At 46.8% G+C, this 262,447-nt stretch overlaps 13 protein-coding genes, 1 long non-coding RNA gene and 1 pseudogene across 36 annotated transcripts; 6 read left to right on the forward strand and 9 right to left on the reverse strand.

The window, feature by feature from the left end:
• The first annotated feature begins 5,217 nt into the window (after positions 1-5,217).
• On the forward strand, positions 5,218-10,963 carry LOC309361374 (uncharacterized protein). 4 transcript variants are annotated; one of them, XR_014164459.1, is made up of 5 exons: positions 6,155-6,277; positions 6,841-7,195; positions 7,646-7,777; positions 7,974-8,837; positions 8,948-10,963. XR_014164459.1 is itself a non-coding variant. In XM_081896227.1 (4 exons), the coding sequence occupies exons 2-4, from the start codon at positions 7,172-7,174 to the stop codon at positions 8,130-8,132; spliced, it is 315 nt and encodes a 104-aa protein (XP_081752353.1). In that variant the 5' UTR covers positions 5,218-5,236; positions 6,841-7,171; the 3' UTR covers positions 8,133-10,963. The 4 variants fall into 4 exon arrangements, 3 of the variants coding, with proteins under 3 accessions (XP_081752353.1, XP_081752351.1, XP_081752352.1); XM_081896227.1 differs by lacking the exon at positions 6,155-6,277 and adding an exon at positions 5,218-5,236 and having other exon boundaries at positions 7,974-10,963; XM_081896225.1 differs by having other exon boundaries at positions 7,974-10,963.
• A 12,759-nt stretch (positions 10,964-23,722) lies between these two features.
• STPG3 (sperm-tail PG-rich repeat containing 3) lies at positions 23,723-33,244 on the forward strand. The gene is made up of 7 exons (XM_081897083.1): positions 23,723-23,913; positions 24,725-24,792; positions 26,056-26,199; positions 28,193-28,281; positions 29,418-29,529; positions 30,751-30,876; positions 33,066-33,244. Exons 1-7 carry the CDS (start codon positions 23,726-23,728, stop codon positions 33,197-33,199), a joined length of 861 nt encoding a protein of 286 aa, XP_081753209.1. The 5' UTR covers positions 23,723-23,725; the 3' UTR covers positions 33,200-33,244.
• A 643-nt stretch (positions 33,245-33,887) lies between these two features.
• RPL12 (ribosomal protein L12) lies at positions 33,888-39,445 on the reverse strand. Its single transcript, XM_081896653.1, has 7 exons — positions 39,286-39,445; positions 37,807-37,880; positions 36,765-36,863; positions 35,258-35,339; positions 34,612-34,698; positions 34,082-34,194; positions 33,888-33,981 (listed from the first exon to the last, which is right to left on the reverse strand). The coding sequence occupies exons 1-7, from the start codon at positions 39,320-39,322 to the stop codon at positions 33,976-33,978; spliced, it is 498 nt and encodes a 165-aa protein (XP_081752779.1). The 5' UTR covers positions 39,323-39,445; the 3' UTR covers positions 33,888-33,975.
• A 138-nt stretch (positions 39,446-39,583) lies between these two features.
• Positions 39,584-70,980, forward strand: LRSAM1 (leucine rich repeat and sterile alpha motif containing 1). 4 transcript variants are annotated; one of them, XM_081896419.1, is made up of 24 exons: positions 39,584-39,969; positions 42,322-42,546; positions 43,793-43,849; positions 45,061-45,105; positions 46,311-46,388; positions 46,916-46,984; positions 48,512-48,596; positions 49,495-49,616; positions 53,199-53,289; positions 53,757-53,911; positions 55,625-55,747; positions 56,321-56,460; positions 57,316-57,360; positions 58,043-58,113; positions 58,982-59,081; positions 60,284-60,371; positions 60,922-60,996; positions 62,342-62,422; positions 64,060-64,155; positions 64,496-64,594; positions 64,776-64,907; positions 65,427-65,508; positions 65,730-65,863; positions 66,367-70,980. In XM_081896419.1, exons 2-24 carry the CDS (start codon positions 42,475-42,477, stop codon positions 66,490-66,492), a joined length of 2,166 nt encoding a protein of 721 aa, XP_081752545.1. In that variant the 5' UTR covers positions 39,584-39,969; positions 42,322-42,474; the 3' UTR covers positions 66,493-70,980. The 4 variants fall into 4 exon arrangements, with proteins under 4 accessions (XP_081752545.1, XP_081752544.1, XP_081752546.1 ...); XM_081896418.1 differs by lacking the exon at positions 39,584-39,969 and adding an exon at positions 40,075-40,344; XM_081896420.1 differs by lacking the exon at positions 39,584-39,969 and adding an exon at positions 40,075-40,344 and having other exon boundaries at positions 42,402-42,546.
• A 9,909-nt stretch (positions 70,981-80,889) lies between these two features.
• LOC309362373 (FK506-binding protein 15-like) lies at positions 80,890-135,210 on the reverse strand (the record flags this gene model as incomplete). The annotated part of the gene is made up of 24 exons (XM_081898018.1): positions 134,947-135,210; positions 131,212-131,321; positions 129,515-129,641; positions 128,349-128,418; positions 126,974-127,048; positions 126,321-126,419; positions 125,992-126,141; positions 125,169-125,237; positions 124,166-124,309; positions 123,874-124,016; positions 123,227-123,275; positions 122,657-122,776; positions 122,012-122,093; positions 120,844-120,929; positions 119,290-119,380; positions 118,161-118,270; positions 117,054-117,161; positions 115,901-115,995; positions 115,277-115,379; positions 86,828-86,860; positions 86,523-86,694; positions 85,247-85,380; positions 84,396-84,497; positions 80,890-81,480 (listed from the first exon to the last, which is right to left on the reverse strand). Exons 1-24 carry the CDS (start codon positions 135,069-135,071, stop codon positions 80,890-80,892), a joined length of 2,988 nt encoding a protein of 995 aa, XP_081754144.1. The 5' UTR covers positions 135,072-135,210.
• Positions 93,396-105,818, reverse strand: LOC309361549 (FK506-binding protein 15-like). The gene is made up of 3 exons (XM_081896663.1): positions 105,596-105,818; positions 94,569-94,678; positions 93,396-93,465 (listed from the first exon to the last, which is right to left on the reverse strand). Exons 1-3 carry the CDS (start codon positions 105,718-105,720, stop codon positions 93,446-93,448), a joined length of 255 nt encoding a protein of 84 aa, XP_081752789.1. The 5' UTR covers positions 105,721-105,818; the 3' UTR covers positions 93,396-93,445.
• Positions 135,211-142,548: 7,338 nt separating the features above from the next.
• LOC309362374 (FK506-binding protein 15-like) lies at positions 142,549-168,611 on the reverse strand (the record flags this gene model as incomplete). The annotated part of the gene is made up of 22 exons (XM_081898019.1): positions 168,330-168,611; positions 164,490-164,599; positions 163,998-164,124; positions 161,447-161,516; positions 160,078-160,146; positions 158,965-159,063; positions 158,536-158,685; positions 157,699-157,767; positions 156,680-156,823; positions 156,388-156,530; positions 155,167-155,269; positions 154,221-154,240; positions 153,642-153,807; positions 153,329-153,373; positions 148,738-148,880; positions 148,247-148,349; positions 147,013-147,045; positions 146,013-146,184; positions 145,332-145,468; positions 144,655-144,723; positions 143,772-143,879; positions 142,549-142,644 (listed from the first exon to the last, which is right to left on the reverse strand). The coding sequence occupies exons 1-22, from the start codon at positions 168,452-168,454 to the stop codon at positions 142,549-142,551; spliced, it is 2,301 nt and encodes a 766-aa protein (XP_081754145.1). The 5' UTR covers positions 168,455-168,611.
• LOC309361546 lies at positions 150,088-153,066 on the reverse strand. The gene is made up of 4 exons (XR_014164483.1): positions 152,793-153,066; positions 152,336-152,430; positions 151,845-151,947; positions 150,088-150,643 (listed from the first exon to the last, which is right to left on the reverse strand). It is a non-coding gene; the product is annotated as an uncharacterized lncRNA (long non-coding RNA).
• Positions 168,612-168,742: 131 nt separating the features above from the next.
• On the forward strand, positions 168,743-227,643 carry SLC31A1 (solute carrier family 31 member 1). 6 transcript variants are annotated; one of them, XM_081896634.1, is made up of 5 exons: positions 168,743-168,805; positions 223,184-223,361; positions 224,207-224,279; positions 224,758-224,926; positions 226,437-227,643. In XM_081896634.1, exons 1-5 carry the CDS (start codon positions 168,771-168,773, stop codon positions 226,636-226,638), a joined length of 657 nt encoding a protein of 218 aa, XP_081752760.1. In that variant the 5' UTR covers positions 168,743-168,770; the 3' UTR covers positions 226,639-227,643. The 6 variants fall into 6 exon arrangements, with proteins under 6 accessions (XP_081752760.1, XP_081752761.1, XP_081752762.1 ...); XM_081896635.1 differs by lacking the exon at positions 168,743-168,805 and adding an exon at positions 203,988-204,097; XM_081896636.1 differs by lacking the exon at positions 168,743-168,805 and adding an exon at positions 207,688-207,858.
• LOC309361416 (FK506-binding protein 15-like) lies at positions 172,390-203,863 on the reverse strand. 8 transcript variants are annotated; one of them, XM_081896352.1, is made up of 27 exons: positions 203,623-203,858; positions 195,700-195,809; positions 195,196-195,334; positions 194,348-194,417; positions 192,970-193,044; positions 191,849-191,947; positions 191,440-191,589; positions 190,552-190,620; positions 189,652-189,795; positions 189,361-189,503; positions 188,692-188,740; positions 187,014-187,133; positions 186,368-186,449; positions 185,633-185,718; positions 184,740-184,830; positions 183,728-183,855; positions 182,406-182,513; positions 181,233-181,327; positions 180,743-180,845; positions 179,509-179,541; positions 178,507-178,678; positions 177,828-177,964; positions 177,151-177,219; positions 176,269-176,376; positions 174,565-175,148; positions 173,743-173,839; positions 172,390-172,904 (listed from the first exon to the last, which is right to left on the reverse strand). In XM_081896352.1, exons 1-27 carry the CDS (start codon positions 203,745-203,747, stop codon positions 172,824-172,826), a joined length of 3,267 nt encoding a protein of 1,088 aa, XP_081752478.1. In that variant the 5' UTR covers positions 203,748-203,858; the 3' UTR covers positions 172,390-172,823. The 8 variants fall into 8 exon arrangements, with proteins under 8 accessions (XP_081752478.1, XP_081752484.1, XP_081752483.1 ...); XM_081896354.1 differs by lacking the exon at positions 172,390-172,904 and adding an exon at positions 173,207-173,332 and having other exon boundaries at positions 173,676-173,839; positions 183,728-183,834; positions 203,623-203,860; XM_081896351.1 differs by lacking the exon at positions 172,390-172,904 and adding an exon at positions 173,207-173,332 and having other exon boundaries at positions 173,676-173,839; positions 203,623-203,860.
• Positions 227,644-232,259: 4,616 nt separating the features above from the next.
• On the forward strand, positions 232,260-233,735 carry LOC309361547 (barrier-to-autointegration factor pseudogene; annotated as a pseudogene). Its single transcript has one exon. The product of its transcript is annotated as a barrier-to-autointegration factor pseudogene (transcript).
• A 556-nt stretch (positions 233,736-234,291) lies between these two features.
• On the reverse strand, positions 234,292-236,580 carry CDC26 (cell division cycle 26). The gene is made up of 2 exons (XM_081896662.1): positions 236,338-236,580; positions 234,292-234,722 (listed from the first exon to the last, which is right to left on the reverse strand). The coding sequence occupies exons 1-2, from the start codon at positions 236,416-236,418 to the stop codon at positions 234,549-234,551; spliced, it is 255 nt and encodes an 84-aa protein (XP_081752788.1). The 5' UTR covers positions 236,419-236,580; the 3' UTR covers positions 234,292-234,548.
• Positions 236,581-236,669: 89 nt separating this feature from the next.
• On the forward strand, positions 236,670-249,425 carry PRPF4 (pre-mRNA splicing tri-snRNP complex factor PRPF4). Of its 2 annotated transcripts, none has more exons than XM_081896496.1 (14): positions 236,670-236,803; positions 237,808-237,985; positions 239,480-239,666; positions 239,769-239,856; positions 240,068-240,147; positions 240,368-240,461; positions 240,913-241,007; positions 241,485-241,543; positions 242,438-242,561; positions 245,573-245,662; positions 246,274-246,396; positions 247,780-247,887; positions 248,293-248,411; positions 248,827-249,425. In XM_081896496.1, exons 1-14 carry the CDS (start codon positions 236,771-236,773, stop codon positions 249,018-249,020), a joined length of 1,572 nt encoding a protein of 523 aa, XP_081752622.1. In that variant the 5' UTR covers positions 236,670-236,770; the 3' UTR covers positions 249,021-249,425. The 2 variants fall into 2 exon arrangements, with proteins under 2 accessions (XP_081752622.1, XP_081752623.1); XM_081896497.1 differs by having other exon boundaries at positions 236,694-236,794.
• Positions 249,426-250,525: 1,100 nt separating this feature from the next.
• RNF183 (ring finger protein 183) lies at positions 250,526-254,052 on the reverse strand. The gene has a single exon (XM_081896757.1). The coding sequence runs from the start codon at positions 252,083-252,085 to the stop codon at positions 251,495-251,497; it is 591 nt and encodes a 196-aa protein (XP_081752883.1). The 5' UTR covers positions 252,086-254,052; the 3' UTR covers positions 250,526-251,494.
• Positions 254,053-255,636: 1,584 nt separating this feature from the next.
• LOC309361362 (uncharacterized protein) lies at positions 255,637-260,778 on the reverse strand. Of its 3 annotated transcripts, none has more exons than XM_081896222.1 (3): positions 260,692-260,778; positions 257,683-257,782; positions 255,637-256,954 (listed from the first exon to the last, which is right to left on the reverse strand). In XM_081896222.1, exons 2-3 carry the CDS (start codon positions 257,750-257,752, stop codon positions 256,047-256,049), a joined length of 978 nt encoding a protein of 325 aa, XP_081752348.1. In that variant the 5' UTR covers positions 257,753-257,782; positions 260,692-260,778; the 3' UTR covers positions 255,637-256,046. The 3 variants fall into 3 exon arrangements, with proteins under 3 accessions (XP_081752348.1, XP_081752346.1, XP_081752347.1); XM_081896220.1 differs by having other exon boundaries at positions 255,637-256,957; positions 260,692-260,775; XM_081896221.1 differs by having other exon boundaries at positions 255,637-256,957; positions 260,695-260,765.
• Between the last annotated feature and the right edge of the window lie 1,669 nt (positions 260,779-262,447).

The raw sequence follows: 262,447 nt of genomic DNA on the forward strand, positions 1-262,447 counted from the left end.
AGTATATATATTATTATTATTATTATTATTATTATTTGATTGTTTCCCAAGGATCTATTTTTTTTCAAAATTATAACAAGATATATTATCCAAAAACATATCATCCTTGTATCCCCCCCATTTTTCCTCCCTCCCCCCCTCCCACACCAAACCCACCCACCCCCACCCCACCCTCCGACTTCCCTCAGTTCCAGTCTTTGGTTTCTCTGAGAATGCTATTTTCTGCATGTTACAAAGTTGTATAGATCCTCAAACTATTTAGCTGATTATTATCCATAAAAAGTTTGTGAATGTTTATTCAAAACCTGCCAAGGAGTCCAGTTCGCTTTGTTGCGTCTTCAGATACTTTGTAAAGCGTTCCCATTCATCCTTAAAGTCACAGTTATCCTTGTCCCGTAGCTTATATGTCAATTTTGCCAGTTCTGCGAGTCCGTCAATTTTTCTTGCCATGATTCTTTAGTTGGGGTTTCTTCAGTCTTCCATCCTTGTGCTACCAGAACTCACAGCCGTTGTCGCATACATGAATATGTTTTTCAACTTTTTGGGCAGGTCTTTCCCTACAATCCCCAACAAAAATGCCTCGGTTTTTTAAAACAAATGTTAAATGGAACATTTTCTTCAATTCGTTGTATATCATTTCCCAAAATTTTTAAATTACCTTACAATCCCACCACATATGATAAAATGTCCCCTCCTTTTCCTTACACTTCCAACATATATTTGAACTAGTTTTGTACATTTTCCCTAACTGCACTGGTGTTGTGTACCATCTGTACATCATCTTCATGTAATTCTCCTTCAATAGGGAACAATCTGTAAATTTTAAGTCAGTTTTCCATAATTTAAGCCAATCTTCCATCATAATGTTGTGACCTACATCTTGTGCCCATTTCATCATAACTGATTTTACCTCTTCATCTTTCGTCTCCCATTCTAATAGTATGCTGTATGCGGCCTTCAGTAGTTTCACTTTCCCTTCAAGCACTTCCGTTTGAAACCTAGATCTAGTATAACTAAATGCTTTCTTGCTTTCTTCTTTATGTGTTTCATATAGTTGTCGATAATGCAACCAACTCTGAAAGTGGTTTTTGATCTCCTCATAATCTCTTAATTTCCATTTCCCATCATGTTCCTTTAATAAATCAGCATATGTGAGCCATTTTCCTTTCTTTCCAAGTGGTTTGAGCAGTAATGCTTCATGGGGGGGTCTTTTGTTCCAATAAGTCTTTGTACCTCTCCCATACTCTCATTAGTGATTTCCTGATTATATGGTTGTAAAAACTTCTATGAACCTTCCCTTTCCCGTACCATAAGTATGTGTGCCAGCCAAATCTGTTGTCATGTCCTTCTAGTTCTATTGCCTCTTGCTTGTCCAATCTCATCCAGTCCCTGATCCATACCAAACAAGCCGATTCATAATACAATTTAAGGTCTGGGAGGGCAAACCCGCCTTGTATCTTTTACATCTGTAAGTATTTTGTGTTTTATCCTTGGCCTTTTGCTCCCCCAGATCTTTAAATCTCTTTCTACCATTTTTTAAAGCATTTATCTTTCAGGATGACTGGTATTGATTGAAAAAGAAATAGCATTTTTGGCAACACATTCATTTTAATCGCAGATATTTTTCCTAACATTGAGAGATTCATTCTGCTCCATATTTCTAAATTTCTTTTTACCTCATGCCAAATTTTTTCATAGTTCTTTTTAAATAGGTTTATATTTCTTGATGTTAACCAAATCCCTAAATATTTGACCTTTTTATGGACTTCAATCTCAATGTTTTGTTCTAATTCGGTTCTTTCTTCTTCCTTCATGTTTTTAACTAATAATTTAGTTGCACGTCTAGTATATTTTATCTTTCTCTCTGTTTATATAAATCCTGTACGTATTACTGCGTGTCTATAAAAAATAAAATTTACGCCATATATCTTAGTGTGCGCCGAAAAAATAGATTGTGACATTGTTCTAATAATTTTATACACACATTACGGGCCACACTCCAAAGAAAACCAATCCCTGTCCTTCAAAATGAGGAAATGCCCCCCACCAATTCTTCTCACTACCAAGGAAATGTAATAAGCGAATGAAAAGAGAACCTACCCAGTTGACGCTGACAAAAAAAACCACATGCACACTGTATAAAGGAACATGTTTCACCACCCCTCCCCTCCTTTTCTTTCCCATTTAACTCTAATCAATTTTAAATCTACCACTATGCTGAAGTTATCTTTCAGCCTTTCCTTTTCATCCTCTGGAATACAAATCTCTACACTTCCTGTGTTAAAGAGAATCCTGAAGGAATGCTTTGAGAATAAGGCTGACTTTCATTCACTCTTTCTGCTCTGCTGTGCTAGCACCCAATGATATGTAAATGTAATGCACTAAGGTACCCGTTTAATCTTATTTGTTAGAATAGTTCTCGCATCTAAAGTGGGTCATCTTCATTTTCTTACAAGTGTGACCTATCCAGCACTTCACTCTGAAGTTTCAGAAACAAAGTTTGTTCTGGTATCTGTGTGGTTTCCCCTTTAGAATCTATTTTGTATTTAGCCTAGCAGTTTGAAAGCACGTTAAAGTGCAAGTAGATAAATAGGTACCGCTCCGGCGGGAAGGTAAACGGCGTTTCCGTGCGCTGCTCTGGTTTCACCAGAAGCGGCTTAGTCATGCTGGCCACATGACCCGGAAAAACTATCTGTGGACAAACATCAGCTCCCTCGGCCAGTAAAGTGAGATGAGGGCTGCAATCCCAGAGTCGTTCGCGACTGGACTTAGCTGTCAGGGGTCCTTTACCTTTACCTTTTTAAAGTTACAGTCTATGCAAAGTCCAATGAAACAATAGAGCATAAGCAAGAAGTAAATGTGAGATATACACTAAGTAGAAAATATGCATCTGCTGCCAAGTGAGAAGCTCCCAGCATTCAGTGCAGGCTTCTTTAGCCCTTTTATCATTGTTGTTAAGCCATGCTTAAGCCGGGCAGCAGAAGCAGAACATGGACTAAACCTTCCTTAGATAGAATTGCTCATATCTAGGCCAGGATCAGCTAAGCTGTGATCCTCCACATATTGCCGGACTCCCGTCTTCCATCACTGCTGACCATTGGCTATGCTGCCTGTGGCTGATGGGAGTTTGAGTCCAACAAGATCTGGAGGGCCAGAAGAAGTTAGGCCCCCCCCCACTATGCCATAGCCTAAAGCACAACCAACTCTCCTTCCTCCACCTTCTTGTCCTGTTGCGCAGCCAAATGAGGATGAGTAAGGGGATAAGGAGATAATTAAAAACAATAAACATTCTACTGCTTCCTCTAAGAATAGAGCACATTTTTGCATTTCTCTGGAAAACTGAAATATTACTTAGGAGAAAGTTTGCCTTCTAGGTAAATGCAACCTGTAATCATCAGGCTGGTTTAAAAAATGCTAGGAACTGCTTACTATTTCAGTATTTTTTGGCTGAGCTGACAGTTATGAGCAAGCAGTAGTTGGACATCTAACTAACTCATGAATGGGATGCTAACTCATGAAAGAGAGAGAGAGAGAGAGTTAACATCATATGTTACACTTGGGGTGGGGAGGGAGGTGGATTTCTTTCTTTGTACAGATCAGCACTTTTTAAAAGTCTTTACTGTGGATTACAAATTCTAAGAAAGCTAATGTTTGGCAGAACTGTAATACTGTTTACATTTACCTTTTATTTAGTTAGTTGTGCTGAATTAATTTTGTAAATAGCAACCCTTATCTGCATAAAATAAAATATATACATTTAAATAACCAAAAAGAAGCCAGAAGTTGAAAACAAATAGTCCTAAAAGAATCAAAACATTAATAAAATCAGCAGTTAAAATATGCATACAGTGGTACCTCAGTTTACAAACTTAATCCGTTGCGGTAGTCCGTTCTTAAACTGAAACCGTTCTTAAACCGAGGCATGCTTTCCCTAATGAGGCCTCCCGCCACCGGTGCCCTTCCACCATTCAGATTCCGTTCTTAGACCGAGATAAAGTTCACAAACCGGGACACTACTTCCGGTTTTGCAGAGTTCGTAAACTGAATCATTCTTAAACAGGACTGTTTTTAAACCAAGGTACCACTGTATTTAAGAAACACATATTGAATACATTGAGGCTTGCATTGCAGGGGGTTGCACAAGATGACACTCTGGGTCTCTTCCAACCAAAATGGAAAACTGCACAGGCTCCGTGTATTTGAAGAAAGAGCAAAGCTTGATGGCAGAACACCTGCTTTGCATGCAGAAAGCCCCACGTTTGATCCATGGCACCGTATTGGTCTCCTTTTTGTGCTGCTTTCATGTTTGCCGCAAACACTGCAGAACACTGCAGCTTCCTATGCTCCTCCTTGAACTCCAAGGAACTCAGGGGGCCATCTATAGCTTCCTCCTGCCCTGTTATTATTCCAACAAGCCTGTGAAGGAGGTTCATCTGAGAGTGAGTGAGTGGCCCAAGATCTCTTAGTGGCCACTATGGCTGAGTGGGGATTTGGTTTCTAGTTTCCCTGCTTGCTGCAGAACTGCAGCTCTTGGTGCATTTCAGGGGGTTGGACTAGATGAGCCCCAGGGACCCTTCAAACTCTCCGATTCTATGATTCTACATTTTGTGGGTCTTTAAAAGACTGGCCATTGCATAATCTCTGTTGGGCTGGTGTTGCAAATAAGTGTCTTGAGCTTTTTAATTAACCCCTTTTGAGGTTGCAAATAAATGTGTTCGTCTTTGAAAGTGCTAACACAAGGCTGTGAGCATGAGGGTGCTGTAACAGACTCAGAAGTGTGTGTGTGTGTTTTCCGTCTGAGTTCTGTTGATAGGAATCAGGCATGGCAACTGAGCTGTAGGCGTGTTGCCTGTGTCAATCCCCTTCTAGCATGTGTGTATGTGTGCCATCATGATGTGTATACATGTGCAAAGGTAACATTGAGCGTATAGACTGGCACCTCTCCCCCTCCACCCCCACCCTGATGCACTGGCAGAGTTAGTGTCCCTTTAACTGATGTGTGACAAGCAGAAATTAAGGAGGTCAGAACCAGCATTTTTAGTGTTATTCCTTGGAAGCCTGTGGGTTTTGAAATTCCTACTTTTAACTGTTTGAAAGGGTTGCAGATCCTTTTGTGTTCTCTCACTGACTTGAATGACGTGAGCACGCTTGCATTTGAACTTGGTGGAGCTTACAGCTTGAACAATGCACAGTTTGAAGTTCAAGCTTTGAACCAGGCTTTGAACCTTACTTAAAAGTAAGTCCCACTGGTGCAGCTCAGCTAGCCCTGCTCTTTCCCCCATTTTCCACCAGCAGTTTGATGAAACACATAGGGGGCGTGGGCTGGGTGTATAATAGGATGTCCCTGTTTTCATCTGAGAAATGTTGGATGGTATGGAGGGTGGTAGCGTTTGTTGAAACAAGCCAGCTTGTTCCCATACTAGGATGCGGTTAATATAAAGCATATGCTTTCAATCTTGCGGCTGAATCCAAATGCAGTCAAGTTGGAAGTGATCTTCTCCGTCTAGCGTAGGAAACTATCAAGTATATCTGAAAATATCTGAAGGACTTCTAGCAGGGCAAGATGGCAGGCGCTACGGGTGTGTGGAGCTCCTGAAGACAGCCAACACCAACTGCACTGCCTGGCTGGTCCCCAAGCTGTCCAAACCGCTGCCGCAGGAGGGGAGCCGGGGACATCTGGTGCGTCAGCCAGGAAAGTCGCCCAGAGGCCGCCCCCCCCCCCGGTGACCTTGGCTGTGCTGGGACTGGGAGCACCTGACCAACAGCCCAGTGGAGCTCTGGGGCCTGGAGCTGAACAGAAACAAAGCAGAAAGAAAAAAGTAGTCCCCCACCAGCCGAACACCAGCTTACCACTGCTGCTGCCTCCACCGACACCAAAAGGAGATTGGAAAGTACCAGGAGGGCCAGGAAGGCCGCAAATAATTGCTTGGCGTAGCCTAGACCAGACCCAGGCCTAACTTTCTGGCAGCTGGCCTGACAAGAGTAGGCCGGGGCTCAGGGGGAAACTGCAGAGGCCACCACAGGGGAATACATACACAGCATGGGCCCTCCCCAGCTATTTTTATTTATATATATATATATATATATATATATATATATATATATATATATATATATTTATCCTGGTGGTGTTTTTTTTAAATCATTTCTTCTTTTTCTTCTTTCTTTTTCTGTGAAGAACTGTAAAAGCACCCTTGCAGGAGGCCTGAACCATAGAAGGGAATACCGCCTTAGCCTTTACCCAGGGATCTGACAACCAGTGAAATTAAAATGGTCTGTGAGTCAAAATTACTACCAGTATATTCTTTAATCATATACACAAACCCCTTTTTTTACTCATTACTTTTATTTTTTTTATTCAGTTTTACACCTTTTCTATTATTACTCACTTACTTTTTTTTACTATTCTTCTTGTGGCTATTCTATCTTGCGGCTGAGCCCAAATGCAGGCAAGTTGGAAGTGATCTCCGTCTGGTGTAGGAAACTATCAAGTACTGTACAGTGGTACCTCGGGTTGCATACACTTCAGGTTACAGACTCCTCTAACCCAGAAATAGTGCTTCAGGTTAAGAACTTTGCTTCAGGTTGAAAACAGAAATCATGCTCCGGCGGTGCGGCAGCAGCAGGAGGCCCCTTTAGCTAAAGTGGTGCTTCAGGTTAAGAACAGTTTCAGGTTAAGTACAGACCTCCGGAACGAATTAAGTATTTAACCCGAGGTACTACTGTACAAAATTCTGTTGAAGAAATACTGTGCAACTGGTATGGGTAAGCGTTTCACAATTAGTATTTTATGGATCTGTTTATGACATTTACAGTATATCCCTCTTTTATTCCAAACAGCTCAAGGTGACGTCCGTATTTCTCCTTCTCCCCATCTTCTCCTGACAACAACCCTGCCAAGCCGGTTAGGCTGAGAGGGAGTGGCTAGCCCAAGATCACCCAGTGTGTCTCATGGCTGAGCGGGAAATTGAGCCCTGCTCTCCCAGGTCCAAGCTCAGCACTCTAACCACTCGGCCACATGGACTCTCCTGGAATCCTGGCATGCTGGCCGTGCGTTCCATGGCACCAAGCAACGGAGGCTGTGACTGTTTGAACTGAGGTTCTGGCATCCTCAGCGTCAAGAGGTTGGCAGAGGTTTGCTGTAGTGACCCTTGCTTATTTAGATTAGAATATGGCATCTCAGAGACTCCTGGAGGTAAGTGAAAGTTGGCATTTCCAGAAGACTTAGCTTTAGAACGTAGAATAATGGTATCATCAAGTCTGACAAATAGCTATCAAAGGTCAAAGGAAACTTTTTGGGCAAATATTTTAGAAGGGGAGAATGAATGCTGTAAAGGAAAATTTAGTAATCTATATTGTAGTTGGTTGAATCTTATTTTAAATAGCATTCTATATGCTGTTTGGCATTAAAGAAATATGTGAATCTGGGAAAGGGTTAATTGATATTTCTACATAACGGATACTAACTTTTTTATTGTTGTTTGAAAGGGAAAGGGAAAAACATATTTCATATAAGCCTCTCTGAGAGCCTTTTTGGCTGAAGAGTACAAATGCTCTGAATGAACGAATGAACGAACGAACGAACGAACGAACGAACGAATGAGTTCTCCCTGTGGATATCTCTGACTTTTATCTCTTGTTTCAGGTCACCTTCTTTCCTGTGGAGCAGCTCTTGGAGGCCAAATGCTTCCTGGCCAGTGACCTTGCTGCTGAGAGCACTTTTGAGCCCTTGGACATCTCCCACTTGCTGCAAGAGTTCAGCGGCAAAGCTGTGGAGGTAAGGTGCTGCCAGTGTAGGAGAGAAGAATCTCCGCCTTGAAGTAGGGGAGTCCACCTCATGCCATTGGGTGGCCATGATACATGTTTGTTGGGAGGGGCCTCACAATGTCAGAACAAGAACCTCAGCCCAAGGTTCCTGAGACAGCCCCACTTCCTGGTACTATCTGAGTGACCCTCTCCTTCATCTCTGACAGGTGGCGGTGCTGCTGGAGGTCTTCCAGAAGATCACTCCAAGGTCTACAGTGGAGAGCGGAGAAGTGGCTATCTTAGCTTATCATCACCTGGAGAAAGTGGTTGAACACCTCCTCCAATTTCCTTTCATGTATGGGGCACTCAAGCTTCTACCGGCCTAAGTGAGATGTTGGGAATCTGCAGGGCTTGCTCAGAAAGTAACTCTCTCATTGAGGGGGGAGGCCAGACAGCTGGAGAACCTGGTCCTTACAGTGTCAGCAGCCAGTCTCCAAATTTCTTCCTCCCTCTGGATTCCCAGCTGATTTGCTGCCTTATGGCAACAGACAGAGGATTTGGAGGGCTCCCACTATGGTACCATAGCCAGGATTAGGTCCTTTAACAGGAAGAGCAACAGAGCAGAATGCGAGAAGGCAGGGACAGGCCTCTGTCCTCTAGGCGAGGCAGTAAGGGGTGAGATTGGTGCAGGTTTCCCCTCTCTCTTTTTGCCATCTGCAGAGATGCAGCAGCACAGAGGGGCTGATCCAGATCACTGAGGGATCCTTCTGGAGTGCAGGAGACCAGGGAAGACCAAGCCATTTCCTCTCTCTGTGGCATAGCAGCAAGCAGTAGAGTTCCTGATGGAGCTGGACCACCTGTGGAGGGGTCAGGTTTAGAGGCAAAGCGCCTTTCTGGCCCCCGCACCACTGTTCAGAGAACCAAATGGTCCCCTCCGTGCAATAATGTGCCATCCCTGAGCCAAGAGATCTGACTGTTGCTGTGCCTGCAAGAGAATATGGCAGGAGGTTTTGGCTGACCAACAACAACTACTCCATCTGAAGGCTGAGCAGCTGCATCAGAGCTCCTTGGCAGAGACTGCTACCGCTGTGGTAAGGACGAATCCCCTGCTTTCTGGCTTCTTCTCCCCAGAGTAATATCAAGGGGTTTCTGTATTCTGCAGAAAAGCAGGGAAAGTGACTTGCACTTCTCTCTCTCCCAGCAACACCTGACCAGCCTGTTGCACACCATCCTTAGGATTGATGAATACAAGGTACCTGTGCGCCATCACTTTCCACAGCTGCTGATAGCTGCCAACTTCCTGCATGCCCAGGAATTCCTCAACTGAGTAGCACATCACAAAGGGACAAATGGAGTCCCTTTTCCTTCAGCTTCTGGGGTTTTCTGGTCCAGCTTGATTTTCCAAGGGAGACTATCCTTCAAGTGGCTACTAGGGAGCAAGGATGCGGAAGGAATTTGATTCTGTTTGCATGTCAAGGCAGATCTGCATAATTCATAATTTCTGGAAATATCAACTTCTGGGGGAGCCTTGTAAATGTGGTTTTCCAGTTTGGTTCTTGGTGTTCTGGTTTGGGGTACTGACACAGGAGAAAATGGCTGGAGCAAGGAGGCCCCTGCTTGGTTTCGACTCTTTTGTTCCCGCCAACAGCAGAGAGTCCCCCAAGGCCCTATTCTTGATCCCCATGCCACAGTCATGCCACATTGAAGAGACTGCAAAGCCAAGCAAGGTCTCTGCCCAATAGAACGTAGCAAAGGCATCTTTATTGATGAGATCTTTGCCAGTGGAGGGGCAATTGTAATCTCCTACAAAAGGCCCTCCAGTAACGTTGTTATGGCTGGCTCCAAGAAGTATTGTTCCCAAGGTTCCACATTTAATGTCTTTCCTCTGGATGCAGATAGCAGACATCCACCCTCCCCAATTTAGACGGCAACCTCAATGGGGGTTCCCCAACATGCCCCCCTCGGAATTTGGACCTCACCCCTACTATGTACTCATTTACCTTAAATATTCTGCGGCTCACGTCAAGGCTACTTTGAGCCTCCAAATTGTCTCCAGTTTTAGTTCTCTTCAGAGTAGACCCATTGGATTTGATGTACATGATGAACTTATGTCCATTCACTTCAGTGGGTTTGCTCAGCACAAAACATAGTTGGATCCAACTCTCCATCTGTAAGACTACAGATGTTGGATAAAACGAGAACCCGTCTAAACCTCCATTGGGACATGTTTTGTACAAGGAAATGTTTTGTACTATCCCACCACCAAAGAGTTTCTTTCTCTTTGGGTCTCTTGAGCTGCTTAGCTACCAAATGTGAGTCTATCCCTGCAAGCAAGCACTAGACAACCTTCTTACCTGGCTGCAACATGATCACGCCCAAGTCTGCTCAGCCTCAAAGGGATATCCCTGCTTTTGGACTCTGACATGGCAAGTGATGCTCAGAGGGAGAGGGAGGGATTTAGATTTGAATCACAGCCAAGCACTGTTTGCAGGCAGAATGGTGAAGGGTCTGTGCTAAAAGAAAAACTGTTGGACTTTTCAGATCTTTGAAAAGATTCTCTCCTTTGTATAGGACCCTTTGGTTCGGTGGCTGTTACTGCTAAATTTCCTCCCTTATGCAGAATAATAATAATAATAATAATAATAATAATAATAATAATAATAATACTTATACCCCGTCCATCTGGCCAGGCCTCCCCAGGCACTCTGGGTGGCTTCCAACAGGGTATTAAAAACGCAAATGTTAAAAAGTTCCCTAAACAGGGCTGCCTTCAGATGTCTCCTAAAAGTCAGATAGTTGTTTATTTCCTTGGCATCTGGTGACATACTTGAAAAGCTGATGTCCTCGCAGAGCTGATGCACCCGGTAGAGCTAGCCAACCTCTCCAGGGAGCTGGGGGAGGAATGCCTGAAGATGCTGGCTGAAAGCTCCTGTGGTCTGGTTGCCCATGTGCATATTATGGAACAACCGCTTTCTGGATTGCACATTACATAATAGACTGCATCTGGTAAGGTCACTTTGCTTTGTTTGCAGCTTTGCACAGAGTTACGGTATCTCATTTCATTTTCCCAACAACCCAGTAGAGGTTAGTTATGATCCTCTACTGAACGTCATAGCCATAGCACAAAACTGCATGGGAAGTTACAGTATACGAAGCACAAAATACATAATAAAAATAATCAGTGCACAAAATTCATAATAACAAATAATAAAAATAAAACAGCAAGACTAATATATACACACTGATAAACCATAAAAAAGCCCCTAAACAATACTCCAGACCACAAATCCAAATTGACATACCACATTTAAAACAATCCCACCCTTTAAAGCAAATAGCATCCACCCCCATTAAAACAATAATTTTAACACAAAGGGGCTGACCCATGCCCTCATTCCATCCCTGAAGTGCCACCACCAAAGAGACAAACTCCTTTGGTGTTGCCCCCGCCAGGCAGGGAGACTTCATGCAGCTGCCCCAGCTGTTGGTGTATGCCTAGCTGGGGCAGCAGGTGTTGCCAATGCTGCCTGCTTGCCCAGGGTCCTGGTCCTTGCAGGACTCTCTGCAATCCTCTTGAGTGGGGGAAGCAGGCAACCGCCCCCCAGCAGAAGTTTGGTTCCATTTCTCTGTTATAAAAAGCCTCCTTCACATTTGATAACGTCTCTTGGTACTTTATGAAAAAGAATTTGAAAATGATGGGTCTGGGGGAGAATTTTATGAAAGGAATTGATGCAATATATAAAGAGCAGTACGACAAGCAGTATGATAAAGGAGTATGACAAGGCTGTATATTGCCTCCCTGCTTATTTAACTTATATGCTGAATTCATCAGGCGAAAGGCTGGGCTGGATGAATCCCTAGCCGGAATTAAGATTGCCGAAAGAAATATCAACAACCTCAGATATGCAGATGACACAACCTTGATGGCAGAAAGTGAGGAGGAATTAAAGAACCTTTTAATGAGGGTGAAAGAGGAGAGCGCAAAATATGGTTTGGAGCTCAACATAAAAAAAAACACCACGAAGATCATGGCCACTGGTCCCATCACCAGAAGGGGAAGAAATGAAGGCAGTGAGAGATTTTACCTTCTTGGGCTCCATGATCACGGCAGATGGTGACAGCAGCCACAAAATTAAAAAACGCCTGCTTTTTGGGAGAAAAGCAATGACAAACCTAGACAGCATCTTAAAAAGCAGAGACATCACCTTGCCAACAAAGGTCCATATAGTTAAAGCTATGGTTTCCCCAGTAGTGATGTATGGAAGTGAAAGCTGGACGATAAAGAAGGCTGATCGCTGAAGAATTGATGCTTTTGAATTATGGTGCTGGAGGAGACTCTTGACAGTCCCATGGACTGCAAAAAGATCAAATCTATCCATTCTTAAGGAAATCAGCCCTGAGTGCTCATTGGAAGGACAGATCCTGAAGCTGAGACTCCAATACTTTGGCCACCTCATGAGAAGAGGAGACTCTCTGGAAAAGACCCTGATGTTGGGAAAGATGGAGGGCACAAGGAGAAGGGGACGACAGAGGACGAGGTGATTGGATAGTGTTCTCAAAGCTACCAGCATGAGTTTGACTAAACTGCGGGAGGCAGTGGAAGACAGAAGTGGCTGGCGTGCTCTGGTCCATGGGGTCACGAAGAGTCGGGACACGACTAAACAACAACATAAAGAGCAGAATGCGAAACTCATTGTAAATAATGTATTATCAGAGAGTTTTCAAATATCAAAGGGCACCAGACAAGGGTGCCCATTGTCACCCTTATTGTTCATATCTGTGCTTGAGGTATTGTTACAAAAATTAAGACTTACAAGAGCTGTTACGGGAGTAATATTAGGAATAAAATAATATAAGCTGAAGGCTTTTGCCGACGACCTAGTTGTAACATTACAAGAACCCCAAATGAGCGGGATAGTAGCGCTGCAAATAATTGAAGAATTTGGATCTCTAGCAGGATTTAAAATTAATAAATCTAAAACAAAATATGAATGAGGAATTAATAGACCAACTACAGAAGAAAATGGAAATCAAGGTAGTAAAGAAAGTTAAAAATTTAGGTATATGGTTATCTCCAAAGAATATAAATCTATTTAAAGACAATTATGTAATAATATGGAAAGAAATCAAAATAAATTTAGACATATGGAGTAGACTGAAAGTGTCAATCTGGGGAAGAATAGCTGTGGTTAAAATGAAGGTGCTACCCAAACCATTACAGTGGTACCTCTGGTTATGTACTTAATTTGTTCTGGAGGTCCGTTCTTAACCTGAAACTGTTCTTAACCTGAAGCACCACTTTAGCTAATGGATCCTCCTGCTGCTGCTGCGCTGCTGCTGCACGATTTCTGCTCATCTTGAAGCAAAGTTCTTAACCTGAAGCACTATTTCTGGGTTAGCAGAGACTGTAACCTGAAGCGTATGTAACCTGAAGCATATGTAACTCGAGGTACCACTGTATACTTGTTTCAAACCATCCCAGTAATTACAGGATTAGGACCGTTTAAGGAATGGCAGAAAACAATCTCAAGGTTTGTGTGGCAAGGGAAGAAGCCCAGGATAAAATTTAAGTTATTAACTGATAGAAAAGAAAGAGGTGGATTCTCCCTACCTGCCCTCAAACTCTGTTATGAAGCTGCCTCTATAACTTGGTTGAGGGAATGGATGAAACTTTATAACACCAATGTTCTAGACCTGGAAGGGTTTGCAAACAGGTTTGGGTGGCACGCATATCTTTGGTATGGAAAGGTCAAAGTACATCAGGATTTCTTAAATCATATTATAAAAATACCATTATATGAAGTATAGGTGAGATATAAAGACTTGTTTGAAAGGAAAACACCATGGTGGTTGTCACCACAGGAAGCCTTTTCATTTAAAAAAATTAACATGAAAGGAGATTGGATAACCTATAGAGATTTGTTGAAAGAAGACAATAATATAATCAAAATCAGAACTAAAACTAGATTGTCAGAGTGCATGGAATATCACAAAATTAATGATGTATTCCTTAAAGATAAAAAAATAATATGGATTTAATCATGATAGCTCAGTACTGGAGATTGGGGTATTACAAGGTTGTACAAAGATGTTGTCTAAAGTATATTAATTTTTGTTGGAATGGCATACAAAAGATGAAGAAATTAAGGAGGTCATGATTAAGTGGGCAATGGACCTAGGATATAATATCGAGTATGAGAAATGGACAACTATGGAATTTAGGAATAAAATTTACTGCATCCATGACCTTAAAAGAGAATTTGTTAAAAATGATGTATAGGTGGTACTTAACACCCACCAAACTAGCAAAGATGTACAAAATGAAAAATAAGAACTGTTGGAAATGCACTGTAAAAGAGGGAAATTTTCTCCACATGTGGTTGTGTGACAAGGTGAAGACTTTTTGGGATAGTGTATATAATGAGTTTAAAAAGATATTTAGGTACACCTTTTATAAAAACCGGAGGCATTTTTGCTAGGAATGGTTGGAGAGGACATTAAAAAGGAAGATCAGAAATTCTTCCTGTATGCCACAACTGGAGGAAGACTACTCCTCGCACAGAGATGGAAACAACAGTATATTCCAACAATTGAAGAATGGCAACAGAAAGCATGGCCTCCATGGGGCTGTCCCTTAATAAGTCTGGCCCAACCCATAGCCATGGACATGCCTTGGACCTGGTGTTTACTTCTATGGATGTTGGTGATCTAACACTAAGTAAAAGCGAAATGAAAGAAGTGCCATGGTCAGATTACTTCCTGGTGCAACTGGGACCCTTCCCCTCTGCAGGGAGGTGGGACCGATTCAGATGATCCGCCCCTGCCACTTAATGGATCCAAATGGGTTCCAGAGAGTAGTAGGAGATGATTTATCCCATGTTGATGGCCTTTCAGCTGATTCCCTGGTGGCCCGCTGGAATGTGGAGTTAACCAGGGCTATTGACCGGACATGGGTTAGAGCTCAATGTTGAGCCTACCAAGTGGCGGTAGCCACAGCAAAGAAGACTTTCTTCACCGCCTCTATTGCATCTGCAGAAAACAGCAGCAGGAGACTTTTTCAGGTGATTCACAATTTAGCGGAACCACCTGCTCCATCGGGGCCCAGTACGGGCCACATGATCTCCTGCAATGATTTTGCAAAGTTTTTTGCAGATAAAGTCGCTCAGATTCGGAAAGAGGTAGACTCCACCGTGGGAGCAAGGCTGGGGTGGGAGAGTGCTAGAGTCCTGTCTAGTCAAGTTGTGTGGGATCAATTCCAATCTGTTAACTCCGAGGATGTGGACAGGCTGCTTGGACGAGTGAAACCAACCACCTGTCTCCTTGCCCATCCTGGCTTATAAAAGCTAGCCGGGAAGGGCTGGGCGATGGGCTTCGTGAGATGGTGAATGCTTCCCTCCGTGAGGGAGCCTTCCCAGACCCGCTGAAAGAGGCGGTTATTAAACCGCTTCTTAAAAAACCATCTTTAGATGCGGCCACGATGGCCAACTAGCGCCCAGTCTCAAATCTTCCATTCTTGGGCAAGGTGATTGAGCGAGTGGTTGCTGAACAACTCCAGGCACGCCTGGAAGAAGCGGACCATTTGGATCCCTTCCAGTCGGGATTCAGGTCTCACCATGGGACTGTGTGAGTGTCTGGACGCGGTTGGAGGATGGATGGCAGCTAACAGATTGAGGTTGAATCCTGACAAGACAGAAGTACTGTTTTGGGGGGACAGGAGGCGGGCAGGTGTCGAGGATTCCCTGGTCCTAAATGGAGTAACTGTGCCCCTGAAGGACCAGGTGCACAGCCTGGGAGTCATTTTGGACTCACAGCTGTCCATGGAGGCACAGGTCAAATCTGTGTCCAGGGCAGCTGTTTATCAGCTCCATCTGGTATGTAGGCTGAGACCCTATCTGCCTGCGGACTGCCTCGCAAGAGTGGTGCATGCTCTGGTTATTTCCTGCTTGGGCTACTGCAATGCGCTCTACATGGGGCTACCTTTGAAGGTGACCCAGAAACTACAACTAATCCAGAATGCGGCAGCTAGACTGGTGACTGGGAGTGGCCGCCGAGACCATATAACACCAGTCTTGAAAGACCTACATTGGCTCCCAGTACGTTTCCGAGCACAATTCAAAGTGTTGGTGCTGGCCTTTAAAGCCCTAAACGGCCTCGGTCCAGTATATCTGAAGGAGCGTCTCCACCCCCATCATTCTACCCGGACACTGAGGTCCAGCACCAAGGGCCTTCTGGCGGTTCCCTTACTGCGAGAAGCCAAGTTACAGGGAACCAGGCAGAGGGCCTTCTCGGTAGTGGCGCCCTCCCTGTGGAACGCCCTCCCATCAGATGTCAAAGAGAACAACAACTACCAGACTTTTAGAAGACATCTGAAGGCAGCCCAGTTTAGGGAGGCTTTTAATGTTTGATGTATCACAGTATTTTAATATTTCCTGGAAACCGCCCAGAGTAGCTGGGGAAGCCCAGCCAGATGGGCGGGGTATAAATAATAAATTATTATTATTATTATTATTATTATTATTATTATTATTATTATTATTATTATTGAAGTATGTGGAAATAGCAAGGCTAACTGGAAGAATCCGACAGCAGGACAATGAGAAATTAAAAAAAGAATGGTCCAAATTTATGGTATACTTAGAGAAAAGTGTACATAAATAAAGAAACTCACAGTACTGAAATAAAACTCATAACGATTATTGTAAACATTTGGTTAGGCTACAAGATGTAATGCTGTAATATAATAAGGAATGTATGTCTAAAGTATAATACAAAAAATTATTAAGGAATTATAGACATTTATAGAATGTATACATAGTAATCACGCTTAAGTAAGAGCAATGTAGAGAAGCCAGAAAAGGGGTGGAGGGAAGTTAATTCGGATAAGATATAGATTTAAAGGACAATAATATTGTTAAGCTCTATTGTGTTTAAGATATTTAGAAAAAAATAATAAAAATGATTGGGTGTGGGGAAAAGCCTCCTTTTTATAATTTATTCACCATCAATGGTGGTAATTTCTGGGGCAACAAGAGGGTCTAACGTTACTAATACTCAGTACCCTTCTAACAGAACCTCCTTTCTGTCTTTCCGGCATGGAACGATGAATCCACGCTGGAAAATGGCAGCCTATCGACTGGAGCCTGAGAGGAGGCCTCTGGAAGCAAGAAGACCCACACAAGAATGTCATCTGCCGGGAAAGGAGGCTCAGCAAAGACGCCGTCTGCAACCTCGATCCACACCCTTATGGTGACATTGGGGATTAGACACTTTTTACTGAGTATTTACTACAGCAAGGTTAAAACGCAAGAAGGACTTGAAGTATGAGCAACAGCTTCCTCAACTGTGTTCTACAGAACGCAGAAGGACTTGAAGTATGAGCAACAGCTTCCTCAACTGTGTTCTACAGAAGAACATATATAGTGTTTGGGCAAGAATGAAAAAGGCCCTGGAGAAAAAGTCACCATGGTGGGTGTCCCCCACTGAAGCAGGGCCAGTCAATAAATTAAATGTGAACAAGAGCTGGGGCACATACAACAAACTCCTTGAGGGTGCTATCAGGCTTAAAAGAGAGAGGAGATTGAAATGAATGTATTGAATAGTATAGGAGAAATATGCTGCATTCAAGGGTAAATAACTATCAATTTATGTAAGAATGTATGAGAGTATATTATATTGCATTTTTAAATATTTTCTTTTTTATATGCATCGTTGTTTTTTCCCCCCACACACACCCCTTTTTCCTTTGTATCAATTTATTTCTTTATAACTGGAATTCTTTCGATATAGATATAGATATAGATGGGTAAATATGGAAACCATGTAAGGGGAGGATGGGAAGAAAATACATAAAGTAACTTACAGTTTATGTTAACATTTGTAAAGTTTTTTGTGAAAAATCAATAAATAAGTTTTAAAAAATAATAAAGAAAAACAGATGCTTGGTTAAAAATTCTTCATTGAGACTCCTCTCCAGCACATTGTCTCTGACCTAGTCCTGGGATCCCCACCTTCTTCTTCTGTGTAGCTGAGTAAGATTATCTTCCATGAATACAGTCTTAACATTGAGTCTGTAAGTGACTGTGGAGGCCAATTCTGGATCCACACATCCTTCCACAGTGGGGTCATACGTTTCCGGGCGGGAGTTGATCACGGTGTGGATTTGCCAAGTGTGCCTTCCTCTTAGCATGTTTCTCCCTTGCATCCTGAGTTTGAGTGTCTTCAAAGCCCATGACACCTTTGGTATAGACTGTTCTCACAGGCAAGTGTTTCCCAATTGTTGGTGTTTATACTACATTTTTTAAGATTTGCCTTGAGACAGTCTTTAAACCTCATTTGTTGAGCACCAACATTACGCTTTCCATTTTTAAGTTCGGAATAGAGTAGTTGCTTTGGAAGATGATATTGGGACACAGGTGGCGCTGTGGGTTAAAGCCTCAGCGCCTAGGGCTTGCTGATCGAAAGGTCGGCGGTTCGAATCCCTGCTGCGGGGTGCGCTCCCGCTGCTCGGTCCCAGCGCCTGCCAACCTAGCAGTTCGAAAGCACCTCCGGGTGCAAGTAGATAAATAGGGACCGCTTACCAGCGGGAAGGTAAACGGCGTTTCCGTGTGCGGCTCTGGCTCGCCAGAGCAGCGATGTCACACTGGCCATGTGACCCGGAAGTGTCTCCGGACAGCGCTGGCCCCTGGCCTCTTAAGTGAGATGGGCGCACAACCCCAGAGTCTGTCAAGACTGGCCCGTACGGGCAGGGGTACCTTTACCTTTACCTTTACCTTTGGAAGATGATAATCAGGTATCCGCACAACATGACCAGTCCAACGAAGTTGATGTTGAAGAACCATTGCCTCAGCACTGGTGATCTTTGCTTCATCCGGTACACTGCCATTCATTCGCCTGTCTTCCCAAGTTATGTTCAATTTTTTTTGGAGACACCGTTGATGGAATCTTTCGAGCAGTTGGAGATGGCATTTATATGTCGTCCATGTTTCACAAGCATACACAAGAGCTTTCTAAACAAGCATTTTGGTTTCCCTGCGAATGTCCCAGTCCTCAAACACTGCACTTCAGTTAAAAGAAAGCTGCACTCACAGAGCTCAGGCGGTGCTGGATTTCATCACCAGTCTGCCCTTGTGAAAATTTAACTGCCCAGGTAGGAGAAGTGATAGACACTTTCCAACGTTACACCATTTATTTGGATTTATTGTGCTGCAGTTTGGTCAGACTCGTGTTTGTAGCTTCAAGAACACTGTCCAATCATCTCATCCTCTGTCGTCCCCTTCTCCTTGTGCTCTCAATCTTTCCCAACATCAGGGTCTTTTCCAGGGAATCTTCTCTTCTCACGAGGTGGCCAAAGTATTGGAGCCTCAGCTTCACGACCTGTCCTTCCAGTGAGCATTCAGGGCTAATTTCCTTAAGAATGGATAGGTTTGATCTTCTTGCAGTCCATGGGACTCTCAAGAGTCTCCTCCAGACCACAACTCAAAAGCATCAATTCTTCGGCAATCAGCCTTCTTTATGGTCCAGCTCTCACTTCTATACATCACTACTGGGAAAACCATGGTTTTAACTATACAGACCTTTGTTGGAAAGGTGATGTCTCTGCTTTTTAAGATGCTGTCTAGGTTTGCCATCACCTTTCTCCCAAGGAGCAGGCGTCTTTTAATTTCATGACAGCTGTCACCATCTGCAGTAATCATGGAGCCCAAGAAAGTAAAATCTCTCACTGCCTCCATTTCTTCCCCTTCTATTTGCCAGGAGGTGATGGGCCCAGTGGCCATGATCTTCGTTTTTTTGATGTTGAACTTCAGACCATATTTTGCGCTTTCCTCTTTCACCCTCATTAAAAGGTTCTTTAATTCCTCCTCACTTTCTGCCATCAAGGTTGTGTCATCTGCATATCTGAGGTTGTTGATATTTCTTCCAGCAATCTTAATTCCGGTTTGGGATTCATCCAGCCCAGCCTTTCGCATGATGAATTCAGCATATAAGTTAAATAAGCAGGGAGACAATATACAACCTTGCCATACTCCTTTCCTGAACCAGTCAGTTGTTCCAAATCCAGTTCTAACTGTAGCTTCTTATCCCACATAGAGATTTCTCAGGAGACAGATGAGGTGATCAGGCACTCCCATTTCTTTAAGAACTTGCCATAGTTTGCTGTGGTCGACACAGTCAAAGGCTTTTGCATAGTCAATGAAGCAGAAGTAGATGTCTTTCTGGAACTCTCTAGCTTTCTCCATAATCCAGCACATGTTTGCAATTTGGTCTCTGGTTCCTCTGCCCCTTCGAAATCCAGCTTGCACTTCTGGGAGTTCTCGGTCCACATACTGCTTAAGCCTGCCTTGTAGAATTTTAAGCATAACCTTGCTAGCGTGTGAAATGAGTGCAATTGTGTGGTAGTTGGAGCATTCTTTGGCATTGCCCTTCTTTGGGATTGGGATGTAGACTGATCTCCAATCCTCTGGCCACTGCTGAGTTTTCCAAATTTGCTGGCATATTGAGTGTAGCACCTTAACAGCATCATCATTTAAAATTTTAAATAGTTCAGCTGGAATATCATCACTTCCACTGGCCTTGTTATTAGCAGTGCTTTCTAAGGCCCATTTGACTTCACTCTCCAAGATGTCTGGCTCAGGGTCAGCAACCACACTACCTGGGGTGTGCGAGACATCCATATCTTTCTGGTATAATTCCTCTATGTATTCTTGCCACCTCTTCTTGATGTCTTCTGCTTCTGTTAGGTCCTTTCCTCTTTTGTCTTTTATTATGGTAATCTTTGTACAAAATGTTCCTTTCATATCTCCAATTTTATTGAACAGATCTCTGGTTTTTCCCATTCTATTGTTTTCCTCTATTTCTTTGCATTGCTCGTTTAAGAAGGCCTTCTTGTCTCTCCTTGCTATTTTTTGGAACTCTACATTCAATTTCCTGTATCTTTCACTATCTCCCTCGCATTTTGCTTGCCTTCTCTCCCCTGCTATTTGTAAGGCTTCGTTGGACAGCCACTTTGCTTTCTTGCATTTCCTTTTCATTGGGATGGTTTTAGTTGCTGCCTCCTGTATAATGTTACGAGCCTCCTTCCATAGTTCTTCAGGCACTCTGTCCACCAAATCTAAATCCTTAAACCTGTTCCTCACTTCCACTATGTATTCATAAGGGATTTGACTTAGATTGTATCTTACCGGCCCGGTGGTTTTTCCTACTTTCTTCAGTTTAAGCTTGAATTTTGCTATAAAAAGCTGATGATCTGAGCCACAGTCAGCTCCAGGTCTTGTTTTTGCTGACTGTATAGAGCTTCTCCATCTTTGGCTGCAGAGAATATAATCAATCTGATTTCGATGCTGCCCATCTGGTGATGTCCATGTGTAGAGTCGTCTCTTGTGTTGTTGGAAAAGTGTGTTTGTGATGGCCAGCTTGTTCTCTTGGCAGAACTCTATTAGCCTTTGCCCTGCTTCATTTTGAACTCCAAGGCCAAACTTGCCAGTTGTTCCTCTTATCTTTTGACTCCCTACTTTAGCATTCCAATCCGCAATAATGAGAAGAAATCCTTCTTTGGTGTCATTTCTATAAGGTGTTGTAAGTCTTCATAAAAGGTAAAGGTAAAGGAACCCCTGCCCATACGGGCCAGTCTTGACAGACTCTGGGGTTGTGCGCCCATCTCACTTAAGAGGCCAGGGGCCAGCGCTGTCCGGAGACACTTCCGGGTCACGTGGCCAGCGTGACATCGATGCTCTGGCGAGCCAGAGCCGCACACGGAAACGCCGTTTACCTTCCCGCTGGTAAGCGGTCCCTATTTATCTACTTGCACCCGGAGGTGCTTTCAAACTGCTAGGTTGGCAGGCGCTGGAACCGAGCAGCGGGAGCGCACCCCACCGCAGGGATTCGAACCGCCGACCTTTCGATCGGCAAGTCCTAGGCGCTGAGGCTTTAACCCACAGCGCCACCTGTATTGGTCAATTTCAGTTTCTTCAGCACCAGTGGTTGGTGCATAAACTTGGATTACTGTGATGTTAAAAGGTCTGCCTTGGAGATCATTCTATCATTTTTGAGATTGCATCCCAGTACAGCCTTCGCCACTCTTTTGTTGACTATGAGGGTCACCCCATTTCTTTTACGGGATTCTTGCCTACAGTAGTAGATATGATGGTCATCTGAACTGAATTCGCCCATTCCCTTTCATTTTAGTTCACTGATGCCCAAGATGTCAATATTTATTCTTGCCATCTCATTTTTTACCACATCCAACTTAACAAGGTTCATGGTTCTTACATTCCAGGTTCCTATGCAATATTTTTCTTTACAGCATTGGACTTTCCTTTCGCTTCCAGGCATATCCGCAACTGAGCGTCCTTTCGGCTTTGGCCCAGCCGCTTCATCAGCTCTGAATCTACTTGTACTTGTCCGCTCTTCCTCAGTAGCATGTTGGACGCCTTCCGACCTGAGAGGCTCATCTTCCAGCGTCATAACTTTTATATGCCTGTTGCCTTTGTCCATGGAGTTTTCTTGGCAGGGATACTGGAGTGGCTTGCCGGTTCCTGCTCCAGGTGGATCATGTTTGGTCAAAACTCTCCACTATGACCTGTCCATCTTGGGTGGCCCTGCATGGCATAGCTCATAGCTTCTCTGAGTTATTCAAGCCCCTTCGCCACGGCAAGGCAGTGATCCATGAAGGGGCAGTGATCCATGAAGGATCCATGATTAGTATACAGTCCTTAATCCACATCCAAATCCATGGCTCCCAGTCCCTTTTCATGTCAACCGTACTTATCCGTCCTTATTTTTTTTAATTAAAAATTCAAATTTCCACATTTTTTCCCCTTTATTTTTCCAGAGTTGTTGCAAGGAGCTTGAAATATTTTTCTTCCAAATTCAATCCAACTTGCACACAGATTCCTTTCTTTCTGAACACACTATGTTTTAAGAATTCTGGTAGCTGTGGTTTGTTAGAGTGCGGAGAGTTGTTAAGGGACCCCCTATTACCCTTACAGAGCTACAATTTTCAGTAGTTGTTAACATATCCTACTGAGATCCAGTTTAAATTTTAGATTCTGTTATATTTTGTATATGTTGTTACAAAAGTTGGCTGCCTGCCCCTCTCTCTGCCAAGTGGGTCCTTCCAAGAGGGGCTGGTACCCCACAGCAAAGCAGCCAGCCTTCAGCCAGCCTGCCCAAGATGGATCTCAGCTGTTCTTCCTCCTTCCTCCCAGCCACCCTTGCTCCCAGAGCACTTACCATGTCAACCTTCCAAACCCCCAGCCTCTGTTCACACCTCAGGGTAAGGGTGAAGGAGTTCTCTTATATTGTTAATGTCCCTCAATTGTTCTCTATATTTCCTTGATGGAAGTAGCTCAGCTATAGGAATTCCTCTGCAGCTTGCATTCTCCCTTCATGTCCCAAATAATCAAAATTCTAGCATTTATTAATTTCTAGGGATTAGGTGCTTAACCCACCCCCTTAAATCATTAACACCATGCAACAAAATGTTTTGTGACTGACTTTGTATATTTTGAATTAATAAAAAACCAATAAAGAGTGAATTAAAAGCAATTTCTCAGAATGGTTCTCAGAGGGGGGTCTTCAATAAACTCTCAGCATCCTTATAAAACTACAGTCCCCTGAATTCCTTGAGGGAAACATTTAATATGGTATCACAGTGTAAGATGTGAATGAGGCCTAAATTATAGTTTTGCCCCGTCCTCCTCCCTGCAATGGCAACACTGAACCTGAGGAGGAAACAGGCAGCCAGTGTTACCTCCTGGGCTGGTTTTAAGCAAGAAGGCAGGCAGGTGGCTGGGGGAAGATTGGGGTTAGTAGAACAATGACCACCCACCCCCCATTAGCCCCAAAGAACCAACCTTTCTTGATCATAGGTCTGCACCTACCTGGACCGCCCCGCCTCATCTATTCCCCACCCTTGGGGAAAAGAGACACCACCATCAAACAGCACAGAATGCATGGAGCCATGGAATGAGAGAACCCACTGATGTCACACAACCTGCAGCAACCATTCTGCCGGAGGGGGAGCATGGGGCGAGTCAACATTGCCCAGCTGTGGAAAATGGAGTTCCAGCAGAAACACATCAAGTTCATGGCCCAGATGTACCTGGACACCAGCCAGAAAAGGAACCCCAAATCTCAGTTGCTTTTAAAGAGGCACCACCATTTGCACCGGTAATGCAGGAAGAGAAGGCCTCAGGCACTTGCCACTATCCCCTACTGCATGCCCCGCAAGGCCAGATTCTCACCTAACCCCATTAAGTTAAAATGGGATGGATGAGTCTTGCTGGACCAGAACCAACAGTCCATCTAGTCCTGGAATGGGGAACCTCAGGGCTAAGGGGCCACACACAGCCCCTGAGGCCTCTTTCTATGGCCCCCAAGACTCTCCACATGCCACAAATACCCTCCCCATACCCTCCCTCAATAGCCCTGCATTGCACCCACCTGCAGGGATTTTGCCTGGGTGGAATGTGTCCTTGAACTCTGATCATGCCTCTTGGCTGCCTGAATGGAGGATAGAGGGGGGTGTTTGTGCAGAAACTAGCCTCTTTTGCCTCTGCCCCATCCTGCAGCACAGCGGCCAACTGGGTGCCTATGGGAATCCCACAAGCAGAACCTGAGTGCAAATAATATTGATGCATTCTTTCTATTTCAATTTGTTTTTACTGTGCTGCAATTCTTTTTTTAAAATGTTGTCAATAGCCCGGAGTGCTTCCCACAAGCATCTGGTTGGCTGCTGTGAAAACAAAGTGATGGATTAGATGGGCCTTTGGTCTGATCCATCTGAGCTTGTCTTATGTGCTTACATAAGGAGTGTCAGGAGCATAGGGAATAAATTTCAGTATAGCTAAATAAAATGGTGGGATCCAGCAAATGCCTGATTTCGCCCACTACTGGCACCAGTAGTGGAATTTACTTTTTCCTTCCATTTCCAGCTGCTGGGACAGCCTCTCCTCATTTCTTGCTTGTGTTTTGTTCTCAGGGGTCGCCTGAGCAGGGAATCTAGCTCAACACCGTTCCTCCCAGAAATTCAGTTCGGAAAGCAGAGCAGTAAGTAGGAAGGAGGTCTGAGAGAGAGAAAAGAGCAATCCAAGGCTTTCTCCCCATTGGTTTGTGGGTGCCCAATAGGGAAACCTATAGTGCAATTTAAATGTAATTCTGTAAGAATTGGCAACTAGAAGCCTTTGTCTGCCCCAGTAGCAAGAAGACCTGTCTTTCCCATATTGGTCTCTACAGCCGCATCAGGCACTGTAACCTTCCAACAGTTCCACTTCATCCCTAAAGGCACACTTCTCCAGTCTCCTGAGACAGACAAATGCCAACAATCTGAACTAACAAAATCCACATTTTAGCTCACAACAACCTTGCAAGGTAGACTAGACTGATAGACAATAACTCACCAAAGATCAACCATTGCATTTCATGTCTGAGAAGCTTTCTGAATGCAAGATTACTCATTGCAAGTCTAGCCATTGTGCCCAGAGGCAGAACTAGTTGCCCTGGCACCCGGAGCGGCATGCACCGGTGGGCGGGGCTAGCATCCCAGGGGAGCAGGGTGCATGTCCCAGGGGATCTGCCGACTGCCACAAGGCTTGGGGGGGGGGCTGCTGGCCGCCTCAAGCATCCTGGGAGGGCGCCACCCACGGCGAGGGTCGGGGAGGTGATGTCACCCAGGGCGGGCCACACCCTCCTTGCTCAGCCTCTGATTGTGCCACAGTTTCTCTCAGTTTAAGGGCCTCTCTGTCTTCCTTATTTTAGACACTTGCAATACCTATTGCATTGATGGGTAGACAAATCTGCAGAGCCCTGCAGCAGGATTGACAGAAGCAAGTACTGTATTTCTTGCATGGCATGGCCAGCTTAAAAGTAACCAGTAAAACCAGCAACAGATAACATGGTAGGGCAAACACCACATATTTCTCTTAGGATCAAAAATACAGTGTCACCACTAAAAAGGCCCTGTTTATAGAGCTGAGGGACCTTGATGGTAGGTAAAGCAAGCAGAGCCTCAGAAGCTGGCCTTATGGAGTACAAATATGTAACGCATGCATCATGGTCCAGGGCTGGGGAAACTGTGGCTCTCCAGATGTGGCTGTTCTCCTGCTCCCAACAGTCCCAGTAAACATGGCCAAGGCTCTTGGATTACAGAAGTTGTAGTCCAACAACATATGCAGGACCACAGATTTTGCATTCTTATGTTAAAAGCATAGGGGCAGGAGGCCAGGCTCTTGGGGCAGGGGCAGCCAGGAAGCCTCCTTGCAGAGCATTCAGATCCCAACCTGCATCAGCTGAATGATCTGCTCTTTGCTCCAGGTGGTCGCATATCCCCAGAAGGCCGCTTGTCGATGGCAGTGAACACAGACAGCCCTGGGCCAGCAGCTTACTCGGCCTGCAGTGTGAACTTCCGGCAAACCAGTGCTCCATCCTACACCTTTGGGTTGAAGTCACCTTCTAAAGGTCCGAGTGAAGGGAAGGGATTAAGAGAGCATTCTTTCAGTTTCCAGCTATTCATGAATCAATATGGTTTGTGTTTAAGCCACTAGACCAGAGGTTTTCAACATTTTTGAGAGGCCATCTTGGATCTATCCTCTGAGAGGAAAAGCACAAGCCTTTGTTTCCTCTTGGCTAGTTAGTTAGTTCAGGATTAGAAACTCTTCTGTCTGAGTTACGTACTTTCTACCACAAAAAACTTCATTGTTTTTATCTACCAATATCGCTTGGTGTGTTGTTACAGATGAGGCTATTCATTTACAGCGTTGCATGAATTTGCAGAGCTTCCTAAGAAAAATGGCTTATTGGATGCAATTTCTCCAATGCAGAGGGTAGGGGAAATCCTAGGGTTAGCATGCTTGCAGCTGAGACTTTGAGGAGGGAGGTAATTTTCTCGCTCTGGGTAGAGCCAATAAAAACTATCATACAGTATTGTTGTGCCTACATTTCCCAACCTGCCTTGAAGTCTAAAAAAGGGGGAAAGGCACTACAGTGGTACTTCGGGTTAAGAACTTTACTTCAGGATGAGAACAGAAATCGTGCTCCGACAGCGCAGCGGCAGCAGGAGGCCCCATTAGCTAAAGTGGTGCTTCAGGTTAAGAACAGTTTCAGGTTAAGAACGGATCTCTGGAACGAATTAAGTACAGTACTTAACCCGAGGTACCAGTGTATCTTTTCTTAAAGGAGCAGCATTGTTATACCTTCTACCTAATACAAGTGCTTTTTTTCTTTTAAAAAAATGTTCAGGGGTACTCTCATTTTCCTACTCATGTTGAAATACTGCCCCTCAATAAGGCCAAACTTAGATTCCCAAAATGCTTAGGGGTTGCGTCCCCCTAGAAAAAAAGCACTGCCTAAATAACTGACCCTTGTGGGGGCAGAACGTGTGTGATTACAACAGGTAAGGCCTACTTTCTGGATACTGTATATTCACAAGTCACACTTTCCCCCAAGAAGTGGGGAACCTGAGGGCCACATTTTCTAGCAGGCAACCTCCTGGGGGCCACAATGGCAAAGGATGTGACATAGACTTGCTGTAACAAAAAACAAATGAACAGCTTATTCTACCAGCATGTGGAAATGGAAAGGCCTGTTCAGCCCTGCTTTCTGTCACCTCACCCTGTTACATGAGTAGATTCAGGGTCATCCCACCCATGAGGCAAGATGAGGCAATCGCTTCAGGCGGCAGGATCCACAGGGGCAGCAGATGTGGCAACCAAGGAATGCATCATCCAACCCCACTTCTGCTGCCACTGCTGTCACTGACTGTGGCATGCTTCAGAGATCACTGTGGCATGCTTCATAGAGATCTGCTGTCTCCTTAGCAGCTCCACCCTCAAAGCTGCCTCTACAGCAGCCTCTTGGTGAACAGATGGCACTGCTCTCCTCCCCCCTTCCTGCTGTAGCTCTTTAGAATTGTAGAGTTATAGAGTTACAATGGTCCCCCAGGGGTCATCTAGTCCAACCCCTTGCAACTCAGGAATCTCAACTAGATCATAGAGTGGTACCTCGGGTTACATACCTTCAGGTTACAGACTCCGCTAACCCAGAAATAGTACCTCAGGTTAAGAACTTCGCTTCAGGATGAGAACAGAAAGCGTGATCCAGCGGCGCGGCAGCAGGGGGAGGCCCCATTAGCTAAAGTGGTGCTTCAGGTTAAGAACACTTTCAGGTTAAGAACGGACCTCTGGAATGAAGTACTTAAGTACTCCAGAATTAAGTACTTAACCTGAGGTACCACTGTACATGTTCCTGATGTAAGTCTTCACTCACCCCTTCATCCCAGGTTGGGGAGGGGATGCCATTTTGTGGTTTGCCTCAGCTGCCAAAGTGTCTTGGGCCAGCTCTATGTAGGCTGGGTCCCAAGTCTCTTGGGATGACAGTTGGGGGCCTGGTTCAAAGTTCAAGGCTCTGTAACAACACTGATGCTGCCTCAACCTTGTCTGTTCTGTTTCTCCAGAGGGCGGAGGGCGGCGTTCTTGGCAGAAGTCTTGGTTTTTGAGCAATAACCCGTTCATTAAGAAAGTGGATTTTAGCAACGAGACCAATGTAAGTTTCACGCATGGGGGTGTCCATTTGTGCTATGCCCCACCCAATTCATATAGTTCAGTGACATGCTTCATTCATTAATTCAATGGAATATTTACAATCCTCCCTTTCAGAAAGTACATCAAAGCAGTTGACAACATGCAAAACATAAATAAAATAACGGTATAAATAAATAACTCCATAAATATCCATAAAGTGTAATATAAAGAATCAAGAGATGCAGGTCCCGGGGTCAGTCTCCATGTTGCAAAGATCAAGTAGCAAGCTGTATACTGTATAAATGTGGTGGCCTTGTATTTGGAAGCAGTCAGAAATTAAAGGCCCCATCTGCACCATGCATTTGAAGCACCTCATACAAGTAGGGTCTGAGCAGAAGAGTGCACTCTCTTACTGCAATTTCCAGCAGCTAGTTTTCATACCCTCCAACATTTCTCCAAGGAAAATAGAGACATCCTAATTAATAGTATAATAGTAATACCCCATGCGTCTGACTGGGTTGCCCCAGCCATTCTGGGCGGCTTCCAACATATATAAAAACATAATGTAACGTTCAACATTAAATAACTTCCCTATACAGGGCTGATTTCAGATGTCTTGTAAAGATTGTAAAGTTACATATCACCTTGGCTTGGGGTGTCACATAACTCAGTTATATGACTGCCTCCAGCTGTGGAAGGCAGGGCAGAGCCATCATGATTAGTAACAATTGATAACCTTATCCTCTTTGAATTTGTCCATAGTATTCTTTTAAGCATCATTTCATGCCTCCAGGGCCAGTCCCTGGGGATAATGGGAGCATCTGTGGACCAAAAGTTGGGCAAGGCTGCTTTAGAACCACAGATTTGGAGTCCCATTAACGCCATACATTTAAAGCACTAGAATATCATGGCTTCCCCAAAGGAATCCTGGGAACTGTAGTTCATTAAGGATGCTGAGAGTTGTTAGGAGGCCCCCTACTCCCTGTCAGAGTTACCACTCCCACAGTTCCCTGGGAAGGAGGATTGATGGTTAAAGCATTCTGGGAAATGTAGCTCTGTTGGGTCTCACTGGTCATATAGCCTTTATGCTCCTCCACCATGTGGGTCCCCCTCCCCAGGAAGGATCATGCAGCTCAGCTGTCCCTCTGTTATTTGCAGTGGCCCTCTCCTTTCCACTACGGCCAGCCCCTGGATGTCAAGCCAGCCAACCTGCCAAACAGCCCCCATTTCACCATGGGACAGAAGGGGGAGTTCACTCTTGTCAGCAAAAGTAAGAACATAATGGGTGCCTTAGGTTATCAAGAGGTATTTATTTCATAGAATTGTAGTGTTGGAAGAGATCCAGGGGGTCATCTAGCCCAAATCCTTGCAATGTAATTTTTAATATATTTTTTTACAAATATGGGTCACAAAACTATGACCCTGAGATTATGGGTCTCATATTCTACCAATGGAGCTATTATCCTTATCTGGGTCAAGGTGTGGCCCATGGTTCTATTCTCACCCTTTATTGCCAGCCAGGAAGCTGAGCACTTGCTGAGTGCAAACTCCAGATTTTTACCAGAAATTTGCCTTTGGTAGGGTTCCTCCCTTTTTAGTGAGACATTGCCAGTAGCTAACACCTCTGCTCAAATATTTGTTCCGAGGCCAAGTTATTTGGAACCAGTTACTTGCACATTGCCTTCTCTATATAAACCCATTTGACCGCTTCAATTTGCAGATCTGACACTGTTACAGCTGCCACCTATTTGTTCTGCACTTGCAAGAAAATAATTATTTTGTTGTTATGGGACCCACTTTGGAACTCCTTGCCTGTTGACACCAGGCAGGCACCTATGTCGTACTCTTTTCACCACCTGCTCAAAACATTATTGATTAGGCCAGCCTGACCAGAAACATGGATGCTGACAAGATCTAATCTCTTACTGTTAATTTTAACTATAGAATTTTAAATTACGTACATGGTTTTAACTGTTTACTCCTCAATATTTTAAAACTGTTTTTGTAAGCTATTTAGCTGTTTCCCTACGTTCAAACAATACCGTTTTGTGTGGGGGCTGCATTCCTGACCATGCATGTAGGCATGTAAACCTGCTCCACCCATTATGCCCCCTTTTCCAGCCACTTCCAGGCTGCAGGGATGCACGTGTGTAGGGTCAAGCTTTATTTGAATGTGTGCAACGGTGGGGGGGGGGGGTTGCCTGTATATAATTTTTGTTTCATAAATACATATGGTATCTACACTGCCCATTTAACTTGACCTCTTCACTTGGGTCCACTCAACACTACAAGGGGGTGGGCAAGAGCAGAATAAGTTGCTCCTGGCAGTAACAGTAAGGGGAGCTATGCTAAGCATATCCAAGAGGGTCTCTGTCGGGTTGCAGCTCTTCAAGTCAGTGCCTGGCAATGCCAACTTCTCCCCTCCCTCTCTATTAGTATCTGGCACCACAGATTGGGCCGGCTTCTCTCTCACCCCTTTTCTCTTCCCTAGATAATATGATGGATCCAGCACCCAATAGGTACAACACAGAAAGTGCATACAAACATGTGATGTTTAGATCACCCTCTATCATCATCAGCCCTGCACGAAACACTATGCACAGGTGGGCCAGGAAAGGTAAGGAATGGTAACAGGTTCCCTCCCACCACTCTTTTAACTACCGCATTTTTCGTTCTGTAAGATGCACCAGACCATAAGACGCACCTTGTTTTTGGAGAACGAAAACAAGAAAAAAAATATTCCGAATCCCAGAAGCCAGAACAGCAAGAGGGATCGCTGCGCAGATATCCCTCTCGCTCTTCTGGCTTCTGGGATAGCCGCACAGCCTCTTCAGGGCAGCAGGATGACGGCTCCCCCTGCCCTGATGAGGCTGCACGTGGCTAAGCCAGAAGCTAGAACAGCGAGAGGGAGCGCTGCGCACCTACACTTGTACCTTGGAAGTCAAACAGCCTAGTTCTCGAACGTTTTGACTCCTGAACAATGTTCCAGTTTTCAAACGTTCTTTTGGAAGCCAAACATCCAACAGGGCTTCCGCTCCTTCCAATTGGCTGCAGAAGCTTCCTGCGGTCTATCAGAAGCTGCGTTTTGGTTTTTGAGTATTTTGGAAGTTGAACAGACTTCCGGAACAGATTCCGTTTGACTTCCAAGGTATGACTGTATATAAAGGGGCAGAGATTGAATATTAATAAGAGTTAGCAGTACCCCTGACCATTGCTGCCATTATAGCATTATGATGACACTCAGCTCTATCTGCTGATGGATGGCCACACCAACTCGGCCCCTGACACACTGACCAGATGCTTGGAGGCTGTGGTGGGTGGTTTTGTGGGAGCCGATTGAAACTAAATCCTTCAAAGACAGAGGTCCTCTGGCTGGGTTGGGGGCTGGCAAGAGGATGAGGGACCAACTCCCTTCTCTTGCGGGAGCCCAATTAGTGCCAGTGCCTTCCGTTAAGAATTTGGGTGTTATCCTTGACGCCTCCCTTTCCATGGAGGCACAGGTTACAGCAACAGCTAAGGTGACATTTTTCCATCTTATAAGCACTAAGCAGTTGGTCCCTTACCTTTCCCTCCCCAATCTGGCCACAGTGATCCATGACAGTCACCTCCAGGCTTATTGTAATTTGCTCTACATGGGGCTGCCCTTGAAACTGTCCCAGAAACTCCAGCGGGTGCAGAATGCTGCAGTGAGGCTCCTCACGGGGTCCCTGCCATGGGAGCATATTCACCCAGTGCTTTACCAGCTGCACTGGCTCCTGGTGGAGTTAGGGTCAGGTTCAAGGTACTGGTTTTGACCTTTAAAGCCCTTTGTGGCTTATTTATGGGACCACCTCTCCTGGTATTGCCGCAGAGGACCTTAAGGTCCATGAAGATCCATAGTTTAGATGTCCCGGACTATCCTCCACCAGGGCCAGGGCCTTTCCAGTGATGGCTCCGACCTGGTGGAATGCTGTCCTATGAGACTAGGGCCCTTCAGGATTTAACCTCCTTTTGCCGGGCCTGTAAGACAGAGCTATTCCGCCTGACCTTTAATTTGAATTCACCTGATCTTTTATTTCCTTTCTCTTTCCTCTCCCTCCCCCTTTTATGAAGATTACCAAGTAGGACTAATTCAGCCAGCTAGCCCTGGTGACTATCTAATGTTTATTGGATGGATTTCCTTCAAATTGATTTTTGAACTTTGAACTTTATTGTTATTCATGCTTCTATGGTGTCTTTTATGCTGCTTCTATGTTTTATTACAATTAAGTTTTAAATTTGTTGTTAGCCGCCCCGAGCCCAGTTTTCTGAACCGGGAAGGGCGGGGTATAAATAACATTTTTTTTATTTATTGTAAGTGAAGCATCACCCAGCAGTTGGTTCACACTTGCAGGTTCCCAGAGACGCCTGATCAGCCACCATGAGAACAGGATGCTGGACCAGACAGGGCTTTTTGGCCTGATCCAGTAGTGCTGCTCTTATGACTTCTGCAAACTTTTAGATGGTGGTGTGAGGTTCCTTTTTTCTTCCGACTCCCACCGGCCCCAGGCAGCATGACCAATGAGCAGGGATGATGGAAGTTGCAATCCAAAAGCACCAGCAGAAGTTTCCCTACCCATTCTCAAATGTTTAGCAAATAGACAGGCTAGGTGAAACCAGACTAACCTTTGCAAGGTTACATTTTTTATAGTGACTGCTGGTTAAAAGCTTCAGTTGGTCTGTTGCCATGCCTGCTTGTTGAGTCTGAGCCCCAAAACATTTATGTGTGCAGTTCTGGCCACTGCCATTCAGTTAGTTACCTTCTTCCACTTTCTTCCTTGGTTGCAGACACCACCCCTGGTCCCGGCACTTACAATGTGGAGAGAGGGCACATCGCTCGCCTACCTTGCTCCCCCAGCTTCTTCATCCAAGGCGTGAGGCGACCCAAGAAGCACGAGACAGGGCCATTTTCAACGCTGTGACACCCCCCCTTACCAGGAGTGTGATTAAAAGCCTGATTGCCCTGACGCTGCATGCCCCATTTCTGCCCAGTGTTTAACATTCCAGGCAGCTCTTGCAACTTTCAATACAGGCTCAGACTTGTTAAAAGCACAAATCCTGTCATCTTAGCCATCTGGGTATCCACCTAACCCGAATTAATGGGAGGGGGAATAATGTACATAAATTAAAAAAGAAGCTGCATGGGTATACTAATTTAACAGCAAAGCAGAGAAATCCTATTTGTGGAGTTGAAGGACCAACACAATTTCATTCTTGTGGGGCTGTTTCTTTTCCCCATTCCTGTCTTAAGACCTTCTAACAGTGTTTCACTGCGCAGAAAGGACACTGTCCAAAAAGTTAAAAAAAATTAATTTTATGGCTGAGTGGGGACATCAGCCCTAATTTCCAGGGTCCAGATCCAAAACTCCATAATCACCCATGGTGTTAAAGCAACCTGTGGTCCTATAAATGGCAAGGAAATCATGTTGATGTAACTATTTTTTACAGGCTTACACATCTAGTGTACATTTTTATTTTTAAAGTGCAGAGTATAAACACAAGCCTGCTCACACTCTAGGTAACTGGGAAGAAGAAACCCAGCAAGAACAGCAGCAGAACCTCTAACACGAGAAATACTCTTGATAGAAGTACACATCAGAATGAGAGCCATTATCACCACAAGTGTGAAACTGCATTTATTACCAATATTCACCATACACCCTACAGAACTTGCATCATGTCCATTCAGGTAGCAGCCTTAGCTCTGTAGGGAAGGAAATAAGTTTGGAATTAGAAATAGATAATTCAATTTGGTACCAAGGTAAGGAGAAAAAAAACATATGCATGGGAAGGCAGGCACTTACTGGAGGACATTCAACTGCACCACTATTGATGTCATCTATTACATCGTGAGGGTGTCGCCCATCGATATTGCAGCCAACAGACTGGGCTGTTCCCAAGATCTCCTTAATGGTTCCTGTAGATGGGGCAGGAAAGTACATTATGTCATGATGGCTGCTGCGCTCATGACCTTTCTGCCAGATGGTCAGCAAATCATAGCTTCATCCAGATTAGAGTCCCTGAATGGAGTCAATCCACCTCCAACTTTACGGAAGGTATGGGAAGTGAATATGGGTAGACATTGCTGTTGGGACTACAACTCCCATAATCCCTGATGAAGGGCCATGCCGGCTGGGGATGATGGCAATAACTTGAGTCTCACAGGACATTCAAAGAAATCAAGCAAAACTTGGGGGGCTGTAATAGTGAGGTACAAGGGGGCCTGGGAGCCAAATAAATAAAAGGCAGCTTCATTTGCTTCAGCATTTGTTACATGGAACTCATGAGCTTGTCATACATCCAGACCCTCCGCCCTCACCTTCCCTGCGTTTACCTGAGAGTTCCCGGGCCAAGGATCGGTGCCGCATCTGCCGGGCGATGTTCACAATCTCTTCAAAGCTGACATTGCCGCTGTGCTTAACTGTAAACAGAGAACTCACATTAGTCAGGCTTTGGGAGCAGACCACCAAAGGCCAAACACAGAGAGCCTCATCAGCCAGTCCTCTTAAAAAATAAAAAGGGACTGTGGCAGTGTTGTTCTTGCTCTGTTCCCATTCTTCGGCACAGAGTTACCCATGAAGAGAAATAACCCTGTTTCCTTGAATGGGGGTTTCCTCTTAGCTCACCACTGGAATGTACAAGCCACAGATGAAATCAGGCAGGCACAGTGGCGGGTGGCTGTTGCAGACAGAGAGAACTAAAGCATCACACTGAACCATATTATATTTCAACTGTTTTGGCGCTGTAGCTTTCCAAATTTCCCATCTACCCTCATACAAACCAGATTTTCAATGAGCATGATTGAGAACATTAGTACAGTTCCTCGAAAGGACCTCCTGGTTCTTAGAGCTAGTTGGGAATTAAGTTTTTAATCACTCTATCCTAAATCTCTGCAAAACAAACTATGGTTCTACTTCCATTTTCATAACTGCCCAGCTGCAATTCACCAGCTAAGCACACCACCACCACCGGACACTCACTGTTTTTCTGCTTTTTGCGGTCACGGGGAGGCTCCTTCAGAGCTTTGATGATCAAGGCAGAGGCTGATGGGACCACCTCGATCTAGAGAGCAAAACAGTCCAGATTTGAGACTCGTGTGAGGCAGGGGTGGGAAGGAGCAATTCACTGACTACAGAAAACCTGGCATGGAAAGAAAAATTCCACCCTCCACCACAGCTCCTCCCAACTCCCAGGGCGGTATCTAACAAAGTTGTCTCATTCACATAGGGACTTCGGCTTGTGCAACCCTCCTCCTTTCTGCCTCCTGAGCACCTATTCAATCTGTTCAGGGGTCCATGAGGAGCAGACATTCTGTTGCAAAGGCAGAAGACCTTGTGCTAGTAGAACAAAGCATTATTTCACATATACACTCCTAAAACTTTTTAATATGAATTTAACTTATCATGAAACAAAACCATCCTCTTCTGTAAGGTTTGTGTCCCCAGTTTTTCGGCACAGGACTCTCCATGGGTCAGATAGAAGAGTTCTGCTTCCTAAGCTGGGGTTTGTTATTAGCTCACCACTGGAACATGCCAGTCACTGTTGCACGAAAGGCATGGTGGCGGGTGGCTGTCAGGAAAGCCCAGGGCCCCCCAGGATCACAAGGCTATTACAAAAAGTGAAATCAGTGCTAAAAAAAAGGCAGCATGCATAAATGCCAAATATTGCAAGGAGCTAAGAGGAAATGTTATTTGGGGATTAAAAGTCAAGTTCAAAAGTTTCTCTAGCCAAAGGCCATAGCAAACTTATAGAAATAGCATTAATAAAATTGACCATAGATCTGTAAAGTAAGCCAACATCCATTATGAGAAGATACCAGAGACACCAACAAGCTCAAATCTAGCTTCATTTCAGATTAAATGTGAAAAAACCAGAAAACAAAACAACCTTATAGCAATTTTATCTAAAATCCTTTAATTGACACTTATTCAAGACAATGCAGGGCTCAGTTGAGGAAAATAATAATAGTCTAAATCAGGGACATCCAACTCCCAAAAGACTGCAATCTACTCCCAGAAAAGAAAAAAGAAAAACCAGTTGGACATCCCTTGTCTAAATCATCTTGACAAGCTGCTTTCCAGAGCTTGCAATCACCCAATTCCACATAGCACAAGAAAACAATCAATCGGCATGGTATCAATTATTTTAATATACTTTAACATAGAATAGCGGCTGACATTCTTGATATCATGAACTACAACTCCCATAAATCCTGATCACTGGTCCTGCTAGCTAGGAATGATGGGAACTGTAGTTCAACACCTGGATACGTTGCAACCGCCTAATGACCAGGACCGTGTTTTTAAGGTCTGGATCCAAAGACCTCCCACACAGCAAGCTGCATGGCACTCATTTTATCGACCTCGGAAGGATGAAAGGCTGAGTCAACCTTGCCAGGATCATGGCTCTGTGGCACCGGCACAGCTGGGCATTTTCAAATGCCAGTGCTTTTGGCCACAGACCCGTCCTTTGTGGCGTTGTCTGTACCTGAGCTTGCCTGTTCTGGATGGTCAGCTTAACCGTGATCCTCAGGCCCTTCCAGTCGCCGGTAGCCTTGGCAATGTCATCACCCACCTTTTTGGGAGACTAAAAGAAAAAACACAACAGCAGGTATAACCAATGGGATACTTAAGTCCTGTCCCCCCAAACCTCCCCTCTAATCCAGCAACTGACCACAGATTTAGGTGCTTCACTAACTACATTCTGCCTTCTTAAATCTCAAGCCTTGCAGCAGCACACAAGCAAGACATGTGGGAAACCTGCACTCCAGACACACAATGCTTGCCTTGCAAACAAGCTTTAAGGTTTCTATTTGTTATTATTTATCAACTAATTAAATTTCTATGCTATCCCAACGATCATAGGGTGGTGTATAATATAAACAAAATATCTATCCAGTCCACAAGATATTGTCTGAGCCTCATCTGCATAGGCAGGTGGTGATACACTGCATTGAGAAACTGCAGGGGAAACAAATTCTGAAGAGCTTCCTTGCCTACTGTGTCCTAAAGGGGTGACCAAAACCAGCAAATAGGTAATTTAAAAGCCTGCAGGTATGTATAGTTATACTTCAAGTATTTCCACTCCCCAAATCAAGTTGCATAAAAACAGAAATTAAGAAACTGCTGGGCAAGGAGAATTTAACTTACCAGTGTACCACAATTTCATTTAAACAATCCAAAAAAATTACAGCAGAAGCATTGCAGAAAATGTGCAGCTGGCTTAGTTGCCTGCCTAAGCCAACTTGCACCGAAAAGTTTTCTGCATGTGTTTAAACTTTAAAAAAGGTATCCTGCTGAATCTCTATTGGAGGAACCTTCCACAGGAAATGGGCCAATAGTGCTACTTTGCCTTCAGAATTTGAATTGTCACCACTTGCATTCAGCAGCAGAACTGGACAAAGTTTTCATCACAAGGCTTTGGGGTTCTGAACAGAGGTCTGGATAGCTGCAACTGGTCCCTGCACATGTGACTCTCTATTCCCACTCTACCCATTAGCATTTCTGTGGTTGAATAAGACATGACTTACCAAACCCAGTGGCCCAATTTTTGGAGCCAGAGCTGAAGTGGCACCAACTTCGCCCCCAGTGCATCTTAAGAAAACTGTAAGAAGGGGGGGGGGGAGAGAAAACCAGCACTTTAATTATAATTATAAGCCATTGTGGTATCATGGCAAAACACCAATACAAAAATTCATACAGGGGATAAACTGCTGGAACATGGTAAGAGCTTCACCCTAAAGCAAGGTCTCACTTCCCTTTAGCTGAGATTCCTGCACTGCAGAGGGTTGGACTAGATGACCCTTGGTGTCCTTCCAACTCTATAATTCTATGATTCTAAGAACCATGTTCAAATTTCAGCTAAGCCACAAAGCTGGGTGACTTTCAGACTGACATTCACTTGTCTTCCAGCACAGCCTATTTACACAGGGTTGTTCTGAAGATAAAAATAATGCATGCACGTAAAAAGAACTATATCAATATGCTGCTTCAGGGCCTTTGTAGAAAGGTTAAAAATAAAGCAAATCCTGTTGGCTGGACTAGATAGGGCCAGTATTATGTTCTTAATATATCAAAAGAGCTGAATAACTTAGAGAATTTCAATCAAGACTATGAATCCTACTACCTAACAATTTAGCACTCTTTGATTTTCATGTAAGTGTTGTTAATGCACTTAACACAGAAAGTGAGAATATTCAGTCGTTGGTGTTTCAGAGTTAAAATAATCAGGTCACAGTGCAGTTTGCCAGTCTGAGTACATAAATACACTTGGATGTGGTGCGAGGTATCTAATTTTCAAAGATTGGAAACTATAAACATAGTACAGAAAATAAACGCAGAGCTTGTACGCTGTCATGTACAGGTACCAATACAAATGCATACAAGAATAGATAAAATAAAACAAAAATACAACGGGGAGGAAAACCTAAAAACCGAGAATACAATACACTTATTATTTATAATGTATTTTGTATGTGTTATATCTATCTATTTAAAGTACCGGTGGCATTTGAATGAGATGAAAGAAGAGGAGTTTGGATTTGATATCTCGCCTTTCACTCCCTTTAAGGAGTCTCAAAGCGGCTAACATTCTTCTTTGCCTTCCTCCCCCGCAACAAACACTCTGTGAAGGGAGTGAGACTGAGAGACTTCAAAGAAGCGTGACTGGCCCAAGGTCACCCAGCAGCTGCATGTGGAGGAGTGGAGACGCGAACCCAGTTCACCAGATTACTTGTCTATCGCTCTTAACCACTACACCACACCGGTCTAGGTAATTTTAAAAATATACCACTAACTTGAAAAGGGGCATGGAAGGTTCTGTGGAGAAGCATAGCAAATAAAGGCTACAAAGGAAGCTGAACACGCGGCAATCATTCACACGTGCCAATCGGCCCCCCGCCCCCACCGAGATGTAGATGTTACCACTCTATAGGCCAGCCCAGGCGAGTTGATCGGCCCCCAACCCCAAATAAGCGGTGCTCAAAAACGCTTCGAGCCGAAAGACTTACCGACTTTGATCTCGTTGGGGTCGAACTTGGGCGGCATGACTGCGAATTGGATGCCAAGTTAAGCTCCAAGGAGGATGGCGTCGGATTCAGGAGAGCGACCAGCTCTTTCTCGCCCGTAAGATCGAAGTGGCAAAAGGACCGGTCTCGTGCGATCCCGCGGCATATAATATCTAAGATCTCGCGAGATTACACTCACCCGTCCTCTGACGCTTTGAAGGGTGAGTCAAAGGAAGTCAGTCATCTTAGGTGTGGCCAGGAGGGACGGATCAAACTTCCGGTCCTTTACTGAAAAACCACCGTGTTCTCTTCAAATTCATAGTACATAGTGTTTCTCTACACTTTAGTATCTCTACTTTGCGTTGCTACGTCCTTGCCCACAACCCTCCCGCCGTCCAATAAGCACCGTTGCTCTTCCAGCCACAACCTCGCGAGACTCAAAACTCCCTGCCGCCATGTCCACTATGGGCATTCACTGTGGAGGAGCGAGGCTGCGGTCTCCATTTTAGATGTGGGCGAGAGACCGAAGTCTGTAGGCACAAGAGATCGTTCTAAGGTGTAGCCTCTGTGTAACAGACCGCGAATATTTCCTGAGCCGGTTCGATGTTTGTTTCTTCGTTTACAGAAGAGAAGTGGGCAGGGAGAAAGACAAAGAGTTTGGCGGTGGTGAGGGAACGGCATGAGCCGGTGAGTACAGGGTGCGGGAGGGGACATTGTCGAGATGGGCGTGGCCTAAGGCGTAGCTGGAGGCGGGGCTACTCCTCAGCATTCCCCCTCCCTCCCGCACTTCTGGGTGTGGCCAAGGGAGCTGCTGTTTCTCTCCCCCACCCCCGCCGTGTTGCAATGATTGCCTGAGAGCAGCCAAGGCTGCCATTGGGGCTCCTTCTCCACACCCCCTAGCATGACAGGCTTGGCAAAGCCGCACCTGTTGAGCTTCTGCCTACCCGTCGAGCCCTCCAGCGCCTCTTGAGTGACAAGCGCAGCCCTGGGTAGTGGGCATGTTTACTTAGAAGTAAACCCCACAGTGCATCCTCGTCTCCCCCCCATGGGGATTTCTCCCAGGTAAGTTACTAGTCCTCATGTCCCTGTTTTTCACCCGCTGCCTCTGATTGCCCGTTGCTGGGGAAACCGCAAGTGCGGGGAGGGTTGCTGCGTTCGGGACCTGCTTCCTACTGGGGCTTCCTTTCGGGCTTCCTACTGGGGCTTCTGGCCAGCCTTGGACCAGATCCTGCAGGGCTCACCTTATGTTCTTCAATGAACACCCCAAGCTCTGCATGCAGCCCAAGGCGGGGGCTCCCTACGAAAAAGAAGCGCGAGTCCTTGTAGGGCATGGGGTGGTGGCAAGTGGACAGGACGAAATTTGGTTTGAACCCACAGGATAGAAACCCAGCTTTTATCCCATTTGAATTCATAGCGTAACACCTGCCCATCTCATTTAGACACCTGTTTGGATGTATGGACTGTGTACATTAATCTTTGATGGTTAAGTCAGAATTGAGGGGATATTCTTCATGTAAATACAAGCTAGGGAGATTTTATCTTTCTTCCTCTTCTGATACGTTTGCAATCTTCTATTAAAAGCGAAAGCTACATAAACAAAGTGTTCAAGGGCACAGTTCTCGTGGAGATTTTGGGGAGTCAGGAAAGATTGCTGCGCCAGTTTAGACCATATTGGGGAAAACTTACGATGTGATGCTCTTCCACTGAAAAAACCAAAAGCTGAATACAGTGTATTCTTTTAAAAATAGTCTAGTAGAAACGTTCTGGCAGGTTCCCTACATTCAGGGATCGGAATGGAGAAAGTCAGGACCTTCCTGCAGTTTGAAGTAGCGTAGTGCTGCCTGCTTCATGATAGATGGATATAGGTCAGATCCAGCATTGCCTATCACTGCTGGGAATCACTTGGTTAAATGCCTGTCTGCTGATAGCACTCAGGATTGTGGCTCATATTTTTCTCTGGGGAGCAGGGGTGTGTGTTTTGCTCGTGAGTCCTGGAAGACCTGTTCCCTGCTTTGCAGGGCTTTTTCCACTTGGACTGAGAGGATGGGGCCCTGACTGACTCCAGCTACAGAAGAACTGACACTTGGGCTGGAGTGTTGTTTAGGAATTTTTGCTGCTGTTATTTATATTAATTTTAAATACAGTATATCTATTTTAGGTCTTGTGATGTTTTTTGTGGAAATGGTTCAGTTTGGTTGTGTACTATCTGACACCCTGGAGAGTCACTCAGTGTAGACAATAATGAGACTGAGGAATCAAAGTGACTCAGCATAAGGCAGCTCACTATGTTATTATGGGAGCTTTTCCTGTCAGTACACACCCATGCTTTGAAAAGCTGCCCCTGTTGAATTTCTGACTTTCAGACAGGTGTTAAAGGCACTAGTTTAACTCTCATGCTTTGAACTCTCCACTTCAACCCCATGCTAGCCTGTGCCCCGGGCAATGAGCTACCTGATGAATTTTCTAGACCCACTACCTTGCCAGGCTGTTGATAAAACAATGGCAGTCGTCAGCATTGCCACTATCTCCTTTCCTGCATGTGAGAATGTGTGTGGAAGCTCACACACACAGCAGGAGTTAGTTGCCTTTATTGTACTGGGAGTGGGAGGATTACAGGCATGTTTTGGTCCAGTGGCTATCGGTGGCTGACCCCTTTCTTACACAAATGTCCCAGCTTGTGTAACTGAGGTGCCACGAAAGGGCAGGGAATGTGAAACCTTGTGTCCAGGGGCCAAATACTGCCCTCTAGGTGTCCGTATGGCCCTCTGCACTCCTCCTAGGCCACACACCCCTTAAGCCAGGCCTCTCTGCACCACCACAACCCCCTGGCCAATTTTATGTGATGGAGGTTTGCAAGTGGTATCTGTTTGGCTACACCCCACCACTGCAGCCCCTGGAAGGTTCCTCACAAGGGAATGTAGCCCTTGAGCCAAAAAAGGCTTCTCCAGCCCTGAACTACAGAAGGGTTATGAGAAAGAAAATTCATAAATGTGTTTTGATTTATTCTCTCGCCCCCCCCCCCGCCCCTAACTTCTCCAGAGGGAGGCACCTTGAGCAGAACTCATCCAACATGAGCAGCTTCTTCTCAGACTGACAGAGATGTAATTCCTGTTGCTCAGGTTGTGGTTGCCTTCCTGCCTTTTGTTTCCTTTTTCCATCTCTGAATTGGGATAAAGGGAAGACAAGAGGAAGATGCCGCTCTTCTTCCGTAAAAGGAAACCCAGTGATGAAGCCCGCAAGCGCCTTGAGTACCAAATGTGCCTGGTAAGTCAGCCAGAGCTAGGTGGGCCAGCTGCTGGGACTCTTCAAGCTAGCGGGGGCTCCACTAAGGTTTTGAGGAATCTTCTGGAACCATGAAAGAATGTCATCACTTGGTCTTTTCTGGCCCTTGTTACAGATGAATCCTAAGCAGGCTGGATGGATGTAGCATATCCACAGTATAAAAGCCCTGCCGCCATGTCATAATTTGTTTCATAAAACTATGCCAACTCTGGGATGATGCAGCTGGGGGGGTTAGGGGGTCAGGCCCTAGACCCTCTGGGGATCAACTGGTGCCTACTCCACCCACCCAGAAAAACATGCTCCTTATTGGTGGAAAACTCTGCAGAAGAGTCTTTCCACCAGGAGTGGGGAACCAAACCAGCAGAGTTCCCAGCAAGGATCAGGTGAGAGGCAATGTCAGAGCACTCCAAGATCAGGTTTGGCCTGGCAGAATCTTGGCTAGCAGGCATGGCACCGAGCTGGTATATAGACATTCTTAGTAGCTCTTCCAATCCTGCGCTGGTTTTTGAGCTGGAGTTGGTGTAAGCACACCCCAACCACAGCTGAATCCTATCATCTTCCTTCTGTCCAAGGGTCTGCTTGAGAAGATGGTCTTACATCCCAAGGAGTCCTTGCCTGTAGTTGGGCACTTCTCCAGATGGACTGGGATGGACCTGGTGTTTAAGGCTTTCCCTTGGGCTTGGGACATGTCCAAACTCAATGCCAGAGGCCAAACTCACCCCTGGTGCTGGTCATCTGTCCAAGGCCTCATCACTCCTCACTCCCAGATGCAGCGTGACCCAGGGCTTGGTGTAAGGCTGGAGCCTCCTGGTCCTTCTCTGATGAGGAGTCACACTATCAAGGCATGACACAACAAGGGACTCACCCTGTTGGGACACCACATCTGTATTGCCTGCACCGACTGATGGTGGCTCTCTAGGGTTTTCAGAGAAGGGATGCTTCCAACGCAACCTGGGGATGCCAGGGATTGAACCTGGGACCTTCTGCATACAGAAGAAATGCTGTGCCACCAAGCTACAGCCCTTCCCTAAAGGGCAGGGCTTGGAGCACACTTCTGACAACCGGAGACTTGTAAGCAACATGGGCGCAGTGGGGCTTACTCATGTGCCCCTCCCTAAATATACATATATATTACTTCGATTACATTCAGTGAGCAATTGAGATAAGGCCGGCAACCATCTGATTTCTCATTTTTGCAAATGTAGCTCACCTGTCTGTCTCTCAACAGGCAAAGGAAGCCGGAGCTGATGATATACTTGACATATCCAAATGTGAACTCTTAGAGGTACGTTTCCGGTGATGCTGACTCCCAAATGTTGGCCAAGTGGTTGGGTGGGAGACATGCTGTTGACATCAGAACCAAAGAAGAGCCCTGCTGGATCAGACCAATGCCCCATTTTGCTCAGTATCCTGTTCTCACAGTGGCCAGCCAGATGCCCCAGTGGGACAGCCGCAGGTAGGACCTGAGCATAAGAGCACCCACTCCCCCTGCAGCATCAAAAAGCATTACTGCCTCCAACTGTGGAGGCAGAGCATAGCCACCATGGCTAGTTGCCATGCATAGCCTTCTCTTCCATGAATCTGTCTAATATTCTTTTAAATCTGTCCACGTTGCTGGCCATCACTGTCTCCTGTGGGAGGGAGTTCCACAGTTACTATGCATTGCATGCAGAAGTACTTTATTTGCAGCGATGGTTAAGGATCAAAAGCTCTGCTGGTTTCACTTCTGGGCATTGCTTTGGAACTAACCCCCCCCCCCATCCTTTAGGCATTATCTTTGGGTTGTGGTGCCACATTCTGAAGAGTGATACCTTTTATTATCATCCTTCAGCAGAAGATGTTATGCAGGAGCGGGTTCCTCTTTCCACCTGTTTCAGAGGCAGAAATGTGTAAATAACTGCGCTTGACACCCATCACCATAGGATCTGTGTAGTATCTTGACATCAAGGACTAGGAGCATCAGCCCTCCTGATGTTGTTGGACTCCAATGCCCATCAGCCCCAGTCAGTGTGGCCAATGGTGAGGGATGATGGAAGTTGTAGTCCAACAATTATCTGGAGGGCTGCAGGGTCTCTGTCCCTGGGTGGATCTTCTTGTCATTCTTATCATCAGGAGGTCTGTTCTGCACAATACAGGAACAGGGCCTTTTGGAATGCCCTCCCTTTAAATATCAGACAAGCGCTGCCTCTGTTGTCTGTTCTGTGCCTGTGATGACCTTCCAACAAGCCTTCTAAAGCAGAGATCTTTCCCCATCTGCGTCTGCATTTCAATTGCTTTTATGTGGTTTAATGGTTATAGTGCTTCTTGTTTGCCACCCTGGGCTCCTTTGGGCAGAAAGTGGGGGCCTATAAATCTGATAAATAATGGTAATATGCCCCAAGACAAAATGGCCCTTGAATAAAGTATCTCTTTTGTATTTTTTTTCTGATCACCTCTCTCTCTCACAATAACATTTTATCTGACCAGCATTTGGTTTTGTCCTATGCCTGCTTTTAGATTCCGTATGGAGCCTTGGCGACCTGTAAAGTCTTGCAGAAGAAGGTAAGGGACATGTTTCAATGCGTTAGTACAGGCTTTGTCCACTGAGCAAAAGCCCTCCAGACATTGTTGCCCTGCAGTTCTCATCACCCCCAGCCAGCATGGCAGTGCTGGCCATGACTGCTGGGAGTTGTAGTCCAAAATGGCTCTGCTGACTGGGGCTGATGGGAGTTGTAGTCCAAAATACCCAGAGAGCATTAGGTTGACAAAGCCCATGTTGACACACAGGCCAATATCATAAAATTAGGTGGTGGCATCTCTATGCATCAAACTCTTCCTGTGTCCTCCCCTGCTAAACAATTTATGATGCTGGAGAACCCTCTTGTCCACGCAGAGCAAGAAATGGCTTGTGGCCTCAAACAACAGGCAAAGCCTCATATGTCCATAGGCAGAAATGGGGTCCTTTGAGTCCTGGCCAATGTGCTTTTGAATGTGTAGTGATTCCCTCTCCCTGTTGTGTTTTAACTTTCCTCAAACACCCTGGAGGATTTTTGTGGGAGCAAAAGCAGTCCAAGCCTATACAGCGTCTTGCTGGCAAGGACCATTTCTTCATTGCCTCCCGCTGCAGATCACTTGTTGCACTGGTTTCCTAAATCGTAGTGGCAGTAAACCATGATTTAAATGGGTGCACTGAAACTGCAGGCACTTCACTCCCTCTGCCCCTCTGTCTCCACTCCCAGGAAACAAGTGTGGGTTAGCGTTACCTCTGAACTCAGGTTCACCATTTATTTCTCTCCAAGCAAACCACAAGTGAGTTAAAGGTAAAGGTAAAGGTACCCCTGCCCGTACGGGCCAGTCTTGACAGACTCTGGGGTTGTGCGCCCATCTCACTCAAGAGGCCAGGGGCCAGCGCTGTCCGGAGACACTTCCGGGTCACGTGGCCAGCGTGACATCGCTGCTCTGGCGAGCCAGAGCTGCACACGGAAACGCCGTTTACCTTCCCGCTGGTAAGCGGTCCCTATTTATCTACTTGCACCTGGAGGTGATTTCGAACTGCTAGGTTGGCAGGCGCTGGGACCGAGCAACAGGAGCGCACCCCGCCGCAGGGATTCGAACCGCCGACCTTTCGATCGGCAAGTCCTAGGCGCTGAGGCTTTAACCCACAGCGCCACCTGTGTCCCCTACAAGTGAGTTAGCCAAGAACAAACCTTGATTATGGCTCCCAGCATCACTCTGATAATATCCTCTTCGCTTCTTTCATTGCTTAGGTGCTGATTGCTCACACCAATTGCTTGACATCTCTGACCCCTAAATCCTGTAGCATCCTGAATCTCCTAACTGTGAAGGTAACTTGAAACTTTTTTTCTTTTTTTTTTGCAAATGACTCAAGAGGTAGGAATGAATCATTGAGTGGAAGCTTCTGGACCTGATAGTGAAGAAGGCACAGAACCACTGTGTGTGTGTTGACAGAAGGGGGGCTCTTGAAACTAGGTCCCATTCCAGTGTGATTTTGTTCCATGTCTTGTTTAAATATATGAGAGACTTCAGAGAGAGAAGGGGAAGGTGTCAGAGATACACAGAGAAGAATGGGAGGAAGAGAGAAGCAAGGTGTCACAGACCGAGAAAGAGGAATAAGGGGATGTCAGGGACAGAGAAGTGTGTGTGAGAGAGGGGAGGGAGCGGGTGCCAAAGACAGAGAAAGAGGAAGAAGCAGTTTGTCAGAGACAGAGAGAGAAGTGAGTGGTCCACCCCCCACTGGCTTTGGCCTCTAACAGGTTAGTGCTGAGGGAGTGTGGCCCTCAATAGGGGGGAAAATGTTTTCCAGCCCTGCTGGAGATAAATGAACGACCATTTTCCTTCTCTGCCATTCCAGGTTTTAGATCTACATGACAACCAGCTAACCTCACTTCCTCCTGATATTGGCCAACTGACGTCTCTCCAGGTAAAAGAGACAAAACACTTCCTGGGGGAGAATTCTGTTCTGAATTGTTTCTCGTGTGCAGTGTCAGTGTGGTGACTCAGAAAGTATGGGAACTTTTCCATCTCTTTTGGGATCATGAAGTCTCAGACTAGCCCCTCAAAATGGGATAGTGAAACCAGGGGCTGAATGGAGAGCCTCCTTATTGCTTGAGGCTAGGATCTTGCTGGATGAGTTATCACTGAGCAGATACAGAGAGAAACCTGTGTGGAACATCAGCCCGTGTGACTGGCTGCCAGTGTGAAACCTGCTGATTGGCCAGGTCTCTATGAATACCAAGAGCTGGACATTCCTGTTTTTTTGTTTGTTTTAATGTTTTTATATCCTGACATTCTCTCAAGTTGGGATTCAAAGTGGCTTGCAACATTCAAAACAATCATTGTAAAATACAAATAAAATCAGACCAGTTTAAAAAATAGCTTAAATACATCAAAACACAATTAGAACCAGCAGTTAAAATCCAATTTGCCCTGACAGCAGCTGAATGATCAGTATCATCTGCACCTTAGTTTCCAAAGGTCCATCCGAACATGAAGATATTAGTCTATTGGTGGAAGGATAGCAAAGAGGGAGCCAGTATAACCTCTCTTGGGAGGAAATGCTACAATCGGGGTGCAGTTTCTTTCTTGTGTCACCACAAACAATGCTTCCAATGTTGATTGGACCATGAGATGGTGCTGCCATGGACTGGCTGGACACAGAGGAATGGTGGGAGGCACCTGCTGGGGAACCCCCAAGGGACAAAGTTCTCAGAGTCAGGGGTTGGTGGTGGGACGACAATGTGTGGTCAGAGGGAGAAGCCTGGAGGAGGAGGTGTTGAAAGCTGAAGCACTAACAGGTTCTAGTGAGCAGGGAGAGTCTATGACAGAGAGAAGTCCAGAATCAGAAGTAGAGGCAGAAGCAGGACAGGGAGAAGACCAAGAGGCAGAGAGGAGTCAGGCTGGTAAAGATGCCAGGATGTCTCCCCCTCCTGCTGCCACAAGCTCTGCTCCCCTTCCCCTGGTCTCCCAGGACCAGGAGAGGCACAAAGATTGAGGAGCAGAGACAGGTGCATTGGCAGAATCTCAGATTGCTCAGGAAGGATCTTGGGAAGAATCTAGGGGAGGAGGAGATTTAGGCAGCTGTGGGAAGGTGGGGACCTTCAGCCTCCACAACTGCCTCATAGGGACAGAGTTGCTGTACTCATTAGGCCTGACACCCCTCAGCTGACCTTGTTTCTTCTAAGAAGGAGTTAATTTCATTTACTCTGTGTGATTTATTTCTGGCTGGCTCCCTTACAAGTGCTCACCTGAGGATCTTAGCACTTGAGGTTTTAGCAGGGTCATCAAAAACAAGACATTTTGTCTCCTGCCAGGCTGCTGAACTCAAGAGACTCAGCACTCTGTAAAGTGCCCCCTCTGACTTGGATTTCACAGGAACTTCCTACTGCCTCTCCCTAATGGAACAGGAAGGAGACCTACCCCTCTTGTTTCTGCTCTCTGTCCTTGATAGGTCCTGAACTTTGAAAAGAATCTATTGAAGGCCCTTCCAGATTCGATAGGGGACCTTGTCCAGCTGCAGACGCTTAATCTGAAAGGTAGGAGGAAATGCCTCAGACGGCAATCTGCAGGGATAAGGGAACATATTTCACAGTAATTAAAACACATAAAACTAGTTTTATAAATAGTTGTAGTAAAAACATCCAGTTCCTTCATCTGCCCAAACGCCCGGGGTAACCAAGAATGTTGTTGCCTGGTGCCCAAGCAGTGACAAGGCTGGTACCAGTTGGGGCTTCCCCAGGGGAGCATTTTCCATTCTAGGGGTTGATAGGAAAATAATTGAAAATAAAACTTCTGACATCATCAAACCATTATACAAATACACACATGCACACATATCCAAGAAGTGTGTTAATATCTGCGTCTTGCACATTCTGCCTTCTCTCTTTTTTTTAAAGTAATTTTTATTCAAAAATTCAACATAACAATTTATCAAAAACATATCCTCCTCACTCCCCCCCCTACTTTCCCCTCCCCAGAAAAAGCTCCCACCCCACCCCCGGACTTCCCTCAGCTCCTCTTTCTGGTTTTTTAGCACATATTATTCTCTGCATATTATAAAATTGTGAAGATCTTTAAATTATCTGTCTTTATGTTACTCATAATAAATTTTTGTAAGTTTATTCAAAACCTGCCAAGGAGTCCAGTTCATTTTGTTGTTTCTTTAAGTACTTTGTAAAAGGTTCCCATTCTTCTTTGAAATCACAGTTGTCAATTTCGCCAATTCCACATAGTCCATCAGTTTTTCTTGCCACAGTTCTTTTGTTGGGATTTCTTTATTCTTCCATCCTTGTGCTACTAAGACTCTTGCCACCATTGTTGCATACATGAATATGTTCTTCAATTTCCTTGGCAGGTCTTTTCCTACAACCCCTAACAGAAATGCTTCAGGCTTTTTTACAAATGTTAATTGGCACATTCTGCCTTCTCTGGCAGGCAACAAGCTGAAGGAACTGCCAGCCTCCCTGGGTGGCCTGCGTAGCCTACGAACCTTAGACATCAGCGAAAACCTAGTGCAGGAGTTGCCGCAGGCACTGGCTCACATCCGAACACTGGAGGTATGTGCCCAAGGAAGTTTTTGCTTTGTTTGTGTGTGTGTGGTGCAAAATTCATATTGAGTGGAAGGAAGAGGTCAATATGAAGCTGGAAAGGAAAGCTTTGCTTCTTTCAGATCATACTGGGATGGGTATAAGCAACTCTTCTCTTCCTGGGAAGCTTGTGTTCCAATCTACAAAGGGCATGAATCTCAAGACTTCTCCTGCATTGCTCATCAACTAAGACCCTCCTCCATGTGCCGTCTGTTGCTGAAGTGTGTTGTGATTACATCAGTAGTTTAACGGCCAGTTCAGAAGTGCAGGGTCCCTTCTTGATGGTCAAAGCCACACCTCTTCACAGCTAGATCCCTTTCTAAAATGCAACAGTTTTATAATTATACAGTAATAATAACACTGGTCAACAACAAATTTGTTGTCTGGGTTTTTTCAGTTGATTTAGGATGAATCTGATGTGCTGAATCCAAAAATCACATTGGTTTTGCTCAATCAGGTCAAGTTTTTGAGCTATGGCCACGTCGTTTTTTTACGTTTTTGTTCACATGTACGCTTGTGTGGAGCATTTTAGAAGACGTTGGTGGGGGTAAAATGCCATGTCAAATAATTGTTTTGATTGGAAATGATTATATTAATGACAAGAAGTATTCAGGTACGATAGTTCTGGGTGATTACGTCGAAAAGGGATCAGTCTGAAGTCATAAAACCTCAAAATCTTCCATAAATTGGTGCGGCAAAGCATAAAGTTGGGGGATCAAAACTAAGTTAATCCTGATCTTCAATCAGCACGTCGTCCTGTAGCTCATTGTGATGAAATTCCAGTGCCTATCTTCAGAGAACTTCCTGACATTAGTGACGAAGATGCTTCCAGTGTTGAAGGACATGAAGAAGAAGAAGTGGTTCTTGAAGATGATGCTCCACATCCATTTTCCCAAAAGGAGTTGAATGATCTAGTTCGCGACCTCAGCTTGTCAAAGGACTCTGCCTAACTGTTGGCATCCAGATTGAAGGAAAAAAGCCTCCTCTCTGACAGTGCTCGCATCAGCTTCTTCCGCAACAGGCATCAAGAGTACCTCCGCTTTTTCTCAGAAGAGAAGGACTTGGTGTACTGTGCAGATATTGCGCAGCTTCTGCTCAAGCTTGGAGTGCCACAGTACGAACCCAAAGATTGGAGACTGTTCATTGACAGCAGCAAGCGATCACTGAAATGTGTTCTGCTACACAACGGCAACCAGTTTGCCTCTGTACCCCTGGCTCACTCGAGTACACTGAAGAACTATGAAGCAGTGAAGTATGTGCTGGAGAAAATTGGTTATGATCAGCATAAGTGGTTTATTTGTGTTGACCTGAAGATGGTGAACTTTTTGTTGGGACAACAGTCTGGCTTCACCAAGTACCCATGTTTTCTGTGCATGTGAGATAGTAGGGACCGTGCTCAGCATTACACGAAGAAGGACTGGCCTGTGCGGGAGGAATTGGTGCCTTGCAAAAAAAAGGAACGTCATCAATGACCCTCTGGTGGACAGAGACAGAATACTCTTCCCACCGCTGCACATCAAGCTCGGCTTAATCAAGCAGTTCACCAAGGCTCTGGACAAGGATGGTGACTGCTTCACTTACTTGTGCCAGGCTTTTTCCAGAAGTTGAAAGCTGGCATCTTTGATGAACCTCAGATCCATCAGCTCATCAGAGATCCAGAGTTTGGAAACTCAATGAACAAAGTGGAACTGGAAGCGTGGGAGTCATTTGTTCTGGTAGTGAAGAACTATCTTGGCAACAATAAGGCCAGAAACTACGCAGAACTTGTCAACAACATGCTGACTGCTTTCAGAAACCTGGGCTGCAACATGAGCGTCAAGATGCACTACCTATTTTCACATATGGACCGGTTTCCTGAGAACCTGGGTTCAATGAGTGATGAGCAGGGGGAGAGATTCCATCAGGACATGAAAGAGATGGAGACCAGGTATCAGGGTCGCTGGGACACAGTCATGATGGCTGACTACTGTTGGACTCTGAAGAGAGACCTCCCTGCTGCTGAACATTCCAGGAGTTCCAAGAAACGGAAGTTCAAGTCCTGAAGTTTGAAAAATGGTGAAGCAACATGAAATTTACGTGTACTTACCTTTATCAATGCCCACCATTCAGTTCACAGTAAACCTGACCTGATGGAGATAAACGGATGCCATTTCCTGATTCAGCAGTGCAAAAATACCCCAAATCAGTTGTAGAAATCTAGACAACATTCAAAAAGTAAAAAATTGTTGCCCAGTGTAATTAATGACGCATTGTAACAATCAATGCGGATCTTCATTTGTTGCCTTACAGCTAGATCTTCCATTTACTGTGCAGGAGCTGTGCAAATGATTTGGAGTCCTCCAACATCTTCTCTCAGAGTGACTTAAGTTGTGATTGTCTTGGAAGTTCCATTATACCTAACAGAACCTGCACACTATTCTCTTGAAACCAAAGCAGCTTTTGTTTTCAGGGTTCCTAAATGCTTAACTGTGGAGCTCACATAACTCTTTCTCCTCAGTATTTTCCCCACTTGCTTTCTCCAGAGTGATCCTTGGAGCCAGTCCTCAGAGGATGACTCCCCTTCCTTTCATTCTGATTGGCTCAAATCAACACAAAGGCTTCTTCCCTGTGGCTAAAACACCCCCTTTTATGTGGATTGGGTGACACTGGAGACTGGGGCCATGTTGGGGGGTGAGAATAGTAATGGGTCTTCAACCTTCCATGACTCTGGACCACTGCATTTCTGGGTTGCACAGAAGAGAAGAGGTTGTAGCCAAGTTGTGCTCATAGACCCATCAAAATCAATGGGTCAAAGTCATTTGTTACTTTTCAGAGCATCTAATCTGAGTAGGACTAGTACAGGAGACAACCCATGGCCTTTTTGGCAGTGGCTCCTTGATTTTAAAATGCCCTTCCTAGAGGAGCTCAATAGGCACTGACATTGCAATTTTTCCACCAATTAGCTAAGACTTTATTGTTCACCAGGGCAATTTGAAAGGGGTTCTGTTTGCTTTCAGCCAGCTTTTGGGTTCTAAGTGGCTGCCTTTCGGTCAGTTTTCTTGTTTTCTGAGGGATTATATTTTTTTCTTTCATTGCATTTCATCATCATTATTGTGTGCCGTCCTGGGATCCGTTTGGAGGAAGGTATTTTGGATGATGTTAAAATGCATTTCAAAAGAGGGTTTTTTTGTCCACCTCAAAAGGAATTTTCAGGCCTACAAAAGGTTCAGAAATTAGCAGCTAGGAGGATAAAAGGGATGGAGCAACCTCCCTGTGAGGGAAGGTTACAATGTTTGGGCCTTTTTAGTTAGAGGAAAGATAGGTAAATGTCAGGAGGGGGACATGATAGGGGTATATGAGATTATGCATGATGCAGAGAAAGTGGTTTCCTCCCTCTCTCATACTGCTAGAATTTGGGAGTGCTTCTGTTGCACTTGGGTGCTGCTTATGGGCTTCCCATAGGGGCATCTGGTTGACCACCGTGAGAACAGGATGCTGGACTAGATTGGCCTTGATCCAGTAGCCAGGCTCCACTTACCTTCTAAAATAATTATATTTCTGTCTGTTCTGCAGACACTGACCCTGGATGCCTCGTCCATGTCCTACCCGCCCAATGACATCTGCAGCGCTGGCACAGAGGCCATCCAGCAGTTTCTGTGTGGAGGTGAGCAGAGCAGAGGGCCTGCCTAGTGCAAGCAGGGTGGAGAAGACCAGCCCAACAGCGCCTGATGCCTCTGAGACTCTTTACTCTCCTGGGACGAAGGGCCTAGGGAGGGGCTGTGGCTCAATCAGAGTGCATCTGCCTTGCATGCAGAAGGTCCCAGGTTCAATGCCCAGCATCTCCAAGTAGGGCTGGAAGAGAACCTTGTCTGGAATTGAGAAGAGGGGCTGCTAGCCAGTGTAGATGGCCCTGAGCTACATGGACCAATGGTCTGGCTCAGTATAAGGCCGCTTCCTATGAAAACATGCTTGCTGAATTCTAGAGCCACCCTGATGCGTTTGGTGGCCAAGCAGGGCTCAGGTCTCCCTGACTCATTTTTAGCTCTCTGCCTAGTGCATTACACTTAGGAGTGTGATGCCTGAGCCCTGCCAATAACTGACCTGCCTGTGCTGTCTTCCGGTTTCTCCCAGAATTAGGAATCGAGTACAATCCTCCCTCGCAGTATTTACTCCCAGTGTTGGAAAGTGACGGAGGTGAGACTTCGGTGGACGGAGTCAGCAGGATGGTCACGAAATATGCGGAGAATGAGGCTCAGTGGCAGGTAATTGCTGAGAAGCAGGCAGTGGTCTTCAAAGTCAGGGATGGAGAGTGTGTTACCCTCTGGATGTCGCTGGATTCCCATCGCCCTTGACCAACTGGCCATGCCGGCTGCAGGGGCTGATGGGAGTTGGGCATCGTAACAGTATCTGGAGGGCCACAGATTCCCCAGCCCTGCCTTACAGGCAACCTAACAATGGTCACTGGCTTCCCTGAACTGTGAGAGGTGGTGTGTGTGTGTGTGTGTCTGTGTGTGTCTGTGTGTATGAATGAGTGGGTGGGTTGTGTGAAACCCAGTTAAATCCAGCCTCCTTTTGCGGGAGCCAGTGTGGTGTAGTGGCTAAGAGCAGTGGACTCATAATCTGGTGAACCAGGTTCGCTTCCCTGCTCCTCCACATGCAGCTGCTGGGCTAGTCACACTTCTCTGAAGTCTCTCAGCCTCACTCACCTCACAGAGTGTTTGTTGTGGGGGAGGAAGGGAAAGGAGATTGTTAGTTGCTTTGAGACTCCTTTGGGTAGTGATAAAGTGGGATATCAAATCCAAACTCCTCCTCTTCTCCTCCTTTTTCAGAATAAATTTATGGACTATGAGAAACGGAAGGTAAGAAAACTAGAAAACTGTTATAGCCTCCAGATGGCTCCCTCAGATTGTTCCATTTCTTCACTGGATCCGCCAATTTCTGTGGGAAAGTATTATTTACGTACACGAGTGGCCCACATATAATAATGATGATGATGATAGTGCCATCTGAAGAAAAATAGATCTGGCTCAGTTTCCTCAGTCAACAAATTCATTTGCTTTAAAGCCAGGATGGGGAAACTTTTGGCCCTTCAAGGTTGCTGGAGTACAGCTGCTATCATCCCTGAGCATTGGGCATGCTGGCTCAGACTGATGGGAGTTAAGGGTCCAGCAAGATCTGGAGGGCCGCAGGTCCCCCCCTCCCAGTGTAAAGTATTGAAATAATAAAAAATGCTTCAGCCAGAATGGTAGCTGGAGCACCTTACGCAAGATGAGTAGCAAACAGTCCTTAACCTGCAGGTGTATAATCTAAGACATGGCACAAAAGGAATGAAGAGAGAAGAGGCAAACAAGTAAGCTCATGCATTAGTTCTTGCAAAGTTCTCGTAACAAGCAGCTTGGAAAGGAAAGGGTTTAAGGAGAGAGGAGGAGCCCAAAGTGAGCTGGTTTGCCAGCTGAATTGATGGAGTGGGCACCTGCTGTCCCATCTTACTCTATGCTTTAGCTTGAGGGGGCTAATTGCCCACTGGGTGACAGCTGAAAGGGGAGAGTTGTGTCTGGACTATACCACTTCAAGCTGCAGGTGTTAGCTCATACAATTGATTACTCTTCTGCTCACACACGCACTGCATCACCCCCAAAGAAAAGTAGCATATCTAGCCTAGCTTTTCCATGGCATACTAGATTTCTACATGCATGGAGATTATCTATTGGGAGGGATTTTCCCCCCCAAAAAGCTTTATTTGTAAGACTAGATGACAACAAAAAAACATGCAGGGAGATAACCCTTACTATATTTTATGTGGGTGAGCTTTCAGTTAGGCAAGCTCTCCCCCCCCGCCCCCACCTGCAGTCTGTAGTCCAAACACAGGTTTTTTCACTTCCATCTGCTGTTTATGAACACACAAGCCCTGTCATGCACCGGGAGGAACACTACAAGCCACGGTATGTTCATATGCTTGCATGTGTGTGCTGATGAGGCTTTTTGTTGGTCCTTCCCAGGAGCAGAAGATGCAGGAGAAGCTGGAGTTTGAGCGCTGGTTGGATCTGGAGCAGCGAGGTCAAGCCCAGCTCATGCACCAGAGCCATGCCCAGAAAGGGGAGATACTCCAAAGCATGAAGGAGGTATCTTGTCTGTCTCCCTTTTCCACCACCACCCCGGACCCTCCTGTTGCTCCGTGGTTAAGCTGCTCAAAAATATTTCTAAGTAAAAGAAAATGAAATAGGTCATCCTAGGATGGATTGATAATTGCCCCGTAAGCAGTGATGACTGACACCCATTGAGACTGGTAGGGCGGAAGGCAGGGAGCCCAACAGTAGATGGCGCCAGACCCAATGACAGGTAGAGACTGCTAAGTACTTTTGTCCTCATCCTCACTGCTGAGTTCTGCAAGGGGCCACCCAGAGACTAAGAAGGAAGAAGCTGGCAGGCGGTGCTGCTACCCGCTGAGCTGGTTGCAGGTAGGCGGGTAGGCTGGGGAGACAGTGCCCCATTCACCCTGATGGACCAGCCTCCACTGCCCATAAGAGAGGTTCATACGTCTGCTTATTGTGGTTGGGAAAATGTGCCGTTCTGAGGAATCCGGATGTAGGCTTACCCTCGGGTCGCAAGGTCCAGGGAGGCCTCTGTGAGAGATAAGGCTGTCCTGGAGATCAAGTGAAACGGTCCTTTGATGCTGTTCTGCTCTCTGCTTGCAGGAGCAGGTGAGGCTGGAGCAGGGCCTGACCCGGCACCAGGAGCGCTTGGGAGAAGAACGCATGAAGCTGTTGGAGCAGCTGAAGCAGATGGAGCAAGGGGTGTCCGGCCGGATCAAGAAGCTGCTGGAAGAGAACCAGAGGTCAGAGGTGGTGTTGAGCAACAGTCATGGGAGCTAGGGAGCTACGCTTGCAACTCTTGACTGTTTTCACTCCCAGGCTGGGTTTATTGCACCAAGGCTCAAAGGCACCTGGGCTGGATTTTCAGATCTGATGGTGTGACTCCAGACAAGGAGTTCAGTTAGGGCTGGGGAACATCTTTAGCTGGAGGATCATGTTTCCTTCTGGGAAGGTTTCCAAGGGCCACTTGCCAGTGGTTTGTGGGGCCAGAGGCTAAAATAGGTGGAGCATCACATGCAAATTATATATTGGAACTCACACATACAGCTCTCTATCCTCCCATCTAGTCAACCAAGAGGCATTATTAGAGTTCAGGGGCACATCCCAGCCAGGCAAAAACACTCAAGAATTTAAGTAGGGCTGGCAAGGGGGTTGGCTGGGGTGAGTCCCAAGGACCAGGCAGAGAGGCTTGGAGGGCCAAATACAGCCTCTGGGTCTGAGGTTCCCAGCTCTCAAGTTAAGAGGTCAAACAGGAGTAGCCCTGTCAGGACATCCCTGATGTTAGCAAAATTGGTCCAGGATTTTTTCCTTTGAAAGTAAATCCCAAGAGTCGTGGTCTGGAAACGCCAGACCCTTCATAGCGGAATGAGTTTTTCTCTCGCTATCTTTTACCAAGATCCTTCACCCTTTTGCTTCAGCCATGATTTGGTTAAGGTGGAGAGTTTATATAGGACTTTATATAGGTTCCACTCCATGCTGGTTCTCAGCCAAGCTCTGGTCCAGACAGATGGCTGCATGAGCTTCCCCCCTCCTCTTAGAACTGAACCAGGACTAATAATACCTTCTGGCGTTTTTTCCCCTCCTTGCTTTCTTTCTAGGCAAAAGCAGAGCTCTGAGATTCTCAAATCTCTGGAGAATGACCGGTGAGTGTCCCAGATGCTCTTGGCTGGGTAAGGAGTTGGGAGGATGATGCCCTTGCATGAGAACATAAAAAGTGTCCTGGGTCAGGACAATGGGCGGTCTAGTTCAGCATCTTGTTCTCACAGTGACTGACCAGATGCATCTTCTGACCACCACCAGCAACTCTCTGTGCTTGGTTCCCAGCACCTGGCATTCAGAGGCATTCTGCCTCCATTATAGCTTGTAGTCATTGATAGCCACCGGGGAAAGGCCATAGCTCAGTGGTAGAACACCTGTTTTGCATGCAGAAGATCCCAGGTACCATCCTTGGAATCTTTAGGTGGGGTTGGAAAAAGCTCCTGGAGAGTCGTCGTCAGTGAGTGTAGGCAATAGTGAGCTAGATGCACCGAAGGTTTGACTTGGCGTAAGGTGGCTTCCTCAGTTCCTATCATCTTTTCATCCAAGAGTTTGTCTTATCCTCTTGAAAAATTTCACATGCTATGCATAAAAATGGGAGATGACCGTTGCTTTCATGCCCAGGCTTCCCAGAGGCTTCCGGCTGCCCCCTGCTGGAAACTGGAACACTAGGTTTGATGAGCCTTCAGTCTAATCTAAACAATGAAAGAGGCAGGGCAGGCCTTGCCATTGGCTGACAGTTATGGGAAGGGCATGCAGTGGCTGAATCTCTCCCTTTTCCCCTGCCAGGATCCGGATGGAGCAGCTGATGGCCATTACTCAGGAGGAGGCTGAGCAGCTGCGCAGGAAGGAAGTGGCCTGTGAGTGCGGCTGTGGGAGTTCTGGGTGGGACCCTTTACACCCCAGGCATAGAACTGCTTTTCCTGACTATGTTGATTTCTACAGAAAGCACGTGGAATATTGTCCCACTCAAGGGCTGCATTCTCTTCTGGGCATCCATCTGGGGGCCACATGCCAGGGTGGGTGGGACAACAAATGTAAATTTTTCCTTTTGTACCATAGCCTATTTTTTACATGCACATGCACACACGCCCCTCTGTCCTCCATCATGACAAACGAGGTATTTTTAGAATTCAAGGAGACACTTCAGCCAGGCAAAAGCCCCTGAAGAGGGCCAGAGTAAGGCATTGTGTCTTGGGGAGGATTCTGAGGACCAGGCAGAGAGACCTGGGATGCTACATTTAGCCCCCTGGGGCCTGAGGTTCCCCACCCCTGGCTTAGTGCATGAAAGAGATTGTTAGGATGCTTTCGATCCAATCTTAAGTGAGAGTACTGCCCGCAAAATTCTGCACGAATCCCAAAAACTCTCCATGGCTTTTCACCATTGAGGTTTATGTACTCTGTATTTCTTTCCCCATCAACAACAAGGGCCCTGCCATTTTGGTTCCTCCTTCCCTAGAAGCAGACACAACGCTTCCCTACCTACCCCTAGTTCTGCTCTTTCATCTCTCCTGTACACCCCGCCCCCCAGGTTTTCCTACCTCTGCTAAATTGTGGAATGTTGGAGGCAGGGAATGGATTTGGAAGCCTCCTGAGCTGCTTCCCCTGATCTCTGGAAAATTTTGGTGCTATTCTAATGTGCAGGAGGAGACAGTTTTTGAACAGGCTCTTATAAGCCCAGGAGAAGCCTCTAGGGCCCTGACTTCATGCATTTTCTTTCCTCCACAGCGGCAATGCAGCAGATGCTGGCCGAGACCTATAAGAACAAGCTCCTGCAGGTGGCTTATGAGTCACGCCGGCAAGATCTTGTCAACCAGACTTGTTCCAGGTACTCCCAGAGAGAATGGGGCATTTCTCTGCTTTGTGGGGAGGGGGCCATATTATTATTATTATTATTATTATTATTATTATTATTATTATTATTATTATTTATTAAAATCTAACCTTTCATCCAAGAAGCGTAATGTGCTTTCCCTCCACTTTTTATCCTCACAACAATCCTGCGAGGTGGGTTCGTCTGAGAGAATGAGTGGCTCAGGCTCACCCAGCAAGCTTTGTGGCTGAAGGGTGGTTTGATCCCAATTCTTCTCCCACAGGCTGACTTTCTGTCCACAACACTGTGCTTGTAGAAAGGGAGGTGATGCTGTTGTTTTTATTTGTGTGTGTGTATTGCTGTGATTAACAAGAAAAAGGTTTTATCCATGAGGTGAAATGTTTCCGCTTTCACCTCACTAGCTGCTCTGGCTGGAAAGGCGGAGCAACCAGTTGCTTAGACATTTCGATTCTGAGGGCCGCAGTCTGTCGGACTTGTCAGTAGCAGCAGTAGAAATTATGCCACAGGATTAGCAAAGAGTGCACTGGCCACCACATGCCCTCAGCCAGGAGAACAACACCAGCATCACTTAGCTTCTGCAAACAAAGCCCTTCTGAACGTTCAGTCTCAAAGCTCTGTAAGTTTGGAAACGCTGGGCTTTCATTTTTAGTGGAATAGCTGGCAAAGGTGGAAGCTGAAATGTTTTGCCACATAAATAGAACCTCTGTTTTGTTAATCATAGCAACGTATAGATTATGTGAGTGCAGGGGTGGGAAACCTACATCAAGGGAGTCTAATTTGGCCCATGATGCCATTCTGCTACCTGTTGATCAGCTGACATCACATGCCATTTAGAGCGATTGGAAGTCTGACATGGGGGTGTGAATGGGGGTGGGGGGTCCCTCCATCCCCATGTGCCAGAACCCAAGAACACCATGCTCACAACTGGCCCTGCTAGAGTAAGCCAGAAAGGTGGAGGGAAGGGGAGAGGGGGAGAGAGAGAGAGCATGCTTGGGATATTGGCTCTGTTCCCTAAACCCACTGGAGTTAGTTTGGTTCTGTCCTCTGACAGGCTTTGAATTTTTTCCAAATGTACTAATACTAGTGGCTCCTGTCCTGACAGCCTCTAAAGGTCTTCCAAAGCGCTTCTCACCCTCAGTTTGCCTCTGTCTCCCGAGAGGCAATGGTGGTGACCCTTGGAATGTTTTCTATTGTAGCCTAGCCAAGATGGACCAGAAGTTCCAGCAAATCCTAGCTTGGCAGGAGCTGGACCAGAACAAAGCCATCAGCCAGATCCTACAGGAGGTATTTTGCTGGATATGGGTGCAAAAAGGGCAGCACATCTGTATGCAGGATGGGAGAGGGTGAGCCAAAGCAAAGTATGGCAGGGGGAGAATCAGAACTGTAGAGTTGGAAGGAGCACAAAAGGACATCTCGTCCAACCCCCTGCAATACATACCAAGTCCATCTAGCTAAGTTGTTAGCTCTTTCTGTGCTTTGGCCCCAGGTTACTCTTGGAGCACTCCTGGGTGGGAAGCGTTCTCAAAAGAGTTCCCTTGCCCCTTTTCATCACAGCCCACCACTCTGTTTTGGCTTATATACACAGTGTTTTCTCTCCTGTTCTGAAATAATGATTTCAATGTATGAGTTGCCTCCTATGAAGCCATTATGGTTGGGACTGATAGGAGCTGTGGTTGAAAACGTCTACAAGTAGGCAAGGTTTGTGGCAACTGGAGTAAATCTTTAGGCGATTTCTCAAGGCCCACAACAATGGGGCCTGATGTTATTCCGGTTGGAACATGTTCCCCAAATGGCCAAGTGTGCTCTCCTGAACTTGCATGCTCTGTTTTTTCAGAGTGATATGCAGAAGGCTGCATTTGAAGCCCTCCAGGTGAAGAGGGATCTCATGCACTGCCAGATCAGAAATCAGGTGAGTGGAAGTCATGGGTCTGCAGGGACTGGGATTGGGTGGGATGAACAGTTGACAGTTTCTCACTTGGTCCAGCTTCCTTCTCAAAGCCATTGGAACAAGGGGAGCTCTCTGGGGCTCTGGACAGCTGATTCCTCTCCTTACCTTCCTCAAGCCCAGGAAGGTCTGCCTCATCTCTGGGGGCAGGGGGGGAGGGGCTCCGTTTGCATTTCCATCCCACGGCAGCCCATGAACAGCATTATCTCCATTATTACAGTGGTTGTCGTGTATAAGTTTCTTCATTCATTTTAATTTGTTTCTGACCTGCTTGTCAAATCCATTTCGGCCAACTTGGAACACATTGCTTCTTAAGGTCAGGCTGTCCCCCACCAGGGGCAGTGAGCTGTTGCCAGTGGTTTGAGGTGGTAGAGTTTGCAAGGTTGTCGGCGCTATCCCCCCACCCGACCCTTAGCACTTGGCTAGCTGGGGTCCCAAGGCTTTTTCTTCTGCCCAGGGAGAGGGTTTCCTGAGAGGTGCTGGTGTTTGTGGTCTTCCCTGTTCTCTGGTGGCTTTGCTGAACTGTAACAAGCTCTGGAATCTGCATCCGGTTTCTCTCAGAAGCCTCCTGGATGCTCAGTGGCTCACGAGTGATCCTAGGCTGGCCAGCTAACTAGTGGGAAGAGCCATAGCAGAGTGGCAGAGCACCTGCTTTGCATACAGAAGGTCCCAAGTTCAATCCCCAGCAGCGTTTCCAGGTAGGGCTGGGAAAAGACTCTTTGCCTACAGCCCTGCAGAACAGCTGCCAGTCAGTGTAGACACCCCTGAGCTACAGGAACCCAACGGTTTGACTTGTACCTGGCCCTTGAGGAAAGAGCACCTCAGTTCCCAGAATAAGGTTTCCCCTTGGTTTTAGGAGAGCAGGGTATTTCGTTGTGATTTGTCAGGGGAGGGGATTAAGCTGCATTTCCAAAGACTCTTTGCAGCGGGCTTTGTTTATCCCCACATCTCTGGCCAGGGTTGATGAGAGTTGTGGTCCAGAGCATCTGGAGGATTTCAGGTGGGTGAAGGCTGTTCTTGAGGATCCCACCTGCAGTTTGCATATCACAGCGTCCAGCTGGTCACCGTGAGGACTCCCTTCCCCAGAATGAAACTCCTCTTGGCCCCACACCAGTGATAGGCAAGGAGGGTGCTGTGGGAGAGACCTCCAGGTTCTCAGCTTAACTCTTCTTGGGCCAAATGAGTGCTAGAAACCACAGCGATGCAGTGATAGGACCAGAGTGCGAACAGCAGAGTGTGGAGTCCTTCCCGATGCAAGTAAAAACCAAACAAACCTCCCCCTCCCCTCCTTGTTTCATCTTCTGCCTAGATTAAATTAATAGAGAGAGAGTTACTGCAGCTGACCCAGCTGGAGTTAAAGAGGCAGCAGTTGGACACAGAGGCGCTGCAGGTATGTCAGCCTCTTTTGGACCTCTCCCTCGGCTCACGTTCTTCCCGCCCTGCTCTTCCTTCTGCTTTCTGAGGTGTCTTGATGCTTGAGGCAGAAATTTGGGGGATGGGATGGGGGGATTCCCTGGTTCCTGCCTCCTGGGGCTTCATTTAGCACACGCTGCAAACGCTACTGCTTTTGGAGACCTGGGGATCTGTAGGAATAGCCTGCTGTAGTGTTCAGAGGGGGAAGTGGTGGGTGGGCTGGCAGGAAAAAGGGGTTGAGATCTGCTGAGCATTCCACATTTTCTGCATTTTTGAATTTGAATTCTTTTCTTTCTTTCTTTTTGTTGGTTTTGCTTTGGTGTGTTTTGTTTTGTTTTTTTGGTTGTTCTCAAATCTCCACTCCAAAAGCAACATCCCCAAAGAGCACATCATCCTCTCCATTTGCTCTCCTCAGCCAGCGGAAGACAGGCTGTATTAGTCACAATTAGTATCCCTGCTTTTATTTTGCAAGGTGGGGAAAAGTGGTGGGTTGGGGGGAATCCAAGCAAGGTTCTGGTTTTCAGAGTTGCAGAAAGATGCTCGAAAGGGGGGGGGGTCAAAGCCTGCTGAAATCTCTGAAGCCAGGGCAGGAGCTGAGCAAACTGAGCAACGCTTTGCCCCGTGGCTAGCAGAACAAATGGAGTGATGCAGAATTTCGGCTTCCATCCACTCAAGTGAGGGCAGAGAATTTGGGAGTAGCCAAAAACCATTTGGGGGACTCCGCATTAGCCATCCTTATTGTAAACCAGGCGAGGGAGAAACCTTTGGGGGGCCCCAGAAGTTGGTGGATTGCCGCTCCCATCTCCTCCTGGCTGGAAAACATGCTGGCTGCTGGAAGTTGCAGTTCAGCAACATCTGGAGGGCCACAACAAATTGCCTCCCCACCTGCTTTAAGCAAACCTCAAACAGAAGGTTCTGTATGAGGGTGAGGGAACCTCTGGCGCTTTTGTGACCCAGCTTAGCTCCTTTGAACTGTGCTGCACCTGGAGGTTGGGGAGCAGGCAGTGGAATATAGAGATGGGGGGAGGGTGCATCCAGGATGGTCCAGGTCAAACTTCAGACCCTAGAGATAGGACGATGTTTGCATGCCGCCTTCTAGCCTTGGGGGTGGGGAACATTTTACAGCAGTGCTGCTTCATGGGCAGCCTTCCAGGGACCAAATGCCAGTGGTGGGTAGGTCCAGAGGCAAAAGTGGGTGGAGCAACTGGTGTGACTCTTTGTTCAGTATGCGACATTCAAGTAGTGGAAAAAGGTTCACACGCAGACACCTCTCTCCCTCTATCTCCATCAAGGCAAGCAAGAAGCATTATATCCCAGTTCATGGGCACATCCTGGGGTGGGGGGATGCAGCCTGGGGAAATAGGGCATGGCTTGGGGAGAGTCTCAAGGGCCAGGTAAAGACACCTGAAGGGCTGCCTTCAGATCCCAGGAGGCCTATGGTTCCCCATTGCGGATGCAGGCTTGAGCATCCCCCAAAAGGTGGCTGGAGCAGCCTCTGCTTTGGAAGGCTTGCACTAAGAGGAAGAGCCAGCTGCCTCCTCTGGGGGCAGCCACTCCCACTGCTGCACGGCCCTCATGGTGCATGCTTCCTAATGCCTGTGTGCTGCGTTTCAGGAGGCAATCACAGAGCAGCGGCAAGCTCTCACCTACCTGCTGCAGCAGCTGTTGAAGGAGAAGAGGCAGCGGGAAGAAGAGCTGCAGGCCATTTTGGTAAGGAGACAACTCACCTGTAAGCGGGGCTAATTCTCTCTTCCTCTCCCTCTCTCTCTCTCTCTCTCTCTCTCGCACACATACACACACACACAGGCTCAGCCTTCTGCCCGTTTCCACACCTGGTGGCTTTGCCCCTCTCTCAGAGGTGCTTTGGAGGAGGCCAGGTGTCAGGCTACACTCCTGGAATCAGCAAAAGCTGCACATGGCAATCCTTTGTTTGCTTGTATATCCCACCTTTCCCCCGAAGAAGCTCATTTGAACCCTGGTCTCTCCCAGATCCTAGTCTGACACTCCTAACCACTACACCACCCTGGCTCTCTGTTTTTCTTCCTTGCAGAGGGAGCTGGAAGCTAAGAGTGAGACAAAGCAAGAGAACTACTGGCTGATTCAGTACCAGCGGCTTTTGGACCAGAAGCCCCTTTCACTCCGGCTGCAGGTGACTGGCTAGCAGAAGTGCTGGGGTGGAGAAGGTTGCCTCTTCCGTGGGCTTCACTGGGTCTGGCAGCCCCTTATGGTTCTGGCCTCCTCTTTCACCTGTGGCAGGTTCCAGGCTTCCTGGGTCCGGGTTTGCCAGTCAAGAGGCCACCTGGTAACACTGCTGTCCTTTTTCTTTGAAGGAGGAAGGACTGGAACGGCAGCTCGTGAAGCTCCTGGCAGACCTGTCAGCCGACCAGTACACACCCGTCTTTGCACATCACCGGATCTCGCTCAAAATGCTAAGCGCCATGGTCCCAAGTGACTTGGCCAAGGTACGTGGGGAAGGTTAGAGCAGGGGTGGGGAACCTTAGGTCCAGGGGCTGGATGCTTCCTTTAGGGCCTCTCTGTTCAGCCCTCAGAACTTTCCTCTGGGCCGCACCAATGGAGGCTGGGCATGTGGGGTGCTCCTCCCCAGCTTCAGTCTGCCCTCACTCAGCCAGCCCCCACCTGCATACCTTCTCACAACCAGTCCAGGGGGTGGAGGTGACACAACCTCTCACCTTCACCCTGCTCTTAAGTCTCAGGGTTGCTCCTTGCAGGGAGGAGGGTGGGGACAACCTTCAAATGAGTTGATTCTGCCTGCGATTGGCTCTGCCTCTGCCAGGCATGAGCTGGCTCCACCTACCGTTTGGGCTCCCTGCCAGTCTCGATGCCAGTCACCCGCCACCTTTCACCGGACTGGACCGTAATTTGTACTGATAGAGAAGTTCCACACACAGTGAAATGGAGAGAACCATGCTGTTCAGAAGGCTCCTTTCTGCGCTCTGCCATTTGCTTATGTCCTCTTCCAGATGGGGATTACAGAGACAGGCCTGCAGCACTCCATCATCCGGAAGGCACGAGAGATCCACGCCGTGGCTGAAACCATCCCAGGTAACTTGCTGACTCCTCTCTCCTAAGGACATAAGCTGCCTTGTACAGTTGGAGTAGAGATTGAGGTTTAGCACTAGCTCCATTCCCCTCGCCATCTCTCATAAGCTTGTTTGGGGGCGTTGGCATTTTTCCACTCCCTTTCAGCCCAGCTCATCAGCAAAGCATCCACTCTGCATAAAATTGCTTGTTCTCAGTGCCCAGCTCCTTCCAATTGCTTGCAGAGTTGCTGAAGCCTACAGAAGAGGCTGAGCTTGCTGCTCCGGGGACCAGCAGAGAGCCCCCCACCGCCATGGCTCCTTCCGCCCCACCACCAGAAGAGCACCGCTGTGAGTGTGTGGTCTGCATGGAGCGAGAGGTAGGTTGACCTCCACCCAGGAGCTTTGAAAGCTTAACCTGCATGTCAGGCAGAGTCAGTGATCCTCAGAGGCATCAGGGAATTACTGCGACACAATGGAATGTTACTCCATCTCTATGCCAGCCACGGCTATAGAAGGACTTCCTAAGACCCATCAGTCCTAATCTGTGATGTTTCACAAAGCCTAATCCAACAGGGCTCCTCTGATGATGTTATTATCTTGTGCCTGAACTTGCTTTTTTCCTCCTCCTTCCCATCCTTTTTTTCCTTGTGTGTCATGTCTTAGATCTCAAACCTGAAAGAAGAAACTTTTGTTTGTCAGATGCTCTGGCAGGCTTTGTTGTGGAGGTATGGGGATGAGGATGAAGCGCAGGATCAAAATGCTTTGGAATAAAACCCCGATCTCTGATGACATGTGTGCAAGGGGCAGGTGGCGAGGAGGCCCTGCTGTTGGTAAGAGCTGTGGCCCTAGCATTTGCCTCTTCTTCTTCTCTTTCCCCCAGGCCCAGGTGGTATTCCTGACTTGTGGCCATGTCTGCTGCTGCCAGACCTGCTCCGAGGCCCTGAGCACCTGCCCGCTGTGCCGCAAGGACATCGTCCAGCGCATCCGTCTTTTCCACAGCGGATAGCCCCACATGGGGACAGCGTCACTCCCATCATGTGCCCGCTTCTTCCCCCTCAACCTTGCACACTGGGTTGCCAGGGGTGGGGTGGGGTGAATGGTTCTTTTGGCGTGCTGTGTAGGCCAGTCCGGGATATGCACTACCTCCTTGCTCTTTGTCTGCGAAACCATCACCATCCTCTGCTCACAGAGCATGGCTGCAATTCTCCCCCTCCCCAACTCTCAGCTGTTGGCTTGTAGCTGCTGAAAGGCCAAGATGGAGGCACATCTCCAGGCTGAGGGCAGAACGGTGCTTGCAGTTCCTGAAAAGCTACTCTCACGTTTTGGGGAACAGGCAAACACCACATCTTCTCTGGCAGCCTGGCAGGGGTTATTTAAAGATGTCAGTCCCAACCTATGGGCAAAGTGGGTTCTAGGAGCTTCAGTACAGGAGAAGAGAGTCCCTGCTGTCTGCTCACCTAACGAATCAGGGCTGGCGTGTGTGTATATATATATATATGTGTGTATTTCTGTGGCTGCGTTTTAGGCCACTACTGGCTGAGCTGTAGCAGCACCCAGTGGAGCAAAAGTGCCTGGAAGCTGTCCCATTTGTCACCCTGGGAGAGAGTGGTTGGTGATTCCCAGCCGTCCAGCATCCAGCTCCCAATCTATACCACTTTGAACTCTTTCCAGGCCAGCGTTTTAAAGCTGCCACCCCCAACCTGGTGCCCTCTAGCTGGGATGACTGCATTAAGGACCCCACAAAGGGTGGGTGGGTAAGTCAAGCAAGAGCCCTGGTTGGGTGGAGGTCTCGTCCCACCCACTACATGTTTTTCGCTAGTGGAGTATGTGTGTGTTTGGTTCATCATCCCTCTCGGTTCATTGGTCAGTAATTGACCTTGATAGTCTGCCAAGGCAACATCTCCTCCAGAAGAAACCAGCCTCCACCCGGTTTTGCTTGGCAGGTTTCCTGGCAGGAGAAAGTGGACACTCGTATTTGCAACTTCCAAGAAACAGGCCCCTGAGCCTTTTTCACTGCCTGACCGCTCACTCACACTCATCGTCCTGTGTTCTCTTGGAGCCAGGTGAGTGAGGAAACCTTTTGGCTTCTTCTGTCATTGCTGAACCACGACTCCCATCTTCCTCAGCAAGCGTGGCCAGCACCCAGGGATTATGGGAGTTGTAGTTCAGCCACAACAGGAGGGCCAAAGGCTCCCTAGATCTGAACTACATGACAGCCAAGAGGTGAGGTCCGTCCTTTTTAGCAAAGTCAACTAACATGAAGAACAGTACAGTGCTTTATTCTATCACAGTTTTCTCCAAAAGATCTGCAAATATTTTATAACTAAAAGGTAAAATGCATTAGAAGAATGAAGTGTTGTTTTGCCTTCCAGGAAGCCTTAGTCTCAGTGCAGGTGTGGAGATTCTTTGCCACTCCAAATGAGACTGAATTACACCTCCTGTCATCATCCTTGGCCTTTGGCCATGCTTGCTGGCCCTGAGGGGAGCTGTAGTTGAGCAGTGTCCGGGGAGTCTAAAGTTCCCTCACGCTTACAAGGAAAACTTACAAGGAAAATCAAGAGGGGAGAGATTGGCAGTAACCTTATGGAAGGGAGGCCTTGCCTATGCCTGGTCATGGAGGCTGTGCCTCAGTAATCCCTCTCCACCCACCTACCCACAATTCCTTGCTCAGGGTGATTGGTTCCCCTTCCAGATAAGGGATAAGGAGCCTGGAGTCCCTGTCAGGAGAAACAGCAGGGTACAAATATAGAACAGAACCACAGAATTGTAGAGTTGGAAGGTGACCAGAGGTTCACCTAATCCAAACCCCTGCAATGCAAATATCTCGACTAGATCATACACGACAGATGGCTATCTAACCTCTGCTTTAAAACCTCCAGTGAAGAGTGAGTCCACAGCATACTGAGGGAGACCATTCCACTGCTGAACAGCTCTTAAATGTCAGAAAGTTCCTCCTGATGTCAGAGTCTCCTTTGTTGAAGCCACTGGTATTTGTGGGGGCTGGGTTTTAATAGGTAGCGGAAGATATATTAATTGCAATTTTTGTGGGCTGAAACACCCATGTTTGTGGGCTGAAACAAAATAAAGCATAGGAATTAGTCTATAAAACTTTGTTTTGAGCAAGTCCAGCTAACAAAGTAAGCTGGCTTCCCCCTTCTTACCCCACTTAAACAAAAAAACAGGCAGCAACTTGTAAAGTAAGATTTACTTACTTTATAATCATGCATAGGTTCACAGCAACAGTAGCAGTAAAAACCATGCAGGCAAAATACGGTATATTTACAGTATAACCAGCTTCATGCATGTGCCTAAAACTCGAGCTAGCAGAAGCATGTCTGCATCCATCGCTAGTCAAAGGGAGAGCGAGAGCTACATGAAGTACTATATGCTTCCTATCCAGGAGAGGAACGGAAACAACACCACTCAGCCAATTATATTTCTATGGTCTGAGTATCTGCCTTTCAGTAATACACCTCTATGGTATTAACTGCTTCTCATACTAACTAGCAAGAATGCATTTGTTAGGTTTGTCTAGCAGACAAACGTCTCATGTGGCTTTTGCAGTTTGCAGATGGCTATAGTATCTCCTCTCAGTCTCTTCCAGGCTAAATGTACCCAGCTCCCTCAACCATACTTCATTCAGCAGCATATGGAGGGCCAAAAGTTCCCCACCACCAGGTTTCCCAACCCTAGTTTGATGTTTCAGGGCTGCAGCATGGGATTGTGCTGGCTTCACCCGTCTCTCACATGCTGCTGTGCTCCCAATGCCACCACATCTCCGAAGAACCCCGCTGGGAAATCAGGGGCAAGGCCAGACAGACCTGTGTGGCAGTTGGTGTGCAGTGTGGGCAGCACAGATTAGTTGGGGGTCTGGGCCCTCCCAAAGCAGTGGAGGAGAGATGGGTCACTGCCTGGGCATTTGCTGTGGGGTGAGGAGCACAGCAAGGCCTCCAGGGAGGGTTTCTCAGTCTTATGCCTTGGGGTCTAGTTTTGTGGGATTGCAAGTGGTAGGCCATGGGGTGTGAGGAGCCTGTGGTCCCTTAAGCTGTTGATGGACTCCTACCCTCATCAGCCATAGCCAGCATGGCCAACAGCAAGGGATGATGGGAATTGTAGTGCAATTCACTCTAGAGGGCCAAAGGTTCCACAGCTCTATGTCAGGTGAGTCATACCTCTTCTTCCTATACTCCTCCCACCTCAAGACAAAACCAATTAGCTTTGCTTCTGAAGACAGACCTTACAGGGAATTTTTTTATGTTTGGTGGGTTGCAAATAAATAATAAATTATTATAATGTTATTTACCAGTCAATGGGTCGGTGCTTCAAAATTGCCTTCCCTTCCCCATCAAGAACCGACCCTGAGACTTGAGTTCGAATCCCTCTACTCACAAGGTCAGGATGCCTATGTTGGGACCTTCACTTTCTCCCAAAGAACATTGCACACCGTTGCCCCTTTCAGTGGGTGCAGAGAGGCTCTCCTTTACCCTCCACCCACTCACAGAGCCAAAATTTGCAGAGGTGCCCTGGGGGAAGAAGACACCATTACAGTGGTACCTTGGTTTACGAACTTAATCCATTCAGGAAGTCCGTTTTTAAACCAAAACCGTTCTTTCCCTAATGAGTCCTCCCACCGCTGGTGCCCTTCCACCGTTCAGACTCAGTTCTTAGACCGAGTTAAAGTTCGCGAACCAAGACACTATTTCCGGTTTTGTGGAGTTTGTAAACCAGACTGTTCTTAAACTGAGGTACCACTGTACACGTAAATCAGATATAGGCCAATGGCCCACTTTTGCTTTGCCCTTGGTAGAAAGGATCATTGGCCTCTGCCAGGGATTCAGGCAGTGGCTTAGCTGGAGCAACGACCCCTTTGCCATCATTGCACGTCTTGCACGAATCTGTTTCCCCCAGTGTTGGTCTGTTTTTATGTGATTGTCTCACATGTATCCAGCAGAGAAATAAAAACTGGGTATGAAACTCAAACTGCATTGTCTCTTCCTGTTCCCTTAGGGTAGACGGATGGGCAGGTATCCAATGGTTGGCAGAACCCCTGGAACAGATTTAGGGTACACACTGGGCAAAGGGAGGGGGAGAAGTTCTTGAACATGCATGAAACCTTGTACTAGCTGAATTAGTTACCTAGTGCTACATTGGATGCAACTGCAGAAAGAGTTGTGTTTGAAGTGGTTCCCAAACTTTCCCCCTGTGGACCACTTGAAAAGTGGTGACAGTCTCAGTGGACCACTTAATGGTCTTCCTGCCTGCTGTAGCAGCTGTAATGCACGGTGCTGTACGGTTTTTGTTGTATTTATATTGCTCCTTTTGTTTCTTGCATTGTATTTTATTGCATTTCAATTTGAATTCAACCTGTGTTTTATGGGCCAACTGAATGAACTTCATGGACCCCAGTTTGGGAACCCTTGGCTCAGAGCTGCAGCATTTTATGGGATAATCCATGAGATTGATAGTGAGGCTGAACCTTAAATGAATAAATAGTTTCATATTGTAAAAAGGAAAAAAGAATTATTTATTTCATGGCTGAGGAGCTAGCTCCCCTTCCCACCTCCCTGGTCTACTAGAACCAGCAGTGGTATGAAGAGGGAGGAGCAGACACAGGCATGTCAGCAGAGTCTCAGATCGCTTTAAAAGAATCCAGGGAAGGAGGAAATTTAGGCAGCTGTGGGAAGGTGGGGGACCTTCAGGCTCCCCAACTGCCTCAGGGGCTTGAACTATTGAGAAGAGTTGCTGTGCTCATTAGGCCTGGCATCCCGAGCAGGCCTTTTTTCTTCTATTAAAGAGTTAACTTTACTTACTCCGTATGATTTCTTGCTGGCTGGCTCGCTGAGAACCAACTACCACAGAAGGAGCATGGTGTGTCCTCCACCAAAGTACTACCTCTCCTCTAACACCCCCCACACTAATATCACAGACACAGGCACTGTCCAGGATTCACAATGGCACCCAACATCCAAACATCAATAAAGACCCCCCACACACACACACACCTTGAGCACTCTTGAGCTGAATCTAATGATCATATCTCTACTTGTGGTTTACCATGTGCCACAAAATGGGCAAAGTCATGCCAAACTGAAATTTCAGTCTGCCATCTTGATTCAAAATGGCACCCAACATACAAACAGCAATAAGGTCTGCCGCCCCGCCCTGGGAACACTCATGCCAAGTTTGGTATTATGGATGGAGAATTGTCCAATTGTATAGAGGGCAAATGGGCAAACCATTTCCCAAAATATCAGTCAGGTCAACATATTCCTCCAGCATGACATAGAAAAAGTGTGGGGGTCGGTGGGAGGGAGAGTTGGACTCCCCAGAGTTGGAATTAATAGATGGCAGAAAAAGGCAGTGTCTTGTCAATTCCATTTAAAAGCTGTTAAATCTTGACTCCCAGCTTTTGGGAGCAGGAAAGAAGGGGTTGGGAAGCTGCCTCAAAGTTGCTTGACCACATTCTCCCAGTTTTTCACGCTTGGTTGGGAAGCTGGACTGTCCTCTTTTTTTCAGGTGCCAAGCACCACCAACTGCCCTTTGCCTCAGCTCCTCACTGCTGTTTACACAAAGATGCTAAAGTTGTCCTCCAGCCAAGCCACTGAGTACAACAGTTGCAGCTGGAAAAGGTCCTCCTGTCAGCCACAAAAGAATAATGCTTATTTAAGGGGTGTGTCTTATTTTGCCTGGAATGCTCCTCGTTGCTTGTGCCCAGTCGATGTGATTTAACTTTCCAGCAGTTGAAACTGGTTCATGAGGCCGAATGGCACACTGCCCCACCAACCTCAGACTGCTCTCAGCCTGTCCCCACCTGCCTTCCTCTGCTCTCCTCTCTCAATTGACCTCCATCTCCAGGGCACACCTCATGACTGGGGACTGCCTTTGCATCTCAGGTTTGGGCCCTGTGTTAGTGGGAAATTGGAAGGGGGGTGAGATACTCCCCACTGAGCCCCAGGTCTCCATCAAAGGAAAACAGGAAAAGTGTCAATACCAAATGTAGAGATTCACTGATAAATGTATTTATGCACTGGCTCAATGGGAAAACTTTAGAAATTCATATGAAATCACTCATTGTATGAGTCTTCTCCGTTCCAATGGCATTTAGGACCCAGGGAAGTGAGGTATAAGGGGAGGGGTGAGTGAGCCCACCACAATTCCCGAGATGTACAGACACCTCTGCAGGGCCTTCCCAAGGAGTCATGGGCCAATGATATCCAACCACCTCAATCACAATGCCTATCCATCCTATAGTGCGATGAAGCTGGACAAGACAGAGGGGTGTATTTGATTTGACTCAGGGACCAAGGAGGGGTAAATACTTTCCTTTGTACTGGGATGGGAGTAAGTGTCAAAGACTATATTTGCATGACAGGGGTATGCCTGGATCTCAGGTTCTACCTGAGACCACACCTTTTCTGTGACAGATCTATGATGTCTTGATGATGCATCCTGAGATGTATTATGGGAAACTTTAAAATACAGATGTAACCATTGATGGGGGCTTCTGGCTGCTTTGACTTTGTGGCAGTGGGAAGTCTTGTTGCAACAAGAAAGATCAAGCCTGCTGGCTGCTGTTTTGTTTCTATCACCTGGGTAAAGTCTCTTGCTTGTGACGCTCAACCTGAACCTATGGGAATCAAGGTTAGGTGATTGTGGGGTGTTCCAAGGACTCCCTGTTACACCTGAAATGGAAGGGTCAGAACTGACAACCCTGGTGAATAGCCTTTGCTAATATGTAAGTTTGGAGTGTGTGACAGGTGGGGTGTGTGAAAGAGAGAGATAGAAGCTGTGAAGCTCTTTTGTACAATAATTATAATGTTGGAAGCAGGGCTTTTTTCACCTGGAACTTGCTGGAATTCAGTTCCAGCACATCTCAGGTGGGCGCTATCACTGGCAGAGGAAGGGGGGTGCAGTGGGTGTGGCTTGCCCCAGGAGTCATCCCCATAGCTGTCAACATTTCCATTTTTTTAAGGGAAATCCTATTATTCTGAATAGGATTTCCCTTTTAAAAAGGGAAAAGTTGACAGCTATGGTCACCCCTGAGGGGGGGGGGGTGACATCTCTGCATCGCCTCCCTGGGATGCTTCGCTCCATCCCAGTGGGCGGCTAGCCCTGCTCCAGGGTGCACAACATGTGCACCGCTCCAGGTGCTGGAGCAGCTAGCTCTGCCTCTGGGTACCATTGCCATCCTAAGAGAATGAGGGAGGTGTTCACGGTGAGTTCTGGCACATCTTTTTCTAGAAAAATAGTACTGGTTGCAGAACCTCCAAGTGTCCATATTTACCAGGAATGTGTGGGAATGTTCAGGGATGTAGGAGAGGATATATTGTTTAATTATATCCTTCCTAACTTGCGTTAGCAAGTTCTATATTTTAGCAAAGTTTAAACATTCCACTTTAAACACATAGCAGTTTGCTTATTGCAAGCTCGTCTGAGCCTCTCTATATAAGATTCCTGGTAAGATCCCTTATTGTCCCTCTTAAAAAGAATAGACACAACAATATTATTAAAGTAGTTTACTCATTCAGTTCACAGTAGTTAACTCATTCAGTTCAGTTCACAGTTGGATCCCTGAAGGCAGACTTAGGTTACAAAAGTATATATGTGTGTGTGTGTGTGTGTGTGTGTGTAACTATCCAATAAGGGAGTTAGTCCCAAGTGACAAGCAGTCACTTCTGCTCGCACGTAGAGAAACAAAAATGGAGAAGCAGCAGCAGAAGGAGGTGTGTTTCCCTGTCCAGGTTAGGCTACGCTCACCTCTAGTCACATGCAGAGGAAGTTTGTCCCAGCTCAGGAGGAAACAGGAAGTTTTCTCCTGGCTTGGGAAAGGAGTACGGCAAGGCTGTATATTGTCTCCCTGCTTATTTAACTTATATGCTGAATTCATCATGTGAAAGGCTGGGCTGGATGAATCCCAAGCCGGAATTAAGCTTGCCGGAAGAAATATCAACAACCTCAGATATGCAGATGACACAACCTTGATGGCAGAAAGTGAGGAGGAATTAAAGAATCTTTTAATGAGGGTGAAAGAGGAGAGCGCAAAATATGGTCTGCAGCTCAACATAAAAAAAACGAAGATCATGGTCACTGGTCCCATCACCTCCTGGTAAATAGAAGGGGAAGAAATGGAGGCAGTGAGAGATTTTACTTTCTTGGGCTCCATGATCACTGCAGATGGTGACAGCAGTCATGAAATTAAAAGATGCCTGCTCCTTGGGAGAAAGGCGATGGCAAACCTAGACAGCATCTTAAAAAGCAGAGACATCACCTTGCCAACAAAGGTCCGTATAGTTAAAGCCATGGTTTTCCCAGTAGTGATGTATGGAAGTGAGAGCTGGACCATCAAGAAGGCTGATCGCCGAAGAATTGATGCTTTTGAATTATGGTGCTGGAGGAGACTCTTGAGAGTCCCATGGACTGCAAGAAGATCAAACGCATCCATTCTTAAGGAAATTAGCCCTGAGAGCTCACTGGAAGGACAGATCGTGAAGCTGAGGCTCCAATACTTTGGCCACCTCATGAGAAGAGAAGACTCCCTGGAAAAGACCCTGATGTTGGGAAAGATTGAGGGCACAAGAAGAAGGGGACGACAGAGGATGAGATGGTTGGACAGTGTTCTCGAAGCTACAAACATGAGCCTGACCAAACTGCGGGAGACAGTGGAAGACAGGAGTGCCTGGCGTGCTCTGGTCCATGGGGTCACGAAGAGTCGGACACGACTAAATGACTAAACAACAACAACAAAGCATGTTCATTCTAGGAATGTTGTACTTGACTGCTATGTGTTTCACATCCCACAGAACGTTCCTGATTTAGAGAAGTTTTCTGATTTGATCTTGGAATGTCCCACTTTTCCTTAGGACACCCCTATTTGCATTGGAGAAATGTTGGAGGGGATGGAGTTATCCGACCCCTGAGCCATCTGAAGGCTATCCTGTATAGGGAAGTTTGTTTAATGTTTTATGATGCTTTTATATATGTTGGAAGCTGTCCAGAGTGGCTGGGGCAACCCAGTAAGATGTGTGGGGTATAAATAGTAAAATTATCATTATGGAATGGGAAGTCCCTATTTTCATCGGAGAAATGTTGGAGGGCATGTGGTTGAAGGAAGTAGCATGCTCGTGTTTTTTTAAATCTGTGAAGCAATGTGATAGGAATTTTATGGTCTTAGATATATGGTAATGTTCATAAGTGTACCAACCAAGCACGTACATAGATCAGCACAGGAAGACCACCTGGAACCATTTTGATTCCTAAACTGAGTGAATGTTTTCTTTACAAGGTCAAAGTGGGAAACCTCCCCATTGTCTCTTTCCTCACAAATCCTGTCTTAAGGGCACATTTAAGATATGAATAGGGTGTGAGCCTGTGGCATGGCCCAGGAACTAAGTATTTAGCACGCCTGGCCTTTGGCTTGGAGCCAATTTGATTCCCTCCCTCTCTTTTTTTCCCCTTTCTTTTCCTTCTCCTCCTGCGATGAGGCTACATTTTAATATTTTAATGTTCCATTATTTTAATGTTGTATTTTATTTTTGTTTTTAAGTTGTAATAATTCATCTTGTTTTTATTATTGCTTGTAAGCCGCTCTGAGCCCGGCCTTGGCTGGGGAGGGCGGGGTATAAATAAATAAATTATTATTATTATTATTATTATTATTATTATTATTATTATTATTATTACAAAAGAATGGCCAGGCTCCCCAGGCAATCCAATCAAGTAACCTGCCAGACAGGAGATAAACAAGGACAGGAGAAAAACAACATTTAAATTTTATGTTTTAGACCACCTTTTTGTGATGTAGGTATGATGTATCTGAGGGGTGGTCTTAGGTTACACCCCTTCTGTGATGTATGTATGATGTTTTTGGGGGTGGTCTGGATCTACAGGGTGGCAATTTCAAAAGTCTTTATAAGGCCTTGCGTGCCATTGTTCTGAGTTCCTCCTCTCTCCTGCAGGTGAGGGGAGCACCCTGTTGCAACAGACCAATAAAGATCAAGCTTACTAGCTGCTTTGCTTCTCAATATTCTCTGGTTGGCCTCTGTTATTTTCTCCTACCAATAGGGAACCTATGTAAGGACTCTATATGGGCTCTTGGATTACCCCATAAGGGGAAAGGGCAATTTTGGTTTACAACAGCAATGAATGATATTCCTAGGCTGGCATGCCTCACAGCCAGTTCCCAGCACTGACCCCACCCCAGCTCCATGGAGAGAGATCCCTTCACAAACAAAACAAGCCGCTTTCTGTTAACAAGTCATCAATTAAGGATTAAAGTTCAGCCTTGGTGTCGCTTTGGAATACAAAGATCCCGCCCTTATCTGCCAGCCAGCAGCCCTCAATTAGCACACTGGGGCACTGCCCTTGGTATTTAGCTGGGTCAGAAGTCTTTGAAAGCCACCTGGAAGGAGTCTGTCCCTGGATTCCGAACTATTTGAGCTGATAGACAGGCAGAGGGCTCCTGAGTCTCAGGGGTCTCTGGCTTTGTGGTCTTGGGGTTCTCAGTCAGAATCCTGAAGCAGGGGAGCTGGCAAAGAAACCATCTCAAAGGCAGTAGAAAAGAGAGGAGATGGCGCTTTTGCTTCCTGCCATTGATTTGCGGCCAGAAGCACGTATGGTAGAATGTGGGATTTGCTACGAGGCCTACAAGGAGGCTTCGAGTGGGCAAGTGCCAAAGTTGCTGTGGTGCTGCCACTCGCTCTGCCTAGCCTGCCTGAGGAAACTGGTTTGCCAGAACATGGCCTTCTCCTTCGTGGTCTGCCCATTTTGCCGCATGGTGACCCTTGTGCCAGAAGCAGGGCTCCAGGCCTTGAGGAACGATGAAGCCCTTCTGCGTGAGATATCTCCTCAGAGAGAGTGGAAGTTGGAGGACAGAGAGGAACTGGGAGACAGCAAAGACTCCCCGGGTGCCTTGGACCTGCCTCTAAGTGACTCAGTCCTGACTCTGGACATGGAGTTAAACTACCGGACCGGCTCTCCTGTCTTCAATGTCAGTGGCATTGTGCCGGTGTATCCAGCAACGGGTTTCCATTCAGGGCCGGGCTTCCAGAGTTGGTTCCATGTGCAGGAAGTGCAGAACCCTGTCTTGGTAGAGCTTCCCCACAGAGCCTCCTCCCGAGACTCTGAGGCTCCTGCGTCTGTGGAGAACTTGAGGCTTTGCTTCGCCGTGACCATCATTCTCCTCATTGTCTCAGTCTTCTTTGCGCTGGTCTTCTTCAAGTAGGGAGGCTGGGAAGGCAGCCTGGGAAAGACATGTTCTCTGCCAAGAGGAAGAGGCACTTTGTGGGTCTTGGTACCCAGAGACAATTCTCCCCAGAGATGCCTGCATGGTACCATATTTACATCTCTTCAGGTGCCAGGCAAAAACATTCCTTTTTAACCAGGCCTTTGGCTTTTAACTATCAATGGCTTGATGCTTTAATGTACTGTATTTTTCTTTCCCCCCTGGTTTTAACAGACGTACTGTATAGGGTTTTTATGCAAGTCATTCTCTAAGCTGCTCTGAGTTGCCAAAAGGAGAGGGATACATTTAATTAATAAAAATAACAATAGTAATTTAGGCATCTGTATGCAGCTTTCCAGCAACATTTCTTTTTTTTTAATCCAATGCTTTCTTAGGATTGTGGTTTAGAATTATTTAGGGGTTTAGAGAAGTTTTATCCAGCAGCCCCGTCCCTAATGGTTTTACTCAAAACAAGCCCTGTTGGTTTACCATGCATTAGGTGCTGACAGTACGCTTAGGATTGCAGACTTTCTTTGCAATGGCACCAAGGTGCTGCCAGCAAACCCAGCTTTGATCTAGCTGCATGGGTCATACAAGGCATATTGTAAAGAGCCCAGCTGGCTTCCAAAGTGCTTTGCTTTCATCTACCAAGAAGCAAAGACAGACAGCTATTGAGGGAAAATATTGAGTGAATCGGCAGCATCATAATCCTGGACATTCCAAACAGTGCTGGTTTGCCCAGGAGGCAAAGTGAGGCAACTGCTTAGGGCGTCAGGATCCACAGAGGCAGCAGATTCAGCCTTCAAGGAATGCATCTCCCACTGCTGCTGCTGTGGTGAGAGCAACAGCTATGGCTCACTCCTTCCTGCTCTCTGGGGTCTCCTGCACTCTGCACCCAGCCAACGTGATTCAGAAAGTGTCCCTTTCCTGCCCATGATGGCCTTTGAGTCCTGCTTCAGCAGTTGGGTAAGATTGCTTTGATTCCCTCACTTGTCCCAAAGGTAGATCTTTATTCCACTTCTTATTCCTGATGCAGAACTTCACTCACCCCTTCTTCCCTGGCCAGGGGGTGGCACTATTTGTGGTTCGCTTCAGATGCCAAAATGTCTTGGGCTGGCCCCAATTCCAAGATACAGCATAGCGAACAAGAAAAGGTGATCTGGGTCCAGATTCTAAACAGCAGGAGAGGGAACCGGCTTTGTAATCAAGCAACTCCTGCCCAGGCTTGGTGTTTTGGTGATGTGACAAGCCCAGGTTGAGTGTAGCCTATGGCAGCATTTGATAGGAGAGGCCATTTCATCCCTGCAATGATCTCTTGACCTATAGCTTTCTGACCATCTGTCTAGGTATATGTATGGTACCAGGGTTTGCAAGCCCTAATGAACAGCTGAAGGGAGGAACTGGAAACTGCCATTAAAAGTTGCAGCATTTGCAAGTTTTTCATGTAGGGAAAAGGCAAGTAAGATCGACAAAATTTTTCTCCCTGTCTCATAATACTAGAAGTCATAGGCACCCAATAAAGCCAAATGTCAACAGATTCAATACATACAAAAGAAAGTACTACTTTACACAGCACATCCTTAAACTATGGTACCCATTCCCACAGGAAGCAGTTAGGAGAACCCTTAAAGAGTTTCAATTGCCTGGCTGTTTTGCAACAAACCCCTTTTTCACAGGGAACTCTGCCCACTGTTGCACTGTGAACAGAACAACGGGTCTCCTACAGTGCCCAGAAATAACTGTTGCTGCATCAGAGTGCTTTAAATGCAGGTTGTGACTACAGGGGTGTGTCAGGCCAGTTCTTACGGACTCCTTAATTTCAGGAAAGGGGCTCCACAAAATTGCTCTATCCCCAGTGTGAGGTTTGCCTGCCTCCCTGATCATCAGCATTCCAGGAGGTACTGCAACACTCCTGTTGATATCTTGAGGAGAGGTGGCTAATACAAAAAAAATGTTTTTAGGTGTTCTAAATTTTTGTGTGTCAGTTTATTGCTTTGTTGTCTGCTGTACTGGGCTCCTTTGGAAGGTGAGATAGAACTGTAATGTAATAAATAAAAAGTGTTCACTTTTGCATTTTATGTAATCTATCACATGCTGTAAAAGCTGCTTTGTGGAATCTATCTAAACATCAGGCCTCATTCCAGGCTGGCAAACAAAATCCCAGCTCAGTGAATGTATGAAGTAGAGCCAGTGAGGGGGGTGTACTGAGGAGATTCAAGGGGATCAGGAGGAGGGCTGCAGGTGGCCCCTGGGAGCCAGAGCTTCCCCTTCAATCACAGAAGCTGCAGCAGATTGGTTCTGGTTGTTCTAGTAGGAAAGACTAGAGCCAGCGATCAGAGGTAGCAGACAGCTTACAGCTCAACTGGGAGAATCTTCAAGTTGTATTAGCTGTTCAGTGGTGGGACTACCTGCCTCAGGATAGGGTGGGCTCTCCTTCCCGGGAAATCTTTATGCAGAGGCTGGATTGTGGGGGAGAATGCAGTGGCCATGGCTTCCTGCATTGCAGGTGCTACATTGACGGCCTCCAAGTCAAGATGAGGACCAAGGCACCGCTTTCTGCATATCCTGAGTTCACCATTCAACCTTTGGGCAAGCCACTCTCTGTTTCAGCCTCCCCATCTGCAATACGAAGAGATTACTAATACTGGCCTCCCTCACAGGACTGGTGTTAATTCTTACCGTATCAGGTGTATGTATGTGAAGTACCTAAGGTGCCCTATAAATGGTGAGTGGGTTTTTGGCATACGTAATCATGCAAATACCCCTCCCCTTCTTGCTAAAGTGAAAGAACTGAGGCAACAGGGTTAATTTATTTTAAGTGCACTTTATTATTATTTTCAAGATCCAGTTTTGTCAAGGTTCAGAACTGGAGGTGAGCTATGGCAATAGGTTACGTTTGGTTTCCACAGGGAGGAGCTGTTCAAGGTGATACCCACTGCTACTCCCAGCAGCAGCTGGGTCAAAAGTGTGTAGGGTACAGGTGTGTTTGGCAGTGGTGAATTAAATAGTCAGTTCTTTGAAGCCAAACAAAGTCCCAAATTGACATTTGCTACCGAGAGATAGAGTGTGTCACCCCTCTTCCTGCCAGCAGTCTCAAAAACCACGTCAAGACGACCTCAGCCCAAATGAGAAATCTGGGGAGGCTCACAGAAAAACTCCATCTCCATGCAGATCAGCCCCAGATCAGAACACAAGGCACTGAGTACCATAAGACCCATCATAGGTACAGTTCCCGTCCCCCTCCTGCCCTGGCACAGACCTGGAATCCGCCAAGTCCTGCTGCTTGTCGGCTACAGCAGCTTGAGAAGTGGGGCCAGTGGTGTGCTGACTTGCCCCACTCTCCTCCTTGCCCTCTGGATCCCTTGTGGGCCCCTCCATTGCAGGTGCCGTCTCATCCGCCGCTGGATTTGGAGGTGCCAGAATGGTGGTGTCTTTTGTGTCCATTTCACCCTGAGTGCTTGGCCTCTCCTTCTCAATACTGGCGGAGAGCCTGAGAGGCGGCCTTGCAGTTTGAGCAGAGGCTGCACGAGTTTGTTCAACCGGTGCTTCCGAAGAATGAGCAAAAAGCAGTCTGTCTTGGGCTCCTTCGAGAGCGGTGAATGGCGGACTGCTTGAGCTTTCTTTGAGATTAGCCAAAGGAGCAGGGGATGCCACTGGTGCTGGTTCTCGGAGAGAGTTGCTGTGGGGATCCCCATAAAGGGGTGCGGCACTTGGTCCTTCCTCCTCGGTGCTGCTGCTCCCCCATTGCTCCTCCAGCAGCTGCAGAGTTGTTGTCTGGAACAAGTAGAGGGGAGGGGGGATTATTTGCCACAAAAAAGACTGCAGCCCCTGATGCAAGTACTGTGTAATGGTTGGTCTCTAGCCAGGACTCAGGAGACCAGGGTTTGAATCCCTACTCAGCCATACAGGCACAGCTAAGTGACTTTCACTTTGTAGTACCTTAGATATAACCTGTTATTTCTAGAGAGCTGGGCTTCACCCTCTTTGCCACTCCCATGATTAGTAATATGGGGCTAAATGCCACCCCAATCTCTGACCGGTGCAAGATTCCAGGGGTCTAGGCCAGTGTTTCCCAACCAGTGTTCCGTGGCACACTAGTGTGCCGTGAGACGTTGCCTGGTGTGCCGTGGGAGGAAGGCGGTCGGGGGGGAGGGGGCGCCGCACGCACCCGCGTCAGGAGCCAGCACTTACCTCCCACGGTGCAGGGAAAGACTGGAAGAGCGTCGCAGCAACGCGCACGCGCAGAGCAGCCGTAAAGGGAGGCGTGTGGGTGGAGAAAAGGAGGGAGGGAGAGAGAGAGAGCGGGAAGGGGAGGGGGGAATCCCCCTAGGCGTGAAGGGAGCGCGCGCCAAAGGAGGGAGGGAGAGAGAGAGAGCGGGAAGGGGAGGGGGGAATCCCCCTAGGCGTGAAGGGAGCGCGCGCCAAAGGAGGGAGGGAGAGAGAGAGAGCGGGAAGGGGAGGGGGGAATCCCCCTAGGCGTGAAGGGAGCGCGCGCCAAAGGAGGGAGGGAGAGAGAGAGAGCGGGAAGGGGAGGGGGGAATCCCCCTAGGCGTGAAGGGAGCGCGCGCCGTACGTTCCAAATTTAAAGGAGGGAGGAAGAAAATCCCCATGTGACGGCTTTTGCCTCCAGGACGGCATCTGCCTGCGCCAACTCGCGGCTGAGCCAGGACTTTTCGTACACGTGTGGGCGCTTCGTAGCATGTGCTCGGCTTTGCCCGGAAGCGCTAAGGAAAGCGGCTTGGATCAGAAAGCCTGGGCTCTTGCCGCGCGCGGCATTGTGTTGAAGCGTGCTGGTAGTTAGTGGGTTGGGAGAGCCGCAGCACCCCATTTTTTTTTCATACAAACATGGTTAAGAAGCTTTGTGGAGTGTCAGTAGGTTGGCACAAACCATGACGTTTGGGGACATTAATCTAGCTCAGGGTTCTTAATACCCTGAGACGTTGCCTGGTGTCCTCTTTGAATAAGCGGGGCCTGAGCGTTCCACCAATTTAGGCCTCCTGCCCGGATGTGATATGGCTCCACCTTCCTCAAGGTGGTTCTGCTTTTAAATATTTTCCACCCTGTCACCATGAGGACTAGCGACTTCTTTTTGTAAAATATAAAATCGCTGCTCCTTGCTCTCGTGAGACTGTGTGTTTTAATTCGAAAAGGGTGTTCCGTGTACATTTGTGCGAGCTGTGCTGGAAAAAAAAGGGGTCTGTATCCGTTTGTCAGTGGCAATTGGATGGCCGGATACTGCAGTGATGGAAAAGTTTTTGAAAAGAAAAGAACTGGACTCTGAACAAAATTTGGAGCCAGATGAGAGCCCAAGTATGAGTGGGCATGAAAAGAAAGCAAAGATGGTTAGCTCAAGCAAATTCTCCGGCACAAGGCAATATAGCGAAAGCTATATTTCATTTGGATTTACTTTCACCGGAGATGCAAACCAACCAACTCCACTGTGTGTGGTGTGTGGTGAAAAGCTAGCTAACAGTGCTATGGTCCCAAGCAAACTTAAACGCCATCTCCAAACGAAACACCCTTCGCTTCAAAACAAGAATGCGGACTATTTTGTTCGCCTGCGTGAAAACACGGAGAAACAGGCAACTTTCATGAGACAAACCTCAAAGGTAAATGAATAAAGTATTTTATAATTTTTCATATTTCTGTTTACTTACTATTTCATAATAAAGTAATTATAAAATACTTTCTTTGTGTTTATTTGATTCCTATTAAAGAGAGTTACTTTATATATAGTCAATACAGGCACAGAGTTAATTTTTTAAACATTTTCTAATGGTGGTGTGCCTCGAGATTTTTTTCATGAAACAAGTGTGCCTTTGCCCAAAAAAGGTTGGGAAACACTGGTCTAGGCACTTAGTCTGTGTTTCCTTTGGAAATGAGGCACAGTGTAGACTGTGGTGTCATAATGATATATAGTTTATTTACACCTGAGCCTGTAATGGAGGGGGGCCCCAGCATACACTCCAAGAGAGTCCCGTTTTCCCCATTGCTGCAACCTCTAATTCAAACTGTCAGTCTGCATTGTGCTCTGATCCTGCCTCTCCAGCTTGCTGCATTTAACAGACTGAAAGCCTTTTTTCTTTTGATCTCACCTTAGCCAACTTTAATCCTAAAACTTCCTCCTAAGCAAAACTCTGGCACTCTCTTCAAACTCACTATTTCAAAGCTCTGGGTGGGGCTTCACCCATCTGCTGGCTGGTAGAGTGTCTGTCTTGCTGATGGCCCATCTTTCTGTCTGCAGCACATACTGTATACTAAAATTGGATTGATAAAGAGGTTAGCATGGCCTCTGCAAATTGGTGAAGTGTTCCATTTTTTAAAGATGTTTAATGTTTGACTATGTTTTATATATGTGTTGAAAGCCACCCAGAGTGGCTGGGTATAAACAAAATAATCATCATCATCATCTTCATTATTAGTTCTCTAATGGCCCACCTCTCAAGCGATCTCCTCAACACAGGAAGCTGAGTCCAGCTGTTAAGCGTCTGACTTTCAGTTTCACTCTCCAAGCAGTGATTAAATTCTAACACTTACTAAACCCAGTAGTTATGGGCGTCTTGCACCCAAAACTCTGGCACCCAAACTCATGACATTTGGAATCATACAAAAAGGAAGAGAAATGATAGACCAGTTCACTCAATCTGCATCTTATTCAGGTGTCAGGATCCATCTGCCCTGGGCTGTACCTTGATGGTGTTCAGGACGATACCCAGGACCTCCTGGCCGGTATAGGACTCCTCTAAGTTGAACTGGCCCTGCAGGGACTGGAACACCTTCTTCATGAGCTTCTTCACGTGGGGCAGGATGATGCCAAAGAGTCAGAAGGCAGGGAAGCAACAACAGAAAGGACAGTGAGCTTTCAAGAGCTTCTGGACAGCCAAATGTGGTGATGATTTCATTTATTCATTTATTTTACAACAAACATACATTATCTGGATAGCATCCACGTGCCAAGAGATGGATGGCATTGCATTGTGTGACCACAGTTCAGGAGCTCTTGTAATAAACAGTAAGCAGAGAGGCCTACGGCAGACATGAGAACCCAGCAAAGTGAGCAGAGGTGTTCCAAGGACAGGTGGCTCCTGCCCATTGAGGTGGGTGGGGGAGAAGGCAAGGAGCCCAATGACAGGCAGAGCCACATCCTGATTGGCTGTAAGGAAGAAGGCAAGCCAGTGGTAGGTGGGTGAGGGCAGTGCCCTGTTTGCCTAATAGACTAGCCTCCACTGACTGACCTCTTGGGGGCCGCCTGCCAGGAGTAAAAGTAGGTGGAGCAACATACATTAATTTCCCCACTTGTCCCTTTCAATCCTCCATTTAAGAATGAAAGAAGAAGCCCAGCCAGATGGGCGGGATATAGATTATTTCATCATCATCATCATCATTATTATCATAATCTTCCAGGGAGGCAAAGAACAGTCAAGGGTGCAAAGCTGGGGGGGGGGAGGGGGGCACTGGGATAATCCTAAGGGTCAGAGAGAGTTTTCCAGGAAGCCACTTCTGGCCTCGGGTGATGACTTTTGTCACCCCTGGACACTACCTTATCCAGAGTCTCAATTTGAACGTGGTGATAAGCCAGCTCTGCGTCCAGGCCTGCCACCTTCTCCTCCAACTGCATCGCAATCAGGTTCACCTCCTGGTATCTGCGTTTCAAGTCAGACAAGTTCTCATGTTCTGTGGAGGTGGGGCAGAGAGCCAGTGACAAATGAAGCCTGTGCCACAGTGCATGTCCCTGTTTCCATCCACTGCTGTAGCTAAGCCTAAGTACAGCGCCATCTGCACTATATGCTTTAAACACTCACAGCTTCCCCACAAGACATTCTGGGAACTGAGAACATTCTCTTAAGGGAGCTGAGAGGTGGTGGGAAACCCCAGTCTGCCACAACCTCCAGCTACAATTCCCAGACTGTTAAACTATGCTGGAAATGGCCACTTAAGCAGGGATCTCCACTTCAACACAACTATTGGCAGCCAGAATGAACCACACTTGCCAGGATTCCTTGGGAGAAAGCCATGCTTGACTGCAGTGGCATGATAATGCTGTATAGTGTGTAACTTTAAAGACATATCACATGTTTCTTCTCACTCTTACACCGCTCTGCTCTTGCATGCAGGGCAAGGAAGGTGCAGAATCTGCACAAACCCATTTTCTATTATGTTACATTATGGTATTGTTTGTAAGCTGGAGATTCATTTCAACGAAAAGCAGCACAGAAATGCAATCAATCAAGTTTGTAGAGATCAGAAGCTTGCCTTTTTTAAACAGATGGAATTAAAGTCAAGAGTCTTTTTGGAGACACTGTGTCTGAGATTGAAGGAATGGGTTTCCCAAACCCAAAAACTGACTGTGCAGGCAGTTTTTAAACTGCACCAAAATCCCCATATCTCCTTAGCTAAAATGTATAAACTTTAGCTGTTGAGCAAATGCAAAACAAGAACACAGCTCTCTCCCTTATCAGTTTAACAGCAAGACTGGCCTTGACTTTACCAGTAGAACAGACACAGACATATCTTATGTCCTGACCACAAATGATGCAAAGACCCAAGTCTGAGACTAACTTGTAAGGCTACAAGTTTTTAACAGCTACACTGCAGGAGGCCCTAAGGAGCAGGACCTCCAGAGGTTGCTGGACTCCAACGCCCATCATCCCTGGCTATGCTTGCTGGGGCTCATGAGAGGTGAAGGCCAGTAATACTTCGAGGGCCACAGGCTCCCTACCTGCAAGCTATAGAATTTCCTAGGATGATAAAACTACCCTGCATGTGCTTGGATAGTGCTCTTCACTATTTCAGTGCCTCCTCTCAGCTTCCCTTACCTGCCAGCTGTGCCTGCAGTTGGTTGACCAGGGCTTTCTGCCTCTCTGACTCTGTCAGGGCTTCATTCAGTTGGGAGTGGAGATCTATCTCCTGCTTCTGATGATGGGTCAGCTCCAGCTGGAGCTGGGAGATCTGCGCCGTGGCTTCCGCTAGCTCCTTGGTGACCCTGACCTGCAAAACAAAGGAGCAGAAGAGACAGGAGAACATATGGGGAAGGAGAGCCCATATGAAATGGTGACCGGGAAAGTATGAAGGGAGTAAGGAAGTGCTCAGGTAATCAGGACACCCAAGGACAATGCCTCACCTGGTCCCACCCCTGATCCAGTGGCGGCATGTGCTAGAGAGAAAAACGGGGACAAGGAGAGGAGAGTTAACACCACCAGAAGCAAGAACAGCAAGAGGGGAGGAAGGTTTATCAAAAGAGGCAATGGCATTCTGGGTTAAGAGCACTCTGCTTATTCTGTGGTCCAAGGGCCGATTATATCCCTCAAAATCCCAGCGGCCTCAGAGTAAGATGCATGGAAGATCCCTTAATGGCAGGGTTTGCACGCTGATGCCCAAGCAAGAACAGGCCACAGCAAACCTGGACTTGCATGCTCTCCCCTTACATCTCCTCCTCTCATGCGGCCAGGAACCCTGACACTTATGCCTAGCCATGGTTTGCTGTGTTGCCTGGGACAACGAGCTGCAGCTAACATCAACTATGGTTAATATCAAACACACCAACTTCAAATGTTTGTTTCTATAAGCTAACTTCAGAAACTAATTCTACTTAAGATTAATGGCTGTTCTCAGTCCAGACAACAGAGGAAGCAGCAGTTACCTAGAAGTGGAAACTCTCACACCCTTCTTCTTGGCTGCATAGGAGGAAGTGAGGGGGACGATCACTGTGCTTGCTCACGTCATGCCAACCCACAGTTTAGCATGGCATGTGAATGCAGCCAATGAGCTCTTACTGTAGACCAATGTGGTGCATTTTTTTTTAGTCACTGTGTTAAATTTTAAAGGGACATTCTGTTGTTCTCTCATATTCAACCTGAGGTGCTTTTCAAAGGATTACCTGAAGCTTATGAATCTTTTACCTGTATGTGCATGTATACCTAGCCAGTTATTTGTTCTATTTTGTTGTTGCTGCTGCTCAGAAACGTAACTTCTTTCTGGCCCGCAGGCAAAGGGGAATAGTGACATGCACTAGCGATTGTGAACTCCTGGGATAGCACTTGCCCTCCCCACAGCCTCAGTCACTTGGCCTTCCTGTTGTGGCTGTTACACTACCAGGGCTTACCTTCTCCTCTTCAGCATGTAGGACCCTTGCCTGGGTGTGCTTCATGGTCCTCTGCAGTGAGCTATTGCTCTGCTCAAATATGAGGTTGCTGTGCTCCACATAGCTGGGGGAAGAATTTTTTTTTTGCACACGTGAATGTTTGCATGATTTGATAATTTGCATCCTCTCATGTAAAAAAAGAAATCAAGGCAGTATATGTAGATCTCACTTTTCAAAAGCCACCCTAGGAGAGCTTCTATCCTTTATATCAGAATCGTAATAGTTGTTCTTATTATTTTCTTTATGTTCCATCTTTCCTCCAAGGGGCTCAAATACTGGTATATAGTTTTCCTCCCTTTTTTATCTTCACAACAAGCCTGTGAGGTAGCTTAGGCTGAGAGAGAGTGACTGGTCCAAGGTCACCTTCATGGCAGAGTGGGGACTGGAACCCTGGTCTCCCAGATCTTACTCTGACCGACCCTCTTGACTGGAACCCCACACTGGCTATATTCCTGTATTCCTCTATTTGTCCATCCAGCCCAGTACTGTCCACTTTGACTGGCAGCAGCCTTGGGTTGCCTGGGGATTGAGCCAGGCCACCTGAGCTTTAGGCTCCCTGCAGCATGGAAGGAAGGGATTTACAAACCTGAGCATAGTAGGAAGAGTCTATTAAAGGGTAGGATACTCAACTGGCCTTTGGGACTCTGCCTCGGCCAAGCCCCTCCCCAATCCCACCTCATGACCTCCCGAAGGGAGCTTTAGCCTGGCTGGAATGTGTCCCTGAACTGTGACAGCGCACCTTGCTTCCCTGGACAGGGAGAGGTGTGTGCAGAAAGAAGCCCCACATGGTGTATTTTCTGGCTGTACAAAAGGCAGGAGCAGCATCTGTTGCTCTGTCCACTGGAGCCCCAGCCCAGCCCAGCCCTGGAATGTGGCCCCTGCCAGGTTGTCTATGAGACAAGGTGGCCCTCAGGATTCTTTGGAGGAAGCCACGGCTGTTGAAAGTGGCATGGCGCTATTTGGAACGTATGATTTACTATGATTTATTGAATTTGTATACCGGATTTCATCCGTAGATCCCAAGACGGTACAGTGCAGATGGGGCCTGAGTTATGCAGCTGAGGTGAAGGCCGAAAGCCTCAAACACAGAGGTGGCAACCTGTTTACTGCAGAGTTAGGATGTGACACCTGGGAGAATGGAAGGCTTAAAAGCTAAGGGCACCCTCAATTTATCTCTCACCCTGGCTTTGGAGCGGGAGTAGGAGGAGTCAGCCATGCTGGGTCTGTAGCGGGGCTTTCTGATTGTGGTGCTGGTGAAGGTGTGAGGGAGTCCCTGGGGCCCAGGCTTTGTCCAGCGGAGTCAGCGCCCTTTGCAAACCACACCTAAGGGAGCAAAAAAGAGGCAAAAAAGAGTCTGGTCAAGGCAACCACTGCCTCCATTTGTAGAACCTTATCCAGACCGTAGACCGACCACCCAACAACCTTCTGAGGTTCTCTTGGTTGCTAACACATTGGGAGGAAGACACACTCACCCGTTTGACTTCCACCTCAAAGGCCAGAGTTGAGTCCGGAGGAATGCGTTCAGCTTCTGCCAAAGGCCTGTAAGCCAGTGCTGACGGGATGAGGAGGAACCGCCTGCCTCCTCTCTTCATGCCAATCATTCCATCTTCCCAGGCCTTCAAGTTCCAGAAACGGAGAACCAAGCAGAAAACAAGTTTGGGTGACCGCCTTCGCTAAGGGCCAGAACCACACAGCCTTCGCCAACCTGATGTCGTCCAGATACCTTGGACTCCAACTCCAATCAACAGGTGCTGGCTGGGACTGATGGGAGTTGGAGTCCACAGGATCTGTGTGTATGTTTGTCAGGTTGGTAAAGGCTGGTCGAGAGCAGGGCACAGGAATACTGACAGTTCTCTTGCAGTCTTGAGGAAAGTAGTTGAAAGCAGGGATGAAAAACATTCCCTCCGGGGCAAGCTTCTTGGTGGGGAGGAGCATGCCAGGAGTGGGCGGGGCTAGAGGGGAAAGTGGGAGGGGCAATTAATGTAATTTTTACCTTTGTACAATAGGCTACTTTAGACACCCACTCACACTCCCCCCTCTGTCTCTCATGCAGGACAGCAAGAGGCAACATTGGAGGTCCAGGACATTTTTCTTCCAGGCCACAGAGGAGGCCTCCCACTCCAGCATATCATGGCAGACGTAGACAAGCTGGGACAGCTACTTGCCTGCGGTTCTTGAGGAAGCCATTTGATCAGGGTTTGAGCTCAAAAAACCTTGCACTGCGGTGGGAAGATAGCGCCATCTTACCTTGATGACTTTGCCCGAGCCTAGCTTCAGCCGGAGCAGCTTCTCTTTATTTACATTCGAGACGAAAACCTGTTCCATAAGTGGAAGGTCAATGGGGTGAAATTACTTTTAATGCAGAAGGTAATAGGTTCACGTTCTGCTACTCCAGTTGCTGAGCCAACAGCAATGAGTATCGAAGGACGGAGCACAGCTCAGGGACACAGCACCTGTTTTGCAGGCAGAAGGTTCCAGGTTCAATCCTGGCATCTCCAAGTAAGGGCAGGGAAAGGCTTTTGCTTGGAAGCCTGGAGAGCTACTGCCAGTCAATGTGGGCGATGCCAACCTAGACCAGTGGCCTGATGCAGTGCAAGGCAGCTCTCTATGTTGAATTCCCTACCTAGCGGTGCCTCCCATGTTGCAGATTGGGTAAAATGAGGTTGAGAAATAGGACCTACACCTTGGAGACTGGTGTAGCTCAGGGCCTAACAGCATGTGCTTCCCAGGAAGGAGGTCTTGGGTTCCCTCCCTGGCATCCCCAGTTGAGAAAGGGCGGCAAGGCTGGGCAAGGCCCCACCTCTGGAGAGCAACCAATGCAAGCCCCATGGAAAAGCACTGGCTAGAGCTCATTGGGGTTGGCGCCAAATGCACATTGAGCTGTGAAGCCTCAGCAAGTCCCTCTCCTGTTTCATTTCTTTGCAATGTTATTGAAAGGCAAAATGATGGGGTTGTGGGAGAAAAGGGCTGTATGCAATCTATAAACCAGGAGTGGGAAAGCTGTGGCCATGCAGTGCTGCTAGAGACTTCAACCCCCATCACCCCAGACACCCCCTCTGCCAGCTCTCACCTGCCTAAGACTACCGTTCTGGAACAGCCAGCCTGTAAAAGTGATCTCCAGGACATCTCCAGTCGCCACACCTTGGCCGTCTCCGAGAACAAGATCCTGGCACAGCACTGAGTCAGGAGAACGGATGCTGTTATACTTGGCAATGCACAGCTGCAAGGAGGAAGAACCAAGCCCTTTGTGTTATTAGCCTGCATTGTCATCCACACCTATGCAATCTGGCCCAGCGCAGCACTGGCTGAAGACCCCAGGGGCCTGAAAAGGCCCCAACTGGCTACACCACCATTCCTTGCCCTCCCTGGATAGTTCTTAGTAGTTGGCAGAGAAAGCATCTGGCGACTGATGCAAGAGAGCTGACCTCCCACGAACACTAGTTCAGTGTCTGCAGGTCAGCAACCCCCCCACCCCAAAATGCAATGCACGCCTCTGGCACCTGTTTGCTGAAGTCCACAGCCGCCATTTCTGATTCAAAAATGATGGACCAAATCTGCCTCTGATCATCATAAAATGTGCAATAGTTGTTGGGATGCACCTGCAGAAAGAGAAAGGAGAAAGTGGAATTCTGAGCAGCAGACAGCCTCTGCTCAAAACAACTTTCGTCCTGATGGGTCTTGCTAAAGACTTTGGGTTGTGTCCCAATGTTAGACCTACTCAGAGCAGACCCATGAAAATTGATGGACATGATGAACTTTGGTGCATTAATTTCAGTGAGTCCACTCTGAGCGCGCGCGCGCACACACACACACACACAAACATCAACGTCTGTAGTGTGTCATGTTTAGAAATGGGAAAATGCTATAGGATTTTGGGGTGGAGGGCTACCCCAAGGGATGTAAGCTACAGTAGGACAGAGGGCAGAATGTCATCTACTTTACTTTGTTACCTCTAGGTAAGCATTTTAACCATAGAGGGGCCCCTTGGTTCTAACACTACTCAAATCTAATGGGTTGCAACAAACATTAGCCATACTGAAAGCAGACCCACTGAAATTAATTGACCACAGCTGAGACCTCATATGCAATGTGCATTTCAAACCACCAAAGAATTCTGCTTAGCTTCAGCCTATGCCATGGTCCTTGCAGGTCTTAACGTTAAAGCTTACCGTGAATACAAAGCAAGCATGGATGCTGGCGGTCGCAATCTGCTGCAGCTGGCTGATATAAAGAAGCACTTTGTACTGGATTCCACAGGAGGAAGGACAGAAGAAAACAAGAGCAAAAGTGAGGAATCAAAAACTACGGGGCTGGCTGTTTTCAAAAGCACCGGGAGCTCTTCTTATACCAGGTAGCATTTCCACAGCACCACAACAGCCAAATGACACATTAACATATAAATACATCAGAGGTCTTCATCGTAGGAATGGCTTTGGTTGCAGGTGCCTGGCTTAGTTACATGTCGAGTGCCTTCGTTACAATGGAGCAGGCGTGGGGAGCCTTTGGTGCTGAGCTTCTACACCCATTGGCTCTTGCCAGCATGGCCAGTGGAGAGGGATGATGGGAGCTGTCGTTCAGCGACATCTGGAGGAACAAAGGCTCCCTACACCTGGACTGCGGAGAAACCAAGGGGTGAGGTCTGTCCTTTTCCGCCCAATCAGCTAAATGGGAATGACAGCCCAGTGTTTTATCCTGTCCCCACCACCCTCACCTGCAACAGCAGAGTGGGACAAGGCAATCATACCAGAGTCTTCCTGGAATAAATGCACATGTTTCCTGACATATTTTATCCATTGCTTGTAAAACACCTGTGAATCCTTTCACAGCAAAGTGGGGCAGAACAAACCAATGAAGAGCTGGCTGACTGGGCTGAAAAGGACAGAGGCTGGAAAAACTGAATCCCTTTTCCAACATAAGCTGCTGAAACCCCCTTGCTTTTTAGAGTGTGTTGGGAACGTTTATTGATTTTTCAAGCCACGTCATAGTTACTTTCTCACCTCCCTCTATCCACTCCACACACAATACCCCCTAGGCCCTTCTTTTGTCAAGATGCTAGTCCACATGGTTCTAGTTAAATAAGAGCACAGGGAGCTGCCTTGGACTGAATCAAACCACTAGTCTCTCTAGCTCAGGACTGCCTACTCTGACCGGCAGCAGTGTCCCCAGCCCTACCCAGAGGAGCTAGCGATTGGATTTGGGAGCTTCTGTCTGCAAAGTGGATGCTGTGTTACTGAGCGACAGCCCCTTCCCTGCTGAGAATACTTTTTGTAGAGAAGTGAGGTCAGAATAAGAAAAATGGGAGCTATAACCCTTGTGAGCTGATTGGGCAGAAAGAGACAGGAGCCAAAACAGCATCTTTGCTTTTTCCAGAGTAAGACATCATCAGGAAACCAGGATTCAAAGAGAAGCATTTCCTTAGCCCAACCTACATCAACCCGGTATCCTCCAGATGTTTAGGACCAACAGCAGCTGTAGTCCCAAACATCTGGAGGACAGCAGGTTGGCAGAAAGCCAGGCTACTTCAAGACACCACACCTCCTCCTCTTACCTCCTTGGTTGCATTGCTGCCCACTACAGCTGCTCCATACTTGCCATGTTTCACATATTTCCCATTGGTACTGGAGTGAGAAGAGAACACCTCTTAGCTTCCTACAATTGTTGCCACTATGCCAACCCCATGGGTTATATTTAGCAGCTCTTTACAAAGACTTCCCAGGGGTTGTTTGACTCCCATCAGCCCAGGCCATCTGGCCAACAGTGAGGGGTGATGTGGGGGGGCGGGCAGTAGCACCCCAGCAACATTTTATCAGCCCACAAGCTCCCCATCCCAGGAGGTCTCAACCCTCAGTTCAGTTCAGTGTTGGCTGGTGCCTCATTGGAGTGAATGCAGGGAGCCCAACTCCAGGTGGCACCAGAGCCAATGACAAGAAGGGCCAGCTAAGTCTAGGGCTGTCCCCATCCTCCTCCTTGCTGTGTTCCACCATGGCAGCATGGAGACTGAGGGGGGAGAGGAAGCTGACAGGCAGTCCTGCCCTCTGGATCGGTTGGACGTAACAACAGGCAGATGGGGGCAGGCTGAGGTTGAGTTGGCAGTGCCCCATTCGCCCTAATCGACCACCCCCCACTGTTGTTCAGCTGCACCTCTTTCCGAAGAAGCCAGGCAAGATAGAGAGATGATTGCAAAGGATGTGAGCACAGGACCTGGGTAGCAAGAACACGCTGCAGCTCATCCCCTCTACTGTAGTACTCACAACAAGTATGCATGAACAACTGTAGCGAAGAAAACTGACTGCACTGCTGCAGTGGGCACAGGAGGAGCAGTGGGTGCAGCAGCAGCAGCTGCAGGAGGATGCTTCTGGGTAGACAGACCTGCAGCTGGAGCAGCACATGAGAAGGGTAAGTGCTCTGTTGCAAACAGAGCATTGCTTGCAAACATCATGCCAAGTTAGCTCCCTTGTCTTCGGACCAAGCCAGTTGTTCAGATTAATGAAAAACAGGAAGTTGCCTTGTATGGCGTCAAACCACTGGGTTCATCTACCTCATTGTGGTGAATACAGACCACCAGCACCTTTCTGGGGCCCCAGGTCAGGGGTCTCTCCCCAGCACTACTTGGGAGTTGACCAACCCAGTTGATTCTGTGGGGCTTCAGAACCAAAGTTTGGACTAGATGGTCCACAAGGGCTCGTCTTATGTTCCTAGGCATTGTGAACAGTTTACTTACCGGTAGCTGGTTGACCTTTTTTAGGCTGCTTGGGTGGCATGTATTGGAAGAGCACATTTCCAGATTCTGTAGTTGTCTGATCCTGTCCAAAGAGAGAGGCCAGCCTGGTCCTGGGCAGAGAGAAAAGTAACCATTCACTTCATTCACAGAGAGAGGCGAGCGGGTGGGAACAAGACATGTATCTGCAAGCACAAAGATGCTCATGTTTCACTGCAGGTTGGCGATTTTGTTACAGCCTTCCCCAAAGACCAGAGGGTAATGGATTCAAAAACTAGAATCCTGTCAAGGATTAGGATGCTGGCCACATGACCCGGAACCTGTATGCCAGCTCCCTCAGCCAATAAAGCAAGATGAGCGCTGCACCCCAGAGTCGGTCACGACTGGACCTATGGTCAGGGGCCCCTTTACCTAAAGGAGTAGACACATTGTGAGTCTTCTCTAAGCAGAACTTAGTTGGAGACAATCCCTTCTTTTTCCTATCAAGTTTCTATAACCTCTCTTAAGAACAAAAGAAAAGCCTGCAGGATCTGGCCAAAGGCCCAGCGAGTCCAGCATTCTGTTCTTACAGTAGCCAACAGAACCCAAGCACAAGAGGCCTCTCCCCTCCTGTGGTCTCCAGCAACAGTTGTTCAGAAGCCCTGCTGCCACCAACTGGGTGAGCACAGCCATGGTGACTAAACATAGATAGCCTTCTCCTCCCTGAATTTTTCTAATCCTCTTTTAAAGTCACCCAAGTTGGTGGCCATTCCTGCCTTCTGAAGGAGAGTTCTGTAGTTTAACTGTGCATGGTGTGAGAAAGTACTTTCTTTTGCCTTTCCTGAAGGTCTGCCAATATTCAGCTTCATCGGATGTTCACAAGAGGGAGAGAACCTGTTCCCTATCCACTTTCTCCATGCTATACCTAATTTGATAAACTTCTATCATATTATCTCTTACTTGCTTTTTGTCTAAACTACAAAGTCCCTGAAACTGAAAAGGCCGTTGCCCAATTATTGCACCCCACCTAGTACAGTGGTACCTTGGTTTTTGAACAGCTTAGTTCACAAACTACTTGGAACCCGAACGCTTCAAACCCAGTAATAAGTGTTCAGGTTTTCAAACTTTTTTTTGGAATCTGAACGTACTTCGTTTTTTGGGGGGGGGGGGCATTTGCGTTTTGAGTGCCACACTTCCAATGCCTGCTCGCTTGTTGCCTGACCTGGGCTTCCCTTATTTTTTTATTTTTTTTATTAAATATTTTATTTAATTAAATGGTGAGAGAGGTTGGGGTTGGCTTAGGGTGTGGTTGTTTGTTTGTGATTGGCTGTGGTAATCTTTGTTTTTGTGTGTGAGTGGGGTGGGTGGGTGTTTTGGATCAGGTTAGCCATATTGATTTATATGCTGTTGGTGGATTATTGTCATTGTCTTGTTGGGCTGTATACGTGACAAAGGGGAGCCATACCGGGATAAAGGCGTCTTCTTCTGTTTGTCCCCATGTCAGTTTCAGTTTATTGGTTATTTTTTCTAGTAGGGCTGTTTCCCATACTATTTGGTACCATTGGTCCATGCTTACTCCTGACAGGTCTCTCCAGTGTCTGGTTATGGTGTTTCTGGCTGCTGAAAATAAGTGGGTTATGAGTTCTTTGTGGTGTAAGTGGAGGGGAAAAGAGTTGAGTATATTTACCTGCAAGAAAAGGGGGAAAGAAAGTTAATATCCGCTGCCTAAAACCTGGGAACGGGCTGCCCCCAGACAGGAAAAGCCGACCAGTAGAAAGCCTGTGGGCAAGTTAAGGAATTTTGAATTAGCTCTGCGAGAGAGATACAGTGTTTCTAGACTTCTCCTGACTTTAAAGTAACGATATTGAAACTGTTGTTTTTAAGTGATTTGGGGGACTTACAAGGACTATATTTGTTTCTAAAAAGTTGCAAACTTGGGCTGTAACTGTGTCCCCCTAGAGGAGCATTGACATTGTTGCAACAACAACTGGGCTATAGGAAAATTCCTTTTCAAAACAAATCTTTCAGCCGTGGGATTAACCTTGGATTCTCATGAGAGTGTTATGGTAAATGAGAGAGGAAAGTTAGAGTTGGCACAGGAAAAGACTACTAGGTCTGGCAGACAATACCAGACTGATACTGCGCACCAGCGAAGGGCTTCAACATCTGGAGCATCTGGCACATCAGGGGCTGCTCCTTTACAGGCTAAACCAAAAGTTATGTCGTCTGAAGACGTACTGGCACAGGCACTTGGAAAAATCAATGAATCTTTGGAAAATTTAGCTAAGCAAGTAGCTGAGACAAATAAACAAGTAACTGAAGCATCAGCTAAAATTGATTTGAACACTACAAGCATTAACAACTTGGGACAGAAGGTGAATTCCAATACACAGTCTATCGAAAAATTACTACAGGAATCTGCTTCGCCCTGAAAGGTAGCTGAAGAAGCAAAGGAAATTGCAACTGCTACTCAAGAGAAGATACCACCAGTATATAGGAAATTGGAGAACCACGTCCTGACACTGTCTATGATTGAATTAAAAGAGAAAGACAGAAATTTAAGAATCAGGGCGGTACCGGAAAGTGAGAAAGACAATTTGGCTGATTTTCTTACACAGGAATTTACAGATTTTTGGCAACAGGATTTGGGGAAGGAAGAATTTAAGATAGTAAGTGCATTCAGACTCGGTAAAGGACAAAGGAGGAACGACTGCTTGATTACTTTCCGAACAAAAGAGGAGAGAGATAAAATTTTGAACCTGCACTATCAAAGAACTTTGGAAATTGAAGACTCAAGTGTGGAGATCTTTAAGGACATTCCAAAACATCTTTTGGACTTAAGGACCAACTATGGAGATCTAGTTGCCCTGTTGAGGAGAAACAGAATCCTCTTTAGGTGGGAATTTCCCCAAGGCCTATCTTTTAAATATAAAGGAAGAAAGATAAAAATAAGAACAGTTAACGACAAAGACAGGTTTTTGAAAGATCACAAAAAAGACCTACAAAAAGAAGTGGAATTCGGAAAAGACCCAAGAGCACTGGAAAAAGGAATACTAGACATAGCAAACTTATCTTTTGGGCTGCACAGTCCAGAGAAAGAGACACCACCGTCAGAACAAGAACAGCTACTTGGAGCAGTTGGAGGTAAAGTGAAGTAACCCCATCATGGCTCTGCAAGTTGGAATTGTAATGGTCTTAACTCCCCTCGGAAGAGAAAAAGTGTTTTTCATATATTAAAAAAGGAACAATTAGACTTGATTTGTCTACAAGAAACACATGTAATGAGGCTACACAGGAAAATACTTATTAATAAGAGATTGGGACAAGAGTTTATTTCATCTGACAAAGTTAAAAAAAGAGGAGTTGTGATATATGCAAAGGAGAGATTATTACTGAAATTAATCTTCAAAGATGAGCAAGGCAGATTTCTGGCAATTGAAATTCAAGTTCAAGGAGATAAATTTTTGATTGTAGGAATTTATGCACCGAACGAGGGGAAATCTGAATTCTTCAAGAAGTTGCATGAGACTTTATTGGACTATTTGGACTATAATTTGATTTTGATGGGGGATATGAATGGAGTTGTATCTACAAACATGGACAAGGCACAAAGACAGGTAGTCACCAATGATGGTAGACTACCAAAAACTTTTTTTGAGATGACAGACAATATGGACTTAGTGGACATTTGGAGAACAAAGAACCCCCTGGGGAGAGAGGGAACCTTCTTTTCTGAAGCCAAGATGACATGGACTAGAATTGACCAAATATGGGTAACTAGAGGAATGGTACCAAAGATAAAGAAAGTGGAAATCTGCCCAAAAACTTGCTCCGACCATAACGCTGTAAGGATGGAGATGAAGCAAATAACAACTGGCTCCTTCAGATAGAGGATGAATGACACCTTATTTAGAGATGAAGAAGTGTATAAAAAGGCCCAAAAAACTATGAGAGACTATTTTGAAATAAACATGAACACTAATGTTGAAAAAAGAGTAATCTGGGACGGAAGTAAAGCTGTTATGAGAGGGTTTCTGATACAACAGAATGCAATAAAGAAGAGAAGTCAAAATGAGAAAAAAGATAAAATTCTGGAGAAAATAAAAGAAGGGGAGAAGAAATTGAGAGTAAAACCAAAGTCGCAGGAGATCCTGAGAGAAATAAAATTATATCAAATACAATACATGGAATTGATGAATCAGGAAATAGAATGGAAAATTAAACAAATGAGACAAAAGACATTTGAATCAGCGAATAAATGTGGGAAACTGCTGGCTTGGCAAATGAAAAAAAGACAAAAACTAAATACCATTACAAATTTAGAAGTGGAAGGAAAGAACATACATAATCCAATTGAGATTAGAAAGTGTTTCCAGAGGTACTTCAAACAATTACCGTATATTCACAAGGGCCACAGAAAGAAATGGATATAGACCGATTTCTGAAGACAAATGGATTACAAAAAATATCTCAAGAAAGTAAATTAATGTTGAACTATAAAATATCTGAACAGGAAGTAGAAGGTGCCATCCAAAATATGCAACTGGGCAAGTCTCCAGGACCGGATGGGCTGCCTTCCAGATACTATAGATCTTTGAAGGAGTGGTTATTACAACCTTTGAAGGAAGTCTGCAATGAAATCTTGGAAGGGAAAAGGGCACCAGAGTCGTGGAAAGAGGCGTATATCACACTTATACCGAAAACAGAGACTGAAAAGACTCAACTCAAGAACTACCGCCCCATATCGTTACTAAATGTGGATTACAAAATTTTTGCTGACATTCTGGCCAAGATATTGAAAAAAGTACTAATGGAAGAGATTCATAAAGACCAAGCGGGCTTTCTCCAGGGAAGACATTTGTCTGATAATTTGAGGAACATAATTGACATTTTGGAAAAAATTAGAGGTAAATATAAACACTAAAGCAGTTCTGATATTTGTAGATGCGGAGAAAGCTTTTGACAACATCTCTTGGAGTTTTATGAAAAATAACCTACAGGGGATGGGGGTAGGCCAAGGTTTTGAAAATGGTATAGGTGCAATATACTCTGAACAAAAGCCTAAATTAATTGTAAATAATGTGGTAACAGAAGAAATTAAGATAGAAAAAGGGACACGACAGGGGTGCCCAATCTCCCCACTGCTCTTCATATTGGTCCTGGAGGTCCTGCTGAATATGATTAGAAGGGACCAGTTGGTTAAAGGTATACAGGTCGGAGCCAAACAGTACAAACTGAGAGCATTTGCAGATGACTTAGTATTGATGTTACAGGAGCCAGAATCTAGTACTAAAAGGGTTTTAGAATTAATTCAAGAATTTGGTCAAGTGGCAGGATTTAAACTGAACAAGTTAAAAACTAAGGTTTTAGAGAAAAAATTAACATCGATTGAAAGAGAGAGGTTTCAGAATGAGACAGGTTTGACTGTGGTTAAGAAAGTGAAATACCTGGGGATTAACATGACAGCTAAAAATGGGAACTTATTTAAAGATAATTATGAAAAATGTTGGACGGAAGTGAAAAAAGATTTAGAAATTTGGTCAAATTTGAAGCTTTCCTTGTTGGGTCGAATTGCAGCTATAAAGATGAATGTATTGCCTAGAATGTTGTTTTTGTTTCAAACATTGCAAATTGTGGACAAGATGGAATGTTTCAAGAAGTGGCAGAAAGATATTTCTAGATTTGTCTGGCAGGGCAAGAAGCCCAGAATAAAATTTAAGATATTAACTGATGCAAAGGAAAGGGGTGGATTTGCCCTGCCAGACTTTAAACTTTACTATGAATCAGCAGCATTCTGCTGGTTGAAAGACTGGCTGCTTCTTGAGAACACAGACATTTTGGATTTAGAAGGTTTTAACAATGTTTTTGGGTGGCATGCATATCTGTGGTACGACAAGGTTAAAGCACATAAAGCATTAAAAAAAACCATATTGTCAGGAAAGCATTGTTTAATGTTTGGATAAGATATAAAGACCTAAAAAGCTCAATATGGAGGCCAAATGGCCGAAATATTGGGAAATTTTGGAACAAGAAGGAGATAGACTGAAACTGCAGAGTTTTGAGAAACTGAAAAACAAAGTGTGAGATTGGCTTCATTACTATCAGATAATGGAGGCATATTATTTGGATAAGAAAATTGGCTTCCTGGTGGAAAAATCAAAATTAGAAACAGAACTGTTAGAACCCAAAACTAAGATTTTGTCAAAGATGTATAACTTGCTGCTGAAATGGAACACTCAGGATGAAACGGTTAAATCTGCTATGATAAAATGGGCACAAGATGTTGGACATAACATTATGTTTGCTGACTGGGAACAGTTATGGACCACATGTATGAAGTTTACGGCGTGTAATGCCTTAAGAGAGAATATTATGAAAATGATTTACAGGTGGTACATGACCCCAGTCAAGCTTGCAAAAATCTATCATTTGCCCGATAATAAATGTTGGAAATGTAAAGAAAATGAAGGTACATTCTTTCACCTTTGGTGGACGTGCCCTAGGATTAAGGTTTTCTGGGAAATGATTTATAATGAAATGAAAAAGGTACTTAAATATACCTTCCTGAAGAAACCAGAGGCCTTTCTCCTGGGCATGGTCGGCCAATTGGTGCCAAAGAAGGATAGAACTTTCTTTATGTATGTCACAACAGCAGCAAGAATACTTATTGCAAAGTACTGGAAGACACAAGACCTACCCACTCTGGAAGAATGGCAGATGAAGGTGATGGACTATATGGGATTGGCAGAAATGACTGGCAGAATCCGAGACCAGGGAGAAGAGTCGGCGGAAGAAGATTGGAAGAAATTTAAAGATTACTTACAGATATATTGTAAAATTAATGAATGTTAGATAGAAATTACCGTATTTTTTGCTCTATAAGACTCACTTTTTCCCTCCTAAAAAGTAAGGGAAAATGTGTGTGCGTCTTATGGAGCGAATGCAGGTTGTGCAGCTATCCCAGAAACCAGAACAGCAAGAGGGATTGCTGCTTTCACTGCGCAGCAATCCCTCTTGCTGTTCTGGCTTTTGAGATTCAGAATATTTTTTTTCTTGTTTTCCTCCTCCAAAAACTAGGTGCGTTTTGTGGTCTGGTGCGTCTTATAGAGCGAAAAATACAGTAAGTGGCTTCCAGCTGTAATGCTTAAGAGAATATGAAAAAAAAGGTTTAGAAATAGGTAAAATTCTAATGGTAAGGATTTGCTGAACTAACAATCTGAATTGGAATACCAAAAAAGGGAGGTATGAGGAGGTCCGGGAAATAAGTTAAAGGAAAATAAGTAATGGAAATTCTGTGTGTTTTTAATTATTTTTATTTTGGTATTTTTGGTATTTTTTATTTTTATTTTTTATTGTATTATTATTGAAAATCTTAATAAATATTCTATTTTAAAAAATGAGTTATTTGTGGTGCAAATGAGCATTGTTGTCTTGGAAGATGTTTAGTAGGGCCAATTCTGGGGTGATGTCTAATACTTAGTTATTTTACATATTTCTCGTGTGGCTGTTGTCCAGAATAGTTGGATTTTGGGGCACTCCCACCACATGTGGAGGTATATGCCTGTGGAGGTGCATCCACTCCAGCATTTTGGTGAGGTTCCTAGGCGTATTAGCGCTAGTTTTCTTGGTGTTAGGTACCACTTGTAGGTGAGTTTCAGAGTGAGTTCTTTTCTTTTCGTTGAAATGGATTTAAAGGGGAGTTTAGACCACATTCTGGTCCATTGAAAGGAGTTCCCTTATTCAGTGTTTGCCGCGCCAGCCACTAGTAACACCTGAAAGCGGAGGAGGGGGTGACTGATACTGCAAGGACAGTGGTGGCAGAGGGACCCAGTACCAGGGGTTGGCAGCGATCCAGAAAGGCTGGCATGGGGGGAGGGAGAGAAGCTCACTGGCTCTCAGAGAGATAACTTTTGCCTTGCTTTCCATCCCCCCCCTGGAACTCCCCCATCACGCACCCTCGTCCCTCCAATGGCAATGGGTAAATCACTGCCAGTTTCTAATAGTCTAGTTAGTAATTTTCATGTTAAATTGCTATTTTAGGAGATGTTTTTAATTGTCTGGAATGGATTAATCCCTTTTGCATTACATTCCATGGGAAAGCACACCTTGGTTTTGGAACACTTTGGTTTTGGAACAGACGTCCAGAACTGATTAAGTTTGAGAACCAAAGTACCACTGTAAACAAAAATAAAATTGTAAAGGAATCCATTATTGAAAAGATACAAGCCCTGCCCTTGCGGTTTACCCTTCCCCGCATGGGACAATTCACTGCCAGGAAGGTGGGGAGAGGGAATAAACCTGGCTGAACACAAGTGGTTTTCCCTACAGACATTCAGAAGTATCTCATCTCAGGGTTGTTCTGGTAGCTGAAACTTACCAGTTACCACACATCCTAGCCCACTTCCCTGCACTCCTGAAAGCTAGAAACTTGCAGATTAAAACAAACGAACAAACACTAAGACCAAGTATCTTCAAACATTAAATTTCCAGACTTAGCCCCAAACTTCATGCTATACCAAGGGGTGAAGTGCCCATTTTAAATGCCTGACAGCACCCCAAACAGCTGGTCCAGATGAAACAAACCCGTGGACTGCCTGCCAAAGGTACTCTGTTCGCCGTGGGTCTGACATTGCTGTTCAAGTGCCCCAGTCGGTTCTCCAGCTCCCACCCATTCAATGTTGGCTGCTGTTTTCTCGTGTCATTACCCCTCCCCTCTCTTTTCCATCCTGAAGCATCAGCAAAGTAAGGCGTGGGCAGTGGGGGGGGGGTGAATTAAACAGCTAAGGTTTCCAAAGGCAATTCTGCGTTTGCACAACAGCAATCCTCTGGAATGGCTGCATGACCTTGTGAGAGATACGAAAATCTATCCCGTATCATCCCTACTTCTAGGATTCCAGCTAGAGAAAAACCACAAGTGAAAACATGCATGTTTGTGGGGCCCGCAAAAGAAGCGAGCGGAACAGAGATTGTGAGCTTGGCTTCTCCTTCTGGGGAGAGTGACCTTCTGGGAAGACATAGGTCAGGGGTCAGCAAACTTTTTAAGCAGGGGGGCAGTCCATTGTCCCCCAAACCTTGTGGGGGTCCGGACTATATTTTGAATATTGGGGGGGGGGTCATCTGCAGTTCTCCATAAATTTCTGAACTACAACTCCCACTGTAGATTTCGGGTGACTATATGTTACTCTGACCTTTGCTCACTGTCAATGTTGCCAAAAGCAGCAGTGCAGTGCCCTTATTTTGAACACCTAAAATGTCACAGTGTAAAGGGCACTAGAAATCTTTCTTAGGGTTCCTTTTGTAAAAGGCATCTAAGATCACAAAACACCTCCATTCAGTCCTGCACCCACTTTAGGGCAGGAGTTAGAATGCCAACTTGTGACCTGGGAGATCCAGGTTCAGATCCTCACTTGGAGATGAAGCTCACTTTGTGACCCTCTCAGCGTAACATCAGCACAGAAGAAATGGAAACATAAATTTAGAATCAGGAAATGGGAAAATATTTCATCACAGCACAGGCAACAGGCATTTGTATGCAAACCAAAGCTATGTACATTCATGGGGAAGTTCAGTTGAATGCAGTGGAGTCTACTCCCCAATAAGTCTTGCTTTTTAAGAATAATCCTCCTTTCCCCATTAACCCTTGGGCCGAACTTCCTAGTCCCAAACCACTACTAAAACATAATGTATTCCCTCACTCTACAAAAGGTGTGGGGTATGTTTGGCCCTCTGGATTGTAGCGCAAGTGCACTCCCATCTCCAGTGGTGTAGCAGTCTGGGGTTGCAGAGGTTACTATTTCTGCAGCAGGGTCCCTGCCTCCCGCACCCAATCATCATGAGCAGGGTCCCTGCCATCCCGCACCCAATCATCATGAGCCACTGCATGCTCCAAAGCTAAGCATGTAAGAAACAGTGAAAACACAAGGCACTTCGGTTTCAGCTCAATGCTGGCTCTGCTCAGAGTAGGTCCACTGAAATGGGCGGGCATAAACAACGCATAGCTTAGCTTAGGATGCAAGCCAGTGCCTCCCATTTCATCCTTAGCTGGACAAAACCCCGCCCATCTCATCCTCACCAGCAACGCTGTGAGGCAGAGAGAGAGAGAGAGAGAGAGAGAGAAAAAGAAAGAAAGAGAGGGGGGGGGGGAACCTTGCTGGTTCAAAGACGACTAGCTCAGCTGAACTTCGCATCTCTCTCAGCGCCTAACAGCACGTAATTGCAGACAAAGCCCTCTGCATGTGTTCGGAATCACCCTTCGCAAGCCTGCACCCCCCACCCCAGCCCCACGTGCTGCCCAAGCCCCACATACAGCCCCAGAACCACATACAGCTCTAGTCCCACATGCTGCCCCAGCCCCACATGCAGCCCCGGCCCCACATACAGCTCTAGTCCCACATGCAGCCCCAGAACCACATACTGCCCCAGCCCCACATACAGCCCCAGAACCACATACAGTCCCAGCCCCACACCCACCGCACCCCACATGCTGCCCCAGCCCCACATGCTGCCCCAACCCCACATACAGCCCCAGCCCCACATGCAGCTCCAGCCCCACATGCTGCCCCAGCCGCACATGCAGCCCCAGCCGCACATGCAGCCCGACCCCACATGCAGCCCCAGCCCCACATGCAGACCCAGACCCACATGCTGCCCCAACCCCACATGCAGCCCCAAGCCCCACATGCAGACCCAGACCCACATACAGTCCCAGCCCCACATGCAGCCACAGCCCCACATGCTGCCCCAACCCCACATGCAGCCGCAGCCCCACATGCTGCCCCAACCCCACATGCAGCCGCAGCCCCACATGCTGCCCCAACCCCACATGCAGCCGCAGCCCCACATGCTGCCCCAACCCCACATGCAGCCGCAGCCCCACATGCAGCCCCAAGCCCCACATGCAGCCACAGCCCCACATGCTGCCCCAACCCCACATGCAGCCGCAGCCCCACATACAGCCCTGGTCCCCTCACACAGCCCCGCCCCCTCACGCGGACCCCCAGACACCCGCACACCCCGCATCTCCCCCGCGCAGAGAGGCGCCGCATTCTCACCCTCCCGTCGGAAGCTGGAAGGCCTCGTCTTCTTCATCCATGTCCCCCAACATCCTGACGGCCCCTCGCTCCCCGCGCCCCTCGGCGAAGCCCAAGCCGGGAGGCGGCGGCAACTTCTCGGCCATGGCGCAAGCGCTGGGCTGCGGAAGCGAAACTAGCAAGCCAAAGCGGCCGGCGGCATTCGCGGTCCCCAAACGGGGCAAACTTCCACGCGGAGGGAAGAAACGCGTCCGGGGCGACACGAGCGATCAGCTGCTGCCGCTGCCGCGATTTTGGCGGCGGGACTCTTTAAGTTTGACGGAAAGGGAGGGGGACACGGCCGGACCAATGGGAAGCTGGTTTCTGGGAGAGGGAGGCGGGAGGGCGGGTGACGCTCGCTCGAGGCTGGCCAATGAGGTGGCGCCTCCGCTCGCCGGGCGAAGAAGGGACGCGTCTGAGGAGATGGAGGGAAGGAGGAGAAGGCGAGGAAGGCGCAGGTGGCTAACTTCCGATTCTTCTCATTGTGCTATTTACACTTTGTCTGGCAAGACACATTTCTTTCTTCTTATTTAGCGTTCTCGCGTTATATCCATGAACTCTTACTATGTACATTCTCCATATTCCAAGATTCATTCCAGGTCTGTCAGGAGATTAACGTCGCCACGAAATTTTAAGATCTTCCTCCTTAAATGTTATCCGATCTTGATAAATTTTTGGTATTGAATTTCCTCTTATTCTCCCTGTTGTTCTGGCAAGTTGTATTTTTTTTTTAAATGATATTTATTAAGAGCTTAGAGATTACAGAAATGAGAAAAAGAAAACAAACAGCAAAAAAATTAACAACATATACATTACAATATATAAAACATAGAAAAAATAAAAAAAAGAAAAATAGAAAGAAAAATACAGCAATAACAATAAAAAATAAAAAATAAAACACACATCCAATATTCCATATCTTTTTCTTTCATTTACTTGTTTCATCCACCTCCTCACACCTCCCTTTTTGTATTCTAGTTTAATTATTTGTTTCAGCAAATTCTTTCCAACTTTCTCAGTTTTTATTAGATAATTTAACTTAACAGTCTAACCTATCAATTAACTCAGCAAATCCTTTTAATCTTTCACAATATTCTGTTATTCAATTTACCTTAATTTATTTTAACCCTATCTTACGATAAAATACCTTAAATCCTAGAACTTAAGAACTTAATACTTATTTATACATAACTCCTAATATCATTTCTACTAAAGCCAAATGATTTCATTCCACTATTTTTCCTAGTTCCCAAAATAAATTTTACCCTAATTCCCAAAGTAAATTTTTAAAGCTTTCTTGCAATCTTTATCCAACGTCTCTTCTTCCTGGTCTTGGGTTATGTCAGACCTTACTGTCCATTCCATCTAGTTCTTCAACCTGGTAGTCTTATGTCCGAGGCTCTTAAGTCTTTTCCATGTCCCTTCTGCGGTTCTTCTTCCTGTTTATAAGAGCACTTTGCCTTGTCTTTTGTTGGTTTCTTTCTTAATTTCTTTCCTTTCTCATTGAGGAGTAGGTCTCGGGGAAACTCCAACACCAAAATATCTCCATCTCCCCTCAACAGATCAGCCCATTCCCCACAGTCCCATTCCCCACAATCAACCGGGTAGTCCAGAAAATATTTAAATGCATGTTTCAAAGTCCATCCAAAATAAGGACCCCCACAACTCCAGACCCCCCCTGGCCCACTCCAGGTTCAATCTTCAAAAACAGCGGCTTATGCTCCTGCAGGGCCTCGGTTCTATCCATTTGTGTTGCTTGAGGTTCAGCAGCAACCTCCTCCATTGTCTTCTCCATTTGCACTTGCCCTGTCAAAACAGGTTCTTGGGTTGAGTCCTGAGTGGTTTCTATATAAGTATTCACTGTTTGTCCAAAATTTTGAACTGCAACAGTCATCAAATTCATCTTCTCATGCATCTGCTCCAGCAAAGTGTTTGTCTTGTAAAAAGCAAGCATCAAAACTTCTTCTATATCCATTTTTGTTCAAGGTCAGAGTCTGGTCTCACGATCCTAATCTCCACAGCTGTGAAATCCCCAGATCGACTCCAGCAACAATTTAACAAGCTCCCTCTAGAGGGAACAATTCCCATTTGTATCCATCTTTTGAAGGCAAGTTACTTTCATTTTTCAAATTTTTGTTTCTTTTAAATGCAAAAGGTAACTTTGGAATCAATTTGTTTCTCTTCTTTAACTATCTGTCAAAAAACATTCCATTCACAGTTGATGGGCTCCCCCAAAAGTTTCTGTCTCTGACACCCCGTTCCCAGGTTTGAGACGGTGGAAATTTATCTTTCTTTACTCTCTCTCCGCAGGCTTAAACAATCAAAATTCCCCCTCTTTTCCCCTGCTTCCAAGAGGGGTTTTGATGGTTAAAGATGACGGAAATTTAGGTCTTTATATACAACTTTCCAGACTTTGGCTTGCACAATTTTTGCTTCAGTCTATATACAAAAAGCGGAAGGCGGACTTCCTGTTTAGACCTTCCCGCTTCAATGCCAAATTAAAGTGTTTCTTAATCCAATTTTCCATTCTACTCACGGGTACTTGTTTAGAGTCCAATTGTCCACAGGAAAAAGTCAGCGCTCTCCGGCAACGGCTGTGCGGCTTCACTCCGTAAAATTAGCGGTCGATTCAAGACACCGTGCTGCTCACCCCACGTCGCTTCGGATCCCCAAAAAAGGGATTTCCCTGCGAGTAGAGGAGGCACTCCTGGTGTCAGCCGAATCCCATGTTCCCAGGGTTCCTCCGCCTGGGATTTTTAAGGGGTCTCCGCCTTCGCCGCCGCGGCAAGACCCAATTTTCACGGAGCGGGTTCCTCTGAATCAGAGGAATTCCGCCATTGCCGATGGCGCTAACCCAGAAGTCTGTTCTGGCAAGTTGTAGATCTTCTATCATTTTTGCTTGCCAGTCCGTTTTTGTGGGGATGATATCACTGTTAGCAGAAACAGCAGATTCAAATTCTTTGTACTCATTCAAATCCTAACAGATGTTGGTTAGATCGGACAAATAGCTGAAGAGGAAACTGAGCTGGTGTAGCCAATAATGCGGGATTTAAGAGGTTTGGTGATGCATTTTACTCTAAACACCCATGAAATGTCATAGAAAATAATCCAACTCTGGGATCATCTCTTGAGGTTAATTATTGCACTGAACAAGTGGTGTGTGCCTTTCATTCCCACACATTGCTCCAGTAATGTTTGCAGTTGAAGCCTACATTTCAAGAAAGTTCCAGGAATCAGTTAACAGAAGCATAGCTGAATTTTCTACAATGTCTTATAAGGAGCTTGTAAAGCTTGTGTAACCTGGGTAGCCAATTCAAAATTTGTGGTCACCAGAACATGCCCTTGCTACAAAGTGCCTGCTGCACCACTGGAAGATGGTGTAAGATGAAGGACAAAGATGCAAGGGTGTGGTATCTTTCCCTGTCTATGCACCTGCATCATCTTCCTCCAGCTCAGAGCCAGAAAGGTAAGACAAGAGGTTTGTTTTGGCTCTCTGTTCACACCCAGCAAGTGTTTAGCAGAACTAAAGCAAGCTGTAGGCTTCTAACCATGTTTGGGACTGTGGAGAGTGTAATTATTTTTACCCCTCAGCAGCTCTAATGTCAGAAGAAGGCCTCAGACTTGACTCACTCACAAGAGCACGTCTAACTCCTTGCTCTGATGAAGGGAGCAAGCAGGCCTTTTTTCTTCTAATAAAGAGTTAACTTCTCTTAATCCATATGATTTCTTGCTGGCTGGCTCGCTGAGAACAAACTACCACTGAAGAAGCATGGTGTGTCCTCCACCAAAGTACTACCTCTCCTCTAACACCCCCCCTAATAACACACACACAGGTACTGTCCAGGATTCACAATGGCACCCAACATCCAAACATCAATGAAGACCCCCCCCCACATACCTTGACCACTCCTGAGCTGAATCTAGCAATCATATCTCTACTTGTGGCTGAACATATGCCACAAAACGGGCAAAGTCATGCCAAACTGAAATTTCAGCCTGCCATCTTGATTCAAAATGGCACCCAATATACAAACAGCAATAAGGTCTGCCGCCCCGCCCTGGGAACCCTCATGCCAAGTTTGGTATTATAAATGGAGAGTTGTCCAATTGCATAGAGGGCAAATGGGCAAACCATTTCCCAAAATATCAGTCAGGTCAACATATTCCTCCAGCATGACATAGAAAAAGTGTGGGGGTCGGTGGGAGGGAGAGTTGGACTCCCCAGAGTTGGAATTAATAGATGGCAGAAAAAGGCAGTGTCTTGTCAATACATAATTCCATTTAAAAGCTGTAAAATCATGAGTCCCAGCTCTTGGGAGTAGGAAAGATGGGGTTGGGAGCGATTCACTGATAAATGTATTTATGCACTGGCTCAATGGGAAAACTTTAGAAATTCATAGGAAATCACTCATTGTATCAGTCTTCTCCGTTCCAATGGCATTTAGGACCCAGGGAAGTGAGGTATAAGGGGAGGGGTGAGTGAGCCCACCATAATTCCCGAGATGTACATACACATCTGCAGGGCCTACCCAAGGAGTCATGGCCAGTGATATCCAACCACCTCAGTCACAATGCCTATCCATCCTATAGCGGGATGAAGCCGTACAAGACAGAGGGGTGTATTTGATTTGACTCAGGGACCAAGGAGCTGTAAATACCGGTACTTTCCTTTTTCCAATGGCAGAAAATTTAAATTTAAAAGACGCATGGAGACATAGATACCCAAATGAAAAAATAATACACAAATTATTCTGAGGCCAAGCAATAGGCAGGAAGAATAGCTGGAATTTGGATAACAAACAATTTAATTTGGAAAATCAAAAAGGTAGAAATACAACCGAAATCAATAACAGACCATAATTCAATTATGATGGGAGTTAAGTAACAACAGAAAAATACAGTTGACCCTTGGGTTATGTTACCTTTGGGTAACGTAATCCTTGGGTTGCAAACCTGGAAGTGTATACTTCCGGGTTTCACTGCGTGGTCATGCACAGAAGTGCTCAATCGATCTGTGCGCATGCACAGAAGGGCGTCTCCAGTTACAAAGTTTTTGGGATGTGGCCAGGCTCCAGAACAGATCCCATTAGTAACCGAAGATGGAGAATAAATGAAAAAATCTTAAACAATGAAAAGATAATGAACAAAGCACAAGAACTTCTGAAGAAATTTTTTCAAATAAACATGGCACAAGAAACATACATCAGAGTGAAATGGGATGCAAGCAAAGCTTTCATAAGAGGATTTTATATACAACATGATGCAATACAAAAAAGAATTAGAGAGGAAAAATTCGATCAAATTAGAAAGGAAATAGATGCAAATGAGAAAACATTAGCCAAAGACCCAAAGAATGAAAATGCAAGTAAAAAAAAAATCAAATTATTTCAAAATTATTTCTATTGTGTCCATTTCACCCTGAGTGCTTGGCCTCTCCTTCTCAATACTGGCAGAGAGCCTGAGAGGCAGCCTTGCAGTTTAAGCAGAGGCTGCACGAGTTTGTTCAACCAGTGCTTCCAAAGAATGAGCCTCGGGAGCTGCAAAAAGCAGACTGTCTTGGGCTCCTTCGAGAGCGGTGGATGGAGGACTGCTTGAGCTTTCCTTCAGATTAGCCAAAGGAGCGGGGGATGCCACTGGTGCTGGTTCTCGGAGAGAGTTGCTGTGGGGATCCCCATAAAGGGGTGCGGCACTTGGCTGCTTCCCTTCCGCAGGTCCTTCCTCCTCGGTGCTGCTGCTCCCCCTTTGCTCCTCCTGACTCTCCAGCAGCTGCAGAGTTGTTGTCTGGAACAAGTAGAGGGGAGGGTGGATTATTTGCCACAAAAAAGACTGCAGCCCCTGATGCAAGTACTGTGTAATGGTTGGTCTCTAGCCAGGACTCAGGAGACCAGGGTTTGAATCCCTACTCAGCCACACAGGCACAGCTAAGTGACTTTCACTTTGTAGTACCTTAGATACAACCTGTTATTTCTAGAGAGCTGGGCTTCACCCTCTTTACCGCTCCCATGATTAGTAATATGGGGCTAAATGCCACCCCAATCTCTGACCGGTGCAAGATTCCAGGGGTCTAGGCACTTAGTCTGTGTTTCCTTTGGAAATGAGGCACAGTGTAGACTGTGGTGTCATAATGATATCTATCTATCAATACTTTATTGTGGTCCAAAGATCCACAAAACAATTTCTAAACTAGATACAGTTAAAACAACCAGACAGACAGATGGAAGAAACCAAGGCAGTCATTTTGTTTTATCTAGGGCATAATGATCTTTGTTTCTTACAACCTCCAAAAGAAACTTTGACACGGCCAGTGTAATATCATTTTGACCTGTCTTCCAAAAGGTATTTAATATAGGAGGCTTCAGATTTTCCTGGTAAATTTCCCAGTAGGGGATTGGTCAGTTGGTCCCTTGCTTGTTCATGCAATTGATGTCCTGAGAACATAAACAAAGCCTATTTTAATAGGGGGTGCCTCTCAGCCTGTCATTTAGAACTTCCACGGAAAATACATTTAGTCTGGCTTTGGTAAATAAACGTTGATAGGTAGGTACAGACAAATTCCTAAGGTACGAGGATATTTGATAGTCATACCCATACTGGATTCCAGCTGCAACCAGGCTACAAATTACATAAGATTGGGATCGCAGGTCCCTATGTGAGATGTCCCAAAGCCTTTGCCTCAGGGATTCAAGGGCAGTGTCATAACCCAGATGATATAAGAGGGATGGTGGTAGTGGAGCAACACACATTAATTTGCCCACTTGTCCCTTTCAATCCTCCATTCAAGAATGAAAGAAGACGCATGATCAGAGTTCAAGGGCATCTTCCAGGGAGGCAAAGAACAGTCAAGGGTGCAAAGCTGGGGGAGAGGGGGAGGGGTGTGGCACTGGGAGAATCCTAAGGGTCAGAGAGAGTTTTCCAGGAAGCCACTTCTGGCCTCGGGTGATGACTTTTGCCACCCCTGGGCACTACCTTCTCCAGATTCTCCTTAACGCAGAGATCAGCCAGCTCCTCTTCCAGGGCTACCACCTTCTCATCCAACTTCTTCCCACTCAGCTTCTCCTCCTGGTATCTGCTTTTCATGTTGTCAGACAACTTCTCAAGTTCTGTGGAGGTGGGGCACATAGCCAGTGACAGACGAAGCCTGTGCCACAGTGCATGTCCCTGTTTCCATCCACTGCTGTAGCTAAGCCTAAGTACAGCGCCATCTGCACTATATGCTTTAAACACTCACAGCTTCCCCACAAGACATTCTGGGAACTGAGAACATTCTGTTAAGGGAGCTGAGAGGTGGTGGGAAACCCCAGTCTGCCACAACCTCCAGCTACAATTCCCAGACTGTTAAACTATGCTGGAAATGGCTGCTTAAGCAGGGCTCTCCACTTCGACACAACTACAGTGGTACCTCGGGTTAAGTACTTATTTCGTTCTGGAGGTCCCTTCTTAACCTGAAACTGTTCTTAACCTAAGGTACCACTTTACCTAATGGGTCCTCCTGCTGCTGCTGCTGCCACACCGGATTTCTGTTCTCATCCTGAAACAAAATTCTTAACCTGAGGTACTATTTCTGCGTTAGTGGAGTCTGTAATCTGAAGCGTCTGTAACCTGAAGCGTCTGTAACTCGAGGTACCACTGTATTGGCAGCTGGAAAAAAATCACACTTGCCAGGATTCCTTGGGAGAAAGCCATGCCTGACTGCAGTGGCATGATAATGCTGTATAGTGTGGATGGGGCCTCCGTGTAACTTTAAAGACATATCACATGTTTCTTCTCACTCTTACACCACTCTGCTCTTGCATGCAGGGCAAGGAAGGTGCAGAATCTGCACAAACCCATTTTCTATTATGTTACATTATGGTATTGTTTGTAAGCTGGAGATTCATTTCAACAAAAAGCAGAACAGAAATGCAATCAATCAAGTTTGTAGAGATCAGAAGCTTGCCGTTTTTAAACAGATGGAATTAAAGTCAAGAGTCTTTTGGAGATTGTGTGTCTGAGTCTTTAACAGCTACACTGCAGGAGGCCCTAAGGAGCAGGACCTCCAGAGGTTGCTGGACTCCAACGCCCATCATCCCTGGCTACGCTTGCTGGGACTCATGAGAGGTGAAGGCCAGTAATACTTCGAGGGCCACAGGCTCCCTACCTGCAAGCTAAAGAATTTCCTAGGATGATAAAACTACTCTGCATGTGCTTGGATAGTGCTCTTCTGCCATTTCAGTGCCTCCTCTCAGCTTCCCTTACCTGCCAGTTGTGCACGGAGTCGGCTGACCTGGGCTTTCTGCCTCTCCAACACTGCCAGGGCTTCATTCAGTTGGGAATGAAGATTCATCTCCTGCTTCTGATGACGAGCCAGCTCCAGCTGGAGCTGGGTGATCTGCACCATGGCTTCCACTAGCTTCTTGCTGATCCTGACCTGCAACGCAAAGGAGCAGGATGCAGGAGAATATATGGGGAAGGAGTGCCCACAAGACCTTTCCTGGGAGGATGCAAGAGCTGTGCTTTTGGAGGCTCCCAAATGCTAAGAATGAGTCTCCCAGGAAACACCCTGCAGAACTGGTCTACTGGCAAGGCAATGAGGAGCGGGGGGAGGCAGAAGCCTTGGGCTTTTGAGTTAGTTCAGGAGAAAGCATGCACGACAAAGGTGCATAAAATGGAGAGCAGAAAAGATTTCCCCAGAAAATTCAGGACAGACAAAAGAAAGGACATCTTCACACAGCAGAGCTCTCTCCCACAAGATAAAATGAAGGCCAAACAGTTAGATGGCTTTAGCAGCGGATTAGACAAAACAATGGGGCAGGAAAAGCTATACACAGCCAACAGCCACAAGGGCTACGGTCTCCCTCCACTGTTGGAGACAGCATGCTGTTCCTGAGAATTGCAAGTGATCCAGTGGCGGCATGTGCTAGAGAGAAAAGCGGAGACAAGGAGAGGAGAGTTAACACCACCAGAAGCAAGAACAGCAAGAGGGGAGGAAGGTTTATCAAAAGAGGCAATGACATTCTGGGTTAAGAGCACTCTGCTTATTCTGTGGTCCAAGGGCTGATTATATCCCTCAAAATCCCAGCGGCCTCAGAGTAAGATGCATGGAAGATCCCTTAATGGCAGGGTTTGCACGCTGATACCCAAGCAAGAACAGGCCACAGCAAACCTGGACTTGCATGCTCTCCCCTTACATCTCCTCCTCTCATGCGGCCAGGAACCCTGACACTTATGCCTAGCCATGGTTTGCTGTGTTGCCTGGTACAACGAGCTGCAGCTAACATCAACTATGGTTAATATCAAACACACCAACTTCAAATGTTTGTTTCTATAAGCTAACTTCAGAAACTAATTCTACTTAAGATTAATGGGTGTTCTCAGTCCAGACAACAGAGGAAGCAGCCGTTACCTAGAAGTGAAAACTCTCACACCCTTCTTCTTGGCTGCATAGGAGAAGGTGAGGGGGGCGTTCACTGTGCTTGCTCACATCATGCCAACCTGAGGTGCTTTTCAAAGGATTACCTGAAGCTTATGAATCTTTTACCTGTATGTGCATGTATACCTAGCCAGTCATTTGTTGTGTTTTGTTGCTGCTGCTGCTCAGAAACGTAACTTCTTTCTGGCCCGCAGGCAAAGGGGAATAGTGACCTGCACTAGCGATTGTGAACTCCTGGGATAGCCAGGGCTTACCTTCTCCTGTTCAGCATGTAGGACCCTTGCCTGGGTGTGCTTCATGGTCCTCTGCAGTGAGCTGTTGCTCTGCTCAAATATCAGGTTGCTCTGCTCCACATAGCTGGGGGAAGAATTGTTTTTTGCACATGTGAATGTTTGCATGATTTGATACTTTCCAGAAATCAAGGCAGTATCATATGTAGATCTCACTTTTCAAAAGCCACCCTAGGAGAGCTTCTATCCTTTATATCAGAATCCTAATAGTTCTTATTATTTTATGTTCCATCTTTCCTCCAATGAGCTCAAATACTGGTATATGGTTTTCCTCCCTTTTGATCTTCACAAGCCTGTGAGGTGGCTTAGGCTGAGAGAGAGTGACTGGCCCAAGGTCACTTTCATGGCAGAGTGGGGACTGGAACCCTGGTCCAGATCTTACTCTGACAGACCCTCTTGACTGGAACCCCACACTGGCTATTTTCCTGTATTCCTCTATTTGTCCATCGAGCCCAGTACTGTCCACTTTGACTGACAGCAGCCTTGGGGTGCCTGGGGATTGAGCCAGGCCACCTGAGCTTTAGGCTTCAGCCAGAAATACCAGCTGTTTCTCATAGAGCATTAAAAGTGAGCAAGAGTCTCCCTCACCGTTGGTTGCGGTCAATCAGTTCACCAATCTTATTGTTCTGCTCCTCAATGCAGCTTCTCTTCTCAATGATCTCCTGTTTCAACCTCTCATTTTCCTGTGGCATAAAGAGCAAAACAGAATGTGTCAGAGCCAGTCCTGGCCTCTACAACTCTCACAATCTCCAGCCACAATCTCTTCCCCAACCTCTCTTGGGGACCCAGATTTGAGGAGAGAAATCGTTGTGGTCTTCCTCCATGGTCATGGACAGAACATGGGCAGTTTAGCAAGCCTCTTAGGTAAACTTTATTTAGTAAGCAAATTGCGAGACAGCTGTACTTCATGAAGCCATGGAAGCAAGATACATGGTAAAAGCAAAATACAACACAGAAATCCAAGCTCTGAGAATGAATAAAATCAGTTTCACAAACTCTGATACAATAAGCCCATCTATTCAACTCAACTTTAAAAAACAACACCATTTCAGCAGGTATAAAACTTGATTTTCATAAGTGACATCTCAGGACGGAAAGCCTTCCAAAGCAAGCATGGCATCTGAACAGCGTCACACTTAGCCCTGGTCTGATTTGGGCTGGAAACTGATACTGGATGTCTGGAGCTGCAATACTAAAAGCCCAATAGCTAGTGCAGCCTTAGAGGAACTGGAACAGAGGAAGCTCTCTTAGCTCAAGCCAGATAGTTGCGTGTATCCAGCTCAGTGCAGCCTACAACAGGGGCAAAGAACCTCTGCCAGTCCAAAGGCTGCCTTGCCTCTGGATCAACAGTCCAGGTGTGGGCGGGGCTAGGGACAAAAGTGGGTGGAGCAACAGATGTGGCTATAATACAGGAGACAAGAAGTCTCTACACCAATTGCTCCACATCCAGGCCAGCAACAAAGACACTTCCAGCTGGCCAAAAGAACTCAAGGAAGGTGCAGAGCAGGAACAGGGAAGGACAGGGCAGCATTTGTGCCCAAGGCTCCCCACTGACTGGCAGCGTCTCCTCCAGGGTTTCAGGCACGGGGTCTCTCTCAGCCCTGCCAGGAGACACCATTGGGGATTGTACCCAGGACCTATTGCGTGTAAATCACATGCTCTGCCGCTTAGCTGTAACCCTTCACCTGAAGGTAAAAGCAAGGTAAAAGTCTTCATGCTCTCAAGTAGACAGGCTCTTTACCTGCAGGATACGCTGGATGTTATTCATGATCATAGAGGTTTCCATGGTAACAGAAGAGACGCCTGGCAGCAAACCGGGGCCAGAGTTTTGCTTCCGCAGTTCCTCCAGCTGCAAGGGATGTGGGGAGAGAAAGAAAAAAACAAAAAGGAGGTGCAGCTTGAAGCATCAGCACATGGGAGAGAAGAAGCCAGAGCAGGCCTGGGCCCTTTGAGCTGCTCACTTGTTTGCCAAGGTGAGAAACTGCTGGGAGCACAGGAACCTGGCTCGGTATCAGACCACTGGGTCCATCTAGCTCAGTGCTGTCAACACTGGCGGGCAGCATCTCCCTGGGTTTTCAGACTGGGGAGTCGCCCAGTCCTACCTGGAAACGTCAGGGAGCTAACATGGAACGTTCTGCATGCAAAGAGGTGCTCCACCACCTAGCTGAAGCAACTTCCCTAGTCCCAAACCTCCCCCCCATCAGAGATTAAAAAGACAATTCACAAGCCTACTAAAAAAGCAGCTGGATACAGTTCTCCAACACTATGAAACAGAAGCAAAACCTGAAGGTAGATTGATGTATTATTTCAGACAATGTTTATACTGCCTGATATATGTATTTTTTTAATGAACATAAAACCGCAAAGTTGTTTAAAAGCCTTAAAACAGTTGAACAACAATCAATATCAGGCAGGCACCTTCACTGTACAGGCAACTCCCCATCTGTGGGCGCCCCATTTTTGGCCCTGCAGGGGTGCGGGGCAGGCTGACATGCACAGTGCCTCAGAACGCAAACCCCGTGTAAATGGGGAACTACCTGTACCCTTTTTGGCACATGCTTCTTTAGATCTCTAGAATGCTGATAGGTTTCTAGTTTATCGCTGGTTTTAATTTTTTGAATATTTAAATTGTTTTTACTAATAATTCTATTGTTTTATTCTTTTTGTAAAGTGCTTTGAGTTTTTTATGAAATAAAATAATCAACAATACAAAACCAACACCTATGGGGAGGGAGCTTTTCAGCCCACTGGAAAAGCCTGTTGCGAGAAAAACACCTTCCTATTGTTTCTGGAAAGTCCTAGCAAGGCAGTTCTTAAGCAGCTTTCTATCCTGAAAGTTCTGTATTACCTTGACTGACAGCTGGTCCATCTTGTCAGCCACCTTCCCAACGGCCAGGCGGATCTCTGTGATCTGCTGCCGGGTCTCTGTCAGCAGGAATGAACCAAGGTCTCCAGCTGCTGTGACAGAAAAGAAAACTTTGCAAGGTTGTGTTTGTTATTCTTGTTTCAAAATGAGACTGCCAGCAGAAGCAAATACAGTGGTACCTTGGGTTACATACGCTTCAGAACAGAAATTGTGCAGCAGCAGCGTGGCTGCAGCGGGAGGCCCCATTAGCTAAAGTGGTGTTTCAGGTTAAGAACATTTTCAGGTTAAGAACGGACCTCCAGAACAAATTAAGTACTCAACCCGAGGTACCACTGTAGAAGTGGACAGGGCGGGAAGAGAGGGGTCACACCAATAAGAAAGGGCAGGGAGAAAAGAACACAGTTGTCCTTGAGCATCTTAACAATTAGCTGTGAATCTTCTGGGGTGGGGGACTTTAAGGCAACTTAGCTGCCTATTCCCAGCTTTTAAACGGCTGGAATAAGGCAAAACAGTGCAGACTTCGGGAGGCAGTGATGGCCACCAACTTGGATGGCTTTAAAAGAGGATTGGACAAATTCACGGAGGAGGAGAAGGCTATTGATGGCAACCAGCCATGATGTCCATGTTCCGACTTCACAATTGGGGGCAATAAATGCTTCTGAATACCAGCTGCTGAAAAGCACAGGAAGGGAAAGGTGCTCAGATCCTGCTTGTAGGTTTCCCACAGGCATCTGGTAGGCCACTGTAAGAAGAAAATGCTGGACTACATGGGTCACTGGCCTGATCCAGTAGGCTGTGATGCTCTGAACGGGGGAATTTCTAACTTTCACTGAGTTAATGCTCAACAGGTAGGATTTCATTTCCTGAGCTACAGATGTAGATGCTCAACATTCACTATCCGTACCAGTTTGGGAAATATGGGTGTCTTAATTAATACTGGTGTGTCACCATTTCTTTCTCTTATTATTTATTGTTTGCTTTCTTCATATATGGCAAGCCTGCTACCAGACTTTTGGGTTGTCAACAATGTTAATAAAGGGTTTTGCTTTTTTAAAAACGTTAATATTTGGAAGCAGCTCCCAAAGCTACCTAGTGCAGAGTTTGAACATACCTTGGAAAGGAGCTGGGCACAACTCAACAGGCTGGAGCTGGGAAACTGCGGCACTCACTTGTGGGTAAGCATATGGCATCCCTGCATAAGGCTGAGAACACAGGTGGGGGAGGGAAAGGAGAGTCAGGTGACTTGTCACACTGACCAAACAGACGGCAAAAAGGTCTCCCATTAAAACAGCAGGATTGCTTAAGCCTGCTCTCAAGGGCTAGATGACCCAAAGGCCAAGGACAGCAAGGGATCCTCTCCTGCAAAAGGCAATGATGGACAACCATTTGGACAGCTTTAAAAGAGGATTGGGCAAATCCATGGGGGAGGCGCCTATTGATGGCTACTGGCCTCAAGGAAGAAGGAATGCTTCTGAATGCCAGTTGCTGGAAACTGGGGGAGGGGAAAGAACTCTTGCACGCAGGCACTGATTGTGCACTTTGCACTGGGGCATCCAGGTAGCCACTGAGAACAGGTGCCCCCATCTGAACAGGATGCTGGGTGAGATAGGCCATTGGCCTCATCCAGCAGAGGTGGTTCTTACATTCTTCTAAAGATCACCCAATATATAGAAGATCCCCGCTGGATTTGGTGGAAACTACATCAGCACTGCCGAGGTAACAAACTGATTCTCTCCAACCCAAGGCTATGAATGCTGCTAGGTCTTAATCTAGCACTTTTGGGATTTGCACCGAAGGGCTATTACCTTCATGGTTGAAGGAATGGGTTTCCAAAACCCAAAACCGACTGTGCAGGCAGTTTGAAACTGCACCAAAATCCCTATTTTTCCTTAGCTAAAATCCATTAACTTGAGCTCTGAGCTCATGCATAAACAAAAGCCCGGCTGTATAGACAAGTGCTCAGAGCCCTCTCCTTTATCAGTTGTGACGGCAACTATGGCCTTCACTGTACCAGTAGTAGAACAGAACAGAGACAAGACACGTCTGTGCTTTATCTTACATCCTGGACACACTCTGACACACAAACCCAGGTCCGGGAACAAACGCCAGAGTGTGTTCCCAGAGATGATTACCTCTTCCCAGATAAGAGTAGGAAGAGGAAGATACCTTTTTTGGTCAGAAGTACAGGAAGGAAGATCCTTTTATGGTTGAGAGTACCAGAGCAGGAACATATGTGATGTCAACCTGCATACATAGGCTGATGTGGTTGGAAGGAGGGAGAGGGTGCCTGGAGGATATATATACTGCATGAAACTTGTCATTTCTTTGGACTTGCTGGGGACTAATCACGCAAGTGCCTTCTGCTATCTGGAGAGCAGAATAAACTCTTTCTTTGAACCAACCTTGGTGTCATTTTGACTTCCTTCCTCCTGTCCCAGAGCAATGCAGACCCAATCGGTGAATTCCAATAAGGCTACATGGTTATGCTGCACCCTCCCTATTTTGCAAATGAAGACCTGACACTGACAGAAAAGGATGAAGAAACTTAGTCAAGCCTGCTAGTCACATGCCCCTGTCTTGAGCAAACCAGGGAACAGAGCATGATGTTGTGGCTCACCTGGCAACCTATGAAAGAACATTTCCTTGCCTACAAAGGACTCCTTACCTGACAGTTTTGAGGGGTTCTTGGAAGGGGTGGGTGTGGCTGAGGGGCACCAGGTGCCTGGAGCCCCAAGATAGCTGGATGAGGAGCTGGGAAGAAAGCAGAGGCATCAGCGTTGCCTATCTCAATACAAGCAGTCCATCATCATCATCATCATCATCATCATTAACATCAACATGTTTGTCTCTATTTCCACCCAAAGGAGCCCAGAGGAGTCAGCACACAAACAAATCAATTCAAGCATCTAAACACAATACCTGTGACAGATGCAGACTCTGCTCAAGCTGATCTACAGCAAATGAAGGACACTGCTCCCCCCATCCCCACACATCCAGATTTCCTCCGCTTTCCATGCACAATCATCATGCTGGCTTCTGGGTTGTGTCCAACTAAATTCTACTGAGTAGAGCCACTGCACTCAAGAAGAACCCTGCCAGATCAGGCCAGTGGCCCATCTAGTCCGGCACCCTCTTCTCACAGTGGCCAACCAGGTGCCCCCATGTTGTTGTTGTTTAGTCGTTTAGTCATGTCCGACTCTTCGTGACCCCATGGACCAGAGCACGCCAGGCACTCCTGTATTCCATTGCCTCCTGCAGTTTGGTCAGGCTCATGTTTGCAGCTTCGAGAACACTGTCCAACCATCTCGTCCTCTGTCGTCCCCTTCTCCTTGTGCCCTCCATCTTTCCCAACATCAGGGTCTTTTCCAGGGAGTCTTCTCTTCTCATGAGGTGGCCAAAGTACTGGAGCCTCAACTTCACGATCTGTCCTTCCAGTGAGCACTCAGAGCTGATTTCCTTAAGAATGAATACGTTTGATCTTCTCGCAGTCCATGGGACTCTCAAGAGTCTCCTCCAACACCATAATTCAAAAGCATCAATTCTTCGGCGATCAGCCTTCTTGATGGTTCTGCTATCACTTCCATACATCACTACTGGGAAAACCATGGCTTTAACTATACAGATATTTGTTGGTAAGGTGATGTCTCTGCTTTTTAAGATGCTGGTGCCCCCATGGGAAGGCTGCAAACAGCACCTGAGCGCAAGAGCCCTCTCCCCTCCTGCGGTTTCCAGCCACTGACAGCCCTCTCCTCCATGAACTTGCCTAACCCTCTTTTGAAGCCACCCTAGTTGGTGACCATCACCAAGGCACAAGAAGGGAACACACTTTTTACCTTGCATTGCCCACTGAGGAGGGGCCATTGGACGGTAGTCGTTCGGACAGAAGGTTGAAAATTCTTGAGTGGCATGCGGCTCCTGAAGAAGACAATGCACAATTAACCCTCCTGGGAAGTGGAAAGGGACCCTGGAGGCTTCAAATCCCACATTAACGAGAGAGAGGCATGCCAGAACATTTGTAGCTATGAGGGTTTTTTTAATACGTTGCAAGCCACTTTGAGCATTGTTTTAACTTGGGAAAGGCGACATACAAGTAAAATGATTGATGATCCTTACAAGGCTTTCCCTCAAATTAAGGTTCAGACCCAAAACCAGTTTGGGGTGACTACTAGATCTAGGGAGGGCAAGACCTTCAGTTTCATGCAAAGGGCCCCAGGTTTGATACCCGGTAGGCAGGGAATGCCCCCTGTCTGAAACCCTGGAGAACCAGGTAGTTTGTAATTAGCTAAAAAAAGGGCCCTCCCCTCCTTCACTGCCAGTCAGTGCAGACAGTAGGGAGCTAGGTGGATGAGCAGTCTCACTCGGTATAAGGCAGCTTGCTATGTTCCTCAACAGTCATCCTGCCAACCTACCTGAATTTCAGCAACAGCCAACACACACAAACCCCACTGAAAAAAACCTGAGAATTGAAGCTAACACACCTCTACCTCCTTGTCAGCTGAGCCTTGCTGGGGTGCAAATGTGCTGGAGGGGACAGGTAGCATAGGCTGACCCATCTTCGCCATACGGGAAATCAGTTTCACTTTTGTTACATCAGGATTCTGTCCAGGGAAAGAGAAAGGGGGGGTCCTCATAAACACACCATTTCCTTGCTACATTTTCACTCTAAATCTATTAATGAAATAACTTTAAAACTGCATATATTTTGTTAAAAACCACTTAGAAACCCATCTCAGAAGTCTATGCAAGCACAATATCAAATGTTAATTACTCGCAGTTACAGATTATATGCTTTTCCTGTGACACACCGTATTTTTCCGTGTATAAGACTAGGCTTTTTCTCTTAAAAATAATGTCAAAAAATAGGGGGCGTCTTATAGACTGAAAAATACGGTACCTTTATTATGTGGGAGCTTTTGAGTTTCTCAAAAAATGTTCACCAATAAGGATCCCACTCTCTATGGGAAGACCAAGTTACTTCTCATTGCTTTGGTCACATTCAACAGGAACTGTACAATCAATAGGAAGATTTGGCTCCAATGGGGACTTACCGATAGCTGTTTGCTAATAGAGCTTGATTTGGCACGCACAGCTGGCTCCCTGCAGTATGGAAGGAAGGGAGTTAACAAACCTGAGCATAGTAGGAAGAGTCTATTAAGGCGTAGGATACTCAACTGGCCTTTGGGACTCTGCCTCGGCCAAGCCCCTCCCCAATCCCACTTCATTACCTCCCGAAGGGAGCTTTAGCCTGGCTGGAATGTGTCCCTGAACTGTGACAGTGCACCTTGCTTCCCTGGACAGGGAGAGGTGTGTGCAGAAAGAAGCCTCACATGGTGTATTTTCTGGCTGTACAAAAGGCAGGAGCAGCATCTGTTGCTCTGTCCACTGGAGCCCCAGCCCAGCCCAGCCCTGGAACGTGGCCCCTGCCAGGTTGTCTATGAGACAAGGTGGCCCTCAGGATTCTTTGGAGGAAGCCACGGCTGTTGAAATTGGCATGGCACTATTTGGAACGTATGATTTCTTGTGTTTTATTGAATTTCTACATCGGTGTTTTATTGAATTTGTACACCGTAGATCTCAAGGTGGTACAGTGCAGATGTGGTCTGAGTTATGCAGCTGAGGTTATGCAGAGTTAGGATGTGACAACTGGGAGAATGGAAGGCTTAAAAGCTAAGGGCACCCTCAATTTATCTCTCACCCTGGCTTTGGAGCGGGAGTAGGAGGAGTCAGCCATGCTGGGTCTGTAGCGGGGCTTTCTGATTGCGGTGCTGGTGAAGGTGTGAGGGAGTCCCTGGGGCCCAGGCTTTGTCCAGCGGAGCCAGCGCCCTTTGCAAACCTCACCTAAGGGAGCAAAAAAGAGGCATCATGGAGTCTGGTCAAGGCAACCACTGCCTCCATTTGTAGAACTTTATCCAGACCGTAGACCGACCACCCAACAACCTTCTGAGGTTCTCTTGGTTGCTAACATGTTGGGAGGAAGACATACTCACCCGTTTGACTTCCACCTCAAAGGCCAGAGTTGAGTCTGGAGGAATGCGTTCAGCTTCTGCCAAAGGCCCGTAAGCCAATGCTGGCGGGACAAGGAGAAACCGCCTGCCTCCTCTCTTCATGCCAATCATCCCATCTTCCCAGCCCTTCAAGTTCCAGAAACAGGGAACCAAGCAGAAAACAAGTTTGGGTGACCGCCTTCGCTAAGTGACACAACCACACAGCCTTCTCCAACCTGATGTCGTCCAGATACCTTGGACTCCAACTCCAATCAACAGGTGCTGGCTGGGGATGATGGGAGTTGTAGTCCACAGGATCTGTGTGTATGTTGTCAGGTTGGTAAAGGCTGGTCGAGAGCAGGGCACAGGAATACTGACAGTTCTCTTGCAGTCTTGAGGAAAGTAGCTTTAAGCAGGGATGAAAACCATTCCCTCCGGGGCAAGCTTCTTCGTGGGGAGGAGCATGCCAGGAGTGGGTGGGGCTAGAGGGGAAAGTGGGAGGGGCAAGAAATGTAATTTTTACCTTTGTACAATAGGCTACTTTAGACACCCACTCACACTCCCCCCTCTGTCTCTCATGCAGGACAGCAAGAGGCAACATTGGAGGTCCAGGACTGTTTTGGTCCAGGCCACAGAGCAGGCTTAACGAGGGGCATGGCCTGGGGTGAATCCTGAGGGCCAGTTTCAGTCCCTGCTGGGCCTGAGGTTCCCCACCCCTCCTGTAAAGAAAGGGCAACCTGACTGACCAGTAGGGCAGGATCAGGAATTTTGCAGGGATCGAGGGACCCTGTTTGGGCCTCCCACTCCAGCAGATCCTGGCAAGCGTAGACAAGCTGGGACGGCTATTTGCCTGCGGTTCTTGAGGAAGCCATTTGATCAGGGTTTGAGCTCAAAAAACATCACTGCTATTCAGCCTTCCACATAGTCCGGGTTGCTGAACTCTGCTTAGATGTGGAAGTGGAAGAAAAAATCCTTGCACTGCAGTGGGAAGATAGCGCCATCTTACCTTGATGACTTTGCCAGAGCCTAGCTTCAGCCGGAGCAACTTCTCTTTATTTACATTTGAGTCAAAAACCTGTTCCAAAAGTGGAAGGTTGATGGAGTGAAATTACTTTTAATGCGGAAGGTAATAGGTTCACGTTCCGCTACTCTCACTGCTGAGCCAACAGCAATGAGTATCGAAGGACGGGGCACAGTTCAGGGACACAGCACCTGTTTTGCAGGCAGAGGGTTCCAGGTTCAATCCTGCATCTCCAAGTAAGGTCAGGGAAAGGATTTTGCTTGAAAGCCTGGAGAGCTACTGCCAGTCAATGTGGGCGATGCCAACCTAGACCAGTGGCCTGATGCAGTGCAAGACAGCTCTCTATGTTGAATCCCCTACCTAGCGGTGCCTCCCATGTTGCAGATTGGGTAAAATGAGGTTGAGAAATAGGATCTACACCTTGGAGACAGGTGTAGCTCAGGGCCTAACAGCATGTGCTTCCCAGGAAGAAGGTCCTGGGTTCCCTCCCTGGCATCCCCAGTTGAGAAAGGGTGGCAAGGCTGGGCAAGGCCCCACCTCTGGAGAGCACCCAATGCAAGCCCCATGGAAAAGCACTGGCTAGAGCTCATTGGGGTTGGGGTCAAATGCACATTGAGCTGTGAAGCCTCAGCAAGTCCCTCTCCTGTTTCATTTCTTTGCAATGTTATTGAAAGGCAAAAGGATGGGGTTGTGGGAGAAAAGGGCTGTATGCAATCTATAAACCAGGAGTGGGAAAGCTGTGGCCATGCAGTGCTGCTAGAGACTTCAACCCCCATCACCCCCAGACACCCCCTCTGCCAGCTCTCACCTGCCCAAGACTACCGTTCTGGAAAAGCCAGCCTATAAAAGTGATCTCCACGGCATCTCCAGTCTCCACACCTTGGCCGTCTCCAAGAACAAGATCCTGATACAACACTGTGTCAGGAGAACGGATGCTGTTATACTTGGCAATGCACAGCTGTGAAGAAGAAGAACCAAGCCCTTTGTGTTATTTGCCTGCATTGTCATCTGCACCTATGGAATCTGGCCCAGCGCATCTGGCGACTGATGCAAGAGAGCTGACCTCCCACAAACACTAGTTCAGTGTCTGCAGGACAGCCACCCCCAACCCCACAATGCAATGCACGTCTCTGGCACCTGTTTGCTGAAGTCCACAGCCGCCATTTCTGATTCAAAAATGATGGACCAAATCTGCCTCTGATCATCATAAAATGTGCAATAGTTGTTGGGATGCACCTGCAGAAAGAGAAAGGAGAAAGTGGAATTCTGAGCAGCAGACAGCCTCTGCTCAAAACAACTTTCGTCCTGATGGGTCTTGCTAAAGACTTTGGGTTGTGTCCCAATGTTAGACCTACTCAGAGCAGACCCATGAAAATTGATGGACATGATAAACTTTGGTGCATTAATTTCAGTGAGTCCACTGAGCACACACACACAAACATCAACACATATTAAGTGTGTCATGTTTAGAAATGGGAAAATGCTATAGGATTTCGGGGTGGAGGGCTACCCCAAGGGATGTTAGCTACAGTAGGACAGAGGGCAGAATGTCATCTACTTTACTTTGTTACCTCTAGGTAAGGGTTTTAACCATATAGGGGCCCCTTGGTTCTAACACTACTCAAATCTAATGGGTTGCAACAAGCATTAGCCCTACTCAAAGCAGACCCACTGAAATTAATTGACCACAGCTGAGACCTCATATGCAATGTGCATTTCAAACCACCAAAGAATTCTGCTTAGCTTCAGCCTATGCCATGGTCCTTGCAGGTCTTAACGTTAAAGCTTACCGTGAATACAAAGCAAGCATGGATGCTGGCGGTCGCAATCTGCTGCAGCTGGCTGATATAAAGAAGCACTTTGTACTGGATTCCACAGGAGACGGAAGGACAGAAGAAAACAAGAGCAAAAGTGAGGAATCAGAAACTACGGGGCTGGCTGTTTTCAAAAGCACCGGGAGCTCTTCTTATACCAGGTAGCATTTCCACAGCACTACAACAGCCAAATGACACATTAACATATAAATACATCAGAGGTCTTCATCGTAGGAATGGCTTTGGTTGCAGGTGCCTGGCTTAGTTACATGTCGAGTGCCTTCGTTACAATGGAGCAGGCGTGGGGAGCCTTTGGTGCTGAGCTTCAACACCCATTGGCTCTTGCCAGCATGGCCAGTGGAGAGGGGTGATGGGAGCTGTCGTTCAGCGACATCTGGAGGACCAAAGGATCCCTACACCTGGAGAAACCAAGGGGTGAGGTCTGTCCTTTTCTGCCCAATTAGCTAAACGAGAATGACAGCCCAGTGTTTTATCCTGTCCCCACCACCCTCACCTGCAACAGCAGAGTGGGACAAGGCAATCATACCAGAGTCTTCCTGGAATAAATGCACATGTTTCCTGACATATTTTATCCATTGCTTGTAAAACACCTGTGAATCCTTTCACAGCAAAGTGGGGCAGAACAAACCAATGAAGAGCTGGCTGACTGGGCTGAAAAGGACAGAGGCTGGAAAAACTGAATCCCTTTTCCAACATAAGCTGCTGAAACCCCCTTGCTTTTTAGAGTGTGTTGGGAACGTTTATTGATTTTTCAAGCCACGACAAAGTTACCGTCTCACCTCCCTCTATCCACTCCACACACAATACCCCCTAGGCTCTTCTTTTGTCGAGATGCTAGTCCACATGGTTCTAGTTAAATAAGAGCACAGGGAGCTGCCTTGGACTGAATCAAACCACTGGTCTCTCTAGCTCAGGACTGCCTACTCTGACCGGCAGCAGTGTCCCCAGCCCTACCCAGAGGAGCTAGCGATTGGATTTGGGAGCTTCTGTATACAAAGTGGATGCTGTGTTACTGAGCGACAGCCCCTACCCTGCTGAGAATACTTTTTGTAGAGAAGTGAGGTCAGAATAAGAAAAATGGGAGCTATAACCCTTGTGAGCTGATTGGGCAGAAAGAGACAGGAGCCAAAACAGCATCTTTGCTTTTTCCAGAGTAAGACATCATCAGGAAACCAGGATTCAAAGAGAAGCATTTCCTTAGCCCAACCTACATCAACCCGGTATCCTCCAGATGTTTAGGACCAACAGCAGCTGTAGTCCCAAACATCTGGAGGACAGCAGGTTGGCAGAAAGCCAGGCTACTTCAAGACACCACACCTCCTCCTCTTACCTCCTTGGTTGCATTGCTGCCCACTATAGCTGCTCCATACTTGCCATGTTTCACATATTTCCCATTGGTACTGGAATGAGAAGAGAACACCTCTTAGCTTCCCACAATTGTTGCCACCATGCCAACCCCATGGGTTATATTTAGCAGCTCTTTACAAAGACTTCCCAGGGGTTGTTTGATCAGCCCAGGCCATCTGGCCAACAGTGAGGGGTGATGGGGGGGGGTGAGCGGTAGCAGCCCAGCAACATTTTATCAGCCCACAAGCTCCCCATCCCATGAGGTCTCTACCCTCAGTTCAGTTCAGTGTTGGCTGGTGCCTCATTGGGGTGAATGCAGGGAACCCAACTATAGGTGGCACCAGAGCCAATGACAGCTAGGGCCAGCTAAGTCTAGGGCTATTCCTATCCTCCTTCTTGCTGTGTTCTACCATGGCAGTATGGAGACTGAGGGGGAAGAGGAAGCTGAAAGGCAGTCCTGCCCTCAGGATCGGTTGGACGTAAGAAGGCAGGCAGGTAGGACCAGCTGAGGGCAGAATGAGGGGGCGTCTTCCTACTGGACCTGCTTTCAGTGGTATGGCATAAGGCAAGGAAATCAACAGCACATTGAGCCAGAGTCAATGATATCCACAGCCTGATTGGCTGGAAGTAAAACAACAACAACAGGCAGGTGGGGGCAGACTGAGGTTGGGGAGGCAGTGCCCCATTAGGCCCAATTAACCCCCCCCAGTGTTGCTCCACCTCCATTGTCCAGCCCAGACACTGAGGTCCAGCCCCGAGGCCCTTCTTGCAGTTTCCTCACTGTGAGAAGTGAGGTTACAGGCAACCAGGCAGAGGGCCTTCTTGGTAGTGGCACCTGCCCTGTGGAACGCCCTCCCAGCAGATGTCAAGGCAATAAGGCAATGAGCAACTATTTTACTTTTAAAAGACAACTGAAGGTAGTCCTGTTTAGGGAAGTCTTTAATGTCTGATGCTGTACTGTTTTTAATATTTGGTTGGAAGCTGCCCAGAGTGGCTGGGGTATAAAAAATAAATTATTATTATTACTATTCAGCTGCACCTCTTTCCGAACAAGCCAGGCAAGATCGAGAGATGATTGCAAAAGATGTGAGCACAGGACTTAGGTAGCAAGAACATACTGCAGCTCATCCCCTCTACTGTAGTACTCACAACAAATATGCATGAACAACTGTAGTGAAGAAGACTGACTGCACTGCTGCAGTGGGCGCAGGAGCAGCAGCGGCCGCAGGAGCAGCTGCAGCTGCATAAGGATGCTTCTGGGTAGACAGACCTGCAGCTGGAGCAGCACATGAGAAGGGTAAGTGCTCTGTTGCAAACAGAACATTGCTTGCAAACATCAGGCCAAGTTAGCGACCTTGTCTGAGCCAGTTGCTCAGATTAATGGAAAACAGGAAGTTGACTGTTTTTTCTTTTAATACTTTTATTTTGCTTTAAACAAATGCAGATAAATATAAACAACCAAAATTACAAAAGAAAAATTATTAATAACAATAATGGAAAAAGCTAAAAAACTACAAAAAATATCAGAGTACATGGCATAGAACATAAGCCATTATGGGGAAGGGGGAAAAAGTATGCTTTCGTCAAGTAAAAGTACGCTTCCGTCAAGATCACAACAGATCATTATTCTTATCAATTCTCTCTATCTGCATTCCATAGAATCCCTCATCTTGGTATCAGGGAACATTTCCCTATGTGGTATCATTCTAAACATAACCAGGTCTTTATTGATGTACCCTTATCCCCTAGATGTACCCTTATCCCCTAGATAATTATTTAAACATTCCCATTCTTCTTTCACCATCTTTTTAGGTTTATCTCTTATTGCATCTATCAGCTTCACGAGCTCTAAGTACTCGCACAATTTGGCTACCCATTCATCTTTACTGGGTGTATTTTTATCTTTCCAGTGTTTTGCCACTATAACCGTTGCTGCTAACATTGCATACATAAATAACCTGGTTTTGTTTTTGGGAATATTATCTGAAACCATTCCTAGTAAAAATTCTTCCGGATTCTTGGTAAATGTAGTTTTTATCAATCTCTTTATCTCTTCATAAATCATATTCCAAAATCTTTATATCTCTAGACAGGACCACCACATATGGTAGTATGTTCCTAACTGTTCTTTGCATCTCCTGCACTTGTTATTATATGATTTATTTATTTTTGCTAGTTTTACGGGGGTCAAGTACCATCTATAGTACATTTTCATAAGATTTTCCCTTATAAGGAAGCAAGCCATGATTTTTTAGTCCATTATTCATTCCAAATACTGGGTTTGATCATATGTCCCAGGTCCCTCTCCCATTTTACTGTAATTTCTTTGATATTCTCCTCCTTTCTTTGCCAATTCAAAAATAGTTTGGCGGCTTTTAGTTGATAATATTCCAGTCAGGTTACTTCCTTCTGTTTCAGTTCTCTTAGGTCCTTTATTTTCGGGTTGCTACTTATTTCCTCTACTAAATCCTTGTATGTTAACCAATCACTGTTCATATTTTTCCTATGAACTGTCATAGATTCCATCGGTGACAGCCACCATGGTGTTTTGGTCGCTAATGATTTTTTACTTCTCTCCCATACTTTGTATAATGCCCTTCTCACAATATGATTTAAGAACAGGAAGTTGCCTTGTATGGCGTCAAACCACTGGGTCCATCTACCTCAGTGTGGTGAATACAGACCACCAGCACCTTTCTGAGGCCCCAGGTCAGGGGTCTCTCCCCAGCACTACTCAGGAGTTGACCAACCCAGTTGATTCTGTGGGGCTTCAGAACCAAAGTTTGGACTAGATGGTCCACAAGGGCTCGTCTTATGTTCCTAGGCATTGTGAACAGTTTACTTACCGATAGCTAGTTGTCCTTTTTTAGGCTGCTTGGGTGGCATGTATTGGAAGAGCACATTTCCAGATTCTGTAGTTGTCTGATCCTGTCCAAAGAGAGAGGCCAGCCTGGTCCTGGGCAGAGAGAAAAGTAACCATTCACTTTATTCACAGAGAGAGGCAAACGGGTGGGAACAAGACATGTATCTGCAAGCACAAAGATGCTCATGTTTCACTGCAGGTTGGCGATATTGTTGGAGCCTTCCCCAAAGACCAGAGGGTAATGGATTCAAAAACTAGAATCCTGTCAGTGATTAGGATGCTGGCCACCCTACTGGGTCATAATGCTTGCCGAGGGGAGCTTTGCCCAGTCTCTCTTGGGGTAACCAGCCTGGAAGAGCTGTTGTCAGAAATTAATGCACACAACTAAAAACGTAGTCAAAACAAAAAAAATTCCTTCCAGTAGCACCTTAAAGACCAACTAAGTTAGTTATTGGTATAAGGTGCTACTGGAAGGAATTTTTTTTGTTTTGACTATGGCAGACCAACACGGCTACCTATCTGTAACTGGAACTAAAAACGTAGACACATTGTGGGTCTTCTCTAAGCAGAACTTAGTTGGAGACAATCCCTTCTTTTTCCTATCAAGTTTCTATAACCTCTCTTAAGAACAAAAGGAAAGCTGCAGGATCTGGCCAAAGGCCCAGCGAGTCCAGCATTCTGTTCTTACAGTAGCCAACAGAACCCAAGCACAAGAGGCCTCTCCCCTCCTGTGGTCTCCAGCAACAGTTGTTCAGAAGCCCTGCTGCCACCAACTGGGTGAGCACAGCCATGGTGACTAAACATTGCTAGCCTTCTCCTCCCTGAATTTTTCTAATCCTCTTTTAAAGTCACCCAAGTTGGTGGCCATTCCTGCCTCCTGTGGGAGAGTTCTGTAGTTTAACTGTGCATGGTGTGAGAAAGTATTTTCTTTTGCCTTTCCTGAAGGTCTTCCAACAATCAGCTTCATCGGATGTTCACAAGAGGGAGAGAAACTGTTCCCTATCCACTTTCTCCATGCCATGCCTAATTTGATAAACTTCTATCCTATTATCTCTTACAGTACTTGCCTTTTGTCTAAACTACAAAGTCCCTAAAACTGAAAAGGCCGTTGCCCAATTATTGCACCCAAGCTTTTATAGAACCTAGTACATTGGTACCTTGGTTTTTTAACAGCTTAGTTCACGAACTACTTGGAACCCGAACGCTTCAAACCCGGAAATGAGTGTTCAGGTTTTCAAACTTTTTTTGGAATCTGAATGTACTTCATTGTGGGGGGTGCACTTTTGTTTTAAGTGCCACACTTCCGTTGCCTGCTTGCTTGCTGCCTGACCTTGGCTTCCCTTATTCAGCGCTGGCCGCGCTGGCCATTAGCAACACCCGAAAGCGGAGGAGGGGGTGGCTGATGCTGCAAGGACAGTGGTGGCAGAGGGACCCAGAGGGTGGCAGCGACACCCCCTGCCTGCTCGGCACGGCCTTCCCTCAGTTGGTGCCGGCAGTGAAATCTGGAAACAGAGAAGGGTGTCGTTGATGATGTAGCGACCGCCTTCTCCACTTTTGCTGCCACCGATCCAGGTCCAGAAGTGACTGCCGTGACAGGATGCTGTTGCCACTACTGCAGTAAGAGTTCTTCACACACCCAAGTGACAGGGTGGGTGGGTGGGGGCAGGGATCCAGAAAGGCTGGCATGGGGGAGGGAGAGAAGCCAACGCTCCTCAGAGAGATGAATTTTGCCTTCCTTTCCATCCCTCCCCACACCCCGCCACTGGAGCTCTCCATCACACACCCCGTGCACTCATCCCTCCAATGGCAATGGTTACATCACTGCCAGTTTTTAATACTGGGTAGCAGATAGCAGCCTGATCTATTGCTTTCATTTTATGGATCAATAGTCTAATTAGATAGTCATTTTCAAGCTAAATTGCTATTCTGGGGGTTGTTTTTAATTGTCTGGAACAGATTAATCCATTTTGCATTACTTTCTAAAGGAAAGTATGCCTTGGTTTTGGAATGTTTTGGTTTTGGAACAGATGTCCGGAAGACAGTGTAAACAAAACAAAAATTTAAAAGGTATCCATTACAGTGGTACCTCGGGTTAAGTACTTAATTTGTTGAAGAGGTCCGTTCTTAACCTGAAACTGTTCTTAACCTGAAGCACCACTTTAGCTAATGGGGCCTTCTGCTGCCACCGCGCCACCGGAGCACGATTTCTGTTCTCAATCTGAGGTACTATTTCTGGGTTAGTAGAGTCTGTAACCTGAAGCATATGTAACCCGAGGTACTATTGTGTTGCAAAGATACAAGCCCTGCCCTTGCGGTTTACCTTTCCCTAGACAGGGAGATTCACTGCCAGAAAGGTGGGGAGAGGGAATAAACCTGGCTGAACACAAGTGGTTTTCCCTACAGACATTCAGAAGTATCTCATCTCAGGGTTGTTCTGGAAGCAGAAACTTACCAGTTACCACACATCTTAGCGCAGTTCAACCACACTCCTGAGAGCTAGAAACTTGCAGATTAAAACAAACAAACAAACAAACAACACACACATACTAAGGCCAAGTATCTTCAAACATTAAATCTCCAGCCTTAGCCCCAAACTCCATACTCTACTGAACAGCAAGCAAAAATACCCAAGGGGTGAAGTGCCCATTTTAAATACCTGACAGCACCCCAAACAGCTAGAGAAAAACCACAAGTGGCAACATGCATGTTAGAGGGGCTCCCAAAAGAAGCGACGGGAAACAGAGATTGTGAGCTTGGCTTCTCCTTCTGGGGAGAGTGACATTCTGGGAAGACATAGATCAGGGGGCAGCAAACTCTTTAAGTAGGGGGGCTGTCCACTGTCCCTCAGACCTTGTGGGAGGCCGGACTATATTTTGAATATGGGGGGGGCATGTGTAGATCTCCATAAATTTCTGAACTACAACTCCCACTGTAGATTTTGGGTGACTATATGTTACTCTGACCTTTGCTCACTCCCAGTGTTGCCAAAAGCAACAGTGCAGTGCCCTTATTTTGAACACCTTTCATAGAAGGAATCTAAGACCACAAAACACCTCCATTCAGTATGCAAATCAACCCTATGTACATTCATGGGGAAGTTTCAGCTCAGAGTAGGTCCACTGAAATGTGCGGGCATAACCAACGCATAGCTTAGTCGGATGCAAGCCAGCGCCTCCCATTTCATCCTTAGGTGGACGAAACCCCGCCCATTTCATCCTCACCAGCAACGCTGTGAGGCCGAGAGAGAGCGAAAGAAAGAAAAGAGAGAGAAGGAACCTTGCTGGCTCAATGACGCCTAGCTCTGCTGAACTTCGCCTCCCTCTCAACGCCTAACAGCAGAGAAAGCCCTCTGCATGTGCTCGGAATCACCCTTCGCAAGCCTGCACCCCCACCCCAGCCCCACATGCTGCCCCAGAACCACATACTGCCCCAGAACCACACCCACCCCAGCCGCACATACAGTCCCAGCCCCACATACAGCCCCAGAACCACATATAGCCCCAGAACCCCATGCAGGCCAGAACCACATACAGTCGCAGCCCCAAACCCACCTCAGCCCCACATGCAGCCACAGCCCCACATGCTGCCCCAACCCCACATGCAGCCGCAGCCCCACATACAGCCCTGGTCCCCTCACACAGCCCCGCCCCCTCACGCGGACCCCCAGACACCCGCACACCCCGCATCTCCCCCGCGCAGAGAGGCGCCGCATTCTCACCCTCCCGTCGGAAGCTGGAAGGCCTCGTCTTCTTCATCCATGTCCCCCAACATCCTGACGGCCCCTCGCTCCCCGCGCCCCTCGGCGAAGCCCAAGCCGGGAGGCGGCGGCAACTTCTCGGCCATGGCGCAAGCGCTGGGCTGCGGAAGCGAAACTAGCAAGCCAAAGCGGCCGGCGGCATTCGCGGTCCCCAAACGGGGCAAACTTCCACGCGGAGGGAAGAAACGCGTCCAGGGCGACACGAGCGATCAGCTGCTGCCGCTGCCGCGATTTTGGCGGCGGGACTCTTTAAGTTTGACGGAAAGGGGGGGGGACACGGCTGGACCAATGGGAAGCTGGTTTCTGGGAGAGGGAGGCGGGAGGGCGGGTGACGCTCGCTCGAGGCTGGCCAATGAGGTGGCGCCTCCGCTCGCCGGGCGAAGAAGGGACGCGTCTGAGGAGATGGAGGGAAGGAGGAGAAGGCGAGGAAGGCGCAGGTGGCTAACTTCCGATTCTTCTCATTGTGCTATTTACACTTTGTCTGGCAAGACACATTTCTTTCTTCTTATTTAGCGTTCTCGCGTTATATCCATGAACTCTTACTATGTACATTCTCCATATTCCAAGATTCATTCCAGGTCTGTCAGGAGATTAACGTCGCCACGAAATTTTAAGATCTTCCTCCTTAAATGTTATCCGATCTTGATTAACTTTTGCTATTGAATTTCCTCCTATTCTCCCTGTTGTTCTGGCAAGTTGTAGATCTTCTATCATTTTTGCTTGCCAGTCCGTTTTTGTGGGGATGATATCACCGTTATAGAACATATAGCCAGTGGCGTAGCGTGGGGGGTGCAGGGGGGGGCCGCCGCACCGGGCGCAACATCTGGGGGTTAAGGTTAGGGGGCGCAAATCCACGGGTTAGGGGGTGCAAATTACTTGCCTTGCCCCTGGTGCTGACAACCCATGCTACGCCACTGCATATAACATCACCTTTCCACTTCCTTGCTATTAAAATCCTGGCTGCTGTGGTTTCATACATAAAGAGGGGTTTGTGGTTTTTCTTAATTTCCATGGACATAATACCTAACAGGAAGGCTTCAGGGGTTTTTTGGAAATGAAAGTTTGAAGATATTTTAAACTTTAGAGTAAGGAGTAAAGAGCCAGTGTGGTGTAGTGGTTAAGAGCAGTGGACTCGTAATCTGGGGAACCGGGTTTGCTTCCCTGCTCCTCCACATGCAGCTGCTGGGTGACCTTGGGCCAGTCACACTTCTCTGAAGTCTCTCAGCCCCACTCACCTCACAGAGTGTTTGTTGTGAGGGATGAAGGGAAAGGTGAATGTTAGCCGCTTTGAGGCTCCTTAGGGTAGGGATAAAGCGGGATATCAAATCCAAACTACTACTACTACTATTCTTCTTCTTCTTCTTCTTCTTCTTCTTCTTCTTCTTCTTCTTCTTCTTCTTCTTCTTCTTCTTCTTCTTCTTCTTCTTCATAGTATTCCAGAATTCTTTAATCCTCTTGCATTCCCACCACCTGTGTATAAAGGTACCAACCCCACTTTTCCACCTCCAAGAAAAATCTGAACTGTTTTTGTACATCTTGGCCAATTTGGCCGGGATTAGGTACCACCTGTATAACATCTTCATCACATTTTTTCTAAGATTATAGCATGCAGTGAATCTTATGTCCTCCTTCCACAGCCTTTCTCACTCCTTCATATATATTGTGTCCAATATCTTGGGCCCAGTGTATCATAACCCATTTTAGTTCCTCCTCCTTGACTTCCCAGTCACTTAAGTCACATTCAAAGCACATACTTCCCTCCCCCAACAGATCCTGGGAATTGTAGCTTGTTCATCATGGAGCTACATTTCCCAGCACACTTAAACTTAAGTTCCCCGGCGGGCTGCATACACATCATACGTTTAAAGCATGCATCTTTTCCCCCAAAGAACCCTGGAAATCATAGTGTACCCCTCACTGGGCTGCAGTTCCAAGCAGCCTTAAACTAAAGTGCCCAGGGTACTTTGAGGGGAATATGCTTTAAATGTGTGGCATTTGTGCAACCTGGTTGCATATGCAACATACATTTAAATTACATTTCCCCCCTTCAAGTTCCCCAAACCCTTAACAGACTACAGTTCCCAACATTCTTTTGTCGTGAGGGAGAATTGTGTGCTTTAACAATGTAGTGTTTTCACAGCCTCAGTTGTTTTACTGTGTAAGTCGCTTTGAGGTACAGTACCTGAATGCAAAAATAATGTGGGATTTAAGAGGTTTGGTGATGCATCTTACTCTAAACACCCATGACATGTCGTAGAAAATAATCCAACTCCGGGATCATCTCTTGAGGTTAATTATTGCATTGAACAAGTGGTGTGTGCCTTTCATTCCCACACACTGCTCCAGTAATGTTTGCAGCTGAAGCCTACATTTCAAGAAAGTTCCAGGAATGTTTCTATCACCTGGCTAAAGTCTCTTGCTTGTGACGCTCAACCTGAAACTACGGGAATCAAGGTTAGGTGCTTATGGGGTGCTCCAAGGACTCCCTGTTACACCTGAAATGGAAGGGTCAGAACTGGCAACTCTGGTGAATAGCCTTTGCTGTTATGTAAGTTTGGAGTGTGTGACAGGTGGGGTGTGTGAAAGAGAGAGAGAGAAGCTATGAAGCTCTTTGGTACGATAATTATAATGTTGGAAGCAGGGTTTTTTTCGGCTGGAACTTGCTGGAACTTACAGTAGTTCTGGCACATCTCAGGTGGGCGCTATCACTGGCAGAGGAAGGGGTATGTGGGTGCGGGCTGCCCTGGGTGTCATCCCTGTGGGGGAACATCACTCCGCCGCTTCCCTGGGACACTCGCCATGCCTCCCTGGGACGCTCGCCACCCCCCCCGAGACACCTTGTCCCTGCAGGTGGCTAGCCCCACCCCCACGGGCAGCTAGCCCTGCCCCAGAGTGCACAGCACTAGCTCTGGGTACCATTGCCATTCTAAGAGAATGAGGGAGGTGTTCACGGTGAGTTCTGGCACATATCTTTCTAGAAAAATGACACTGGTTGCAGACCCTCCAAGTGTCCATATTTACCAGGGATGTTCCTGATTTAAAGATGCCATCCTGGTTTATGATTTTTTTTGTTTTTTTGAATAATATTTTATTAAGTTTTAACAATAAAGAAATTATAAAACAACAAATAGAAAAAACACAAAAAGAATACAAAAATACAAAGATACAAAAATACAAACATTTAACACAAAAACAAAAATCCCTCTTTTTTAATTTCTCATCTTTGATTAACTTATTTTCCTGACTTCCTCACATCTCCCTTTTTTGTATTCCATTTAAAAAATTGGTTCAGCAAATTCATATCCTGTTAGTTTATCCTTAATTATTTTTCCTCACATATTATAGCTTCAAGTTTTCCTCTAATATCCATCCAATCTTACATTTTATCTTATTACTAGAACCCCTTCATTTCATTTCAATGTCATCAACATTCAAAAATTTTACAATATTTCTGTAAGTAGATTTTAAATTTCCTCCAATCTTCTTCCACCAACTCTTCTCCCTGGTCTCGGATTCTGCTAGTCATTTCCGCCATTTCCATGTAGTCCTTTGCTTGCATCTGCCATTCTTCCAGGGTGGATTGGTCTTGTGTCTTCCAATGCTTTGCGATGAGTATTCTTGCTGCTGCTGTAGCGTACATAAAGAAAGTTCTATCCTTCTTTGGCACCAATTGGCCAACTATGCCCAGGAGAAAGGCCTCTGGTTTCTTCAGGAAAATGTATTTAAATACCTTTTTCATTTCATTATAGATCATCTCCCAGAAAGCCTTAATCCTTGGGCACGTCCACCAAAGGCGAAAGAATGTACCTTCAGTTTCTTTACATTTCCAGCATTTATTATCGGGCAAATGGTAGATTTTTGCAAGCTTGACTGGAGTCATGTACCACCTGTACATCATTTTCATAATATTCTCTCTTAGGGCATTAGATGCCATAAATTTCATACCTGTGGTCCACAACTTTTCCTAGTCAGCGAACAAAATGTTATGTCCAATATCTTGCGCCCATTTTATCATAGCAGATTTTACCGTTTCATCCTCAGTATTCCATTTCAACAGCAAGTTATACATTCTTGATAGTGTCTTAGCTTTGGGTTCTAACAGTTCTGTTTCTAGTTTTGACTTTTCCACCTGGAAGCCAATCTTTTTGTCCAAATTATAGGCCTCCCTTATTTGGAAGTAATGAAGCCAGTCTCGCACCTTATATTTAAGTTTATCATAACTCTGCAATTTCAGTTTGTCCCCCTCCTGTTCCAAGACTTCCCAATATTTTGGCCAATTGGCCTCCATGTTAAGTTTTTTCAAAGCCTTCGCTTCCATAGCTGATAGCCACCTTGGGGTTTTGTTTTCAAGTAAGTCTTTATATTTTATCCAGACATTAAACAGTGCTTTTCTGACAATATGGTTTTTAAATGCCTTATGTGCTTTAACCTTACCATACCACAAATATGCATGCCACCCAAACACATTATCAAAACCTTCTAAATCCAAAATGTCTGTATTCTCAAGAAGCAGCCATTCTTTCAGCCAGCAAAATGCTGCTGATTCATAGTACAGTTGGTTTATGATTTGATCTTGGAATGTCCCACTTTTCCTTAGGATGTCCCTATTTTCAATAGAGAAAGGTTGGAGGGTATGGAGCTATCTGTCCCCTGAGCCATCTGAAGGCAATCCTGTATAGGGAAGTTTTTTTAAAAAAGTAATGTTTTATGTTTTTATATATATGAGACTTCCGGCGTGGTGCGCTCAGTGGTGGGTCGAGGGAAAGTGCTCTGCATCAGTGGAGCATGCCCAATCACAGTAAACTGGAACTGCGGAAGAGTGAGGCATTTCACAACATGCTGTGCCTGTGAATACTTTCTTTATCCTGAGCAAACCGTTTTCTATGACTGCCTTTTCGGACTGATGAAGCGTGTAGCGAAACCTGTAATATATCCGGAGAACAGGTCTCCTTTTGCCCACTTGCGTTATTCTCACCAGGGTGGTGGCTTTGATTTGCCTTCCTGTGATTGATCCATGCAAACTGCTTTGTGTTTCCAACTCAAGACCTATTGAAGAACATCTCATCCAGTTCAATCTTTGAAGAACAGCTTTGAAAAACCTTTTCATGTTCTCCAGTGTGCTACCCTTGCCATTGTGGCGGCACAGGGTTGCCATTCTGTGATTGGACTTATGCTACTTGTTGAACAGTTCATTTATCCAGTTTGTATAACGTTTATTGCACATGCAACTTGTTAAGATACAGTTGTTTACAGTATCTCCAGGCTTTGTTTTGCGCATGGCACCTTAGTATGTATGTTGCTTGAATGGTTACAAGTCTAGCTCTATTCTACTTATTATTCTAGTAAATTTGGTTTTATACTTATAAGCCAGTTTGTAGTGGTGTTGTTTTGCTGCATTATTATTACTGTCACCACATTTGATACTTTTGTATATACTTTGTAGTTTTGTATCAGAGATGAGGACCAAGGTATCACCTTCTGCATATCATTCAACCTTTGGGCAAGCCACTCTCTGTTTCAGCCTCCCAACCTGAAATACGAAGAGATTACTAATACTGGCCTCCCTCACAGGACTGGGGTTAATTCTTACCATATCAGGTGTATGTACGTGAAGCACCTAAGGTGCCCTATAAATGGTGAGTCGGTTTTTGGCATATATAATCACACAAATACCTCTCCCCTTCTTGCCTTGCTAAAGTGAAAGAACTGAGACAACAGGGTTAATTTATTTTAATTGCACTTTATTATTATTTTCTTCAAGATCTGGTTTTGCCAAGGTTCAGAACTGGAGGTGAGCTATGGCAATAGGTTAAGTTTGGTTTCCACAGAGAGGAGCTGTTCAAGGTGATACCCACCGCTACTCCCAGCAGCAGCTGGGTCAAAAGTGTGTAGGGTACAGGTGTGTTTGGCAGTGGTGAATTAAACAGTCAGGACTTTGAAGCTAGACAAAGTCCCCAATCCTCCTCGGTGCTGCTGCTCCCCCTTTGCTCCTCCTGACTCTCCAGCAGCTGCAGAGTTGTTGTCTGGAACAAGTAGAGGGGAGGGGGGATTATTTACCACAAAAAAGACTGCAGCCCCTGATGCAAGTACTGTGTAATGGTTGGTCTCTAGCCAGGACTCAGGAGACCAGGGTTTGAATCCCTACTCAGCCACACAGGCACAGCTAAGTGACTTTCACTTTGTAGTACCTTAGATACAACCTGTTATTTCTAGAGAGCTGGGCTTCACCCTCTTTGCCGCTCCCATGATTAGTAATATGGGGCTAAATGCCACCCCAATCTCTGACCGGTGCAAGATTCCAGGGGTCTAGGCACTTAGTCTGTGTTTCCTTTGGAAATGAGGCACAGTGTAGACTGTGGTGTCATAATGATATATAGTTTATTTACACCTGAGCCTGTAATGGAGGGGGCCCCCAGCATACACTTCAAGAGAGTCCCGTTTTTCCCATTGCTGCAACCTCTAATTCAAACTGTCAGTCTGCATTGTGCTCTGATCCTGCCTCTCCAGCTTGCTGCATTTAACAGACTGAAAGCCTTTAATATATCCGGATATATAAGCCTGTAATATATCCGGAGAACAGGTCTCCTTTTGCCCACTTGCGTTATTCTCACCAGGGTGGTGGCTTTGATTTGCCTTCCTGTGATTGATCCATGCAAACTGCTTTGTGTTTCCAACTCAAGACCTATTGAAGAACATCTCATCCAGTTCAATCTTTGAAGAACAGCTTTGAAAAACCTTTTCATGTTCTCCAGTGTGCTACCCTTGCCATTGTGGCGGCACAGGGTTGCCATTCTGTGATTGGACTTATGCTACTTGTTGAACAGTTCATTTATCCAGTTTGTATAACGTTTATTGCACATGCAACTTGTTAAGATACAGTTGTTTACAGTATCTCCAGGCTTTGTTTTGCGCATGGCACCTTAGTATGTATGTTGCTTGAATGGTTACAAGTCTAGCTCTATTCTACTTATTATTCTAGTAAATTTGGTTTTATACTTATAAGCCAGTTTGTAGTGGTGTTGTTTTGCTGCATTATTATTACTGTCACCACATTTGATACTTTTGTATATACTTTGTAGTTTTGTATCAGAGATGAGGACCAAGGTATCACCTTCTGCATATCATTCAACCTTTGGGCAAGCCACTCTCTGTTTCAGCCTCCCAACCTGAAATACGAAGAGATTACTAATACTGGCCTCCCTCACAGGACTGGGGTTAATTCTTACCATATCAGGTGTATGTACGTGAAGCACCTAAGGTGCCCTATAAATGGTGAGTCGGTTTTTGGCATATATAATCACACAAATACCTCTCCCCTTCTTGCCTTGCTAAAGTGAAAGAACTGAGACAACAGGGTTAATTTATTTTAATTGCACTTTATTATTATTTTCTTCAAGATCTGGTTTTGCCAAGGTTCAGAACTGGAGGTGAGCTATGGCAATAGGTTAAGTTTGGTTTCCACAGAGAGGAGCTGTTCAAGGTGATACCCACCGCTACTCCCAGCAGCAGCTGGGTCAAAAGTGTGTAGGGTACAGGTGTGTTTGGCAGTGGTGAATTAAACAGTCAGGACTTTGAAGCTAGACAAAGTCCCCAATCCTCCTCGGTGCTGCTGCTCCCCCTTTGCTCCTCCTGACTCTCCAGCAGCTGCAGAGTTGTTGTCTGGAACAAGTAGAGGGGAGGGGGGATTATTTACCACAAAAAAGACTGCAGCCCCTGATGCAAGTACTGTGTAATGGTTGGTCTCTAGCCAGGACTCAGGAGACCAGGGTTTGAATCCCTACTCAGCCACACAGGCACAGCTAAGTGACTTTCACTTTGTAGTACCTTAGATACAACCTGTTATTTCTAGAGAGCTGGGCTTCACCCTCTTTGCCGCTCCCATGATTAGTAATATGGGGCTAAATGCCACCCCAATCTCTGACCGGTGCAAGATTCCAGGGGTCTAGGCACTTAGTCTGTGTTTCCTTTGGAAATGAGGCACAGTGTAGACTGTGGTGTCATAATGATATATAGTTTATTTACACCTGAGCCTGTAATGGAGGGGGCCCCCAGCATACACTTCAAGAGAGTCCCGTTTTTCCCATTGCTGCAACCTCTAATTCAAACTGTCAGTCTGCATTGTGCTCTGATCCTGCCTCTCCAGCTTGCTGCATTTAACAGACTGAAAGCCTTTTTTCTTTTGATCACACAATAGCCAACTGAAATCCTAAAACTTCCTCCTAAGCAAAACTTTGGCACTCTCTTCAAACTCACTATCTCAAAGCTCTGGGTGGGACTTCACCTATCTACTGGCTGGTAGAGTGTCTGTCTTGCTGATGGCCCATCTTTCTGTCTGCAGCACATACTGTATACTAAAATTGGATTGATAAAGAGGTTAGCATGGCCTCTGCAAATTGGTGAAGTGTTCCATTTTTTAAAGATGTTTAATGTTTGACTATGTTTTATATATGTGTTGAAAGCCACCCAGAGTGGCTTGGTATAAATAAAATAATTATTATTATCATCATCATCTTCATTATTAGTTCTCTAATGGCCCACCTCTCAAGCGATCTCCTCTCACAGGAAGCTGAGTCCAGCTGTTAAGCGCCTGACTTTCAGTTTCACTCTCCAAGCAGTGATTAAATTATAACACTTACAAACCCAGTAGTTATGGGCATCTTGCACCCAAAACTCTGGCACCCAAACTCATGACATTTGGAACCATACAAAAAGGAAGAGAAATGATAGACCAGTTCACTCAATTTCATCTTATTCAGGTGTCAGGATCCATCTGCCCTGGGCTGTACCTTGATGGTGTTCAGGACGATACCCAGGACCTCCTGGCCGGTATAGGACTCCTCTAAGTTGAACTGACCCCGCAGGGACTGGAAGACCTCGTTCATGATCTTCTTCACCTGGGGCAGAATGATGCCAAAGAGTCAGAAGGCAGGGAAGCAACACCAGCAAGGACAGTGGGCTTTCAAGAGTTTCAGGACAGCCAAATGTGGTGATGATTTCATTTATTCATTTATTTTACAACAAACATACATTATCTGGATAGCATCCACGTGCCAACAGATGGATGACATTGAATTGTGCTGTTCAGACTAACAGGTAACAACTCCTGATTGAAGTTACAGAAGTGTGGATTGCCATTGCTTTTGCTGAATGTGACTAAGATTTCCCTCTACTGCTTGCCCCCCGCCGCTTTCCTTAACACTTCTTATTTCAAGAGCACTTCAGGGTTTGTTACAGAGAGAGGAACACATCTGTGTGTATTTTTAGGAGATATCTTATTTGTGAGACCCTAAACTGTTTTAAATTGTTGTTAACTGCTGTTGCCTCTGCCAACCTGGTGCCCTTCCAAAAGTTTGGGACCAATTAGGCAAGCCACATTTCACACTGTACTATGGACAGGGAGTCCAGTCTCTCTCTCTACAGATTGTATACAAGGTAGACTCCCACCCAGCTGCCTGCATTGAATTTTTCAGGGTCCTCCAGCCTTTGACAACATGTAATTTATGAGTTGCTTTTTCAGCTAATGCTAAGCTCTATATACAGTAATGCAGTTCAGTCTCTGCATTACTAAACAGCATCACACTGGCTCACAGCACAGATGTGTAACAAGCCTGTGGGACACGTTAGAACCACAAACCCTCCATCAAGACGTTTTAAGAGAGCCCCACTGACCTTGCCTTTCACAGGCTCTGGCTGTTCCTTCTCGTTCTCTGAGCTTCTTGTGGTTTTAAGCAGGGAAAGCTAGAAGAAAACCAGCATTGACTAAGTGGTGGTCCGCAGACCACAGTTCAGGAGCCCCTGTAATAAACAGTAAGCAGAGAGGCCTATGGCAGACATGAGAACCCAGCAAAGTGAGCAGAGGTGTTCCAAGGACAGGTGGCTCCTGCCCATTGAGGTGGGTGGGGCAGAAGGCAAGGAGCCCAATGACAGGCAGAGCCACATCCTGATTGGCTGTAAGGAAGAAGGCAAGCCAGTGGTGGATGGGTGAGAGCAGTGCCCTGTTTGCCTAACAGACTAGACTCCACTGACTGACTTCTTGGGGGCCGCCTGCCAAGAGTAAAAGTAGGTGGAGCAACATACGTTAATTTCCCCACTTGTCCCTTTCAATCCTCCATTTAAGAATGAAAGAAGAAGCCCAGCCAGATGGGCGGGATATAGATTATTTCATCATTATCATCATAATTATTATTATTATTATATCTTCCAGGGAGGCAAAGAACAGTCAAGGGTGCAAAGCTGGGGAAGAGGGGGAGGGGTGTGGCACTGGGAGAATCCTAAGGGTCAGAGAGAGTTTTCCAGGGAGCCACTTCTGGCCTCGGGTGATGACTTTTGCCACCCCTGGGCACTACCGTCTCCAGATTCTCCTTCTTAACGCGGAGATCAGCCAGCTCCTCTTCCAGGGCTGACACCTTGTCATCCAACTTCTTCCCACTCAGCTTCTCTTCCTGGTATCTGCTTTTCATGTCGTCAGACGATTTCTGAGGTTCTGTGGATATGGGGCACAGAGCCGGTTACAGTGCATGTCCTTGTTTCCATCCACTGCTGTAGCTAAGCCTAAGTACAGCGCCATCTGCACTATATGCGTCAAACACTCACAGCTTCCCACAAGACATTCTGGGAACTGAGAACATTCTCTTAAGGGTGCTGAGAGGTGGTGGGACCCCCTGGTCTGCCACCACCCCCAGCCACAATTCCCAGGCTGTTAAACTATGCTGGAAATGGCCACTTAAGCAGGGCTCTCTACTTCAACACAACTATTGGCAGCTGGAACAAACCACACTTCTCAGTCTTTAACAGCTACACTGCAGGAGGCCCTAAGGAGCAGGACCTCCAGAGGTTGCTGGACTCCAACGCCCATCATCCCTGGCTACGCTTGCTGGGGCTCATGAGAGGTGAAGGCCAGTAATACTTCGAGGGCCACAGGCTCCCTACCTGCAAGCTAAAGAATTTCCTAGGATGATAAAAACTACCCTGCATGTGCTTGGATTGTGCTCTTCACTATTTCAGTGCCTCCTCTCAGCTTCCCTTACCCGCCAGCTGTGCCTGCAGTTGGTTGACCAGGGCTTTCTGCCTCTCCAACACTGCCAGGGCTTCATTCAGTTGGGAGTGGAGATCTATCTCCTGCTTCTGAAGACAGATCAACCTCTGCTGTATTTGGGAGATCCGCACCATGCTTTCCGCTAGCTCCTTGGTGACCCTGACCTGCAACGCAAAGGAGCAGGATACAGGAGAACATATGGGGAAGGAGAGCCCACAAGACGTTTCCTGGGAGGATGCAAGAGCTGTGCTTTTGGAGGCTCCCAAATGCTAAGAATGAGTCTCCCAGGAAACACCCTGAAGAACAAGGCTATGAGGAGCAGGGGGAGGCAGAAGCCTTGGGCTTTTTAGTTAGTTCAGGAGAAAGCATGCACGACAAAGGTGCATAAAATGGAGAGCAGAAAAGATTTCCCCAGAAAATTCAGACAAAAGAAAAGACCTCTTCACACAGCAGAGCTCTCTCCCACAAGATGGAATGAAGGCCACTAAGTTGGATGGCTTTAGCAATGGAGCAGGAAAAGCTATCCACAGCCAGCAGCCAGAAGGTCTCCCTCCACCGTTGGAGGCAGCATGCTGTTCCTGGGAATTGCAAGTGGGGTGAGCGCAGATCCTGCTTGTAGAATTCCCTTTTGGGACATCTGGTTGTGAGAATAAGACGGGCTTTGGGCCTGATCCAGCCAGGCAAAAGCACTCAAGGAGGGTGCAATGTAGGACTGGTGAGGGTGCGTGGCTTGGAAGGAGTTTTGAGGGCCAGACACATAGGCCTGGAAGGTGGCCTTTGGTCCAGGGGCCTCGAGTCCCCCCACCCCTGATTTAGGAAAACCCATTGTCACTGAAGCTGGGATGCCAAAGCACAGAGAGGCTTCGCAACGAGAGACACCTGCAGAAGGCGTGGGGTTTTCGCCTGCTAGAAGTATGAAATGATGACCGGGAAAGTATGAAGGGAGTAAGGAAGTGCTCAGGTAATCAGGACACCCAAGGACAATGCCTCACCTGGTCCCACCCCTGATCCAGTGGCGGCATGTGCTAGAGAGAAAAACGGGGACAAGGAGAGGAGAGTTAACACCACCAGAAGCAAGAACAGCAAGAGGGGAGGAAGGTTTATCAAAAGAGGCAATGGCATTCTGGGTTAAGAGCACTCTGCTTATTCTGTGGTCCAAGGGCCGATTATATCCCTCAAAATCCCAGCGGCCTCAGGGTAAGATGCATGGAAGATCCCTTAATGGCAGGGTTTGCACGCTGATGCCCAAGCAAGAACAGGCCACAGCAAACCTGGACTTGCATGCTCTCCCCTTACATCTCCTCCTCTCATGCGGCCAGGAACCCTGACACTTATGCCCAGCCATGGTTTGCTGTGTTGCCTGGGACAACGAGCTGCAGCTAACATCAACTATGGTTAATATCAAACACACCAACTTCAAATGTTTGTTTCTATAAGCTAACTTCAGAAACTAATTCTACTTAACATTAATGGCTGTTCTCAGTCCAGACAACAGAGGAAGCAGCAGTTACCTAGAAGTGGAAACTCTCACACCCTTCTTCTTGGCTGCATAGGAGGAAGTGAGGGGGACGATCACTGTGCTTGCTCACGTCATGCCAACCCACAGTTTAGCATGGCATGTGAATGCAGCCAATGAGCTCTTACTGTAGACCAATGTGGTGCAATTTTTTTAAGTCACTGTGTTAAATTTTAAAGGGACATTCTGTTGTTCTCTCATATTCAACCTGAGGTGCTTTTCAAAGGATTACCTGAAGCTTATGAATCTTTTACATGTACATGCATGTATACCTAGAGAGTCGTTTCTTCTACAGTGGTACCTCGGGTTAAGTACTTAATTCGTTCATGAGGTCTGCTCTTAACCTAAAACTGTTCTTAACCTGAAGAACCACTTTAGCTAATGGGGCCTCCTGCTGCTGCTGCCGTGCCGCTACTGCACGATTTGTGTTCTCATCCTGTGTTCTTAACCCGAGGTAATATTTCTGGGCTAGCGGAGTCTGTAACCTGAAGCGCGTGTAACTTGAATTGTATGTAACCCAAGGTAGCACTGTATTTTGTTATTGCTGCTGCTCAGAAACGTAACTTATTTCTGGCCTGCAAGCAAAGGGGAATATTGACCTGCACTAGCGATTGTGAACTCAAGGATGGGATCCTGGGGTAACACTTGCCCTCCCCACAGCCTCAGTCACTTGGCCTTCCTGTTGTGGCTGTCACACTGCCAGGGCTTACCTTCTCCTGTTCAGCATGTAGGACCCTTGCCTGGGTGTGCTCCATGGTCCTCTGCAGTGAGCTGTTGCTCTGCTCAGATAATAGGTTGCTTTGCTCCACATAGCTGGGGGAGATTTGTTTTTTTACACACGTGAATGTTTGCATGATTTGATACTTTTCACCCTCTCATGTAAAAAAAATAAATAAATCAAGGCAGTATCATATGTAGAGCTCACTTTTCAAAAGCCACCCTAGGAGAGTTTTTACCTTTATATCAGATTGGAACTCTGGTCTCCCAGATCTTACTCTGACCGACCCTCTTAACTGCTACCCCACACTGGCTATATTCCTGTATTCCTCTATTTGTCCATCCAGCCCAGTACTGTCCACTTTGACTGACAGCAGCCTTGAGGTGCCTGGGGATTGAGCCAGGCCACCTGAGCTTTAGGCTTCAGCCACAAATACCAGCTGTTTCTCATAGAGCATTAAAAGTGAGCAAGAGTCTCCCTCACCGTTGGTTGTGGTCAATCAGTTCACCAATCTTCTTGTTCTGCTCCTCAATGCGGCTGCTCTTCTCAACGATCTCCTGTTTCAACCTCTCATTTTCCTGTGGCACAAAGAGCAAAACAGAATGTGTCAGAGCTAGTCCTGGCCTCTACAACTCTCACAATCTCCAGCCACAATCTCTTCCCCAACCTCTCTTGGGGACCCAGATTTGAGGAGAGAAATCGTTGTGGTCTTCCGCCATGGTCATGGACAGAACATGGGCAGTTTGGAGCTGCTCCCCTTTAGCAAGCCTCTTAGGTAAACTTTATTTAGTAAGTAAATTGTGAGACAGCTGTACTGCATGAAGCCATGGAAGCAAGATACATGGTAAAAGCAAAATACAATACAGAAATCCAAGCTCTGAGAATGAATAAAATCAGTTTCACAAACTCTGATACAATAAGCCCATCTATTCAACTCAACTTTAAAAAACAACACCATTTCAGCAGGTATAAAACTTGATTTTCATAAGTGACATCTCAGGACGGAAAGCCCTCCAAAGCAAGCATGCTTTCAAGAGGCATCTGAACAGCGTCACACTTAGCCCTGGTCTGATTTGGGCTGGAAACTGATACTGGATGTCTGGAGCTGCAATACTAAAAGCCCAATAGCTAGTGCAGCCTTAGAGGAACTGGAACAGAGGAAGCTCTCTTAGCTCAAGCCAGATTATTGCGTGTATCCAGCTCAGTGCAGCCTACAACAGGGGCAAAGAACCTCTGCCAGTCCAAAGGCTGCCTTGCCTCTGGATCAACAGTCCAGGTGTGGGCAGGGCTAGGGACAAAAGTGGGTGGAGCAACAGATGTGGCTATAATACAGGAGACAAGAAGTCTCTACACCAATTGCTCCACATCCAGGCCAGCAACAAAGACACTTCCAGCTGGCCAAAAGAACTCAAGGAAGGTGCAGAGCAGGAACAGGGAATGACAGGGCAGCATCTGTGCCCAAGGCTCCCCACTGACTGGCAGCGTCTCCTCCAGGGTTTCAGGCACGGGGTCTCTCTCAGCCCTGCCAGGAGAGCACCATTGGAGCAGAAGAGACAGGAGAACATATGGGGAAGGAGAGCCCACAAGACGTTTCCTGGGAGGATGCAAGAGCTGTGCTTTTGGAGGCTCCCAAATGCTAAGAAGTCTCCCAGGAAACACCCTGAAGAACAAGGCTATGAGGAGCAGGGGGAGGCAGAAGCCTTGGGCTTTTTAGTTAGTTCAGGAGAAAGCATGCACGACAAAGGTGCATAAAATGGAGAGCAGAAAAGATTTCCCCAGAAAATTCAGACAAAAGAAAAGACCTCTTCACACAGCAGAGCTCTCTCCCACAAGATGGAATGAAGGCCACTAAGTTGGATGGCTTTAGCAATGGAGCAGGAAAAGCTATCCACAGCCAGCAGCCAGAAGGTCTCCCTCCACCGTTGGAGGCAGCATGCTGTTCCTGGGAATTGCAAGTGGGGTGAGCGCAGATCCTGCTTGTAGAATTCCCTTTTGGGACATCTGGTTGTGAGAATAAGACGGGCTTTGGGCCTGATCCAGCCAGGCAAAAGCACTCAAGGAGGGTGCAATGTAGGACTGGTGAGGGTGCGTGGCTTGGAAGGAGTTTTGAGGGCCAGACACATAGGCCTGGAAGGTGGCCTTTGGTCCAGGGGCCTCGAGTCCCCCCACCCCTGATTTAGGAAAACCCATTGTCACTGAAGCTGGGATGCCAAAGCACAGAGAGGCTTCGCAACGAGAGACACCTGCAGAAGGCGTGGGGTTTTCGCCTGCTAGAAGTATGAAATGATGACCGGGAAAGTATGAAGGGAGTAAGGAAGTGCTCAGGTAATCAGGACACCCAAGGACAATGCCTCACCTGGTCCCACCCCTGATCCAGTGGCGGCATGTGCTAGAGAGAAAAACGGGGACAAGGAGAGGAGAGTTAACACCACCAGAAGCAAGAACAGCAAGAGGGGAGGAAGGTTTATCAAAAGAGGCAATGGCATTCTGGGTTAAGAGCACTCTGCTTATTCTGTGGTCCAAGGGCCAATTATATCCCTCAAAATCCCAGCGGCCTCAGGGTAAGATGCATGGAAGATCCCTTAATGGCAGGGTTTGCACGCTGATGCCCAAGCAAGAACAGGCCACAGCAAACCTGGACTTGCATGCTCTCCCCTTACATCTCCTCCTCTCATGCGGCCAGGAACCCTGACACTTATGCCCAGCCATGGTTTGCTGTGTTGCCTGGGACAACGAGCTGCAGCTAACATCAACTATGGTTAATATCAAACACACCAACTTCAAATGTTTGTTTCTATAAGCTAACTTCAGAAACTAATTCTACTTAACATTAATGGCTGTTCTCAGTCCAGACAACAGAGGAAGCAGCAGTTACCTAGAAGTGGAAACTCTCACACCCTTCTTCTTGGCTGCATAGGAGGAAGTGAGGGGGACGATCACTGTGCTTGCTCACGTCATGCCAACCCACAGTTTAGCATGGCATGTGAATGCAGCCAATGAGCTCTTACTGTAGACCAATGTGGTGCAATTTTTTTAAGTCACTGTGTTAAATTTTAAAGGGACATTCTGTTGTTCTCTCATATTCAACCTGAGGTGCTTTTCAAAGGATTACCTGAAGCTTATGAATCTTTTACATGTACATGCATGTATACCTAGAGAGTCGTTTCTTCTACAGTGGTACCTCGGGTTAAGTACTTAATTCGTTCATGAGGTCTGCTCTTAACCTAAAACTGTTCTTAACCTGAAGAACCACTTTAGCTAATGGGGCCTCCTCCTGCTGCTGCCGTGCCGCTACTGCACGATTTGTGTTCTCATCCTGTGTTCTTAACCCGAGGTAATATTTCTGGGCTAGCGGAGTCTGTAACCTGAAGCGCGTGTAACTTGAATTGTATGTAATCCAAGGTAGCACTGTATTTTGTTATTGCTGCTGCTCAGAAACGTAACTTATTTCTGGCCTGCAAGCAAAGGGGAATATTGACCTGCACTAGCGATTGTGAACTCAAGGATGGGATCCTGGGGTAACACTTGCCCTCCCCACAGCCTCAGTCACTTGGCCTTCCTGTTGTGGCTGTCACACTGCCAGGGCTTACCTTCTCCTGTTCAGCATGTAGGACCCTTGCCTGGGTGTGCTCCATGGTCCTCTGCAGTGAGCTGTTGCTCTGCTCAGATAATAGGTTGCTTTGCTCCACATAGCTGGGGGAGATTTGTTTTTTTACACACGTGAATGTTTGCATGATTTGATACTTTTCACCCTCTCATGTAAAAAAAATAAATAAATCAAGGCAGTATCATATGTAGAGCTCACTTTTCAAAAGCCACCCTAGGAGAGTTTTTACCTTTATATCAGATTGGAACTCTGGTCTCCCAGATCTTACTCTGACCGACCCTCTTAACTGCTACCCCACACTGGCTATATTCCTGTATTCCTCTATTTGTCCATCCAGCCCAGTACTGTCCACTTTGACTGACAGCATCCTTGAGGTGCCTGGGGATTGAGCCAGGCCACCTGAGCTTTAGGCTTCAGCCACAAATACCAGCTGTTTCTCATAGAGCATTAAAAGTGAGCAAGAGTCTCCCTCACCGTTGGTTGTGGTCAATCAGTTCACCAATCTTCTTGTTCTGCTCCTCAATGCGGCTGCTCTTCTCAACGATCTCCTGTTTCAACCTCTCATTTTCCTGTGGCACAAAGAGCAAAACAGAATGTGTCAGAGCTAGTCCTGGCCTCTACAACTCTCACAATCTCCAGCCACAATCTCTTCCCCAACCTCTCTTGGGGACCCAGATTTGAGGAGAGAAATCGTTGTGGTCTTCCGCCATGGTCATGGACAGAACATGGGCAGTTTGGAGCTGCTCCCCTTTAGCAAGCCTCTTAGGTAAACTTTATTTAGTAAGTAAATTGTGAGACAGCTGTACTGCATGAAGCCATGGAAGCAAGATACATGGTAAAAGCAAAATACAATACAGAAATCCAAGCTCTGAGAATGAATAAAATCAGTTTCACAAACTCTGATACAATAAGCCCATCTATTCAACTCAACTTTAAAAAACAACACCATTTCAGCAGGTATAAAACTTGATTTTCATAAGTGACATCTCAGGACGGAAAGCCCTCCAAAGCAAGCATGCTTTCAAGAGGCATCTGAACAGCGTCACACTTAGCCCTGGTCTGATTTGGGCTGGAAACTGATACTGGATGTCTGGAGCTGCAATACTAAAAGCCCAATAGCTAGTGCAGCCTTAGAGGAACTGGAACAGAGGAAGCTCTCTTAGCTCAAGCCAGATTATTGCGTGTATCCAGCTCAGTGCAGCCTACAACAGGGGCAAAGAACCTCTGCCAGTCCAAAGGCTGCCTTGCCTCTGGATCAACAGTCCAGGTGTGGGCAGGGCTAGGGACAAAAGTGGGTGGAGCAACAGATGTGGCTATAATACAGGAGACAAGAAGTCTCTACACCAATTGCTCCACATCCAGGCCAGCAACAAAGACACTTCCAGCTGGCCAAAAGAACTCAAGGAAGGTGCAGAGCAGGAACAGGGAATGACAGGGCAGCATCTGTGCCCAAGGCTCCCCACTGACTGGCAGCGTCTCCTCCAGGGTTTCAGGCACGGGGTCTCTCTCAGCCTGCCAGGAGAGCACCATTGGAGCAGAAGAGACAGGAGAACATATGGGGAAGGAGAGCCCACAAGACGTTTCCTGGGAGGATGCAAGAGCTGTGCTTTTGGAGGCTCCCAAATGCTAAGAAGTCTCCCAGGAAACACCCTGAAGAACAAGGCTATGAGGAGCAGGGGGAGGCAGAAGCCTTGGGCTTTTTAGTTAGTTCAGGAGAAAGCATGCACGACAAAGGTGCATAAAATGGAGAGCAGAAAAGATTTCCCCAGAAAATTCAGACAAAAGAAAGGACATCTTCACACAGCAGAGCTCTCTCCCACAAGATGGAATGAAGGCCACCAAGTTGGATGGCTTTAGCAATGGAGCAGGAAAAGCTATCCACAGCCAGCAGCCAGAAGGTCTCCCTCCACCGTTGGAGGCAGCATGCTGTTCCTGGGAATTGCAAGTGGGGTGAGCGCAGATCCTGCTTGTAGAATTCCCTTTTGGGACATCTGGTTGTGAGAATAAGATGGGCTTTGGGCCTGATCCAGCCAGGCAAAAGCACTCAAGGAGGGTGCAATGTAGGACTGGTGAGGGTGCGTGGCTTGGAAGGAGTTTTGAGGGCCAGACACATAGGCCTGGAAGGTGGCTTTTGGTCCAGGGGCCTCGAGTCCCCCCACCCCTGATTTAGGAAAACCCATTGTCACTGAAGCTGGGATGCCAAAGCACAGAGAGGCTTCGCAACGAGAGACACCTGCAGAAGGCGTGGGGTTTTCGCCTGCTAGAAGTATGAAATGGTGACCGGGAAAGTATGAAGGGAGTTAGGAAGTGCTCAGGTAATCAGGACACCCAAGGACAATGCCTCACCTGGTCCCACCCCTGATCCAGTGGCGGCATGTGCTAGAGAGAAAAACGGGGACAAGGAGAGGAGAGTTAACACCACCAGAAGCAAGAACAGCAAGAGGGGAGGAAGGTTTATCAAAAGAGGCAATGGCATTCTGGGTTAAGAGCACTCTGCTTATTCTGTGGTCCAAGGGCTGATTATAGCACTGAAAATCCCAGCGGCCTCAGGGTAAGATGCATGGAAGATCCCTTAATGGCAGGGTTTGCACGCTGATGCCCAAGCAAGAACAGGCCACAGCAAACCTGGACTTGCATGCTCTCCCCTTACATCTCCTCCTCTCATGCGGCCAGGAACCCTGACACTTATGCCCAGCCATGGTTTGCTGTGTTGCCTGGGACAACGAGCTGCAGCTAACATCAACTATGGTTAATATCAAACACACCAACTTCAAATGTTTGTTTCTATAAGCTAACTTCAGAAACTAATTCTACTTAACATTAATGGCTGTTCTCAGTCCAGACAACAGAGGAAGCAGCAGTTACCTAGAAGTGGAAACTCTCACACCCTTCTTCTTGGCTGCATAGGAGAAGGTGAGGGGGGCGTTCACTGTGCTTGTCACATCATGCCAATCCACAGTTTAGAATGGCATGTGAATGCAGCCAATGAGCTCTTACTGTAGACCAATGTGGTGCATTTTTTTTTTAGTCACTGTGTTAAATTTTAAAGGGACATTCTGAGGTGCTTTGCAAAGGATTACCTGAAGCTTATGAATCTTTTACCTGTATGTGCATGTATACCTAGCCAGTCATTTGTTCTGTTTTGTTGTTGCTGCTGCTCAGAAACGTAACTTCTTTCTGGCCCGCAGGCAAAGGGGAATAGTGACCTGCACTAGCGATTGTGAACTCCTGGGATAGCACTTGCCCTCCCCACAGCCTCAGTCACTTGGCCTTCCTGTTGTGGCTGTCACACTGCCAGGGCTTACCTTCTCCTGTTCAGCATGTAGGACCCTTGCCTGGGTGTGCTTCATGGTCCTCTGCAGTGAGCTGTTGCTCTGCTCAAATATCAGGTTGCTCTGCTCCACATAGCTGGGGGAAGAATTGTTTTTTGCACATGTGAATGTTTGCATGATTTGATATTTTCCATCCTCTCATGTAAAAAAAGAAATCAAGGCAGTATCATATGTAGATCTCACTTTTCAAAAGCCACCCTAGGAGAGCTTCTATCCTTTATATCAGAATCGTAATAGTTGTTCTTATTATTTTCTTTATGTTCTATCTTTCCTCCAAGGGGCTCAAATACTGGTATATAGTTTTCCTCCCTTTTTTATGTTCACAACAAGCCTGTGAGGTAGCTTAGGCTGAGAGAGAGTGACTGGTCCAAGGTCACCTTCATGGCAGAGTGGGGACTGGAACCCTGGTCTCCCAGATCTTACTCTGACCGACCCTCTTGACTGGAACCCCACACTGGCTATATTCCTGTATTCCTCTATTAGTCCATCCAGCCCAGTACTGTCCACTTTGACTGGCAGCAGCCTTGGGTTGCCTGGGAATTGAGCCAGGCCACCTGAGCTTTAGGCTCCCTGCAGCATGGAAGGAAGGGATTTACAAACCTGAGCATAGTAGGAAGAGTCCGTTAAGGGGTAGGATACTCAACTGGCCTTTGGGACTCTGCCTCGGCCAAGCCCCTCCCCAATCCCACCTCATGACCTCCCGAAGGGAGCTTTAGCCTGGCTGGAATGTGTCCCTGAACTGTGACAGCGCACCTTGCTTCCCTGGACAGGGAGAGGTGTGTGCAGAAAGAAGCCCCACATGGTGTATTTTCTGGCTGTACAAAAGGCAGGAGCAGCATCTGTTGCTCTGTCCACTGGAGCCCCAGCCCAGCCCAGCCCTGGAATGTGGCCCCTGCCAGGTTGTCTATGAGACAAGGTGGCCCTCAAGATTCTTTAGAGGAAGCCACGGCTGTTGAAAATGGCATGGCGCTATTTGGAACGTATGATTTACTATGATTTATTGAATTTGTATACCGGATTTCATCCGTAGATCCCAAGGTGGTACAGTGCAGATGGGGCCTGAGTTATGAAGCAGAGGTGAAGGCCGAAAGCCTCAAACACAGAGGTGGCAACCTGTTTACTGCAGAGTTAGGATGTGACACCTGGGAGAATGGAAGGCTTAAAAGCTAAGGGTACCCTCAATTTATCTCTCACCCTGGCTTTGGAGCGGGAGTAGGAGGAGTCAGCCATGCTGGGTCTGTAGCGGGGCTTTCTGATTGTGGTGCTGGTGAAGGTGTGAGGGAGTCCCTGGGGCCCAGGCTTTGTCCAGCGGAGTCAGCGCCCTTTGCAAACCACACCTAAGGGAGCAAAAAAGAGGCATCATGGAGTCTGGTCAAGGCAACCACTGCCTCCATTTGTAGAACCTTATCCAGGCGGTAGACTGACCACCCAACAACCTTCTGAGGTTCTCTTGGTTGCTAACATGTTGGGAGGAAGACATACTCACCCGTTTGACTTCCACCTCAAATGCCAAGGTCGAGTCTGGAGGAATGCGTTCAGCTTCTGCCAAAGGCCAGTAAGCCAATGCTGGCGGGATGAGGAGGAACCGCCTGCCTCCTCTCTTCATGCCAATTATCGCATCTTCCCAGCCCTTCAATTTCCAGAAATGGAGAACCAAGCAGAAAACAGATTTGGGTGACCGCCTTCGCTAAGTGCCAGAACCACACAGCCTTCGCCAACCTGACGTCGTCCAGATACCTTGGACTCAAACTCCAATCAGCAGGCGCTGGCTGGTACTGATGGGAGTTGGAGTCCACAGGATCTGTGTGTGTGTTTGTCAGGTTGGTAAAGGCTGGTCGAGAGCAGGGCACAGGAATACTGACAGTTCTCTTGCACTCTTGAGGACAGTACTGTAGTTTAAAGCAGGGATGAAAACCATTCCCTCTGGGGAAACCTTCTTGGTGGGGAGGAGCATGCCAGGAGCGGGCGGGGCTAAGGGGAAAGTGGGAGGGGCAACAAATGTAATTTTTACCTTTGTACAATAGGCTACTTTAGAAACCCACTCATACTCCCCCCTCTGTCTCTCATCCAGGACAGCAAAAGGTAGCACTGGAGGTCCAGGACTGTTTTGGTCCAGGCCACAGAGCAGGCTCGGCGACGGGCATGGGCTGGGGTGAATCCTGAGGGCCAGTTTCAGTCCATGCTGGGCCTGAGGTTCCCCACCCCTCCTGTAAAGAAAGGGCAACCTGACTGACCAGTAGAGCAGGATCAGGAATTTTGCAGGAATCGAGGGATCCTGTTTGGGCCTCCCACTCCAGCAGATCCTGGCAGATGTAGACAAGCTGGGACAGCTACCTGCCTGCGGTTCTTGAGGAAGCCATTTGATCAGGGTTTGAGCTCAAAAAACATCACTCTATTCAGCCTTCCACATAGCCCGGGCTGCTGAACTCTGCTTAGATGTGAAACTGGAGGCAAGCATCCCTAACTGGGACATTGCACTGCAGTGGGAAGATAGCACCATCTTACCTTGTTGATTTTACCAGAGCCTAGCTTCACACGCAGCAACTTTGCGTTGTATATATTTGAGTCGAAAACCTGTTCCAAAAGTGGAAGGTCAATGGGGTGAAATTACTTTTAATGCAGAAGGTAATAGGTTTACGTTCTGCTACTCCAGTTGCTGAGCCAACAGCAATGAGTATCGAAGGACGAGGCACAGCTCAGGGACACAGCACCTGTTTTGCAGGCGGAAGAGTCCAGGTTCAATCCTGGCATCTCCAAGTAAGGTCAGGAAAAGGTTTTTGCTTGGAAGCCTGGAGAGCTACTGCCAGTCAATGTGGGCGATGCCAACCTAGACCAGTGGCCTGATGCAGTGCAAGGCAGCTTTCTAAGTTGAATCCCCTACCTAGCGGTGCCTCCCATGTTGCAGATTGGGTAAAATGAGGTTGAGAAATAGGATCTACACCTTGGTGACATGTGTAGCTCAGGGCCTAACAGCATGTGCTTCCCAGGAAGAAGGTCTTGGGTTCCCTCCCTGGCATGCCCAGTTGAGAAAGGGGGGCAAGGCTGGGCAAGGCCCCACCTCTGGAGAGCACCCAATGCAAGCCCCATGGAAAAGCACTGGCTAGAGCTCATTGGGGTTGGGGTCAAATGCACACTGAGCTGTGAAGCAAGCTGGGTGAGCCTCACCAAGTCCCTCTCCTGTTTCATTTCCTTGCAATGTTATTGAAAGGCAAAAGAGTGGGGTTGTGGGAGAAAAGGGCTGTATGCAATCTATAAACCAGGAGTGGGAAAGCTGTGGCCATGCAGTGCTGCTAGAGACTTCAACCCCCATCATCCCCAGACACCCCCTCTGCCAGGTCTCACCTGCCCAAGACTACCGTTCTGGAACAGCCAGCCTGTAAAAGTGATCTCCAGGACATCTCCAATCGCCACACCTTGGCCGTCTCCAAGAACAAGATCCTGGCACAGCACTGAGTCAGGAGAACGGATGCTGTTATACTTGGCAATGCACAGCTGTGAAGAAGAAGAACCAAGCCCTTTGTGTTATTAGCCTGCATTGTCATCTGCACCTATGGAATCTGGCCCAGCGCAGCACTGGCTGAAGACCCCAGGCGCCTGAAAAGGCCCCAACTGGCTACACCACCATTCCTTGCCCCCCTGGATACTTCTTAGTAGTTGGCAGAGAAAGCATCTGGCGACTGATGCAAGAGAGCTGACCTCCCACGAACACTAGTTCAGTGTCTGCAGGTCAGCAACCCCCCAACCCCAAAATGCAATGCACGCCTCTGGCACCTGTTTGCTGAAGTCCACAGCCGCCATTTCTGATTCAAACATGATGGACCAAATCTGCCCCTGATCATCATAAAATGTGCAATAGTTGTTGGGATGTACCTGCAGAAAGAGAAAGGAGAAAGTGGAACTCTGAGCAGCAGACAGCCTCTGCTCAAAACAACTTTTGTCCTGATGGGTCTTGCTAAAGACTTTGGGTTGTGTCCCAACGTTAGCCCTACTCAGAGCAGACCCATGAAAATTGATGGACATGATGAACTTTGGTGCATTAATTTCAGTGAGTCCACTGAGCACACACACACACAAACACCAACACATATTAAGTGTGTCATGTTTAGAAATGGAAAAATGCTATAGGATTTCGGGGTGGAGGGCTACCCCAAGGGATGTTAGCAACAGTAGGACAGAGGGCAGAATGTCATCTACTTTACTTTGTTACCTCTAGGTAAGCATTTTAACCATAGAGGGGCCCCTTGGATCTAACACTACTCAAATCTAATGGGTTGCAACAAGCATTAGCCCTACTCAAAGCAGACCCACTGAAATTAATTGACCACAGCCGAGACCTCATATGCAATGTGCATTTCAAACAATATCATACCACCAAAGAATCCTGGGAATTGCAGTTTGCAAAGAGTGCTGAAATGTTGTTGGGAGACGCCCCTACTCCCCTCACCACAGGGACGAAGAGGGACTGACCGTTGAAACATGAAGATCGCTGGGTGTGACCTTGGGCCAGTCACTGCTTCTCAGCCCCACCTCCCCCCACAGGGTGTTTGTGGGGATTAAATGAGGCAAAAAGAGAACCACACATGCCACCTTGAGAAAAAGGAGGCATAGAAATGCAAAAAATAAGCAAAAAGGCAGACCATTAGGTTTCCAGGATTTTTTTGCATCAATTATTTTTGCTGACCTTCTGGATGCACAATACCTGGCTTATGCCGAGTGATTTCTATTCCTACATGAGAGATCTCAAGGCAGCCCCACAGGGTTCCTAGAAGGTCTGCTGTCCAGGAGCCAACCAGCTCCACACCTCCTTAGCTTCAGCAAGATGCGTTGCATTGTGTAACCTCAGCCTATGTCATGGTCCTTGCAGGTCTTAACACCAAAGCTTACCATGAATACAAACCAGGCATCAATCCTGGCAATCTGCTGCTGCTTGCTGATGTAAAGAAGCACTCTGTACTGGATTCCACAAGAGACGGAAGGACAGAAGAAAACAAGAGCAAAAGTGAGGAATCAGAAACTACGGGGCTGGCTGTTTTCAAAAGCACCGGGAGCTCTTCTTATACCAGGTAGCATTTCCACAGCACCCCAACAGCCAAATGACACATTAACATATAAATACATCAGAGGTCTTCATCGTAGGAATGGCTTTGGTTGCAGGTGCCTGGCTTAGTTACATGTCGAGTGCCTTCGTTGCAATGGAGCAGGCGTGGGGAGCCTTTGGTGCTGAGCTTCTACACCCATTGGCTCTTGCCAGCATGGCCAGTGGAGAGGGGTGATGGGAGCTGTCGTTCAGCGACATCTGGAGGACCAAAGGATCCCTACACCTGGAGAAACCCAGGGGTGAGGTCTGTCCTTTTCTGCCCAATTAGCTAAACGAGAATGACAGCCCAGTGTTTTATCCTGTCCCCACCACCCTCACCTGCAACAGGAGAGTGGGACAAGGCAATCATATCAGAGTCTTCCTGGAATAAACGCACATGTTTCCTGACATATTTTATCTGTTGATTGTAAAACACCTGTGAATCCTTTCACAGCAAAGTGGGGCAGAACAAACCACTGAAGAGCTAGCTGACTGGGCTGAAAAGGACAGAGGCTGGAAAAACTGAATCCCTTTTCCAACATAAGCTGCTGAAACCCTCTTCCTTTTTTGAGTGGTGGGGAACGTTTATTGGTTTTTCAAGCCACGACAAAGTTACTGTCTCACTTCCCTCTATCCCTCCGCACGCAATACCCCCTCGGCCCTTCTTTTGTCAAGATGCTAGTCCACATGGTTCTAGTTAAATAAGAGCACAGGGAGCTGCCTTGGACTGAATAAACCACTGGTCTCTCTAGCTCAGGACTGCATACTCTGACCGACAGCAGTGTCCCCAGCCCTACCCAGAAGAGCTAGCGATTGGATTTGGGAGCTTCTGTCTGCAAAGTGGATGCTGTGTTACTGAGTGACAGCCCCTTCCCTGCTGAGAATACTTTTTGTAGAGAAGTGAGGTCAGAATAAGAAAAATGGGAGCTATAACCCTTGTGAGCTGATTGGGCAGAAAGAGACAGGAGCCAAAACAGCACCTTTGCTTTTTCCAGAGTAAGACATCATCAGAAACCAGCATTCAGAGAAAGGGAAGCATTTCCTCAGCCCAACCTGCATCAACCCGGTATCCTCCAGATGTTTAGGACCAACAGCAGCTGTAGTTCCAAACATCTGGAGGACAGCAGGTTGACAGAAGGCCAGGCTACTTCAAGACACCACACCTCCTCCTCTTACCTCCTTGGTTGCATTGCTGCCCACTACAGCTGCTCCATACTTGCCATGTTTCACATATTTCCCATTGGTACTGGAGTGAGAAGAGAACACCTCTTAGCTTCCCACAATTGTTGCCACCATGCCAACCCCATGGGTTATATTTAGCAGCTCTTTACAAAGACTTCCCAGGGGTTGTTTGACTCCCATCAGCCCAGGCCATCTGGCCAGCGGTGAGGGGTGATGTGGGGGTGAGCGGTAGCACTCCAGCAACATTTTATCAGCCCACAAGCTCCCCATCCCAGGAGGTCTCTATCCTCAGTTCAGTTCAGTGTTGGCTGGTGCCTCATTGGGGTGAATGCAGGGAGCCCAACTCTAGGTGGCACCAGAGCCAATGACAAGAAGGACCAGCTAAGTCTAGGGACTTCCGGGTCGGCGCCATCGCCGAATGGCGGGCTCCCTCCGAGCTCCGGAGGGAGCCTGCTCGGCAGGGGCTGGGTCCTACCGCACCGGCGATGCGGGGACCCTTAAAAACCACGGCCACGGAGGCCGTGGACATGGAGACTCGGCTGGCACCGTCAGCGCCCTCTCGATTCGTGAAGGAGCCTTTTTAAAGGCTACGGATCGGGTGCCGGGGAGGAGCGTGGTGCTTTGAGTCCTCTGCTATCCCTGCCGAGCGCAGCCGCATGCCATCCGGCGGAGAGCGCTGACTTCTTCTATTGAAAATTTGGACCCAAAAGAAGAACCCGTGAGTAATTGGAATATGGACTAAAAAGAGGGATAAATTTATAGAATTTGGAGCGAACGGGGGAGGTGGAAAAAAGGAAGTCAGCCCCCCCCCCCAAATTGTAGAAGAGCCAAAACAAAGGACTGGATAACTAAGATCGAGAGGAACCTTATCTTGCCGAACTAGCAACTTCGCGAGGGAAATTTATAAGATTGAGCTGGAGGAGAAAAGTGGAATTCGTATTAAAAAGCAACCCCCCCGGAATCCCTGGAGCGATTCGTGAAAATGCCTGGAGAAGAATAACGGAGGTTTTGACAGCTGTCAAAGAGCTGTCAAAACGGAAGAATGAAATTGAGACTTTGTTATGAGGACTTTGCCGGTTACATTTGTTATAAATTGGAGATAAATTGTTTCAAATAAGGATTTATAAGTTATTTGGACTGGCGGATGTGATCTGGAAGGGAACTTTGTTATCGTAATCCACCTAGAGGAGCTGAGGGACATTGCATGTGTTTTCGACGGGAAACTTGAACAGTTGGATAGAACTTTTAATCTCCTGGGAAACTGCAGAAATGGAACATTATTTTGTCTACAGAGGCCTACACTTTATTGGAAACAATGGATTAATCTGTTGAAAAATGAAAGGAACATGATGTAATGTTTTGCTCCTGAATAACAAGCCTCTGTAGAGACACTAGAAGCCTTTGGAAAAAGAACATTTCTGTGAGGGAACAGGGAAGTAAAAAGGAGGAGAGTGATTGACAAGAACAAGGAAACAACAAGAACTGGACAGAACTGGAGTGGGAACATTTGGGATATCCAGATTTGACAAGCTTATGGATATAAAATTGGAGTTTATACTCCTGGATATAAAAATCTGGATAGAAGAAATGGGCCCCCTTTGATAGACTCCTTCTATGATTGGACATCTGTAATTTAAAAAAAAAGACCGGTAAAGAACCAGAGGGATGTGGGTTTAGTGAAATGTGGGTTCATCAGGAAGACATTAGAAGTGGAGGGATAGGAGGAACGCAACAGGGAAAGAGGGGAGGGAAATTTGGAATCCAAAGGTTGTAAAATTATTGTTTGTTTTTATTCTATTTTCATCTGTACTATCTTTGAAAGGGGGGAACTCGTGGAAGGGAATAGGTCGACCTTAGGGGATGGAAATTTGGATAAATTGAGTTATTGATGATGAGTGTATTTTGGGAATAAGAATTTGTTGAATATTATTGCTTTTTTGGAAGATTTGGAACACAAGAGGGGGTGGGGAGGGGAAGTCCTGGATATTGGAAAAAGTTTATGAATTGGATTTTATTTGTTTTAATTTGGAAAACCTTAATAAAAATTATTTTTTTAAAAAAAAAAGAAGGACCAGCTAAGTCTAGGGCTGTCCCCATCCTCCTCCTTGCTGTGTTCCACCATGGCAGCATGGAGACTGAGGGGGAAGAGGAAGCTGACAGGCATTCCTGCCCTCAGGATCGGTTGGATGTAAGAAGGCAGGTAGGTGGGAGGCAGCTGAGGGCAGAATGAGGGGGTACCTTCCTACTGGACCTGCTTTCAGTGGTATGGCATAAGGCAAGGAAATCAACAGCACATTGAGCCAGAGTCAATGATATCCGCAGCCTGATTGGCTGGAAGTAAAAAACAACAACAGGCAGGTGGGGGCAGGCTGAGGTTGAGTTGGCAGTGCCCCATTCGCCCTAATCGACCACCCCCCACTGTTGTTCAGCTGCACCTCTTTCCAAAGAAGCCAGGCAAGATAGAGAGATGATTGCAAAAGATGTGAGCACAGGACCTGGGTAGCACGAACACACTGCAGCTCATCCCCTCTACTGTAGTACTCACAACAAGTATGCATGAACATCTGTAGCGAAGAAAACTGACTGCACTGCTGCAGTGGGCACAGGAGCAGCAGTGGGTGCAGCAGCAGCAGCAGCTGCAGGAGGATGCTTCTGGGTAGGCAGACCTGCAGCTGGAGCAGCACATGAGAAGGGTAAGTGCTCTGTTGCAAACAGAGCATTGCTTGCAAACATCAGGCCAAGTTAGCTCCCTTGTCTTGGGACCAAGCCAGTTGCTCAGATTAATGAAAAACAGGAAGTTGCCTTGTATGGCGTCAAACCACTGTGTTCATCTACCTCATTGTGGTGAATACAGACCACCAGCACCTTTCTGGTGCCCCAAGTCAGGGGTCTCTCCCCAGCAGTACTTGGGAGTTGCTACAGAGCAACCCAGTTGATTCTGTGGGGCTTCAGAACCAAAGGTTGGACTAGATGGGCCACTGGCCTGGTCCACAAGGGCTCATCTTATGTTCCTAGGCATTGTGAACAGTTTACTTACCGGTAGCTGGATGACTAATTTTGGCCCGTTTGGATGGCCTGTATTGGAAGAGCACATTTCCAGATTCTGTAGCTGTCTGATCCTGTCCAAAGAGAGAGGCCAGCCTGGTCCTGGGCAGAGAGAAAAGTAACCATTCACTTCATTCACAGAGAGAGGCAAGCGGGTGGGAACAAGACATGTATCTGCAAGCACAAAGATGCTCATGTTTCACTGCAGGTTGGCGATTTTGTTACAGCCTTCCCCAAAGACCAGAGGGTAATGAATTCAAAAACTAGAATCCTGTCAGTGATTAGGATGCTGGCCACATGACCCGGAACCTGTACACCAGCTCCCTCAGCCAATAAAGCAAGATGAGCGCTGCACCCCAGAGTCGGTCACGACTGGACCTATGGTCAGGGGCCCCTTTACCTAAAGGAGTAGACACATTGTGAGTCTTCTCTAAGCAGAACTTGGAGACAATCCCTTCTTTTTCCTATCAAGTTTCTATAACCTCTCTTAAGAACAAAAGAAAAGCCTGCAGGATCTGGCCAAAGGCCCAGCGAGTCCAGCATTCTGTTCTTACAGTAGCCAACAGAACCCAAGCACAAGAGGCCTCTCCCCTCCTGTGGTCTCCAGCAACAGTTGTTCAGAAGCCCTGCTGCCACCAACTGGGTGAGCACAGCCATGGTGACTAAACATTGCTAGCCTTCTCCTCCCTGGATTTTTCTAATCCTCTTTTAAAGTCACCCAAGTTGGTGGCCATTCCTGCATTCTGAAGGAGAGTTCTGTAGTTTAACAGTGCATGGTGTGAGAAAGTACTTTCTTTTGCCTTTCCTGAAGGTCTTCCAACATTCAGCTTCATCGGATGTTCACAAGAGGGAGAGAAACTGTTCCCTATCCACTTTCTCCATGCCATGCCTAATTTGATAAACTTCTATCCTATTATCTCTTACTTGCTTTTTGTCTAAACTACAAAGTCCCTGAAACTGAAAAGGCCGTTGCCCAATTATTGCATCCAAGCTTTTATAGAACCTAGTACAGTGGTACCTTGGTTTTTTAACAGCTTAGTTCACAAACTACTTGTAACCCGAACGCTTCAAACCCGGAAATAAGTGTTCAGGTTTTCAAACTTTTTTTGGAATCTGAATGTACTTTGTTGGGGGGGGGCATTTTCGTTTTGAGTACCACACTCCCAATGCCCGCTCACTTGCTGCTTGACCTGGGCTTCCCTTATCATTATTTTTTAAATTAAAGATTTGCTTGTTTTACAGAAGTATGTGTAATGTCTCTCGTATTTTTTCCTCTTGCTTTTTATATCGGTTCTGGAGGTTTTGCTGAACATGATTAGAAGGGACCAGTTGGGTAAAGGTATACAGGTCGGAGCCAAACAGTACAAACTGAGAGCATTTGCAGATGACTTAGTATTGACGTTACAGGAGCCAGAATCTAGTACTAAAAGGGTTTTAGAACTGATTCAAGAGAGATATGAAAATCTATCCCGTATCATCCCTAAGCAGTTCTTCTAGGATTCCAGCTAGAGAAAAACCACAAGTGACAACAGGCATGTTTGAGGGGCTCCCAAAAGAAGCGAGCGGAACAGAGATTGTGAGCTTGGCTTCTCCTTCTGGGGAGAGTGACATTCTGGGATGACATAGATCAGGGGTCAGCAAACATTTTAAGTGGGGGGGGCAGTCCATTGTCCCCCAAACCTTGTGGGGGGCCGGACTATATTTTGAATATTGGGGGGGGGCATGTGCAGTTCTCCATAAATTTCTGAACTACAACTCCCACTGTCCATTTCGGGTGACTTTTTGTTACTCTGACCTTTGCTCACTGCCAGTGTTGCCAAAAGCAACAGTGCAGTGCCCTTATTTTGAACACCTGAAATGTCACAGTGTAAAGGGCACTAGAAATCTTTCTTAGTGTCCCTTTTGTAGAAGAAATCTAAGACCACAAAACACCTCCAATCAGTCCAGTTACTGGCACCCACTTTAGGGCAGCAGTTAGAATGCCAAATTGTGACCTGGGAGATCAGGGTTTAGATCCTCACTTGGAGATGAAGCTCACTTTGTGACTCTCTCTTAGTGTAACATCAGCACAAAAGAAGTGGAAACAGAAAGCTAGAATTAAGGTAAAGGTACCCCTGCCCGTACAGGCCAGTCTTGACAGGCTCTAGGGTTGTGCGCTCATCTCACTCTAGAGGCTGGGAGCCAGCGCTGTCCGCAGACACTTCCGGGTCACGTGGCCAGCGTGATGAAGCTGCTCTGGGGAACCGGCACCAGTGCAGCACACGGAAACACCGTTTACCTTCCCGCTATAAAGCGGTACCTATTTATCTACTTGCACTTAAGGGTGCTTTCGGACTGCTAGGTGAGCAGGAGCTGGGACCGAACGACGGGAGCTCACCCCGCCGCGGGGATTCGAACCACTGACCATGTGATCGGCAAGTCCTAGGCGCTGAGGTTTTACCCACAGCAAGGGAAGATATTTCACCACAGGACAGGCAACAGGCATTTGTATGCAAATCAACCCTATGTACATTCATGGGGAAGTCCAGTTGAGTTCAGTGGAGTCTACTCCCCAATAAGTCTTGCATTTTAAGAATAATCCTCCTTTCCCCATTAACCCTTGGGCCAAACTTCCTAGTCCCAAACCACTACTAAAACATGATGTATTCCCTCACTATACAAAAGGTGTGGGGTATGTTTGGCCCTCTGGATTGTAGCGCCCAACTGCACATATTTGCAGACAAAGCCCTCTGCATGTGCTCGGAATCACCCTTCGCAAGCCTGCACCCCCCACCCCAGCCCCACATGTAGCCCCAGAACCACATACTGCCCTAGCTCCACATACAGCCCCAGAACCACATGCAGCCCCAGAACCACATGCAGCCCCAGCCCCACATACAGCCCCAGAACCACATACTGTCCCAGCCCCACATACAACACCAGAACCACATGCAACCCCAGAACCACATACAGTCCTAGCCCACCACCCACCCCAGCCCCACAGGCAGCCCCAGAACCACATACTCCCCCAGGCCCACATACAACCCCAGAACCACACGCAACTCTAGAACCACATACTGCCCCAGCCCCACATATAGCCCCACATATAGCCCTAGAACCCCATGCAGCCCCAGAATCCCATGCAGCCCCAGAACCACATACAGCTCTAGTCCCACATGCTGTCCCAGCCCAGCATGCAGCCCCGGCCCCACATACAGCTCTAGTCCCACATGCAGCCCCAGAACCACATACTGCCCCAGCCCCACATACAGCCCCAGAACCACATACAGTCCCAGCCCCACACCCACCGCACCCCACATGCTGCCCCAGCCCCACATGCTGCCCCAACCCCACATACAGCCCCAGCCCCACATGCAGCTCCAGCCCCACATGCTGCCCCAGCCGCACATGCAGCCCCAGCCGCACATGCAGCCCGACCCCACATGCAGCCCCAGCCCCACATGCAGACCCAGACCCACATGCTGCCCCAACCCCACATGCAGCCCCAAGCCCCACATGCAGACCCAGACCCACATACAGTCCCAGCCCCACATGCAGCCACAGCCCCACATGCTGCCCCAACCCCACATGCAGCCGCAGCCCCACATGCTGCCCCAACCCCACATGCAGCCGCAGCCCCACATGCTGCCCCAACCCCACATGCAGCCGCAGCCCCACATGCAGCCCCAAGCCCCACATGCAGCCACAGCCCCACATGCTGCCCCAACCCCACATGCAGCCGCAGCCCCACATACAGCCCTGGTCCCCTCACACAGCCCCGCCCCCTCACGCGGACCCCCAGACACCCGCACACCCCGCATCTCCCCCGCGCAGAGAGGCGCCGCATTCTCACCCTCCCGTCGGAAGCTGGAAGGCCTCGTCTTCTTCATCCATGTCCCCCAACATCCTGACGGCCCCTCGCTCCCCGCGCCCCTCGGCGAAGCCCAAGCCGGGAGGCGGCGGCAACTTCTCGGCCATGGCGCAAGCGCTGGGCTGCGGAAGCGAAACTAGCAAGCCAAAGCGGCCGGCGGCATTCGCGGTCCCCAAACGGGGCAAACTTCCACGCGGAGGGAAGAAACGCGTCCAGGGCGACACGAGCGATCAGCTGCTGCCGCTGCCGCGATTTTGGCGGCGGGACTCTTTAAGTTTGACGGAAAGGGAGGGGGACACGGCCGGACCAATGGGAAGCTGGTTTCTGGGAGAGGGAGGCGGGAGGGCGGGTGACGCTCGCTCGAGGCTGGCCAATGAGGTGGCGCCTCCGCTCGCCGGGCGAAGAAGGGACGCGTCTGAGGAGATGGAGGGAAGGAGGAGAAGGCGAGGAAGGCGCAGGTGGCTAACTTCCGATTCTTCTCATTGTGCTATTTACACTTTGTCTGGCAAGACACATTTCTTTCTTCTTATTTAGCGTTCTCGCGTTATATCCATGAACTCTTACTATGTACATTCTCCATATTCCAAGATTCATTCCAGGTCTGTCAGGAGATTAACGTCGCCACGAAATTTTAAGATCTTCCTCCTTAAATGTTATCCGATCTTGATTAACTTTTGCTATTGAATTTCCTCCTATTCTCCCTGTTGTTCTGGCAAGTTGTAGATCTTCTATCATTTTTGCTTGCCAGTCCGTTTTTGTGGGGATGATATCACTGTTAGCAGAAACAGCAGATTCAAATTCTTTGTACTCATTCAAATCCTAACAGATGTTGGTTAGATCGGACAAATAGCTGAAGAGGAAACTGAGCTGGTGTAGCCAATAATGCGGGATTTAAGAGGTTTTTTGATGCATTTTACTCTAAACACCCATGAAATGTCATAGAAAATAATCCAACTCTGGGATCATCTCTTGAGGTTAATTATTGCACTGAACAAGTGGTGTGTGCCTTTCATTCCCACACACTGCTCCAGTAATGTTTGCAGCTGAAGCCTACATTTCAAGAAAGTTCCAGGAATGTTTCTATCACCTGGCTAAAGTCTCTTGCTTGTGACGCTCAACCTGAAACTACGGGAATCAAGGTTAGGTGCTTATGGGGTGCTCCAAGGACTCCCTGTTACACCTGAAATGGAAGGGTCAGAACTGGCAACTCTGGTGAATAGCCTTTGCTGTTATGTAAGTTTGGAGTGTGTGACAGGTGGGGTGTGTGAAAGAGAGAGAGAGAAGCTATGAAGCTCTTTGGTACGATAATTATAATGTTGGAAGCAGGGTTTTTTTCGGCTGGAACTTGCTGGAACTTACAGTAGTTCTGGCACATCTCAGGTGGGCGCTATCACTGGCAGAGGAAGGGGTATGTGGGTGCGGGCTGCCCTGGGTGCGGGCATCCCTGTGGGGGAACATCACTCCACCGCTTCCCTGGGACACTCGCCATGCCTCCCTGGGACGCTCGCCCCCCCCAGACACCTTGTCCCTGCAGGTGGCTAGCCCCACCCTCACGGGCAGCTAGCCTTGCCCCAGAGTGCACAGCACTAGCTCTGGGTACCATTGCCATTCTAAGACGATGAGGGAAGTGTTCATGGTGAGTTCTGGCACATATCTTTCTAGAAAAATGGCACTGGTTGCAGACACTCCAAGTGTCCATATTTACCAGGGATGTTCCTGATTTAAAGATGCCATCCTGGTTTATGATTTGATCTTGGAGTGTCCCACTTTTCCTTAGGATGTCCCTATTTTCAATGGAGAAAGGTTGGAGGGTATGGAGTTATCCTTCCCCTGAGCCATCTGAAGGCAATCCTGTATAGGGAAGTTTTTTTAAAAAGTAATGTTTTGTTTTTATATATGAGACTTCCGGCATGGTATTCTTGCTGCTGCTGTAGCGTACATAAAGAAAGTTCTATCCTTCTTTGGCACCAATTGGCCAACTATGCCCAGGAGAAAGGCCTCTGGTTTCTTCAGGAAAATGTATTTAAATACCTTTTTCATTTCATTATAGATCTCCCAGAAAGCCTTAATCCTTGGGCACGTCCACCAAAGGCGAAAGAATGTACCTTCAGTTTCTTTACATTTCCAGCATTTATTATCGGGCAAATGGTAGATTTTTGCAAGCTTGACTGGAGTCATGTACCACCTGTACATCATTTTCATAATATTCTCTCTTAGGGCATTAGATGCCGTAAATTTCATACCTGTGGTCCACAACTTTTCCTAGTCAGCGAACAAAATGTTATGTCCAATATCTTGCGCCCATTTTATCATAGCAGATTTTACCGTTTCATCCTCAGTATTCCATTTCAACAGCAAGTTATACATTCTTGATAGTGTCTTAGCTTTGGGTTCTAACAGTTCTGTTTCTAGTTTTGACTTTTCCACCTGGAAGCCAATCTTTTTGTCCAAATTATAGGCCTCCCTTATTTGGAAGTAATGAAGCCAGTCTCGCACCTTATATTTAAGTTTATCATAACTCTGCAATTTCAGTTTGTCCCCCTCCTGTTCCAAGACTTCCCAATATTTTGGCCAATTGGCCTCCATGTTAAGTTTTTTCAAAGCCTTCGCTTCCATAGCTGATAGCCACCTTGGGGTTTTGTTTTCAAGTAAGTCTTTATATTTTATCCAGACATTAAACAGTGCTTTTCTGACAATATGGTTTTTAAATGCCTTATGTGCTTTAACCTTACCATACCACAAATATGCATGCCACCCAAACACATTATCAAAACCTTCTAAATCCAAAATGTCTGTATTCTCAAGAAGCAGCCATTCTTTCAGCCAGCAAAATGCTGCTGATTCATAGTACAGTTGGTTTATGATTTGATCTTGGAATGTCCCACTTTTCCTTAGGATGTCCCTATTTTCAATAGAGAAAGGTTGGAGGGTATGGAGCTATCTGTCCCCTGAGCCATCTGAAGGCAATCCTGTATAGGGAAGTTTTTTTTTAAAAAGTAATGTTTTATGTTTTTATATATATGAGACTTCCGGCGTGGTGCGCTCAGTGGTGGGTCGAGGGAAAGTGCTCTGCATCAGTGGAGCATGCCCAATCACAGTAAACTGGAACTGCGGAAGAGTGAGGCATTTCACAACATGCTGTGCCTGTGAATACTTTCTTTATCCTGAGCAAACCGTTTTCTATGACTGCCTTTTCGGACTGATGAAGCGTGTAGCGAAACCTGTAATATATCCGGAGAACAGGTCTCCTTTTGCCCATTCGCGTTATTCTCACCAGGGTGGTGGCTTTGATTTGCCTTCCTGTGATTGAACCATGCAAACTGCTTTGTGTTTCCAACTCAAGACCTATTGAAGAACATCTCATCCAGTTCAATCTTTGAAGAACAGCTTTGAAAAACCTTTTCATGTTCTCCAGTGTGCTACCCTTGCCATTGTGGCGGCACAGGGTTGCCATTCTGTGATTGGACTTATGCTACTTGTTGAACAGTTCATTTATCCAGTTTGTATAATGTTTATTGCACATGCAACTTGTTAAGATACAGTTGTACATTTATACACTCCATGTTTACAGTATCTCCAGGCTTTGTTTCGCACATGGCACCTTAGTATGTTTGTTGCTTGAACGGTTACAAGTCTAGCTCTATTCTACTTATTATTCTAGTAAATTTGCTTTTATACTTATAAGCCAGTTTGTGGTGGTGTTGTTTTGCTGCATTATTATTACTGTCACCACATTTGATACTTTTGTATATACTTTGTAGTTTTGTATCAGAGATGAGGACCAAGGTATCACCTTCTGCATATCATTCAACCTTTGGGCAAGCCACTCTCAGTTTCAGCCTCCCAACCTGAAATACGAAGAGATTACTAATACTGGCCTCCCTCACAGGACTGGGGTTAATTCTTACCATATCAGGTGTATGTACGTGAAGCACCTAAGGTGCCCTATAAATGGTGAGTCGGTTTTTGGCATATATAATCACACAAATACCCCTCCCCTTCTTGCCTTGCTAAACTGAAAGAGCTGAGACAACAGGGTTAATTTATTTTAATTGCACTTTATTATTATTTTCTTCAAGATCTGGTTTTGCCAAGGTTCAGAACTGGAGGTGAGCTATGGCAATAGGTTAAGTTTGGTTTCCACAGAGAGGAGCTGTTCAAGGTGATACCCACCGCTACTCCCAGCAGCAGCTGGGTCAAAAGCATGTAGGGTACAGGTGTGTTCGGCAGTGGTGAATTAAACAGTGAGGACTTTGAAGCTAGACAAAGTCCCCAATTGACATTTGCTACCGAGAGAGAGACACCCCTCTTCCCGCCAGCAGTCTCAAAAACCACAAGTTAAGGCCACCAAAGCCCAGATGAGCAATCTGGGGAGGCCCACAGGAAAAACCCCAGCTCCATCCATCTCAGCCCCAGATCAGCAATCACTGAAGCTCTTGAGAAAAGAAAGTATTGCCATGGCATTTGCCAGGCCGCTCATCCCAGCAGGTACAGGTCATCGTCATCGTCGTCATCATCATCAAAGAGTGGGGTGGGGGGAGGCCGACCCTTAAGGCTCTGAAACCGAGAGAAAGAAAGGCAGGGTTAGGTCACTGCTGCTTGGCAGAGCAGGTGGCCAGCTGAGCAGGACCATCAGCAAGACAAGCGGGAGAAGGAAGCCAAGGATGTGGGCTCTAGCTTTCTCCTAGTAAGTCGCAGGGTTGCCCCTTGTGGGACTCAGCAGGGAGGAAGAGGACAAAACTGGAAGTAGTTGGCTCTGCTGCCTGTCAGTGGATATGGCTCCAGCTATTGTTAGTTTTGAATAGTGGCCATTGACCCTAATAAAGTGATTGGACTGACTGGACTGAAAGCATGCTTGAAACATAAATATGAACATGCCACAAAACCGTAACAATACAGCGCCCCTAACAGCCACAGGAAAGATTGGTGGTGCCCTGGTAACAAAACACCACCACTTTAGTTTATCAAACACTTATTGAGGGCCTCTATGGGTGGCACTATGGGTTAAACCACAGAGCCTAGGGCTTGCCAATCAGAAGGTTGGCGGTTCGAATCCCCACCATGGGGTGAGCTCCCGTTGCTCGGTCCCTGCTCCTGCCAACCTAGCAGTTTGAAAGCATGTCAAAATGCAAGTAGATAAATAGGTACTGCTCTGGCGGCAAGGTAAACGGCGTTTACGTGCGCTGCTCTGGTTTGCCAGAAGTGGCTTAGTCATGCCGGCCACATGATCCGGAAGCTGTACGCCGGCTCCCTCGGCCAATAAAGTGAGATGAGCGCCGCAACCCAGAGTCGGCCACGACTGGACCTAATGGTCAGGGGTCCCTTTACCTTTACCTTCCACCTTAAACCATCCCAAATGGCACCATACACCACTGCACCCCCTCAAAGCTCTTACCACCTCTTCCTCGTCATCGTCTTCTGCCAACGGAGTTCCCAATGCAGATGGCTTGGGAGTGGCAACTTTGAAGAAACCACCCTTGTCCTCAAGAAGACTGCAAGAGAAAAAGACAGAAGGAAAAGGAGAGCTGGAGTGATGAGGTGGTTAACGGACCAGAACCCTGGGAGACCAGAGTTCAAATCTCTATTCAGTCCTGAAGCTCATTGGGTAGTGCCTACCTTACAGGGTTGATGTGGGGGTTAAATGAGGGAGTGGGGGATGTCAATGAATGTCTGATGTCAATGAATGGAGCAGAGGGGTGTTGAGAATTCCATTCCTCCCGTACTGCAGATGTGTGTGGGATTGTTACATGTCACATGTCTGTTTACATTCCAGCACTGATTGTGGGAGTCTTGTGAGAAGAACTTGAGATATGCTGTTTCCGCTCTGTATAGCTTTTTTTTTTGCCGCTCTCTCTCCGAAGAAGAAAGACAGAGAGAGGAGCCATGTTTTCTTTGTTCTGTTACGTTTGATTTAATTTGCAATAAATTAGGCTTAGATGTTACTCCTCAAGGCTGAGCTTCTGTTTTGAACTCTGCTCACTGTGTGCTCATGTCCCTGGATATGGGCCACATCAGTGTGACGGGAGACCCGAGGAATGAATCCCAGGCGACGCTGCAGTTGGGGGGAGGCAACAGGCCTCGGTGTTATCACCCAACAAGGGGGAGCCAGGCTCATGTGCCTTAAACCCCATGCTATTAGGGGGTGGGGGGAAGGCACAGAAAGGCAAGAGACTCATAATGGGTATAGTACCCGTCCCCCTCCCGCCCTGGCACAGACCTGGAATCCGCTTCCATGGGGCTGGACGCTGGTCTTGGCTGTGAGGCTCCAGCCAACTCCTGCTTCTTGTCGGCTAGAGCAGCTTGAGAGGTGGGGCCAGTGGTGTGCTGACTTGCCCCACTCTCCTCCTTGCCCTCTGGATCCCTTGTGGGCCCCTCCATTGCAGGTGCCGTCTCATCCGCCGCTGGATTTGGAGGTGCCAGAATGGCGGTGTCTTTTGTGTCCATTTCACCCTGAGTGCTTGGCCTCTCCTTCTCAATACAGGCGGAGAGCCTGAGAGGCGGCCTTGCAGTTTGAGCAGAGGCTGCACGAGTTTGTTCAACCGGTGCTTCCGAAGAATGAGCAAAAAGCAGTCTGTCTTGGGCTCCTTCAAGAGCGGTGAATGGCGGACTGCTTGAGCTTTCTTTGAGATTAGCCAAAGGAGCAGGGGATGCCACTGGTGCTGGTTCTCGGAGAGAGTTGCTGTGGGGATCCCCATAAAGGGGTGCGGCACTTGGCTGCTTCCTTTCCGCAGGTCCTTCCTCCTCGGTGCTGCTGCTCCCCCTTTGCTCCTCCTGACTCTCCAGCAGCTGCAGAGTTGTTGTCTGGAACAAGTAGAGGGGAGGGGGGATTATTTGCCACAAAAAAGACTGCAGCCCCTGATGCAAGTACTGTGTAATGGTTGGTCTCTAGCCAGGACTCAGGAGACCAGGGTTTGAATCCCTACTCAGCCATACAGGCACAGCTAAGTGACTTTCACTTTGTAGTACCTTAGATACAACCTGTTATTTCTAGAGAGCTGGGCTTCACTCTCTTTGCCGCTCCCATGATTAGTAATATGGGGCTAAATGCCACCCCAATCTCTGACCGGTGCAAGATTCCAGGGGTCTAGGCACTTAGTCTGTGTTTCCTTTGGAAATGAGGCACAGTGTAGACTGTGGTGTCATAATGATATATAGTTTATTTACACCTGAGCCTGTAATGGAGGGGGCCCCCAGCATACACTCCAAGAGAGTCCCGTTTTCCCCATTGCTGCAACCTCTAATTCAAACTGTCAGTCTGCATTGTGCTCTGATCCTGTCTCTCCAGCTTGCTGCATTTAACAGACTGAAAGCCTTTTTTCTTTTGATCTCACCATAGCCAACTGAAATCCTAAAACTTCCTCCTAACCAAAACTTTGGCACTCTCTTCAAACTCACTATCTCAAAGCTCTGGGTGGGGCTTCACCCATCTGCTGGCTGGTAGAGTGTCTGTCTTGCTGATGGCCCATCTTTCTGTCTGCAGCACATACTGTATACTAAAATTGGATTGATAAAGAGGTTAGCATGGCCTCTGCAAATTGGTGAAGTGTTCCATTTTTAAAAGATGTTTAATGTTTGACTATGTTTTATATATGTGTTGAAAGCCACCCAGAGTGGCTGGGTATAAACAAAATCATCATCATCATCTTCATTATTAGTTCTCTAATGGCCCACCTCTCAAGCGATCTCCTCAACACAGGAAGCTGAGTCCAGCTGTTAAGCGCCTGACTTTCAGTTTCACTCTCCAAGCAGTGATTAAATTATAACACTTACAAACCCAGTAGTTATGGGCGTCTTGCACCCAAAACTCTGGCACCCAAACTCATGACATTTGGAACCATACAAAAAGGAAGAGAAATGATAGACCAGTTCACTGAATCTGCATCTTATTCAGGTGTCAGGATCCATCTGCCCTGGGCTCTACCTTGATGGTGTTCAGGACGATACCCAGGACCTCCTGGCCGGTATAGGACTCCTCTAAGTTGAACTGACCCCGCAGGGACTGGAAGACCTCGTTCATGATCTTCTTCACCTGGGGCAGAATGATGCCAAAGAGTCAGAAGGCAGGGAAGCAACACCAGCAAGGACAGTGGGCTTTCAAGAGTTTCAGGACAGCCAAATGTGGTGATGATTTCATTTATTCATTTATTTTACAACGAACATACATTATCTGGATAGCATCCACGTGCCAAGAGATGGATGGCATTGCATAGTGCTGTTCAGACTAACAGGTAACAACTCCTGATTGAAGTTACGGAAGTGTGGATTGCCATTGCTTTTGCTGAATGTGAGTAAGATTTCCCTCTACTGCTTGCCCCCCGCCGCTTTCCTTAACACTTCTTATTTCAAGAGCACTTCAGGGATTGTTACAGAGAGAGGAACACATCTGTGTGTATTTTTAGGAGATACCTTATTTGTGAGACCCTAAACTGTTTTAAATTGTTGTTAACTGCTGTTGCCTCTGCCAACCTGGTGCCCTTCCAAAAGTTTGGGACCAATTAGGCAAGCCACATTTCACACTGTACTATGGACAGGAGTCCAGTCTCTCTCTCTACAGATTGTATACAAGGTAGACTCCCACCCAGCTGCCTGCATTGAATTTTTCAGGGTCCTCCAGCCTTTGACAACATGTAATTTATGAGTTGCTTTTTCAGCTAATGCTAAGCTCTATATACAGTAATGCAGTTCAGTCTCTGCATTACTAAACAGCATCACACTGGCTCACAGCACAGATGTGTAACAAGCCTGTGGGACACGTTAGAACCACAAACCCTCCATCAAGACGTTTTAAGAGAGCCCCACTGACCTTGCCTTTCACAGGCTCTGGCTGTTCCTTCTCGTTCTCTGAGCTTCTTGTGGTTTTAAGCAGGGAAAGCTAGAAGAAAACCAGCATTGACTAAGTGGTGGTCCGCAGACCACAGTTCAGGAGCCCCTGTAATAAACAGTAAGCAGAGAGGCCTATGGCAGACATGAGAACCCAGCAAAGTGAGCAGAGGTGTTCCAAGGACAGGTGGCTCCTGCCCATTGAGGTGGGTGGGGCAGAAGGCAAGGAGCCCAATGACAGGCAGAGCCACATCCTGATTGGCTGTAAGGAAGAAGGCAAGCCAGTGGTGGATGGGTGAGAGCAGTGCCCTGTTTGCCTAACAGACTAGACTCCACTGACTGACTTCTTGGGGGCCGCCTGCCAAGAGTAAAAGTAGGTGGAGCAACATACGTTAATTTCCCCACTTGTCCCTTTCAATCCTCCATTTAAGAATGAAAGAAGAAGCCCAGCCAGATGGGCGGGATATAGATTATTTCATCATTATCATCATTATTATTATTATTATTATATCTTCCAGGGAGGCAAAGAACAGTCAAGGGTGCAAAGCTGGGGAAGAGGGGGAGGGGTGTGGCACTGGGAGAATCCTAAGGGTCAGAGAGAGTTTTCCAGGGAGCCACTTCTGGCCTCGGGTGATGACTTTTGCCACCCCTGGGCACTACCTTCTCCAGATTCTCCTTCTTAACGCGGAGATCAGCCAGCTCCTCTTCCAGGACTGTCACCTTCTCATCCAACTTCTTCCCACTCAGCTTCTCCTCCTGGTATCTGCTTTTCATGTCGTCAGACGATTTCTGAAGTTCTGTGGATATGGGGCACAGAGCCGGTTACAGTGCATGTCCTTGTTTCCATCCACTGCTGTAGCTAAGCCTAAGTACAGCGCCATCTGCACTATATGCGTCAAACACTCACAGCTTCCCACAAGACATTCTGGGAACTGAGAACATTCTCTTAAGGGTGCTGACAGGTGGTGGGACCCCCGGTCTGCCACCACCCCCAGCCACAATTCCCAGGCTGTTAAACTATGCTGGAAATGGCCACTTAAGCAGGGCTCTCTACTTCAACACAACTATTGGCAGCTGGAACAAACCACACTTCTCAGTCTTTAACAGCTACACTGCAGGAGGCCCTAAGGAGCAGGACCTCCAGAGGTTGCTGGACTCCAACGCCCATCATCCCTGGCTACGCTTGCTGGGGCTCATGAGAGGTGAAGGCCAGTAATACTTCGAGGGCCACAGGCTCCCTATCTGCAAGCTAAAGAATTTCCTAGGATGATAAAACTACCCTGCATGTGCTTGGATAGTGCTCTTCACTATTTCAGTGCCTCCTCTCAGCTTCCCTTACCCGCCAGCTGTGCCTGCAGTTGGTTGACCTGGGTTTTCTGCCTCTCCGACTCTGTCAGGGCTTCATTCAGTTGGGAGTGGAGATCTATCTCCTGCTTCTGATGACGAGCCAGCTCCAGCTGGAGCTGGGTGATCTGCGCCGTGGCTTCCGCTAGCTCCTTGGTGACCCTGACCTGCAACGCAAAGGAGCAGAAGAGACAGGAGAACATATGGGGAAGGAGAGCCCACAAGACGTTTCCTGGGAGGATGCAAGAGCTGTGCTTTTGGAGGCTCCCAAATGCTAAGAATGAGTCTCCCAGGAAACACCCTGAAGAACAAGGCTATGAGGAGCAGGGGGAGGCAGAAGCCTTGGGCTTTTTAGTTAGTTCAGGAGAAAGCATGCACGACAAAGGTGCATAAAATGGAGAGCAGAAAAGATTTCCCCAGAAAATTCAGACAAAAGAAAAGACATCTTCACACAGCAGAGCTCTCTCCCACAAGATGGAATGAAGGCCACCAAGTTGGATGGCTTTAGCAATGGAGCAGGAAAAGCTATCCACAGCCAGCAGCCAGAAGGTCTCCCTCCACCGTTGGAGGCAGCATGCTGTTCCTGGGAATTGCAAGTGGGGTGAGCGCAGATCCTGCTTGTAGAATTCCCTTTTGGGACATCTGGTTATGAGAATAAGACGGGCTTTGGGCCTGATCCAGCCAGGCAAAAGCACTCAAGGAGGGTGCAATGTAGGACTGGTGAGGGTGCGTGGCTTGGAAGGAGTTTTGAGGGCCAGACACATAGGCCTGGAAGGTGGCCTTTGGTCCAGGGGCCTCGAGTCCCCCCACCCCTGATTTAGGAAAACCCATTGTCACTGAAGCTGGGATGCCAAAGCACAGAGAGGCTTCGCAACGAGAGACACCTGCAGAAGGCGTGGGGTTTTCGCCTGCTAGAAGTATGAAATGGTGACCGGGAAAGTATGAAGGGAGTAAGGAAGTGCTCAGGTAATCAGGACACCCAAGGACAATGCCTCACCTGGTCCCACCCCTGATCCAGTGGCGGCATGTGCTAGAGAGAAAAGCGGGGACAAGGAGAGGAGAGTTAACACCACCAGAAGCAAGAACAGCAAGAGGGGAGGAAGGTTTATCAAAAGAGGCAATGGAATTCTGGGTTAAGAGCACTCTGCTTATTCTGTGGTCCAAGGGCTGATTATAGCACTGAAAATCCCAGCGGCCTCAGAGTAAGATGCATGGAAGATCCCTTAATGGCAGGGTTTGCACGCTGATACCCAAGCAAGAACAGGCCACAGCAAACCTGGACTTGCATGCTCTCCCCTTACATCTCCTCCTCTCATGCGGCCAGGAACCCTGACACTTATGCCCAGCCATGGTTTGCTGTGTTGCCTGGGACAACGAGCTGCAGCTAACATCAACTATGGTTAATATCAAACACACCAACTTCAAATGTTTGTTTCTATAAGCTAACTTCAGAAACTAATTCTACTTAACATTAATGGCTGTTCTCAGTCCAGACAACAGAGGAAGCAGCAGTTACCTAGAAGTGGAAACTCTCACACCCTTCTTCTTGGCTGCATAGGAGGAAGTGAGGGGGACGATCACTGTGCTTGCTCACGTCATGCCAACCCACAGTTTAGCATGGCATGTGAATGCAGCCAGTGAGCTCTTACTGTAGACCAATGTGGTGCAATTTTTTTTAGTCACTGTGTTAAATTTTAAAGGGACATTCTGTTGTTCTCTCATATTCAACCTGAGGTGCTTTTCAAAGGATTACCTGAAGCTTATGAATCTTTTACGTGTACATGCATGTATACCTAGAGAGTCGTTTCTTCTACAGTGGTACCTCGGGTTAAGTACTTAATTCGTTCGTGAGGTCTGCTCTTAACCTAAAACTGTTCTTAACCTGAAGAAGCACTTTAGCTAATGGGGCCTCCTGCTGCTGCTGCCGTGCCGCTACTGCACGATTTGTGTTCTCATCCTGTGTTCTTAACCCGAGGTAATATTTCTGGGTTAGCGGAGTCTGTAACCTGAAGCGCGTGTAACTTGAAGTGTATGTAACCCAAGGTAGCACTGTATTTTGTTATTGCTGCTGCTCAGAAACGTAACTTATTTCTGGCCTGCAAGCAAAGGGGAATAGTGACCTGCACTAGCGATTGTGAACTCAAGGATGGGATCCTAGGGTAACACTTGCCCTCCCCACAGCCTCAGTCACTTGGCCTTCCTGTTGTGGCTGTCACACTGCCAGGGCTTACCTTCTCCTGTTCAGCATGTAGGACCCTTGCCTGGGTGTGCTCCATGGTCCTCTGCAGTGAGCTGTTGCTCTGCTCAGATAATAGGTTGCTTTGCTCCACATAGCTGGGGGAGATTTGTTTTTTTACACACGTGAATGTTTGCATGATTTGATACTTTTCACCCTCTCATGTAAAAAAATAAATAAATCAAGGCAGTATCATATGTAGAGCTCACTTTTCAAAAGCCACCCTAGGAGAGTTTTTACCTTTATATCAGATTGGAACTCTGGTCTCCCAGATCTTACTCTGACCGACCCTCTTAACTGCTACCCCACACTGGCTATATTCCTGTATTCCTCTATTTGTCCATCCAGCCCAGTACTGTCCACTTTGACTGACAGCAGCCTTGAGGTGCCTGGGGATTGAGCCAGGCCACCTGAGCTTTAGGCTTCAGCCACAAATACCAGCTGTTTCTCATAGAGCATTAAAAGTGAGCAAGAGTCTCCCTCACCGTTGGTTGCGGTCAATCAGTTCACCAATCTTCTTGTTCTGCTCCTCAATGCGGCTGCTCTTCTCAACGATCTCCTGTTTCAACCTCTCATTTTCCTGTGGTACAAAGAGCAAAACAGAATGTGTCAGAGCTAGTCCTGGCCTCTACAACTCTCACAATCTCCAGCCACAATCTCTTCCCCAACCTCTCTTGGGGACCCAGATTTGAGGAGAGAAATCGTTGTGGTCTTCCGCCATGGTCATGGACAGAACATGGGCAGTTTGGAGCTGCTCCCCTTTAGCAAGCCTCTTAGGTAAACTTTATTTAGTAAGTAAATTGCGAGACAGCTGTACTGCATGAAGCCATGGAAGCAAGATACATGGTAAAAGCAAAATACAATACAGAAATCCAAGCTCTGAGAATGAATAAAATCAGTTTCACAAACTCTGATACAATAAGCCCATCTATTCAACTCAACTTTAAAAAACAACACCATTTCAGCAGGTATAAAACTTGATTTTCATAAGTGACATCTCAGGACGGAAAGCCCTCCAAAGCAAGCATGCTTTCAAGAGGCATCTGAACAGCGTCACACTTAGCCCTGGTCTGATTTGGGCTGGAAACTGGATGTCTGGAGCTGCAATACTAAAAGCCCAATAGCTAGTGCAGCCTTAGAGGAACTGGAACAGAGGAAGCTCTCTTAGCTCAAGCCAGATTATTGCGTGTATCCAGCTCAGTGCAGCCTACAACAGGGGCAAAGAACCTCTGCCAGTCCAAAGGCTGCCTTGCCTCTGGATCAACAGTCCAGGTGTGGGCAGGGCTAGGGACAAAAGTGGGTGGAGCAACAGATGTGGCTATAATACAGGAGACAAGAAGTCTCTACACCAATTGCTCCACATCCAGGCCAGCAACAAAGACACTTCCAGCTGGCCAAAAGAACTCAAGGAAGGTGCACAGCAGGAACAGGGAATGACAGGGCAGCATCTGTGCCCAAGGCTCCCCACTGACTGGCAGCGTCTCCTCCAGGGTTTCAGGCACGGGGTCTCTCTCAGCCCTGCCAGGAGACACCATTGGGGACTGTACCCAGGACCGGTTGCGTGCAAATCACATGCTCTGCCGCTTAGATGTGACCCTTCACCTGAAGGTAAAAGCAAGGTAAAAGTCTTCGTGCTCTCAAGTAGAAAGGCTCTTTACCTGCAGGATACGCTGGATGTTATTCATGATCATAGAGGTTTCCATGGTAACAGAAGAGACGCCTGGCAGCAAACTGGGGCCAGAGTTTTGCTTCCGCAGTTCCTCCAGCTGCAAGGGATGTGGGGAGAGAAAGGAAAAACAAAAAGGAGGTGCAGCTTGAAGCATCAGCACATGGGAAAGAAGAAGCCAGATCAGGCCTGGGCTCTTTGAGCTGCTCACTTGTTTGCCAAGGAGAGAAACTGCTGGGAGCGCAGGAACCTGGCTCGGTATCAGACCACTGGGTCCATCTAGCTCAGTGCTGTCAACACTGGCGGGCAGCATCTCCCTGGGTTTTCAGACTGGGGAGTCGCCCAGTCCTACCTGGAGACGTCAGGGAGCTAACATGGAATCTTCTGCATGCAAAGAGGTGCTCCACCACCTAGCTGAAGCAACTTCCCTAGTCCCAAACCTCCCCCCCATCAGAGATTAAAAAGACAATTCATAAGCCTACTATAAAAGCAGCTAGATACAGTTCTCCAAACAGTATGAAACAGAAGCAAAACCTGAAAGTAGATTGATGTATTATTTCAGACAATGTTTATACTGCCTGATATATGTATTTTTTTAATGAACATAAAACCCCAAAGTTGTTTAAAAGCCTTAAAACAGTTGAACAACAATCAATATTGGGCAGGCACCTTCACTGTACAGGCAACTCCCCATCTGTGGGCGCCCCATTTTTGGCCCTGCAGGGGTGCGGGGCAGGCTGACATGCACAGTGCCTCAGAACGCAAACCCCGTGTAAATGGGGAACTGCCTGTACCCTTTTTGGCACATGCTTCTTTAGATCTCTAGAATGCTGATAGGTTTTTGGTTTATCGCTGGTTTTAATTTTTTGAATATTTAAATTGTTTTTACTAATTATTCTATTGTTTTATTCTTTTTGTAAAGTGCTTTGAGTTTTTTTATGAAATAAAATAATCAACAATACAAAACCAACGGGTGGGCTTAAAACCACAGAGCCTAGGGCTTGCCGATCAGAAGGTCGGCGGTTCGAATCCCCACGACGGGGTGAGCTCCCGTTGCTCAGTGACTGCTCCTGCCAACTTAGCAGTTCGAAAGCATGTCAAAGTGCAAGTAGATAAATAGGAACCATTCCGGCGGGAAGGTAAACAGCGTTTCTGTGCACTGCTCTGGTTCACCAGAAGCGGCTTAGTCATGCTGGCCACATGACCCAGAAGCTCCCTCAGCCAATAAAGCGAGATGAGCGCTGCAACCCCAGAGTCAGTCACGACTGGACCTAATGGTCAGGGGCCCCTTTACCTTTACCCTGAAAGTATTACCTTGACTGACAGCTGGTCCATTTTGTCAGCCACCTTCCCAACGGCCAGGCGGATCTCTGTGTTCTGCTGCCGGGTCTCTGTCAGCAGGAATGAACCAAGGTCTCCAGCTGCTGTGACAGAAAAGAAAACTTTGCAAGGTTGTGTTTGTTATTCTTGTTTCAAAATGAGACTGCCAGCAGAAGCAAATACAGTGGTACCTTGGGTTACATACGCTTCAGGTTACAGACTCCGCTAACCCAGAAATAGTACCTCAGGTTAAGAACTTTGCTTCAGGATGAGAACAGAAATTGCGCAGCAGCAGCGTGGCTGCAGCGGGAGGCCCCATTAGCTAAAGTGGTGTTTCAGGTTAAGAACATTTTCAGGATAAGAACGGACCTCCGGAATGAATTAAGTACTCAACCCGAGGTACCACTGTAGAAGTGGACAGGGCGGGAAGAGAGGGGTCACACCAATAAGAAAGGGCAGGGAGAAAAGAACACAGTCGGCCTTGAGCATCTTAACAATTAGCTGTGAATCTTCTGGGGTGGGGGACTTTAAGGCAACTTAGCTGCCTATTCCCAGCTTTTAAACGGCTGGAATAAGGCAAAACAGTGCAGACTTCGGGAGGCAGTGATGGCCACCAACTTGGATGGCTTTAAAAGAGGATTGGACAAATTCACGGAGGAGGAGAAGGCTATTGATGGCAACCAGCCATGATGTCCATGCTCCGACTTCACAATTGGGGGCAATAAATGCTTCTGAATACCAGCTGCTGAAAAGCACAGGAAGGGAAAGGTGCTCAGATCCTGCTTGTGGGTTTCCCACAGGCATCTGGTTGGCCACTGTAAGAAGAAAATGCTGGAAATGCACCACTTCTTTCTCTTATTATTTTCTGTTTGCTTTCTTCATATATGGCAAGCCTGCTACCAGACTTTTGGGTTGTCAACAATGTTAATAAAGGGTTTTGCTTTTTTAAAAAAGTTAATGTTTGGAAGCAGCTCCCAAAGCTACCTAGTGCAGAGTTTGAACATACCTTGGAAAGGAGCTGGGCACAACCCAACAGGCTGGAGCTGGGAAACTGCGGCACTCACTTGTGGGTAAGCATATGGCATCCCTGCATAAGGCTGAGAACACAGGTGGGGGAGGGAAAGGAGAGTCAGGTGACTTGTCACACTGACCAAACAGACGGCAAAAAGGTCTCCCATTAAAACAGCAGGATTGCTTAAGCCTGCTCTCAAGGGCTAGATGACCCAAAGGCCAAGGACTGCAAGGGATCCTCTCCTGCAAAAGGCAATGATGGACAACCATTTGGACAGCTTTAAAAGAGGATTGGGCAAATCCATGGGGGAGGCGCCTATTGATGGCTACTGGCCTCAACAGCTAATGGCTGGAAGAAGGAATGCTTCTGAATGCCAGTTGCTGGAAACTGGGGGAGGGGAAAGAACTCTTGCACGCAGGCACTGATTGTGCACTTTGCACTGGGGCATCCAGGTAGCCACTGAGAACAGGTGCCCCCATCTGAACAGGATGCTGGGTGAGATAGGCCATTGGCCTCATCCAGCAGAGGTGGTTCTTACATTCTTCTAAAGATCACCCAATATATAGAAGATCCCCGCTGGATTTGGTGGAAACTACTTCTGCCGAGGTAACAAACTGCTTCCCTCCAACCCAAGGCTATTAATACTGCCAGTTCTTAATCTAGCGCTTTTGGGATTTGCACCGAAGGGCTATTACCTTCATGGTTATGCTGCACCCTCCCTATTTTGCAAATGAAGACCTGACACTGACAGAAAAGGATGAGGAGACTTAGTCTAGCCTGCTAGTCACATGCCCCTGTCTTGAGCAAACCAGGGAACAGAGCATGATGTTGTGGCTCACCTGGCAACCTATGAAAGAACCTTTCCTTGCCTACAAAGGACTCCTTACCTGACAGTTTTGAGGGGTTCTTGGAAGGGGTGGGTGTGACTGGGGGGCAGCAGGCGCCTGGAGCCCCGAGACAGCTGGATGAGGAGCTAGGAAGAAAGCAGAGGCATCAGCGTTGCCTATCTCAATACAAGCAGTCCATCATCATCATCATCATCATCATCATCATCATCATCATCATCATCAAAATGTTTGTCTCTATTTCCACCCAAAGGAACCCAGAGGAGTAAGCACACAAACAGATCAATTCAAGCATCTAAACACAATACCAGTGACAGATGCAGACTCTGCTGAAGCTGATCTACAGCAAATGAAGGACACTGCTCCCACATTCCCACACATCCAGATTTCCTCCGCTTTCCATGCACAATCATCATGCTGGCTTCTGGGTTGCGTCCAACTAAATTCTACTGAGTAGAGCCACTGCACTCAAGAAGAACCCTGCCAGATCTGGCCAGTGACCCATCTAGTCTGGCACCCTCTTCTCACAGTGGCCAACCAGGTGCCCCCCATGGGAAGCCTGCAAACAGCACCTGAGCACAAGAGCCCCCTCCCCTCCTGCGGTTTCCAGCCACTGGCATTCAGAAACATTCTTTCCTTCAGCCGTGGAGGGAGGGCACAGCCACAGTGCCGGTGGCCACTGACAGCCCTCTCCTCCATGAACTTGCCTAACCCTCTTTTGAAGCCACCCTAGTTGGTGACCATCACCAAGGCACAAGAAGGGAACACACTTTTTACCTTGCATTGCCCACTGAGGAGGGGCCATTGGACGGTAGTCGTTCGGACAGAAGGTTGAAAATTCTTGAATAGCGTGCGGCTCCTGAAGAAGACAATGCACAATTAACCCTCCTGGGAAGTGGAAAGGGACCCTGGAGGCTTCAAATCCCACATTAACGAGAGAGAGGCATGCCAGAACATTTGTAGCTATGGGGGTTTTTTTAATACGTTGTAAGCCGCTTTGAGCATTGTTTTAACTTGGGAAAGGCGACATACAAATAAAATGATTGATGATCCTTACAAGGCTTTCCCTCAAATTAAGATTCAGACCCAAAACCAGTTTGGGGTGACTACTAGATCTAGGGAGGGCAAGACCTTCAGTTTCATGCAAAGGGCCCCAGGTTTGATACCCGGTAGGCAGGGAATGCCCCCTGTCTGAAACCCTGGAGAACCAGGTAGGTTTGTAATTAGCTAAAAAAAGGGTCCTCCCCTCCTTCACTGCCTGTCAGTGCAGACAGTAGGGAGCTAGGTGGATGAGCAGTCTCACTCGGTATAAGGCAGCTTGCTATGTTTGTCCACAGTCATCCTGCCAACCTACCTGAATTTCAGCAACAGCTAACACACACAAACCCCACTGAAAAAAACCTGAGAATTGAAGCTAACACACCTCTACCTCCTTGTCAGCTGAGTCTTGCTGGGGTGCAAATGTGCTGGAGGGGACAGGTAGCATAGGTTGACCCATCTTCGCCATACGGGAAATCAGTTTCACTTTTGTTACATCAGGATTCTGTCCGGGGAAGTGGGGGGGGGGGGGGCGAGAAGAGAAGGGAAGAGAAACTGGTGTTATAATTGGCCATCCAGGCTTTTCAGAAACATAGTTATTGTTTGTCAGAATATGACATCAGGCTATAAAACAGGGAGGGTGATTGAGGGGACCTTCCATCTAGATGTTGTCGGCTACAACTCCCCAAGCCAAAGTGACCTCATTGCCCAGCTAAGGAAAATAAAAGTGGTTTACAAGCTCATACAACAGCTTATATTGCATTTAGATTTCCAATCTTCCTGCATTAGATATCTTCATGGTTTCTTAAAAAAAAGAGAGAGATTGCTCTTCCCATATCATGGGATGCATCCAGTAAAACAACCTCTCATACCCTTTCAAAGCCTAACAGTGGGATTTCAAAATGGTGGTGAGGCCTGTCACAACCCCTGGGCAGGATTAAGCCAAGGGGACCAGATCCCCTAAGAGAAAGCAGCTGGTTTGTCCTTCTCTCCCCCCCCCCACTATGGCTTCCTTTGTGTACCTGACAATGCATGTAAGATGCTCAGTACTTAGGCCTTAGTTGAGGGCATATCAACCAGCTGAAAATGATGGCAGAACTGAGATAAATTCAACAGAGTATATAATTTTTGATGGGTGTAAAAGTGGAAAACTTATTTGAATGGTATATTAAAATATGCCAGAATGTATAATATATAAAAAGAACCATGGAAGGAAAAGAAGGGAAATGACTGGATATTTTACAGTTTGTAAAATGTTTATTTTGAAATGTAAAATAGAAAACTTCATAAAAATTATTATAGGAAAGGGCACAGCAACCTTCACCAACCTGGGGCCCTATAGGTGTAATGGACTACAACTCCCATCAGCCCCCAGCCAGCATGCCCTCCGATAGGAAACGGGAATGAAATACACAGATAATCAACTAAGATGTTGTAAACATGAACACCCATAGGGTGGGGTGGTTTTACATTTATAGAACCTTCCAATGTGTGGGGGGGTCCTCATGAACGCACCATTTGCTTGCTACATTTTCACTCTAAAACTATTAATGTAAGAACCTTAAAACTGCATTATTATTATTATTATTATTATTATTATTATTATTATTATTATTATTAAAAACTTGCTTAGAAACCCCTCAGAAGTCTATGCAAGCACAATATCAAATATTAATTACTTGTAGTCACAGATGATATGCTTTTCCTGTGACACGCCGTATTTTTCCGTGTATAAGACTAGGTTTTTTCTCTTAAAAATAATGTCAAAAATTAGGGAGGATATTATACACAGATACATCTTCCCACATTTTCTTAAATCTAAGTCCATAAAAATAGGGGGCGTCTTATAGACGAAAAAATACTGTATCTTTATTACGTGGGAGCTTTTATTTAAAAAAATATATCACAGGATCAACAGGGAAATGTAACCTGAGTTTCTCAAAAAATGCTCACCAGTAAGGATCCTTGCTCTGTGAGAGGACCAAGTTACTTCTCATAGCTTTGGTCACATTCAACAGGAACTATACAATCAATACGCAGATTTGGCTCCAATGGGGACTTACCGCTAGTTGTTCGCTAATAGAGCTTGATTTGGCACGCACAGCTGGCTCCCTGCAGTATGGAAGGAAGGGAGTTAACAAACCTGAGCATAGTAGGAAGAGTCTGTTAAGGGGTAGGATACTCAACTGGCCTTTGGGACTCTGCCTCGGCCAAGCCCCTCCCCAAACCCACCTCATGACCTCCCCAAGGGAGCTTTAGCCTGGCTGGAATGTGTCCCTGAACTGTGACAGTGCACCTTGCTTCCCTGGACAGGGAGAGGTGTGTGCAGAAAGAAGCCCCACATGGTGTATTTTCTGGCTGCACAGAAGGCAGGAGCAGCATCTGTTGCTCTGTCCACTGGAGCCCCAGCCCAGCCCAGCCCTGGAATGTGGCCCCTGCCAGGTTGTCTATGAGACAAGGTGGCCCTCAAGATTCTTTAGAGGAAGCCACGGCTGTTGAAAATGGCATGGCGCTATTTGGAATATATGATTTATTGTGATTTATTGAATTTGTATACCGGACTTCATCCACCCAAGGTGGTACAGTGCAGATGGGGCCTGAGCTATGCAGCTGAGGTGAAGGCCGAAAGCCTCAAACACAGAGGTGGCAACCTGTTTACTGCAGAGTTAGGATGTGACACCTGGGAGAATGGAAGGCTTAAAAGCTAAGGGCACCCTCAATTTATCTCTCACCCTGGCTTTGGAGCTGGAGTAGGAGGAGTCAGCCATGCTGGATCTGTAGCGGGGCTTTCTGATTGTGGTGCTGGTGAAGGTGTGAGGGAGTCCCTGGGGCCCAGGTTCTGTCCGGCGGAGTCAGCGCCCCTTGCAAACCTCACCTAGGGAGCAAAAAAGAGGCATCATGGAGTCTGGTCAAGGCAACCACTGCCTCCATTTGTAGAACTTTATCCAGGCAGTAGACTGACCACCCAACAACCTTCTGAGGTTCTCTTGGTTGCTAACATGTTGGGAGGAAGACATACTCACCCGTTTGACTTCCACCTCAAAGGCCAGGGTTGAGTCTGGAGGAATGCGCTCAGCTTCTCCCGAAGACCCGTAAGCCAATGCTGGCGGGACAAGGAGGAACCGCCTGCCTCCTCTCTTCATGCCAATCATCCCATCTTCCCAGCCCTTCAAGTTCCAGAAATGGAGAACCAAGCAGAAAACAGATTTGGGTGACCGCCTTCGCTAAGGGCCAGAACCACACAGCCTTCGCCAACCTGACGTCGTCCAGATACCTTGGACTCCAACTCCAATCAGCAGGCGCTGGCTGGGACTGATGGGAGTTGGAGTCCACAGGATCTGTGTGTATGTTTGTCAGGTTGGTAAAGGCTGGTCGAGAGCAGGGCACAGGAATACTGACAGTTCTCTTGCAGTCTTGAGGAAAGTACTGTAGTTTAAAGCAGGGATGAAAACCATTCCCTCCGGGGCAAGCTTCTTGGTGGGGACGAGCATGCCAGGAGTGGGCGGGGCTAGAGGGGAAAGTGGGAGGGGCAACAAATGTAATTTTTACCTTTGTACAATAGGCTACTTTAGACACCCACTCACATTCCCCCCTCTGTCTCTCATGCAGGACAGCAAGAGGCAACACTGGAGGTCCAGGACTGTTTTGGTCCAGGCCACAGAGCAGGTTTGGCGAGGGTCCCTGCTGAGCCTGAGGTTCCCCACCCCTCCTGTAAGGAAAGGGCAAGACTGACTGACCAGTAGGGCAGGATCAGGAATTTTGCAGGGATCAAGGGACCCTGTTTGGGCCTCCCACTCCAGCAGATCCTGGCAAGCGTAGACAAGCTGGGACAGCTACCTGCTTGCTGTTCTTGAGGAAGCCATTTGGTCAGGGTTTGAGCTCAAAAAACCTTGCACTGCGGTGGGAAGATAGCGCCATCTTACCTTGATGACTTTGCCAGAGCCTAGCTTCAGCCGGAGCAGCTTCTCTTTATTTACATTCGAGTCAAAAACCTGTTCCAAAAGTGGAAGGTCGATGGGGTGAAATTACTTTTAATGCGGAAGGTAATAGGTTCACGTTCTGCTACTCCAGTTGCTAAGCCAACAGCAATGAGTATCGAAGGACGGGGCACAACTCGGGCACAGCACCTGTTTTGCAGGCAGACGGTTCCAGGTTCAATCCTGGCATCTCCAAGTAAGGTCAGGGAAAGGCTTTTGCTTGAAAGCCTGGAGAGCTACTGCCAGTCAATGTGGGCGATGCCAACCTAGACCAGTGGCCTGATGCAGTGCAAGGCAGCTTTCTATGTTGAATCCCCTACCTAGCGGTGCCTCCCATGTTGCAGATTGGGTAAAATGAGGTTGAGAAATAGGATCTACACCTTGGAGACTGGTGCAGCTCAGGGCCTAACAGCATGTGCTTCCCAGGAAGAAGGTCGTGGGTTCCCTCCCTGGCATCCCCAGTTGAGAAAGGGTGGCAAGGCTGGGCAAGGCCCCACCTCTGGAGAGCAATCAATGCAAGCCCCATGGAAAAGCACTAGCTAGAGGTCATTGGGGTTGGGGTCAAATGCACATTGAGCTGTGAAGCAAGCCGGGTGAGCCTCACCAAGTCCCTCTCCTGTTTCATTTCCTTGCAATGTTATTGAAAGGCAAAAGGGTGGGGTTGTGGGAGAAAAGGGCTGTATGCAATCTATAAACCAGGAGTGGGAAAGCTGTGGCCATGCAGTGCTGCTAGAGACTTCAACTCCCATCATCCCCAGCGCCTGGAGGATGTGACAGAAGTGCCCCATACGCAGTATAAAAACAGTATCAGCCAGCCCCTCTGCCAGGTCTCACCTGCCCAAGACTACCGTTCTGGAACAGCCAGCCTGTAAAAGTGATCTCCAGGGCATCTCCAGTCTCCACACCTTGGCCGTCTCCGAGAACAAGATCCTGGCACAGCACTGAGTCAGGAGAACGGATGCTGTTATACTTGGCAATGCACAGCTGTGAAGAAGAAGAACCAAGCCCTTTGTGTTATTAGCCTGCATTGTCATCCACACCTATGCAATCTGGCCCAACGCAGCACTGGCTGAAGACCCCAGGGGCCTGAAAAGGCCCCAACTGACTACACCACCATTCCTTGCCCTCCCTGGATACTTCTTAGTAGTTGGCAGAGAAAGCATCTGGCGACTGATGCAAGAGAGTTCAGTGTCTGCAGGACAGCAACCCCCCCACCCCACAAGGCAATGCACGCCTCTGGCACCTGTTTGCTGAAGTCCACAGCTGCCACTTCTGATTCAAACATGATGGACCAATTCTGCCTCTGATCATCATAAAATGTGCAGTAGTTGTTGGGCTGCACCTGCAGAAAGAGAAAGGAGAAAGTGGAATTCTGAGCAGCAGACAGCCTCTGCTCAAAACAACCTTCTTCCTGATGGGTCTTGCTAAAGACTTTGGGTTGTGTCCCAATGTTAGCCCTACTCAGAGCAGACCCATGAAAATTGATGGACATGATGAACTTTGGTGCATTAATTTCAGTGAGTCCACTGAGCACACACACACACAAACATCAACACATATTAAGTGTGTCATGTTTAGAAATGGGAAAATGCTATAGGATTTCGGGGTGGAGGGCTACCCCAAGGGATGTTAGCTACAGTAGGACAGAGGGCAGAATGTCATCTACTTTACTTTGTTACCTCTAGGTAAGCATTTTAACCATAGAGGGGCCCCTTGGATCTAACACTACTCAAATCTAATGGGTTGCAACAAGCATTAGCCCTACTCAAAGCAGACCCACTGAAATTAATTGACCACAGCCGAGACCTCATATGCAATGTGCATTTCAAGCAATATCATGCCACCAAAGAATGCTGGGAATTGCAGTTTGCAAAGAGTGCTGAAATGTTGTTGGGAGACGCCCCTACTCCCCTCACCACAGGGACGAAGAGGGACTGACCGTTGAAACATGAAGATCGCTGGGTGTGACCTTGGGCCAGTCACTGCTTCTCAGCCTCACCTCCCCCCACAGGGTGTTTGTGGGGATTAAATGAGGCAAAAAGAGAACCACACATGCCACCTTGAGAAAAAGGAGGCATAGAAATGCAAAAAATAAGCAAAAAGGCAGACCATTAGGTTTCCAGGATTTTTTTGCATCAATTATTTTTGCTGACCTTCTGGATGCACAATACCTGGCTTATAGAAATCACCGAGTGATTTCTATTCCTACATGAGAGATCTCAAGGCAGCCCCCACAGGGTTCCTAGAAGGTCTGCTGTCCAGGAGCCAACCAGCTCCACACCTCCTTAGCTTCAGCAAGATGCGTTGCATTGTGTAACCTCAGCCTATGTCATGGTCCTTGCAGGTCTTAACACCAAAGCTTACCGTGAATACAAACCAGGCATCAATCCTGGCGGTCGCAATCTGCTGCTGCTTGCTGATGTAAAGAAGTACTCTGTACTGGATTCCACAAGAGATAGAAGGACAGAAGAAAACAGAAGCAAAAGTGAGGAATCAAAAACTACGGGGCTGGCTGTTTTCAAAAACACCTGGAGCTCTTCTTATACCAGGTAGCATTTCCACAGCACCCCAACAGCCAAATGACACATTAACATATAAATACATCAGAGGTCTTCATCGTAGGAATGGCTTTGGTTGCAGGTGCCTGGCTTAGTTACATGTCGAGTGCCTTCGTTACAATGGAGCAGGCGTGGGGAGCCTTTGGTGCTGAGCTTCAACACCCATTGGCTCTTGCCAGCATGGCCAGTGGAGAGGGGTGATGGGAGCTGTCGTTCAGCGACATCTGGAGGACCAAAGGATCCCTACACCTGGAGAAACCCAGGGGTGAGGTCTGTCCTTTTCTGCCCAATTAGCTAAACGAGAATGACAGCCCAGTGTTTTATCCTGTCCCCACCACCCTCACCTGCAACAGGAGAGTGGGACAAGGCAATCATATCAGAGTCTTCCTGGAATAAACGCACATGTTTCCTGACATATTTTATCTGTTGATTGTAAAACACCTGTGAATCCTTTCACAGCAAAGTGGGGCAGAACAAACCACTGAAGAGCTAGCTGACTGGGCTGAAAAGGACAGAGGCTGGAAAAACTGAATCCCTTTTCCAACATAAGCTGCTGAAACCCCCTTCCTTTTTAGAGTGTGTTGGGAACGTTTATTGATTTTTCAAGCCACGACAAAGTTACTGTCTTACTTCCCTCTATCCACTCCGCATGCAATACCCCCTCGGCCCTTCTTTTGTCAAGAAGCTAGTCCACATGGTTCTAGTTAAATAAGAGCACAGGGAGCTGCCTTGGACTGAATCAAACCACTGGTCTCTCTAGCTCAGGACTGCCTACTCTGACCGGCAGCAGTGTCCCCAGCCCTACCCAGAGGAGCTAGCGATTGGATTTGGGAGCTTCTGTCTGCAAAGTGGATGCTGTGTTATTGAGTGACAGCCCCTTCCCTGCTGAGAATACTTTTTGTAGAGAAGTGAGGTCAGAATAAGAAAAATGGGAGCTATAACCCTTGTGAGCTGATTGGGCAGAAAGAGACAGGAGCCAAAACAGCACCTTTGCTTTTTCCAGAGTAAGACATCATCAGAAACCAGCATTCAGAGAAAGGGAAGCATTTCCTCAGCCCAACCTGCATCAACCCGGTATCCTCCAGATGTTTAGGACCAACAGCAGCTGTAGTCCCAAACATCTGGAGGACAGCAGGTTGACAGAAGGCCAGGCTACTTCAAGACACCACACCTCCTCCTCTTACCTCCTTGGTTGCATTGCTGCCCACTACAGCTGCTCCATACTTGCCATGTTTCACATATTTCCCATTGGTACTGGAGTGAGAAGAGAACACCTCTTAGCTTCCCACAATTGTTGCCACCATGCCAACCCCATGGGTTATATTTAGCAGCTCTTTACAAAGACTTCCCAGGGGTTGTTTGACTCCCATCAGCCCAGGCCATCTGGCCAACAGTGAGGGGTGATGTGGGGGGCGGGCGGTAGCACCCCATCAACATTTTATCAGCCCACAAGCTCCCCATCCCAGGAGGTCTCTACCCTCAGTTCAGTTCAGTGTTGGCTGGTGCCTCATTGGGGTGAATGCAGGGAGCCCAACTCTAGGTGGCACCAGAGCCAACAACAAGAAGGGCCAGCTAAGTCTAGGGCTGTCCCCATCCTCCTCCCTGCTGTGTTCCACCATGGCAGCATGGAGACTGAGGGGGGAGAGGAAGCTGACAGGAAGTCCTGCCATCTGGATCGGTTGGACATCAGAAGGCAGGCAGGTGGGAACCAACTGGGGGCAGAATGAGAGGGTGGACCTGCTTTCACTGGTGTGGCATAAGGCAAGGAAATCAACAGCACATAGAGCCAGAGTCAATGATATCCACAGCCTGATTCGTTGGAAGTAAAAAAAACAAAACAGGAAGGTGAGGGCAGGCTGAGGTTGAGTTGGCAGTGCCCCATTTGCCCCAATTGACCACCCCCCACTGTTGTTCAGTTCCACCTCTTTCCGAAGAAGCCAAGCAAGATGGAGAGATGATTGCAAAATATGTGAACACAGGACCTGGGTAGCAAGAACACACTGCAGCTCATCCCCTCTACTGTAGTACTCACAACAAATATGCATGAACAGCTGTAGCAAAGAAGACTGAATGCACTGCTGCAGTGGGCGCAGGAGCAGCAGCAGCGGGCACAGCAGTGGGTGCAGCAGCAGCAGCTGCAGGAGGATGCTTCTGGGTAGACAGACCTGCAGCTGGAGCAGCACATGAGAAGGTTAAGTGCTCTGTCGCAAACAGAGCATTGCTTGCAAACATCAGGCCAAGTTAGCTCCCTTGTCTTGGGACCAAGCCAGTTGCTCAGATTAATGAAAAACAGGAAGTTGCTTTGTATGGCATCAAACCACTGGGTCCATCTACCTCAGTGTGGTGAATCCAGAAGACCGTCACCTTTCTGGAGCCCCAGTTCAGGGGTCTCTCCCCAGCACTACTCGGGAGTTGCCACAGACCAACCCAGTTGATTCTGTGGGGCTTCAGAGCCAAAGGTTGGAATAGATGGGCCACTGGCCTGGTCCACAAGGGCTCGTCTTATGTTCCTAGGCATTGTAAACAGTTTACTTACCGGTAGCTGGTTGACCTTTTTTAGGCTGCTTGGGTGGCATGTATTGGAAGAGCACATTTCCAGATTCTGTAGCTGTCTGATCCTGTCCAAAGAGAGAGGCCAGCCTGGTCCTGGGCAGAGAGAAAAGTAACCATTCACTTCATTCACAGAGAGAGGCAAGCGGGTGGGAACAGCAACGAACATGTATCTGCAAGCACAAAGATGCTCATGTTTCACTGCAAGTTGGCGATTTTGTTGCAGCCTTCCCCAAATAATAATAATAATAATAATAATAATAATAATAAATAATTTTATTTATATCCCGCCCTCCCCAGCCGAAGCCGGGCTCAGGGCGGCTAACAACAATAAAACAGTACAAATGTACAGCACAAACAACACTCTAAAATCATTCATTATAAAATTAATTAAATTCAAGCCACTGGCCACTATTGGGCCAGAGCTCCGCGAAGATTGCCAAGGGAGGGAGTCAGGCTGTGCCCTGGCCAAAGGCCTGGCGGAACAGCTCTGTCTTGCAGGCCCTGCAGAAAGATGTCAAGTCCCGCAGGGCCCTAGTCTCTTGTGACAGAGTGTTCCACCAGGTCGGAGCCACAGCTGAAAAAGCCCTGGCTCTGGTTGAGGCCAGCCTAACTTTTCTGTGGCCTGGAACCTTCAAGATGTTTTTATTTGAAGACCGTAAAAAGACCAGAGGGTAATGGATTCAAAAACTAGAATCCAGTTTGTGATTAGGATGTTGGCCACCCCACTAGGGGTGCTTGCCAAGGGGAGCTTTGCCCAGTCTCTCTTGGGGTAACCAGCCTGGAAGAGCTGTTGTCAGAAATTAATGCACACAACTAAAGGAGTAGACACATTGTGGGTCTTCTCTAAGCAGAACGTAGTTGGAGACAATCCCTTCTTTTTCCTATCAAGTTTCTATAACCTCTCTTAAGAACAAAAGAAAAGCTGCAGGATCTGGCCAAAGGCCCACCGAATCCAGCATTCTGTTCTTACAGTAGCCAACAGAACCCAAGCACAAGAGGCCTCTCCCCTCCTGTGGTCTCCAGCAACTGTTATTCAGAAGCCCTGCTGCCACCAACTGGGTGAGCACAGCCACGGTGACTAAACATAGATAGTCTTCTCCTCCCTGGATTTTTCTAATCCTCTTTTAAAGTTACCCAGGTTGGTGGCCATTCCTGCCTCCTGCGGGAGAGTTCTGTAGTTTAACTGGGCATGGTGTGAGAAAGTACTTTCTTTTGCCTTTCCCGAAGGTCTTCCAACATTCAGCTTCATCGGATGTTCACAAGAGGAAGAGAAACTGTTCCCTATCCACTTTCTCCATGCCATGCCTAATTTGATAAACCTCTATCATATTATCTCTTACTTGCTTTTTGTCTAAACTAAAAAGTCCCTAAAACTGAAAAGACTGCTGCCAAATTAGTGCACCCAGGCTTTTATAGAACCTAGTAAACAAAAGAAAAATTTAAAGGTATCCATTATTGTAAAGATACAAGCCCTGCCCTTGCAGTTTACCCTTTCCCCAGACAGGGAGATTCACAGCCAGGAAGGTGGGGAGAGGGAATAAACCTTGCTGAACAGAAGTGGTTTTCCCTACAGACATTCAGAAGTATCTCATCTCAGGCTTGTTCTGGTAGCTGAAACTTACCAGTTACCACACATCCTAGCCCACTTCCCTACACTCCTGAGAGCTAGAAACTTGCAGATTAAAACAAACAAACACACACTAAGACCAAGTATCTTCAAACATTAAATTTCCAGACTTAGCCCCAAACTTCATGCTATACCAAGGGGTGAAGTGCTCATTTTAAATGCCTGACAGCACCCCAAACAGCTGGTCCCGATGAAACAAACCTGTGGACTGCCTGCCAAAGGTACTCTGTTCGCCGTGGGTCTGACATCGCTGTTCAAGTGCCCCAGTCGATTCCCCAGCTCCCACCCATTCAATGTTGGCTGCTGTTTTCTCGTGTCATTACCCCTCCCCTCTCTTTTCCATCCTGAAGCATCAGCAAAGTAAGGCGTGGGCAGTGGGGGGGGGGTGAATTAAACAGCTAAGGTTTCCAAAGGCAATTCTGCATTTGCACAACAGCAATCCTCTGGAATGGCTGCATGACCTTGTGAGAGATACGAAAATCTATCCCGTATCATCCCTAAGCAGTTCTTATAGGATTCCAGCTGGAGAAAAACCATGAGTGGCAACATGCATGTTAGAGGGGCTCCCAAAAGAAGTAAGCGGAACAGCGATTGTGAGCTTGGCTTCTCCTTCTGGGGAGAGTGACATTCTGGGATGACATAGATCCAGCTCACCCCACTCACGTGCCTACTCAGTTCCACTTGGAGGCAGGGAGAGCAAACTAAAGAAGAGGAAGTAAAACAGGAATTGGAGTTGACAGGGCCCTCAAAGCATTTATTTCTTTATACACCACACGCCCCTTGCCATAGCAGCAAACAAGTGTGTGATATATATATATATAAATACAATTAAAACTTAAATAAAAATAGAGAAACTGTTAAAAACATCTAAAAGCATAACAAAGCATCTAAAACCAATTTACGAACAGGAATCCAATCATGTGCCTGGAGAGGCTTGTTAAAACAGAAGAGTTTTCAGCAGGCATCTAGAAGAGCAGTGATAGTGCCTGCCTAATGTCAACAGGCAGGGAGTTCCACAGTTTGGGTGCTGCCACACTGAAAGAAATGACTCCCTAGTGACAGATGGTACACGAATGGCCCTTGCCGAAGTGCAAGTTCCACAGGTTGAAAGGGATTAAACTGACAAGTACTGCATGGAGTACGGAAATGCCTTAAGTAATCTGGGACTTCAGCAGTGCCAAGATAGGATTTTCCTGTATCTCACAGGCTCTCTTCCCATGGCCCCTCTAAACTAAAGTATTAATACATCTGAAATTTGACTCTGCACATGAGGCTACATCCCATCCATGCAAAAGTCAGAGATTTCCACACACCCCTCTCTCTATTTTCTCCATCTAGGGAAGCAAGAGGCACTATCACAGTTCAAGAAAACATTCCACACAAGCAAAAGCACCTGAGGTGTGCTCAGGGCAGGGCCAGTCAGAAGAGTGAACCAGGGAGTAGGCATCACCTTGGTAAAGGCCTGAAGAACTGAATTCCAAAGGATCTCTCTGCTGCCACATTTGTACATTAACTGAACTGGTGATGACTGGTTTCCATTGGGACTGGTGGGGTGGAAGGCTGGGAGCCCAACAGTAGGAGGAGGCAGAGCCAGGAAAGTCTGGTGGTGTTGCCCCCATCCTCTTCCTTCCTGCTGAATTCTACAATGGGAAAACTAGGGCCACCCCTTGGACTGGTGGGCATAGGCAAGAAGGGAAGCAGGTGGGAGTTGGCTAAGGGCAGACTGAAGTTGATGGGGCAGTGTACCATATGCCCTAAAACAGCAGCCTCTGATGGCTTTCCAAGGGCTTAAAAGTTTGACGCTGTTACTCAGAATCATGACATTTTTCCTTCTTGCACACCGAAAGCACTCAAAAGAGCAGTTCTTTCCCCCTTAAAAATTGGCATCAAATTTCTACCAGGCATTAATCACGTTTTCAAGCTTCTCTTCATATCCTTCAAGGCTAGAAGGATAATAATTTTATAAAGGCACAACCTTAGGTGAAAACTCTCATAAGTGAAAGCCAAGATTCCCAATACAAATATATTAATAAAAAAATTGTCCAGTAGCACCTTAGAGACCAACTAAGTTTGTTCTTGGCATAAGCTTTCATGTGCATGCACACTTCTTCAGATACACACCTAGTTGTTCTCTAAGGTGCTACTGGACATTTAATTTATATATATATATATATTTCAACTGCGTCAGACAAACATGGCTACATACCTGAATCTATTCCCAGTACAGTATTTCTCAGTTCTATGCCAAGAACTAGGCTCTGAGCGCAGTAGTGGTGCAATTGAGGAATTCACCAAGTTCCTACACCAGCATTTCCTCAGTGTTTGCCCTTCTGAATTCTTTTAGATTCCTGTTTTTTTCTGAAAATCCTTCCTAAACTGGAAACTAACACCAATGATCTTTCCTATTCCTCAATGTATTGCCAATGATGATGATGCAATGTTCCTTGCTGGATCAGGGTTCATTTTTACATGCCTCCTCATCCAGGAATCCACTACCACAGGAACAGCCAACAAGTCAATGAATGGCACCCCAACCTTGCTAAACCCAACTGCACTTGTTCCTTTTGTGCAATCAGTATTCACAGCTTGCGTATCTCACTGAATTCTTGCAACATTCACTCGGGGTCCAGACAGTTAACCTCCCCCATTGCCACCCTTAAGAGTTCCAAGGCAACGATGACACTCTCCAACACCATCATGTCCGCTCATGATATGGGGGGGGGGGCATTAGCAGTTCTCCAGAAATTACTGGACTACAACTCCCACTGTGCCTGGCCTTCAGCCATGCTGGCAAGGACTGACAGAAGCTGGAGTCCAGCCATAGGTTCCTCATCTCTGCCTTATGCCCTCCTTGTGGCCCTCTGACATGGCAATGCCCATATTAATTCCTTGATAAGAGCTCTAGCCCCCTTGCTCTGGAAGAATGTTCCACTGTGGGGCAATCTCTCATTTAGAGGCACAGATTTAGGAGGAGGTAGTTATGGAAACAAGGCAGAGCCTTCTCCCCATCAACCACCATAAGACATGAGAGGTGAACACCCAAGAAAAATGGCATGCCTGAAAGGAAAAAGATCAGGAACATAAGAAGCTGCCTTCTATCAAACGAGACCCTTTGTCTATCTAGCTCAGTACTGTCTACTGACTGGCCGTAGCTTTCCTAGGTTTCAAACAGGGGGCATTCCCAGCCCTACTTGGAGATACCAGGGATTGAACTTAGGACCTTCTGCATGCAAAGCAGACACTAAATTTTCCTCCCAAAGCATTCCAAAAGAATCAACTCAGCTAATCAAAGGACTTTACCTTCAGCCTTGGGGCGGGGGGAAGCTGCAGCTTGGGGAAATGTCTTTTGCTGTAGGAAAAACAAGCTAAGTTGAGCTGCAAGAGGCGCTGCCCTGATTTAGGTTCCCAAGGAGAATGACAGACATCCCTCAAGTCTCATTGCTTTGCCAGAGAAATGTGAGGTGGAAGACAATTTAGTATGTTTAGGTTTTGTATACCCTGCCTTTAGTTGGATAAAGCATTGAATTTTTGTTAGTTTACTTGTCTCTGTGGTTCCATAATAATTTGAGGGGGGGGGGAGATTTTTTTTAAAACCTCCTCAACTTGCCCAAGCACCCCAGCCCAGCTTGAAGGTCATTCCTGTGTGTGTGGTTGGATGTCTTCTTCCTAGGAACATAAGAAGTGGCCTTACATTGAGTCACGTCCTTGTTCCATCTAGTTCAATTTCACCTACAGCAACAGCTCTCTAGGGTCCCAGACAGGGACCTCATCTGCGCTATACATTGGAAGCACTATTATACTCTTTATGCCCTCATGGCTTCTCCTACAAAGAATCCTGGGAACAGTAGTATGTTAAGGCTGCTGTGAGTTGTTAGGAGACCCCCTGTTCCCCTCACAGACTTACCATTCCCGGAGTTCGCTGGGAAGAGGGAATGCAGTCACTCTGAAAATTGTGTGTGGATGCAAAAACTATTGAAAGCTGTATGATACTGCTTTAAATGTAAAGTGAAGATGAGATCAGGAAGTTTTTCCCAGCCTTACCTGCAGATGCTGGGCATTGAACCCAGGACCTTCTACATGCAAAGAAGATACTTCACCACCCTGTAATGCCAGTGTTGGAAAGTGTGGGTTGCAGAGGTTGGGCCCTGCAGGAACAGAGCACTTAGCTACATGGGCTCTGGGCCTGATTCAGCAGGGTTCTCCTTATGACCTTAGCCCTTACAAGTCTGTGATGTAGACCAGTATAGTATTCCCAATCCTATAGGAAGTAGTGACCAAAGCCTGAAAGATAGCAGATTCACTTAAATAATGCATGTACTGAATTGGGGACTTTCCAAGTGATGCCTTTTTCCCTTCCTTACTAATTATCACCCCAGTTCCTGAAGCAAATTAATCAGCTACAAGTGTTAGGAAGAGTGAATCCTAGCTGACCAAGCTGCAGACCTACGTTACCCTCCAGATGAGTCGTCCTCTCATGGGGCAGTTAGGGTTCAGTGGCCACTTTATTCAGGTGGCTATATGTCACTTTGACCTTTGCTCACTGCCAGTGTTGCCAAAAGCAACAGTGCAGTGCCCTTATTTTGAACACCTAAAATGCCACAGTGTAAGGGCACTAGAAATCTTTCTTAGGGTTCCTTTTGTAGAAGGAATCTAAGACCACAAAACACCTCCATTCAGTCCTGTTACTGGCACCCGCTTTAGGGCAGGAGTTAGAATGCCAAATTGTGACCTGGGAGATCAGGGTGCAGACCCTCACTTGGAGATTAAACTCACTTTGTGACTCTCTCTCAGTGTAACATCAGCACAGAAGAAGTGGAAACAGAAAGCTAGAATCAGGAAATGGGAAAATATTTCACCACAGCACAGGCAACAGGCATTTGTATACAAACCAACCCTATGTACATTCATGGGGAAGTTCAGTTGAATTCAGTGGAGTCTACTCCCCAATAAGTCTTGCTTTTTAAGAATAATCCTCCTTTCCCCATTAACCCTTGGGCCAAACTTCCTAGTCCCAAACCACTACTAAAACATAATGTATTCCCTCAAAAGGTGTGGGGTTCCTTTGGGCTTCTGGATTGTAGCGCAAGTGCACTCCCATCTCCAGTGGTGTACTGATCTGGGGTTGCGGAGGTTACTATTTCTGCACCAGGGTCCCTGCCTCCTGCACCCAATCATCATGAGAGGGGAACTTTTTAGCCGCTGCATGCTCCAAAGCTAAGCATGTAAGGAACAGTGAAAACACAAGGCACTTCGGTTTCAGCTCAATGCTGGCTCTGCTCAGAGTAGCTCCACTGAAATGGGCGGGCATAACCAACGCATAGCTTAGTCGGATGCAAGCCAGCGCCTCCCATTTCATCCTTAGGTGGACGAAACCCCGCCCATTTCATCCTCACCAGCTGGCTCAAAGACGCCTAGCTCAGCTGAACTTCGCCTCTCTCTCAGCGCCTAACAGCACGTAATTGCAGACAAAGCCCTCTGCATGTGTACGGAATCACCCTTCGCAAGCCTGCACCCACCCACCCCAGACCCACATACAGCCCCAGAACGACATGCAGCCCCAGAACCACATACAGCCCCAGAACCACATGCTGTTCCACAACCACATATAGCCCCAGCCCCACATACTGCCCCAGCCCCACACCAGCCCCACATGCTGCCCCAGCCCCACATACAGTCCCAGCCCCACATACAACCCCAGCCCCACATGCAACCCCAGCCCCACATGCTGCCCCAGCCCCACATACTGCCCCAGCCCCACACCAGCCCCACATGCTGCCCCAGCCCCACATGCTGCCCCAGCCCCACATACTGCCCCAGCCCCACACCAGCCCCACATGCTGCCCCAGCCCCACATGCTGCCCCAGCCCCACATGCTGCCCCAGCCCCACATACAACCCCAGCCGCACATGCTGCCCGAACCCCACATGCAGCCCCAGCCCCACATGCAGACCCAGACCCACATGCTGCCCCAACCACACATGCAGCCCCAAGCCCCACATGCAGACCCAGACCCACATACAGTCCCAGCCCCACATGCAGCCACAGCCCCACATGCTGCCCCAACCCCACATGCAGCCGCAGCCCCACATACAGCTCTAGTCCCACATGCTGCCCCAACCCCACATGCAGCCACAGCCCCACATGCTGCCCCAACCCCACATGCAGCCGCAGCCCCACATACAGCTCTGGTCCCCTCACACAGCCCCGCCCCCTCACGCGGACCCCCAGACACCCGCACACCCCGCATCTCCCCCGCGCAGAGAGGCGCCGCATTCTCACCCTCCCGTCGGAAGCTGGAAGGCCTCGTCTTCTTCATCCATGTCCCCCAACATCCTGACGGCCCCTCGCTCCCCGCGCCCCTCGGCGAAGCCCAAGCCGGGAGGCGGCGGCAACTTCTCGGCCATGGCGCAAGCGCTGGGCTGCGGAAGCGAAACTAGCAAGCCAAAGCGGCCGGCGGCACGTGATCACGGCCAAGCATTTACTGGTCACCAAGCGGCCCAAACTTCCAGGCGGAAGAAAGAAACGCGTCCACGGGGGCGCTAGCGAGCCGCTGCCGTGATTTTAGCGCCGGTGCTCTTATTTTTGACGGAAAGGGAGGGGGACCAATAGGAAGCTGGTTTCTGGGAGAGGGAGGCGGGAAGGCGGGTGACGCTCGCTCGATGCTGGCCAGTGAAGTGGCGCCTCCGCTCGCCGGGCGAAGAAGGGACACGTCTGAGGAGGTCGAGGCAAGGAGCAGAAGACGAGGAAGGCGCAGGTAGGCGGCGAGCAGAGGGAGCGAGTGCGAGGGTTCCGGTGCCAGCGCCTCACGGGGGGGGGGGGAGGCTGAGGGCATAGCTGTCAACCTTCCCCTTTTTTGCGGCAAATCCCCATTATTCCAGTGCCGTTTCCCGCTGCTGTCCCGGATTGTTAGAGATCCCGTAGACTGTCCCTGGGACAGGTGAGGCTGCTGATCCCTTTTTTTCGAGGCTGCTGATCCCTTATTTTCAAATCTGAAAGTTGACAGCTATGGCTGAGGGAGGTGGACCAGGAGGCAGGGAACGAAGATAACTGGAAACAGTTCCGTTTTTCTATGTGTTCATATATCTATATGGTAATCTTGAAAAATAATAAAATAAATATGATCGTTACCTCAAGAATAATGAATAAATCCATTTAAATGACAGAGGAGCAACGGGAACGCAGGGAGACTGGGGGCCTGAGGGTGAAAAGGAGGAATGAAACGGGGGTGAAGAAGGGCAGGATTCCGAGGGGGAGGCAGAGGGCAGGAGAGACGAGGGCGGAAAAGGCGGGTGGCTGGAGCTCGGGAGGTGGGAAGTGCCGTTGTATTCCGATGTGGCATTTTAGTTCTTGTTTATTATTGCTTTCGTCTGATTTCAATACCTTTGGGTGCATGTGCCACACAGTACACTTCAGTCACATTCAAAGCACATGCTTGCCTCCCCCAAAGGATCCTGGGAGTTGTAGTTTGTTCACCGTGGAGCTACATTTCCCAGCACCTTTAAACTTAAGTTCCCTTGGCTGGCTGCATACACATCATACGTTTAAAGCATGCGTCTCCCCCCCCCCCAATAATCCTGGAAATCGTAGTGTACCCCTCACTGGGCTACAGTTCCAAGCACCCATAAACAAATGTGCCCAGGGTACTTTGTGGGGAATGTGCTTTAAATGTGTGGCATGTGTGCAACCTGGTTGCATATGCAACATACATTTAAATTACATTTCCCCCCTCAAGTTCCCCAAACCCTTAACAGACTACAGTTCCCAACATTCTTTTGTCGTGAGGGGAAATTGTGTGCTTTAACAATGTAGTGTTTTCACAGCCTCAGTTGTTTTACTGTGTAAGTCGCTTTGAGGTACCTGAATGCAAAAATGTCACTAATAATTATAAAATAATAAATAAAAATAAAATGAATTGAGTGAAGAAGAGTAAGGATCCGTGAAAGCAGAAGATGGGCAGAAGAACTCTGTTGCAGGAACAAGCCAAAGCCTATCTAATCCAGCTTTCGGTCCTGACTGAGGCCAACCAGATGGATGTCCTCATGGAAAGACCACAGGGAGGAGCTGAGTGCAACTACAGTGCTCCCTAGCAGCTCATATTCAGACACCGACTGCCTCCAACAGTGGAGGGAAGACATAGGCATCATGGCTAGTAGCTGTTGGTAGCTTCTTAAAGCCTCTGTGAGTGAAGGTGTGTGTGGAAAGGTGAGAAGGATGGGACCTGAGTGTTGAATTGAAATGAGATTTGTAAAGTGTAGGGGACTGAATGGAATCGGTGACAGGATGAAGAGGTGGGTTAAGGGAAAGAACATGAGAGTGAATGATAGGCGAGAGACAGAGGCCGAATGAGAAAGGAGAGTGGTGGTAGAGAATGATCAGCTGGCTGGACTAGTAGAGTTTAATGTTATAGGGAAACGGGGAGGTGTGTATTTATGACCAGCAGGCCTTCCAAAGTGCCGTTCTAGGAAGCGATGTAACTTGCCTTCCTAACTCTAGTTCTTTTATGTCCAAACAGTTTCTTTGAGGGATTTTTCTTTTTGGGTTTTTCAAGACTGAGCTAGAAATAATCTCAGTTTCCAAGCTGGTGAAGAAGTGTTTGCTGATTTGGGAGACAAACAGACCCAAAATACAAATAAATCAATAAATCTATATTGTATAAGAGTGGCTTGTGTGAGATGTTTTTTTCCACCCTTGCTTTGGAGGTGGCAGTGTTGTAGTGCACTTCCTAGATTGGCGGACAGGAGTAGGTGGATAAGTATTCTAGGCATCTGGTTTCCCAGGCTCCAATAAGTGTAATGGTGGCACCTAGAACTTCTCAGGCTTGAATTATCATGATTGGTGCTGACTACTGAGGAGTAGGAAATCTTTTTGCAGGTGTAGTCTAATTCATTCTGCCCAGAAATGCACCCTTCTTCTATTATCTTCTGCGCCTCAGGTTCCATTTCTGGGCTGTTGTCCAGGATCTCCTGGTTTAGAATGCCTTTGTCTGGAGAGTTGGCTAGGCACGTCTCCCAGAAGAATTAACAACTGATTTTAAAAAGGCTTTTACACTCTTGGAGATTAACTCTGTAAAAAAACAAACAAACAAAAAAAACCCAAACTTTTCTGTAATAAGAGTCTCTCTCAAAATGTGATTTGAAACTTGAGAGTTTAGAAGCCAGCTGTATTTTCCCTGTCAATTGTGTCTTTGAAAACTGCATCACCAGAAACAGCAGATTCAAATTCTTTGTACTCATTCAAATCCTAACAGATGTTGGTTAGATCGGACAAATAGCTGAAGAGGAAACTGAGCTGGTGTAGCCAATAATGTGGGATTTAAGAGGTTTGGTGATGCATCTTACTCTAAACACCCATGAATTGTCATAGAAAATAATCCAACTCTGGGATCATCTCTTGAGGTTAATTATTGCACTGAACAAGTGGTGTGTGCCTTTCATTCCCACACACTGCTCTAGTAATGTTTGCAGCTGAAACCTACATTTCAAGAAAGTTCCAGGAATCAGTGAACAGAAGCATTGCTGATTTTTCTACAGTGTCTTATAACAAGCTTGTAAAGCTTGTGTGGCCTGGGTAGCCAATTCAAAATTTGTGGTCACCAGAACATGCCCTTGCTACAAAAGAGCCTGCTGCACCACTGGAAGATGGTGTAAGATGAAGGACAAAGATGCAAGGGTGTGGTATCTTTCCTTATCTCTGCACCTGCATCATCTTCCTCCAGCTCAGAGCCAGAAAGGTAAGACAGAGGTTTGTTTTGGCTCTGTATTCACACCCAGCAAGTGCAGAACTAAAGCAAGCTGTAGGCTTCTAACCATGTTTGGGATGGCGGAGGGAGTAATTTCTACCCCTCTGCAGCTCTAATGTCAGAAGAAGGCCTCAGACTTGACCCACTCGCAACAGCACGTCTGACTCCTTGCCCTGATGAAGGGAGCAAGCACATCCCAGATGCAGGGGTAGGGGAACCTTTGTTCCTCCAGATGTTGCTACACTCCCATCAGCCCTAGCAATCATGCACAATGGACAATAATAATTGGAGTTGTACTTCAGCAACCTCCGTGGGAGGGGGAAGGTTCTTCACACTTTTGTTAGAGGATGTACACAGTTTTAAAAAGAAATCTCCAGAAACACATTGCCCTGTTCTAGCTGTTTGATTCCAGTCACTGTGCTATCCATCTGACCTTGGACTGTGTATTTGCCAGATCGAGAGTGTTTTCATAAGAAGAGGGCACAAAATAAAAATCAACCTGAGGGCAACTTTCCTCCTTTTACTGTGTACCTGCCCATGTCCCTGGGGTTCTTAAAGGTGGTATTCCTATTGACTAAACAGTCCATTTTTTTCTTTCTTGGCGGTGTACAGAAATCATCAGTCTGCTGCCAGGAGTTGGAGTTTAGGCTTAGGTGTTCGGGAGCAGAGCTGAGCACACAAACAACGGAGAATTACAGATGATATAGATTGCAAATTTTACACAGGATAAGAGCTATCTCTTCATTTGTAAACTTTTGAAGTCATCCTTAGTTAAGGTAAGCTTTTTGGTCTATTTTTAGCTTGTTAATTAATGCTTGTTTATCTTCCAGCAGTTCATTTATTTTGTGGACACTAATTAGCTGGCAGATAGAGAATCCAAATAGTTCTTCTAGTTTCGTGAATAGTTAAAAGAAGGAGATATTGCCGACTGAGTGCCCTAATTTAAGAATTATTATACAGTGTGTGGACTTCATTAATGTTCCTTGCTCAAGACAGTTCTCCAACTCCCCAAACTTCTATGTCATATGAGAGGTTTATCTTATCCCTGACCCCCTTATCTCAAAAGGGAGTTTTGTCAATATGCCTTGGTTGCCTTTAATCACGCCATAATGATCTCTGCGGACAGGAGTGTCAGCAGCTGATAACTAGTCTCCCATCATTCCTCCTTAGAAGTCGAGTTCAGTAAGGCTTTTGACAGTTCCCCATGATATTCTTGCAAAGTAGGTGGTAAAATGTAGACTTGATGAGGTAACTGTTGATTGGTTCACTGACCGAACCCAAAGAGTGCTCACTAATCATCATCCTGGAAAAAAGTGACAAGTGGGGTACCACAGGGTTCTCTCCTGGGTCCGTTGTTATTCACTGTCTTTAAAAATTACTTGGATGAAGGAATTGATGGGGATGCTCATTAAATTGGCAGATAAGACCAAATAGGACAGGTAGCTAATGGATTCAAGATGACCGTAACAGATTGGAGAACTGGACCCAAACTAACAAAATGAATTTCAATACGGGCAAATGCAGGGTTCTGCACTTAGGCAGGAAGAACCAGATTCAGAAATATAATATCAGAGACACTTGTGAAAAGGACCTAGGGGTCTTAGTGGACCACAAGCTTAACATAAGTCAACAGTGTGATGCAGCAGCAAGAAAGCTAATGCAATTCTAGCCTGCATCAACAGAAGTATAGTGTCCAGACCAAGGGAAATAACAACACCACTTCTACCTTAGTCAGACGATAGCCAATATATTGACAAGCTGGAACATGTGCAGAGGAAGGAACCAAGATGATCAAGGGTCTGGAAATAAAGACATCACGGGAACAGTTGGAAGGAGCTGGGTATATTTAGCTTGGAAAAGAGGAAACTAAGAGGAGATGTGATAGCCATATTCAAATATCCCAAGGGCTGTCACATGGAAGATGGAGCAAGCTTGTTTTATGGTCTGGAGGGTAGGACTCGAATCAATGGCTTCCAGTTACAAGAAAGCAGATTCCAACTAAACTTCCGGAATAACTTTCTGACTGTAGGAACGGTTCAACAGTGGAACAGAGACTCTTGGGAGGTTGTGGACTCTTCTTCCTTGGAAATTTTTAAGCGTAGGTTGGATGGCCATCTGTCATGGATGCCAGATGTTTTACTTAGGGTTGCCATATTCCCAATGGTGAAAATCTGGACAGAGTTGTTGAGTTGTTGTTTTTCTTTGGATCAAAGTTGCTGAGCTTTTTTGGGGGAACATCTCTCTTTTGGGGGGCTTTTCTTAGATTTTTTAGAATTTTTAAAAAATAGCCCAACTTGCCATACTTTCAGGTTTTCCCAGACATTTTGCCGATTCAGCAAAGAATCACCCAGACACCATTTTCTGAACAATTCCTGGACATATGGCAGCCCTACTTTAGTTGAGATTCTTGCATTGCAAGGGGTTGGACTAGATGACCCTTGAGGTCCCTTCCAACTGTACAATTCTATGAAATACTCTGGTCCCAGACCATGTACAGCTTCATAGAGGATAAACCATGGTAACTAGCCTAGGTGCTTCTGCTTTTTGCTTCTTAAACATTTTAATTTTCTTGCAGTGGCATCCAAAGCAGGCCTGTTTTTGATAAGAAGGGAGAGTCTCATTTGTGCTGACTTGTCTGCTTACCCCAGAATAGACTTCATGTTTGTTGGATTGGGTGGTGTTAATTAAAGTTAAACTTTAACTCAGAGTAATTAAACTCAGAGTAGAGCTATTGAAATTAATGGACCTAATTTCATTAATTTCAGTGGGTCTGTTCTGAGTAAAACTTAGGTGAATGTCCTCCCCCCTTGGTTTTTTCTTTCTTTTCTTTTTTTCTAGAATCTCAGGATCTATCAACCAGAGTCAGATGCAAAAGATACACAAGATTTAAAGGGCACGTGTCTAAGTGCATTTAGAGCCTAGGGATTTGTTCTCAGTACAAGAACTGAACTAAGCCCACAGTCCTCCCGGTTAGCCTTCAGCTTTTTTCATTTCAGCATATTATTCATATGGAAAGTATAGTTGTTTATTAAACAAACAAAACAAAACAAAACAAAAAACACCTAGTCGATCAGCTGCAAGTCACTCAGAGATCTACCAGTAGATTCCAATCCACCTTCTTACCGCCCCATGTCTGTTCTGTAGTTACTCTAAATGGCAGTAAGGTGGGAGAAAGCCTTGAGAGTACACAGTGATAATGCGAAAAGGCTTGCCTTAACTCCACAGGAATGATTCTCTTCTCATTGTAAAATCTTGCCAGCTCTCCTCAGAGTGGGTGTTACTTGAACATAGGGTCCACAGCTAGAAAACAGTTGCAAAAACCACAAGCAACCCATACAAAGAGTCACTCACAAATGTGCATCACATGCCTATATTCATGTGCCTTAAAGTTAATCTCTTCTTGTTCTTTGTCAGTGTCATTTACCCATGCCTGTATGGAGGCTTCCAAACAGAAAACTATTTTTTTCTTAATCTAGAGTAGTCTGTGGAGTTATTTGGCGGGGCATTTAGGTTTGGGTCATGTGACTTTCTAGGCTAGCAGTGCTTAATCACAGGTCATACAGAATCTTTAATTGCTAGAAATAGTGGTACACTGAGGAAGCAGGCTGACTTGGTTTTGGTTAGTTGCACCCCCTCTTTTTGCTTCTGTTGCCCTCTCCCCAAATATCTCTATTAGAATGAGCTCAAGTCTCGAACCTCCCTGGGTGTGATGGCTTGGAAGAAGAGAGACTGTGAAGCTGAAGCAGCTTTGGAGAGTTAATAATTACCCTCCAGGTATACACAGTGGGTCTGGATGCTGCATGTCAGTGCCATTGAAAGCTGCTATGTGGAAACTTTGATCTGCTGAGGGATTGTTGGCAAGGGGTGGAAAGCTGGTCTCCTGCCAGCTGTGAAATGGGGAAGCAGATGGGGAGAAAGGAAGCCCCCAACCCTTGTTGGCCTATTCAGGATTTCTTGAAAAGCATTACGTTTTTAAGAAAGCCAGGAAGCTAGATTATTGGAACTTGCAAACCTTTATTGTTCTGATGCCAAACAGGAGTTCACTCTTTCCCTGTGCTGATTGGCAGCAGGCTCTCCCAAGACCTCAGGTAGTGGTCTGTCCCAGCTACCTGACATCCCTCTTAACCTGGGAATTCCTGCATGTGAAAAATCAGCTCTTACATTGAACTATGAGTCCTCTGGGCACCACATAGCTTGGATTGCTAGTGGGAAAGGCGAGCTGCATTTCCTACTGGCCTGACCATATATGCAAATCTTTATCTTTGACCACTTCAATATCTTTCTTATGACCAAATGCACGGCATGTTGTCACAACATGGCCTAGCTACCACTATATCTTCCCTCCCCGCACAGCCCTCCTCCAATCAGCTGCTCACCTGACAATTAGATAGAGGGTAATATTCAAAGGCGATAACATTTGAATTCAAGGAAGGCTTCTGAAGAAGGAGCAGTCTTGAGAGGCTTCTTTAGCAAGGCAGCAAAAATATACCACCAGCTTGACACCATCCATTGCAGAAACAATTTTTTCTTGCTTTGGTTACATTCCCCCCCCCCCATCCCAGAGCTCCATACCCACAACCTTAATGTGTATTTTGGCAGATTGAATAATCTCCCAAAATACAGAGTCTGCCTGTCTGCTGTTCTCTCTAGGGGGTGAGAAGGACCTTCCTAACACAAACCGAACTGCTCATTGTTCCATTTGGCTGAGGTCCTTCCTGGTTTTGAAACCTGATGATCCCTACAATTGCTATGTGCTATACTAAAATAAAGAATGGGTTTACATACATTTGGCTGTGTTTAATGTTGAGTCTTTACAGCACAGGAAAGGGTCATAGCTGAGTAGGAAAGCATTGGTTTTGCATGCAGAAAATCCCAGGTTCAATCTCTAGCAGTACCTCCAAGTTAAGGTTAGGAGAGAGCTCTGCCTAAACCCCTAGAGATCCACTGCCAGTCAGGATAGACAGTATTGAGTTAGATGGACCAATGGTCTGGTTCAATCCTATGTTCTTGCTGTACAAAGTGTATAAGATGTTGTGGGGGTACTTTGCCATTCAACTCTGAATGGAACTTCATGCCTCATTTCTACCACATTGCCCCATTTGTCCTCCTTATGTTTCTGACTTTTCTATAAGCTGTCAGAACACACTATCTTCCGTTATGTGGTCCTCCATCCAGATTTCACTGGCAATAGTGATGGTTCATAGGAGGTACCTACTATTCACTGCTCCTGGCTGTTGTCCCCCACAGATACCTGCCCCAGCAAGCAATGGACTTGCGTCAAAGGCTCTAATCTGCCAGCCCTCTGGCCTTATCATGCCAAGACAAAGTTTGGTGCTGTTCTAGAGTTCAAAGTTGCACAACAGTTGCCTGTGGCCAAAGGGTTGCAGTGCTTCTTTGGAGGATGGGGGGCACGGGACCAAAACCATTGCTCCTTTTTTCTTTTGATGCTGCAGTGACTTTTGGCAGAACCCCACTGTAAGCAGGTTTACCATCTTTTTGGGGGTCAGGCACGGGCAATGGACTTGAGGGTGGAGCTTGCCAATTGGATCATTACAGCCTGTTGCAATAGCTGTAAATAATAGTGGCAGCAATTCCTTTACAATGATATTCTAATCTAAAGGCTTAGTCAGAGGAGAGGTACAGAGGTATTGTTTCCCCTAGTACGGTAAGTCTTACATTGTGCAAGGGCACAATGTCCATTCTCTTGTCACCTCATGAACAACAGTATTGAGTTTGCAGAATATCTGCGGGGTTTCAGGCAATAAAATTGCTCCTTCAGCAGGAGCCAGTTTCCCTGGTGCTTTTCTTCCTGTAACCTAGAATCTTGCCTTGCCTAGATTCTTGCCTTGACATTAGTGTACCAGCCTGTGCCTCTTTAAGTTCTCCCAGGAAATAATAGTGATGATCTGCTGAGGGGTTTGAATCTCTTACAATATTGCTCTGTGCCCTTTGGCGTGGTTCACATGGCTTTATTGCTTACCTGGGTCCACCTTGCACATTACACAGGCTCCTCTCTGGGAGGAGACTGTCTGAGGAAGGGCTGTAGCTCAGTAGCAGGCATCTTCAGGTAGGGCTCAGAGAGACCTCAGTCCAAAAGTCTGTGGAGCTTCTGCATGTTCTGACTTTGTATAAGAAAGTATCCTATGTTTCTCTCAAATGTTAAGCACACTCTTTGGTGCTGAACATCTTGGCGTGTGGCCTGAAAAGCCTGGCCTTTTTTGGTTTCAAGAAGTCAGATATTGTTCTTTTTTGTCCTCTTTCTTCCTGCCTGGTTTGTGCTTATTCTTTCCAAATGGGAAGAGTGAATGCAGCATCCTACCCTCAATGATCCCCTGGGCTAGGAAGGAAAGATTGCTGCAGTGCTCGCTTATTGTTTGGAGAGTAGAGTATGTGGTGCTGCACTATAATGTCTGAATCTGCTACTTTTTCCAATGTGAGCAGATGAGGAGGAGGAGTTTCTGCTGTGCCTTAGATTGGTTGTGTCATAGATCAGAAGAAAACACAACAGTATTTTTTGCTGTCTGGGGAACACTTTGCTGTAGGATGTACTAATTCTCATCCACCTGGGAGAGGAAGAGGAATTATTTGCTGACAATGAGCTAATTGCAGCTATGAAGCAAAATATACAGACCAGTTGCCTTTGAGGTTTGGAAGAAATTAGGGGTTAATATTGGGACTGTGGCCAGTTCAGTCTTTGTTGTCTTTTTAAGGTTGTGTGCCACATTGCCAGGATAGCATTATATGGAGAATAAAAAGGGGATTTGGGGATAGGTTGTTGTCTCCAGTCACTACTTGTGATCTTCTTTGGAATACCTGTTTGGATACTGTTAGATGAGCAGGTCTGAACTAGGTGGACCTTGATCTGATCTTAAGGAGAAACTCCAATTTTCCAGAGCAGAGGTGCAAGAACTTCTGGTTCTCCACATATTGCACCATAACTCCCATGATCATCCCATATTGTTGGACCACAGGTCCCCCATCTCAATTATAGAAGGATTAAGTGAGAAAAACACTTGTGTGGGAGACTATCTTCAGAACTGAATCTGAGCTGCATCACACATTAGAGAAGCTATAAGCCACCTCTGAACTCTTATGAGCTTTTGTGTTCTGACCTCTGACCTCAGGTTCGCAGGAGTAGAGGCAGTGCTCTCCAAATACTTGAATCTGCGCTAAAAATAGCAAAATTGTCAAGTGTGGGATTGGAGTGTGGGAGAGACATTAAACAAAACAAACACAACTGGGCAAAATCCTTATCAACTTCATGATTATAAACATGCAGAAACATGAACCTAATAGTATTAACTTCTTTTTAAAGCTTAAAGATAACCTCATTGGCAGGATAAGTTGTAAAACCTGTACCTCCGGTGAATGTAGACCTCTAGATTGTCTCAATGCAGTTGGGTGTGACTTGCCTGTCAAGTATGTTGTTGCTGTGATAATTGGCCCATCATAAATACTTTCTGGGCTGGCAGCTGATTTCAAGCTTTTAGAATAGCCAATATCAGGGTGGCAAGCTTCAATTTCCTGCCCATGGAACTTGGTCTCTAGCTGCATAAATGTGCATGCACACATACAAAAGGCCAAATAGAAGTAGGTCATGCCTCTGTACTGTCCTATTAGTCCACATCTAATACACAGGACTAGGGCTGAGCTGAAATGGAAAAGCATATTTCATGGGAAACAATCACCCCTTGTGAAGGCTACCATATTTTTCCGTCTATAGGACACCCCCGTATATAAGACCCCCCTATTTTAGGGGACTCAATTTTAGGAAAATGAGGGGAGATGGCCCAAAGTTGTTGAGCCTCTCCCCCCACGCAGCCGGGGGCAGGAAACACTTCCTAGTTTCCCATGCGCAGCAGCATGGTGAATTTGCGCTCCCATCAGCCATTGCGCTCCAGTGCTGCTGCTTGTGGGAAACAATCCAGGGAGCGCCTGCCGCACGCAGCGGCAGCGGGGGAAGCTGCACTCCCTCCAACGAGCTGGCTGGTGGTGCGCAGCTTCTCCGGCCCCCATGTAGCTGCAGGCAGGAAACACCCCCCAGGTCGCTCCCTGCTTGCTGTGGCATCGGGGGAAGCTGCGCTCCCGCCAACAAGCTGGCTGGCAGCACGCCACTTCTCTCCCCCCCCCCATCCACTATCCATGTATTGGACAACCCCAGTTTTTTGACGTTATTTTTGAGTCAAAAAACCTCGTCCAATACACGGAAAAATACGGTACTGTATATACTCACATTCACAAATGCAGCAATAAGTATTTGAGGTGGGGGCACTGGAATATAGGGCAAAATTTTTCTCCATTTGGTTTGAGGGTGGGAAGCATTGGCCTCACTTTGATTTGGTTTAATGATGCTATTGCAGAACCAAATCTGTTGCCATGATGTTGTTGTCATATTGGTTATATGATCGTTGATTGCCTGGATGACATAGCCAGTGAGATAATTTTTCCCTACCCAAAAAGTGCCAAGGCGGCAGTGAAAATAGGAAGTGAAATAATGTGAAAAAAGGGTTTAGAGAGGTCCCTTGGAGAATTTCTTGGTGAGATGTCTCCCCTCTCCCCATATTCCATGACACTTGAGCATCCTGAAATTCTGCACCAAATATATCCCCCAAGAAAAATTTGGCTCAAGCCCAGACCTGCATCTCCCTTCCAAACCTCTCCCTATTCTGACCTTTCATGTACCCTGCCACTTATCTCCCCAGCCTAGCTTGATTATAGTTTTCAGTCAGGATAGGACGGAAGGTGAGACAAGATTCAGCTTCCCCTTAGCCGTGAACTCCTTTGAGGGAGCAAAGCAGAGCCTCCCATTCTTCTATTTTACCCATGAACATTGCAGTCCTATGAATAAATAAATATGGCTGCTCCATCATCTCTCCATATGTGTTCTCCTAGTAATATAGCCTGCCACCACCCTGGGCAATGGACATGGTGTTGTACATAGTTTGTCATAAGCCACCGATACATATTTTATTATTCAGTCACAGACCCAGTAAACCATAAGCCATAAATCAGCCTGTGTGTCAAATGAGCCTGGTTTGCAACCCAAAAATAATGCAACTCAGGGAGGGGGCAGGGAAGAGCAGCGTAAGCAGAGAGAGCAAAGGTTTACAACCAAACAGAGGCAGTGATAAGGGGAAGGAAGGAGCGAGATAATGAGGTTGTTTGTTTGTTTGTTTGTTTTTAAAAAGAAGAAGAGGAGGAGACTGAATGTATGAGTTGTGTGTGTCTGGATATAAAATTCAACAGCTCTTTGCTTGCCATTTCTCTGAATATTTGTGGAAGTGTGGGCAAACACTTGGATCGAATCCTGTTGTGGCTCTTTCCATAAATATTCTTCCCTTCAACAACTCCTTTTTGCAAACTGCTGAGGTTCAGGGCTTGAAATGTGGTAGTATTTACTTTGGAGAGGAAGTGGTTAATATTTGCAAAAGGATGTCAGGAAATTGAATAAACTGGGAGCAGCATTCTGGTCTTATGATGTTGAGATTAAGAGTATCCATTGCAGTTGGCAAGAGAGTGTGTGAATAAACAGCTCTGGGGTCCCTCATCTCCCTTTAGCGGGCAAAAGGTTAGTCTGAAAAGAGCTTGGCTCAGAGGTAAGAATCCCTAACACTGTGTTTACCTGCCAGCTTCTGCCTCACCTGTATGTATTGGCTGTTAACTCTGCATGTGTAGCAGGGAATCTTTTCCGGTTAACAAGGAGACAGGGCTAATTAGATGCTCCCCAGCATTTGTTTGAAGTTTATATCATTTGTCCTGGGAGATAGAAGGGGAATAATTTACATATGTATGTCTGAGCTGTGGACTATCTGCTGTCTGCTTATGGGATGGATCAGAGCACCAGAAATAGTGGCTGTATCTCACTACAATCTGGAGAGCGTTCCTAACAACCATTGTCTGTTCGAGTGGAATTGCTGCAAGATGGGAACATCCCAGTGTGGCAAACCATTTGTTATCTGCCTCATTGGACGGCTGCTATTTTTCCAAACCTGGGATCTGGTGGGGAGGGAAAAGGTTATGTGTGTGTTGAACAACCTGGTCACAATGGAAACCCAAGAAGTGTGATGTTTAACTCTTGTTCTTCTGGGAAAACCTGAGGGCAGTGATTAAAGGGCAGAGGGATATGTGTGTGTTGAATTAAAAAAAATATATTGTATTCTGCATTTGTAAGTGCTCTGCACCTGTAAGTGTTGGGTGAGAGGGAAAATCGTTTTGATTTGTGCTTCCTTGAACATGTACATGTTGGAGGAGGGAAGCTTCCTGGTGCTATAATCTCCTTAGCAGTGTAGTGTTTTGATTTAAGAGATTTTGCTGTTAACTATTGGATTAACCATTGCAGTAAAGCTTGTTAGCCACTCAATTATTATTATTTTTATCTTAAGGGTTTTGGTTCAAATCTATTTTTACAGCTGTGCATTGTCGGCTGAAATCCAAAGCCCTACTTAGACTCGCCCAAGTGTTTCCTTAGACCCAGTAGGACTTTTCCCGTTTGAACAGCTGATGGGCTGTGTTGTAAAACAGGTTTTCTAACTCCCCTGCAGTTTTGCTATTGAAGTGTGTGTGTGGGGGGGGGGTGCTTTAGGTGGTTTACACGTCCTGTATAAGATAAGCAAAATTTATTTAATTTTTTAAAAAAAACTTGTTGTGATTCTGCCGGTCCTGAGGAAGGAGTGAGATCTGAGCAGGACACTTTGTCCACTGGATATTTGATTGGTTTTGGCCTGGTGCCAACATTGTCAGCTTTGGGGCGCTGAGCCTGTTTGCTCAAGTTTTTGGTTTTAATTTAGATCACACTTAGTGTGAAAAAAGCAAATACATTTAATTATTCTGAGGTTCTAGGTCCTTTGTTACACGAGGGCACTGTTTGTCCAGCAATCTAGCCAGCACTTGCCTGTATCCTCTCTAAGTTAATTCTGCCCCTACAAGCTGAGCCATTTTGTTTTCTCTCTCCCAACTTGTTGAGGCAAGATATTTGCTATTCTCTCTCTCTCTCTCTCTCTCTCTCTCTCTCTCTCTCTCTCTCTCTCTCTCTCTCTCTCTCTCTCTCTCTCTCTCTGCCTCCTCTACTGGTCCTGTAAACTGTTCCTGCCAAGATAAACCTGCTTTTGCATTAATAAAATCTTTGAACTCCAGACACTGTGACTATTTCAGTCCAATTCACTCGAGCTACAAGCTCTCCAAGATCTGCCAGGAGTTGTTGTTGGTATCTGTCTATCTCAAGAGACAACTGAGTTCATCTCTGCGGGTAAAGTCAAACCGCTGTGTTAGCAGCACCAAAGTGACCTCTCCACGGTGTAAGCCCGGGCAGTGTATATGGAGATCCTGGGCTGCCCAGACAATAAGAATCACCTCTCAGTCTTGCTGATGTTGTCCAAAGGAACGCAAAGTAATACCAGCTTGGCTGCAGGAGTTACCAGAAGGAGGTGTGCAGGGCACCATCCAGAGTAGACCAATTGAAATTAATGGAGATGCCTAACTTAGGTTTATTAATCTCAGCGGGTCTACCCAACTTAATTGAGTGCAACCCATTGTTTTAAATGATTTTTGACCTGTTGGATATTTTTATATTTTTGTAAGTTGCTTCTGAGACATTTTTTGTAGAAAGTAGTGAATAAATGCAATTAATAATAATATTTACCCCACACTTCCCCCCTTTGTTTGTGTGCACATGCAAAAATCATGCTACAAAATGAAGGGAAAAAAGATATTAAGGCTGCAATCTTTTGCCTCCTAGGGCTTACGTGCCTGGGATTTGTGTTGTAAAAGCATAAATAATCTTCATAAAAAAGGAATATTTTTAAGACTCAGGCAGGTAAAACTGAATCTAAAAAAGAAGTTAAAAGTCATGTAGCGACATCCAAAGCACCATTGAAACAAAGTTTTCAATAAATGAAAGAAAAGGCTCTGTCATGGGTACCTTTGTAGCTGATTTTCCCAAATGGGACAAGGAGCAGAACCTCGAATTTGGTTCTTTCTTTTCTTTTTTTTTTTTACAAAAAAAGGTCAGTGGGACATGTCAAACATAACTACATTGGCTCCAAAATACCACTTATATGTTGACAAAATTCAGAGAGAATAAATCTGAACTAGTGGGTTCAAATTGGAAGAAAAATTATTTAGACTGGGGATGGGAAACCTCTGGCACTCTGGGTAGTGTTGGTCTCCAGTTCCCACCAGCCCCTTCCAGCCCAGACAGTAACCAGGGATGATGAGCATTGTAGTCCAATAACAGCTGTAGACTAGTTTCCCGTCTCTGACATAAACACTAGGAAAAACCCTGATGTTACAATCTGTTGGGCAGTGAGACAGACTGTAAGCGGAGGTTTGATGGACATCTATCAGACTCCCTGTATGTAGTACTACATTTACGAAGTGTTAGACTAGAGATTCCTTCAAGCTCAATGGCTCTATGAGATCCTTTGCATGTAAAGTGTGTGCTCTGCACCAGGCTACAGCCTTTCAAGGACCAGTTTCTATATTGAAAGTTGCAAACTTGGAACTATACACAGCCCTTTAATATGCATGTGAGTACATGGTGTGCGCTTGTAGCGGAGGAGGTTGCCTAGCACTGGAACACATTCAGCTCTTGATCTTCATGCTTTTTCATCATTTATGCTAATGTGCAGAGCAGACACAGTGCCGAGAGGTGGAGCCCCTCCCTGCCCTGAGATTCAGCTGCCAGGATTCATTTGGGCTGCCCAGGCTGCTTGGGAGTCCTGCCTGTGGCAGACAATAAGGTGCTTTCAGGCTGAGCCACTGGCTTCCTGTCAAAGAACCGCACACTTTGCTTTGGGGGCTGCAGCTCTGCTATTGCACTTGACTGGCTATGTTGTGCAGGGATCTCCTTTTGCAATGGCTGGAAAATCTCTGAGCATCTGGTATTGGTGTGTAAGGTGTGGGCCTTGGCATGTTTGTGGGGCAGGAAAGAGGCTCTCGCCACACATCAGCTTAAGTTACTTACTATTATTCTTGTATATTCTTATTTGATACCCACCTTTTTGCCTGACGTTACGCAAGGCAACTTACAGATAAATAACAAGAAGGGTTAAAAACATAGAAAAGACCATAATTAAAAACAACTAAACAATAAAATAAAAAATGTATACATATATAAAATCTATTAAAACCATATCAATATTTGCAATAAAAACAGCACAGCACCAGACCTTTCATTAAAAGCAGTCGATTCCCCCGAGCCTGTTGGAACAAGAAGGTCATCACCTGCTGGCAGAAGGACAGCAAGGAGAGAGCCAGTCCAGCTTCTCTAGGGAGGGAGTTCCAAAGTCTGGGAGCAGACACCGAGGATGCCGTTTCCCACGTTTGTACCAAGCATGACTGTGAGGGTGGTGGGACCGAGGGCCTCACTACTACTGCTGCTGCCATCACCATATTGGAAGTCATTCAGAGCTGGGTTGGATCCTATAACATTCCAACCTTTTACCATAGCTTCCGCCCTGTTTTTGCCCTACTTGGGAGACTGCTTGGTTTGCCCCATGCATAGGGGTTCTGTGGCCCTACTGATGTTATTGGACTCCCCATCAACTTAATAGACAGGGATGGTAAGAGCTGTAGTCCAACAGCATCTAGAGTGCTACAGGTAAGTATTTATTTATTAATCTGTGGATTAACGTTGCAAGGTGATTTGTAGACACATTCTTAAAACCGGTTTAAATAATTTTAAAAGCAGTAGAACAACTATGTATAGGTTTAAAATCAACACAGGATGAACACCTAGGCAGAGACCTTTTCCTCTTGTTGAAACAAATATGAAAACAAACAGTCTTCAATTGTTTCTGGAAAGTACAGGTGGCAGGTGCCTGACATATTATTATTTTTATTATTTATTCAACTTATACACCGTCCTATACCCGGAGGTCTCAGAGCAGTTCACAACATATCTCAAGAGGAAAACTCAGGAAGATAGTGGGATGCCCACTATCTGGTTCCCCATTCCTGGTTTACACATATAAAATCGCTGGCATGACCAATCCATTTCTTCCTTCATAACTTTCCTTGGAGTCAATCTTCTGCTTTATTCCCTGAAAGTCCTCATCCCCAATTGAAACAAAGCCTACATGTGGTAGAGTTTGATAATATTCATTCCTTGTTATTCTTGACTCTTCCTTCTTCCCTCTCTGTTGAAATTTAGGCTGTGAGCTCCTTTGAGAAAGGACATGGCTCTCTTCCTGCCCCACTCCCCAAATATGTTACTCCTTGGAAGTGCCATGGCATTATAAACCATAAATCCCCCTTATCTAGCTGAGTTTTCCTGACTCTGAGAAAAGTGGGGGACAGGAGTTTGTGTCCAGTGTTAATCATTACTAGCTTTCTTACAGTAATAATAATAATCATAATCATAATCATAATCATAATAATTTATTATTTATACCCCGCCCATCTGGCTGGGCCTCCCCAGCCACTCCCCAGCCACAGTACATGTAAAGTACCTTCTTTACAGTTCCAAACTACTATATGGTTTGGATCATTATATGGTAAACGTTTAAACATCTCCTTGCTTGGATTTCTTACCACTTTTCCTCCTGTGGAAACAGCTACACCTTGAATGTTGGGCAGCCACATTTTCTCTCTCTTTCCCCGGAGACTATTTGATTATCCGTGGCAATGAGATTAAAAAGATTTCAATCCAGCCTTCTGAGCACTTAACCATCTCCCGCTTCATTCAATTATGAAGACATGGGGGAGGCTGTTGCTCTGGCAACGGGGACTAGATGGCTGGGGGCAGCCGATGTCCTTTTCTGCTGCTGGACAACACCTTCACCTAATGTGACTGTAGAGATCTGTTCCCCATAAAAATGTCCAGTTGCCAATTAGAGGGGAAAGTTTCCATGCATTTGACTTTTGAGTTGATGTAATTTAAAATAGGGCTGTAGCACAATTAAACCTGTGACAACAAAGTTATCTTTGTAGATATTTGTGGATAGCTCCTGCAGTTCCCAAGCAGATATTTGATAAAAAGCATGTCCATTTTTGCTTATTCCTGCTCCCTGTTGCGTCATAGAATTGTGGGTCTGGATACAAGGTGACCAGGTTCCCTTTAGTCCTCTATGTGTCTGTGCAGTGTAGGATGGTGCTCATTGGGCCTGGTGGGCCAATGTTATGAAGAACATCAGTAGGTGGAGCCTGAATCACTGATAGGCAGAGTGAATTTTAGTCCAGCGTTCTCCCACCTGCTGAGTTCTACAAGGGCAACACTGAGACTAAGAGGAGGAGTCTGGGCTAGATGTAAGTAATGAGGCAGGCTGGGGCTGGCAGAGGGTAGACTGAGTTTGGTGGGGCAGCCCCATGTTTGCTCTACTATGTCTATGGCAGCCTTGGAAATTATTATGGAATAGTTCCTGGCCTGCTACATGCTTTTATGTACCCTCCGGCACCCCTTCCTTCTCCAGTCCTTAAATGCCAGTTCCTTCTGCCAAGCTGCTAAGGGACTCTTCCATGGGCTCATTGCCCTTCACAGCTGGGAGAGCTGAATGGGATAGCCTTGTACTGCTCTGTCCATTATAGTATTGGTCAGGGGTCGGCAACCTAAGGCCCATGGGGGTCGTTTAACCGACCCACGAGCCACCCCTGAACCGAGCCACTACTGGTTCATGGCCTGATCTAAAGTAGGCTGTAGCAGCATCACCATATGGGGGGGGGGAGAAAAAGAACTGGGTCCCCAAATGTATGCTTGAGTTAAATTTGGGTCCCAGGTCTGTAAAGGTTGAAGACAACTGCTGCAGGTGACTTTGGGCCACTCACCAGCTTTCAGCCTAACCTCAGAGTGGTTGTGAGATACAGTGGAGCAGAGGGGGGAAATGATGGAATATAAATAAAAAGCACTTTTAATGAATGCACTTCTGTATATACATGTTAGCTGTTCTTGCATTGTGCAATCTTCCAGAACTGATTTCCATATCCTTATGAGGTCTGGAAACTTGATTTTCTGAAAAAAAAACAAAGAGTAATGAACATTCCAGTGTTTATGTAGAATATCCATAGGCTTGGTCTAAGGGCCAAGTTTCTTAAGATTAGCTACAGGCATGCCTCTTCCTCTAGAGGTACTTTCTTCTTAATTTCTTCTATTTTGTGTGTGTCTTCCAGGCTTCTACAGCATCCCCTGCCCTCTATTTCCTTGGGGGTCAAAATGTCCAACCATCACATGGCGCACATGGGCCATGATATGAATAGCTCAACAACGCCCACCCCAGATCCTCATGCACACCATCATGCCATGACAACATCGGGGCATATACATGATGGAGGGATGATGATGATGATGGTGAGTAGAGCTCAAGCGATACCTCTGGTGCAGAAGCTGTGTGACGAATTTGGTCTGCCAGGCCTCCACATTGGATGTCAGGTGTAGGGCAGGCAGAGGTGTCCTGCTTGTGCACCTGAACCTTGCAGAAATAGGATTTGACTCCTGCTTTCTGAATGATAGGGTATATCAGCAACGTCACCAGATCTACTAAAAATCTGTCCAGATCCAGAAAGACAGAGAGAAGCAACTTCACGCACATCCCACTGGGACTCTTCAACTCTGTAGGTGCCAACTCCCAGTCACATGGCCTGTTTGTGGCCCCACCAAACTTTAAGCAAGGTGCTGATCAACACCAACAGCAAGCCCTGTGGCATCCTGATCAGTGACTTTATGGTGAAGGTGATCCCTGCCTGAAGCAGGGCTTGCTGATTGGCGCTTGCAGCAAGCCACACAAAAGTCAGCTTTGAAGTTGGGTCACCTGACAACAGGGTGATGTTGAATGATTGACAGGTACCGGTAATTTCAGAGGGTCTTCAAACCTTAGTGGAACTGCAAGTGTTACTGAGATGAGCCTCCTTCCATCTCATGAAGTGGGAATTCAGCTGCTGACTGCAAATGGTGACTGGAGAGAGCAAATGTTGACCACTCTCTTTTCTCACATGCACACATTCACTACCCTCGGATCATGCTGGTAAAGAGAGAGGCAGTGGGGTGGGGCTGGGTGAGTAGGGTGCCACTCCAATGAATTTGCAGTCTCTGTGGTTCTAGTCCCATGCAACCTGTTTGAAACTGTGATGCCCAAAGACCCTGCCACTCACAAAGCTCCATTGTGGCATTAAATGGACTCCTTGTTTCTTGTGCAGGATATGACCTTCCACTTTAGTTATAACAATGTGCCTTTGCTGTTTTCCGGGCTTGTCATCAACACTGCTGGAGGTGAGTGAGTGATTTACTAGGTGCCACTAAGATGGATCAAAGTATCTGTTGCCCAAAGCACAGTCTGGTGGAGGAGTGGGGGATGTTGGACTGAATACAGTGCAGCAACAGGCAGGGAAAAACATCAAATAATCTGCTAAGACCCTCAGCAATTTTCAAGTGGTTCTAAGGCAGGGGAGATGGGGGAGAGAGTTTGGGAACTGTTAGATTTACTGATTTATGTGTGGTAGATCAACTTCAAGACTTGCTCCATTATCCAGACCTCCTTGGAAATGTTAACAATGGGGGTGGGCCATAGCTCAGTGGTTTATCACATGTGGTCCTTCTGAATAACTTAATGCTGGAATCAATGTTGCTGAGTAACAACCTCAGCCAATCAGATTGTACTGTCACTTGAGTGCTTTACCTGCCTTAACTGGAGTGCTGATATCCCAGCATGGAATAGATCCAGGAACTTTCCTCCTTCTCACTCTGCTAGAAATGGCTGGTGCATTCGTGGCCATTTTCCTCCTGGCCATGTTCTACGAAGGCCTGAAGATTGCCCGAGAGAGCCTCCTCCGGAAGTCGCAAGTCAGCATCCGCTACAACTCCATGCCAGTTCCTGGACCAAATGGCACAGTCTTGATGGAAACACACAAAACAGTTGGGTATGCACACTCTTTCTATCTACAGGGGACTTTAACATGGGAAACCCAACTGGGGCATAGCCAGTTCATGGTCCTTTCTGACCTAACTCACAGTACTTGTGGTATCTCACAAAGCAACTTTTTTCAGCCTGGTGCCCTCCATATGCTTTGGACTTCATCTTCCATCAGCCCTGACCACTGGGGTTGTGCTGCCTGGGTCTGACGGGAGTCAGGAGTCCAAAATTATCTGTAGAGGATACCAGGTTGGGGAAGGCTGCTGTAGAATCAGAGATGAAAGAAAGCAGGATCCACGGTGCAGGTTGCAGCTTCAGCATCCATGGCAGATGGTTTTAAATACCTTCCACAAAGAAAAGTCCACCACCTCTTGAGGCAGACTATTCCACCAGGTTATATCCAATGTTAGCCATCCGACTCAGAGCACCCGTTGATGGACGCATCTAACTTAGGCTCATTAATTTCAGTGGGTCTCCTTTGGGTATAACCTAATTGGATACAACCCCTCTCAAACATTTACCCCAAAACCTGCTTCCTGCCCACTAATTCTTGTTTGCTACATTTATTTCTTGCCTTTTCTTCCAAAGAGCTCAAGGTTTGGCATACATGGTCTTCTCCCTCCCCACAACAACCCTGAGAGACAGGGACTGACCCAAGGTCACCTAGTTAGCTTTGTGACTAAGTGAGGATTTGAACCCCTGGTCTCCCAAACTCAAGTCTTACACTCTGTTTCCCAATCCACTCTTGTTCTCATCCTGTCCTCTGGCGCAATAGGAATCAAGCCCACTCCATCTTTTGTGTGACGGCACTTCAGATATTTGAAGTTGGCTATGATGCCTCTCCTTAATCTTCTCACATTTAGGCTGAACATTCCCAGTTCTTTCAACCATTCCTCATAAGGCTTGGTTTCTAGACACCTTACCATCCTGGCTGCCCTCCTCTGGGCATGCTCCAGTTTGTCAATGTGTGTCTTAAAATGTGGAACCCAAGGCTTGACCAATGCAGAATAGAATGAGCTGTTATTTTTCATGTTCTGGATGCTTTGCAGCCTAAGATTGTGTTACTCTAGTGTTGTTGTTGTTGTTTCTATACCACCCTTCAAGTTTAGCTTGTGATCCACCAAGTTACCTAGATCCTTTTCACGTATGCTGCAGCCACACCAGTCTCCCACATGCTATGCTTGCAACCATATTTTGTGTGTTTCCCTAAATGCAGGACTTCACATTTATTCCTGCTGAACTTCCACCCTGCTGGTTTCAGCCTTGTTGTGTCAGGAACTAAAGTGGGCTGCTCCTTCTCTAACAGGGGGGCGGGGAGCCATTCTATGCTAGATGTGTGAGAGAAGTGTCAATTTAATTCTTTCTTATTACACGTTGTTGCTTCAGTTCGTAGGTCATTTATAGATCTTAACCCTTTCTGGCTCCAAAGTCTGCCATTCGTAGTCAGTCCTTGCCCATCCACCCAGCATGTACTGAATGTTTCCTTTCTCTCTCTCTTTTTCTTTCTAATTGGTCAGGCAACAGATGCTGAGCTTCCCTCACCTTTTCCAGACTGCACTGCACATCGTCCAGGTGGTGGTCAGCTACTTCCTTATGCTTATCTTCATGACCTACAATGGCTACCTCTGCATTGCCGTGGCAGCAGGCGCTGGGACAGGCTACTTCCTCTTCAGCTGGAAGAAGGCTGTGGTGGTGGATATCACGGAGCATTGCCATTAACACCAGGCAACGGGTCCAGGCCTTTCCCTACAGCCTCTGGCAGGGACCAGGTGCAGCCCCAGTCTTACTGGAAACCAGGCCAAGAACATCCCATGTGATGCTTCCCTCCCCCAAACTCTCTGGGGATAAAACCTGTGCCTCTCACTCCCCCCTCCCCCCATTTCCCCCTCCTTCCCAATAAACATGGGCTCCTGACCATAGCTGTCAACCTTCCCCTTTTTTGCGGGAAATTCCCTTATTCCAGCGCCACTTCCCACTGCTATTCCGGATTGTTAGATATCCCGTAGACTGTTCCCGGGACAGGTGAGGCTGCTGATCTTTTATTGTTGAGGCTGCTGATCCCGTATTTTCAAATCTGAAAGTTGACAGCTATGCTCCTGACTGGTGGAAAGAGTGCTGATCGCCAGCTAAGATAGCCTGCTTAGGATGGTTGGCTTTATATGCTAGATACAATTAGTGTGCTTGATTGTACTTTTTTGTTTTTAGACTGTACCATGATTGAAAGTAGCTGGCAAGCTGACAGGAAAATTATTCCACATTCTTTTAATAATACTTTTAAGTAGCATATGCTCTATTGTTATTTTTTACTCAAATCAGTGGTAGCAGAAATGTACAGAGAGCTTCAGTCATTGTGCCAGTACTTCTTTCTGGTAATATAATAGAGGCCTGTGCCTATTGCTTGGAGGCTCTTGATCACCTGTCTCCTCAATGTTTGAGTCTAGTATTGTGCTCTTCTCCCAAACCCCCAAGCCAAGCAGTTTATGCCCCCCTGGTTTTGGGCAGCCTGTTGCCTCTGGTCCAGGAACTGCTGCAGCACCTGCTTTTCAGAACAGCAGTGGGCCTCTACACATCAGCCAAGGGTAATAGGCCAACTGCTAAGAACAACACATAGCTCATGTGCAACTGGGACCTGCTGATTTAACGATGGGATGTGCAAAAATGAATGCAAATGAAACCAGTTTTCAAAGTAGCAAGTTCTATTTTAAATAAACTGATGGAACAAAACACTGGCTTCGTTTCGACTTTTGGGTAGGAAGAGTGTCTGTCTTATACAAACGGTTTGCATATTGATCCACAAGATTGGAACTCCCTCAGACCTGGCTGGAGTTGGGAAATCTTTAGGCAGTTTCTGCTCCAGCGATCTATCTGTTGTTCTTTTTTGAGGAAGGAGTGGTGGGTGGGTTTCTCGCCTCCTGGTACATTTCTGCAATGGCTTTTGTCTATTTCCCAGCCCCTTTAAGATAAAGACCAGCACAGGAGTTGCCAGGGAGCACACACAAACCCATTACCCACTCCAGAAGATACTGAACTACAACTTCCATCATCCTCCCTAGCCATTGGCTGATGGGTGTTAGAGTTTAGCAGCAACTGAAGGGCCAAAGGTTCCCCACACCTGTGTTAATTCATTTACAGGTAGGCATCTCAGTTTGCAGTTTCAAGCAGCAAGCTAGCTAGGGATCAATGTCCTTGACTGTCTAAATCATCACAAGAAACTTAGTTTCCCTCCTAAGAACACTACTGGTTTTCCCTGAAGTAACATTATTCCAGAAGAAAGTGCAGGTTGTGCCGGTGATTCCTGGTATGTTCTAGATCTAGCCCCAAAATAATAGTGCATGTCTCAGGATGCTGAAAATATATATATATTTTTTTCAAAGCAACCCTGTGACTTTTGCCTTTCTTGCACTTCTTTTCTAATTCTAATTCTAATTTAGGGCATAACCTAATTTATTTAAGAAAGATGGTGAAGACCACCTGAGTGTTGTTTTCTGGAAAAGTGGTACCTTACATTATTAGCACAGGGCTATCCAAAATGAAATTTTATAATTGTGAACTGCTTTATATACCCAAAAATCCCATTAGAAATACCACAACCCCATCCCAAAAAGTCCACTATGTCATAGAATCATAGAATTGTAGAGTTGTCCCCCTTGTGTTTTGATCAGTCTTGGAGCAAACAAAGAATTCAGCAACCAATAGAGCTGTGTGTCTGCCCCAAAGTCAGGTGTGGAGAAACTTTGGCCTGCCAGATGTTGCTGAACTACATCTCTCATCTCTGGCTGTTAGCTGTTAGCAATGCTTGTTGCCTGGACTGATGGGAGTTGTATTTCAAGACATCTGGAGGGCCAGGGGTTCCCCCACACCTGCCCTAAGCCCATCAGCAGTACAATGTAAGAAATCTTTCCTGGAAGGGTTACAGGGCTCTGTTGATGTCATTCAGCGCATACCTACCTTCCCCAAAAGGAACAAATGTGAAGAACCAATTATCTGTTTTAATGTCATGCAAGAGGCTACTTTCTTAGGTAGGAAGGACGACCTGGAGGCTGCAGATGGGGAATAAGTGGCCTATGTTGCATGCCACTTCTCACTTGATGACCCTTAATATACAGATTCAAAAGCTGCCTTGTAGCAGACCACACAAATACAACTAGAGCTAATGAAGGATGTAACTCTTTTTTCTGTGCTGATTAATACACAGCCAGTAGGGCCTCGGTGGGTTTATTCACAAGGAACAAGGAAGTCTGCAGGAAAAACATCTCATGAGGGACTGGGCCAGTTTTCCCTTCAATACAACAAACAATAGTTTAAGTTTGATGTAGAGTACCTTTGGCCCTCCAGATGTTGCTGAACTACAACTCCCATCATTCCCGGCTGTTGACCATGCTTGCTGAGGCTGATGGGCGTTGTAGTTCAGGAACTTCTGGAAGGCCATAGGTGTAGCTGGAAGTGCCAAACAGCATCAAACTGAAATAACTGACACAGAAGCAGAATAGGACTTTAACCAGCGTTAGTTTGTCCTCCATTAAAAGGTATGTAGCAAACAGGCTCCTCTCACTACCTCATTCCCCTGCAGCAGGTATTCACATAGGCATTTCTACCTCTGTAGGTTAGGGATGAGGGTGGCGCTGTGGTCTAAACCACAGAGTCTAGGGCTTGCTGATCAGAAGGTCGGCAGTTCAAATCCCCACAACGGCGTGAACTCCCATTGCTTGGTCCCTGCTCCTACCAACTTAGCAGTTTGAAAGCATATCAAAGTGCAAGTAGATAAATAGGTACTGCTCCGGTTGGAAGGTAAATGGCGTTTCCATGTGCTGCTCTGGTTCCTCATGCTGGCCACAGGACCCAGAAGCTGTCTGCGACAAACGCTGGCTCCCTTGGACAGTAAAATGAGATGAGTGCTGCAACTCCAGAGTCGTCCGCAACTGGACTTAATGGTCAGGGGTCCCTTTACCTTTATCTAGAGGTTATCAAGCTAACAGCCACCAATTACTTTATTGGCTATAAATTTGACCAATCTCCCTTTAAAGGCATCAAACCAGTGGTCGTTGCCAAATCCTGTGTCGGTGAATTCCATAAACTAATTTAGATGTTCGTTGATTTGGGTATGTCTTGAATCTGTTGCCATTAATGTAGTAAAGCATTGCGTAGCAGATGAGGGTCCCTGTACATACTTCTTGTTGGAACTACAGCTGCCAGCATCCCTGGTCATTGGCCATGCTGGCTAGGGCTGTTGGGATTTCACAACATCCACAGAGGGTCACCATTTGGCTACCCCTGTCTACAGAAGCCCTTTGGGCAAGTTTATTGGAAGCTAAAAATGAAAGCAGTGTATCATTTAACTCTTGGTCATTCAATATGTTGTTATGTTGCTTAGCATATAATAAGAGAGGCTTTATTTAAGTAATTTGCCTAAACTCTTCCCTGCAATTAGGACCTTCATGGTCCTAATTGAAATGAAACAGATCCTCTGTAGGGGAAAACTTAAGACTGAAGGTCTATACCTCCATTACCAGTAAGGGAAATATTTTGGACTGATTTCTTTGGCATAATTTCTTTAGAAGGCATGTGCAACCCTTCTTGAGCAGGCTTGGCTTTCAGTCCCTGCATATAAAAATGATACCCACTTTTCTGCTTTAGACTTGTGCAAAAATTGACTTTGGAGGCAACAAAAGAGTAGAATTTAGATAGCCATTTGCTTCAAGTGGTCTTTCTTTTTTTTTTGTAAATTGCTTTTGAGAGTGGGTGGTTCTTTTCATCCAAGATCACTACGTGCCCCAAATGAATAATACTGTGTAAGTAAAGTTAGTAACTTTATAAAGTGAGATGTAAGGTTATTACAGAATTTCTGCATGCAGTCTGTCTTTAGCATGAAGCAAACAAAGTGTGTCCTAGTTTAAATGTCACAGTCAAATGTCTTCCCCAGGTCTATGTTGTGTTTTATGTGTTTTTAACATTTCACTATACACTAAGTCATTTGAAAAGGTGAAAGTCTATAGTAGATGGTAGGTAACTGAGCTATGTGTAAGCAGCGTCCAACCTCTGAATCATCCCTTTACAGGCAAGATGCTCATACTAGAGTACAGGGATGGGAAACCTTTGGGCCCACCAGGTACTGCTGCACAAAAGTTCCCATCATTTCTGACCAGGGGCTGTACTGGTTAGGGCTGATGGGAGCTGGAGTCCCAACATCTGCAAGGCCACAGATTTCCCCACCTCTGCCCTAATGATAGTATCAGTGTGCTCCCAGCTTTAGGAGACCTAAACTTTCATTTTATATAGATGGGAGGAAACCAGTCTCTTCTAGTGTGCCTAATCTTGGCTTATATCTTATGTATAACTGGAAGTAAAACAAAACAGGCAATTTGAATCTTATGTGCATTTAACATGTGATTTCAGCAATATGTGCTTGGCGGCAACTACATTCCAGCCTTTTTCTTCTGCCTGCTTCTGTTTCTCTACTTGCTTCCCGCCATCGGTCCACAAACCCATTTCTGCCCAGGCAAGTACTGCTTGGCATGTTCTGTGAGTGCGGTGCCTTTGGTGGAAGTGTGGTAGCTCTGAGAGTGATGATCTGCAATGTTCTCATGAGAAGTTGCAAGAAAGGCTTTTCATGGGTGTACTTGAAGCCTCCAGCTTCCTCCCACCTCCGAGCCTTCAACTTGCCAGTTGCCCCCTTTGAACAGTCATGGCTTCTCAAGAAATCCTGTGAACCTCAGTTAAGGGTACTGAGAGTTGCTAGGAGACCCCCTTCTCACCTCACAGAGTTACAACTCCCAAAGTTCCCATGCTAAAAGGATTGACTGTTAAACCACTCAGGGAATTGTAGCTATCAGAGGACTAGGGGTTTCCTAACAACTGCAGCACCCATAACAAATTGAAGTTCGCAAGATTCTTTGGGGAAATCATGACTGCTTAAAACAATGCGATATTGCTTTAAACATATGGTGCAGTTGGGGCCTCATTTTACTTGCTAAAGAATTGTGTCGCTGGTGCTGTATACCTCACTGTGCCCAATAAACAATGGTGCCTTTCAATGTATTTTCAGACTTGTCTCTCTCTTCTAGCAAAATATTCTATGGCAGATGTACATTAAATCCAGTTTGAGATTGCCCATCTGATAACATTATATAAGTACAGATGAACAGTCTGTGTATGTAACTAATAAAGCAGAATGTATCGTATAGAAATTATGGATGTGTGTGGAATGTTTCAAAGCACCTAGCAGTACCACGAAGCTAGTGTCTTTACTTTTTTTTAGGCCAGCATCTTTCATGCATTTCGGTGTCAAAACATTTTTTGAACCATGTGCAGGAGATAGATTTTGATGATGCCTCCTTATATATACTGGCCACATTCACAAAACACATTTAAAACACTATTGTTTTAAATAATCATGGCTTCCCTCAAAGAATCCTGAGAACTGATTTGCTAAGAGAGCTGAGAACCCCTTTTCTGCTTCCAGAGTGGTTTATCAATCCCAGGGAACTCTGGGAATTGTAGCTCTGTGAGACTAGTGGGTCTTCTAACAACTCTCAGCACCCTTTGGCAGGAGCAGTGGTTGAGGCAAGAGAGCAGGCAGAGCTCCAGGCAACATGACCACCAGTCAGAAGCATCAGGACTTCGTGGCAGAGCCCATAGGGGACAAGTCTCTTGGTACTTTAGTTGGCATTGGAGATGTACTTGGCAGGAAGCTGGAAGACTAAAACTTTGACAAGGCGTATGTGGTTCTGGGACCGTTCTTAGTGCTGAAGGACAAGGACCTCTTCCGCAAGTGGCTGAAGAACATGTGCATTGCCAACGCCAAGGAATCCAGAGACTGTTATGGCTGCCTGAAGGAATGGTGTGATGCTTTCTTGTGACTGTTGGCCAAAGCCTGGTGGATGCTGTGAGGGCTTTTGTAGTTGAATAGAGATTGTTTCTCCCCATCTCTCTCAGCACCTACTTCTTATAAACCTTCCAGCATCTACACAGGTTGCTGAGGACTATTGCTCCCAACACTGGGGTGGGGTGGAGGGGAGCCATGGCTGCCTTTTAATGTAACTGAATATTTTTTTCTCCAGGGAGAGGACTGAGAAACATCAAATGTTCTAAACATCAAGTAGGTCGTTGTTTTTTACGTGGCTTTAATAGAACCCCCCCTCACTGTTAGGCCACCCAACTCCAGAACCAGACCTGCCTGCTAACAATAATAGAAGTTTCCCTGCTCCTTTTGTTTGAGCTCCAATTAGCACCCGTCAATTCTGAAGACAAAAGATGTTATTAGGATTATTATTTTTGTGATTTCTCTCCAGTGTTTGATCCCCGCTATAATTTTTATGCTACTCAGTTTACTGGCAAGAATCAAAAATCAGCTGTGTTTACTAAAACAACTCTCAGCACCCTTAACAAACTGCAGCTCCCAGAATTCTTTGCAGAAAACCATTAGCGGCTATCACTTGTTCTAATCAATAAACCCAATTAAACTAATGGACCCAACTTAGTCTCGTTCATTAATTTCAGTGGATCTACTCTGAGTAGGACTAGCATTGGCTATAGCCTACTGCTTATGAATGGATCACACAGAATTCAAGCACAAAAGGCAGGAGCAGATTTTATTGCAACCCATGGACTTGTAAGGCAGCCTCTTGTGGCATACTGTTTTGCAGGAAGATTAATTTGTCAGTATGCAGCAGCTTTAGAGAGAATGCCTTCTTCCCAAGACAAAAGGGAGAGGGGGAGATTCTCAAATACTAACACCTCCTGCACCTTTGGAGCATCTCTGTAACAAGTAGATCTTGGTACCTTGTTTCACTCCGCAAATAAAAGCATACTGATCATAACCGTGGTCAACTCCATCTTTGTGTGAGAAAGATGAGGAATATAGTGTGGTTGCCCCCCAAATCAATTTTGCTTCAAAGTCAGACTTTTCGTCCACCTAACTCAGTTCAGTCCACTCTAAAGCAAGCGAAATTCTGCCACTGTCCACCAGACAATGGTGAACTCCTAATTCCTATCAATGTCAGCCAGCCTATTTCAATGGTCAGGGAGGATGAGAGCTATGATTCAGCACCGTCTGGAGGACCACAGCTTCCGCACTCCTTGTCTACTCCAGGGATACAGGCAGGAAATGGTCATTTCCCAGGCTGGCAACTCAGAAGCATTTTTAACTGGCAATGTCAGCAGTTCAGCCTGGGACCTTCTGCATATCCAGTCTGTGCTCTTCCGCTAATAATCTAGGGCCTCTCAGTTGTAAATAAACCCACTCTAAAACCACCTCAAAGTAAAAAAATAAAAATTGCTCAATTTCACTTCTGTTACGGCACCCATCAGCAAGGCTCAAGGTCTCTTTCACAAGTAAAAATGCCCATCTATGTTTATACAATGAAGCATGCAAAGTTAAAAACAAACATTTTATTAAGCACGGCAGCCTAGCAAGGTTGCACAAAAGAAACCATCAAGTAAGAGATCCCATCTTTGTAGGGAAAGCAAGACTTGCTCTGCTTGGAGGAGGAACTCCCATTTAAAACCTAGAGGAGAGAAGCTCAGTCTCTTCTGTTATTTCTAAACAGAGTTTGTTGGGCTTCTGAAACAAATTCCTGCTTTCTTCCGAAGCTCACAGGTACCAGGCACTGCCACTGTCCACCCTTTGGGCTCTAGAACTCAAAGTTCCCAAACTGAGATGAACGGTTGTTTGGTTTGGGCTGGGGTTTGTAGCCGATCCGGTCATGTATCATCTGCTCCCGGCTCTTATGATCAGTGCTGAGTCCCAGCGCACCCTCACCATCGCTGCCTCCCACCACATCCACCTCCTCACGCTTCCTACGACTCTGTGGAAACAAATGGGAAGCATGATTAAAGAAAACTACTCCAGGACAATCACATATGTGCCTCCTCCACCCATGACATGTTTTCTTTTTCAAATATAGCTGCAATGTATCAGATTCTTTGCTTTCAGATTTAAGACACTGCAAGCTGTCAAAAGGTTCTGCCACAGAAAGGGGCCAAAGACCTTTACTTGTGAGTGCAGGGGGCTAACATGAAGGCAACCTCAAGAATCATTTGGCATTTATTATATGTGAAACTTTAATAAAATTTTCTTTAAAAAAAGAGAATCATTTGGCATTTAGATCTGCTACTGCGTACGCACAAACACACCTTCTTGCACAGGAATACAGGTAGCAGTTTTATACCAAAATGGACCATTGTTTCATCTTGCTCAGTATTGTCTACTCTAACAACAATATTGCAGGATTTCAGGCAGGGAGTCTCCCAGCCCCACCTTGGAGACTGAACTTGGGAGCTTCTGCATGCAAAGGAAATGCTTTACAGTTGAGCTTATGATCATCTAACATAGAACACAGGAAGCTGCCTTTTACCAAGTCAGACCATTGGATCCACTTAGCTCAGTATTATCCACCCTGTTTGGCAGCACTTCTCCACAGTTTTAGGCAGGAAGGCTCTTCCAGACTTACCTGGGGATACAGTACTCACAACTGAACCTGGGACCTGCTCAATGCAAAGAAAACCCTTTGCCACTGAGCTGCGACCTTTCCCCAGCCAACAACCTTATATTAAAACAAGCAAATAGCAGCCCTGAGGAGCCAGTGTTCTTTCTCCATACTGTGAATAATTTTATAAGCTTGGTTCTGCAAGTTCCACCCAAGTAAGAACAGTAGGAGGGGGGAATTGCATCCAACCCCAGTGTGTGGCTCTGCCTCACCGCCTGTTTACTATACTAAGTACCCTCCTGAGTGGGATAGAGCAGCCTGGGCAGGGCAGCTCAATAACAAACAGGATGGCTACTCCCCTTGTGAAGAGAAACAGCTTTTTTAAAAAAGAAAAGAGAGCAAGGACAAGAGAATCTCTAAGACATCACCTTGCCAACAAAGGTCCGTATAGTTAAAGCTATGGTTTTCCCAGTAGTGATGTATGGAAGTGAGAGCTGGACCATAAAGAAGGCTGATCCCCGAAGAATTGATGCTTTTGAATTATGGTGCTAGAGGAGACTCTTGGGAGTCCCATGGACTGCAAGAAGATCAAACCTATCCATTCTTAAGGAAATCAGCCCTGAGTGCTCTCTGGAAGCCTGAAGCTGAGGCTCCAATACTTTGGTACTTTGGCCACCTCATGAGAAGAGAAGACTCCCTGGAAAAGACCCTGATGTTGGGAAAGATGGAGGGCACAAGGAGAAGGGAACAACAGAGGACAAGATGGTTGGACAGTGTTCTCGGAGCTACCAGCATGAGTCTGACCAAACTGCGGGAGGCAGTGGAAGACAGGAGTGCCTGGCCTGCTCTCGTCCAAGGGGTCACGAAGAGGCGGACACGACTAAATGACTAACAAAGCATGTGCAGAGCGCGCAAACAACAACACCACCACCGAAGAAAGGTGGGCAAGGAGCGCCTCGCCGTCCCGCAACCAACCAACCGCTCACCCACGCACCTCGAGTTCCTTGCGGGCGCCGTCGAACTCCTCGATGTCGTCCAGCTTCAGTTCAAGCCGCGTCGGTTTCCGCCGCAGCATCTTGCAAGTACTGTACACCTTTCCCCCCCGCGGCTCTCCCGCGCGTGCGCAGCAGCAACCCGCTCTTTTCTTCACCTGCACCTCTAGTTCAGACGCCAACGCCAGAGGCTCGATCCCACCATGCCCCACGTCGCCGGCCAGCAATCCGGAAGGTCTCGCTCCGCATAACCATAGAGCTCCCAGGCAGGCTAGAGCGACCCGCTCTCCGGGATGGAATGGAAAGGCATCATTGGCTGTGGCGCTCCGCGAGGGCGGGGGATGCCGCTGTGCCGGAAGTGTTTGTGGGGAGCCCGTTGTGTGCGATTCCCCCACTACAGAGCTCCGGTCTGAGAGAAGGGGTTGGGAAAGCGCCATGGCTGCGTCGCGGATCGCCGTGGTGAATAAGGCAGGGAGCTTGAAACTGGGATATAATGTGGTTTCTTAGTTTAAAAAACGTGTATCTTTTCATAGAAATGATAAAATGAAAAATCTGTTTGAAATAGACGCCAGTGTCTACTTATTTACTGCAGTGACTAACGTAACATCACGTCGGTAGTAAAAGTTTTTAAGGCGTAACGGATTGTATCCAACTAAAGCTCAATTCAAGGTTGGACTCATTTGAATTAATGAATATGACTCGCTTGCGGCTGTTAATTTCAGTGGTTCTACTCTTTCAGTGGAGCTGAGTTGGGTGCAACTCAACGCTTCGGCTTCTGCAACAAAAGGCAGAATGTTATGCTTTAAGATTTCTAATATTTCTGCTGAGCAGACCCACTGAAATGAATAGACATAACCAATTCAAGCCCCTTAGTTTTACTGGGCCCACTCAGAGCAAGATATGGATACAGCCCTTTGCTTTTAAAGTAGCATGATACTCATGGACTAATATGACTGTTCCTGTGGAATATTTTATGTTAGTCACTGTAATAAATATATTACCAAACAATATAATCCTTAACCGTGTCAGCTCAGAAGAAAGTCCTATTCAGTTCAGTAGGGCTGACTCCCACAGAGGTGGGCTTAGGGTTTTAGCCTTAATGATTAACAGTATGCTGGGATTCAAAACAAAATTGTCTCATGTACTGTTTGATGGGGTGGGGGCTGTCAGATGTGGGCAGATGTCATGAGTCAGGAGTATAGGGGGAGGGGAGCTGGTTGCTGCCTTTTGGCCCTATTCCTTTTCAGCCTCCTTTTCTGCCTCAGTCTGGACTGCTCTCTGCCCCAAGTCTCTTCCTGCTCACTAAAGCCTGTTGCCTCTTCTCCCTCTGACCATGCATCACTGTCCCCCTGGCTCTGAACCTTCTTCCCCAGTTCTCTGCATCAAGCCAGCCTATGACAGCAGGTGGGGGGAAACCCACATTTGCTCTCTTACTTCTCCATGTAGGCTACTGCTGAGTTTCCTTCTTGCAGGGTTCAAAAACAAAGGCTTCAGATGAAGGGGATGCTCCTCCAGCCAAGAAAGCCCCGATTTTCTATGGGAGCTTGGAGGAGAAAGAGCGAGAGCGTCTTCTCAAAGGGGAATCTGGGATGATGGGCAAAGATGCGGTCAAAGCAGCTATTGAGGCTGGCAACATCAATATCACCAGTGGTAAGAGATGGTAATGAGCTGACTGGGAGATGGAAGGAAAAGGATGGAGGGAATAACTGCTAAGTGGGGCTGATAATTTGTTAAGAATGCTTGTAAGCAGGTCGTTTTCAGCAAATGCTCTCAGAGCTCACAGTTCAATACTAAAATTACAATTAAATCAGGAAGTCCTTTAAAACAAATCACACTAAAACATTACACAGCATAATGGAGATTAAACGAGGTGCTGACATAAAACCACATGCTGCAGTAGAACATCTTAAAAGTCTGTGCAAGCAAAGAAGGCATTCACCTGGTGCTGACAGTGCCTGTGCCATTGTGCACCATACTTCCAAGGGTGGTAGGACCTAGAATAGATATTAATGTTTGGGTGGGTTCATGCGGGAACAGGTAATCTGTCAACTAGCCTGGCCCCAACCCATCTGGGGCTTTGTAGGTCAAAATCTGCACTTTGGCTTGAGCTTGGCAATGAACTTTAATCCAGTGTATCTCTTTAGGACAGGCAAAATAGGTTCCACATGACCAGTCCCATTTATTTGCTTTAACTGTAGTTTCCAAGCAATCTTCAAAGATAGCCCCAAGTACAGTGCATTATAGCAATCAGTCCATGGATAAATGTGACCAGGCTATCTTTATCCCAGGGATGCTATCTGTTATACATACAGTGGTACCTCTGGTTACAAACCTAACCTGTTCCGGAGGTCCGTTAGTAACCGGAAACCGCTTGTAACATGAGGCGAGCTTCCGCTAATGGCGCCTCCTGCTGCTGCCGCACCACCAGAGCGTGATTTCTGCCCGCATTCTGGGGCAAAGTTCGCAGCGAGGGGCATCTACTTCTGGGTTAGTGGAGTGCGTAACCCAAAGAATTCGTAAGGGGGACGGTTCGCAACACAAGGTACCACTGTAGTTCTTTATAGGAGAAAGCAAGCAAGAGACAAATCCCTGCCCTGAGGTCTTTATAATCTAAGTCTAGATAGGTGTGGCAAGGAGCAAAACACAAGATGAGAAGGAGTGTCACAGGTGGCAGCAGATCAATGTGGGTACACTCTGCTTAGGTTTCATTTCGGGGGAGGAAATGGTTGTTAGTTAGCTGCTGCCCATCTATGGGTCCTTTTTGTTCCCTCTGGATATAAAAATGTGTACTGCCAGTGGCCATAAGAGATTGTGCTCTCTTAACCCCCCCCCCCAAGCAATACCTTAATTACATTGTGCCTTTGTATGAATTTTGATTTTAAGCCATTTGGGGAGCCACTTTTGGCTGAAAAGAGGGGTGTAGATCAAAGTCTTAAGCCACAGGCCTCACCGATAACATAAGCTTTGACCTGGACACTCAAGGAGCACAGAGAGGTGACACAACATATACCACATATTGTTACTCTTTGCTTGTGGCTTCATTGGAATGAAGCAAACTTACGAAATGAGGGCCAAGTGTTGAGGCTTTGTAGGGTCCTGTTGGGATTGTATTTCCTATAACTTTTGGCTTTCTACTATGATCAGGAGAAGTTTTTGACTTGGAAGAGCACATCAGCGAGCGCCAGGCAGAGGTCCTGGCAGAGTTTGAGCGCCGGAAGCGGGCCAGGCAAATCAATGTTTCCACAGATGACTCTGAGGTCAAGGCCTGCTTACGAGCCCTCGGGGAGCCCATCACACTTTTTGGAGAGGGCCCTGCAGAAAGGAGGGAGAGGTGAGAGAGGATGAAATTGACTTGCTCTCACTTCCTTTTCCAGTTCATTGATGTGACTCATAAAAACAAAGGCAATTTAATCTTTACTTTATTTCTCAACAGGCTACGTAATATTCTGTCTGTGGTTGGCACGGACGCATTGAAGAAGACCAAAAAAGATGATGAGAAGTCCAAGAAATCAAAAGAGGAGGTAATAAATTTTAAAGTGTGTTATGAGTGACAGCAGCTCTGGGGTTTCAAATGGGAGTCTTCACAAACCCTAGGACCTTTTGTATGCACAGCTCACACTTTCCCATTGGGCTCTGACACTTCCCCTTTCCCCTTAGCTCTAAATGTGTGCCCACTATACTAGCCAAGTCTCACAAGAGATTCCCACCCCTTTAATGTTTCCTTTGTCTTAGTATCAGCAAACCTGGTACCACGAAGGACCAAATACTTTGAAGACAGCCAGACTGTGGATCGCCAACTACTCTCTCCCTCGGTAAGGGGCTGGGATTGAGAAATGCTAATGCATACATTGATGAGGCCTTTTATATCAGTTGTCCCTAACTAGAGTGGTGGTGTGGTTGAGAAATGGGGGATTTCAAACCCACCCACCTTCTGCACATGACAGAAGAATTGTCACCATCACAACTTGCAGGCTTCTGCAAGGGTTGAATATGGGCAAGACCTGATTACATTAATTTTTGTGCCCTTCACAGGGCAATGAAGCGATTGGAGGAAGCCCGGCTGCTCAAGGAGGTCCCTGAGGCCACACGGACATCCCAGAAACAGGAGCTGCACAAATCTCTAAGGGTAAGTGGGACCCATCTCTGCTATGACTTAAAAGTTCTGGGCACTGGGCTGCTGCAGCCCAGAAGGCCCCCGAGATGCAGAGGTTCAAATGAGCTTGCAGAAGGCTTCTGTGCCTCTGCTCCTCCTCAGCATAGTTCAATGGTAAATGCTTTGAATGTGGATGATCCCAGGTTGACTCCCTGGCATCTCCATCTCCAAGGACATCTGGACAAGGAAAGATTTCTGCTGGTTGCTTGGAATTCAGCTGCCAGTTCAGAGCATGTAACATTGCACTAAATGGGCCCAACAATTCAGCTCAGTAGAAAACACTACTGGGGGTGAGGTGGGAGAGCAGCCTGGGCAGGAAACGTCATCTCTTTTCTTTTCCATATCAGGGCTATCTCATTTTAGTGAGCCCGTCAGTTCCTCTGGTGGCAAAATATTATCTTTTGTTTTTTTGTTTTTCTTTCAGTCTTTGAATAATTTCTGCAGCCAAATTGGGGACGACCGCCCTATCTCCTATTGCAACTTCAGCCCCAACTCCAAGCTCCTGGCTACAGCTTGCTGGTAAACTTTATTCTGCTTTTCATTATTTCCCTCCCAATCCTGCTAAGTTCTCCTATAGTGCACAGGAGAGGCTGCCTGAGCCGTTGAGGGCAGTCATAGACTCATAAAATTGTAGCGCTGGAAGGGATCCCGAAAGTAATATTGTTCAAGGCCGGCAATTAGCAAGCTCTGGAAGGCTATTGTGGGAGTATTTAGAAAGTGTTAATGCTGTGGGTGCATTTTATCATTTTGTTGAAGGTTGTTTTTAGACTTGCTATCTTCTGTTTTGTTTTTAGACTTGTTATCTTGCAACTGGCGTGTGTGTTGCTATTGAATTTTGCTTGGTGTTTATATGTTTTTGATTTTTTTTTATTCTTAACTTCCTTGATTTGTTTTGTTTGGTTGGTTTTGTTTGTAAAACAGAAAGACAAGGGATTGAAAACATTTTAAGATAAAATAAAATGCCAGTCAGTTTTCCTTCTGCCTTTCCTCTCCCAGGAGCGGCCTCTGTAAACTGTGGTCAGTGCCGGATTGTAATCTCATTCACACTTTGCGAGGTATTGTATCTGTTTCCCACCGTACCCATTGCCAAAGCAACCTTCTTTTCTCTTATCTTCCCTCAAATGACTGGAGCAATTATATGGCTGATTAGGAGCATAAGGCTACGTGGGTGGGAGGCTATGAATTTTGAGAGTGGTGCTGTGCAAACCTCTTCTTCTTTTTTTTCACCTTGGGCTTGGGTGAGATGGCATTCCTTTCTCGAAGACAGCCTGGACTCTAAATATTCAGTGTTGGGAGTCATATCCTGTAGGCCCACTGCTTAGCTGCTGACTAATTCAGGGCTTGGGAACGTCAGGCCTGTGAGCCACATGTGGCCCTCACAGCCTCTCTGGCCCTTGGGACTCTCTTCAACTGCACCAACCCTGCTTAGCACCCTCCTTTAGTGTTTTTACTTAGGTGGAATGTGTCCTTGAATTCTGATCAGGCCTGGAAGGAGCCTAGAAATGGGAGTGTGAAGGCAGGTAGCCTACTGTATAAAGGGAAAAGCTGCATTTGTTCCTCCATCTTCTTTTGCTTTTGGCCCCTCCCACTATTGGCATGCAGCCATCCTCCATTCAGGCCAGCCAGAGTCATTTTCAGAATTCAAGGATGCAATCCAGGCTGGCAGAAGACACTCAATAAGGGCGTGAAGCAGGGACAGTGAAGTGTGTGGCCTGAGGGGAAAGAGTGAATTAGTGTGGGGAGAGTGCCAAGGGACCAAAGTGGAAGGTCTTGAGAGCCACGTTTGGCTTACAGGGCCAAGCTTCCCCACCCCTGCTTTAGCACAAAAACTAAATTTGGAGTGATTCCCAAAGAGTCTCTTCGGAGCAATAGGAAGAGGCCCAGACAGAGGAAGCAAGCTTTAAATTGGCTGGCTCTCAAACTGTCTGTCTGTCTTGTCTGTTCCCAAGGGCACAACACCAACGTTGGAGCCATTGTCTTTCACCCCAAGGCAACTATCTCCCTGGACAAGAAGGACGTTAACCTGGCTTCATGCGCAGCGGATGGCTCTGTCAAACTCTGGAGTCTTGAAAGGTACGCCTGGGCCCAGAAAAAGGAGTTACTTTCCCTTCCTTATTTTATTGGCTGCTGCGGGTGGTAGAGAAAAATATTAAAGCAGCCCAGAGAATGGTTTCCTGTTTAACTTCCTTCTGCAACAAACAAAAAGCTAACACAAGTGACTGAGGCAGGGGCATGACCACACCATACTTTTAAAGCACGTGGTTCCCCCCCAAAGAATCCTGGGAGCTGTAGTTTGTTACAAGTGCTGGGAATTATAGTCCGGTGTGGGTGAACTATAGTTCCCAGAGTTATTTTGCCATGGGTGCTTTTGGGCAGTGTTTCCCAACCGGTGTTCCGCGGCACGCTAGTGTGCCACGAGACGTTGCCTGGTGTGCCGTGGGAGGGAGGCGGGCGAGTCGGGCGGCGAGAGGCGGGGCGGCGGCGGCGAGCACACGCGGGGCGGCGAGCGAGCTCCCTCCCACATCCCATCGCCGCTCGCTTCGGCCGGCCTACTGGGCTGTCGCAGGCGGAAGGCCTGCGCATGCGCGAGGTTTTCGCGCCTTCGGGATTCCCTTCACGTCTTCCTCCTCCCGGGTCCTTGAGAGCGCGGGAAGCGGCAGCGCGAGACCGGCGTTGAGACAAAAACGCAAAGTTCCATTCAGGGCTCCCCTTTTGCCACGTCGTCTCACAGTTTGGAAGATAGCAGCTCTCCAAATTAATAGTCCTCTTTGAATTGGCGGGGCCTGAGCGTTCCACCAATTTAGGCCTCCTGCCGGGATGTGATATGGCTCCACCTTCCTCAAGGTGGTTCTCCTTTTAAATATTTTCCACCCTGTCACCATGAGGACTAGCAACTTCTTTTCGTAAAATATAAAATCGCTGCTCCTTGCTCTCGTGAGACTGTGTGTTTTAATTCGCAAAGGGTGTTCCGTGTACATTTGTGCGAGCTGTGCTGTAAAAAAAGGGGTCTGTATCCGTTTGTCAGTGGCAATTGGATGGCCGGATACTGCAGTGATGGAAAAGTTTTTGAAAAGAAAAGAACTGGACTCTGAACAAAATTTGGAATTATAAAATTCCAAAATTATAAAATACTATCTTTGTGTTTATTTGATTCCTATTAAAGAGAGTTACTTTATATATAGTCAATATAGGCACAGAGTTAATTTTTTAAACATTTTCTAATGGTGGTGTGCCTCGAGATTTTTTTCATGAAACAAGTGTGCCTTTGCCCAAAAAAGGTTGGAAAACACTGCTTTTGGGGCCTGATCCAGCAGTGCTCCTCTCTCCTTATAATGAGGCTTCTTTTCTGTGTTACTGTTTCTAAAGCTTTATAGAGACACGAGTTTGCTTGGCTTATTGGTTGTGCCCCCGGCCCAAACTGTGTGGTGGTGCGGGGGTTTCCCATTTCTCCCCCATGTCATACTTGTCTTACATTTTACACCTCTTGTCTTGCTATGTCCCCTGTTAATAGCACCCAGACAAGCTGGGTTTGTTCCAACAGTCAAGGCACTGTGACTCTTGGGGAAGGCCGTTGATTTTGTCAGTGCCTTATCCAAGGAAACAGAGAGAGAGAGCAGATTCTTTAATTGGGCCTCAGGGAAGAGGTTTATTTCTGCCAAATACTGTTGCTGTGGGCAGAAGCATCAGTGGCGGTAAATTCACACTCCTTCTGTCAGTCTTGGGTGCCTGTGAGGTCATAGAATCATATAATTGTCAAGTTGGAGGGGACCACGAGGCTCATTGAATCCAGGCCCCTGCAATGCAGGAATCTTTTGCTCAAACTCATATTTAGTGATAGATTTTCTCCCACCTGTTGAACTCGAGACCCTCTTTTGCAGGAGTGAGGGACCTGTGGCCCATGGGCCTGACTGGGCCTGGCAGGGAACCTGATATGGCCCATAGGGCCATTTTTGCCAAGCCGCACCTGCCCCACCCCTGACATCTTGTATAATATGGGGCAGGTAAAGACACGGCCACAAAAGGGACAAGTTTTAAAATATGTTGTTCTGGGTCCACTCTGTGGCTTGTTATATTGATGTCAAATTCAAACCCCACTGGGTTAGGCTTCCTTCTGGAGTTCCCTGAGTTCCTTCACCTTTTATTTAAGAAAGTCAGGGTTGCGTGTTCAGGACTGGATCATTCCAGCAGCAAGGGGCTCAATCAAACTGAAGATAGCAGCTACAGTAAGTGGAGCTGGTCTAGTAACTCTGATACTTGAGGAAGTATTAAGATTCCCCCCTGCCAATGAGGTCACTGTTTCACCATCCGGTCGCTTTATTTTGGAACACAGGATTGTAGACGCATTGAAATGCATGGATATGGTTAACCTAGGTTCAGTAATTTCACTGGGTCTGCTCTGAAAGGAACTTAATTGAATACAATCCCATAGGAAGCTGCTTTATAGCAAGCCAGACTAATTGCCTCTCAAGACCACTGTTGTCTGCTCTGACAGGCAGTGGCTCTCCACAGTTTCAGGTGGGAGGATTTCCCAGCTGTACTTTGAGACCCCAGGGATTGAATCTGGGATTCTTTTGCCTGCAGAGTTTGTCTACCACTGAGCCACAACTGCTCTGCTTGAGCAGTCAGGGTTTTCCCTTCTGTTTTGACTGCCCTTTGACCCCCCTGGTTGAATTTCAGTGTATATCATTTTAACGGTTTTCCAAATCCAATATTCTTATAAAATTAACTTAATCACTTAGCATCTTTCTTCCTTCCCAATTCAGCATTAAACATATTGATTCATCACATTACATATTTAAATCCTAAGCCTATCTGATATTTGCAAGTTTTTCCAATTAAGTTAACTTAACATATTTAACTAAATAGTCTTTAAATTTTGTCCATTCCTCCTGGTAATCCCCCTCCTTCTGGTCACGGACTCTTCCAGTCAGGTCTGCTAGCTCCGAAAAGTCCATCATCTTCATCTGCCAATCTTCCACTGTTGGTACTTATTGTGTTTTCCAAACTGCCTCTTTATTTTAGTCTCACTTATGGGACAGCCAGCACCATCAAGAATTTGTCATGAGATGTTGTGTTTCTTTCAGTGATGAACCAGTGGCTGACATCGAGGGACACACAGTGAGAGTAGCCCGGGTGGCATGGCATCCCTCTGGCAGGTTTCTGGGCACCACCTGGTAAGTCAGAGGAGGGGGTGCAGCCCAAAGGGCCACACGTGGCACCTGGTCTAATTTCTTGTGGGTAGCAAGGAGGAGAATAAATAGGGAAATTATGTGATGGAGAGGGAGGAAGAGCAGAGAGCGGCAGAAAGGAAGAAAAGGGAGTGCCTTCCATTGTTAGTAGTCTCGCCACCACTGGCAATGCCGCCGCCATTGGTTACCTTCGAAAGAATTCTGCCTTTGATAGAAAAACAGTTGTTATCATCCCCTTGTGATATGTTACTTCTTTCCACTCAGCCCATCACTCATTACACAAGATGGAAAGGGAGAGGTCAGAATGGGAGGGAGCTGCAGTTGAAGATCCCAATACTTCCTCAGTGAGATTGGCAACTGAGCAGGGAATTGAATTATGTGTCCTAAATGCTACACATATCCCTGTATCAGTTGGCTGATCATCTAAGTTTGTGGGGGCCAGGGGCAGATTAGATTAATTCCATGGTCTCAGCTTGGAGTGGAGATAGGATAGACAATCCAGCCACCTGCTTGAACTTCAGGGAGGGGACCTGTTGGGGCCTTGTGAGATATTCACGTGGGTCTTTGTCTCTTCTCCACCTCCCCACCCCCTGCAGCTATGACCACTCTTGGCGCCTGTGGGACCTGGAGGCTCAGGAGGAGATCTTGCACCAGGAGGGGCACAGCAAAGGAGTTTACGACATCGCCTTCCATGTTGACGGCTCCCTTTCTGCCACTGGGTAAATCTACATGCAAGTGCAAGTCCTAACCCTCCTTGGGGGTCTCACTGAGCGAGTATCAGCCAGTCAGTAATGGTGCTCATTCTTGCTAGTTCTAAAATGCCAGAAAAGAGAGAGAACTGGTTGGGATTCTACCTTCAGAAGATTCCACTCAAGTCTTCACTCCTGCAGCTAAAAAGTCACAGGGTGGAAATTCTAATGAGGGAGGGGCCATAGCTTCAATAAGAGTGTCTGCTCTGCATTTAGAAAGTCACAGCTTCAATCCCCCAATAGTTATCTCCCTGTCTATAATCCTGGAGAGCAGCTGCCAGTCAGTGTAGACACTACTGAATTAGATGGACCAATGTTTTGACTGTATTCCTGAGTTTATACTACTCATTAAAATAAAAGTTTCAACTGTTTAGGGTAATATTAACATTTGCCCCATCATTGTTCCAAATCCTCAAATTCTGATCTGGGCAGCTCTTGCTTTAGCTTGTTTGTAATTGAGTCGATCCTTCATTGCCATATAACTATGCTTTGGAACTCCCTGCCTATTGACATTAAGCAAGCTACAGTGGTACCTCTGGTTACCTACTTAATTCGTTCCGGAGGTCCGTTCTTAACCTGAAACTGTTCTTAACCTGAAGCACCACTTTAGCTAATGGGGCCTCCTACTGCTGCCGCACCACCAGAGCACAATTTCTGTTCTCATCCTGAAGCAAAGTTCTTAATCTGAAGCACTATTTCTGGGTTAGCGGAGTCTGTAACCTGAAGCGTATGTAACCTGAAGCATATGTAACCTGAGGTACCACTGTTTATAGTTCTAGGCGCCTGCTGGATCCTTTTTTTTTGGACAAGCCTACCCAGGTGCATAATTTAGTTACTTTGTTTTTAAAGTTCTACTTATTTTTATGCGTGTTTATAATGCCAATGGCTTTTATGTATATTTTTGCTTTTTAATTGTTTTGCAGATTTTAGCTATGTTTCACCTACAGTTTTCATACTCCTCGTAGATAACTTTTTGATTTAAGTGCATTATAAATATTCTAAATCTATACAAACAAAGTGTGCTAATTAGACTTTGCTACATGTAATTTGCCAGGTAGGTCAGATCTGGGTTCTGCTTGCAGAACCTTGGATCTGCAGACAGGAGGTGGTAGTAACATGGGAGGCAATCCGAGCTGCATTGCAGAAAGGCTTTGCTCCAGTTTAACAACAGTGGTTCACAGAAGCTCCTTTGGCTCCTGTTTAGTGATGTTAAGAGGCATCCAGCCTAGGTGACAACTAAAGAGGAAAGAAGATCCTAAGATGGCTTTAAGTGAAGCCACTTATTCAAAGTGGAAGCACGGGAAGGGGTTTGTGTGAGAAAAATATTGTTTGACATTTTCCTCTTCCTTTCAGTGGCCTTGATGCATTTGGCCGCGTGTGGGATCTGCGCACGGGGCGTTGTATCATGTTTTTGGAGGGTCATCTCAAGGAGATCTATGGGATCAACTTTTCCCCTAACGGGTAAGAACCAATTTGCCATCCCCTCTTGGGGTGCAGGTCTTAATATTGACACACAGACAACTAACTTCTGCTCGGAGTAGATTAATTGAAATTAATGGAACTAATTTAGTCTGCATGCACACTATACATTCAAAGCACATTTCCCACCCCAAATCATCCTGGGAACTTTAGTTTCCCCCTCACAGAGCTTATAATTTCCTATACCCTTAGTAAACTACAGTTCCCAGGATTCTTTGGCAAAAGCCATGTGCTTTAAATGTATGATGGGTGCATAGCCTTCCCCCCTCCCTCAATATATTTTATTAAAGCTTTTTCATAATCATGTAGGACTATGAATAGGGCTGAAGCTGGGAGCAACCCCCTTGCACGCAAACCCGAATTCCTCCTCTTCCGTACTTCTCATAGGTACCACATTGCCACTGGCAGCGGTGACAACACCTGTAAAGTGTGGGATCTCCGCCAGAGAAAGTGCATCTACACCATCCCTGCCCATCAGAACCTGGTGACCGGAGTGAAGTTTGAACGTAAGTCTCTGCAGCTGCTATGGCCTTTCCCCAGAAACTGAAGATATATAATGGGCTGAAAAGTACCTTGTCTAAGTGCAACATAGATTCCCAAGACATGGATATATACCGCTCCCCACCCTCCCCAAATACCCTGGCTCTTGAGAATAGCCTGTATGCTCTGTCACTCGCCCTCCCTCTTCCTGCATCCCCCTGTTCCCTGCTTATGGTTGGCTTCTGGGTAAGGTTTTGGGGAAACTGGTAGCACTCTGGAAGTAGTTGGACTCCCAACTCCATCAGCCCTAGCCAGCATAGCTAATGGTCATGGACTATGGGAGTTGTAGTTCCTCACCCCTGCTGTAAGTTGTGAATCTCTATATTGCCTCCTTAGTCCTCCTCCTCACTTCCTGTTATTTTTCTCTTTCCCGCCACCCAGCAAATCATGGCAACTTCCTGCTTACTGGAGCTTACGACAACACAGCCAAGGTCTGGACTCACCCAGGCTCATCCCCGCTGAAAACCTTGGCAGGACACGAGGGCAAAGTCATGGGCTTGGACATCTCCCTGGACGGACAGCTGATCGCCACATGCTCTTATGACAGGACTTTCAAGCTTTGGATGGCAGAGTAGGGGGAAGGAGCATTTCTGCCGGATCCACAGCCAAGGAAGGCAGCCTGCTGTGACTCCCTGGGCCTCCGCCACAGATCAGGGCATGGCTTGATGCGCTTCTGGGATACTGCCCCCTCCTCACACCTGCACACCCTCTGTTCAGGCCAAGCTGAGTTTGAGAACGCCTTTCCTATTGCATTTTACTGTAGTTGTGTACTCTCCCCTCCCTTCCCTGTGGAACAGGCTTGCATTGATCTAACACCACCAACCTTTAGGAATACCAATGGTGCTAACAGAGCTGGTAGGGTGGGTTGTTCTGGTTGTTATTTGGGAGTGGGGTCACAGCTTCTTCTCACTCGGACAGAGACTTTTCTTGAAAAACGACACCCTAACATTAAAGCAAAGTGGCTGCTTGAAAATGGTGAAGCCTGTGTGGGTTGTGTTTTTGACACATTGTTTCTTGAGCCAAACAGCCTCTGGTGATGGGGTGCCTCCCCTGCCCCACCCCTCGGTGATCTGCTTTCCTATTATCACTCCTGCATTCATGGACTCATCAAGTTGGTAGGGACCTTAAAGATCATTAGCCCGGGAATGGTGAAACCACAGGCCCCCTAAGCCAGATGTGGCCCTCCAGGCTTCCCTGCCTGGCCCTCAGGACTCTCCCCCGGCCACCCCCCCCCCGCAAACCATGTTTCACATCCTCCCTGAGAGTTTTTGCCTGGCAGGAATGTGTCCTTTCACTCTGATAATACTTCTTGCTTGCCTAGATGGAGGAGATGGAAGGGCGTGTGTGGATATGGAAACTGGCCTGCTGCACAGAGGTAACATTTACATTAGCTGCCCCACTCACTTTTGCCTCACCCCACCTACCACCAGCATGTGGCGCTCAGAAGGTTGCTCAGAACGGAATGAGGTAATTTCCATATTTTTTGTCCTATAGGACGCACTTTTTCCCCTCCAAAAATGAAGGGGAAATGTGTGTGCGTCCTATGGGGCGAATGCAGGCTTTGCAGACCTCTCCGCAAGCATTGGGAGCGCTCCCGCTGTTTGCGGAGAGTTGCCTGCATGCTGAAGCCTGCACGCGCTGAGCTCAGCGCATCCAGACTTCGTGGACCTCTCCGCAAGCAGCGGGAGCCAGCGCTGGGCTCCCACGGCTTGCAGAGAACTGCCTGTTTGGGGGCTGGGGTCGGGGGAAGCTCGGGTGGGCCTCCCGCGCCTGGGGGGGAAAAATAATTTTCCCTTTATTTCCCCCCAAAAAAACTAGGTGCGCCTTATGGAACGGTGCATCCCATAGGGCGAAAAATATGGTAGGTTGGGGGAAAAGATCTTCCACCCCTGAATTGTCATTTCCTTGTAGGGAAAGGCTCTGCAGCCGCCCCACTAATGTTCATTTTGTGTGTCCCTTTCCCAATCCACCTTGTCCTTGCTAAACCTACCTCCTTGCAAGATCCAAAAGATTGCTTTAATCCTATTATCAACCCCCCCACTCTTACAAGCTGATGCAATTTGAAACAAAACACTGCAGCATAGATACAAAAGTTTTAATGTCACTGCCGTTTGGCCCTCTAACCATTAGTGCATACACCAGAAGTAAAAAAACGTTGAGCATCTGCCTTCATTTTCATACCTGCATGACTTGAGTACACAGCGGACCATCTCCAACCCTGGACAGAGAACAGTTAAGATCTGCAGCCTTGGTGGTTCCACATTCAGCAGTGCAGTCAGTGTTCTCTAAATGTTGGGAACTCTTCGTTGGCTGCAGCAGAGGCATTTGGCACAGGGGAAGAGTCCGGTTTGGAGGGTCGGCATAGCTCAGTGGTAGAGTCTTCCAGGTTCAATCCCCAGAATCTCCAGGTAGCAATAAGAGAGGCCACTGCCTGAAACCCTGGAGAGCTGCCACTCAGTGTAGACAGTATGGAGCTAGATGGACCAATGGCCTGACTAATGTCGCTATGTCCCTTTACTCCAAGTATGGGGAAGCTTGGGCCCTCCAGACGTTGTGTTACAACTCCCATCATGACCAGAGATGATGGGAATTGTTGTTCAGCAACACCTGGAATGAGAAAAGCTCTCCACACCTGCTATGTTCCCATTATCTATTTTTACCCACTTCAGCCAACTTAGGAAGCAGTGAGATTGTTCGTTGAAATGCTCCCACTGCCCTGCCATGTCCTCATCCCCATCCCTATTTTAAAGCTCACAAGTAACCCTCAATGTCAAATCCTGGGACCCAGTGGCAGTCCAAACCATTTTGCTGTCTGGGGTGAAGGACAATTGGCAGCCTCTCTCTTGTTTGATAGGCAGAATCTGACAGAGCTTTGAGTCTTAAATCATAACTCTGGGCAATGTCTTCCAGCACACTTGAGCTGACTTAGAGAACTCAAGGCAGGTTGTGTAGCACACACAAGCTAGTCCTCCCAACACTTTGCTGCTGCTTGCCAACCACCTCTACCCTGCTCCCAGCATCTTCCGCCTGAGGAGGCTGCTGGTCCCTGTCACCCCCACCCCCAAAAGAACTGCCTGGTCCAAAAGATAGAGAAGATGAGTAGTAAAGTCACACTTAAGATGACAGCCATCAGGTAGGTGAAAATCCGGAGCTGGGGGTTGCAGGCACACGGCCACATTGGGGAGCGGTGGTGGTTGGGCAGGGTTGTGGCGGCAGTGGTAGTGCTGGCCGGGCGGCTTTGCTCACGGTAGCTGTCAATGCTGGGATCTGTCACTGGGCCCAGGTCCAAGGTGTAGACCCTGGGCTGGCGGAGGAAGTACCTGCTCTTGCGCTGCTCCTTCAAGCACAGCTGCCGGCCCTCCAGGATGATGTGGTTGGGCTCCAGGCGCAGCAGGCGCAGGATGGCCTCGTTGGTGGGCAGCTCAGTGACGGGCTGGTCAGAGGGGAGGACGGTAGGGTGGCGGCAGAGTGGGCACTGCAAGCGGTTCTGAGCCAGGGACACCAAGCTGAGATGAGCCAGGCACTCAATGCAGAAGGAATGTTGGCACTGAAGGACCTTGGGGGTGCGGAAAGTGTTGTCGTAAGGGTTCCAGCAGATGGGGCATTCGGCCTCCAGCCCCTGGACCTCCTTCTCAGCCATGGGGAGACCCGTCAGCAACACAGCCTTCTTTGCTACCTAGGAGACCAAAAAAAACAGGGCAGGTGGAAGCTCAGTGACAGTAATCATACAGCAGCATCAATGCAGTGGAACCTTTGGCCCACAAGATGCAACAATTGGCTTGCCATAGGGCCGTGCTTGCTGAGGCTGATGGGAGTTGTAGTTCTTCAGCATTGGTGGGGGTGGGGGGACAAAGGTCCCCAACACCTGGTTTTTACAGCATCATCAAATGCAAAGAGAGAGGTCCTCCACCCAAGGGACTTCACAGTATGAAGTTTAAGAGTGGAAGCGAGCCCTTCTCTTGCAAAGCAATTGATAAGGCAAGGATGGGAAGATAAACATCCACATCAGAACAGCCTGCTGGATCAGGCCAATGGCATTCTAGCCCGACATCCTCTTCTCACAGCAGCCAACCAGAAATACATGGGAAACCTTGCGCACAGAGCATAGGTGTCATGGCTAGTAGCCATTGATAGCCTTATCAGAGGAAGCACATAGAGGCTTGTGCTGTAGTGGTAGAGCCACTGCCAGTCGAAGGATCAATGCTCTGACTCTATAGCATAAAGGCAGCTGCCTGTGTCCTACACCCACCCACCCCTGCAAAAAAACAATACCCAAAACCTACCTTGCCTTGAAAAGCAGGAGATGTGGACAGTGTGGCCTCATCCTAACTCAATTCCATCCAGGAACAAGGTTGCTTTTCACACCTGCCAGAAGTCTGATGCATTCTCCTTCTGCTTCCTTATTCTTTATTAAGATTGGCGAGCAAGTGTGGGTTTGCAGTGGGATCTGAACTGGTCCAAAATGGAGAGAGAGAGAGAGAGCCTAGGCAGGAAGATGCTTCCTTTGCTGGTGCTGCTAAACCAAAGGTGCTCGCTCTCCTCCTCCCATTCTCAGGGGACTTTGTCCCTTAGGCAGAGCTTGGCATTCTCCTCTGTCAGGTTGGTAAGCAGCTGTTGTTTACTACCAGGGCCTGGAAGCCAAGGTGAGAGAACCGGTGGAAGGCCGGCAGGGAAAGCCTCCTGGAAGCCCCAAGCTGACCTATTTTTCAGCACTGCTGCCATTGATTTTAGGTACCTTGATTTAGGAGCATGGGAGAACAATAAGGCACGCTCCAAGAGGCACAGCAGCATTTGCCTTAAAATCCCAGCACAATTCTCAAAAGCAGTAAGACATTTTTTCCTCTCCTTAACACCTTCCACTGTCTCCTAGTACTGAATTGTAGCTTCGAAACCCTGGTGGGAGGGCAAAAACTTCCCCCCTTATACATTGCAATGGACCATGTCCATTGATGGTGGAAACAGGTATAAATGTATTATTTAATATCATTAATATACTGCTTGATTGTGCTAAAACCTCTAAACAATACTCCCTCCCCCCATTTTTTAAAAAGTTAAAGACAAAAGCATTTAAAGATAATTGAAACTAATAGTCAAGAGATTAAAAGATGTTAACATCGACATGCCCGTATCAGCTTTCCAACAGAAAAATGTTTTTAGCAGGCACCGAAAAGAATACTACAAAGGTTTCCCACTTGATTTCAATTGGCAAGGAGTTCCAAAGTTTATGTGCTGCCACAGTAAAAGTTTGACTTTTTGCAAGTGTGGAACAAGTATTCTGTGGAACCAGTAACAGGGCCCAAGTGGGCACATATAAGATAAGTTGATCCCACAATAAAAATAAAAAACTCCTGCATTTGTAAGTGATATTATGGTTTGTTTACTTTTGTGTGTGCAGAGCCCCCCCCCAAGCAATGGAGAGAATATTAATATGAAAGAAAACACACAATAAAATACAATGAATCAATCAAAGCAATATAAAATGGCGAAGGGGCATGGCTTGCCAAGAAGCCTAATGGCGGCCTGATCCAGCATCTCCTATATGTAAGGGGTTAATTTATAGTTGAACGACTGCTAAGTAAAAGCATAAAAGGTAAAGGGACCCCTGACCATTAGGTCCAGTCGCGTATAGATTCCAGGTCGTGTGGCCAACATGACTAAGCCGCTTCTGGTGAACCAGAGCAGCTCTCGAAAACGCTGTTTACCTTCCCGCTGGAGAGGTACCTATTTATCTACAGTAGTAAAGGTAAAGGTAAAGGTACCCCTGCCCGTACGGGCCAGTCTTGACAGACTCTGGGGTTGTGCGCCCATCTCACTTAAGAGGCCAGGGGCCAGCGCTGTCCGAAGACACTTCCGGGTCACGTGGCCAGCGTGACGAAGCTGCTCTGGCGGGCCAGAGCCGCACACGGAAACGCCGTTTACCTTCCCGCTGGTAAGCGGTCCCTATTTATCTACTTGCACCCGGAGGTGCTTTCGAACTGCTAGGTTGGCAGGCGCTGGGACCGAGCAGCGGGAGCGCACCCCGCCGCAGGGATTCGAACCGCCGACCTTTCGATCGGCAAGTCCTAGGCGCTGAGGCTTTAACCCACAGCGCCACCTGCGTCCCCAAGTACCTCAGGTTAAGTACTTAATTCGTTCCAGAGGTCTGTTCTTAACCTGAAACTGTTCTTAATCTGAAGCACCACTTTAGCTAATGGGGCCTCCTGCTGCTGCCGCACCGCCGGAGCCCGATTTCTGTTCTTATCCTGAAGCAAATTTTTAACCTGAAGCACTATTTCTGGGCTAAGGGAGTGTGTAACCTGAAGCGTATGTAACCTGAAGCGTATGTAACCCGAGGTACCACTGTACTTGCACTTTGATGTGCTTTCAAACTGCTAGGTTTGGCAGGAGCTGGGACCGAACAACAGGAGCTCACCCCATCGCGGGGATTCGAACTGCCAACCTTCTGATCGGCAAGCCCTAGGCTCTGTGGTTTAACCCACAGCGCCACCCACATCCCAAGTAAAAGCATGCTGCTCCTCAAATTTATCTTCAGAAAGGTCATTTTGTGGGGGTCATAAAAGTTAGCTGGCTAAGCAAGATTTACAAGAAGTGTTGGAAGCACATTGCCCAGTGCTGCTTGAAGAGACTGGCAAAATACTAAATATCCTCTGATTACTCTGGATATGTGTTTGTGAACTGCCTTCATGCTCTCATCACACACAAAACTCCCATCATTCTGCTTCTCATTTGGAAGCCAGGCTAACACACATCCTGTCCCCCTCCCCTTTCCCCTCCGCTCTGGTGTCTCAACATGGAGCAAGCCCGCCCCACAACCAATCACCCTCATTGCGATGGGCAAAGCCAATTGGCAAACCACTAAAATCCTTCCCTCCCTTCCCAAATTCCAGAGGTACCATCCTTTATTCATTGGCCATAATATACTGTAATGGAACTTCCAGTTTCAGAGGCAGTATACCTCAGACTATCAGTTTAGTGGTGCAGCTGGGTAACTGTAGTCCTTGGTCTTATTACCTCTGTGCATTGTTTCAGTTGCCAAAAAAAGAACCTCTTCTCCCTTCCAACCCAATGTGCTTTATAACACACTGCACTGTCAGAGGCAGTATGGCTATGAATACTAGCTGTTGAGAATTAGAAATTGAAGAGTGCTGTTGCACTCAAGTCCTGCTTCTGGGCTTTCCATAGGTGTGTGAGTGGCCAGCCAGTGATTCGGACAAACAGGATGCATTTAAGGCTTGCTGGCTGCAGCTCAATGGCAGAGTATCTGTTTTGTATGCAAAGATGCCAGGATCCGTCTCCTGCAACATCTCCACATAGGACTGGGAGAGAACCCAGCCTAAAATCTGGACTGCTGCCAGTCATTGTAGACAATACTGGGTGTGTTTATTTCCAGGAATACAGCTGACTGGAACCAGGGTAGTGCTCCTGATGTCACAATTCAGGTTGAAAGTTTCTTAACCCATATAATCTTCAAAGCCCAAGGAACAGTGGCTTCTGTTTTTTAATGCATGCTATCCAGACTCTCTTGTTACTCTGCAGCCACACTAGACATTGACAGGAAGGTGTCCTCTTCTGAGAGTGTTGGCGGTCCAGACACCTGCTCCTCAGCAAACAAAACCACTTTCCAAATACTGTTCAGACCTTACCAGGAGGACAAGGAAGCTCCCATTAGAAGCCACCAATTTATCCACTGCCCTATCAGCAAAGAGAACAGTATTCAAAATGTCAGACACCAGTCTGGGAGTGAAGACTTGGAGGAGGAACTCTTCCCGTGCTCGTTTGATACCATTCAGCAGAACAGCAAGGTTGATCTTGGTGGCCAACCGTTTTCCATCCACAGAGCTCCGTGTGGACACCATTATGCCGTAAGGTACAAGACTTTGCCCCACATAAATCTCTGCAGCAGAGATATCACAGGTCCCATTTTCCAGGATGCCCCTCCAGGGAAGCCAGACACTACTTTGCTCGAGATATCGAAGTTTCACGGCACTCTCCTCCATCAGGAGGGAAAGAGTTGCTTTGGTGAGGCACAGAAGTGTGCTTCTTGCATCACCCAGCCCAGCGGTGACCAGGACCCAAGGTTTGTCAGGATTTGTCCCTTCCAGCTGGCCACATATGTATTGCTGCAGAATCTGCCACGTAGTTTCTGGCTGGTTTGGGAAGAGAAGGCGAAGGAGTCCAAGCCGGCTTTTGGGCAATTGATTCTTGGTGGGGCTCACAGCCCTGTAGTCATCCAAGGATAAGTGGCTGTTACCATGATGGAGCAGGATCATAGAAACAAAGACAAACACGAGGGCCAAAAAGGCAGCAAGGGAAACAGAAGGGAGGAAATCAGAGTCTTGCAGGTCTGGTGCAGGGGTTTCGGTAGAGGCAGAAGGAGCTGACCTTTCTCTGGCCTCCATCTCTGCACGCTTCCAGGGTTCACAACACGGTTCTTCAGGGAAGTTTCTACAGTCAAACAAATAGGTCTCCTCATCATCAACATCTTTCCACATCCCTTGCATGTCTTGGTCTTCTAGCACAGAGAAGGAAAGGAAAGCTCATAAGCAGGGTCTTAAAAACAACACACACACACGTAAGTATAGCACTGAACAAGGTGGTAGAGACCTGAAATAGTATGGCTGTACCATTTCACTTTGAAGGAAGAGGGTCACATTTTGGAATGTTCCCTGCAGGTCCAAATCCAACATAGCTGGAACTTCTCTGCCTGCTGTGATAACTTTTTATTTGTGGGGTCAGGATTGATGGATTGATTTTAATACAGAGAAGCATTAATAATCACCCCAGTGGCTGCCCTTGTCTCCAGTTTTGGTCCCCTTAAAATTCTACCCCTTCTTTGAGAGCCAGTGTGATGTAGTGGTTAGAATGCTAAACTAGGACATGGGAGACCAGAGTTCATTTCTTCACTCAGTCATGAAGCCCGCTGGGTCACCTTGGGCCCAGTCACACACTCTTAGCCTTACCTACCACACAGGGTTGTTGTGAGAATAAAAGCAACAGGAGGAGAAGTGTGTATGCCACCTTGACCTCCCTGGATAAATAAGTAAAATAAATTATGTTGCAAGTGCCTATGTCCAAGCATGCAGGTTTATCATTAGACATAGCTATTTGGCTCTACCTAAAAGCCTTATTTGGTAGCAGACATCGCAACACCTTGTGGATGTGAGTTCCAAAGGTTTATTGCACATCACATGCAAAAGACAATGCCAAGAAGTTGCCACACCTACACCAGCGACTTACTTTCAGCTTGGAGTGCAGACATGTCTTGAGCCATTCTCTGGATAAAGGGTCGTTTCCCACAAATCTTCATCTATAGGTACATCTCTCTTACATCTGGCACCTATTGAGTATGGAGAGAAGGAAAAGAGGAGAGTGGCCCAGTTAAATTAGCCTCTTGTAGCAAAAACAGCCAAGACCCCTGAGACCCCTTAAGAGACCAACACATTCTCTGTGGCAAACATTTGCATAGACAAGAGCCCAGTTGTCAGATACACAAAGTAGGCTGCCGAGACTGAAATTTAGGTAACTGCCTAATCCCAAGTCAGACGGCTGGTGCATATAGTCCAGTCTTGTCTACTCTGACTGGCAATGGCTCTCCAGGGTTTTAGGCAAGGGTTTCTCCCAATCTTTACCTGGAGATGCTGGTAATGAGAGAGAGAGAGGCATGGGAAAGTGGGGGAGTAATTTGGCTCCACCTTTCTCTTCCTTTCTCTGGGTGGCACTGTGGGTTAAACCACAGAGCCTAGGGCTTGCTCCCATTGCTCGGTCCCTGCTCCTGCCAACCTAGCAGTTCAAAAGCACATCAAAGTGCAAGTAGATAAATAGGTACCGCCCCGGCGGGAAGGTAAACGGCGTTTCCGTGCACTGCTCTGGTTCGCCAGAAGCGGCTTAGTCATGCTGGCCACATGACCCGGAAGCTGTATGCCAGCTCCCTCAGCCAGTAAAGTGAGATGAGCGCTGCAAACCCAGAGTCGGTCACGACTGGACCTAATAGTCAGGGGTCCCTTTACCTTCTCCTCCCACAGGAGCAAAAATAAATTGTACTCTTTGGTGACAGAACCCCAGCAGCGATTTAAAAATCACAGCACATGCAGCAAAGTAAAGCATGAAATTATAGGCTGTTAGACCTTTATATATACACTTGTGAGTTTAAAAACTTCCCTCTTCCCCTGGCATAGACTGACAGCAAGTAAGAAGGCAGATAGGTTGGGGGCTGGCTGAGGGCATGGTGAGATTGGTGGAGGCAGTGCTCTACATGTCCAGTGGACCAGCCTCTACTAACCCTCCAAGGAGGCTAATCAGTGAGTACACTCAGTCCTAACTGGGAAGTATTGGGGGGCAGGGAGCTCCCTCAATTTAGCATTTCTGCCCCCCCCATATTTTTGTATTTCTGCAAACAATGGGGTTCCTCCGAACTTGTTTGGTGATACAACTTCTGTTTTCTTGTGTCTGGGTGTTGTCGTGTGGCTATATAAGGATCGGCACTTGACTCTGAACTTTGGCAATAAAGGGAATGTTAGCACTGAAATGCTAATAAACTCTTATGATCTGTTATGAGCCATAAAAAAAAGGCCTGGCAGTTTTTATAGGATGATCTCAGAGAATGGTGCCATTTGGTCTACAAAGTGATCAATAAACATTGGCCACTCCAGTGAGGTGGGACAAAGTAGGTTAAAGGCAAAGTTTTAAAGAGGGAGAAAAATGAAGAGCTCTCTGCTGAGTTTCCACTAGTGTATATTCAATCACTTTAAAGGCAATAGTTCTTCAGCTGCATGCACACTACCATTCACTTTTGCTCGGGCAAAACACAGATCCCACATCTAACACCAGTGCTACATGCCACTCCAATACCCATGAGCTGTAAGAGATTCCTGGGGCTCCAAGTGTTTACCCAGGTTGTGTCTCCGTTGGGAAGATTGAGGCACAGCAGAGGCTAGTATCTTTAAGAATTATGGCTTATTAACACATATTTACACCTGGATATCTGCCATGGAGGGGTTGCTGAACATTATACCCCAGGTGTGTCTCTCATTGCCCCTCTCATATCTTCAGCAAACTTGGCTCCAAAACAGCAGCCAGTCATGGCTCGTGGTATCCTGGTGCAGCCTCCTCCAGTCAGTCCCAAAGTGGTTCTGACCTCTACACACACCCACACCCTCCACATACAATTCTGGCCTTCCCATCAGCACATGGAGAACTAGCCTTTGCTCTCCTTCCTGGCACACCTCTTGCCAAAACCCCAAGCCTCCTGTGAAATTATACTTTTCCCTGTCACCTCAGCGCCCCCTCCCTGTCACTCCTGTTTTGCACAGACCTGAGAACCTTCTTTGATGTATAGTACCTGGCCACTGTTTCATAATGGTTTGCATTCAACCAGCCAGGCCAGACTGGTTTGCATAAGCTGGCCCATAGATTCCTTTTCTGACACAGTTCTGTAGCCTGCATTTCCCATTCCTATCCCAGACATTAGCTGGATTAATTAATTTCTTGGGTTTAGGCGGGGGTCTTCCCCTGACCAAACTCTTAACAATATTCATTCAGCCATCTTATTGGGAGGGGCTGTAGCTTCGTAGAAGAGCATCACCATTTTGCATGTAGGAAGCCCCAGGTTCAGTCCCCGGGACCTCAGGTAGGGCTGGGAGACACCTCTGCCTAAAACTCTGGATTGCTGCTGCCGATCAGTACTTGGGCTAAAGCAGGTATCCTGTGTTCCTGGAAAGCGCCATAGCTCAGTGGTAGAGCGTCTGCTTTGCATGTGGAAGGTGCCAGGTTCAATCTCCAATGGCATCTCTAGGTAGAGCTGAGAGACACCCCCCCCCCCAAGCGAGGCTCTGGAGAGCTTCTCCTGGTCAGAATAGACAAGGCAAGCCAGATAAACCAATTATCTGGCTTGGACTGAGGCAGCTTCTGATGTTCCTCTGGCTGCAGCTCAGACAATGCCTATTAAAAGCATAGCTACAGGCGCTTGTGCAAAACCTGATAACCTTATCTGCCCACCACCCCAAAAATGATGTCTGGTTTTATTTACTGAAAATATTTGGGATGGCCTCTTGTCTTCATTCTTGAGATGTTTAGACTCACCTTTACTTCATGCTCTGCTGTATGCGCATAAGTTGGCAAAAGTTCTCAGATTCCTGGCACTTTCTAGATTTGCAAGAAACATAAAATGGTTCGTTCCCCACCACCTCTCCCCAAAAAAGTTATTATAGAACCAAGGAGAACAAGTCTTGAAAAGGAGCAAATACTTACCACCTTTTCCACATACAAATGGGGTACACTCCACTCCCCCACGAAAAGGTTCCCTTGTTGCATTTCAAGTTGCCCACTGCTCTTTCAACTTGGCACCACCAACTTCCCTGCAGACACCTCTCATCTGCATACAGGTAGATATTATCACAGGTATGCAACTAACAGAAGATCTCCTGCCTCCAAGGCACAGTTTTCCCCAGGTCCTAAAGCTAGTATGTCTTAGTTTTGGGCATAACACATAATGAGTGCATACAAGCCAGGGCGTACGGTAATTCATTTGTATAGGTTCTGCAGAGAAGTCACACCTGGCTTGATCTCATCCCAGCAACATCAGAAGCTGCCTTACAGTAATTCAGGCCTATTGTTCCATCTAGATCCACACTGATTAGCAGAGATTCTCCTGGGTTTTGAGCAGGAATCTCTCTTATCCCGACCTGGAGATGCTGAGGATTTAACCTAGCACCTTTTCAAATGTGAGACATGTACTCTGTTACTAAGATACATGCAATCGAATACACTACAGCTAAGTCCCTACATGCAACCTATTATACACTGTGTGTGTCCCCCACTACTGTGCTCCAGTGCAAAAAAATTAAATGTGTTATAAACAAAAAAATAAGGGCATGAAACATTTCCCAGCCTGACAACAAAGCCTCCTGCATATACAATATATGATGCTGCCATTTAGAAAAGAGGAACCAGCAATCCTAACGGCAAATTCCTGCTGCTCTGTGGATTGAGAGATGCACTCTGGACATGCTCAAAAACCTCCCTCCACCAATTGTTACTAGCAGGTATGGATGGGCAAACCTATCAATTTTTGTTTCTCATCCCTCCCTCCATTTTAAGTCTCCCTTTCCACATTGGTTTGTGATTTATTTATTTTTAAGTTCTCCTGGAAATTCAGCAGCCTTTTGATGTAAATTATTCCTAATATAAACAGTTTGCTATGCAATTTTGCCTGATACACACATTTTTGCAAAGGAATTTCCCCAACATCTTTGTATCTTGTTCCCATTAATATAGACATCTTTATGTACACTTCAAGCCAATACATAGAATTCTGTACACAATACATGACTGGAGATCTGGCTTGCAAAATTCCGAGAAGTGAGGCTGCGTTTCGATCTGCACATGGTTTTGGAAAGTTCAAATCAGATAGATTCGTCTTTAAATGTGAGCAGAAACTAACTTCTCCCCCAGCCCTAGTCACAGGTTATGTTGGTTGAGGGAGATGGGAACTGTAGTCCATCAACCTCTCTAAGGCCACAGGTTTCCCATCCCGTGGTGTTAAAGCCCCCCCCCCCCCCAAAGTGCAGTGGATAAGATTCAAAGACAGCACAGGTGCTGAACTATTATAATTATTGATATTTATTAAATTTCCATATCACCCTTCATCCAAAGATCACAGGGCAGTTCACATAATAAAAGCAAGAACGAAAAAACAAACAAACAAGCCAATAACCCCATTCAGCCAAACACATTTAAAAGAACATGGAATGTTAATCAGCCCGGCTAAAAAGAAAGCTTTTTGCCTGGTGCCTAAAAATATGTAGTGAAGCAGCCAGGCAAGCCACACAAATTAGCAAAGGTTTGGCAAGTCCTAACCAGTAACTATGCAATAATGTTTGCGCTGCTTCTTTTGGAAAGCTAAAGCAAGCTGGCTGTTTCCACTGAAAGTGGAGATTCCCAGAATGAACCACCCTTAAGGGTGCCCTATGCCCTGTTTTAAGCCAATCGCCTGCAACACCTGCAC

The sequence above is a fragment of the Podarcis melisellensis genome, assembly GCF_964234715.1.
Source record: "Podarcis melisellensis genome assembly, chromosome: Z".
Lineage (NCBI taxonomy): Eukaryota > Metazoa > Chordata > Lepidosauria > Squamata > Lacertidae > Podarcis > Podarcis melisellensis.

What these genes read in the sequence shown, in the direction of transcription:
- STPG3 (XM_081897083.1), top strand. Translation starts at nt 23,726, where the DNA reads ATGTCACACAACCTGCAGCAACCATTCTGCCGGAGGGGGAGCATGGGG. An exon ending in TCAGTTCGGAAAGCAGAGCA is followed by an intron (nt 24,793 to 26,055) that starts GTAAGTAGGAAG and finishes TCTTTGCTCCAG; the next exon opens with GTGGTCGCATATCCCCAGAA. An exon ending in GTTCACTCTTGTCAGCAAAA is followed by an intron (nt 29,530 to 30,750) that starts GTAAGAACATAA and finishes TCTCTTCCCTAG; the next exon opens with ATAATATGATGGATCCAGCA.
- RNF183 (XM_081896757.1), bottom strand. Translation starts at nt 252,085, where the DNA reads ATGGCTGAGAAGGAGGTCCAGGGGCTGGAGGCCGAATGCCCCATCTGC.
- PRPF4 (XM_081896496.1), top strand. Translation starts at nt 236,771, where the DNA reads ATGGCTGCGTCGCGGATCGCCGTGGTGAATAAG. An exon ending in AAACTCTGGAGTCTTGAAAG is followed by an intron (nt 242,562 to 245,572) that starts GTACGCCTGGGC and finishes TGTTTCTTTCAG; the next exon opens with TGATGAACCAGTGGCTGACA. An exon ending in GGCTCCCTTTCTGCCACTGG is followed by an intron (nt 246,397 to 247,779) that starts GTAAATCTACAT and finishes TCTTCCTTTCAG; the next exon opens with TGGCCTTGATGCATTTGGCC.
- LRSAM1 (XM_081896419.1), top strand. Translation starts at nt 42,475, where the DNA reads ATGCCGCTCTTCTTCCGTAAAAGGAAACCCAGTGATGAAGCCCGCAAG. An exon ending in CCAGCAGTTTCTGTGTGGAG is followed by an intron (nt 53,290 to 53,756) that starts GTGAGCAGAGCA and finishes GGTTTCTCCCAG; the next exon opens with AATTAGGAATCGAGTACAAT. An exon ending in TTGCTGAGAAGCAGGCAGTG is followed by an intron (nt 53,912 to 55,624) that starts GTCTTCAAAGTC and finishes GGTCCTTCCCAG; the next exon opens with GAGCAGAAGATGCAGGAGAA.
- LOC309361374 (XM_081896227.1), top strand. Translation starts at nt 7,172, where the DNA reads ATGGCATCTCAGAGACTCCTGGAG. An exon ending in CATCTCAGAGACTCCTGGAG is followed by an intron (nt 7,196 to 7,645) that starts GTAAGTGAAAGT and finishes CTCTTGTTTCAG; the next exon opens with GTCACCTTCTTTCCTGTGGA. An exon ending in TCAGCGGCAAAGCTGTGGAG is followed by an intron (nt 7,778 to 7,973) that starts GTAAGGTGCTGC and finishes CATCTCTGACAG; the next exon opens with GTGGCGGTGCTGCTGGAGGT.
- LOC309361549 (XM_081896663.1), bottom strand. Translation starts at nt 105,720, where the DNA reads ATGGCCGAGAAGTTGCCGCCGCCTCCCGGCTTGGGCTTCGCCGAGGGG. An exon ending in TTCCAGCTTCCGACGGGAGG is followed by an intron (nt 94,679 to 105,595) that starts GTGAGAATGCGG and finishes CTCTCTGCCCAG; the next exon opens with GACCAGGCTGGCCTCTCTCT. An exon ending in AAAAGGTCAACCAGCTACCG is followed by an intron (nt 93,466 to 94,568) that starts GTAAGTAAACTG and finishes TTCTCACTCCAG; the next exon opens with TACCAATGGGAAATATGTGA.
- CDC26 (XM_081896662.1), bottom strand. Translation starts at nt 236,418, where the DNA reads ATGCTGCGGCGGAAACCGACGCGGCTTGAACTGAAGCTGGACGACATC. An exon ending in GCGCCCGCAAGGAACTCGAG is followed by an intron (nt 234,723 to 236,337) that starts GTGCGTGGGTGA and finishes TTGTTTCCACAG; the next exon opens with AGTCGTAGGAAGCGTGAGGA.
- LOC309361416 (XM_081896351.1), bottom strand. Translation starts at nt 203,747, where the DNA reads ATGGCCGAGAAGTTGCCGCCGCCTCCCGGCTTGGGCTTCGCCGAGGGG. An exon ending in ACATCCAGCGTATCCTGCAG is followed by an intron (nt 181,328 to 182,405) that starts GTAAAGAGCCTT and finishes TTTGTACCACAG; the next exon opens with GAAAATGAGAGGTTGAAACA. An exon ending in TCGTCCTGAACACCATCAAG is followed by an intron (nt 175,149 to 176,268) that starts GTAGAGCCCAGG and finishes TACTTGTTCCAG; the next exon opens with ACAACAACTCTGCAGCTGCT.
- RPL12 (XM_081896653.1), bottom strand. Translation starts at nt 39,322, where the DNA reads ATGCCGCCCAAGTTCGACCCCAACGAGATCAAAGTCG. An exon ending in AAATTGGGCCACTGGGTTTG is followed by an intron (nt 36,864 to 37,806) that starts GTAAGTCATGTC and finishes TTTTTCTTTTAG; the next exon opens with TCTCCCAAAAAGGTGGGTGA. An exon ending in CCGCAAAAAGCAGAAAAACA is followed by an intron (nt 34,699 to 35,257) that starts GTGAGTGTCCGG and finishes CTCTGTTTACAG; the next exon opens with TTAAGCACAGCGGCAATGTC.
- LOC309361362 (XM_081896220.1), bottom strand. Translation starts at nt 257,752, where the DNA reads ATGAAGATTTGTGGGAAACGACCCTTTATCCAGAGAATGGCTCAAGAC. An exon ending in GTCTGCACTCCAAGCTGAAA is followed by an intron (nt 256,958 to 257,682) that starts GTAAGTCGCTGG and finishes TCTCTGTGCTAG; the next exon opens with AAGACCAAGACATGCAAGGG.
- SLC31A1 (XM_081896635.1), top strand. Translation starts at nt 204,003, where the DNA reads ATGCTGGCCAGTGAAGTGGCGCCTCCGCTCGCCGGGCGAAGAAGGGAC. An exon ending in AGAAGACGAGGAAGGCGCAG is followed by an intron (nt 204,098 to 223,183) that starts GTAGGCGGCGAG and finishes TGTGTCTTCCAG; the next exon opens with GCTTCTACAGCATCCCCTGC. An exon ending in TGTCATCAACACTGCTGGAG is followed by an intron (nt 224,280 to 224,757) that starts GTGAGTGAGTGA and finishes TCACTCTGCTAG; the next exon opens with AAATGGCTGGTGCATTCGTG.